Genomic DNA, 271,373 nt, shown 5'->3' with positions numbered 1-271,373 from the left:
GCATATAATATACAGTCATAATATATAATATATATTATATATATTATATATGCATATAAATATTTTCCCATAAACCAGACAAGGAAGAGCTATGGAGAGGGTCAGAATCTGAGAAAGAAAAAAGTGCAACCAAGAGAATAGGGGTCCTTTCCAAGCTTCTGAAGGACAGAAAGGTCTATAACTGAGCTTTCTTAATGAGAGAAGAGCAGCCAGGCGCTAAAATGAGCTGGGCTCCCAGCACTCCCGGCTGGCAGGAGGGTGATTTTTGCCCTTGCCTGTCTAGCAAAACATCTATGACCTTTATGTGTCTAAAAAAGCCAGTGGGGCAGTTCCTGTTGTGGCCCAATGCAGGGCACAGCACCATTCGCCCCCCCTCCCAAACTCCAGCAAGCTTCTTCCCAAGTGGGAGCTCTGCCCACTGTTCAGGATTCCTGAAGGGAAAGAACATGAATGAAGAAAGGCGTAGGGATTCGGTGAGGCCTGTGCCGTAACCCCCGCAGGTGGAGAAAGCTCGGGATGCCTCTGCCAGGTCAGAGCAAGCCTGGCTGACCCCTGTGTTGACAGTGGTGACAGCAGTGGAGCCGTTTGGCAGCAGGTGGCCTTGTTTGTTTACAGCAAAAAGAGCTAAAAATGTGTCACTAGGAGAGGCCCCTGGACATGAAGAGTCTTTAGATTTCTCGAGCCAAAACACATAACCAATGCTCCTGAGTTATAGAGGCAGGCATCTCACAGAGTTAACGCCAGTTCCCGGCTACCTTTAGGATCTGTGACAAGATAAGCATTTCTTAGACTCGGGAGTTTTACACCAAGGTTTAGAGCAGGTTAGCAGGGGTGCTCGAGAGAGCCTCACTTGGAGAATGAGTGGCCAGAAGGAGACACAGGGGTCTGGCGGTCAACCCTCCACGTTTGGCTGACAGTCCAGCAAGGCCAGTAGCACCTCACATAAGTGCGCGATCAACCACAGAGGGCTTGCAGACTTCCAGGACCTTCTGCCCCACCGGCAGATAGTCTCCTAGGAAAGCAGGTCGTTGGCAGGTACCTTTCCCACGTAGTGCCTTTGGGTGTCCTCACCATGATCTCACTGCGGGGCGGGAGGGCAGGATCCGTGGGAGTTCACCGCGGCGACAGGAAGCTCCAACTCTGTGAAACAGGGCTCTGGGAAGCTGTGTTGTACCCAGAAATCGGAAGTTCTCAGGGAAGCTCTGTTTTATACCAGAGCTCTTTTTTTTTAATTTTTTTTTTTTTAACGTTTATTTATTTTTGAGACAGAGAGAGACAGAGCATGAACGGGGGAGGGTCAGAGAGAGGGAGACACAGAATCCGAAACAGGCTCCAGGCTCTGAGCTGTCAGCACAGAGCCAGACTCGGGGCTCAAACTCATAAACCTTGAGATCATGACCTGAGCCGAAGTCGGCCGCTTAACCGGCTGAGCCACCCAGGTGCCCCTATACCAGAACTCTTAAGAGAGCCCGTGTGAGGGGGAGAAGAGGAATGCAGAGGCCGGGTGTGAGAGGGGCCCTGGGTCAGGCTGACAGCACCAACCATACTCCTTCAGTCTGCTGCCTCCAGATGTGCGGGTTTGTCCGGGAAGGTCCTGGGGTTTTGGATTCTAGAACATGAGCACATATGAGCCGAGCCATCAACCCCAGCACCAGGAATGCCCCAGGTATTGCAGACGAGGTTTCCAAACTCGAATGACTGGCCATCTCCCTCCCGCCAGAATCAAGTGCCACCCGCTCACGCCAGCAGGCCTGCGATGACACTAGAGGCCACTTTTTCATGTCTCAGCCCGCAGCCCGAGGTTGAGAATGTTCTTTTGTCACCATCAGAGGTGCTCTATGGACCACTAGAAGTAAGTTTTTCAATTTGTGTGTCTTAGCAGGGCTCCCCTGTGTGTGTATATATTTAGGCATGCATACACATATGTGCATACACATGTACATTTTGTTGCTGAAAACATTGGATGGAGCTGTAGCTGTGCTCAGGCTTAAGACAGTAGCAAAAGCTGGGGCCCCTGGGTGGCTCAGTCAGTAGAGCTTCCGACTTTGGCTCAGGTCATGATCTCACGGTTCATGAGTTTGAGCCCCTCATCTGGGCCCTGTGCTGACAGCTCAGAGCCTGGAGCCTGCTTGGGATTCTGTGTCTCCCCCTCTGTCTGCCCTTTCCCCACTTGCACTCTGTCTCTCAAAAATAAATAAACATTAAAAAACTTTTTTTTTTTTTAACGTTTATTTATTTTTGAGATAGAGAGAGACAGAGCATGAACGGGGGAGGGTCAGAGAGAGGGAGACACAGAATATGAAACAGGCTCCAGGCTCCGAGCTGTCAGCACAGAGCCTAACGCGGGGCTCAAACTCACGGACCGCAAGATCATGACCTGAGCCAAAGTCGGCCGCTCAACCGACTGAGCCACCCAGGCGCCCCCCCCCTTTTTTTTTTTTTTAAAAAGGCAGTGACAAAAGCCACCAGCCCACCACACTATTTGAAAAGCAGAGTGTTCAACACTTGAACTGATCACTCATCTGGTTGTGGGCAAGGCTAAGACTCTCTTCTCCCAGTCCTGGAAAAGATAACAGATTTGCACAGAGCACTGATCAGTCAGGGGCTGCACTCAGGCTCCCTGGCCTTGGGAACCCACACCCGGGAGCGTCACAGATCAAATGCAGCCAACCTCTCTCTCTTTCTTTCTCTCTCTCTCCTTCTCTCTCTCCCCCCACTTTTTCCCCTGCCCCACCTCCCAACAAAAAAACTACCTGAACTTACACTCAGTGTTAATAATAAAAAAGCAACTTTCTTCTATGACTTCTGCTGTGTGCAAAATAAAGTGCCAAGAACTTTGAGTACCTCCTGTTCATCCCTGCTCCTGGCAAAGTTCCTGCACTAAGGAGCATAGGTGCAGCCCTCCAGCAACCTGCCCATCAGGGGTCCTCCCCCAGCCTCCCATCCTACCTCCGGGAGAAACAGTCTGGAAAGAGATCCCAGCTATTTATTTGTTTGGGGTATGTAAATCCCTGGAAGTAACCCTTGCGGGGTTTCTAATCTACTATCTAGAGATGTAAAATCAATCTGCAGAAGATAGGCTGCCACATTTCTGGATGTCTTCCGGTCAGACCACTTGAGCGGCCTCTTTATGTTATCACTCTGCGTTTTTTTGTTCACCAAACACTGTTAGACAGACCAAAACAGAGAGAGGAAAAATTTGAACTCCTCACGGCCAAAATCAGCTATGCCAAATTTCAGGCTCCAAACAAGCTGATTTATAAATAAACATGCCACGTCTCCAAGTAAGGAGGAATGAGTTGGAGAAGGCAACAAAGGCTGGTGAGGGAAAGCACTAAGCTATGTAGCCGGTCAGAAGGTGGGAGCTATAGCCCCAGCCTTGTCCCTGAGAAGCTGTGTGATGTGGGCCAAGTCGCCCAACTTCTCTGGGTAGGAATATGCTTGTCTTCTTAGCAAACAGCCTCACCTCCTTCCACCTCCCACCCCACAACCCTCGCCCTTTCACACAGCACCTCAGACCCAAGCGACCCTTCCTTTTCCACTATCCTGATAAGGTTACCAACTTGTTCTACTCTGCCTGGGACCTTCTTGTTTCTAACACTGACAGTCCTATGTCCCAGGAAACCTCTCAAGGACTAGCACCAGTTGGTTAGTCTAGCCTTAGAGTCTATCCAGACTCCACAGGCTGAAAAGATAACATTAATAATTTCAAGCACTGTAGGCAGGGGCGGGGCTGGCTGGCTCAGTTAGTAGAGCAGGCAACGCTTGACCTCAGGGTCCTGAGTTCAAGCCCCACACTGGGTGTGAAGTCTACTTTAAAAAAAAAAAAAAAAAGGTACAAAAATTTTCAAGGACTTTAGAGTCTCGGACGTAGCTACTCAAAGTGTGGTCTCTATAGGCAACCCCTAAGGATTAGCCGGAAATGCAGAAGTCAGGCCCACCCAACCCAGACTTCCTGAGTCAGAATCTGTGCCTGAGTAGCTCCCCAAGGTGACTCATGTGAAACCCAAGAAAGTTTAGGAAGCACTTCCAGGAAGCAAATTTACCTACATGATACCAGCCCACTGGGGAGGCATTATTCCCCCGTTTCCTAGATGAGGAAACTGAGGTTCAGACGGGGGTTTATATTTGTTTATTTATTAATTTGACCCATACTCATTAAGCACCTACCGTGTGGCATGTGCTGGGTACCATTAAGTGACTTGCCCTAGGTCACATATCTAGTTAAGTAGCCGGGACAATCTCCACACCCAGGACTTGGGGTTCCCATCAGAGGTTATTGCCTGTGCACCACAGGGCAGCACCAGAACCACACAGCCACGGTTCAGTTGTAGAAGCTGACTGCAGAGAAAACAGAGTCCTCCCAGGCCTGTAGGGAGCCTCAAAAAGATGCATAACAATGACTTCAGATACTCATTCTTGGCTCCTGGAACTGTGAGCTTATCAGGTATTTATTTCCACAGTCCCAAGAGCTTGAAAATGTCCTCATTGTTGCTGCCTCCCCGCCCCCCCCCCCCCCCCCCGTCCCCCACTGGGAGACCCTCTCCGCAAGATTTGGAAGCACTTTCCATAAGGCTTTACAGAACAAGGACCATGCCTCTGTGCTATTTTTCTTCTTGAATGGAGGATAATTGATTACTTCATTTGCCACAATGGGGCTGGAGAGAAGGGAGGGGGGAAGGGGGAGTCCTCACTTGAACTGCTAAAACCAAAGAGAAAGTCTCTGGGGGACGATTTTTCTGACGTTCATGAGGCATTTTTACATTTGGTCCCTCGAGATAGCTAAATCATGCCCACAGTTTTCCATAAAGTTAAAAGCACTGAAAAAGAAATATCTGAATATAGGCCAATAACATTTCATCATTCATTCCCCGTCGTACAATCCAACCTTCCCTTCCAGCTTCAGTCTTTCCTTTTCAATTCAGAAATTGACTGTCACCACCATGGGATCCGATGGAGGGTCCAAAAGGTATAATCTAAGGCTCACCAGGTCCAGCTGAGGAAAGTCTGAAAATCCTCAAGAAATAACAAATCCCATCTCTCTTTCAAGGACCCACAGGTCTCAAGAAACTCAGATGTGGTAAATCAAGTGCCTAATGGTGAGCCTTTTTGCCCTGACTCCTCTCTCCCAAGGAACAGTAACTAATTCAAAGAGCCTCTCCTCAAGGCCAAGAGGGCAGCTGGTCCCAGGGCCCACCCTGTCCCCTCTCTAGAGGGTCCACACTCCTCTCTGTTCCTTGGCACTCTTCTCCCCAATACCTCTATGGGCTGGGCAAAATCTTCCCAGCTGCCTTTGCTCTTTCTTCTGCCTCCAGAGACAAGCACTCAGCCCTCTTCCTTGCAAGGGAGGAACCAAAACAAACAAAATCGGGCATTGGCAAAACTTACTTACAAAAGCCCTGATCCCATTTACTTTTGTCCTCTGAGATGACAATGGGGGCGGGTGGCAGACAGCTCACATTTACTAAGCGCTGACTATATTCCAGGCAATGTGGTATGAGATTTATTTGTATTATCACCTAGGAGGCAGGTGTTATTGTTAGCTCTACCTTATAAGGAGGCGACTGAGGTGCAAAGCACAGGAGGAAATTTGCTCCAGATCACCAGCTAGGTCACTCAGGCAAAGTAACCAAACCTTGCCAAAGGTAACTAGAAATCAGCTGGCCTATTGTTCGATGTCTCTGCTTTGGTTCCTGGGGTCAGGCCTGCCCTCTGTCAAAGGCCCCGTGAACTCTGTCCTCCATGGAAGCCAGGGAATGGAATTAGATCGAAAGAGGCAACATTGCCTCAGGTTTTAAATCTCTGAGGCTGCCCAGATGGGGCGCCCAGTTCACCAGGTGTTAGGCTCTCTAGAAATGAACCCCCTTGTGGTGCTCCTCCTATCCTTTGGGTCACACATCTTAAAGACTGTTACCTGATGTTTTCTTGTCCATAAGAGCCCAGATTACAAGAATGGCTTTGTCCAGTTCCCCAACCCCTTAGTTTTACAGAGGGAAAGCAGAGGCCCGTGAAGGCCAAGAATGACTCTCCCACAGCCACAGAGAAAGCAGGAGGGCCCAGGCTTGCTGGTTCTCAGAGCTAGCATGTGCGGTGGGTAAAGCACAGGGGCTCTGGTGCCCCTGGGCCTGGGTTGAATGCTGGCGATGCCACATGCCCCCTCTGTCACCTTACACAATCGCTCCATATCCCTGCTCACTTATAGCATCAGCTAAACAGAAGCGATGAAAATAGTAGCACCTGCCTCATCAGGCTGTGTAAGGATTAAATATTCTAGCATTTGCAAAGCACTCAGAAAGTGCTCTCCAGGTCTCCATCTCTCCTTCTCCTCCTCCTCCTCCTTCTTTTTAACGTTTATTTATTTTTGAGAGACAGAGACAGAGCACAAGCAGGGGAGGGGCAGAGAGAGAGGGAGACACAGAATCTGAAGCAGCCTCCAGGCTCTGAGCTGTCAGCACAGAGCCCAAGGCGGGGCTTGAACCCACGAACCGTGAGACCATGACCCGAGCCGAAGCTGGACACTCAACTGAGCCACCCAAGTGCCCCTCTTTGCCTCTTTTTCACTTGTTAATTACTAACTGCAGCATGATGTATTATCACTGGGGGCGAATGGATTTTCTGGCACCTTCTACCGCCTTTATGTTTGGGTGTCGTTTCCACCAGAAGATGGTGCTCTGCTGGGCGACCTGTTCAGCAGGCAGCATCTCTCTCTCAGAAAGCCTCCCACTTACCCCAGGGTGGGGACAGACGTCGACAGACATCCTTGCAAAGGGGTGGCTCTTGTGACTCTAAAGGAAACAGGCACTGAAATGTCTCCTCACTCTTCACTCTTAGCTTTCTATATTTATCTTCAAAACACTAAGTTATTTTCGTGTTCTTTAGAGGGAAAAATAGAGGAATATGAGAAAGGGATATTGCAGAATTTCCGCAGAAATCAACCCCTGAAAACTGCCCTCAGCGATTAATTTTGAAGGAGGGTCTCAGTACCCAAGGCTGACTGTTTTGTAAGTAGCCTAGATGAGGCACTGGGTTTTTTTTTCTAGTTCCTTTTAAACCTAAATTAAAAACAGATTGAACTAAACAAAACTGGATGCATCACAATCCCAGATATCAAGATCTACTACAAAGCTGTAGTAATGAAAACAGTATGGTACTGGCACAAAAATAGAGACACAGATCAATGGAACAGAATAGAGAAGTCCAGAAATAAACCCACGATGATATGGTCAATTCATCTTTGACAAAGGAGGCAGGTATACATAATGGGGAAAAGACAGTTTTTTCAACAAATGGTGCTGGGAAAACTAGACAGCCGCATGAAAAAGAATGAAACTGGACCAGATTCTTACACCATACACAAAAATAAACTCAAAATGGATTAAAGACCTAAATGTCAGGCTTGAAACCCTAAAAATCCTTCAAGAGGGCATAGGCAGTAATAGCAGTAATTGGCCATAGCAACATTTTTCTAGATGGCTCCTAAGGCAAGAGAAACAAAAGCAAAAATAAACTGTTGGGACAACACCAAAATAAAAATCTTCTTCATAGCAAAGGAAACAACAAAACAAAAGACAACCTACTTAATGAGAGAAGATATTTACAAATGACATATCCGATAAAGGGGTTACTCTCCAAAATATAAACAGAACTTATACAACTCATCACCAAAAAAACAAATAATCCAATTTCCAAATGGGCAGATGGGGCGCCTGGGTGGCTCAGTCAGTTAAGCATCCGACTCGACTCTTGGTTTCAGCTCAGGTCCATGATCTCACAGTTGGTGAATTTAAGCCCCGCTTAGGGTTCTGTGCTGACAGCTCAGAGCCTACTTGAGATTCTCTCTCTCTCTCTCTCTCTCTCTCTCTCTCTCTCTCTCTCTCTCCTCTCTCTGCCCCTCCCCTGTTTGTGCTCTCTCTCTCTCTCGCTCTCTCTCTCAAAAAATAAATAAATAAACTTTTTAAAAAATGGGCAGAAGACATGAAGAGACATTTCTCCAAAGAAGATATACAGAGAGCAAACAGACACATGAAAAAATGCTCAACATCACTCATCATCCGAGAAATGCAAATCAAAATCACAATGAAGTATCCACTTCACACCCGTCAGAATGGCTAAAATCAAAAACAAGAAACAACAGTGTTGGTGAGGATGTAGAGGAAAAGGAACCCTCATGCACTGTTGGTGGGAGTGCAAATTGGTGCAGTCAGTATGGAAAAGAGTATGGAGGTTCCCCCCAAAATTAAAAATAGAATGACCCTACGACCCAGCAATTGCACTACTGGCTATTTGCCTAAAGAGTATGAAAACACTAATCTGAAAAGATATATGTACCCCTATGTTTATTGCAGCATTATTTACAATAGCCCAAATATGGAAGCAGTCTATATCCATTCATCTATATATGAATGGATAAAGAAGATAGGATACACACACACACACACACACACACACACACACACACACACACAGTGGAATATTACTCAGCCATAAAAGAATGAAATCTGGGAGGGGCGCCTGGGTGGCTCAGTTGGTTAAGCGTCTGACTTGATTTTGGCTCAGGTCATGATCTCATGGTCTGGGCATGGAGCCTGCTTAAGATTCTCTCTCTCCCTCTTCCTGTTTTTCCCCTGCTTGTGCACACATGCACACCGCACACTCTTTCAAAAAAAAAAAAAAAAGATGAATGCAATCTTGCCATTTGCAATGACATGGATGGATCTAGAGGGTATAATGCTAAGTGAAGTAAGTCAGAGAAAGACAAATACCGTGATTTCACTCACATGTGGAATTTGAGAAACGAAATAAATGACTAGAGAAAAAAGAGACAAACCAAAAAACAGACTCTTAACTATAGAGAACAAACTGATGGTTATTGGAAGGGAAATGGGTGAAATGAGTGATGGGGATTAGAGTATGATGAGAAGCCATAAGGAAGCTGAGGGCCAAGCACAAGCTAGCACAGCACCCCGCCACTCCCCCCACCAGGTGGGGTATGTGTGACATTACTCAGGCACTCCAGGCTGCCCAAGAACAAAGGAAAGGACAGGAAACAAATGGTTAAAGTGATAGAGTCTCCATCAGTTTACAAATACCTCATCAATGGCCTAATCTCCAGGAACTCCCTACTATCTTAATAACGCTTCCCTAGAGGGAAAAACAACCTTAGCTTGGCAATACCTATGCCTCCAGTAATCTGTAAACCCTCTTTAGCATATGGAAATCCCTTTAAAAAACTTCCTCTTGACTTTACCTTCCCCAACTCTACAGTAGATAAGCAGTCACTCTGCAGAGCCCCAGTGCAGCTCTTCCTGCCCACGGTCCTGTCTCTGTGCTTTAATAAAATCACCTTTTTACACCAAAGACGGCTTCAAGAATTGTTTCTTAGCTGTCAGCTCAGAACCCCCACCAATACCCCCAAAACCCCATCAGAGTATACTTATCATGAGGAGTGCTGAGTAATGTATAGAATTGTGGAATCACTATATTGTATGCCTGAGACCAATATAACACTGTTAACTATATTGGAATGGAAAAAAAAAAAAAAAAAACAGATTAAACTAATAAAGCCTGGGTGGCTCAGCTGGTTAAGCGTCTGACTTTAGCTCAGGTCACGATCTCAAGGTTTGCGAGTTTGAGCCCCGCGTTGGGCTCTGTTCTGACAGTTCCCAACAGAACCTCCCCTGCTCGCTCTCTCTTTCTTTCTCTCTCTCTCAAAAATAAACATTAAAAAAAGAAAGAAAGGTGAAAAGGCTTCATTTTCTTTCAAAGGCACATAAGGCCAAGACAAGTCCCGATGTGGCTCTCTTATAGGGTATGTGTTCAGGTGGGCTGCAGGCTCACGGACCCCAGGGAGAGCAGGGGGAGGGGACCTCTAACCCCTAGGCCCACAGGATAACCAGAAAACCCAAATTTAGAACCCTCAATTCTCCCTTTGGAGGCTTCCCCTCCTTCAGGAGAGAAGGTCGCTGTCCCAGCAGCTTCCAGAAACAGCACAGGCTGGGTCTGCTGGTTTCTGGTTATTTGGCAAAAAAGCATAAATTAACTCTCAGTCCTCAGCACCCAAATAGATGACTCATAGTCAGCCCTGCTGCATAAAGAAAGGACACAAAATGAAGAAATGCAGAGCAAGCTGCCAGAGGCGCCGGGTGCCTTTCTGGAGCATTTCTGGAACGAATTCCTTCCTGGCCTGGTATTCGCAATTCAGATTCTCAGTTTCTGGGGAAAATCACTTACTGCTATATAAACACCCTGGGAGAGTGGGTGGTGTGGGATCATGGCCCAGGGCGGGTTAGAATCAAGCACCAAAAGACTACAAAGGAATTTCTCTTTTCCTTTGTTAGTGAAGATTTACCAAAAAGGCCCTTTGAGGAAGTAACTGCCTTTGAGATCTCAGAGACGCAGAACAGACCCCACAGGGTCTCCTCCAGGCTTTCTGTTCCTTGACTTGGATCTGATGGTTAAAGAAATAATTCACCGCTGTGGCGGTTTCTGTTACTTCCGTCTGAGTTCCTTCCTTTCAGGCAACTGTACAGATTTGACAACTAGCAATTATAGGAGCCTAAATGAGCTCGCGTCTCCCGCACCACCTGTATTTCCTACACTCCGGAAAACAAAGCACCTCAGCAGTTTGGCATATACAGGGCTCCTCTCCCACCTCCACACTCACTCAGAATAAAAGGATCCCTCCTAGGGGGCTTTACAGCTTTCAAAACACTTTCACACACTCAGGTCTCAAAGGCAGGGCAAGCAGAGCTCACACCATCCAGCCTTGGGGACACTCGATTGCCTGTCCCTTCTCCAGGCCCAGCCCCAGCCGAGCACGATGCTGAGTTCAGTATAAGCATAACTATACATCTTAGCGATTAATCTTCTTAGTGGTCAAGAACATTTTCTCAATATCTCGGTTATGGTCTGAGCTCCCTAGTTCTTCCAGGTTGGCAGGGTAGAAACTAGATCTCATTGTAAGGATAAAGGAAACTGAAGCTCAGAGCATGAATGGTTTTCCCAGGCCCCACTGCCTCGGACCGGAACACCGCATGGGAACTTCACCTCAGCCCGCCACCAATAATATGGCAAGGACAGCTAAGGTTATGGAGTGTCTTTTGCGGTCCTGCAGTGCTAAGCATTTCGGTGGCATTTCAACAGAAGATAAGAAGGGGGGCCATGACCTTTACTCATGGTTGGATTCCCACTGATGTCAATGAAAACATGCCTCTTGGGCACCTGACCTTGGACCCTGCAAAGCAAGAGATGTGGGCATATAGAAAATAAGAGCTAGTCGCATAGTCACAGTTACGGTACTTAGGTAGAGTCTGTGAGAAAGATGAGGTCGCCTGAAACAGAGAACCATAGAACCGAATCCACATTTATGGCCTAAACTGGTAACTCTCAGACGGAGGTATGGTAGCTCCAAGGAAAACCAAGATGGAAGATCTCCAGCTGCTCCTTTCAGTAGAGTAGCCACTAGCTACACATGACTACTTAGCACTTAAAAGACATGAGCTGCTGGGGTGGCTCAGTCAGTTAAGTGCTGGACTTCAGCTCAGGTCATGGTCTTACAGTTTGTGGGTTCAAGCCCCGTGTCAGGCTCTGTGCTGACAGCTCAGAGCCTGGAGCCTGCTTTGGATTCTGTCTCCCTCTCTCTCTGCCCCTCCCCCACTTGTGTCCTGTCTCTCTCAGAAATAAGTAAACATTAAAAAAAACTTTTTAATTAATAAACAAAAAAAGAAACACAGCTGGTCCCAGTTGAGATGTGCCATAAGTGTAACATACACTCTGGATTTAAAAAATTTAATACCAGAGAAAAGATTGTAAACATATGTCTTTAATAATTTTGATATTGATTACCTGTTGAAATTATGTTTTGGATATGTTGAGTTATATAAATTATTAAAATTAATTTCACTCCCTTAATGTGCGATTAAAAAACTAAATAAAATTAAAATTTTGATTAAATCAAAATTTGATTAAAAAATAAAATAAGAGGGTAAATTAAAACTATGTGTACTGTGATGGAAAGAATCCATCTAAATTGTTTTTTTTTTTAATGTTCATTAATTTATCTTGAGAGAGGGAGAAAGAGAGGAAAAGAGAAAGAGGGAGAGAGAAAATCCCAAGTAGGCTCTGTGCACAGCACAGAGCCCAATGCAGGGCTTGAACTCATGAACCATGAGATCATGACCTGAGCCAAAATCAAGAGTTGAATATTTAACTGACTGAGCCACTCATGCTTTTTAACCATTAAGTTGGTTTTTTAACCATGATCATCCTTTATCAGGAAAATAAACTATGCCTGTGTAATTTACTTTACATAAAGACATTAAGTGACTTGCCCGTATCCATTCAACAAGTGCAGAGCCAGGACTCGAACCTGGATCTATGACAACTCCTAATTCCTGTTCTCATCCCCATGAGAAACTACAGAGGTAAGAAGGCTTTGGAGGTGTTAAAATCAAGGGGAGAGAGAGAGAGAGACCTGCCTTGAAAGGTTCCCTGAGGAGACAGAACCAGTTTAGTCATGCAGGCAAAGCTTAATTTAGTTTATTTTGCAAGGCTAACCTGACCTGGATTATTTCTTGCTTGTGCCTCTGCAAACCATAAGCAAAACTTGAACTGTTTCCCAGCTTGCTAGGAGGGAACCACTGAAAATTGTCATGTTGTAACCAATCACTGTGAAGAATAAACAATCACTGCTTTCTCATTATCTAAGCTGCTTGACAGCAATATACTCCTGAGCCTCATTCCATGTTCTGGTCTGAGTGCTCCCGGTTTGCAAACTGCCTTTTTGGTGTGTGCACAATAAATTTCTCCTATTTACTGCTTCAGTGATTCATTGGCTTTGCTTTGGCTGTTTGGAACCTTTGACAGAGGGCAGAGGAGCTGAACTCCCACCCATGCCAGGTCATCTCTCTGCAGCATTCCTGGAAGACAGACGGCTAGCATCTGCTTGAATACCTATGGTAATGGGGAGGTCATTACCTTTCCTGGCAGCATGCCCTATTGTTGGCCACCTGCTTATTAGATTTTCCTCCACTAAATGAGGAGACATCAGTCCATCCTAAGTTCTGTCCTTGAGTTTCGTATACTCAGAGAGGAGGCAGCCAACTTGAGCTTAGGCCGAAAGGACAGGCTGGCTTGCACTGGCCTTTAAGGAGAGGTCTCAGATACAGGTCCGGCAGTTTCATCACTGCTTTGTGGGGAAGGGCGCCCTAATTTGCCCTACACCCCACTCGGGCCCCCTCACTGCCCAGCACGTCCTACAGACTTGACCTAGGTAAATCTCACTTGCTTCATGTGCACAGACAGCCTCCCTGATTGGCTGTGGGGCCACAGCTGCAGCAAACATCTGAATTTCCATTCATGCTAAGGCTTCCCACCACTGAAAGGATAATTATCTGCCCGCTGTGCTGACAGGTTCCCATCTGGTGAGGGCTGAATGCTGTGTCTTTAGAAAAGGCAAGCTTCTGGCCTGGCTTTGACAGGTTCCCTCAGCTACTCTAAGGGGAAAAAAGACATTGCTGGGGGTAGGGACTGGGACTCAGGGTTGGGAGAGGCATAGAGAGAAGAGGAAGGATCTGGGATGCTAATGAATTCCTTGTGATCTCACTCTCCTTCCAGCACACCCTCCTCTGCAAAACTCAACAGGGCTGCTTTGCCAGCCAGAGCTTGCAATGTGCCCAGATAGACGGAACCCCGAGTCCCAGCGCAGCCTGTGAATTGCTGGCTGCTTGCTAACGGATGAAAGTTGAGGACATGGGGTGCCTGGGTGGCTCAGTCGGTTGAGCATCTGACTCTTGATTTTGGCTCAGGTCATGATCCTAGGGTCCTGGGATTGAGCCCCGTGTTGGACTCTGAGCTAAGTGTAGACTCTGCTTAAGATTCTTTGCCCCGGGATGCCTGGGTGGGTCAGTCGGTTGAGCGTCCGACTTCGGCTTGGGTCATGATCCTGCAGTTCATGAGTTCAAGCCCTGCATCGGGCTCTGTGCTGACAGCTCAGAGCCTGGAGCCTGCTTCAGATTCTGTGTCTCCCTCTCTCTCTGCCCCTCCCCTGCTCATGTTCTGTCTCTCTCTGTCTCTGTCTCTCTCCCCAACATTGAAAAAAAAAAAAAAAAGATTCTTTGCCCCTCTCCCTCTCTCTTTCCAATTAAATAAATAAAGTTGAGGACAGAATACAAGAGGAGGGATCTGCAAAAGGGATTCCCCCCCACCCACCCAGCTCCCATGACATCATACTGCAGGGGTCTGCTTTCCTGGTCTGTCCCCCTCACAGTGACAACAGAGCTGTGAACCCAGAACACTCACAGCCATGAGAATTGGCATCACTAAACCTTACCACTGCCTCTTCCCTCCTTTCCCTGCCACTTTCCTTTTAAAATTTTTTTTAATGTTTATTTATTTTTGAGACAGAGAGAGACAGAGCATGAATGGGGGAGGGTTAGAACGAGAGGGAGACACAGATTCTGAAGCAGGCTCCAGGCTCTGAGCGGTCAGCACAGAGCCCCACGCGGGGCTCGAACTCACGGACCGCGAGATCGTGACCTGAGCCGAAGTCGGACGCTTAACCGACTGAGCCACCCAGGCGCCCCACCCTGCCACTTTCAAAATAAAAAGAAAATAATAATAAAAGAAATGCTCTTTACGGGTTTTAGTAAAGGGTCTGAAGCCTATAATTTGATCCCCAGTTGCAATTCATCTAGAGAAGCTGTGGGAGGCCCTGTGTGGTCAAGACCTCAGGTCAACCATCTGCCAGCAGCCACGGTTTGCGGTCCTAACCACGACCGTTTCTAAGAGTTGGTGTAACTAGCATAGTTAGGCTCACGTAAACCCCTAGTAGCATTATTGATTCCAGCCATGTGCTTTGCCCTAAGTCTCTATCTACATAGTTGCCACAAATGTGTGAGCCAGGAATTATTCTTATTAACATTTTGGAAATGTGGAAACCGGACTCGGAAGAATTAAACGACAAGATCACCCAGACAAAAAGTAGCAGAGAAGGGATTTGAAGCCAGCTCTGCCGTGCTCTAAAATCTGTGCTTTAAAAAACAAAATAAGGGGCACCAGGGTGGCTCAGTCAATTAAGCGTCTCTCAGTTTTGGCTCAGGTCATGATCTCACGGTTCGTGAGTTTGAGCCCTGTGTTGAGCCCTGTGCTGACAGTGCGGAGCCTGCTTGGGATTCTCTCTATTCCTCCTCTGCCCCTCTCCTGCTCATGCACACATACTCTCTTTCTCTCTCTCTCTCTCTCTCTCTCAAAAATAAACAAACTTAAAAAAAATAAAGAGGTCTTTATAAAAAGTTTTTTAAATTTTATTATGGGAAATTTCTAACATACAGAAAAGCACCACAAATAGCCATATACCGAACACCAAGTTGTAACAATCATCAATCAACACAGAGCCTTTCTTGCCATTCTATGCTTGCCCCTTCTCTTTTTTTAGGTTACTTCGAAGTAAACATTAGACATCATGCCATTTTATCCATTAACAATTCAGTTTGTATCTCTAAAAGAGAAAGATCTTCTAAATCTGTGCTCTTGACTCCCTCAAAATAATGACCCCGGGTGAGAGATTACCACAGAATGTCCAGAAAAAGTGTTAAGATTTACATCACCCCCAGGGGGGAATGAAGCATTCCCTGGCCGCCTGTGGCATTTCAGCATAATGTGGGGAGGCTACAGTCATGATCTGTTAAGTCCAAAAATGCCCCTCTGGCAGCCCAACCCCATGAAGACCTGCCCACCTGGCCATATGGACAAACCTTCCTGCCTGTTACCCCCAGTAGCATCTCTCTAAAGAAAAAACATAGGGTGGCTCAGCCGGTTGAGCGTCCCACTTCAGCTCAAGTCATGATCTCACGGCTCGTGGGTTCAAGCCCCACGTGGGGCTCTGTGCTGACAGCTCAGAGCCTGGAGCCTGCTTCGGATTCTGTGTCTCCCCTTTCTCTGCCCCTCCCCTGCTCATGCTCTGTCTCTCTCTGTCAAAAATGAATAAACATTAAAAAAATAAATAAAAAAGAAAAGAAAATGTAAAAAAATAAAAATAAAAAAATAAAGAAAATGTTACCGAACCAGTTTCTTCCAGCTGTGCTATCTCAGGACACATTACTGAGTTGGCTGTCCAGTGCTCATGGAATAACATTAACATTTATTCAACACATCCATACGTCAGACGCTGACCTAGGAATTTTTATGTGGCGGGAACCCAATGCTTGATTTTTTTTTTAAACATTTAGATTTGATTTTTGTGCTTCGCATTTCCGTTTGGTTTGGGATTTCATCATAATGTTTCAACTGAAATACTATGGAAGGGACCCTTCAAGGGTTGGATCCATCAATCAAGCAGTATTTCTTGAGAACACGTGTGTGTGAGTCACCCTGGAAGCACCAAGAATAGAATATAGCTCCTGCTTTATACTGCAGTGGAAGAAGTTTCTCTGTATTGAAATCCGCAAATACTTTGCGAATCCCCATCTCTCACGCCACAGGGCTCGTGGTCCCCATCCTAGGGAGCTTACGAGTCTAGCAGGGGGGATAAGACAAAGTACACAAATAAGCAGAACTCCGAGGCAGAACATCCCAACTGTCGCAGTTGCAACTGGGTGACTGGTGTAAAAAACAACACGTCATGGGAGTTGAAAGGTGATAGCAGTAAAGCGTGACCTGGAGAACTCAGGAAAGCGTGGGTGGCACCTGAGACATAGAATGTCCCCCAGGACTCTGTGACATGCTCTACACCCCGTGTAAAACAGACTCAAGAGACCACCCGCTGGGTCTACTCTCAGCGTCGCCTCACCATGACAGCGGTGCTGGTGCTCACTGAGTGTAGCTGGCTCTGGTCCCATCTGCGTTCTTCCTCCATGAGCCCGAGGTGCCCCCTAACAGCTCTGGGCTGTCTACACTTACTGTGGAAGCCTGGCTGCTGCTGGTGATGGCTCTCGAGGGGTTGCTTGCTGACCCCAGACAGTTGGGTGATGCTGCAGCTCTCTGTGTCTCCAGTGGCGGGTTTGCTCACCAAATCAGTGGTTTCCTGCACACTGGAGGGATGATGAAATGGTCTGAAGCACCATTGGAGGAAAGAGTTGTATCTCCCGGAATCAGGGCTGAAAATAGACCCGTGGTTGGGATTTTTACAGGCAGGGGTGACGGGGGCATGGAACTATTAGCAGAAGGCACAGATGCATGGGGCACCTGGGTGGCTCAGTCTGTTAAATGTCCGACTTGATTTCGGCTCAGGTCATGATCTCACTTGAACCCCACATCTGTACTAACATCGCAGAGCCTGCTTAGGATTCTCTTTCTCCCTCTCTGTCTCTACACGACCCCCCCGCCCACATCAAAATAAATAAACATTTACAAAAAAAAAAAAAAGGCACAGAAGCTGGAACAGAGCATGTTCAGGGAACCCCATCAAGAGGGTGGGCCATGGGGGAAGACAGAGAGGGAAAACCATGGAGGTGCATCTGAACAAGCAGGCTGGGCACTTGATGAAAACCCATTAAAACATGCTAAGGACATGGGGCGCCTGGGTGGCTCAGTTGGTTAAGCATCCGACTTCTGCTCAGGTCATGATCTTGTGGTTCGTGAGTTTGAGCCCGGTCCTGCACTGCATTAATTCGTTGTTTCCCCAGAGCTTGGCACATAGTAGATGCTCATTAAATATTTATTGAAAGAAAGAAATAGAAAGGTGGGAGGGGAGGAAGGAAAAAAAAAAAGCTAAACCTGTGGTATGCTATGAAGATGGTTTGGGGAGAGGCACCAGAGACCTTTCTGCAGTGATGGAGGAGTTAGAAATGGTCAGGTGGGCGATCCACAGTACTTCAGTAAGAGCATCTCTGGCATGGCCAGTGGGGGAGGAAAGCAAAAACAAGGATCCTAGGATGACTGGGAAAAAATGATGGGGCCATTAATAGAAATAAGACAACCAGGAGGAGAAGCATGTAGGTGGGGGAAGGCAGTCAAAGGATGATTTTCATTTTGGACACTTTGAGTTCCACGTCGTGCCCAAAGTCAGCTAGCCAAGAGGCAATGTAGCGGGAGCTCTGGAGCCCGAGGGCATCCGCGGAGAGGTTCCAGTGGCAATCTTGGGAGCGGGTGAGGTCACGGGGCAGAGGAGAGAGGAGACCCAAGCCTCGAGCCTCGGAGGCAGAGTCTTGAGGAATGCCCACACCAAGGGAAGAGAATAAGCAGCAGCTGGAGAGACAAAAGGGAAACCAGGAAAGCGCAGCACGGCATCGTGGAGGGGGCTGGTTTCGAGGGGGAGGTGATCAGCAGGACCAGATGCTTCAGAGGTCCAGTGGGACGAGGTCTGAAAAAGCCCGCAGGATTTGGCAACAGGAGGTCACAAGAGCCCACAGAGGGCGCAGTGACTGTGACGCTGCTGAGGGATCCAGATGGTGTCTGGTAGGGAAGGAGCGGGCAGTGAAAGCCTGGAGGCGGCCAGCTAAAGCGCTCTTTGAAGGGCCCTGGCAGCCATGGGGAGAAGAAAGGAAGGACCAGGGCGGTGTGGTGGGAGGTAGGGTTGGAGGAAGATGGGATTTCTGGAATGGGTGAGATGATAACAGATTTGTAGGCAGATGATAACAGATTTGTAGGCAGACGAGAAAGAAGCAGAGAGGTGGAAAGGAAGGGGACAGAGGCCATTTGGGGGAGCAGAGCAAATCCCAGAGAAGGAAGGGAAAACCGAGACAGCATGTATTTTGAAAAAGCCTACCAATCAGAGCAGCACATAGTGATAACAATAAGTCCTTGTATCTGAAAAGCAACGATGGGGCCCCTAGGTGTCTCAGTCGGTTGAGCATCTGACTTCGGCTCAGGTCATGATCTCACATTCACGGGCGTCGGGCTCTGTGCTGACCGCTCAGAGCCTGGAGACTGCTTCTGATTCTGTGTGTGCATGTCTCTCTCTTGCCCCTCCCCTGCTTGTGCTCTGTCTCTCTCTGTCTCTCGAAAAATAAAATAAAAAACGTTGAGTAGCAGTGAAATGCAATCTACAGAGCACTTTAATGTGCTTTATCTCATTTGATCCTTGTGAGGGTCGTATTATTATCTCTACTAAAACATAAGGAGGTTAAGTGATTCACCCAAGATCACACACCTAATAAACAGAAGAACTCAGGATCAAAAAGTCCCTCATGAGACGCTTATTGACCAAACGCCTGCTGTGCCAGCACTGTGTTAGGTGCCAAAGGTCCCAAAGAGAACAGAAATGGCTCCCGCGCTCAAGGAGCTCACAACCCCGGAGACTGACCTCCACACTACTGACTACTGCTCCAAGACATAATTGTGTTCGGACCGAGGAAGGCACAGGGTTAGGATCCAAGGGAGGCTTTCCAGAATTGGTGATATTCAGCTGAATCTGGAAGGATAAACAAGAATGAGCTGGCGACAAGCAGACTGACAAGGGAAAAGGCATTTCCAGCAAAGGAGAGTGGTGCAAGAGCCTGGAGCCTTTGGAAGCTAAGAGCAATTCACTCTGCTGGAACAGAGGGTAGGTGTGGCAAGGTCTGGGAGAGGCATGTGCCAAGTCAGGGGTGGGGGGGGCGTGGCATGCGTCCCTGAGGACCTCTAATCAGGTCCTTAAGGTGAGAGCACCAGCAAAGGGTTTTAAGCGAGGGAAAGATATCAGATTTGCGTTCTGGAAAAATCACTCTGGAGGACCCCTGGAGGAAGCATGGAGGATGGGTGAGAGCAAGACATTATGGGAAGTGGGGAGACCAGTTAAGATGCAAATTCAGTGGCCTAGGCAAGAAAGGATGAAGCCAGCCTTGATGGGACAGTGGCATTTGTAATGGAATAGAGAACAAATATTTATATGTAGGAAAAAACTGGCCAGCCTTAGAGGAAAAAGAAGAGGAGGAAATAAGGAAATGGAAGGGTCTAGGATGACTCCCAGCTTCTGGCTGGAAGCAGGAAGAGAAGCAGCTATTGGTAGAGGTGGGGCATTAGGTAGAAAAATGAGTTCAGAATATATTGGGTTGAGAAGCCCATGGACATCCAGTTGGAGGTGCTCAGTGGGTAGTTAGATATGGGATCTGGGGCTCCTGGGGAAACTGACCTGAAGATATATCTTTGTGAGTCACAACATAAGGCAGTGGATGGAGCCTCAGATGGGGGTGAGTATTTGGCTGGGGAAGAGAAAAGAGTCTCTCGCACAGCCTTACGGAGCATTGGCATTTAAGGAGTAGGTGGATGAGAAGGGGCTCTTGAGAAGGAGTTCAGGAGGAGAGGCCAGAGAGGTAGGAAAGAAAAAAAAGGAGAAAAGGATGTTCCAGAAGACACTGAGATGTAGTGGGTCACCTGGGGAGACGCTACTGAGAACAAGAGTACCTTCCTCATTCCCTTTCAGGAGGAGAGGACTTCCCCCAGGCTGGTCAGAGAAGGTTTTAGAAAATAGAAGGAAAGTGAGAAAAAGAAAAGAGCTTCCCAGCTGAGAACAGGAAGGAGAGAGGGTTAAGTGCATCTCGTCTCGTCTTTGCCGTGTTTTCTTGACTCTGGCTGCAATAATCAGTGCATTCATAGAAAATAACGCATGTTATTTAATGAAATGAGGAGAATCAGATGTTCAAAATGTTTCAATGACGTGCTTCAAAACCAGACACGCTAAAAATGGAGACCATCCAATGTGATCATGCTGTCCTTAAAAATATTCCTTTGATAAACATCAAACTGTTCTGTTTACCAGAAATGTTAACAAGGAAAATAAACAATAGGGCTATTTAGGAGTATTTCAAAATTGAAGTTTAAACCATAAAAGAAAACAAGAGGCAAACAAACAAAAAAAAAATCCAAAACTGCATGAACATTGCAGACTTCAGCTGCCCTTGAAATCTTTTTCTCTGCCTAACATTACATAATTCTTCATTGGCCCAAGCTATCAGGTTCACATGCTAAAAATTTGGTCAGTATGTGTCATACTTAAAAGACAAGGTACTGAGAGAGAAGAATGGGATAAAGAGAAGGGAAAAGGTTTGACACATAAAAGCCTGAGGATTTTCTAGAGGAACTTTAAGAATATTAATGAGGGGCGCCTGGGAGGCTCAGTCGGTTAAGCGGCCGACTTCGGCTCAGGTCATGATCTCACGGTCCCTGACTTTGAGCCCCGCATCAGGCTCTGTGCTGACAGTTCAGAGCCTGGAGCCTGTTTCAGATTCTGTGTCTCCCTCTCTCTGCCCCTCCCCCATTCATGCTCTGTCTCTCCCTGTCTCAAAAATAAATAAAACATTAAAAAAAAAGAATATTAATGAAAATTAAGTGATGCAGTCTTCAATTTCACATGACATAATGAACCCAGGCACCCTGACTGTCCTGCTGTAAACAATCTAAAGTTCTAGGGGTGCCTGGGTGGCTTAGAAGGTTAAGCGGCCGACTTCCACTCAAGTCATGATCTCCCGGTCCCGGAGTTCGAGCCTCGATCAGGCTCTGTGCTGACAGCTCGGAGCCTGGAGCCTGCTTCAGATTCTGTGTCTCTGTCTCTCTCTGCCCCTCCCCCACTTGCACACTCTCTCTCAAAAATAAATAAACACTAAAAAAATTTTTTTAAGTTCTAGATAAAATACTAAAAGTATCTTGTTCTAATACATGAATACAAATAAGACATATTCAGCCCAAACCACGGGATGATAGGAGCCCAGAGAGATCATGGGAGCAATTGCCAAACCAGTTAACTCTCAGTTTTCAACACCTTAAGGAGCTCCAGGGTCAGAAGACAGAGCCTCAGGTCTGCCTGAAGTGGAGATTCAGATTGGATGCCCTCTCCTACAGGTGAGGCCATACGGACTATATCTTCACTGTTAGACTAAGCTAGATAAACAGATGGTCCCCAACTTGCTATGGTTTGACTTACAACTTTTCGACTTTATGATGGTGCAAAAGTGATACATGTACAATAAAAACCATACTTCGAATTTTGAATTTTGGTCTTTTCTCCGGCCAGCAATATGCTGTCAGATACTTTCCCATGATGCTGGACAGGGCAATCATGCAGGTAAACAATCGATACACTTACAGGCATTCTGCACCCAGAAAAACATTCTGTTTCACACTTTCAGTACAGTTTTCAGTAAATTACATGAGCTATTCAACACTTTATTATAAAACATAGACCTTGTGTTTTGCCCAATTGCAGGCTAATGTAAGTGTTCCGAGTACATTTAAGGTAGGCTAGGCTAAGCTATGATGTTCCATAGGTTAGATGTATTAAATGCATGTTTGCCTTAAGATATTTCCAATTTAGGGGCGCCTGGGTGGCTCAATCGGTTAAGCGTCCGACTTCAGCTCGGGTCACGATCTCGCGGTCCGTGGGTTCGAGCCCCGCGTCGGGCTCTGGGCTGACGGCTCGGAGCCTGGAGCCTGCTTCCGATTCTGTGTCTCCCTCTCTCTCTGCCCCTCCCCCGTTCATGCTCTCTCTCTGTCTCAAAAATAAAACGTTAAAAAAACGTTTTTAAAAAAAAAGATATTTCCAATTTACCATGGCTTTATCGAAGGTAACCCCACTGTAAATCAAGGAAGATCTGTAAATCTCATCTTTCTACCTGGAGGGTCTGCAACCAAAATGGGCTATCTTGGTTCTTGGTACCGCATGAAAGTGAAACGAATTCCCAAGAATGTATACCCAGAGCTAGCTTGCACACATCCACGTTAGTGGTTTGGTCTGAAAAGCCTTCACCAGAGAATTTAATGCAAAGCGGTCCTAAGTGCCTGTAGTGCTAGAAGAAACAAGTGCAAATCGTCTCTAGATGAACCCACCTTTATCTCAGGGTCCCCCCAAATTCCCACAAAGTTTAAAAATTTTTTTTTAACATGTATTCATTTTTGAGAGAGACAGAGACAGAGCATGAGTCGGGAAGGGGCAGAGAGAGAGAGACACACAGAATCCAAGGCAGGCTCTAGGCTCTGAGATGTCAGCACACAGCCCGACGTGGGGTTCGAACCAGTGAGATCATGACCTGAGCTGAAGTCGGACACTTAACCAACTGAACCACCCAGGCGCCCCTTCCACAGATAAAGTTTTAAGAAATGTAAGCTCATAGTCAAAAATCATAAAACCCAAGGAAACTAGGCACCATGAACAAGAGAAGCTGAAACACAGACAGCAGAACCAGATTTACAGACTTTAGATAAAGGAATTATCAGAGACATAAAAGACATGACATAAAAGAACTATTTTAGAGCTTTTAAGAAATAAAAAAGGCATTAATATGCTTTTTGTGTATTACTAATATAATACGAGTAAATAATAAGACTACAAAAATGATCAAGCAGTTTGTAAAAAGTAAATAAGATACTGGAAATGAAAAGTGTAATAAATAAAATGTAAAACTCAGTGGACAGATTTAATAGCAGACAGACACAGTGAAGAAAGAATTCATGAGCTAGAAGACATCTAAGGAAATGATTCATCTGAGCACGGCAGGACAAACAATGGGAAACAAAAGCATACTCAGATTCAAGAATCCCAATGAATTCCTACTAGAGATAAAAGGAAATTTGCATTCCAACATATCATAATAAAATTGCAGAACACCAAAGACAGAATCTAGATCATAAAAGCAGAAAGAAAGGTCAGATAACATCAAAGCTGCAGCAATTAGACTGGGAGCTGATTTCTCAAGAACAACAGCAAAAGTAAAAAGATAGTGGAATTCAGGGGCGCCTGGGTGGTGCAGTTGGTTAGGCGTGCAACTTCAGCCAGGTCACGATCTCGCGGTCCCTGAGTTCGAGCCCCGCGTCAGGCTCTGGGCTGATGGCTCGGAGCCTGGAGCCTGGAGCCTGTTTCCGATTCTATGTTTCCCTCTCTCTCTGCCCCTCCCCCGTTCATGCTCTGTCTCTCTCTGTCCCAAAAAATAAATAAACGTTGAAAAAAAAATTAAAAAAAAAAAGATAATGGAATTCACTGTGCTAAGAAGAAATTACAATCAACCTAGAATTCAATACCTACTGATATTTATAAAAAGCAAAGGTCAAGGGCACCTGGCTGGCTCACTAAGTAGAGTGTGGTACTTTTGATTTCAGAGTCATGAGTTCAAGCTCCACGTTGGGTATAGAGCCTACTTTATTTTTTTTGCAAGTTTTTATTTAAATTCCAGTTAGCCAAATACAACATAATATTAGTTTCAGGTGTAGAACTTAGTGACTCGAACCTACTTTAAAAAAAGAAGAAGAACGGGGTGCCTAGGTGGCTCAGTTGGTTAAGCATCCGACTTCGGCTCAGGTCATGATCTTGCAATTCGTGAGTTCAAGCCCTGCATCGGGCTCCGTGCTGATGGCTCAGGGCCTGGAACCTGCTTCAGATTCTGTGTCTCTCTCTGCCCCTCCCCGCTCATTCTCTGTCTCTCTCTCGAAAATGGAGAAACATTAAAAAACTAAAAAAATATATTAAAAAAAAGAACAAAGGTGAACAGAAGGAATGGCACACAAATAAAAACTAAATGCATTTGCTACCAAAGGTCAACACCTAAGCAAATTTCAAAGTATATATTTCAAGCAGAAGAAATCTCATATGGAAGGAATGAGATGGAGGCGTGAAGAGAGATAAAAGTGGTAAAATAATGAATCAAACATAAACAACCTATTTTACTGGCCTACTACTGACTATATAAAACTATGATAATGTCCTATAGCATTGAAAAACTAACAAGAGGCTACCTGCTGTCACCTAGCCCCCAGGGATGCAGTATAGGTCCAGACATGGTTCTGTACTGTGTCACAGCCATGGATCTCAACAAGGGGCCAAGGTAACCAAGAACATGAGCAGGCCAAGACATAGCTGTAGCCTTAGGTTCCTCATCAAGCACACCACGTTTCTGTGGAACATAATCCAAGAGGTGTGCAATTGTGCTCTAAATGGTACATGAACTGCACACCATGGAACTGCTCAAGGTCTCCAAGGGCAAGTAGGCCCTCAAGTTCATCAAGAAAACAGTGGAGACCTGGGTGGCACCTGGGTGGGTCAGTTGGTTACATGTCTGACTTCGGTTCAGGTCATGATCTCACAGTCCGTGGGTTCGAGCCCCACTTTGGGCTCTGTGCTGACAGCTTAGAGCCTGGAGCCTGCTTTGGATTCTGTGTCTCCCTCTCTCTCTGCCCCTCTCCGGCTTGCACTCTGTCTCTGTCCGTCTGTCTGTCTGTCTCTCTCTCAAAAATAAACATTTTAAAAATTAAAAGAAAAGAAAAGAAAACATTGGAGACACATATCTGCACCAAAAGAAATAAGAGAACTGAGCGGCATCCTGGCCACCATGAGGAAAGCAGCTGCCAAGTGGCCCGAGCCCCCTCCCCCTTCTGTGCATAAGAAAAGCTTTACAGAAAAAAAAAAAATAAACTGGCAAGAAAGAACTAAAAACACACAACCCAGGGGCGCCTGGGTGGCTCAGTTGGTTAAGCGTCAGACTTTGGCTCATGATCTCGAGGTTTGTGGGTTTGACCCCTGTATCAGGCTCTGTGCTGACAGTTCAGAGCCTGGAGCCTGCTTCAGATTCTGTGTCTCCCTCTCTCTCTGCCCCTCCCCTGCTTACACTTGGTCTCTTTCTCAAAATTAAATAAAAACATTAAATAAATAACATAACATAACATAACATAACATAACATAACATAACACACAACCCAGTAATACATAAGTCAGAAGATGGGTGATTGGAATTGTAGTGTTTTAAGGTCCTTACAGTGTTTGGAAAAAGGCAAAAGAATAACGATTTACTTTAGACTTTAATGAGTTAAATCTACAAAATAAATTTTTAGATCAACTACTGAAAGTCTAAGAATAGAATATTTAGCTTCCACAGTAATAGAGGAGGAAAATTGAAGTGATAAAAAGTTAGAAAAGGAAAAATAAGCATAAAAAGGGAGAACCAGGGGCGACTGGGTGGCTCAGTTGAGTTGATTTCAACTCAGGTCATGATCCCAGGGTGGTGAAATCATACCTTGCATTGGGCTCCATGCTGAGTACGGAGCCTGCTTAAGATTCTCTCTCTCCCTCTCTCTCTCTCTCTCTCTCTCTCTCTCTCTCTCTTTACCCCTCTCTCTCACTCACTCTCTCTCTCTCTCAAAAAAAAAAAAAAAAAAGGGTGGGGGAGACCCAATACAGTTCACTCTTGAACAAAATGAGGCTTAGGGGCACTGACACCCACATAAATAAAAAATCTACATATAATGTTTGATTCCCCCCAAAACTCAACTACTATTAGCCTACTGTTGACTGAAAGCCTTACCAATAACATAAACAGTCAATCAACACATATTTTGTATATTACATGTATTATATACTGTATTCTTATAATAAAGTAAACTAGAGAAAACAAAGGATTATCAAGAAAATAATAAGGAAGAGAAAATACATTTATAGGACTCTACTGTAAAAAAAAAATGCCTATAAGTGGAATCACACAGTTCAAATCCATGTTCTTCAACGGTTAACTGAAGACAGCAACAGTTTAAAAAAGAAAAATAAGGGCATGTGGCTGGCTCAGTCAGAAGAGCATGCAAGCCTTGTTGTTGGGGTTGTGAGTTCGAGCCCCATGTCGGGTGTAGAGATTAAATAAATAAATAAATAAATAAATAAATAAATAAACTTTTCAAAATGATAAAATAAGAAAAAATAAAAATAATACATCGGCAATTGCAATGTGTAATGCAATAAATGCTGTAGTTAAGAGATTGTCAGAGTAGAGGAAAAACCCAGCTCTATACAGTTTATTAAAAAACCCACCTAGAACGTAAAGATACAGAAAGATTGAAATCAAAAGAATGTAAAAGACACACTAGGCAAATGTTAAGTAAAAGAAAGCTGATATAACTCTGAACGTATCAGACCAAATGTACTTGAAAGCAAAAAGATATATATTATTTGATAAGAGATCACTTATCTCTTATCAATTGCAAAAACTGACAGACTCAAAGTGGAGACTGAAAATCTATCATGATAATGGGAGACACTAATACCACCCTCCAGTGATCAATAAACTAAACAGGCAAAAAAAAAACCAGTAAGGATTTATGAAATTTGAATAGCATGATTACCTAGATTAATTTAATGGACACACATAGAACAAAGCCAAAGTAACATTCTAAGTAACATCATACAAGGACAATATAGGGAAAGAGTACTATTTATCAAGTTCACTCATGAATATAGATGCAAATATCATTAAGTAAACTATTGACAAACTGAATTCAGCAACGTTTAAAAAGATAATAGATTATTACCAAGTTGAATTTTCCCCAAGAATGCCTAAGAGATTTATTATTAATAAATCAATTAACTATTCATTTTTTTAGGTGTGATGATATATTGTGTTTTTGTAGGAAAATGTCCTTATACTTAGGATCTGCATGCTGAAGTATTTTATGGGTGCTGTGTAATGATATCTGCAGGTTAACTTCAAAGGGTTAAGAAAAAAAAATATATATATATATGTGATGTATACATGTTGTCTATATAGAGAGCTATATAAGCTACATAGATAAAGCAAAAATAATAAAATGTTAACAATGCTTGTACTTAAGCCATAGGTACATGTGTGTTCATTGTACTGTTCTTTCAACTTTTACGTACCCTGGAAACTTTTCATAATGAAAAATGATGAAAAAAATAAACCAGGTAATGAAATTTGCCACATTAACTGAGTAAGGGAAAAGTCTTTGACAAAACTGAATAACCATTCATGATTTTAAAAAAGAAAAACTATTAACAAACATAATGGTAGTATGTAAAAATTATTTTCTTAAGACTGAAAACAAGACAAAAATGACTGATTTTCTATATTGTACCAGAGACCACACAGAGCAAGTATAAAAATTGGAATGAAAGAAACAAAATTGTTCTAGGTAACAGGGTTACTTACTTGAAAATCTCAAAGAATCTACAGACATATTACAAGAATTAATAAGAAAATTTAGCAAGCGTGTTAGATACATTTAGCAAGCAAGTATCAGATAAATGAAAATCAAGTGCATTTCTATAACCATCTACTAACAGAAATTGTACTTTTAGAAGAGATATTATTTATAATAAAATAAATAATATGAAATTCCTAGGAATAAATCTAACAGAAGATGGGCCACACCTCTATGGAGGAATATTATAAAACTTTATTAAGAGATATTAAAGAATGCTAAAATAAATACAGGGCTATACTATGTTCAGAGACTGCAAGACTCTCATGAATAAAAATATCACCTCCTCAAATTGATCTATAAATCCAATGCAATCCCATTCAACAGATTAATTATTAAGTCTTTAAAAGGGGGGTTGCCTAGATGGCTCAGTCGGTTAAGCATCCCACTCTTGATTTCGGCTTAGGTCATGATCTCATGGTTGTGAGATGGAGCCCCGCTTGAATTCTGCGCTGAGTGTGGAGCCTGTTTAAGATCCCCCCTCTCTCTCTCACTCTCTCTCTCTCTCTGCCCTCCCTTGCTCACACGCACTCTCTATCTCTCTCATACATACGTACATATATAAATACATGGAAAGAAGTTCTGACACATACACGGATGAACCTTGAAGACTTTCGAGATGAAAATGAAGACGAAACTTGAATGCTAAATTAAGTCAGTCGGTCACAAAAGGACAAATACCGTATGATTCCACTGACATGGGGAACCTACAGTAGTCAAATTCCTAGAGAAAGAATGATGGTTCCCAGGAGCTGAGAGGAGAGGGGACTGGGGAATGGATTTGTGTTTAATGGGTACAGAGTTTCACCGGGAAGATGGAAAGTTCCGCAGATGGATGATGGTCAGTGATGGTTGCACAACAGTGTGAATGTACCTAATGCAACTGAAGTGTACACTTACAAATGGCTAAAATGGTGAGTGTTCTGTAGATTTTACCCCAATAAAACATGGTTAACACAAAATTCCAGAGAATACTCATCTCTGGGATGAAAATAGGAGATGCAGTTGGAGAGGTACACACATGAGTCTTCTGGGACGTGATAATGTCCTTCCTCAGCCTGGTAATAGATTCACAAGTGTTGATTTTATTGTTGTTGTGGTCTTTAATTTTTTTTAATGTTTATTTCTGAAAGAGAGAGAGGAAATGCAAGTGGGGGCGGGAACAGAAAGAGAGGGAGACACAGAATCCGAAGCAGGCTCCGGGCTCCGAGCTGTCAGCACAGAGCCCAACATGGGACTCAAACTCACGAACAGCGAGATTGTGACCTGAGCCGAAGTTAGACACTCAACCGACTGAACCACCCAGGTGCCCCTTATTTTTGTTTTTTTTTTTAAGTAAACATAGATTTTCATGCATGATTTTGTATGCATGCCATATTTCTCTTAAAATTTTAAACACATATTGGGGCGCCTGAGTGGCTCAGTCGGTTAAGCATCTGACTTCGCCTCAGGTCATGATCTCGTGATTCATGAGTTCAAGCCCCGTGTGGGGCTCTGGGTTGACAGCTCAGAGCCTGGAGCTGCTTCAGATTCTGTGTCTCCCTCTCTCTGCCCCTCCGCTGCTTGCACTCTGTCTCTCGCATTGTCTCAAAAGTAAATAAACATTTAAAAAAAAACTTAAACACCTATAAACACAGGTAGCAAAACAATAATGAAAAGCAAGGGAAGTTATAGACACAAATGCAGGATAATGGTTACCTCTGGGGGGAGAGGGAAGGAAGGCGATCTGGAAGGGGACCCCAGGGAACTTCAGAGGTCATGCTGATTTTTCTTTTTTACAACTGGGTACTGGGATACACATGGGTGTCCCTCCCATCATGATTATTTACTCCTTACATATATTTTGCAAATATTCATTTTTATTTATTCAAATAGTTAATAAGGGTAATTTGTAAAGAAAACCCTAATATATGTGTATATTTTTTTAACTTGTGGCTTTATTTGTAAATTTGGCTTGTGTCAAACACTGAGGCCAGCTACTTGATCGAACTACTTGTCCCGGCTACTTCTTTCCTAATACCTTAGTGGTGCCCCGGGATGACCTGGTCTGAAAAAGTGCTTGTGATGTAACAAACAGACAACCTCAGTACATAATAAACTATCACTCTCCTGTATGCTGGTCGTTAAAAGGAGAGCGTGCCCTCCTTTAGGGCATATTAAAGGCTTACTGAAGATCCTCCAGTTCCTTACATGGTAGAAATTGGGCCACCATGTCCCTTGGCTGCATTCAGCCCATTAGCTCTCTCTGCCTTTTTCCCCAACATCAACAACAACAACAAAAAACACATAAAATACAAGCACGTAAAAGATCTTGTCACAGTTGACAAAGGAAACATTTTTCTAGGATGAAGTACTAACAATCTCTATTATATCAGAAAGTGAGTAGGGTTGGGGTGCCTGGGTGGCTCAGTCGGTTGAGCGGCCGACTTCGGCTCAGGTCATGATCTCAAGGTTCGTGAGTTTGAGCCCCGTGTCGGGCTCTGTGCTGACCGCTCAGAGCCTGGAGCCTGCTTCAGATTCTGTGTCTCCTCCTCTCTCTGCCCCTCCCCTGCTCATGCTCTTTCCCTCTCTCTCTCTCTCTCTCTCTCAAAAATAGAGACTCCTTCAGTTTCTGTGTCTCCTCTCTCTGCCCCTCCCCTGCTCATGCTCTTTCTCTCTCTCTTTCTCTCTCTCTCAAAAATAAATAAGCATTAAAAAATTAAAAAAAAAAAAAAAAGAAAGTGAGTAGGGCTTATGGTTGGTAGGAGCGGGGGCAGAGGGCCATCTGGCTGGGCCCTCACAGTCACAAAAGACCTCAAACTTAGATCTTTGACCTCTAATGAGATTGCAATACAGTCACAAAGACACACACACAAACTGAGGGTTGATGGAGTAAGGTGGGTGGGAGATGGGTTAGATGGGTGATGGGAATCGAGGGCACTTGTGATGAGCACTGGGTGTTGTATGTAAGTGATGAGCCACTAAATTCTGCTCCTGAAACCAATATTGCTCTGTATGTCAACTAACTAGAATTTAAATTTAAAAAATTTTAAAAGACACACAAAAAAGATGAAAACATTTGTTATGCAGTTTTAAGTATATGTCTCAATAGCAGACCACACTTCCCTAAGAGTGAATGGTTGTTGTAAGTCCTATTGTTATCTTGTGGCCAGCAGTTATACTGCACGGGAGTTTTGGGTTTGTTTGTTTTTTTAATTTTTTTAACATTTATTCCTTTTTTGAGACACAGAGAGAGACAGTGTGAGCGGGGGAAAGACAGAGAGAGAGGGAGCCACAGAATCCAAAGCAGGCTCCAGGTTCTGAGCTGTCAGCACAGAGCACAACACAGGGCTCGAACTCACGAACTGTGAGATCATGACCTGAACCAAAGTCGGACGCTTAACCGACTGAGCCACCCAGGCACCCCAACCCTACTCATTTTCTTAACCGACTGAGCCACCCAGGTGTCCCCTGCACTGTAGTTTTTGTTTGGAATTCTAATTTATTAAGTGTAAATATTTAAAAATTTTAGCATACATTTTATAACACTGCTTTGGCATTTCTTCATTTTGTAATAAACTAGCAGCCTTTAAAACTTAGGGTCGCCAAACTAAAAGGCAATCAACAGAATGGGAAAAGATATTTGCAAACGACATATCAGATAAAGGGTTAGTATCCAACATCTATAAAGAACTTATCAAACTCAACACCCAAAAAACAATCCAGTGAAGAAATGGGCAAAATACATAAATAGACATTTCTCTAAAGAAGACATCCAGATGGCCAACCAATACATGAAAAAATGCTCAACATCACTCATCATCAGGGAAATACAAATCAAAACCACAGTGGGAGATCACCTCACACCTGTCAAAATGGCTAACATTAACAACTCAGGCAACAACAGATGTTGGCAAGGATGTGGAGAAAGAGGATCTCTTTTGCACTGCTGGTGGGAATGCAAGCTGGTGCAGCCACTCTGAAAAACAGTATGGAGGTTCCTCAAAAAATTAAAAACAGAACTACCCTACGACCCAGCAATTCCACTACTAGGTATTTATCCAAGGGATACAGGTATGATGTTTTGAAGGGGCACATGCACCCCAATGTTTATAGCAGCACTATTAACAATAGCCAAAGTATGGAAAGAGCCCAAATGTCCATCGATGGATGAATGGATAAAGAAGATGTGGTGTATATATACAATGGAGTATTACTCAGCAATCAAAAAGAATGAAATCTTGCCATTTGCAACTACGTGGATGGAGCTGGAGGGTATTATGCTAAGTGAAATTAGTCAGAGAAAGACAAAAATCATATGACTTCACTCATATGAGGACTTTAAGAGACAAAACAGATGAACATAAGGGAAGGGAAACAAAAATAATATAAAAACAGGGAGGGGGACAAAACAGTAGAGACTCATAAATACGGAGAACAAACTGGGTTCCAGTAACAAGGGTTCCTGGAGGGGTTGTGGGAGGGGGGATGGGCTAAATGGGTAAGGGGCATTAAGGAATCTACAGTCCTGAAATCATTGTCGCACTATATGCTAACTAACTTGGATGTAAATTTAAAAATAAATACATTATTAAAACAAATAAACAAAAGCCACCTTAGGGTTGCCAGATTTAGCAAGGAAAAATACAGAACACCCAGCTAAATTTTAACTTCAGATAAATAACAAGTAATTTTTTAGTATGTAGCATGCAAAATCAGGGACATATTTACACTAAAAGAGTGTTTATTATTTATCTGAAATTGAAATGTTACTGGGCGCCCTGTATTTTATCTGGCAGCTCTGGGAATGAAGTGCCCAGGCTTTCCATCTCTGTGTACCCTGGAGTGGATGGGAAAAGGAAGTAACATTCATTCATTGAGTGTCAGCTATGTATAAGCCAAGTGCATTATAAGTGTGATCTCATTTAAACCTTGCCACAGTCTATGGGGGTACATATTACTCCATTTTACAAGTAAACACAGAGCTTGAGTAATTTTTTCCAGGTGAGACAGCAGACATGAGATGGGTGAAGAATGAAATTCAGGTTTGCTTCTCCAGTCTGTACCTTTTCCCTCTCGGGGCACTTTCTACCAGAAAGCTTTTAGCTGTCTTGCTGGCTCTGTCGGTTAAGCGTCCGACTCTTGATTTCCACTCAGGTCATGATCTCACAGTTGGTGATTTCAGCCCCACATCGGGCTCTGTACTGACAGTGTGGAACCTGCTTGGGATTCTCTCTCTCTCTCTCTCTCTCTCTCTCTCTCTCTCTCTCTCTCTGTCTCTCTCTCTCTGTCTCAAAAATAAATAAATAAATAAACTTAAAAAAAGAGAGAGAGTTCTCTGGCCATTTGTAATGATACGGATGGAGCTAGACAGTATAAGGCTAAATAAAGTAAGTCAGACAGAGAAAGACAAATACCATATGCTTTCACTCATATGTGGAATTTAAGAAACAAAACAAACAAGCAAAGGAACGAAATGAGAGAGTCAAAGCAAGAAACAGACTTTTAATTATAGAGAACAATCTAATGGTTACCAGAGGAGAAGTGGGTGATGGAAATTAAGCAGTGCACTTGTGATGAGCACAGGGTGATGTATGGAACTGTTGAATTACTATATTATACACCCAAAACTAAAATAACACTGTAGGTTAACTGACTGCGATTAAAATAAAAACTAAAATAAAAACTAAAACACACACACACACACACGAAAGAGAGAGAGAGAGAGAGTTCTGGAAATACCCCCAAAGCTTTTTAAATTATAACTTAAATTTCATGTGAAATATAATATTTTGTCATATCTAATTAAATTTGTTTGCATGGGGTGGAGTATAATTATAAATGAAATCTGCACAGCCTGACATGTTTCAAGGAAGTATAATGCAGAGTTTTGCCTTCAGAAGGTCAGATAATCTCTCTGGAGCTCAGTTTCCTCGTCTGTGAGAAGAAGGTGTTTTGTGACTAAAGTGTTTTCCAGTCCTCTACCTTTGGGATTTCCAGGCCTCGGTCCAGAAAACATATTAAAATCTTATACAGCTCTCTGCTGCCACCTGCCGGAAAAATTACAGCATCCATTTCGGCTTGAAATGAACTCTGTCTCGTATCCAGCCAGTACCCTTGATACTGAGGCTTGTTTACTTAGTAATTTCAGTCAATTAATGAGAATTATGGTTTTCTGAGTTTTCCCAGTTTCAGTGTTTTTAATTTGTAAAACATTCCAAATGAGTCAAGCCTGAACTTTGACCATCTGGAAATTCATTTTTTAGCAGGTTTTCCCACAGGAACGTTTTCTTTTTTATACTTGTCCAGTGTTTTGCAATGACTGCCCTGCCAAATCTACTCATGGAATTCTTTTCTAATAATTGCTGTTGGTTAAAAAAAAAAAAAATAGTGCCATTAGTCTTGCATTCATGAGGTCTGATAAAAAGTATTTAATAGAACAGAAAAACTATTTTTCTTAAAATATCTTTTAATGATTTTTGAAACATTTAAGAAGACAAAGATACAGTGTTCATCTACTTTCCCATAAGCACACACAGCCTGGAATACTGTACATATTTTTAAAAATCTGACTGCTTAATATCTACGGTCTAGTTTTTCTTTTAATTTTGTTTTAATGTTTATTTATTTTTGAGAGAGAGAGAAAGAGAGACAGCACAAGTGGGGAAGGGGCAAAGAGAATCTGAAGCAGGCTCTAGGCTCCGAGCTGTCAGCACAGAGCCCGACATGGGGCTTGAACCCACGAACCATGAGATCATGACCTGAGCCAAAGTCAGATGGTTACCTGGCTGAGCCACCCAGGTGCCCCATATAGTCCAGTTTTTTTAACTAGAAAAAATTTTTCTAAATTAAAGGCTAAGTTGTATGTGAACTATCCTGGAATTAAAATTTAAAAACTTTAAAAACAAAAAATAAAGGTTCAGTGCCGTCCTTAAATTTTTTTTACATATAGACGTTATTTTTTAGAGCAGTTTAGGGTTCCCAGCAAAATTGAGTGAAGTTACAGAAGTTTTCCATATGGCCGTGCACACCTCCGACAACACATACAGCCTCCCCCCACATCAACATCCCGTACCAGAGTGGTACATTTGTTAAAACTGATGAGCTGTATAGATATATCATTGTCACCCAAAGTCCATAGTTTACCTGAGGGTTTACTCTTGTTGTACATTCCATAGGTTTTAACAAATGCATAATGATATGTATCTACCATTATGGTATCATACGTACAAAATATTTTCAGTACCCTAAAAATCCCCCACATTATGACTATTCAGTCCTCCCTCCTCTCCAGCCCCTGGCAATCCCTGGTCTTTTTTTTTTTTTTTTTTTCAACGTTTTTTATTTATTTTTGGGACAGAGAGAGACAGAGCATGAACAGGGGAGGGGCAGAGAGAGAGGGAGACACAGAATCAGAAACAGGCTCCAGGCTCTGAGCCATCAGCCCAGAGCCTGACGCGGGGCTCAAACTCATGGACCACGAGATCGTGACCTGGCTGAAGTCGGACGCTTAACCGACTGCGCCACCCAGGCGCCCCGTTCCCTGGTCTTTTTACTGACTCCATAGTTTTGCCTTTTCCACATGTCATGTATTTGGAATCATATGCTATGCTGCTTTTCCAGACCAGCTTCTTTTATTTAGTAATATGCATTTAGGGTTTCTCCGTGTCTTTTCGTGGTTTGATAGCTCATTTCTTTTTAGCACTGAATAATAGTCCATTGACTGGATGTACCACAGTTTGTTTATCTGTTCACCTACTAAAAGACATCTGGATTGCTTGCAAGTTTTGGCAGCTATGAACAAAGCTGCTATAAACATCCGTGTGCAGGTTTTTGTGTGACATAAGCTTTCAACTCCTTTTGGGTAAATACCAAGGAGCATGATTCCTGGATCATATGGTAAGAATATGCTCAGTTTTGTAAGAAATCACCAAACTGCTTTCCAAAGTGGCTATACCATTTTGCATTCCCACCAGCAATAAATCACAGTTCCCGTGGCTCCACGTACTCACCAGAGTTGGTGAGAATTTTGGTGTTGTCAGAATTTTGGATTTTGGCCATTCTAATAGGTGTGGACTGGGATTGTTGTTTAAATTTGCAATTCCTTGATGACAATATGATGATGTGGAGCATCTTTTCATATGCTTATTTGTGACTTGTCTATCTTCTTTGGTGAGGTATCTGTTCCGGTCTTTTGCCCATTGTTTAATTGGGTTGCTAATTTTCTTTTTTTTTTTTTTAATGTTTATTTATTGGGGCGCCTGGGTGGCTCAGTCGGTTAAGCGGCCGACTTTGGCTCAGGTCATGATCTCACGGTCTGTGAGTTCGAGCCCCGCGTCAGGCTCTGTGCTGCCAGCTCAGAGCCTGGAACCTGTTTCAGTTTCTGTGTCTCCCTCTCTCTGACCCTCCCCCGTTCATGCTCTGTCTCTCTCTGTCTGTTTATTTATTTTTGAGACAGAGAGAGACAGAGCATGAACGGGGGAGGGTCAGAGAAACAGACACAGAATCTGAAACAGGCTCCAGGCTCCAGGATCCGAGCTGTCAGCTCAGAGCCCGACATGGGGCTCGAACTCACGGACCGCGAGATCATGACCGACCGAGCCACCCAGGCGCCCCGGGTTGCTAATTTTCCTACAGTTGAGTTTTAAGAGTTCTTTGTATATTTTGGATGATGGCCCTTTATAAGCTATGTCTTTCACGCCCAGTCTGTGGCTCATCGGGCTTCATTTTTAAGACAGTTAAAATCACTTTCCAGAGTTCCCATCATAACGCTACAAGTGCAATCCAAATAATTCAATCATAAAATATAAAATATAGGACTAAATTTATTGCCAGATGGGGTTGAGTCAGCTTCAGAGGGTGGGAGCCAACAGCCAGTCCCTTCATATCTGAATCCACATTATCACAGGATTTTGTTGTACAGCTGCCAGGAGCTTGATGTAATCTGAAGGGCAATAAAATCAGAGTCCCACTCCTTTCTAAAAACTAACCTTGGGGTAGGGCTTCTTTTGAAAGGAGAACAGGAAGAGATTTTGGGAAAAAGAGGTAATGCCCACTCACTTCTGCTTCCTGACAGAACTATCGACAGGCCTAGATATTTGAATACATTTATTTATCACCCATCTTTCACCTTATGATGATACTCATTAAAACACATCCAAAATTACTTTCCAACCCACCTCCACCTCTTTTCATTTATGATGCAGTAATATACAACAGTGTATCCTATTACTATTTTTTCTAATAATACAAATAACACAGGCTCGATACAGAAAGCTTGGAAAACCCAGAAATGCACAAAAGAAACAGAAGTTACTCAAATCTTCCTTAATATTGCCACGCAAAAGTAACTACTGCCAACATGTTAATGGTGCCATTCCTTCCAATATTTTATATACGTATATATATATTTCCCTTCAAAACTACTATAACGCTGTGTGTATTACTTCACAGTTGATTTGTTAACATACACTTTTCCAGGCAAAATGTGACATGGCCCAAATGTGATTACTCAAACTGGGTTCATGCCAGGATGCTGGAGTTGAAAACTTTGGGAAAGACGCTTAATTCCTTGGACCTTGGTGTCCTTGTCTGAAAAGTGAAGAATTTCTTGCTATTCTCCTGCCAAAGCCTAATTGGGGATGAAATTTTATCACTATGCTACATCCTGAGGACTCTATGTAACAGCCCCTACTTTCACAAACCCTTAGTTTATACAGAGTTTTATTTTTTGTTAGTATATATTTTTAACTGCCTTATGCAAATCGTTTGAATCTGTCTTATTATTTCTGCTGGCAATTTTTGTGAGCCGGCTGACTAGTCTTTAAAGATAAAGAGTAAAAATAAAATACCCATCTTTTGAATAAAAAAAGGAGAACAAAAGAGAGGCTAAAAAAAAAATCCATCATTGGGTTTTACTCTTAGTATGTAAAGAAATAAATGCACAAAAGTACAGGATGAACATCACTACATTGCAATTCAATGCAATTCAGACAATTATGACTTAGTAAGAAAAAAAAGTAAGAAACTTAGGAACCAAAATAAAGGAACATCAGTAGAATGCAACAACTATCTCAGAAGGATGGAATAGGGTTTTGGAAACTCTAAGGAAATCCAACTAGAAAGGAAATTACTTTGTCTAAAGAAGGGAAGTTAGAGGTGGCTTTAATTACATTCAATTTCATAAAAGACATAAGCCAATTGTGTGTCTTCTTTATCAAGAACCAACAGGAAATTGGTCTAAGCTGTTGGTAGATTAATTAACACATTAAAAACTGTCGATAAAGGGATGGAAAAGACGGTAAAATGGACCAAAAATGGAAAACGTGCTAACCTTTTGTACAGAGACTGCTGTTTACAACCTGATATCTATCCTTCCCTTCTTATATATTTTATTTTTCAGTGGGGCACAAGGCCCTATGAAATATTTTCTAGTTCAGAGTGACCATGTTACTAACTTCTGGTCAAATCCATGTCAAGGAAAGTGTCTTTAAAGGGCCAGAGAGAAGTCTCTTCTTCCTCCTCCTTTCTCCCTGCAGGCTGAAATGTGAATATGATGCTTTGAGTTCAAGCCACTATCTTGGGCCATGAGATGGAATCCACAGGGTGAGCATGTAAAGCAAGAAGGTAGAAGGAGCCTGGATTCCAGATGATGGTGAAGCTGCCACATCAGCCCTGAGTGCTTATCTCTAGACTTTATTTATGTGAGAAAAACAAATTCCTATCTTGTTTAAGCTGCAATAGTTGAGAGTTCTCTATCAGTTGCAGCCTCTCCTAATTTTAAGTGATACTTTTTTTTTTCTTAACTTTACTGTTAAGTAATTTCTAGTTGCACGCTCTACTGACTGAGCCAGCCAGGCACCCCTTAAATGATCTACTCTTAAAAGTAGAAGTTAATTGGGACGCCTGGGTGGCGCAGTCGGTTAAGCGTCCGACTTCAGCCAGGTCATGATCTCGTGGTCCGGGAGCCCAGAGCCCCGCGTCAGGCTCTGGGCTGATGGCTCAGAGCCTGGAGCCTGTTTCCGATTCTATGTCTCCCTCTCTCTCTGCCCCTCCCCCGTTCATGCTCTGTCTCTCTCTGTCCCAAAAAAAAAAGTAGAAGTTAACTTTAAAAAGTTTATCCTAAGATGAATATACAAAGTGCTCCTTGCAGCATTCAGTAGCAAAAAATTGAAAACAATCTAATGACTCTAATTAAACAAATTTGTACGATATATATCTTTATAGTGAAATACTATGTAACTAGTAAGAAGAAGAATATAGATTTATATTTTTGACCGGGAAAGATCCCATCAGGAAGGACATGTACTGAAGTGTTATCAGTAGTAATCATCAAGTAGAAAGATGAGGTTGATTTTGGAGTGGGGGATGGGGTGGGGGAAGAGGTGGAACTTGTGTACATTTTTACATTTTTTTGCAGTGATCGTTGATTTCTTGTAGGAATTTTGAGTTATTATTTCGTTTTTTAATTTGAGAGAGAGAGAGAGAGGGAGCGCAAGCAGGGTAGAGGGGCAGAGGGAGTGAGAATCTTTAGCATGGTCCACGCTCAGCATGGAGCCAGACACGGCTCGATCCCATGACCTTGGGATTGTGACCGGAGCCGAAATCAAGAGTTGGGCACTAAACTGACTGAGCCACCCAGGCGCCCTGAATTCATATTTTTAAGAAGAAAACCTGTGTATTGCTTCAGCTTAAAATATTTGTGGAATTTCCTTCCCGAAAGTTTTTACAGAATGTTACAGATAACCAGCTTTTTTGGAATAATTTAGGCCAGCTCTCTCTCATCTTACTCTGAAAGTCAGGAATGAAGATAGAATTTTATCACACGGCATCCCATAAAGGGAATGGGAGTGCCTGGGTGGCTCACTCTGTTGAGCGTCCGACTTCAGCTCAGGTCATGATCTCAAGGTTGGCGGACTCGAGCCTCACATCAGGCTGTGTGCTATCAACACAGACCCCGCTTCAGATCCTCTGTCCCCTTTTCTCTCTGCCCATCCCCCGCTCATGCTCTCTCTCAAAAATGAAAGAAAAAACAACATTAAAAAACGGTAAAGGGAATGATATTCAAGACTTTCATGACACACAATAATGGTTAGGTGCTCATTTACTTAAATAAAAATAATTGTAATAGATCTCCCTGCCCACACGTGGCATATCTGGGAGTCAATTTATATTTGGATCCTTGCAAAATTCTGAGTATCGAGTAAAACAACACCAGCATCACCTAGGTTTGGGTGGGTGTATGTGTGTGTATGGGGATGTAGCAGGAGCACAGAGAGAAATACCACGGGAAGTAACTCATCTCTACGTTGAGACCATTGTTAATGCTTTCAAAGAGCTCAAAGAATAACAGGATAACTTAGACCAATACATAATTAATTATGATTCAAGGCAGAATGAAGTGCCTCTAGAACAGTACCAGAATGAAGAAGGTTCAAAAGAGGAAAAACATTTCTCATTATAGGGATTTTTAAAGGTTTAAGACTCTTAGAGGAAATAGCCTGTGAAATGGGCTAAGTCAGTATATGTTGAACTTGACTATGGATTTTGTTAAAATGCAGATTCTGATTCAGTAGGCTGGATGCAGGGTCTGAGATTCTGCATTTCTAACAAACTCCCAGGTCATGCATACTGTTGGTCCTGGGCCTCCTCTTCCAGAAGCAATGGTCTAAAGTCTATCTTAGGATGTGCAAAGATAGAGCTGGAAGAGAGAGATTTCCAAGCAGAGAAATCAGCATGAATGACACTACCGGGGTGACAGCAATGGGGTCGGTGGTGGGGAGCTTGGGAAGTTTTCTGGAGACATAAAATTCAGCCACATTGAGGCAGGTCTTGAAGGCTAGCTTGAGAAGCTTGGACTTAATTAGAGGCAATAAGGATCCATTGAAGGCTTTGGGGCAAGGGAATGATATAATCAGTAATTAAAATACTCATATATATCCCAGTGAATAAAACAAGCTTAATAAATCTATAAATATTTGAAGTTAGTTAATTTGGAGTCCATGAGCAAACATGCATTCATGTTCCCCTGCTCTTTATGAATACAAAATTAAGTGCAGGACCTTGGAAGGAGTCTATGCAAGTAGGAAGTCCTGAAGTTTAAATTTCACTTGGCTCATGGTGGGTCCATTTCTATATCTATTGTTCTTCCATATGTGAAGGATACAGAAGAGGTATAAGGCATCTCAAAGAGTTTACAGTGTCATTTAGGAGGGAAAGCATACCTATTGAAGAAACAAGCTTCATGCAAGGAGGAAGATTTTTTTAAAGTTTGTTTCTTTATAAATAATTTCTACACCCAACATGGGGCTGAAACTCACAACACCTGAGATCAAAAGTTGCATGCTACCGACTGAGCCAGCGAGACACCCAGGGAAATCATTTTTGATGGACGTTTCAACACAAAAAATCTGCTAAAGTAGACACCTCCCCCATCCATTCTTCCCTCCCCCCTCATCCCCACAGGAGTAGCAGGTTTGTCTTCTTGGGAAGGAACAGAATACATGCTAGTCCAGGTCAGGTGCTTGTGACCTTGAGCCATGGAAGGCAGAAACTATACTTCCCTTGCAGTTAACATGGGGCTTGGCAGAAAAGTAGGCATGGATCAAATGTAACAAATGAACGAACAAGTTGAGGGAAATAGATCATAGAGGACACTGAAGAAATGGCAGAGATTTGAGTTTGATGTGGCTGGCAAGGCAAAGCCACTGTACATTCTTGAGATGGGAAATGACAAACGGACCCAAAGTTCTTCGACCTCAACTGGATTGCCAATCCAATGGACACTGGTAGTACTCATCTAACAGACACCCTGCAGCACTCAGCACTACTGACCGCTCCTCACTCTTGAAGCACTCTATTTCAAGCCTCCAGGACTCATTCTCTCTCCTGGTTTTCTTCAGCTAACTCTGCTGGATGCTCCTTTTCAAATTCCTCTAAGAACTTGTCCTAGTTTCCCCAGTCTCTGAATGTCCATCAACGTGTATCTCCAGCCCGGAGTTTTTCTTCCAACCTCCAGATTTGCAAATTCAACTATTTTCTTGATATCTCGACTTGGATGTCTCCTAGACACATCAAATTTACCATCTGCAAAATTAAACTCTTAATTTTCTGCTTGGAACACTCCTCCTCACTTGCAGATCTCAGCAACTGGGATTAACATCCACCCACTCATTAAACACCAGAGGCCTGGGAATCATTCTGTATTGTCTTTCTTTCTCTCCCACCAATTTCTAATCCGACAGCAAATTCAGTTACTTCTACCCCCAAAATATATCTCTAACCTATCTCTCCAGGCCACCCCTCTAGTCAGGCATCAACATCCCAACAGATCTCCTCTCTTCTGCTTCTACCAGCCTCATTCATTTTCCACAGAAAAGCTGAGCAATTTTTCAATGATGTAAAGCAGATTATATCACTGTCTGCTTAAAACTCCTCCATGACTTCCCATGACACTTTGAATTAAAGGTAAACTGCTATCACTCAGGATCTTTGTATCCATTAGACACTACTGGCCAACTGCTAAGGGCTGAGATCTTCATGGACCTATAAAAACTGTTCCGGGGGGTTGGGGGGGGGGGTGGTTAGTGGGGAAGAACTAACTCCAAAAAACTACAGTCAAAATTAATAAATGTTCGTGACTTCATAATATAACAATATGCCAACTAATGCTAAATATAAAGTCAATCTTTATGTAGTCATTTATGTATTTTATTTCAATGAAGGATGTGGGCTATAAGAGGAGTAGGTCCCCTACAGGGCTTCTAAAATAAGCTTCTTTTAAGGCCTTTATATAAGGTTCTACACACCCCCATCTGTGCTTACCTCTCCATGGTCTCCATGATGCTACTCTCCTATTTGCTCACTAAACTCAGCCAGGCAGCGTGACAAATTCCTACAATGTACCAAAATCTTTCTTGCTTTTCCCTTGGCCCCCCATCCCTTTGCCTGACTGGCTCCTTCTCCTCCACTAGTTCTCAAAGTGTAACCTCCTCAAAGGGACCTTCCTGACCAATCCACCTAAAGTAGGCAGCCCCCCCATACCACCTTGCCTTATTTCCTCCATAACACTGTTTATGTGATCTTTCCCATTAAACTAGTAAGTTCCAGTAAGGCAGGAAAACTTATGTGTCTTGTTCTCTGTTGTATCCCTACGGCCTACTCCAGTAACTGGCCCAGAGCAGGCTTTAATAAATAGCTATTGAATGAATGAATAAATGAATGTAAACTTCATTTTCAAGGGAAGAGGGGCAAGCTAGTAAGATCTGTCTTGGACTCCATCTTGGGAGGCTGGAGGCACAAATCCTCCTTTGATTCTAGGCACCCAGATAGATTTAAAAAAAGGAATGTTTGGAGGTTTCTTCCAACAGAAGTTTTGATCAAAGCTCTTGTAACTTACCCTACTGGGGTGGGGGCAATGGGAACAAAAATGGGCTCAGAACTAGGTTGAAGGGAAAGGAAGTGGTTTGGTGGCGATGCGTGGCGGGCCAGGTTGGGGCTCTTCGTTTGCACCCTCCCCTCCCCCAGATTCTAACGGCTCCACCCCTTCCTGTCTTCAGCTTGGAGCAAAGGGTGGCTTCGGCCTCCTTTCGGGCTCCGTGGACTACATCCTCGTAAATTATTCATGAAGTGGGAGGGCACTATGCCTGCCGGGGCTCTTACTATTCATGAGGAGGCGGAGTCTCCTTCCCGCGGGAGCTCCTGAGAAGGTTCTAAAATATTCATGAGGGAGGAGGGTACTATGGGAGCAGGGGCTTCTTGCTATTCGTGAGGGGGCGGGGCTTCCTTCCCGCTGGGGCTCCTGGGAGGATTCTAAAACATTCTTGAGGCGACAGGGGCGCCTGGGAGGCGGGAACGCAACTCGGGAGCCGACCGGAGCTGAACCGGCCGTCTACCCGGCGGGAAAACCTTGAGGAGATACTTTCTTTTTTAAACATTAAGAAATTTGAGGATGGTGGGGCAGACCAACTAAATCCCATTTGCCTGTGATTCCTTAGCCGGAAAACTGTCAAAATCTGTGGTAAAAAGAGATTTTTTTCCCCCCAGTACTTACTTGGGATGGTTTCATCTTCCCGTGGACTGAAGGGGGTAAAAAATGCATCGCCATGTGGTTTGACTCTTCTGTCGGCCAGTTTCTCCTTTATGGCCTCCCTGGTTTACCTCTCTGAGGTGTTTGGGGCCAATGCCCGTGCAGATGTGGCGGGTCTCTTCTAGGGTTTGTTAGGTTAAAACAAAACAGAAATCGCGGCGAATTGCTGTGGGACGGTTTTCTCCGAAAGCGGGGGGGGAAAAATTCAGCCAAGAAGGCCCTCAAAGCCTCTCGCAGTCCCAAACGAGCGGGCTGGAACAGAGGCATCGAAACATTTTATTACTATTATTTCGGGCAGTGATTCTCATTCTCTTGAGGGATACGGGGGGGGGGGGGGGGGTGGGGGAAACCGGAAGTAGTTTGGATTACACCTTTAGGATTTTCTGGAAAGCCCGCTTCCCCGCCCTCCCCCTGCCCCAGAAGCCTCCAGGTCTGAGTGAGGAGAAACAAGCAATTGTAAGGGGAGACTTCGGTTTTGAAAGAATGGGCCCACTGCGTTTTAATCCTCAGGGGTGTAAATACACACGCTCGGTGGTTGACGCACTGAGTCAACCACTGGGTCTCAGGTGTTCGGCGAGGCCCTGAAGAGCCCGCAGGCCCCACCCAAGTCCCACTTGACACGTTCCTCAGGGGCAGGACAAGCCGTAGGCCAGGTTTATAATTTTAGAAATCGCGTACTGTGAGAAGTGAAAAACAACCTCGCGGATTAAATAAATGAGGATTCTTCCATTTGGTGGATTTGCATGCAGCCTTTAAAGTATCTATACTTGTAGAAGTATCTGTTGGTATGGAAGGAAATTAGTTTCACTTACAATTGCAATTGAAAAAAAAAACCCAGATTACAAATAATATGAACGGTGATCCCTGTTTTGTTAGAAACATACATATATATATAATATATATGTGTATATATAATATATGTATATATATTATATGTGTGTATATGTAATATATATGTGTATATATAATATATGTATATATATTATATATGTGTGTATTATATGTGTATATGTATTATATATGTATATATTATATATGTGTATATATAACACATAATATATATAATGTATGTGTTATATGTTATACATATGTTATTAAATATATAATTCTGGGATGATATGAACAAAAGTGTTTATCAGTGAATTTAATGGTCTTTTTGTTTTGGTGTATTTTGTAAACTTTTGACAATACAGTATGTTACTTCCGTAATTTTAACGAGTATTTTGAAATCTCTTCTAATTTAAATGCTCGTGGAATGCTAAAGCAAGGTGCTATGGTATGTTTTTAAAGGAGGGCCTCAGTATGCTTTTCACTAAGAACTACACTTATTGGCCATGTTTTCAAATGTAACTGATTTTAAGTTGCTATAAGTAACCTCTTAGAGGAATACATAACAATGTGATTTTAGCAATTGTGTGACAAAAGGAGGAAATGCATTTTGGTCAGATGTATTTGTAACTCTGATGAAATGTCTGAGTCGTTACTTCGGAGACAGAGAGCCTTAGATTGGAGTTGTAGTTATGCGTCTGTACATATACCTGTGTGTGTATATACAAAAGACTGTGTTTTCTGAATGGGAGCAGTAGTGACACAAAGTCACTGCATGTTATGAATAATTTTTTTTAATAATTTTCTTGGTGTAAGTAAATTATAGAAGAAATGCTCATTTTTGAAATCAAGTTGTATAGGCCCTTCCTAAACCTTATAAGTAATTAATATTAACCAAAAGTGGAATTAAGAGGAAAATCATTGCTCATTTATTTTTTCTAGTCTTATTAATTTTACAAGACTTTAATTTTACTGCTTATTTGTGTTATCCAGTACCCAATTGGTAATAGTAATGCAATCTTCTTAATCTGTTAGAGCTGGTAACTTTTAAAAGCTCTAAACTTAGAATTTATTTTTTTTTAAGTTTATTTATTTTCAGAGAGAGAGAGCGAGTGGGGGGAGAGGTAGGGAGGGGGGGAGAGAGACAGAATCGCAAGCAGGCCCCACACTGTTAGCGTAGAGCCCAATGCAGGGCTTGAACTCACGAAGTGAGAGATTATAACCTGAGCTGAAACCAAGACTTCGTTGGACGTTTAACCAACTAAGCCACCCAGGTGCCCCTAAAATTTCTATTTCTTCTCTCTTTATTTTTACTATTTCCAACAAAAGAAAATGTTAGTACTCAGTTTTAAAGACATAGAAAGACTTTACTACAAAATTTTAAAGCTACATTGATATTTTGATTTCTTTTTAGAATGTAAAGATTGTGAAAACAACATACTAACGGACAGATATTGAATGTTTTGAATTTGTTATATTGGTTTTTTGTGTCAGATCTTTTACTTTTTCAAATTTTTGCATATTTCTTTTCTTAGACTATATCTTACCCAAATACGTGTTTCTTATTCTACTAAAATTCTTTATCTAGAATATTTGGCTAAGAGGGAAAAGATTTTTAAACATTTCATATCGTGTGAAATGAATAAATAGACTCTACGGGGGGGAACTCCATAAATTGGATATTATATTAAAACGTTTGTAAATAGAGGGGTGCCTGGCTGACTCACTTGGTAGAGCATGTAACTCTTGATCTCGTGGTCATGAGTTCAAGCCCCACAATGGGAGTAGAGATCAGTTAAGGAAAAAAAAAAAAAAAGATTTGTAAATAGACAGCTATTGCCCATCAAAGTGTCAAATTCATTTTAAAAGAACAGCTCTTCATTGCTATAATCTCCTTTCTTCTTTGTCTCTTATATTTTATTTTTCTAACCAGGATCAATTCATGAGATAAGAAAGAGGATGGCATCTAGAATAAATACCAGTTTCACTTTGATTCCCAACCAGAAATATAGACGTAGTAATCGTCGATCCAACAGCTATTTTTCCGATACCCTTGGCTCAGAATCTCAGCCCTTATCAACGCTTGGAAATTTTAAAGCCTTGCCATTGGAAATATTCCAGATAATCTTAAGATATTTGTCAGGTGAGGTCTGGGGACTATGAGTAGGTTATATAGACACTTGAATATTTTTTCCCAAGAACTAGTTTATCATCTTAGGCCCTGCTAGAATATTAATGGTATTTACATTATGTTTATTTTCTAAATTTTCATCATTGTTAGGCAAGGGGTACAATGAAGAAAGTACGACACTCAAACTCTTTAAAGCATGCCTCTAATTATAATAACATGGTAACTTGACGGTTACATCCCTAAATATTTCCAATTCATTGAGCGGTAGATTTTAAACAATTTAAAGATTATAAGTTAAGATTGTATAATAGTGCTACCCTTATCATTAAGCCATTTATATATATGTATTTATATTTCTTTTGGTAGTGAAGGATATCAGCATGCTAAGCATGGTGTCCAAAACAGTCAGCCAGCACATTATTAATTATATCTCAACCTCATCAGGAAGCAAAAGACTTTTACTACAGGATTTTCATAACCTTGAGCTGCCTAGCAAGAGACAAGACTCTGCCATACTGGAACATTACAGATCTCTAGGTAATTTATGTAATGAGAATTGTAACAAGTAAAGAACTACACTTAATTAAGGGGATTTTATTAAACAATTCTGTAAGGCCTGTGGGAAATGGGGTATTTCTTAAGATGTGCCTATTGCTATGATGCTTTTACCCTTCAGTGTGAGGACTTTCCCATAATAGTCTCTTATACTTATCTTTGAAGATGAGAGAATGCACTTTAATGTAAAGTATCAGTCCTTGTGATTTCATGTCCATACAATGTCACCTTTGCTTATTGTCTAGGTGGCTTATCAGTTTAGGAAACTGATGTATTTTCTATGCTTTACTTCCTGTGTATCTAATGAGTTTTATCTCGAAACCTCTTTTCTCTTTTAACCATAATCTATAGTCCTTAAAACAGAAATGTTGTGGAAGAGCACTTATTCTCTTATCAGAAACAATGTGTTTTTTAAGATACTCTACACATTTACTAATAAATCTTTATGCTATAATAAATTAACCTTATCAAAGGAAATTACAATTTCTTCCCTTGATTTGTAGTTGTTTATGTCTTTCATCCCATTCATTGATTTTATTCTCCCTCAGAGTGCTGAAATAAAATTCTCATTTTGACTTGACTAGTGACACCAGTTTAATTATGAAACTACCTTGTAATTAACCAAAGTATGGCAATAAAACCAAAAGTTAATGAGATACCTGGGTGGCTCAGTTGGTTAAGTATCCAACTTTGGCTCGGGTCATGATCTCATAGTTTGTGAGTTCGAGCCCCATGTCAGGCTCTGTGCTGACAGCTCAGAGCCTGGAGCCTGCTTCGGATTCTGTGTCTCCCTCTCTCTCTGTTCCTCCCCCATTCACACTCTGTCTCTCTTTCTTTTTCTAAAAAATAAACATTAAAAAAATAAAAAAAAAATTAAGATGATGTTTTCAGGTTTTAAATTAAGGTATAATAGTTCAGTGATTATTATCTTTTAGTAGCCCAAGGATACCTAGCTTTAAGATTATATACCTGTGTAAATACATAAAAGTGTATTTGATAAGTGTATTTAATAAGATTAAATGAAAGGTATGTAATCTGATTGCAGTGTTACTGGTTTCAGTATTTATGATTAGACTTAGTAAAGCCTGTAACAGAATATAGCAATGGCTTTTTGCTACTTGTCATTGTAAATATCCTTTTCCAAACATCCTTAGTTACAGAACAAGTGGTGTGGTGAAAGAGCTTATTTTTTTGGTTTTGATCTGAAGGAATTTTTTTCTCCATGACCAAGACTTAGTCACTCAAATAAGCAAAACAGCCTTAAGATAATTATATGGATAATTCAGTGGAAAAATACAAATATGTATTGACCTTAATAGCCAGCTTTTAAAAACAGTTTTATTCACGTAATGATTTCAACCTTCCATTCAATTTTGGTGCAGACACCTGGCTTATGACTTATTCTTTAAGTAAATTTGATGTACCTACCATTTTTTCATGTTGCCATTCCTATCTGATCTGTTCTTGTTTTCAGACATCAAAATAACATTTTCAGAATTCTGTGCTCTGAAAATTATAAATTTTAATTTGCTTCTTCATACAAAACAGAGCAGATGGCCAGTGTGAAAAGAACATTACATCTGATTCTATTTTAGTGGGAAGAAATTTTAAAAGTTGGCCTCTAAAGGGTATAGCAGAGCACCTGTGTTAAAAAAAAATAAATAAGCCAGCCAGTACTGGTTTTTATGGTAAATTGCAATCCTTAAAAATAGGAGTTTTACATTAGAAAAAGCAACCAACATACAATTATAGCTTACAATTCCCCAGCTATGCTATGCCATGGAACTGGATGCCAAAACATGAAAGGAAAAAGAACTCAGCTTAAAAACCAAGCACTGAAAATGTCTTTTTATGTACAAAAATAAGAAGGGTTTATATTTCAAACTCAATTCTGGTCATGTGTTATCCAAACATAGCAACTTCTAAAAATAAATTGGATTCCCATAGATTCTACAGAATTATATAAAGCAGTTATTATATGTGTTAAAAAGTAAATGCAGAGAAGATAAAAATGGAGAAATTCATGATATTCAGATATATATTTTCCTACCATGTATCTTATTTTTAGTGTAAGGACAACATTGCCCTTATAGGAATGTTAACAGTGTATTGCCATTTTAGGAAAACAGAACACATAAAGTTACAGGAAACAAATCATACACTGTCACTGTAGTTCAAGTTACATATCTCACTGGGAAATTGAAGAGTTTTTTTTTTCTTTTTTAAAATATCTGAATACAAAATTCTATACATTCTTAACATATAAGCCCCATAAAAGGATATCTTTGAAGGAAGAAATGGATATTTCATCCAAACTAGATACTTTCTGTGAGTGAAAATAACTTCTAACCTCTGAAATTTTAAGTACTTAATGCTTTAAAAATTTTTTTATCTGGAGAAAGGAATACAAAATCCCTTTTTTCATTCTTTCCATGTTTTACGTTAACGACTCTTAAAACACTTTCCTTCGTGAACATGATGTTAATTTCAAGAACTATTGGAATCTGTTTTCTTGAGAATAAAGACAATATAAAGTTCCACTAGTGTATCTTTGTGTCTGTTGTTGTATCTTTTTAAGTCTAAATAGTTTCCGTATCTGTCTTATAATATCAATTTCATAATGTTTTGTAAGATTTTATGCCACTTAGTGGACATCAGAGTTACTTGGTAAATACCATATACTCTTACTCCCAAACTTCCTCTTCAGAACCATGTCAGCTCACAGTCTACTGTGATATACCATACTTGACTTTCAGGAAATGTTATGCTGTGCTTTATAGGTACTCTTAAATTAATTGCATTGTTATCTTTTTTTTTTTTTCATGTGTCTCTTTACTTTCTCAGGTCTGCTATTTAAAAGATGTACATTGCTGCTACCCACAAGGGAAAGACTAAAGTACATTCACAGGATACTGGCAGAAGTAAGATCACACTTCTTAATTAGTTCATAATCTTGGTTTCCAGTAAAGATATGTTAATGAATGTCTTACACTCATTTTAGATCCATCTTCAATTAGTAGAATTTCATAAGTTAGTACTAAAAACTGATTGATGATGATCTAATACCAAGTATCCAGAGATTATAAACCACCAAAATGCAGTAGTCTTTTACTTATCATATAACAATGTTTTAAATGTTTGTTTGTTTGTTTGTTTGTTTGTTTGTTTCGAGAGGGAGAGAGAGAGAATGAGCAGGGGAGAGAGGCAGAGGGAGAGAGAGGTCCCACGCAGGCTCTGCACTGTCAGCGCAAAGCCTGATGTGGGGCTCAGTCCCACAAACCATGAGATCATGACCTGAGCCAAAATCAAGACTCAGATGCTTAATCAACTGAGCTACCCAGGCACCCCATAAAATAATATTTTTATATAACTAAGAACATCATTCAAGTTTGTTAAGCTTATCAGAGTATAAAAGTATTTTTACCCTACATGAGAATCCTGACGATGTTTTAAAGTGGTGATTTACGTATTTCATTAAAATGAAATCATTTCTTACTGTTTAAATTTTCAAAAAATAGGAAAGTGTTTTTAATATTAAAATAATAAAACTTTTATGATAATTTATGACTTGGAAATATGTATCAATGTGTTTAGGCATAATCTCTGTATAAGCTTTTGAATTTCACTATACAAACTCAAATATACATCCAATGCTGCGGTTCAGTTCTACACTCAACAGTATGCAAACTGTTTCTGATGCATCAGCTTTTTTCATGTCAGCATTTGCATGAAGTTCAGATCTATATTATTGCAGCAGCTTCTCAGATGATCTTTCTGCCATCTATTTCTTCACTTCCCAGGACATTCTGTATGTTGAATCAAGATATTCTTTCTAAAGCATCCCTTTCATCAAGTTAATTTTCTTGCTTAAAAATCTTTCGGTGGTTACTCAATTTCAGCAAGATAAAGTCCAAAGTCCATATTTAGGGTTCTCCCTGACGATGCAACCTTACTTCTACTACATTGAGCCCAATTAAGCATGTCATATCTTTCTTTCCATATAAACCTTTTTATCCTACCTCTATAAAATTTTGTCATTATCATTTCCCTCACCTATCTTTTCCATTCATTATATTTGCATCTTACTCTAAGTGCTTTTTTCACATCCTTCAGAAGCTGTTTTGATCAAATTTATCTTGTTTCTGCTTTCACAATATCTGATACAGTGTATATTTGGTCATTTTAACATTTATATGTATTCTAACCTGAATTATCAAAATAATTTCATGTGCATGTATTTTATTCTAAATAAATTATGAACTTGAAGATGGACTCTGTTTATACTTCTTTTGAGATCCCACCTATATAACACAATGCTAATTATTTAGTGTTTTAATTATTTTTCAATACTGAAAAATTCCTGCATATTTCCATTAAATTTGAATGTCCAATCATTGTACAGTTCCATTGAAAAAGAGGAATTAATAGTTGTTTCTTTACAGGTTTCCTGTTTTAAATTCAATGGCTGTGCAGCCCCTATCCAATGCTTAGGATTACCATGTTATGGCATGTTTTTGCAGGTACATTTTTAAAATTTATTTTTTATAGGTACATTTCATGAAAGAAGAAGAAAAGGAATGTTTTTTGAAATGTTAACAAGTAGAGCATGTAATCTAGCTTTCTGTAGGTTAATAAAAATAATCTAGAAGAGAACAAAATATAAAGATCTGAGGATGTGTTAATCTAATAGTGTGTTTGCCACCTCAGATTTTTTTCTTGAATTTCTCAATGGTAAGAACATTTAATATTTATTTGCTCCATACCAATATCCTTGACATTTCCAGCCAACTGTAAAGACTAGTAATCTTGTGGGGTGGAGTGTGCGTGCATGTGTGTGTGTGTGTGTGTGTGTGTTATGAAGTTTTAGTCTTGAGCTAGTTATTTAAAATGTGATTTTAGGGGTGCCTGGGTGGCTCAGTCGGTTAAGTGTCAGACTTCGGTTCAGATGATCTCGCAGTTCGTGGATTTGAGCCCTGCATCAGCTCTGTGCTGACAGCTCAGAGCCTGGAGCCTGCTTTGAATTCTGTTTCCTTCTCTCTCTGCCCCTCCCCCACTTGCACTCTGTCTCTCTCTCTCTCTCAAAAATAAATAAACATTTTTTTTAAATGTGATTTTAGAAGTGAAAAAAATTGTAACTTTGGGAGATGATAGATGTGTTAATTATTGTAATTATTTTGCAATATATACATATATAAAATCACTACATGGTGCACCTTTGACCTACACAATGTTAATGTCAATTATATCTCAATTAAGTTGATAAAAAAAAAAGAACTAAAACTAGATGATTTTAAAAGTTTTTGACAGGGGCGCCTGGGTGGCTCAGTCGGTTAAGCGGCCGACTTCGGCTCAGGTCATGATCTTGCGGTCCGTGAGTTTGAGCCCCGCGTCGGGCTCTGTGCTGACAGCTCAGAGCCTGGAGCCTGTTTCAGATTCTGTGTCTCCCTCTCTCTGACCCTCCCCTGTTCATGCTCTGTCTCTCCCTGTCTCAAAAATAAATAAAACGTTAAAAAAATAAAAATAAAAAAATAAAAGTTTTTGACTAATCTTTTATTATAAACAAAGAAGATAACAATACTATTATTTAATGTTATTCAATATTAATGATATATTATTAATCTATTACATCATTCTAAGCAGTTTAAATGTACAGTATACCCTTGAACAACACAGGTTTGAACTGTCCAGGTCTACTTATAGACAGATGTTTTTCAATAAGTCAGTATAGTACTATAAATGTATTACCTCTTTCTTATTTTATTTTTCTTTTTGAGAGAGAGAGAGAGAGATCGGAGGAGGGGCAGAGAGAGAGGGAAACAGAGGATCCGAAGCAGGCCTTGCACTGTCAGCAGAGAGCATGTGTGGGGCTCAAACTCATGAACCCTGAGATCGTGACCTGAGCCAAAGTTGGATGCTTAACCAACTGAGCCACCCAGGCGCCCCTTTATGATTTTCTGAATAACATTTTTTTTCTCACTTTATTGTAAAAATACAGTATACAATACATATAACATACAAAATATATGTCAATTGACTATGTTATTGGTAAGGCTTGTGGTCAACAGTAGACTATTAGTAGTTAAGTTTTGGGAGAGCCAAAATCTATATGTGGATTTTCGACTGTGAGGGGGTGTCAGTGCCCCAACCCCTGCCTTGTTCAAGGATCAGCTGTAATAACTTATTTAAAACTTAAACAACCTTACAATGTTTATAACAATCTTGCTCTATATCCCAGCCTCCCAGCCACCATCTGCCTGCCCAGATTCCAGGGAGATAGACTTTTGCTTTGGGAGAGGGGGTAGGGACAGGTAATATAAACACATATATTTATATAAAATTCAAAAGGTACAAAATTGTATAAAGTGAAAAGTAAATCTCCCAACAAGGCCTGTCCCTTATCTACCAAGTTCCCTTCAACAGAAGTAACTGTTGTTAGCAGTTTCTTCTATGTCCTTCCAGAGAAAATGAGATTAATTTTTAAACTACTAAAATCCAGTTCAACTATTTTAAGAAAAATTTGTATGATTAGTCAACCTTTTGAGAATCTAACTATAGTGGTATACCATTTGAATTTCCTTTTCATATATGTATAACTTTACATTATGGTTTGTTCAATGATAATTATTGAACTCTGTCCTAATAAAAATGTTTGCTTGTTCACATCAAAATGTCATTAATAAATAGTCATAACTGTCATATTAAAATGAGATCATTATCACTTGTATGTAATATCATAAATGATAGCTAGAGAAGATTAAAGGGATTCTGTTGAAGTCTAAAACTAAACTACAGTATGTTGTGAGTCAGATAGCTAATGCTATGTTCTAGGGTTTTGGCTTTGTTATTTTACTCATACTGTCAGAGTTCAGGATTCAGTACCATTTGAAAGTTCTCTGAAAGGATACTCCCTTTACAACCAAAAAGAAACTGGATTTTGGAGCATTTCTAGGATTTGTTTATATAAATTTTCTTATTAAATATTCCATAGTGCATAAAAATTGCACATCACCTCAATCATATGATACAGCTATTATGTTCATAAGGCAGTAGTGACTTACATTTTGATTTGATGGTCTGAACATCTGCAATATTTCCTTTATTTTATTATTCTTAGACCTTAACAGCAGGTTGGGATGAACTCGAGTGCCATCGTGTGTATAACTTCTTGTGTGAGCTGACTGATCTCTCCCGTAAGATGCAGACCGTTGTCTGCAGCAAACCAGGTAAAAAAAACTACAATTAATTAGTATTATTACAGATATTAAAATAGGGGAAAAAAGGAGGGCACCTTGCCTGAGAGGCTCAGTCAACCTAGCGTCCAACATCGGCTCAGGTCATGATCTCATGGATCATGAGTTCAATCTCATGGATCATGTGCTGACAGCTCAGAGCCTGGAGCCAGCTTCAGATTCTGTGTCTCCCTGCCCCTCCATGCCCCTCCACCAACCTCCCCCCACCCACTCATGCCCTGTCTCTCAAAAATGAATACACATTAAAAAAATTTTTTAAATAGGAAAAAAAAAAGAGCAGAGTTCAAAAATGTATTTAAAAGTAAATCATGACAGGGGCACCTGGTTGGCTCAGTCGGTTAAGCCTCCAACTCTTGACTTCAGCTCAGGTCATGCTCCCAGGGTTCATGAGTTTGAGCCCTGTATCAAGCTCTGCACTGACAGAGCGAAGCCTGTTTGGGATATTGTCTCCCTCTCTGCCCCTCCCTACTTGCTCGCTATCTCTCTCTCAAAATAAATAAAAATAAACTTAAAAAAGTAAATCATGACATCCATATGTAGTAAAAGGACAAAAAAATGTAAGGGAATGATAAACACTGAATTAAACTGTGAAGCAAATATGGCATGTGATTAGAGAAAGAAGTACTCAAGGCTTAATTGTATTCGTATTTTATTCCTTAAGTCTGGATGGAGGATACAAAGGTGTTTGTTATAGCATTATTTAAACCTTTGTGTATATATATGAAATATTTCATATTTTTAAAATTACGGAATCCTACAATCTAGCAATATCACTGGGAGACACTCCCACAGTGTGCATAAGGAGACATGTATAAGAATGAACATTCTTATACAGTATGGAACCATGAAAAACTGCAAACAATCTAAATGCCCATTGTCAGGTGAATGGATAAATAAATTAAGTATTCATACAATGAAATCCATTAGTAGTTAAAATGTGTTAATGAGCAGTTAAAATGTATGGATAAATCTTAAAATATAATTTGAGAAAAAGGTAACCAAAGGATATTTTCAATATAATACTATTTATATACAAATTAAAAACATGTAAAATAATTCTATATATTCTTTATGGTAACATACATGTATTAAAAAGTGTAAGAACAGGAGTGCCTGGTGGCTCAGTCAGTTAGGCCTCTGACTTTGGCTCAGGTCTTGATCTCACGGTTTGTGGGTTCAAGCCCCGTGTCAGGCTCTGTGCTAACAGCTCAGAGCCTGGAGCCTGCTTCGGATTCTGTGTCTCCCTCTCTCTCTGCCTCTCCCCTGCTTTCATTCTGTCTCTCTCTCAAAAATAAATAAACGTTTAAAAAATGTAAAAAAAGAAAAGTATAAGAACATAGTTGGGAGATGTGATAATTAAGTTTGAGTGCCCATGTGGCTAGGCCACAGTACCCAGATATTTGGTCAAACATTATTCTAGACATTTCTCTGAAATTATTTCTTAGATGAAATTAACATTTAAGCAGTAGACTTTGAATAAACAGATTACCCTCATCAATCACTTGAAGGCCTTAGTAGAAAAAGACTGACCTTCCCAAGCAAGATAAAATTCTGCCAGCAGACTGCCTTTGGACTTGAACTGCAACTACTCTCTGTTCTCTAGTCTGCCAGCATATCCTGCAGATTTTGGATTGCCAAACCTCAACAATCTCATGAGCCAGTTTCTCAGAATAAATTCTTCTCTGTGTATACATACACACCCTGTTTGTTTTATTTTTCCGGAGAATGTTGACTAGGTACAAGAGGGTCAAAACCCAAATTCAAGATGGTGATCACCTCTGAGGATGAAGGGCAAGGGGATTGGGAGTGATATACAAGGAGCTGTAACTGTACCTATAATGTTTTATTTATTTTAAAAATCTGAAGCAAATATAGCAAAAAGTAAAGCTTTGACAAAGCTACATGATTGGTACACAGTATTTTTGTAGTATCTCTGCTTTTTCTGACAGTTTGAGATATTTCATTATAATACAAATTATGGATCAAAAAGGCAGATTAGAAGCCTAATGAAACAATAACAAAATTAATTTATCATGTCCCTTCCTTGATCAAAAACTTTCACTGGCTCCCTAATGTCTTCAAAATAAATTCCAAACTTTTTATACTGGCCTTTACATTCTAATCCCACCCAACTTTTGCAGACTTATTCCCCACTATTCTCTGTATTTGTTTGACATAGAGTACTACTCTCTGTGTCTCACACATCTCTTAAACATTTCCACTTCATATCTTTTATTCATTCTCTATTTTTTTTCCTGAAATACCATCTCTCCTCATTTTTTAAAATGTTTTTATTTATTTTTGAAACAGAGAGACAGAGCATGAGCAGAGGAGGGGCAGAGAGAGAGGGAGACACAGGATCTGAAGCAGACTCCAGGCTCTGAGCTGTCAGCACAGAGCCCAACGTGGGGCTCGAACCCATGGACTGTGAGATCATGACCTGAGCTGAAGTCAGACGCTCAGCCAACTGAGCCACCCAGGCGCCCCTCTCCTCATTTTTTAAGACCCAACTTACCTGACTTTCCTCTGTAAAGCCTTTCTTGATCCCCAGGCCTTCAGTGATCTCTGACACCTACACATCTATGTTACGTGGCTTAACACATTAGGAAGTACATACTTCATACGGCCTTAGATCGTTGGTAGACTTTCCATTTATACTTGTCTTATCTTATAGATAATATCTTATAGTAAATAGATAGTAAATCTTATAGTAAATAGATCATAAATTGTATAAATATGTAAAATGGTGCCACCACTATGGAAGACAAGCTTGACCATTCCTCAAAAAGCTAAACATAGATTTATCATATGACCAAGCAATTCCACTCCTAGGTATTGAAAGCTGGGACTTGGAAAGATACATGTATGCCAATGTTCACCACAGCATTATTCACAATATCCGAAAAGTGGGAACAACCCAAGTGTTGAACAGATGAATGGATAAACAAAATGTGGTATATTCATACAATGGAATATTTTTCAGCCATAAGAGGGAATGAAGTCTTGATCCATGCTAAAATGGATGAACTTAGAAAGCATGCTAAGTGAAATAAGTCAGACACAAAAGGACAGATGTTGTGATTCCACTTAAATGAGGTACCTTAAACAGGCAAATTCATAAAAACAGAAAGCAGATTAGAGGTTATTAGGAACTGGGGGCAGAGGGAAATTGGAGTTATTGCTTAAATGGTTATAGAGTTTGTTTGAGGTGATAAAGAGTTCTGGAAATAAACAGTTATGATGGTGGAACAATATTGTGAATGTAATTGAGGCCATTGTATTATACAAGCTTTAAAAATGGTTAAGATGGCAAACACTATGTTATATATATTTATATACATATAAATAAATATATATATTTACCACAATTTTTAAAAATTAATAATATAATAGATTTTTAAAGTTTATTTAAGTAATCTCTACATTCAACATAGGTTACAAACCCATGACCCCAAGATCAAGAGTCTCATGCTCTTCCGACTAGCCAGGCACCCCAATAATATGATAGATTATAAACTATTGAATTATATACTTTAAATGGGTGAATTATATGGTATGTAAATTATATATATTTCAATAAGTCTGTTTAAAAAGCAAACACAAGATTCCACTTCATACCCACCAGAATGGCTAGAATCAAAAAGTCAAATAATAACAAATGTTGGCGAGAATGTGGAAAAATTGGAACCCTCATACATTGCTGTTTGGGATGTAAGACGGTACAGCCATTTTGGAAATCAGTCCGGCAGTTCCTCAAATGATTAAACATAGCATTACTAGATGACCCAGAAATTCCACTCCTAGGTATTTCCCAAGAGAAATGAAAACATATGTCCACACAGAAACTGGTACACAAATGTTATAATAGCCGAAAGGTAGAAACAACCCAAATGTCCATCAATGGGTGAATGGATAAACAAAATGAGGTATATCTATGCAATGGAATATTATTTGACAAAAAAAAAAAAAAAAAAATGAAGGAAGTACTGATAGATGCCATAACATGGATGAACCTTAAAAACATGCCAGGTGTTGTAGTTATGAACATTTAAAGTTACTTGCTTTATATATTGCTATAATAAAAATGTGATTTAAAAAAAAAACATGCTAAGTGGAAGAAGCCAGTTACAAAGACCACATACTATATGATTTCATTCATATAAAAGTCCAGAAAGAGGAAGGCTTTAGAGACAGAAGGTTGATTATTGTTGCTTAAGGCTAGGGGTGGTAAATAATGGAGGGGGGGGGTGATAGCTAAAAGAACAAGATTTCTTTTTGAGGTGATGAAAGATTCTAAAATTGGCTTGGTGCTGGCTGTACATATCTGTGAATATACTAAAAGCCACTCAATTGTATGGTGTGTAAAGTATATCTCAATAAAATTGTTTAAAAAATAGTCCCTTGGGGCACCTGTGTGGCTCATTCGGTTAGGCGTCCGACTTCAGCTCAGGTCATGATCTCACGGTTTGTGAGTTCGAGCCCCGCGTCGGGCTCTGTGCTGACAGCTCAGAACCTGGAGCCTGCTTCGGATTCTGTGTCTCCTTCTCTCTCTGCCCCTCCCCTGTTCATGCTCTGTCTCTCTCTGTCTCAAAAATAAATAAAAACATTAAAAAAAATTTTTAATAAATAAATAATAGTCCCTTGATAATCTAAAATTTTTACAGAGGAAAATGAAATAGCACTTTCAGTACAAAGCATGTTACAAATGTCTATCACCGACCTATCCAATATGCACATCAGCCTTTCCTGGAAGAATGGTTTACAATTCTTTTGTCTTCATAGGAAGTGCTCGAAAACTAGAGTTAAGGATCAGACTATTCTGTAGGAGCGTCCTGCTTGATCACTGGATACATCAAAGTGATTCTGCTTTTTGGTTGACGCGTATATTAAAACCATGGCCAATGGTGAATCAGGCAAGATTATTGTATATCATCTTTGGACCAATATCTCCTCAAGATGGTGAGCATCCATTTTTCAGGAATGTATGTTACAAAACTGGTTAATTACTCTTACTTTAGGAAGCATATCTTTTTGTACCTGCTCAGTTTCATCATTCCTATTGGCTATACTGTGTTTCATGATTTCATAGATGTACACTACATTGGCTTATGCATAACTTAAGACTGCAGGCCATTACCAAATATATTCCAATCATCTTTGGTATACCTAAAAATCACTACATTTTATTTCTAAACATTACCTTAACTCAAGATTATGTTTGCTGCTGGAGGGGACTCATAATGCCTGTAAAGCACAGTAGTCGAAATTGATGTTTTAGGTGCATAAGATGATTATTTGAAATTTTGCCTTTCTAGTTAAGTTTTGCTTAGGTTAACGTTAATATTAGCGTGCAGTTCTTTGTTTCATATTGTCTCTGTCAGGAAGTAACTAGTTTAAAGTACACTGAATAGGAACAGGAAGCCAATCTGGGATAAAATTTTGTTCTGTGTAATTCACAAAGCAAATTGGTCATAGATAAATAATCAAAAACTGACTGGATTACTGTGTTTTGGTATAAATGTTTGAAAGATACTCAGATACAGCATGCTCTCCTTTCAGAAGGACATCAATAGATTTGACATGATTTTACTAAGATTACATCATTTACTACAATTTCTGTTACAGGAATAGCATTATCTTTGAACTAGAAGCACTATTCTGCTTGGCGAAACTACCTTTACTTCATTTAGCTATTGTTCCTATGCTTCATCACGTCATCCAGAGACATTCAAACTTAGACTATTATCAAAATTGACTTTCATTATGAAAGTTAAAATGAAAGTAGCATATATAAGCAATGGGATTCCATTATGCAATCCAATTTCCTTTTTAAACAATCCATGAAGTCTTTATCATAAATCCAACTATTCTGTCATAGCCTAGTTTTTGTTTCAATTATCTAGGACAGGTGGTTTGGCAGAAAATGATAGAAGAACCTACAGATGAATCCAGTCTGAAAGGTTTGGCTGATGCCATTAAATTACTATATGACACAGGCACGAAAGAATGGACAGCAGATGATGTTATCAGTCTTATAGATGAACTATCAGGTAAAAATACATATTTACCACATAGAATAATAGAAATGTATTCTCAGAATATGGTTATAAAATTGTAAGGATAATTCTATGGGTAATAAATGAATTACCTATTCGAGATCACTAAATGTTCTAAAATATTTAAAGAGTTTGACATTATGTTTGAAGAGAACGCATATCATCAATGTACTTTCCTCCACTTGCCAATACATATATATTTATTACCATTACTGTTTGAAAGTTTCACGAATTTAATTATAGCTCAATCATTCCCATTTTGTAAATTCTCACAAACACCCTCCTAGGCTGTGTAAGAAGAAAGCCCTCTCCTATTGGCAAGGAAAAGGAAAACAATTTTTCCCATTCTTGCAGAATTCTTCGGATTCTAAAGTTTATAAGATTTCTTTCCTTACACAGAATTAGACTATCATGCCTTTTGATCTATATGTAGGAGAAATGCTTTGACCATATTACTAGAACATTTGTAAAAGTCACCATAACTTGGCAATAATCTCTGTCTCTAGTTGAATGCTATACAACTAAAGCATTTTTTCTGAGCTTTTCCCTTAGCACTAGTTGTATTTCCAACAAGGTGATATAATATTGCATGTTCTTAATGGTGTTTACTAGAGCTATTATATAATTTTTCACTAAATAACTGTTCTCCCTCTAATAAAAGTGGTTCCCCGTGAATGGCTTCTAGAGAATAATGCACGTCTCCTAATCCTAAGTGGGAACAACATCTGTTTCACTTTCATGGCTAGTAAAGCTGTGAATGGACGGGCCATTGAATTGGCAAAGCTGATAGTCTTTTTGGCTTTGGTAAGTAAACAAGTTTTTCTCTAGTAAGTTAACATTACAGTTTACTTACTAGGGAGCTGCCCTGAAGGAACTGAAATATGTTCAAAACATTTTGAAAGAATAAGTATTTAAGCATATATTTTTATGATACTTAAAAATATTTTAATATAGCAATATAATATCATATTTGGAAACATTCCTTATATTCACCTCTCCCCACTTCATGTCTATATTGTTATTATATAACTCTGCCAAATTATATTCTTTTTTTAAAGTCCCATTTTCAAAAAGCGCTTTTTATTTCTTTTTTTTAATTTTTACTGTTATTTATTTACTTTTGAGAGAGAGAGAGAGAGAGCATGATCAGGGGAGGGGCAGAGAGAAAGAGAGATACAGAATCCAAAGCAGGCTCCAGGCTCTGAGCTGTCAGCACAGAGCCCGATGCAGGGCTTGAACTCGTGAACTGCGAGATCATGACCTGGGCTGAAGTTAGTTGCTCAACCGCCTGAGCCACTCAGGCACCCCTGAAAAAGCACTTTTTATGATTTGCTTCCAAATAATCAGTGGGCAGCAGGGAGAGGATGTAAAAGTAAATGATAGTAGAGAGGAGACAAGATTGGTGATTGTTGAAGCTAGGGAATGTATATTGGGGGTTCATTATACTACTATTTACACTTTGTATAGTTAAAATGTTTTTCAAAATAAAACATCAAAAAATATATTTAATATGCATTCATTTAACACAAATCGAGTGTTTTACTACGGGCCATACACTGTGTAATATTCTAAGACTGTGGAAATTGGGGAGCCTGGGTGGCTTAGTCAGTTGGGCATCTGGCCCTTGGTTTCAGCTCAGGTCATGATCGTGTGGTTCCTGGGATCAAAACCTGTGTCAGGCTCCACGCTGGGATTTTCTCTCTCTCTTCTCTCTCTGCCCCTCCCCTGCTTGTGTGTGCTCTCTCTGTCTCTGTCTTTATCTCTCTCTCTAAATAAATAAATAAACATTAAAAAAAATACCTATTAAAAACTATGGAGATTAACAGAACAAATCTCTGACAAAAAGCGGCTTAAGGTCTTTTAAGAGGTATCAGTTTATTTATTTATAAATAAATTCAGTGTGATAAGTACAAAAATAATGTACAAATAGAAACAGAGGTAACAGAGAGCAGCCAATATTGGGTGAATATAGAGCACAGACAAGGCTTCCCCAATCCCAGTAGAAATATGTTTTTAAAAATGAATAGAAGTTTGCCAGAAGATTGAAGGGGGGGGGGCGTTGCAAATTATTCAAGCATGTACCTGCACGTATTACATAAAATCTCATTGATTTAGCTACCATCACAGATGCCACCCCACCAGTGCTTCAAAAGCAGCAAGAATAGTCTTCCAGTTGACTATTATGAGGAGTAATTGAATGTAATCCATTTCCTATGAAATGGAGACCAAGTTCTTTACCAACTCAACTGCTTAAAACATGAATGAAACCTCTGTGGCTCTTCTTAAAATGTGAAACTGTGAAGAAAGCTATAAATTAACTGAATTCGCAATGCAAATATTTATTTTAATAATTAAGCAGATTCCCTCAAAAGGAGAAAGAAATGGAACTGCCTGGCTATATTCAAAGGACTGTAAGCAGTTCAGTATTACTATTTCTGGAGTAAAATGTTCAGAGGAAGAGGAGGTAAGGTTAGGTAGGAAGGGAGAGGCTAGGTAAGGAAGGGCTTTGTCAACCATCCTGTGGAGGTTGAACACATCCTCTAATAAGGAGCTGCTGAAAAGTTTTAGGAAGGTGAGTGACATGATCAGTTTTAAGTCTTTGGAAGTTTACTTTGGCAGCACTGTAGCAAGTGGAATGAAGAGGAAGTCACTAAGGATGACTTCCCTGCAAAACCTCTGATAAACATCTTAATTCTGATCCTTAATTTTCTCTAAATGGCGTCAGATTTGTCTTCTCTTTGTCTTCATTTGCTAATAGTGGTCATAAGCCATTGCATGTGTGGGGTAAGTCATCTCCCAGAATTGATCGTGAGCTCTTTGACGTCCAGGGCTACGTTGCTTATTAATTTCATAGTGCCTGGAACAGTGCCTATTACACAGTGCACAGTCCACAAATCTTCCCTGTCAGATTTACATTATAACTAAATGTTACACTACTATATGGTTTATTTTCATGTTGTGTGTTATTTGACTATGTGATTTAAGTTGGCCATTTAGAATGTTAGTAAATAAACCTTTGTCCTTTCAGCTACTCTTAACTATTAACATGTAATCTTTACTTTAAATATTTTATCTTTTAAATAATAGAGAGGTAAATACTCCCTACAACTCTTATAGTAGAGAGTTGATAATACCATAGTTCTCTTGCCTATTAAAATTTCCTGTTTGTCACCCTTATTGGATTCCCGGAAAATAGAAGCCCTGTCTTAATGGCTTAACCATTGTGTCTCCAGCTCTTAGCATCTGCTCAGTAAATATTTGCTGATTGAATGAATGAGCATAAGTCTTATTTTTGATATGCTTAATAATTATTTGCAATGTTAGTTCTTACATTAATAAATGATACACTATGATAATCTTAAGCAAAACTTTTATTTACCTCACACTTTTTTCCCACTAAAATTGTACCATTTGAAAGCAAAGGAGAATTAAATGTAAGAGCATGTCTCACTTATAAACTCAATATGATGTTATGTGTAATAAAATCATGTTAAGTCATAAACCGTTATTATTAGTACCATTTTAAAATTCTGCAGTTTCCTTTACATGAAGATTTACCATAATTCTTTTTATATCTAAATCAGGTGTGTGAGAAAGAACTATACTGCATGGATTGGGCGGTTAAAATGATGCAAAAAGTCTGTAAAGTCTTTAGCACTCCGGTGGAAAGAAATAACTTCCTGCAGAGTGTGGCAAATGCATTTGCTTGTGTTATAATGGAAATGCTGCAGTCAGTTATGTCCGGTGAGTGTACATGTAGATGGTACACAGGTGTGAATAAAATGCATTCTAATCTCCACTTGAAACAGATAATTCTGTGTAGACTTTTACTTCTAAACTAAGAATAGAAGGAGCAGACATTTTTGGTTTGTTTTTCCATGAGATATATTTAGTTCCTGGTTTTGCTACTTTTTAAATCTGGTATGGATTTTAATGGAAAACATCAAGTTGAAGAGTCTGCTCCAGAAGGAACTCGTTTCAATTTTGCACAGTAAAATGTTAACTTGCCAACTATCATAATCATCATAATAATATCCCCTATTTTTTAGTTTCAACACATATTATTGTATAGTTTAATTAGCTAGTCAATATAATAATCAACCCTATTTTGCAGTTGAGAAAACTAAGTCTTAGCGAAATTACTTGACTTGCCCAAAGTCATATAGTTAGAGGCAGTAAAGCATGAACCAGCCCCCTTTTCTTCTACTTCTTAGTCAGTACTCACATATAACTCCCTGATTTCAGTGGTTAGTGTATGACTTAGTAAAGATAACTAACTAGTCTTCTGTTACATATTATTAGGGAAAATTGGAACATCTTGTTCTGAATAAATCATATATTTAAAAATTTAACTGTGATTTTCTTTTCCCTACTGTCCATTCCTGTGTGGCATACAGGAGACCGTGATGAAGATGACAGAAGCTTTTTGAATCTGTTCCATCTTGTGCATGCTCAGGCTAACTTCCATAAGGAGGTCTTGTATTTGACCATGAATCCTCTTTCTACCTAACTACTCAGAAAGCCTTGCATTTAGAGAATACCTCACTGAACTAACAATTAGAAGAGTGCTACTTTTCCACACTCAGAGAACAGCATCCATGGGACTTTTTATCACCTAAGAACTCAAAAACCATAGAACTTTAGAGGCAACTACTTACACCATTATTAATATAAAAATTACAGACAACCCCAAGAATGTATTGAGATTTCTCTGGAAAACAAGCTGTGCCTCCAGATTTTGATAAACCTAACACCCAACTAAATAGAGCATTAGTATCCAAGAATCTGGGGCCAACCTGTATGTGTGGATGTTTGAAGCAAGGGAAAATTCTGTTTTATAGGTAGAGATGACTCAAATTCACTAAATGGCTTGTATCTGTTCACTTTGCTTAGACTGTGTAGACATAACCTAAAATGTTTTGTGAAGATTTGTAATACGATATTTTGGAATGTATAGATATAAATCACATTTTTACTACCTTTTGGCATATGATTACAAAAAACATATATTTTGTTCATGTTTTGCATGAGCTAACAGATCAAAAACCAAAGGAAGTGTGTGTATACATACACATGCATATATATGTATGTCTGTGTATATATATATATATATATATATATATATATATATATACTTCCTTCTTTAAGACAAAAATCTATAAATAGAGGAAAGTCTATAGTCTTTTTTTTGAATAATTATTTATTTTTGAGAGAGAGACAGAGCACAAGTGGGGGAGGGGCAGAGAGAGAGGGAGACACAGAATCTGATTCAGGCCTCAGGCTCTGAGCTGTCAGCCCAGAGTCCAACATGGGGCTCCCATGAACCATGAGATCATGGCCTAAGTGGAAGTCAGACGCTCAACCGACTGAGCCACCCAGGCACCCCAATTAAATCATCTTTTATTCCTTCCTAGAGATTAGAGTGAAATGTTGCAAGTAAGGGAGAATATAAAATGAAAGAAAGTACTTATTCTACTGCCAGAACAATCTTCACAAGTAATTTGCACTTCTTCCTAAAGCTTTCCTCCCAAAGAGTGGGACTTGAAGGAAAGTGGAAGCACACATGGGTAGAGCAACCCTGGAGAGAGTGAGGTTTTCATTCAAGTAAATGGTTTCCAAGAGGCTCCAGGACTATTTATTTCACTCTAACTGGCATCTACCACCACTCTTACTATTAAAATAGAAACTAATAGTGTCTCACAGGGGTGAAATCATGCTGGAGCCTTCCCGGACCTCCCATTTTCTTCTCTTTGGGTTTGATCATTTTATTTCTGCTAAAGATACACCCCCTCCCCCTGGAAAGGATGCTGGCTTAGTTTCTCGAAGCTCTTGACGTAACTCACCTCTGCAGCTGATGAAGGAAAGGAACACTAGAAAATATAGAAATTACCCATGTAAGTGGGATGTAAATTGTGAGAAATTCTCAAGTGTTTGGCAAGAGGGACTCAGAGATTTAATAGGATTGAGGAAGAGTGAAATTTTTGGAGAAAGCGTAAATTGTGATAACAAGATTTTACTATAGTTCAGTAGCAAAAGCACTTTCCTTCATTTCTGGAATGTCAGAAATTAACTATCTTTCTCTGATGGATGGTCCAACTATATTTCTGTTGGTGGCCGGAATTTTTTCTCCAGAGTTTAGCATTTGCATATTCATGCAGAAACAAAGTTCTTGCTTTTATCCTGGTTTCAATTTCCTCCTCTCATTTTAAGAATTCACCCAGGGGCACCTGGGTGGCTCACTCATTTGAGTGTCTGACTTCAGATCGGGTCATGATCTCGCATTTCATGGGTCTGAGCCCCACATCAGGTTCTCTGCTGTCAGTGCTGAGCATGCTTCGGATCCTCTGTCCCCATCACTCTCTGCCTCTCCCTCGCTCTCTCTCTCTCTCTTTCAAAAATAAATAAACATTAAATTAAAAACAAAATTCACCCACAATTAAATTAGAAAGATTAAAAGTTGGCAGATACCAGAGTACAAAATAATACCTTGATTTTAGCCTTTTCTTCTCCCTCTCTCACTCTTTTTCCTATACACGCTTTGGAAAACCTAATCCATTTATTTATGAAAACACTGGTGATTCCAAGTTGCCAATATACCTATTAGATTATTTGGGGAGAAAAAAGGAAAATGGGGGGAAAGTAAAATTTTAAAATAAACAGTGAATATCTTTAGTATTTTACTAAATAGATGTTAAGTTTCATTCTCTTACAGAAAGAAATTTGGCATTGTGAAGTTTTCTTGAATTCCTTGAATTATCCCAGTCTCCACACCAGTTATTTTCAGCACGTTTACCAAAGAAGCATGGTTTAACTTAAAACATTTTAAAAAATTTATTTAAGTATGCTCCACACCTAATGTGGGGCTTGAACTCACAACCCTGAGATCAAGAACCGCAGGCTCTACCTGCAGGCACTGAGCAGGTCAGGTGCCCCTTAACTTAAAACATTTTTGGAGCCAATTTTCAATCTCATTATACACTTGAACAGACTTGACTGTTGCTATACAATGTTTTAAAAACATCATTGTATTATCCCGGATAATTGTGAGACTATTATCTCATCCACCCCCAAAATTTGGAACATAAAGAAGTCTGATTCATTCTTTAGGTACAGTAGATACATGAAAAGAAAGTGAAAAGAAAAAGCTTACCAATAAAAAGTAAACTGACAAGTTCTTCATTCAGTTATTAATAGATAAGAATAACATTGAAACTAAACTTGCAATTTCCTCAATTCAGCAGCCCAGTTTTTTGCCAGATACATCTGTCATCAGGAATGAAGTGTGATATCAGATGTTAAGGTGGGAGATTAACTTGCAAAAGCATGTATTATTATCACTGGTATTGATGTTTAAGTGACGATGTAGACATTCATAGTGCTACCGAAAAGGAGCTCTTGCAAAATGAATGGCCTAACCATAACCAGGAGACTGGCCACTGCTAACTTGAGAACAGTTATAACAACGTGAGCTGCTAACAGGTCAGATCATTTATCCCATATCTTTTTCTAAGTTAGAAGATTGACCTGGTCTTCTAACTCTTTTTTACCTTTTAATAGTGATTCCCTCAGTCTCCTTTGACTTTCATTTGATGCTGAGTTTTACTTCTACTAGAAGGCAAACCCAATGACACATCATTATATTTATCTTTACCATTGTTTCTAAACACACACACAACCCCATACTGACAAACTAAGGACACTTCTTTTCCTGGAAACTCATTTAAAGCTTTTATCTTGTGAGATAAATAGACTGTACCTTAAGAGATCAGGGAACATCTATCTAACCTTAACACTTTTTTTTTTTTTTAATAATCGTGTCTCATGCTCTTTGGACCCCTTAACTTCTTTATCATATTCACAAAGCAGGCAGTAAATTACTAAATTTGGGCAGCAGTTCAATCATTCAAGAAGTTCAGGTGGTTGCCTGTCAGGCTGTTCTCCATAGCATGAACAATAGACACCTTATTTCACACTTTTCCCATCTTCTGTTGACTTAGTTCTTGCTTCCAGTTCTTCTGTTATCACAAAGATTTTTATTGCCAGGATAATCATTCACCTCAAATGGAGATCAGAGCAAGCATGAGGTTTACAGGAAAAGATGCAACTGGAAGAACCATCTTATGTCAATAAAAAACAAACCTTAACCTCTTTGTGTGTTTGTCCCTCAAGAGTTAGCCTCTTTAAGTGAATAGTATCCAATTATACGATTACAGATTTCTTTGTCATTAAGTATTGTGAAGGGTAAAAACATAAAACTGTTACGCTCTTTGGTTGCTGGACACCTTACTAGAGATGTCACTTCTTTCAATTCCACTGGCAGGTGGCAGTGAAACCTGTAAGAAATCAGGTTATGGACATATGTTTCTTCGTTGATTGAAACGTCGCTAAGATAGGAAAAATGACCTGAAAAACTATTGGATAGTCTTCTCTAGGTTAAAAAAAAAAAAGTGCCAAAGTACTAAGGACACATTTGATTTTCATCAAGAAAGCAAATACAATTTCAGAAACTTCCTTAAGTAACCAGAGATGTAAAAAAAGGCTTAGTGTAGCCCTTGAAAGGCTTAGTGTAGCCCTTGAAAGGCTTTCTTATAAATGTGTACAAAGCTGAAAAATATCAGTGTTATTTTTAAAGTATTATATTTATGATAAATGTCTTTGATACCTAAATATTTAATATTTGCTAATTTTTATTTAATTTGTTATTTATTCATATTAATAAAATTAAAATTAAAAGCATTCTAACTTGTTCAGAGTTTTGTCATTATGTAAGTCATTGAATGTAATTCCTTTAACTTTTTTTAACATTTATTTATTATTGAGAGACAGAGAGAGACAGAGCATGAGCATGGGAGGGGCAGAGAGAGGGGGAGACACAGAATCCGAAGCAGGCTCCAGGCTCTGAGCTGTCAGCACAGAGCCCGATGCGGGGCTCAAACTCACAAACCACGAGATTATGGCCTGAGTTGAAGTCGGGCGCTTAACTGACTGAGCCACCCAGGCACCCCAAATGTAACTCCTCTAAATTATTTCTTGTGGAGGAACTTATTTTTATTTAAGCTGTTAATTATAGCTCTACCATGATCAAAACAAAACATCTTAATATAATGTTGCAATAAGCTATATATCTATGTATACTTATGCTTAATACTATAGCATATAAATTAATTGGTTAAATAATTTCATTTGCTACCAAAAACTCATAAATTGAACAATAACCTATAAGTAGATCAGTATCTATACTATTCTGCTATTTAATTCAGAGACCAAATTCTAAGCAATTGATATTCCAAATACTACAAGTATAGTTTAACATCAGTTTCAAAAAACAAAATATGTAATTAAGTATTGTGGATTGATTGCAGTTTCCCATGACAACAAGATCTGTTTTTCTAAGATCAAAAAAGTTCTTAAGTATTTCTAGATGGATCTGCATGTTTGAGTTTATAATGGAAGTTGTGTCAATGGCTTTTTCTGTTTCCTCTTTTATATGTGACTGGTTTTATTTTTGTTTAAAATAGATGGGAGCAAAACTAACTTAGAAGAGGCCATTCTAGGCTTAGCAAATATTTGGAGTGTGATAAGCTAAAGCATGTAATTCAAAGACAATTTTCCACTTTAGCTATGCTTAAGTACTTTTTATTAAGGGAAAATCCCTTTTTTTGAGCAATTTAACATTAAAATGGTACTTTTAAGGGATCTGAAGTCTGAATAATGCTAATTTTATTAATTTTTTGGATAATGCTAATTTTAAGCCTCTTTAAAGCAAACAAATTTTCTGAAGTTTAGTAAATTATGTCATGCCAAGTTTCAAATTCAAAGAGTTTGGACATGATTCTGTACACCCAGAATAATGAGTCTTAGGTGGTTTAAAACTTAGTAATATTTATTATAATTTTCCATTATTTAACTGTTTCCCAAAATATATCCTCTTCCTCCTGCAATAAAATACATCACTTTCCCATACAAATTTCTATTTTTTATCAAGAAAGCAGGAATTAGTGTAATGCCACATTAACTATTTTCTAAGTAATCTACAATTATTTAGATTTATTACTGCATTGATGTGGACCAAGTGTAATACCCACTTTATAGGACAGGATTGCCTATGACAGATTTATAAAATGTATACAAAACTTTATATTATACGGGCGCCTGGGTGGCTCAGTTAAACGTCTGACTCTTGATTTTGGCTCAGGTCATGATCTCACGGTTCATGGGTTTGAGCCCTGCATCGGGCTCCACACTGAAAGCACAGAGCCTGCTTGGGATTCTCTCTCTCCCTCTCTCTCTGCTCCTTCCCTGTGTATGCACGGGTGCTCTCTCTCTCAAAAATAAATAAACATTTTTAAAAAACCTTTATATTACAGAAGTAACTCTTTTCAGTGTTTTATTATGTATTAGGAGGCCAATATACAAATAGTTTAAATATGAAATTTAAAACATGTACTGAAATGATGAACCCAGTAAAATTCTATTATAAGCTGGCATTTTCTAGCACGGATAGAGGCACAAAGTCCTAAAATTTCTTCCAAAATATAATTACTTATTTTTTGAAACCATAATATTTCACAAGCATATGGACACTCTTTCTGTGCTTACACTGCACCCAATATCGGTGATATGTATCAGTGGGCTAGGACTGAAACTGGCTGATTGTTTTCACTGAGTTGTTTAGTCATTTCAACTATGTGTGAATACAGGCTAAAGAGCCTTGGCCTCATAAAAGACTTCAGAGTGAACCTGGTTAGAGACTAAACCTTGAAGATTCATACCACTATAATTCACTGTGTAACTTGTTCCCCCTCCAAAATACTGACACTTGCCTTACAGTAGAAAAAATTTTAGTGTGAGACACGAAGTTATGCCAGAGAGTCAGAGGAGTGTTTCAGTGGGAAATGTCATGTCAAGGCCTCCCCGGATAACTGAAGATCAGCCTCATCCCTGTATGTATGCTTCCTACACTAGCTTATCTGTCAGATCACCTCCTTGGGTCACATACCACCATATAGTATTGCACCTGTTAGTATTCCCTAAACAGCTTAGGCGAATTATCACTGATACAAGTTTGGAGTAAATAAATATTGTCATTCTCTTCTCACAATGTAGCTGGTCGTGCCCAAAAAAGAAAAAAGAGAGAGAGTTTTCCAGTTGGATTTCATTATCAAATGTCATTTAGAGAGAGCAGAAAAGCAAACTGCTGGTGAACATTAAGAGTTTGTTCCATAGGAATTCTGCTCTCAAAGGTGTGGTTTCCAAAGCTAATGCATCCCAGGATTGAAGAAGTTTAAAACGGAAAGGGAAGATTTTAAATGAAAATTTAATAATAAAATAAAAAATAAATTTGAAATAAAAAATTTACCATTAACAATTTTCTAGTCTAACCCTTTCATTTGTCAGAATAAACAAAAGCCCTGAGCGTTAAATGACTTCTTGAAGGTCACATAATTTGTTGCCAAGACAATGCTCCTGGAGTAGTGTATTTTTCTTGGCCAGAATCTTAAAATGCAAGTTTTCCATATTATTGGATCATATATTGTATTGCCTCGATTATACTGCTTTTTTAAAACACGGAAATTGAACACAATATTATAAATAAAAACTATTAAGTTAATCTGTCTCCTTGTTTATTTTTAAGCTAGAAAGGAAAATCCAGTGTAGAACCATCATGATGGACTTTTCAAAGGAATGGGTACCGCAGATTTGGGGCCCAAGTCTACTCTGGGTTCCAAAATATATAGTTTCTTCAACCCTAACTGGACAAAGAAATATGTTGAAAGTCTTTTTTCCAGAAAAGGAACATTTGACAATATAAAAAAAAACATTTATTTTGGGGCAAGAGAGAGATTTTTCCCACATAACAAGTAAGATGAGTTATAGCTACCCTATTTCAATAATTTATAATTCAGACAGTCTCAAAGAATAATGACTATATAACCATTTCTCTCTTTAAATGAGAAGCTGGGGCTCACGTGGTATGGAGTGGAAAAAATATGATAAATCGTAAAAATTCAAATGACGAGTTCCTTCTGGCTAAAGAGTGAGACAAGGGATACTACACCACCTCAGGCTGTCTGCAAAGACAGCGATAAACTGAATACTTCAGAGACGAGGGTAGACAATGTGCTCTTGAACTATCCCCCCAGTGTGTGAGAGGGAAAGGGAAGAACATACTTTAGCATAATACGCAGTTGCATTTACACCTAGAGAGAGGCTATCAAAATGGATATGTGCACAGTTCTCCGTGGTGACTTTCATGAGTCTGCATTTCAGCTCTGTGTCCTCAACACCTTCTATCCACAGCTCAAACGCACACAGCATCTGCCAGCCTTGCCCACGAATTCCTGACGTCCCGGCTGAGTGCCCCTCTGCCTCTGGGCTCAAAAAGCCCCTTGCGCCACAGTGGTTAGCCATATCCGGAAGGTTCTGGAAGAGGTCTGCTGGGCAGCAGGACTGCTGCTAAGAGGTCTCTGGGTGGAGTGGAGACCAGGAGCTGTGGGAAACCCAGAAACAAGGCTCAGATGGGAACAGCAAAGATACCAGCAGCCCAGTACTGGCTACGGACTAAGAAACAAATGAGGAATTCCTCCCTCCTGGCCACCAAACCCCACAGTTGGAAAAGAATGGACATCTCCCCCAGACGCCGCTCCCAAGTACATTTCATTAGCTGCTTCACCTTCCAGGGAAAAGGAGTCACTAATTAATGCAATTATGGAAGCATAATTGCAAACCGCTCTGCTGACATATAAAGATGTGTTTTACCTTTAATTACCAGGAGAAGAAAGGCAACTTGGACTAGGAGCACCGAACTTGAAGAAAAAAACTAGAAAATAATAGTCCCTCCCCCGCCAAGCACACCACTCCCAACCCATCCTATCTAAAAATCCTTTGTACTGCGGGGCTTATTTTTCATTTTCAAAATCGTTCGAATTAGGTCTCAGAGAAAGAAGCTGGCATTTCTTACTCTTTTCAGGGTGGTCTGAGAAATGCTCTATCAGTGCGTCTGACGCAAAAAAAAAAAAAAAGCTAACAAGATCTCTTTCAATTTGGTTTTTGAATCAATACCCGAAATAACGACCAGAAGCAAAAATCCACCGGTGCGTCAGCAAAGCAGGATGCTCGGCCGGTCAGCTCCATCCTTCCCCCCCGAGCTGTTCTGAGGGTTCCCGGCCGCAGCTAGAGCAGATAGATAATGTAGGACAGAATGACCAGGCCTATGATGGCAAAGAACATCAGGATGAAAATATCCAGCATGATGGAGTCCTCGGCCGAGGAGGCCTCGGGATTCCGGGCAAATGTGAGCTGTGAGCACGGAGGTCGCAGCCAGTGGAGAGAAATGGCTCCCTCTTCCCTCCACTGCTCGGTCTTTTCCCTTCCCCCTCCCGGGGCCCCAGCCGAAAGGATGCCGCAGCTCCATCAGCAGCCTACTGCCCCCCTCCCCCCCACCCCCTCTCCCCCCACAGCCAACCAATCACAAAGCCCGGGAGCGGGTAACCAAGGCACTGCTCGATTTAGACCCAGCAGAAGCGAAGAGGCTCAATTTCTCCCCAGGAACCCAATCCCACCCCTTCATATCTAAATGGAGGCTGCATGATATGGACGGAGGAGGAAATCTGATCTCTATCCAGATGCCCTAGGAATGAATCCTCCTGGCTGCCTTCCTTCTTCCTTTTTCCTCTAACACATCTGTGGCCAATTACCTCAGAAAAATAATGGTGGGGAGCTGGGTGGGCCATGGGCAGGCGGTAAGGGTCACGTCGTGGAGGGACACGGACAAAGGCCTCGGGTGAGTCTCAGTTGGCATCTCTGGGGTTGGAGCTAACGCTTGGGGGATTCCTGAACTCTGCCAGATACTGCACACGCGCTGTAGGTCATTTCAACCTCCCCACAAGCCTTTTATAGATGAGGCTCAGAGATGGTCAGGAACCGGCCTGATGTCTCATCGGAAATGGGGGAGACCAAGATTTAAAACTAGGCTTGCACACTCGGGAGTCCGTGTTCTTCCCCCCACCCCCCCACCCCCACCTGACGGGCCCACCCTGTTCATCTGAAATGCCCCTCAGCCCTACCTGCACCGCTCAGATCACTCCATGGACAGTATGAGCGCCAGAGATCTCTCCTCCAGCGATTCCTTGTCTCTTCGTGGTCTTTACCCGCATTCTTGTTCTCTTCAGAGAGCTCAGGGCAGTGTTTCATCAAAGAGCGTCCTGGGGCGCCTGGGTGACTCCATCAGTTAAGGGTCTGACTCTTGGTTTCGGCTCAGGTCGTGATCTCATGGTTCGTGGGTTCAAGCCCCACATCAGGCTCGGCACTAATGGCGTGGAGCCTGCTTGGAACTCTCTGTCTCCCTCTCTCTTTGCCCCTCCTCTGCTCTCTCTCTCTCTCTCTCTCAAAATAAATAAGTAAACTTAAAAAAAAAAAAAAGAGCACACTAATGAATTCCCAGGCCCCTCCCTGCAATGAGAGGGTCTAGATATACAAATTTAAGCGATGCCTTCTGAGGGGAAAGGAGAATTAATGATTTATCTTTTAAGCGGGGTGGTGGGTACTCAGTTACGTCTTGTGTTGTTTTTATTCCTTTTTATGTCTTAATGATTTCCTATTAAATTAAAAAAAAAAATTCCCTGTGACATCTCTGAGGCCTAGTGTCCTTGGCCCTACCCTAAATAGTTCTTTTGAAGGCCCCAGGGGTGAGGGCATTAGTAACCCCCTTCCACATGTTAGGCCGCGGGAACTGAGGCCACTTCTAGAAGGGGGTCTAGAAACTGCTCCCATCGGCTCGTGCCCAAGAGGAAGAGCCTAGGGTCTCTGTGAGCGGGGCGCCTCTAGAGATGGCAGATCCCCTCCCAAGCCCACTGCCCCCTTGAATGAAGGTGAATGAAGCCTCCTGGGAGAGAGGGCAGCAGCTCCGCAGACAAGAGGGGGCAGGCCAACAGGAGGCCAGATCTGCCAACTCATTCCCTTCCGCCGGAAAACATTAGGCGGCAGCTCCTTCCCAGAGGGAGCGGGTGACGGTACTGTCTTTAATTATCCCGCCCAGCGCCTCCGACGCTCCCTACACCCTCCCTACACCCTCCAGCCCTGCCTCTCTCTTACTCTCCATTCCCAAGGCTCGGGGAGAGCCCTCTCCATGGGGAGAGCCCTCTCCATCTCCGCTGCTGCTAACCTGAAGCCAGAGAATGCCTTTGTTCTGAGCCCCAAGCGGGAAAGGCCCCTTTCCACAAGGCAGCTGGCAAGGCAGCATGGCTTGAGGCTGCGAGGGTCACACCCTGGGTCCTGAGACCTCTGGCCCTGCCACTAGCTGTGCAACTTCTGCCAAAGCACGGCCTCCCTGGGTTCCAGTGAACCCCCCATCGGTGAGGTAGACATCGCCGTGGTGATTTGGCTTGTGAATACTGCTTTGGGTTGCCAGACCACCTGATCAGATGGCTTCATCCCCTGTCGTATCCCACCGCAGACTGCCCCTCTGCCATTTCACCCCTCAAACAAGCGCCCAGCTCCTCCCATGTCCCAAAGCTGCCCCCCCCCCCCCAGCTGAGCTCATGCATTAATGCAACAGGTTTATTTGTTGAACAGCTATGTGCCTGGCCCCGGGCAGGCCCTGGGGATTTAGAGAACTTAAGTCCTGCCCTCTGAGTGCACTGGCTGGTGAGGAGACAGGTGCATAACTAAGGAAGTCAGACAGGAAGAGGGAAATAAAAGAGCTCGGGGAAGTTTCTGGAAATGCCACCAAGCTGGGCAGAGGAACTGGTCACTCTGTCCCTGAAGGGCAGCAGTGCTCTCAGGAGGGTGCCAGGCTAATGCCCCCAAACAGGACACGGACACACATGCACACACACGCACGCGCGCGCGCGCACACACACACACACACACACACACACACTCAGCAACAGTACCTCAGAGCCAGAGAGAAAACCAAGTCCGCAGGTAAAAATTATACTTTTATTATTTGAGTCACCAGGAGAAAGATTCACTTGTGGTCCAAGTCAAACGTTGAGAATCATAACAGGCCAGAAAGAGTTGATCCCAAGCACAAGCCCACAAGGGAGGGGACCAAAACAGACCAAGAAAAGACAACCACCCCATATAAAAAGATGAACGGACGGCTTCACACACACACACGGATGAAATGTTTGGACAGAGGCAAATTTCACATGGTCATTTGTATCTTTTTAAATACAGGTTTGTGGGGTGGTATTTTTTTTTCCCAGCTATTAAAAAAAAAAAAAGGCCCAAAAGTGCATATGTGAGAGGAAAAAGGCAGAAATTAAGCAATAAAGTAGTTTTCCCTGGAGGGACATGAGGAAGAAAATAGGAAGCAGTGTTGATAGAATTCACTTTTCTCACCATTGGGCTTACACTTTCTTATTGGTCCACTAAAGTTATATTCACATTCTAGCTTTAACGCATCTTCTTTCCTGGGATTAGATTGGCCAAAGACCTTTGTGAACTGTAAGAAAAGACCAGGGACTTGGCCCAGCCCTCGGTTCTGTGCTCTTTTAGGGATGGATGGTTCTGGAAAGGAGCAAGGACTCCCAGCAGCCCCTGGGTCCCTCAGCACCAGTGTGACAGTCCCTCTTCTCTCTGGGGGTGTGGGAAAGGTCCCCTATTTTTAGGACGGGAGGAGCAGAGGGGCCAGCAACAAGATTCCAGTGGCTGGCCTGCCTTGCTTTGGAAGGAAAATCAGGCTGAGGGAAAAACAGGCCGCCTCCTGCTCCTCCAGGCCTTCCTCCTGCCTCTCACCACGCTGCCAGCCACAAGTGCTCCAACAGGATGCACCTCTGACCTTTGGTCCCCGAATCCGCGTTGTGCTTTGAGATCGCGAAGAAAGGCAACAGAGCTCCCCCATAGCGCCCTCAGCTTCCACATGGTCCGACGTAAAGAGCCTCCACCCGCCTTCACCTCGGCTGGGGCCAGAGGAAAAGAGACGAGTCAAGCAGGGCTCTCCCCCAACACCAATGGCCATTTCTTTTCAACCTTCTGATTTGGGGAAAATATTCCCACGTCCACCCCCCCAAGCGGTGAGGACCGGATTGCTGAATTCGCCTGCAGGGTCCTCCTTCCCGAAGGAGGCAAAGATGTCAGCTGTGGAGCCTGAGTGGACTCGGGGCGAAGGCAGGAGGGGGAGGCCCAGAGGGGTGTTGAGAGAGCCCAGAGATGAGTAAAGCCAAGCGAGGGTGGTCACAGCCACCGACAAGCGAGAGAAGGGACTTGGAAATAGCACCATTTTTCCCCTCCTCACCCCGGGGTCTGCGCTTCCAGTTTTGTAGCCCTGGGACTTTTTCCTTCTGCTTCCAGGGGGCCTTAGGTAAGCGAGGGAGAGGTCTGGTGGTGCGGGGGATGAGCCCCCAGAGCGAGACACCCACAGTGTGGGGGACATAGGGTCGTCTGATGCTCTACTCTGCAGCCAAGGACATGGACGTGAGGGGAGAGAATATGCCTGGAGCCATGAAACCTTGCCCCCCACCCTCACCCCAGCAAGCTGCAGGCCCCAACATCAGCCCCACCGACTCCAGGACCACCCCCTTACCTCTGCCCAGCACGCTGAAAAGGAGGTGGGTGGGCTTGCGCCATTTGGGGATACAAGGAAAGGAGGGGCCTTCACTCCAAAGAAGACACGAGGAACTTCTCTCTCCCACGGCCCTCCCTTCTCACCGTGGGGTCTGAGGAAACTATCAGGCGGAGACGGCCCCATGCACCCTCGCGTAAGCCCAGAGACTCCCGCCGGCCGGGACCCTGGCTGCTTTGGTCACGCGAGCCTGTCACGGATATAGACGCGCTCCTTCCCCCACATGCTGAGTCCTGGAGACACAGAAGGTCCTGTGGCTGTGTGCAGCTCCAGCGTGCTTGGGGCTGGACCAAGGAGGGGAGGCCGTGGGAGGCCTGAGACATCCTCCCGTGGGGAGTAGGGAGGAATGGCCCACCTAACCCAGAGCCCAGGGGCCCGGCGTGGCAGGCCAAGAGGCCCGAGGCTTCCTTGCCTCATGGTTCAGGAGCAACCAGGGTGTCTGGAGACGAGGGGTGGGAGGAGGAAAAAGGGCTGTGGGAGAGAACACCCTGTTCCCTTCCCTCCTGCAACTGTCCCTAAAAGTAAGAAAGGCGAGCACTTGACCCAAGCCATGCTTCCTGGGGAGCTCCTTGCCCGCACCAGGGCTGCGTGGGCAGGAGAGCAAAATCACAGTGTGAGAAGGAACACGTGTGGGGAGGGATGAATGAATCCCAAAGCAGGAACTCGACCCTCCTTCGTGGTCCTTGAGAGTGGGAGAGGGTGCTGGGGGGCCCCTCCGAGGGCCAGTCGCCCCGTCTCGGAGAAGCAGAGGCTAAGCCCATCCCGGGGCAAGGGGCTATGGAGCCCCGTCCCCTGGGAGTCCTGGAAAGTTTGGGTGTGTGCGGAGGAGGGCAGGAAGGTCTGAGGGGGCAGAAAAGAGTGAAGGCAGAGGCCTGGGAGCCAACGGGTCTCCCATTCCAGACCAGCTCCCCGGGCCTCGGCCTCCCCCCAAGAGGTCCACGCCTGTTCCATCCAGAGAGAAAACCAAGAAGTTGGTCAAGGGGAAAACCCGCCAGAGGAAGGAGCCCGCGAAAGTGGCAGAACAAGGCTTCGGTTGGCAAAAGTAGCTGGAGGAGGGTGGGAATAAAACAAGCTGTCGCAGATTTAGAAAAAAAAAAAACAAAACAAAACAGAGACACTGAAGGGTGGGCAGGTCACGCCCAGGACAGACGCGATGCCATGGAACGCACTGAAGACGGGTGGGGGCGGGGCAGCACCCAGGGGAGGGGCTCAGATGGCCTCCACGTAGTTGGCCGGCAGCATCCCCGTGTCGCCGGTGCGCTCCACGGTCCCATACATCCAGCCATCGTCGATCTGCTGCACGTTGATGATGGTGTCCCCGTCCTGGAAGGAGACTTCGTCCTCGTCAGCGGCGCTGTAGTCATACACAGCGCGGTACCGCTTCTGCGGGGGTGGGGACACAGTCAGGCCAGGGCCTGGCTCCCTTCTTTGTAAACCCTACAGGACCCAGCGCAGAGCCCAGCCCAGCAGCGGATCAGGGGCTGGGAGACAGGGGAGGCCTGGGCTCTGCTACGCATTTTCTCACCCCTGTGTTTCCCTGTCTGAGACCCATCACCCTTCTCACAATCATCTGGCATCTACCAAGGGCTGGGTGCAGGACACGGACTGAAGTTGCCACAGCTCTACCCCACCTCTTGGAACAGGAATGCAATAGGTCCAATGAATACGATGATTGGTAGCGTTTCAAAGACGTATTCTGGGGAGAAAAATCTGCACTTGACACAAGAATTTCCACCCTCCAACCTCAGCCAAAATGATCTGCTTAAGCCCCTGAGAAATGCCCAGTGAATCTGCAATACAACCGCCGTGTGGGAGGGAGGCGAGACTCTAACATCCTCTGACCCTCAGTGCCCTTTACATCGACTGGTCTCCGGGGGTCACCTCAGCCTTCGTGTTCCCCCAGGCCAGGCCCTGGGATCTGTGGGCCGACCGGTCCAGGATGGAGGAGCCCCCTCAACCTCCCACATCTGCCCCCACGGGTCCACTCCACTAGGACCACGGCTCAGGCTTTCTATTTCTGGCCTCCGATCTGCCCCCTCCAATTGTTCACCCACTGTGATCTCAGGGGGAGCTTTCCAAAGCGCAAACCTGATCATGTCATTCTCTGGCTTAAAATCCTTCAGAGGTGTCCTGCTTTCTTTTTTTTTCTTTTTAATGTTTATTTATTTTTGAGAGAGAGAGAGAGAGAGACAGAGTGCAAGCAGGGGAGGGGCAGAGAGAGGGAGACAGAGAACCCGAAGCAGGCTCCAGGCTCCGAGCTGTCAGCACAGAGCCCGACGCGGGGCTCGGGAACTCACAGACCGCAAGATCGTCACCTGAGCCAAAGTCGGATGTTTAACCGACTGAGCCACCCAGGCGCCCCTGTGTCCTACTTTCTTTAGACGAAATTTCTTTTTCTTTCTTTCTTTCTTTCTTTCTTTCTTTCTTTCTTTCTTTCTTTCTTTCTTTCTTTCTTTCTTTCTTTTTCTTTCTTTCTTTCTTTTCTCTCTCTCTTTTTCTCTTTCTTTCTTTCTTTCTTTCTTTCTTTCTAATTTTAGAGACGGCGTGTGCTCACAATGGGGGGCGGGAGAGGGGCAGAAAGAGAGGGAGGGAGAGAATCCTAAGCAGGCTCCACGTTCAGCACAGAGCCTGACACGGGGCTCGATCTCATGACCCTGGGATGATGACCTGAGCCAAAATCAAGAGTTGGATGCTCAACCGACTGAGCTACCCAGGTGCCCCTCTTTTTGTTGTGTGTGTTTTTTTAAAGATTTTATTTTTAAGTAATCTCTACATCTAACATGGGACTCGAACTTACAACCCCGAGATCAAGAGTTGCATGCTCCACCAACCGAGCCAGCCGGGTACCCCTAGCACCAAAGTTCAAACTGTCTTTCAAGCAACAGAAACCAGCTCCATCAGCCCCAAAGGCTGTGGGATAAGTGGTCACACCCCTCCAGAAGTGACCTTGGTCTCTTATCACCAAGTCTGTCTCTATCTCTTGGGTTGACGCCAGCTATGCCTGCTTCCCACAACAGCCTCCTCACCCACCTCCCTGCCTCCACCCTCAACCTCTTACTGCCTCTTCTCACACAGCTGCCGGAGCGATCCTTTAACAACATAAACCAAGGGGCGCCTGGGTGGCTCTGTCGGTTGAGCATCCGACTTCGGCTTAGGCCATGATCTTGCAGTTTGTGAGTTCGAGCCCCTCGCTGGGCTCTGTGCTGACAGCTCAGAGCCTGGAGCCTGCCTCGGATTCTGTGTTTCCCCCTCTCTCTCCCCCTCCCCTGCTCGTGCTCTGTCTCTCTCTGTCTCTTGATAATAAACGTGAAAGAAAAAAAAAAATTAAAAACATAAGCCAAAACCTGTCACTCTGCGTAGCTCACTAATTGCAAAGGCCTTCCTGTGGCCTACAAGTCCCTGCATGATCTGACCTTATCTCCTACCCTCTTCTCCTCTAATCGCCTTGGCCTTCTTGCTGGCCCCAGGGCCTTTGCGGTTGCTATTCTCCCTGAATCATCCACCCTTTCATCATCCTGAGGACTTTGCTGCTTTCCTTCCCATCACCCTGCTGTCTTTTTCTTCACAACACGTGCCACCATCCAACCTTATATATATGCCCTCTTATTTTACTGCCTCGTTTGCCTCCCTGACTGGAACGTGAGCACCAAGACTGCAGGAACGTGGTCTTTTAGTCAGGGCCAAATCCCTCATGTCCAAGATAGGTTTCGCAAGTATTTGAAGGACCGGCTGGTCTATCTGGAATCTAATCCTATAGACGGATTCTCGGTCCTGCCCGGTACCCTACACAGCACGGACACTCCCTTGTTTACTGCCTCGTACCCAGGGCATAAGGCTCCAGGAGGACATGTATCTCAGGGCTATTTTACCTCTCTAGGTATTGTCTCTCTTGCTCCAACATGAGCTGCTTCGAACTCCCAGGAACCCAGCACAGAGGGGCTGAGCTCAGCCAGGAGCTCGGTGGTATGAGTGGCTCAGCAGCCCCCTCGATGGGATAAGGATCAGGACTTACAGACGGGGCACTTCGACTCGAAGGACCGGGAAGCCTGATCCTGCCCTACTTCCTACTCTTTACTCGTCGTTTACTTGGCAGCATCGATGAGTGCCCGCTCTGGGCCTGGCTCACGGTAGCTGAGCCCAAGGAACACTGCCCTGCCCGCACAGAGCTTCACATTCAGCAGGGGAGGCACACAGAAGTTAACACACAGAACGGTTCTGAGTTGGGAAAAGTGTCCTGAAGGGCACCGGGGGGGAGTGATAGAGATGTCAGGGGAGACCTGCCTGACATGGGGGGCTGGGGAGGGCCCCTCAGAGGCAGGGGCAAGCTGAGATCCGAAGGACATGGGGGTGGGTCATCCTCATGAAGGGTGGGGAGCGTGGCCTAGGTCTGGAAGGCCCCAAACAGAAAGGTACTTTGTATGCTCCTGGGCAGGGAGAGGTAACTTGCGCAAGGTACACCCAGAGCTCGAACGCAGGGCCCCAATCCCAGCCCAGGGCTGGGCACACTTCCTTGATCAGAGGCTGAGGTCCCTATCGCCTGCAGATGACGACAGGAGCTGGGATCAAAGGTCAGGGAAAGCCAGGCCTCCTGGGTGGGGTTTCTAAGGAGAATCTCTGAGCAATGTCCACCTGCCCATCCACCTCTGGCCTCCTCAGGCTTCCCCGGGCCCCATCCAACCTCCCAGCTCCAGGACCTCTCCCTCTGGCCAGAGCTACTCACCCCGCCCCCGCCTGGGGCACAGCGCGGTACGGACACTGGGGCTGCAGGCTCCTTGTAGCCACCATAAGACTGTCCCACCTGCTGCTGCTGGGGCTGCTGGTAAACTGGAAGACGGGGGGAGACGGGGCTCAAACGCAGTCCCTCCCGGATTCCCCTGCCTTCCCCCACAAAGCCCCTATCATGCATTTCCACCCCCCCAACCTGGCTCGGCCCCCACGCCTCAAAGGCTTGTGTGTCAGTGTTGCATATTCTACAGCAGGGGCTGTGTCTCTACCAACACGCTGGGGAGCCGGCATAGACCCTGACGCCGGTGCTCGATGCCCCTGGTGGGATGGATCTGAGGGTGTGCGTGAACAGGTGCCTGTGTGTGCACGGAGACAAGGCTTCTCTCCGACCTCCTCCCCATCCCACAGCCGGCCCGGTCGCAGGTCCTCTGCCCCACAGGCCTCAGGCTCACCCGGGGCGCTGGTGGGGATGTGGTGGGGCGGCTGCTGCTGCTCCTGGGGCCGCCGGTAGCTGCTGTCTTGGGAATCTCGGCGCTCAGGCTCCAGGCCTTCGCCCCCGCTGGGGCCCATGCGGCTCTTCTCAAACTCCTCGTGGTATTTTATCTGCAGCGGGAGAAAATGCCGGGTGAAGGACTCACAGCAAACCAACCAAAGCTCCCTGCCACTTCAGATCTCCCAGGAGAGGAGAGACTCCCCGAGGGCTACAGGCAGAGAGAGCCAGGTCCTTGCGGGAGGCACGCCAGCTGTGTGCCCTTGGATAAGCTGCTTAACCTTGCTGGGCCTCAGGTTCCACCTCTGTAAGAGAGGGCATCGGTGTCTACCTCCGGTGTTGCTGCAGGGTGACAACTCCTGTTCCCTGACTACCTGCCGGGCGCCAGGCTCTGTGCTACAGGTGATGCACCATGGGCTCGTTTTAACTTGTCAGCACCTACGAGGGGGGATGTGACGGTCCCCAGTTAATGCACAAGAAGGAAACCAAGGCACTGACGAGCTGAGTTGTTCAAGATCACGCAGACCTGAGTTGTTCAAGATCACGCAGACTCCAGGGCCTATGCTTTTCAGCGTTAGGTAATTCTGCCTCTGTGGGCGTGACCTCACAGGGCTCTGTTGAGGATCCCAGGCTGCAGGACAAGAAATGCAGGGTCCTCCCTCCTCATCAAGGAAGGGAGGAGAGCAAAGCCTGCCCTGTTATCTGGAGCAGAAGGAACTAGTGATTCTGTGCCCCAAGGCCTGATAGGAGCTGTCCCAGCCCAGGGCGGTCCCTTCTGGCCATCCTCTGGAAAGGCAGCAGGGCCTCACTTAGGGGTCTGGGTCAGGACCAGCCCTGCCCCTTCCCGTCATGCCCCAGGGGGGACTCACACCCAAATGGCAAAATGGGCTGAGCCCATTCCTCAGGGGGAGGCAGCCAGTCTTGGCCGGACTGAAAACCCCTGGGTTCCCTCAACTCCCACCCAGAAGGGCACCCAGGGGTGAAGTTCTCAGACACAGGGCCAGTGCCCTGCTCTTGGATTCCTAAGACAAGAGCAAAAGGCAAGTGTCCCCGAGCCCCACTCCCTCAGTGACCCCTGTCCACTGGTGGGGAGGGGGATAAGGAGAGGGGCCAACCCTCCTGGGGCCTTTAGGCACGCAAGGCAACTGCCCTTCCGACTTTTGTCCTGGGGGTTAGAAAGGTCAGCTTCCTGTGTTTACTTTCTGTGAAGGAAAAGACGCCTGACCCCAGGAGCCAGTGACCAGGGAAGGGGAAGTGCATGTGTGGAAGAGGACAGAGGCCTGTGCTGGGGGCGTGTTTCCACAAGTAGCTGGTAGAATCGACCTTGCTTCTGACACAGCCACTACAGGAGTCAATACTGATAACATGAGGGCCAGCTGCCCCAGGTGGATGGAGGCGTGGCGAGCCCGAACACAAAGGAACCCTCCCCAGCACCCATGCACATATCACCTGCTACTGTTAATATTAATAACCTTCGCATCTGCTCAGCGATTCACACTGAGTGCATAAAAAGCCTCTCTGCACATGATCTCCCTTGGCCCTGGGGATAGTCCCCCTGAAAAGAGAAGCTGGGCAGGTACACTTTAATTCCCATTTTACAGAAGAGGAAAATGTGCTCAGAAGTTAAATGCCTTCCCAAGACAGAGCTTTCATTACTCAATAAGGGACAAAGGGACACAGGGACAAAGTCACAGCTACACGGGTCCTTTCCTGAGGGCAGGCATGGAGCAGGGTGACCACAGGCCCAAGTCTGCCCTTTGTCCCAGGCCATGTCTTCTTGTTCTGGAATAACTATGAGTAAGCACACCTTTCCCTTGCGACAGGGATGACGAGCACAAGGTCCCCCTAACTTTGAGGGAAGGAGAGGCAGCATGGCAGGGATAAGTGGCCTGAGAAAAGCAGGGTACAGTCCCTCTGTCTGGGCCACCTGGGCCACTACTCCCCACTTCCTCTCCCTCCGTTCCCCCAGCAAGTGAGAAACTTCTGTCATTGCTCTGCCAACCCACCGAATGATGGGAGAAGCAAATTGGCAGGTTAAAGGGTGTTCGCACATCCGAAAGGGAAAGAAACATTTTCCAGACTCTGGGGGTCTGGCTGGTCCCCGCTCCACATGCGGCAAAGTTCTGACCTTTTTTTAATTTTTTTTTTTTAACGTTTATTTATTTTTGGGACAGAGAGAGACAGAGCATGAACTGGGGAGGGGCAGAGAGAGAGGGAGACACAGAATCAAGCAGGCTCCAGGCTCTAAACCATCAGCCCAGAGCCTGACGCGAGGCTCGAACTCACGGACCGCAAGATCGTGACCTGAGCTGAAGTCGGATGCTTAACCGACTGAGCCACTCAGGCGCGCCTAAAGTTCTGACCTTCTAAAAGCCCCGAAGGGAGGGCCACCACAAGCCCAGAGCTGTCAGCAGATCCCCAGCTTAAGAACTGTTGTGGGCCACCGTGGAAGGACACCCTGTTCTGTGCCCAGAAGATCCAAGTGCACGTGGGTTGAGGGGCCCAGGCCCCTGCTAGCCAGGACTCTGGGATGACCAGCTGGGGGTCCCTTCCAAAGCTCCAGAAACCCATTTTCTCTGCTAGCCGACGTTCTGTGTTCTGAGCCCCTGCTCTCCTCACGCTGGTGGAAAACCAAGGTCTGACTCCCCACGATGCTGCCACATGATTCTACGTCATGGTCAACAGGGGAACATAGGCTCTGAATGGAATCAGTAACTCAGCAGCCAGGGTGCATTTTTTATAACGTCTCCCACTTGCTGAGGGCCTGTTTTGTGCCCTTACATGGATTACTCATTTCCTTTTCTCAGCCAGCCCTACAACTATGTAGCACCCTCACCCCCAGTTTATAGGTGGGGAAACGGACGCTTGGAGGTGGGTAACTGGTGGGTTATCGGAATCCAGCTCTAACATCACACCCTTGCTTCTCAACTACCGTGCAATATTGTTCCCGATTACAGACTAATAACATTTTGTTTTTAAAACAAACGTAAATCTTTGGGATGCCTGGGTGGCTCAGTTGGTTGAGCATCTGATTCTTGATTTCAGCTCAGGTCCTGATCCCAGGGTTGTGGGATCGAGCCCCGTGTCTGGCTCTGTACTGAGCATAGAGCCTGCTTGAGATTCTCTCTCTCTCCCTCTCCCCAGCCTGTGCTCTCTCTCTCTCTCTCTGTCTCTCTCTAAAATAAAATGAAATGAAATGAAATGAAATGAAATGAAATGAAATGAAATGAAATGAAATAAATAAATAGGGGCACCTGGGTGGCTCAGTCAGTTAAGCATCTGACTTTGGCTCAGGTCACGACCCCATGGTTCATGGGTTCAAGCCCCACGTTGGGCTCTGCACTCACAGCTCAGAGCCTAGAGCCTGCTTCAGATTCTGTGTCCCCCTCTCTCTCTGCCCTTCCCTTGCTCGTGCTCTGTCTCTGTCTCTCAAAAATACATAGACATTAAACAAAATTTTTTTAAATAAATAAGTAAAACAAATGTAAATCCGTTTACCTTCATTAGTTATCAGAGAAAGGCAAGTTAAAATCGCGGTGAAATGCCATGATATACAATCAAAATGGCTAAAATTAGTACGTCTAAGGACGTGGAGCTGTGGAGACTCTCTCATCACTGCTGGCGGGAGGGTAAGTCAGTCCAGCTACTTGAAAAATAGACGAGCATTACTTGGTAAGGTGAAGGGTCGTAAACTCTAAGACCCAGCAATTCCACCCCACACAAACACCAGCATCAAGCAAATGCCGATATAAGCATTAAACGGAACACTACCCAGCGATGAAAAAGAGTGAGCTATAGCTACACGCGAATACGCAGCTGAATTTTTTTTTTTTAGTGTTTTGCTTATTTTTGAGAGGCAGCGAGCAAGTGTGCACAAGTGGGAGAGGGGCAGAGAGAGGGAGACAGAGGATCTGAAGCAGGCTCCGCGCTGACAGCAGAGGGCCCGATGCGGGGCTCAAACTCACGAACCACGAGATCGTGACCTGAGCCAAAGTCAGACGCTCAACCGACTGAGCCACCCAGGCGCCCTGTGCCTGAATCTTTGAAATTTCGGGTCCTGTCGACCAAAGGAAGAAAGACACAAAAAGAATACCTACTAGATGTTCAAAGTCAGGAAACCCAAAACTATAGTGTTTAGAAATGCATGGTTCCAGGGGCGCCTGGGGGGCGCAGTCGGTTAAGCGTCCGACTTCAGCCAGGTCACGATCTCGCGGTCCGTGAGTTCGAGCCCCGCGTCGGGCTCTGTGCTGACAGCTCGGAGCCTGGAGCCTGTTTCCGATTCTGTGTCTCCCTCTCTCTCTGCCCCTCCCCCGTTCATGCTCTGTCTCTCTCTGCCCCAAAAATAAACAAACATTGGAAAAAAAAATTTTTTTAAGAAATGCATGGTTCCATATTAAACTTATAAAGAAAAGAACAGCACATGTTTTCAAAAATTACCCCAGAGGGTTGTCCCACAAGCCTGCCTCCAGGTCACTTGACCCTGGGGATGGAATTTTTGTTTGACTTCACCATTTACTACTGATTACGCCCAGATTCTAAAGACTGAAGCTAACTTACAGAATATGCACTGCCAGCTATTAGTTTTTTAAATGTTTCTTTATCTTGAGAGAAAGAGAGAGCGAGCAGAGAAGGGGCAGAGAGGGAGGGAGAGAACCACAAGCAGGCTCTCCCCACTGTCAGCTCAGAGCCTGATGTGGGGCTCGACCCCACGAACTGTGAGATCCTGACCTGAGCCGAAAACAAGAGCTGGATGCTTAACTGAGTGAGCCACCCAGGTGCCCAGCCCTGCTGATTATTTTTAACTAACAGAAAGGCAAAGCATTTCTGTCCCTGGCAAAGATATTCCCAGAGTTTATGGTTTTATGGTCCTGTAGAACATTAACCAGTTCTACAGATACTGGCAGGTCATGGACCAGCTCTGCATCTAACTGCATCCAGCACTTTCTTTCACCGAGGAGGCATCACCTCTGCCTTCCTACCCTCCAGGATAATTAAGTGAAATATATGATAGGTGCTCACTGCAGGAGAATTATGTTTTTAACACTTTGAAAACTTGTAAGAGGAGTTCAGTAATATTGTTTCTTGACTGATCAGTATACACAGAGGTGTTTACTGCATGTGTTACCGGGTTGTTACATTTCACAGAAGAAGGAAAAGAATTGTATACAGAAAATCATCATGTAAGTAGAGACATAGGCAAATAAAAGCAGAGCTTCTCTACTAGGCAGGGGCTTCCAGAAAAAGGGTGTCCACGACGAAAATTCCCCGGTCCCTTACAGCCGTTAGAGCTCATGACCAAAGGCCAGGATTCCAGAAGGATACACTGCATCCCAGAGGCCATCCCTGGCCTCGCAACGCTTTTGATGCCTTTCATGAAGACACAATCACCCCAGAAGTATAACTTACTAGCACCTTGCCTCAAAAGTTTTCACACATTCTCAGTACCCACAATGGCCCAATCTTTCAACCAAGCTTTCCTCTTTGCCTCTTCTTTAGCCACAAGGTGGAAAGGAGACAGGTCTGCCTTTACAGAAATGACAATAACATTGACAACACTGATCTGATGGATGACAGACCACACACGTCCAAAGTGTTGAAACACCACCGGGGGAGACCAGCCACTTTTTCAAAATGCTCTTGCTTGTAAATCCTCTAATCTGGAGCATATATTCCTCCAGGGAGGCAAATCTCATCTCTTTGCAAGATGCTCTGACCTCCCTGGAAACAGCTAACCTGGGAAGTGAGTGACAAACTATACACAGGATGCTATTTTGGATACAAAACAAAAGGTGTGGCTCTAAACACTATCTTTTCCCAAAACTCTTCTGGAGGTTGGGACAATTGAACAATGGCTCTAAGCATAGCTTCAAGTTCCCTTAGAGTTCGGGAGGTGGCCAGGCCTGACACCCTCTGACGAGGGCTTGGTGAAGTTTTTTCACTGCTTTTGTTTTTATGTTTATTCTTTAAGGGAGAGAGACAGAGTGCAAGCAGGGGCGGGGCAGAGACAGAGGGAGACAGAGGACCGGAAGCGGGATCTGCACTGACAGCAGAGAGCCCGAGGCGGGGCTTGAACTCACAAACTGTGAGATCATGACCCGAGCCGAAGTCGGACACTTAACCGACTGGGCTACCCAGGCACCCCGAGTCTGCATTTTTAATAAACCTTTCCACGTGATTGTAGCATAGGTGTTTGGAGGCCCGCATTTGACAGACTCTAACTGCATTCACCAAAACCAAGCGTCTTCCAGGTTCGTGGTCACACCTCAGAGGTCCCAGCTAAAGCTGCAAAAGCAGAATCGGGTCAGGTTCAAGTCACCTCCCCCAACTCAGAGCAGAGGACAATCAGCTAATTGCAGCCCTGTGGTTAACGAAAAGATAGTTATCTCCTTAGGTGTAGGTGTCTTGGCCACAGTGAGTTCTGTTACCAGGGCTCCTCAGATATTAACACCTCCAATAACTGGGTAGGGAATACTCTGGAAGCCTTCCAGAGAGGGAGGCAGAGATGACTGGGCTTGCTCGTCTTCTGCCCTCTAAAACCCACAGGCTGGAAGCAATGAGGGGATGTGCTGGGGAGCTGGGGTTGTGGAGGACAGCACGTGTCCTCGCAGTGGAAAGCCACAGAAGCTGGGGAGTCAGGATGCCAGCTTTGTGAGCCATTCCAGGTTTTCCCCATTGCCCAAGGCTTTGCCCCCTCCCTCCCACTTGCCATGTGGAGAGTTGGAAGGCATAGACCTTCTTTAACCCTCTTTACCCTCCAGACGGTCTGGGCAGCATCAGCAGGGAAGCTCTAGGGTGTAGGGCCAGGCCCTGGCTTATAAAGAAGCAACTGAAACAGGCTTTATTTATGTGTGTATTCCAGGGGAGGGGTGGCGGCGGTGGTGGTGTGGATTAGAGCCCTCCCAGCCCAAAGGAAGCGCTCCATTTCCTCAAACCACAAATTTCAAACTGCAGGGCAACAGCCTCGTGGCAAAACCCGCTCTGTTACCCGTTCGGTTAAGTCTGCAACGAGCATCTTTGCAAAATAAAATAAAACAGAAGATATCTGAACGCTCTCCAAGTAGTAAGGATTCTTTCACGAAAGTCTTGACTTGCTTTTCTCTCTAAATAAACAAGCGTGCCCGTTTGGGGCGTCGCTATGTGAAATGTATTTCGTAGCGTAGGTTGCAAAGTTTGAAGGCCATGGGCTTGGGCGTGACGGGTGCTCCCAGGGTAGGTTCTGGCTCTGAAATCCACCTGAGCCGCTGTGGAGCCCTTTCCCAGCACAGCCCCATCAAGGAGGCCGGGCGGAGGAAGGGGGAGGCCTGTGGAGCCCAGGGATGAGCGCCAGGTGGACCACCTGGCACCCAGGCCCTCAGCCCAGAGAGACACTGGGCAACCTGTTGACCCCTCCCTGTTCTAGACATAAAGACAACTGTTTGCCGAGGCGTCCATTCGTAGGACCTCCCAGACGAGGCTGGCCAGGCCCACACTGCAACTCTGTGCCCCGGGACCCTGTGCACGGGTCCGCAGCCCATGTTCTGTGCTTGTGGCTCAAAGCAGTGCTCCGCCCCCACATACCCAAAACCCCCCAGGCGGCCTCCCCACAAAGGCAGAGCTGCGCTGGCTGCTGGCCGCTGGCTCTACCAAGCAGGAAACCAATGCCGATCCCCTGGCCACAGGTGCCATGGGCCCATCGATCTACCACCCACTCTCTATACCCAGTCCTGCCCCAGCCACACACGGCTGACCATCCCCAGCCCAGGGGATACGGGGCCAGCCGGCAAAGCCAGCTGGGGTTTTTACACAGGAAGGAAGAGCAGGCCGAGGTGGGGGAGGAGGCCGAGGGAGGGCGGAAATGACTGCAATGTCAGCACCCAGAGACAGACGAGGGGGAGGCTGGCCCCTCCCCACCCCTGCCACCCAGTTATGACCTCTGCGCTTAGACAAAACAGTCAGTCTGGACCCTGACACCCACCATAGCCAGGAGGGGAAAGGAAACAAAGGAAAAACTTCAGAGAGGGTGGGGAGTGATGTAGCACATAGGCCCATCCTGTCCACGTACCCCCCGAAGTATGGTGCTTTCAAGGCAGACATGCTCTGTGGGCAGAGGGCAGAACAGGGGAATACGGGTGCACAGAAAAAAAGGCCTCTGGGAACCCCACACCCCTTCTTCCCTCTGCTCAAGCGGCTGCCACCCAGGCACACCCAGAAGGGCCGGGGGAACAGCGGCGAACTGGCCTCGTTCATGCCTGCCAGACCGGCAGGGAGGGGAGGAGCGGGGAGGGCAGCAGGTCAGTGCAGGTTCCAAGGCGGCGGGCAGGGGAGCATACGTTACTGATCTGGTCCTGGGTCTTCTTGATTCTCTGGAGTTCCGGTGTATCTGCCACCACACTGAAGCCTTTGCCCTTGTTCTTCTCAAACTCCTCCTTGTAGCGCACCTGGAGGACCAAGGAGGGGAAAGGGATTCGAGTGAAGGCAGGGGCAGCAGAGAGGGCCCCAGCCTGTGGCCACCTTTGAGGCGGCAACCGGCCAGGAGAGAGATCCCGACCAGAAATCCCCCTGCAGCGACATCTATCACCCACCCCCAAACGCAGAGCAGAAGCCTTAGCCAAGAAGTGTTAGGCGGCTAACAATAACCCGTTAACACGTATTCAGGGCATTCCGAGCACCAAGTGCTTTACGTGAATTCTCTCATGTGAGTCTTACCGTGTTCTATTATTGGCTCCATCTTACAGATAAAGAAACTGAGCCAGAGCTAGGCAAAGTCCCCTGCCAAGGTCACACAGCTTGGCAATAAATGTCCAGAGCCACCATGGTGCAAACTCTCATCTGCCGGACTCCTGACCCTTCACCGCTAGCCTATCCTGCCTGCAAGCTATAGGAAGAAGGTTCTTTCCAGAGCTCCAAAGACAGCCCTGGCCAGGATGTGGCCCTACCCACTGAGAGCCCGGAGGAGTGTTTAAGCGACCAGCCGAATGAAGGCTGTGCCAAGGGACAGAGTTAGCACCCAGAGAGAAGGGCAGTGAGACAGCCACTCGAAGACTCCATCAATGCGTCTTTGACAGGCCTGGCAGCTTCCTGGAGACTGCCAGGCCCGCTTCTAAGGTCAATGCCACATGAGGGGATGAAACTGGCGGGGGACAGACAGGACCTCACAACAGGGTTCCTACCACCCCACCACTGCCTTCTTCTTCTGAGAAATCCACAGAAATTCAAGTATAGAGGGACTCAAGTCGGACGTACGAAAGGACTTCCTGAACACTAATAGAATTGAAATATGAAAAATATCTTGTTTTCTCCTGGGGGGTTTGAAGCACAGAATGGAGGCTGGGAATGCCCATGGGACAGAGAACCGTTCGGCTTCCAGAGGCTTCACTGTCCCCTCAGAAGCCAGCTGTTCCAACCCCACCAGCTGCCTGGATTTCCTCCATGGGGGCTGCTCCACTGTCCTAGAAGCAGGTCAGCCCAGGACACGAGGCCCAGGACCTCGGGAGTTTCCAGGATGGGACATCTGGGCAGCTCCCAGGCATGGAGACATCTGGCCACAGGGCTGAGCTGCACCCTGACCCGACCGACAACACACACGTATAAATCTGTGGCCACACCTGTCAGTTCCTCTGCACAACCCCCAGGGGTCAGAGGTCCTTGTCCACTGTCTGGAGCCCAGCTTACCCACCCATGGGGTTCTTCATCCTAAAAAGGTTTCAGAAGCTCCTTCGTTCTGATCCAGACTAAAATCAAAGGCCTGGATGTGCTAGTTCCCATCAGACCGGAAGTTAATGCAGTAAATACAAGTACTGACCCACCCCAAGGGCCCAGAACTGCCTCCAGCGTCACCTCTTCCAGGAAGACCTGGAGCAGCAGGGCAACTTTTTGTGTTGGAGGTAGAGGGACCCTTTGGGAAAGGGGCATTAGGGAGGGGAAAGCATTAGAGCCAGAAAATTACAGCTCCAGATGCAGAAGCCCCAAATCCAAGGTCTCTGGCCTCGGTTTCCTCATCTGTAAAAGGGTTGTCACAGCAATCAGTTAAAATACGGAGAGGGGGGCTTCCCGTCACCGAGCATGGGCAAAGAGCCAGAGGGAGCTGGCTAACACGGGCGCAGTCTCCCACTTGCTAAGTGATCTCGGGCAAATGACTTAACTTCTTGAGCCTCCGTTTCCAATCTGTAAAATGGAGATAGTACCACTCATTCCAATCAATGGTACAGACTACAGACAGTGGCCCTCACACAGCAACTGCATCCTGAAGCATCCTGAAGCAAGGCAGGGCTCAATACCCACTGAGAGGGCAAGCGTGGAAGTGCTCTGTCAACGTTCAAAGTGCTGAACAAGTGCCAGACCCCCATTCTCTCCTCCACTTCCTGGCCTTGTAAGGGTCAGGCCCCTAATCCAGGGGAATAATTGCCATGGCGACACTACAATGACATCAGCTAGTTCCCAAGCTCAGGAACTGCCTCTCCCTCCCTGCCGGGGAAGGAGAATTCATTTCACTCCTGGCACAGGCAGCCAGATAGGGCGGGGCTGGGGTGGAATGGGGGCTGAGAAAGGATGGAGGGAGGTCTGGGCTCGGCACCTCTTTGCTTATGTCACTAGGTAAGTCAGTCTCCCTCTCTGGAATCCCCTGAACCGGGGGCCGGCCAGCTGATCTCTAAGAGCCCACCCAGCTCTGGAGTTTGTGACCATTTTTATGTACCTGCAGGCCTTAATTATGAAGAATCAAGGTGAGAAACATTCTCTGAGAGGCCTTTTGGTGCTGGAGTGGGTGCACAGGGAGAAAGGTCGAGAGCCAGGAGTGCGGGGAGGGCCCCGCTGCCTAGAGCCCCTCTGTCCGGGTTTCCTTGTCACCCAAGCAGGAGTGTTTGCCCTCATCTGGGATGGCTCGCCAGGACGTGATGGGGGTCTTGGAGGGAAGGGACCTGCCCAAGGTCATTCAGCCTAGTTGTTGGTAGGGTCAGGGTGCAACTCAGCACTGTGAGCGGATGACTCCATGCCTAGGAACTGCCTGGGCCTCCCATCCTGGAAATTCCCAAGGCGGGGCCAGATCTGATGCCCGAGCAAAGGAGGTACAAATATAAGTGTTTGTCACGAGTGGTGACTGAACTGAACAAACACGAAATCTCCCAACAGCATAATTTAGAACATAACTGCGTTGCTGACGTAACATAAAAGATCGTGACTTAAAAAAAAAAAAAAAATTGTTTTCTGGAAAAAAAATACAATACCAACAATTTCCACCGACTACGTGCCTACTATGTGCTGGGCGCCCATACGATGTAACCCACCCCCTTCTAACAGAAAAGAAATCAGTTTTAAAATTAGACAGACACAGATGGGGAGGAGAACTAATGGAAAAGTCAGTGCTGGAAGCATTCATGAAAAGGTCATTGTGTCTACTCCCCAGCTTCATTGTGCCCAGGCTCCATTTCCTCTCCTTTCCAGGAGAATAGTTAATAGTCAACATTTATTGAGTGCTGACTCTATGCCAGGAACTGTTCTAAATGCCTAATATATACTAATATCCTCACAATAACCTTTGCAGAAAGGTAAGCCCCATTTTCCAGAAGAAGACACTGAGGCTCACTCAGGAAGGTGAAATAACTTGCCCAGGGTCACACAGCTAGTGGTGGCAAACCCAGGATTTGACCTTCAGCTGGTTTAGGTAAGAGTGACAGAAGTGGGGCGCCCGGGTGGCTCAGTCGCTTAAGCGTCCGACTTTGGCTCAGGTCACGATCTCAAGGTTTGTGAGTTCGAGCCCCACATCAGGCTCTGCGCTTCCAGCTTGGAATCTGGACCCTGCTTCAGATTCTGTGTCTTTCTCTCTCTCTCTCTCTCTCTCTCTCTCTCTCAAAAATAAATCTCTAAACATTAGAGTGACACCAGTATGCTGCCTCCTGTGCTGGTCACAGACCACACTCTCCTGTGCCTCAGGGCATTTCTCACTCTGTGCTGGGACTGCCCAGCACCACGGGGGTGTGAGATGGGGGAAAAAATGAAAGAGGCATTCTCTTTGCACTTCTGCAGGGCCTCAGAGGGCCACACAGACACCCCCCAGCTCAGCCCCACCTCAAAGATGTCGCCTCTCTGCTCAGCCTGGGGGCTGGAGGTGGGAGAGCTACCTCCGGTAGGGGATACAGCTGGGCCCCAGTCTCCCATTCCCTGCTTCAGCCAGGCCCGGGCAGGACCACCCAGAAGGTCATTTCTGGTCAGTTCTGTGGTTACCTCCTCCACAAGGGAGGCTCCAGGTGTCCCAGACACCCAAAGTACCACTTTGGGAACCAAACTGGAGACAGGAAAACAAATAAAGTTGAAATAGCACCAGCGGCTTCCAGAGGAGAGGGCTGAGACACACGCACCCAGGCCAGGAAGGGGCCCTGGAAAGAGACCAACTGACACCCTGGTGGGGTGGGGCAGGGTAGGCAGAGGAGGCTCCCACTTCCCTTCCTGCCAGCCACAGACTGCTCTAGCAGGCCCTGCCCCCACAGCAGCCACAGGAGCCAGAACCTGTCACCACCCCCGGTCAGGCCCACTCATCCCTTCCAAACCCAGTGCATCGGCCAGCCCCGGACCTCCAGGCGACTGGGCTTTGCTGTCCCCATTTTACCAGGGAGGGGAAAAAAAGCTATGAGAGAAAAGCGGCCAGGCTCAGACCACAGAGCTGGGGGCGAGGTAGAAGGAAGACAGAACCAGGCTTGCAAAGAAGGCAGGGGCCCTGCCCCCACCCGCCACCTACCCCAGTCCAGAGCCCTGACTCCGTGACTCACACCCCACGTGGCAGAAGCAAGGGGAGAGCTGGGGTCAGTTCCACCCACTCCCTGCCTGCCCCCCAGCCCAGCTCTAAGGCTCTGAGTATGTCCAAAAGGCTCAGGAGAATCACCAGGGCAGTCAAAATGCAGATTCCTGGGCCCTGCCCAGAACTACCAACCAGAAACCTCTTGGGTAGGGCCTAGGAATCTGTATTCCAGTACGCACATGCACGCACGTGTCTGTGTGTGTGTGTGTGTGTGCATGTGTGTACACACACACACTCTCTCTCTCTCTCTGTCCCCCACCACTGGTAACGGCATCCTGTGGGTCAAGAGTACCAGGCTGGGCACCACGTCAGACTACAGAATTGGTAAGAGCAAAGGGTTTGAAATCTGCTTCTGTCACTGGGCTCTGGGCAAGGGGCCTAGCCTCTCTAAACCTGTGTCCCCATCTGTAGAATGGGGACAAAACAATCTCTCTTTCATCAGGTGGTCATAAGGATTAAATGAGGTCAGGGCCTGGCCCTCAGCGAGGACCACATGGAGAATGGGCCGCCATTCTCACAAGGTCCTCAGCCTGCCCGAGAGACAGGAGGAGCCCGGGAGCCCAAGAGGTGAGCAGCAGGCCAGGCCCCTGGGGAGCAGGGAGCAAAGGCAGAGGAACCTTTGGAGCCTGAGCACCGGGCGCTTCCTCCTACAGACCCCGCCCCTCAGGGATCTGGTTCCAGGGGCAAAAAGAGCTACAGCTGTGCTTTTGTGGGACTGACAAAGGCTGAGGGAATTAATAGGGTTTGAATTTCTCCTCCTGAGAGTAGGTGTGTGTGTGTGTGTCTGCCCTGGCCTCAGCCTGAGTGTGTGCACATACTCTCACACCTCTGGACCCACACCTTTCCAAAGACCTAATGTCCCCTCCCCATACCTCTTCTTCCAGGTTCCTCTGATGGGACCCCCACCAACTGGGGATCTGACCGTCTCTCTCAAGCTGTGGGGGGGAGTCCGGGTCGCCCTGGATGCTGTGGCCTTCCCACCCCCCGAAGCCCCCTCCACCTCTGGCCCCAGGGGGCCTTCTACTGGATTGGGAGGCCAGGGCGGTAGTACGCGGCTGACCAAGGAGGGTCTGGCCAAAATCTTCCCTGTGTAGACTAGGCCCAGGCCCCAGAGCTGCCTCAGCCCCTCTCCCTGCCAGCTGGACCACCCTGACCTCCTCAGCTGGCAGGGGTCTGGTATCCATACCGGCTCCCCCTTAACTACAGGTTTCACGCCAAGCAGGGTCCGCCTCTGGGCTGGCAGATGTAAGCTGCTGCTGAGGGAAAAACCAGCTTCCCCTACTTGCTCCCAGCTGCTGTGGGAAACAGGGGAGGCCTGAGCCTCAGGCCTCACCAGGGCTGTACATGGTCAAGGTCACTGTACTTGGGAGTGGAAAAACCAGAGGCCAGACCCTGCAACTTCATTTACTGGGCGTGTCAACAGGCAAAGCCTCAGTTCCCTCATCTGATATCCCCCAGAGTGGGGTCAAGGATCCATGAGGCAAAGTAACTAAAAGCACTTGCTAAACTATAAATGTTCCCAGCAGCACGAGGAACTATCGTGTTTAGTATCAAAGTGGAGACAGTGTTCCTTAGGGAGCTGGGTGGAAAACGGGAAAGAGCACAAGTCTCAGAATTAGATAAACCGGCCTTCAAAGTCAGCAGCATCCCTTCCCTCTTCCTAAAGTAGAAGTGACCTTAGAAGCGACCTTGCCAGCCGCACAGGCTGAGAACCAAGGGAGCTTCGATGCCCAGGCATCAGAGGCTCAACAAGTTAGTGGTTCACAGTGTTATTACCCCTACTACCACTGTCTGATCTTAGCAAGCCCCCTAATATCTCTGGGCCTCTGTTTCCTCATCTTGCACCACGGGAAAAACACAGCACCTTCCTCACAGCTGCCGGGAGGAGTCAGGGAGAGAGTGCGCCCACAGCCCCAGGCAGCACAGGGCTGGTTCTCCTCCACGCGACCTACTAGGAGACAGGGCCCCAGAGAGGTCATGTTAACATCAGACAGCAGGAGCCCCACTCCGGAGGGATCAGGAGAGATCCCCCTCTGTGGCCCAGGGGGACCTCCCAACATGTCCCTGGCCTTGGGCACCCTGCCCACTTGGCTAAGTCCCTCAGGGGGTCTCTGCAGAAGCCCCGTCCTGCCCTGCCCCCCTCTTCACAGTCCAGCCTAGGTTTGTCCCAGGAGCCCTCCCAGACCACTAGGGAGAGTGACCTGTTCAGGTCTCAGGGCTCTGGACCCTTTGCTTATTCCTCAGTGTCCCCTAAAGACCGAGTTCTCCCTGGGGCACCAATCCATCTCCCCCCTCTCCCCACCCCCAGTGGCACGCACCACTCCCCACAAAGCAAGTGCTCAAGAAAATCAGGCCCAAGGAGACAAAGGTAGGACAGGCCGCCCAGGGCGAGGCCCCCTTCCCAGCGGCCCTCTGAGGGGTGGAGGAGGTTCGGAGACATGGCCATAAAGAGCCGACTGACCTCAAGCTGGCACCAGCCTGGAGAAGTGAGTCCCCTCCTTTGGGGGGTTGGGGGGGGGGTGGGTTGGGTTGTGAATGGAGAGGAGGGAGAAGGAAACAGCTTCCTGGAGGAAGTGGGCTTTAGAGGCCACACCATAGTTCCTGGAGCAGAAAGAATCAGATACCGATACCTCCCCAGCCAGCTTTAGGTAGAAAGGGGAGGGGGCATGCCTTCCTCCACTCCTTTGATAAAGGCAGGAAATAAGAAGCAACTGGTGCCTGGGTGGGGGCAGGGAGACAAGGCAAGTACCAGGATTTCAGCACCCTGGCCTTGCTTCGTAACCACAGGGGGAAGGAGCCCTTGCCAAATCCAAGGGTTACAACAGCCCTCCCTCCCGGTCAGGCCGCAGGGCCAGCCCCGCCCCCTCACCTGACTCTGGAGCTCGCTCTGTTGCTTGAGGCGGAGGTTTTCCGGGGTGTCAGCCACCATGGTGAAGGACTGCTTGGGGTAGTGTCTGCAGGACAGAGAGAAAACAGAGTAGAGGTCACTCTGGAGAAGGGGCAGGAGCCTCCTGGCTTCTCGGAGACATGACTCTCCTGGAAACTTCCTCTTCTCCGCCAGCAGCCCCTGTCCCTGCCCCAGCAGCACAAGCACGATGTGCATCACCCTGGGCTGAGGGGAGGCAAGCGCTTCTCAGATTTAGCCGGGGCGGAAATGGGAAGACAACATCAGGCCCGAGTGGCTGGCCGGCCATGGAGAGGTGTCCTGAGCCAAAGGGAGGCCCTAGGGACAGTGTCTGAGGGTTTCGGATGGCCCTTATTTGGGGATAATCCACGCCTTAGAATCTCGTGTGCAGGGAGGTTGAGTGGCCTGGGCCACCCAGGACGGCCCAACCAGACTGGGGAGACGATAGAGCAGAGGTCAGGACAAAGCTTTCAGCTAAAACCAGAAATGGGGACCAAGCAGAGGAAGGGCAGGGGGGGTATGGAGACAGAAGTAAAAGGGAATGGAAACAAAACAAATGAGCAAAGAAGGAAAAGAGAGAGACAGAGAGAGAGAGAAACCAAGAAACAGACTCTTAACTACAGAGAATACTGATGGTTACCAGAGGGGAGGTGGGTGGGGGGATGGGCAAAATAGGTGCTGGGGACTAAGGAGTGCACCTGTGATGAACACCAGATGATTAAAATAAGAACTTAAGAAAAAAAAAAGAAGAAGTAAAGGAGAATGGGACATACATATCGGGGGGGGGGGGCTTCCTGGGGGAGGTGGTGAAAGAGAGAAAATGCACACATCCAGAGTGGTGTTTCAAAGGGCCAACAAGGGCTAACTTAACTGGAGGTGAGAAATCAGCTGGACTCAGAAAGTCAGCTTGAGGCCCTCAAGTGCCAGATTAACGCCGTAACAAAGGCTGATGTTCTCCTCGTGCCTTACTTAGTTCACCAAATCCTCACAAATGCCCTACTTTCCCACTTTGGCAGAAGGCAGAACTGAGGCTCAGAGAGGTCGAACAATGTGGCCAAGGCACACAGCCAGTAAGTGGTAGCATCTAAATTTGCACCCAGTCTGCCCAGGGCCCAGGATCCTGAGCCAAACCCTCCAATTGGCAGACACGGGACAGACCAGGAGCCTGTTCCCCAGAAAGAGGGCTGGCTTGGAGGTAGCTGGAACCAGGGCAGCCCTCACAGCCAAGCCTGTAGTGACCTCCAGGATCACTCAGTCATACCTCCTCATTTCCCAGAGGAGGAAATAGCGTGCTGGGACCACGCACTTAATACTTATCTGTTATCATAATTAACTTCTTTATCACATCGGTTTATTGTCCTCTCTCTACTTCTCCAGGAAACGAGGTGTTTTTGGCCTCTTCTGTCCACTGATTAACCTCAAACTCCTTAGAACAGTACCTGGTATTCAACGAACATTTGTTGCATACATGAAAGTCACACCAGGCACTGAAGCTGGACCAAGACTAGAACTTGGATCTCCTACATCCCACTGGGTCATCACGAAGTCCCCCACCAAACCAGCTAGAGGAGACGTAGCACTGAATCACTGTGGCTTGTGGGTATGTGCTGGTATGTAAAATGGCTAGGGGGCCACATGGGTCCCAACTATTTCAGGGACTAGTGAGTGGCTTCTCTGAAAGGGAGCTGAGGTCCGGCTATTTTGCAGCCCTGGGTGACCTCACCTCACCATGACTGTGACCACCTGCAGATCTCCGATTCACACACTGTCCTCAGGTAAGAGACGGATTGCTTCCTTCCAGGCATGTTTCATCCCAGCGGGCTGACATGCGCCCTAGAGCCGGAAATGAGCGCGCCCCCCCCCCCCAGTCCTGTGTGCTCCCCAGAGCTGGGAGGTTCTTGCTGGCACCACCCTGAGCCAGTGCTACCTGTAAACACATAACTTCCCTGTGAGCCACCACTTGTGAAGGGTAGGACTTTGGATTTGCACAACTAAACCAAGGTGAGGAGGAGTGTGTGACCAGAATGGACACAGTGCTGGACTCTGGTCCTGCCACTGACTCTCCGGGTGACTTTGGCAAATCCTTTTTGCTTCTGGGCTGGTTTCACTGTCCTGGACCTAGGTGATTCCAGCTCTGTCCCCCCACCCCCACCCCAGCCTCCACTGCCACACCTGGGTCCTGGCTCCCAGGTCACTTCAGGCCCTCAGCTCCCTCCGCGGAGGGAGGGAGGGATGAGACTGAAAAGCAAACACAGGTGCCTGCAGCTGGCAACAGAAATGGCCCGTGGATGACTATGGGGCTAAGGCTACGGGTCCGGTCCCCAGGCCTGGCCCAGCTGCAGGAAGCTAGGGCCACCCACAGCTGAGGAGCTCCATTCAAAGTTGCTTAGCAGTTCCAGAAAAAGGGAGGATCAACCAGGAGTCTGTTCCTAGAGACTAGAAAGATGACAGCAGGAGGGATCCAAGTAAGATCTCCAGCGGAACTAGCTAACCCTGAGGTCCTGGCAAGGAAGGCTTCAGAGATGACCCTCCCACCAGATCAGAGCCCTTCTGAAGGTGTCACGGGGTGCGGGGTATGGTGAGGAGAGCATCTGCAGGTAGAGAATCCTGTGGCAGAGAGAGGTGAGGTCTTGAAGCAAGGGCGCCACAAGGAAAACATCCCAGCAGCTGTGGCCCAAAACTTGAAAGGTCAATTCTGAGATAGCACTGCTTAGCATCTGGGGGGGAAGGCTGGCAGGCTCAGCAAACACATGTGCTCTGGAGCGAATCTGCAAACTTGGGGTTTCTAATTTGCCTACATGTACAAGGTTAATTAAAAAAAAAATTTTTTTTAAGTTTATTGATTTATTTTGAGAGAGAGCAAGCGCCAGTGGGGGGAGGGAGAGAGAATCAGAAGCAGGTGCACTGTCAGCATGGAGCCCGACGTGGGGCTCAATCTCACAAACCACAAGATCGTGACCTGAACTGAAATCAAGAGTCCGCCGCTTGGGGCGCCGCGTGGGTGGCTCAGGTGGTTAAGCGTCTGACTTCAACTCAGATCAAGACCTCACAGTTCGCGGGTTCAAGCCCCGCATCGGGCTCTATGCTGACCGCTCAGAGTCTGGAGCCTGCTTCAGATTCTGTGTCTGTCTGTCTCTCTCTCTCTGCCCCTCCCTCGCTCATGCTGCATCTCTCTCTGTCTCTTAAACAATAATAAACGTTAAAAAAGATTAAAAAGTGTCTCTCTCTGTCTCTTAATAATAAACGTTAAAAAAAATGTTTTTAAAAAAGCCACTTAAAGGACAGAGCCACTCAGGCACCCCCTGAATGTACAAGGTTAAAATGGAGCTCCTGTTCCAGTGGCCCAAGGACAGCCAGACACGTGCACCTGACATGCACCGCCCACCCCCCCACTGCAGTTCTGAGGCTCTACAGCATACATGCTGTGTTGTTCCTCACACACGATGAATACATAGATGGGCCCCCTGCAGTGATGCACGTCCCGTAGACACTGGAGCCAGAAGATCCACGCATAACAGCCCACATTCCAGGCCACATTCACACATCTCCGACAGGCCACCAGAAGGGCATCAGGAGACCCTCCCAACAGGCAGTGAGTGCCTCTGGACGGGACTGTCGGGTATTCATCACCCTCTCTTTGGAGACACCACGACCCCCAGGTTTTAGCCCCTGACAGCCAGAGCACCAATCGCATCAGAAGGGAGGGGAGACCAGCCTAGATGTTCACGCAGCTTAATCTGGCAGGAAGGGGGGACGTGGGGGAGACTTTAATCCTGCATTAGATTAACTAGATTAAAGAGGAGCTCCAGAACCTCCAATCTCTTACCCTGCCCCCCCGGAGCCCCAACCCTAAGCCAGAAGAAGGCAGGCAGACATCTATTCCTCCTACTGGGTCAACCCTGTCCCCTCCCCACAGCCCCCAGCCCTGGCGAGACAACCCTGTCTTTCCCTTCCCCTGCTCACTGCGCTTCAGGTTCCCATGGCAACCCCATCCTCAGCTCCAGGCAGGAGAGCGGCAGAGCAGGAAGACAGAGAGAGTCTGTGGGGGTGGGGGAAGAGGCGCAGACAGCAAGGGTGTCCTCAGCTGCGGAGTAGCTCATGAGGGCCAAAACCAGGAGGCCGTGAACGCAGGATCCTTATAGACAATGTCGGTGAGGAAGACAGGTGTCACGGGTGCGTTTCAGAAGGAAGGACGCACAAACATCGGTGCTGTGCCCTTCCCCCACCAACATGACTGCCTTCCAAGAGGGCTGCAACTGATTTGACCTCCTTCCAGAAACAATTGCTGGGAATTCTACCTTTTCCCTCCCTCTCTGTTCTCAGGTTGAAGCTACCCACCCCCCACCACCACCCGCTACCCTCAGATCCCAGTTGGGATGAATGGATGTGTGTGTGTGCCAATGTGGGTGCTGAGGCAGACGAGGGGCTCCCACCCCAGCTAGTGACCCTAACGGAACCCCAGCCTCACCAACAGATTGTATCACGGTTGAGGGAATAAGGGAAGAGCTGGGTGTCCCAACCCTACCTGGAGCTTGGTGCAGAGCACAGCTGCTCTTTGTCCCGTCTGTGGGCCAGCCTGCACCCAGCCCCTTGTTAACTATTCCAGGCAGTGGGCCCTCTGCCGATGCCCCTCCCCACCCTTGACAGCAGCATCAGCTGCTCTGGGGAAGAGAGAGGCATGGACACAGTCCAAGTTCACTAGGACGGGAAGCCGGGGATGGGGGGGGGGGGGGTAGGCGCAGGGAAAGGGACCTAGCATCCATGAAGGCAAGAACAGGGACCAGGAGGGTAATCAGGCAGCAGTGGGCAGCAGCCTAGACCTCCAGGAGAACTTACAGGCATACTGAGTGACTTCTTGATAGACTTGAGGCACATTGTCTCTTGAGATTTGCCACAAGGCTTTGGGTTAGAAAAGGCAGGCGTTATCATTGTGCCCGTTTTACAGAAAAAGAAACTGCTGCTCAGCGTCTAGGACAAAGACCTTGCCCAGCGCACTCCCCTCCACCACAGCTGCCCGGCCATCTAGGGGGAGGCTGCCATCTCTCTCTCTCTCTCTCTCTCTCTCTCTCTCTCTCTGATGGACCCAGTCCACCCCCAGCTCTCAGAGCCCTGGGGAAATGAAAGATGTGCTTAGCGGGGTGGGTGAAGAACAAAGTACTTTATCTTTCAAACCCAACCAGTTGCCAAGTTAGGGCGTCAAGAGAGACCCTGTGGGGTCTCAGTCAGAAGCCACCTCCTCCTTTAATTAAAACTTTTCCAAAGCAGGTGTCTCAAGAGTGCAGACAGTGATGCGCAGGGATGCAGGAGAAGGGTCCTCTGACTAAGGACCTCTGAGTTACCTTCCTGCTCAGGACTCTGAGGACAGGGAGGATATCGAGGCTCCTGCTACAGACATACTGGTGACAGGGACAGCATATAAGGCACAGCCCCACTCCTGCTCCTGCCATTAGCTGCATTCCAGAGGCTGAGCCAGAATAGACCAGAGATCCCAAAAGCTCAGCACCCCCTTTCTATAAGCAACCTTGCCCCTTCCAGCCTTGGACCCCTTCAAAAACCACAGCTTTTTGTTCAAGGAGGAACAAAAATACATCAACAAAAGCAACAAGGAGCCTTTGGTTTTACCAAAGGAAAAAAAAAATAGCCCCTACATCCTGCCTCTGGAAGGAGCTGCTGATTCTCCTGCTGGGAACACTGCCCGTGGGCAGGCGGGGAGGGCTCCTTTCTAACCCAGTTTCTTACCAGTCCCCCAGGCCTGAGGGGCTGAAATGGTGGGGATAGGAAGCAACAAGGAAGCATTGTTTGACCAGAGGAAAAACACAAGCAGCCAGAAGGATCAAGGCCAGACATGAAGAGGGACTTACCAGCCCTCAGACTGCAAGATGCAAAATCAAAGCTGGTACCAGTCCCTGATGGCAATACATAAAGAGAAATAATTCTGCCAAGTTGGGTAAGGCATAGAGACACTGGGCCTCAGTTTCCTCATCTATAAAACGGGTTCGTTCAGAAACAAAGTGATCTCTGAGGTTCCTTGAGGCCCTGACATCTCTGGATTTAAGGCTTTGGGAATGAGTCGGGGTGGGGGTGGGGGGGAAGAGACTGCATTTGGCCACTGTGGCTGCCCCTTTGAGCCTGCCTCCCCATCCCAAACACACATCACACACCCGCCCCGCCTCTCACTCCCACTCCTGGTGCTACACCTACTTCCTGACACATCTGATCCCATTTTTCCCAATCAGAGGCAGGAAAGAGGGAAGTGGGAAAGCCCCAGACCCCAGTCCTAGATTTGCCCACCAATGCCCCATCCCCAAGAGCAGCTGGGATTCGACACAGTCTGGCAGAATCCAGAGACGTTTTGAGCACCCAGACCCCACACTCTGAGACCTGAGGGAAGGAGCAGGACCACAGTCAAGTTGTTCTCCAGTGCCGGGGCCATCTCCAGCCTCCTCAGCCCCGCATCACACAGCTCAAGGAAACTGTGAAGGATGGACCCCGAAATCTGTAGTCAGTGAAGAGGGGGAGGGGGCATCTGAGCGCCTCCCCCTTTCTTCCCTGGCCCATGTCCATCTCCACACTTGATATCCCCAAACCTGGTTCCCCTGGTCTACAACTCTGCCTCGGGTGTGCAGCCTGCACTGATTCGTGGCCCCCAAGGAGGAGGGCGCGGGCACATTTCTTCCCACCCCGACCCCACCTCTGACCTCCACACTCCCACACTATTTGCATGGAGGAAAAGGGGCAGGTTCGTGCATGCGGACAGATGAGCCCCACTTTCGGAAAATGTGGTTTACAAAACAAATAATCGAGGGCGTAAATATTCCTCTAACCCAAGGGAGCAGGCTCACTCCACCCACCCAGACGTTTCACGAAAGAATCTGAGGAACAGTGGTTCTGGTACCACGAGCCATTGTGCAAAAGCGGAAAGGCGCACCTCCCCCTTGCCATGGCAGTGCCTGGGCGGCTGTGCCTGGAAGTACGACACAGATGCAACCTATTCAGTCTGACTCCCTGGCATCTCTCCCCGGCCCCACACCAGGAGAAAGCGTATGTGTCTGGATCCGCAGCAGGCACGTGTTTAAGGGTACGTTTGCGGGGGGTCCATCACGGCCCAGCAGGCTGGCTGTGATCTAGCCTGGGTTCTCTCTGCTGCCTAACCCCAAAACAAGCCTAGTGCAATGAGAGAAACAGAAGAGGCCCTTTGGCTGCTTACAGTCCCTTTCCGGAACATTTTAAAATCTCGGTCTTGAGAAGCCAACCGGGGAATGACTGACAGCCCTCTGCTCTCTCTTGACCACCCCCTGCAAGATCCTGACTCAGGGACTGGCCAGAAAGAGGCAGAACACAGAAGCCTCCCTGCACAACAAACTCATACACTCTCGCTCACTGAGCGGGGGGGGGGGGGGGGGGGGGGGGGGGGTCCAACTCCCTGGTAAAGGGCAGGGAGAGATCACTTGCCCCCGTGGGTCTTGAGCAGACGCTACTTCTGAGAAGGAGGGAAGCCAGGCCTGAGGTCCACAAAGCAAGGTCAGGATGGGGATGGGGGCAAAGCTACACCCTGGCAAACCGCAAGATTCAGGAACCTGAATGTCACTGGAGGATGGGGCCAGAGGCAGAAAGCAAACAGGAAGGAATGAGAAGGGACGCGGGCACAGTGCCTGGCACATGGCAGGTGCTCAGTACTCTTTGGTCTAGGGGCCCCGCATCCCTGGGTGGGAATGTGTAACCATGGAGAAACTGAAGCTCAGACAGGCCCTAAGGGTGCTCCCTGCAGGCCGAGCCTACTACATCTGGCTTATCCTGGAATCACCTCGTCAGGCTTGCTGGGTCCGGACCAACTGCTAGCATGCTAGCAGACGCTGGCTGAGGGAGTGTGAGCGCCTCGGGCAGGGTGTTACTCTGCCCACTCCCAGCGGAGGTGAGACACAGCCGGGCCACACATCCCCCCAGAGCTTCAGCTCTCATTCCGAGTCCTCTGAGTCCTCTGAGGTAACATCCCAGCTGGGCCAAAGGTCAACTGGGCAGGGCAGAGGCTGGGGCGGTAAAGCCTGGGGAAACAGAGAGAGGCCAGTCTGCTTCTCTGGCTGGGGGCCAGGACAGAGACAGGAGCCTCTGCCTGGGCACTGTGGAAGCAGCATCCGGGGAGAGGTGCTTCATCTTCTACCGCCCCCAGAGACCCCAACACCTCCAGGAGTCCCCACCCCCACTTACTGCAGCCTCCCCAGAAGAGGGTGAGAGCAGTTAGCATCAGGCTGAGAAAACGCCGAGAAACAAGGACAAGGCTGACTGCTGTCACCAACTCCCAATGCTCACTGAATGCTAGGCTACTAGAGTCTTAGGAAGAGACGTGGCTCAGCCAGACTTCTGCCGGGTGGGGCCGAGGCTCAGAAACTGCCCCCAAAGGAGCTTCAGGGCTCAGAATCCAGCTCCAAGTGGTCCAGCCATGAAGGGGTTACACTGCCCGGGCCTCTGGCTTTATTGAACCCCACCCCGCTCCCCAACAGAGGGAGGAAGTGGCAGAGAATCAGGGCTTGTGTGAGCCTGTAAGAATTCTAAGAATGTCCCATTTCCCTTGGGGGGTGGGAGGGGTTGGTAGGGGGGAGAGGACCAGTGGAAGCTAATAGAAGAGAGGAGGCAGCTGAAGCAAAAGCCAGGAGAGGGTTGGGATCTTCCTTCTACCCCAGGCAGCCTTCCCAGTGCCCAATCCCTCCCAGAAAGGACAATATCCAGGTTGCTTCTTGGGCTTGAGATTTTTGTCATTTAGAAATCTCTTTTCCCAGGGGCCCCTGGGTGGCTCAGTCGGTTGAGCATCCGACTTCGGCTCAGGTCGTGATCTTGTGGTTCGTGAGTCTGAGCCCCACACTGGGCTCTGTGCTGACAGCTCAGAGCCTGGAGCCTGAATCAGATTCTGTGTCTCCGTCTCTCTATGCAGCCCCCCTCCAACTCACGCTCTCTCTCAAAAGTGAATAAACATTAGAAAAAAAATTTTTTTAAGAAATCTCCTTTCCCAGTCCCTGACACAGGTTGGCATATAGCAGTTGGCAGGCACCCTTGCCTGATGAATGTTCAAACCCCCAAGGATGATGAGGTTGGGGTATCAGGAGGGGACTGGGGCTGCTGTGAGGGAGAGGCAGCCTTTCAAGGGTGTTTAAGCCCCCTACCCCTTTCGACAAGTCCCAGTGTTCCCCTCCTCAGCGATTCTGCCGCGAAGAGCCTCCTGACCAAAGAAATTCCTAGACGCAAGTCAGATCCTGAATTTCTTTGAATATGGATTTTGCCGTGACTCAGTGACTTGACCTTCTGAAGCCCTCACTAGCAGGGTGGCTGGGAGGTCCTGCATATACCGTGGACCTGCGCTGAGTTTACACTTGCTACATATGACGTCAACTTGAAGGTAGAAGGCGGTGCACTCTCCGGAACTGCAAGGGATGGGAGAGGGGTGTCCTTCTGGATGGAGGACCCCACCTCTACCCGCCTCCCCGCATCAGGACAGGCTGCGGGTCCCAGTGTGAAAGGAACAGAGCCCCAGCCAACTCCACTGGAAAAGACATGAAGGTCTCCACGGCCTCCCTCACTGGCAGGAAGAGGCCTGCCCCAGGCCCAGCCACCCCTTCACGTTGCCCTCAGTTCTCAAGAGATGAACGCCAGGAAGGGCTGCTGCCAGAAGCCCCCCCCAAGCCCCTCCGGCAGGGGGTAAGTAAGAGAGAGCACCGTTCCCTGAAGGACCGCGTTGGGCCCTCTCTCGCAGCAGGGTGCACTGGGAAGAACATGCTTGCCTGGCTGGGTTTCAACCAGCCTCTCGCTAGCCGTGTAATCTGGGGAAAGACTATTCCTTTCCCAAGCCTCAGTTTCCCTCCCTGTAAAATGGGCACACCAGCAGCCCTTACTTCATCCAGCCGGGGTGAGGACTAAACGCGCTGAACGCTTCTCAGGTAGAGCGTGCAAGTGCTGGGCAACATCGCGAGAACAGAAGGAAGCGCTAGGGAGGGAGGCAGGACTCACGCGTTGCAGTAGGGCGTCTTCTCGTAGCCCTTGTAGTTCTTCATGTTGAGTGTCATCTTGCAGGTCTCACAGTGGAAGCATGCTTTATGCCAGAACTGGGGACAGAGGCACAGAGGGGGGACACCCATCAGACACCAGGACTTCGGGAAGGGGCACTCGGGCCCTAGGAAGGAGCCCTCCCTCCCAGGCACTGGAACACAGAATCACCCCGGGGGTGAGCCGGGGACATCTCAAGTCACAGGCTCTGGCAGCCGTTGACATTCTCCTCCCTTCCGCACTCCCCACCCGTCAGCCATTTGAGCTGTCAGGAGCAGGAGACGGGCAGGCACGAAGGGTGAGCGTGGAAGGGGCCGGTTCTAACAGTGGCAAGCTGTCCCCAGAAGGATGGCCCCACCTCCCCCGACCACTCCTGCTGCCCCCCCCCCCGCCCCCACCACCAGAAGCCTCATTGCTTATGCAAAGCTGCACCAGGGTTGCTAAGAAGCCACAGCTGCTGAACTCAGAGGGGCAGCCCCGCAGCCTGACAGGGTCTGGAGAAGGGGAGGAGGGCCGGCCACCAGGCCCCTGGGCCGAAACCCTGGCACTCCTCACTCTGGCTCCAGGACCGCTACACATGGGCCCCTGGCGCTGCTCCAGCTCTCATACCTCCCACTTCGAAGGACCCGTGACCAGGTGGGGGGTGGGTGTCCCAAGCTCTGGCCACCGCACTCACACCCTTTCTCCTTCCCTTTCCCTTCTCCCAGCCCCAGTCAGATAACTGGGACGAGAGGACCCCCACAGCCGCTCTCCCTCTGAGGCATGACAGGAGGTACATCCCCCGCAGTGGGCATCAAAGCTCCACCCTGACTAGCTGTGCGAACTTGGTCAGGGCGTATGCCTCCGAGCCATCTTCATGTCTGAAAAGAGTATCAGCAATAATGAGGAGCAAATGAGAAACCACCTGTAAGACACTCAGCACAGCGCTTGCCCCCTCTAAGTACTCGAATGTTAGGTGCTGGGCCCCATGACAGGTACAAACCCAGCAGAGGGGGCTCAGCAGCTCCCGCTGGAGGCTTGTGTGCGCTGGGAAGCAGGTGGGGCTTCCCTGTGCCCAACCACGGCTACAATGCGGGTAAGACTCCAGCAAAACCCAGGGACCAATCCAGGGGGGCCAGTCAAGGGGAACAGAGCCAAAGACCAGGAAGGAAGGGGGACCGATGCAACAGAAATGCTCCCATCCTGAGAAATGCTGATTCTCGGGCAAACCCACGCAAAGGATATAGAAATCGCCCCCCCTGGCAGCCCAGGATCAACACCAACCTGGAGTCCAGCTTCCAGGACCCCAGAATCCGGGCTGTCTGGTGACCTGGCTGGCCCGTCTCAGCCCCATTTCCCAGCAGTCAGAGGAAGACACTCCTGACCCCTCAAAGAAGGAGGCCGGAAGCCAGGGAAGAGCCCAGGGAGCCTTGCGAAGGTGCCCAGCACGGGGCTGGTTCATAGCCATCTGTTAAGGAATCCCTCCAAGACAGGGCTTTTCAAAACGTGTTGCCCAGCCAAGGGATGTTTCTGGGACACTTTGGAAGAGGGGACAGAAAAAAGGAAGCTGAGAAGCTGCGATACCACCTCCTCGACCCTGGCCCCCTTCAACCAGGGACCGGGGGATAATTTGGGGGTAATCACCTTCTAACAGGGTACTTTCCCTACCGAGGAGACTCTCCAAAGCTGGAATAGTAAATGAAGTGGTAGGAGAACCACTTTTTGGGGAAGATGGCCAGCTGGAAGTCTGGAAGCAAAGGCACGGCTGGCGTAAGCTTGGCCCTCACCCCAACCTGGGCCCATCCCAGAGCCCAGCCCAGACTCCTCTCCGTACAAAAACCCAGCACACGCAACCTGGCTGGCAGACCAGACAGGGTAGTCCCGGCCCCCACCAGCCCCCAAAGTCACAGCCCCTCTCTCTCCCCCAATGCCTGGGAGGTGCTGGCAGAGTGCCCCAGCCCTGTCACCACCCAGTCCGCTGGCCGCTGCCTGCCTAGCTGCACAGGCCCCTGCCTGGGCCTCCGCCTCCCCCCCACCCCCTCGGGGGCCTGCCAGGAAAAACATTCTCTGGAATCCGGACCATGACCCACTTTCACACACATATATGCAGGAATATGCACTGTCCTAGGACTGGGGACCTCCAACGCTGCCTCCTGATCGACCTGGGGGAGACACAGGGAAAGAAAGAGACAGTCCTACCCTAGCAGATGGCCAGGTCCCCACCCTGGAGCTGAGCCCCTGGGGAAGGGAGGCAGAGCAGACTGGCCAGGCTGGGGGTGCAGGGGGTTCCACAAGAAACCTCCTAGCTGCCTTTGGGAGGAAGGGGGCCCCCATGAGGGGACGGGGCCCATTTCCATCATTAGCTCTTCCCCCCTCACCCCAAGACCCCTTGCTCTCAGCTGACACATTAAAGGCTGGGGCAGTAGTCACCTGTTCCCTACATGGGGCTCAGGAGCAGAATAATGAAAACAAGAGGGGACCGAGTACCTTCAGGGTCACTACTGAACTCAGTCTCTGAGTCTGGAAAGTGGACTCACAGAGGGGCAGGGTGGGGGTGGTGGGAGGAATGAGATGACCCAGTTCCAGGCTCCTAGCCCAGCACTGATAGCGGCTTCCTGTCGCTTCCCTCCTCTCTCTAGAGGAGGGCTCCAAGGTTAAAGAAAATCCGGCAGCTCCCGCTACTGTGTCCTCTTTGGAGTGGGGCGAGGGAGGAGTGGAAGGGGGAACAGAAGATGACAAGTCACCCAAAAGTCCCTGTGGGCCAAGCCTGGGCCGGGGACCCCAAGGGGACCCCAAGAGGAAAGAAACCCCATCCCTGTTTCAGTCGGGTCCAGTGAATGACACAGGGAAATAAGTCAGTACGGCCCCACCAGGACCTGTCTGCCTCCCTCCCTTGCCCCACTGGCCCTGTCCCAGAGCAAGAGCACCCCCTTTTCCCGAAGGCCCCAGATAAGAACTTTTCAGAGATGCATTCCTGAGCCTGTAGTCTCGGGGGGGGGGGGGGGGAGCAAAGTACACCTTTGGGCGTGCAACTCTAATCCTTCCTGCTGCCCTGGGAGTCCACAGTTTCCCTAGTCACAAAACCCAGACGTCCAGTGCCAATAAGAACCCTCTCAGCCCATCTCCAGGCACCGGCAGTGCCCTCCACGCTCTCACCCACAGCTCCAAAACTACAACCCGTTCCACTGAAACCCCACTCCACAGAAAGGCAAATGGAGGCTGATGAGGGCAGAAGCAAGGTCCTCCATACTTGGTCGAGGCTTGGGCCAGCCACTCTTCCTCTGGAATCACGGTGCAGGTAGGGGAAGCGGCTGCTCACAGCTCTGGGTGAGCAGGGAGTGAGCCGCAGGACCTATCTGAGCCTCCGCTTAGGGGGTTCATAATTCAGAGGAGCAATCGCATCGGTTTTGTGAAGACTGAAGCTGACACGTCGCAATAAGGAGTAGCTCCTGTGAACGGATGATCACAACGTGATTGTGGGGTTCAGCTGGGAAAATGGGGCACCACGGCTTCATGGACGTGCCTCCTCTTCTGTGTCTAGCCCAGCCGCCTTCTGCCTTGCTGCCCCCTGGGGGGGTGGGGGGGTGGCTCAGACCACCAGAGGAGGAGAGCCCTCCCAAAGAAGCATTCCAGAAAAAAAAAAAAAAAAGCATTCCAGGGGAACTAGCAGCCTATCAGTCCTCTAGCCTTCCTGAACATCTCCACCTGTTTTCAGGAGGCTGGGAAAGCAAGCCAGGGGAGATTCTAGACAGCGCACAGGTCCCCGGATACAAATGCTTCCCAACAGGGTTGGAGACAAAACTCCACCCTTCTCAAAATGTAGAGGACGTGTCAAGACACAGACTCTCTTCCTCCCCAAACGTTCCTGCAGCAGTCATTCAGAGAGCCTGGCACAAAGCAGGTGCTCAATAAATATTTGTCGAATGAATGAGTGAATGAGGTCACCCCATTTCTCCCCCCAACTCTAAGCCCAGAAGTCCTCTGGGGAAGCACATTTCGACCTCCTTCCTCAAACATCGTCATCAGCAATACATATTTATTCAGCGTGCACAGCATACTGGGTACTGCAGGTTGGGGGCAGGGTGGCCATCAGAGGTGACATGGCCTTTACCCACTTAAGCCTTCGGGAGATAAGGCTCAGGGAGGAGAAAAGACTAACACCAAGGACGTGGCTTGTGCTCTGGGTCACATCGTGAGCTATGTGCCATAGGGAAATCGTAGTGAAATGAGTCTAATTTGACTCTCTCCTATAAAATGGCAGGCCTTGGGAAGTTGGTTAGCAACCACACCTATGGGACTGAATGTTCCCCCCTCCCAGGTCTTGGTCCTCTGGGCACCAGGTCCCTAGTCCAAGTGTCTGTCCTTACTGCCTGGGGAGGGTTACATGGAACAGGTCTGATACCTAAATATTCTAGGCCTCCTGCTCAGTGCAGGGGCTGAGGTCTCCCCAGGGCCACCTCCTGTAAGGAGAGCTCAAAAAAAGAGGAGGAAGGGCACCTGGGTGGCTCAGACAGTCAAGCGTCAGACTCTTGATCTCAGCTCAGGTCTTTACCTTAGAATCGTGAGTTTGAGCCCCTCACGGGGCTTTTTAAAAAAACCTCCTTCCCAGGGCAACCCCACCTGCCCCCACCTGCCTGAATGTCCTCTTCCAGCTAGGACAAGAGAACCCCCAGGGGAAGGCACTTTGTGGGATCACTACCCTCTCCCCTCTGGCACACAGCACTCTCAAAAGACTTTATGAGGGAGCTGAATGTGGGGCTGGACCGACTATCCCAGAAAGATAGGGAGGGCACAGCCTATACCACATCCCCTTCTGGGCACTTTAGTACACTGTCCCACCTCCAAGGAAATGACATCATTCATACCCATCTGACAGATGGTGAATACTGAGGCCTAGAGCCATTCATAAAGCTGGTGGGAGCAGACCTGGAACTAGGATCAAGTCTCCCAACTCCTGGCCCAATAATCCCTCCACCTTACGTTGCTTCTGCCTTATACAGGTGAAAGAGCCCACAGCCTCTTTCCATAGTCCATGACTATGGAGAATAAGAGAGGCACATGAAATGCAGAGGCCAAAATCCCTCCCCACCAGGGGAAGGTAAAAATCCCAGTATGCAAGGACAGTCTGTTCTTTAGCTAGTGCCTCCAAGCTCAAGTCCTGCCCTCCGGAGGCTGGCATGGTCTTTGGGAAGGTCAGCACCCACATCGCTTGTGTTCATAATATAAGTCCTCCTCTCCTCCTGCCCAGCCAAGACCAGGAGAGACAGAGAAACAGCAGCAGCCCTATATACTCGATTCCCCCAAGAGCAAGTTCAAATGTATTTCAGGACCTGGGAACACAATCCCATCTCCCTGATTCAGAGGCTAAAGATCACTAAGAAAGCGTCAATCCCAAAGGGGAGGGAAGAGACCAAAAGTATCCAATGAACTATCCTTTCCCAAATAAACCCTGGCTCCAGGTGTGCAATGAAAAAGTTGGCCCCAGACTTCTGTACCCCTCTTCCATCCCATGCCCCCCAACCCCTGCCAGTTCAGACAGTTAGGAGGGAACATTTGGACTTGGAGCCAGCTTTGGGAGGTGGGCAAAAGGCATGATGAGGAGGGAGACAAAACCACAGAGGCTTCTCCTCCAGAGTGGGGAGAAGATGCAGAGGGGAGGCATCGCCTTAGTATCTCAGGGAGCTTAAAAGACCGGAACCTACCCCAAACTGCTGGAAACACCCAGTTCTATTCTCCGCCCCCCTCCAAAAGTATAATAGCAACCAGATGAACAAGTCCAGCATGGATGGGGGAGACGACGCGTAAGGGCCCCCAGGGGACCGTGAATTTCCAGAAGGCCACCTTCCCCTCTTCCTAACACCTCCCCCTTTTCTTGGCTTCCCCTGAACTCAGCCAACCTCACCCTCCACTGGGGAAACCTGCTTTGAAAAGTTAGCTCTTTGTTCTACAAGCCAGTCTCAGGCTCTGAGCACAATTTCAGGAGATCTCTGCAAAGCACCCCCACCCACCCTACTCCAGCACCCGACCCCGCCCCGCTCTGGCTGGGCAGCCCAGCCCCGGGAGTTGGCTTCTAATTTGAGGTGGGGGCTGGGAAGCTATAGAGGAGGTCTGCTGCTAGTCCATTAAGCGTTGAACCACCGAGGGGGGTGCAGGTCGTCCAAAAAAAGGGGTCTCGCAGAGGGGCTCGGATCCTTATCCGAAGCCCAGTTCACCAGATGCAACATTCGCCGGCTGATAGCCCCCGCCCCCCAGTCTCCAGGCCATGAAGTCCGGCCATTTGCGGCCAGAGCTGAAGGTTTCACTGGGCCCCCCAGCCTCTGCCCCGCCCCCCCCGCCGCCCCCTCCCTCTCCCCCTCCCCCTCCCCCAGCGCCCCGCGCTTCCGCCTACTTGGCGCTCAGCGCGCCGGGGAGAGGGAGCGGCCGTCTCCTCTCACTCTCCCGGCCCTAGGGGGCGGGACTGCACCCCTAACCTTCCCCCACCCCGGGGCCTGGCCTCCCTACTCCTCTTCCGTCCTCCCAGCCCCAGGGCACAGAGCCCACTCTTCTCCGGTAGTGGCCCTCCGCCACGCGCGGACTCCTCGCCTTGCAGCAGATCTCCCGGTTTCCAGACTGGGGTCTGTCCCCATACCCTGTGACACCGCCCTCCTTCCCTCCTCCCGGGATCGCTGGGATGAGGCGGCAGAGACCCGGCCCTTCTCTCCTCCCCTAATCTGGAGCATTGCTCGGGGATCGCAACGACGCGTCTCCCGATCTCGGGGCTCACCTTATCCAGACAGTTCACCTTCTCCGTGGGGTACACAATCTTGCCGCACCGGGCGCAGTTGGGATTCATGGCTCCGGGAAGGGCTGGGGCGGGGACGCCCGAGCTCGCGCGCGTTCTCTTTTCCCCGGAGCGAGCTGGCGGGAGGCGGCCGCGGCTGCAACTACACAGGCAGCGACGACGGCGGCTGGAGCTAGGGAACTGGCCTCCGCCTCCGCCCTCCTTCCCCTAATAAACACAGCGGGGAGGAGGGGCTGCACCGGGGCGGGGACGCGCCGCGGGCGCGGACAGGGGCGCGCGCGGGCGGCGCGCTCCCCGGGCGACGTGGGGCTGCGCGGGGGCGAATTCCGGGGAGGGCTGCGGGGCCGGGGGCGCGCGTCTAGGGGCGTCGGGAGGGTCCCGCGTGCCCGGGCGCTCTCCAGCAAAAGGTGCCCGGGAGAGGTGCGCCCCGAGGCCAGGGGCCCTTTGGCACTGGAGACCGCGCGGAGCCGGTCTGGCTGCACATCTGGGGAGCCCGGGCAGAGAGAGGCGTGCAAATCCCTCGCACCCGTCTAGGGTGGGGCTGGAACGCTCCGGAACGCCCGACTGGATTCACCAGATTCGGGGACTTTCCTTTGTGCCCGTAGGTACCTGGCGTGAACCTGCGGACGGAACGGGAAGCCCCTGCCCCGCCCCTCAGCCTCCCTTCCCCCCACATCCTTTTCCACATTTGTAGGGTGGAACCCGTCCCTACCGCCGGGACACTGCGCCTCGCAGCCCGAGCTAGTTCTACCCTTCCCGCGCTCTGCCCTGCAGCTTTCCCGGGGTTCTCCGGGTCCGGACACCTCTGCTTTCCCCTTGGCCCCCTTTCTTCCTTCATTCCTTTCCCCTTACTCTTTCTCCCTACCCTCAGTGTAGCAGTGTCTTAGCATCCAAAAGAGCCATCTCCAAGCGCAGCAGCGGCGCGGGGGTATAGCTCAGTGGTAGAGCATTTGACTGCAGATCAAGAGGTCCCTGGTTCAAATCCGGGTGCCCCCTTCGTGGCTTTTCCTTCACTCTGTGGTAAAGTAGTTAACAAACTACTGGATCTACTCTCTTAACATTGGATCCTAGATTAAAAGAAAACAGAAAGTCGAGTTTTGTAAAATGCCTTCCTCATTTTCCAACCGTTAGCAGAAAGCTTTCGCTTTTGCTTTGTACCCAGCAGGAGGAGGAGTGGATGTTCGCACAAATCAAGTACAAAAGCTGCGCGTCCCCATGATCTGCGCCCAAAGTGTCGGGATTTCTGGGGCAGCCGCCAGCCAGCCGCCTCACATGTGTCAGGCAGTTGGAGGCGCCAGGGTCAGGGGACAAGATTACTCCCCTATTTTGGCTTTCCGTTTCCGATGGGGGAGTTGGTCAAGAGAGGGAAACCCACAAATTAAGCCTTTCTCCAACTTTCTTTATTAACGGTGTCATAGACCTGTTGTGTTTGCCCTTCCCCAAAGCGCTTCAAATATGTCAAAATGGCGAAGGCACACCCATAGGCTCATTTTAATTTACAAAAATAAAGTTACAACCGGATGCAAACTGATATACTATTGCAGTGACTCTCAGACTTGAGTGTCCATCAGAATTACCAGAAGAGCTTGTTAAGACACCTCCAGTTTCTGATTCTGTAGGCCTGGGGTGGGACCTCAAGAATTTGCATTTGTAACCAGTTCCTGGGTGATGATGCTGCTGGTGGTGGGGGGGGGGACTACATTTTGAGAACCACTGAACTAGTAATAGGAGGCCATCGAGTTTCACAACCTGAAGGCGGGACAGATATCTGTTGTCAGATCACTGTTGGGCCACAGGGAAATAATAAGAATTAAAGCAGCAACGGCGTCCCCCTTGACTAGATTTTGCCCAAAAAAAGGAAAAATAAAGGAGAAAGGGAGAGGCATGCTGCCTGGGTCAGGGGGCAGCTGTGATATTTTAAACCCGGAATCTGGTTGTGTCATCCTTTGGAGCCCCGGGGGAATGCTGGAGTGCATTTTTCCCAATGGCTCCCATAACTGAGAAGCGTCAAGAGCCTGGACATGGAGACTGTTGTCCTGGTGCAAAGCCCAGTCCCAAGAAATACCCAGCTTTTCACCCCTTTCCTGGACACCGGGCCTCAAACTTACCACCTGTACATTGATCACACCAAAGCTCTGCCTTTGAGCTAATGTAAAGAAAGAGAACGCCGTCTACTTTTGACCTATCTTCTCTATGCCCTGGGTCTTAAACTTCGTGACCACATAGATAAACCTTCCAAACTTGGACTCTCTTCCCCTAGTCCTCTCAATTCAGAGTATGAACTAAGCAAAATAATATTGCCCTGGCCAGGCACTCCATTGTACCCAAAAAGAAACTATAACATTAAACCAATAGATCTTGAACAGAACAATCTCAGGAAAATAGTTCTGCGTCTTCTTTCTACCCACAGGGATTCCACGAGTTTGGGGTATGTAGTAAGGCTTGGCAAAGTAATCCCTATTCAACTTTCGGGGTGTTGCTCTTTGTTTCTCAGGTACAAGGGACAAGTACTTGCTGGGGGAAATCAGCCAAGTAGAAGCGACAAGGATTCCAGAGTTTCAGATTCAGAGAACCCTTAGATGTCTGGGTTATACCTGACTGTGAAAAACTTAAAGGTAGTCAAGGGGGCACCCGGATTTGAACCGGGGACCTCTTGATCTGCAGTCAAATGCTCTACCACTGAGCTATACCCCCTCTGCTGGTAAGAGCTTGGTAAATTCTTTTTACTGCAATCCTAAAATTTTCATCCTGAATATTATTTGTTCAAAGTTGGTTTCTTCTTACTAGATAATACTGAAATTTCTAACAAGGAGGAACAAAACTAAAACACCAATAGAAAACACAGCATTTTGAAAAGACGTGAACTCCGGTACCATTCTGCCTTTTCAAAATAGGCTCAATTCTGTATCCACAATCCCACCCATCTCTTTACCCAAAGAAGTCAGAAAACAACCTTTTGCAAAACCAGATAGGGAATCCTTTTCCCTGGTCTCTCTAAAAAGAATACAAACATCAGCTACCAAGACACCACTGAGAAACCTTCGCTGGCTACACTCTCTAGTGGTCGCTCCCTCTTTTAGTGGAGCCAACTACCCCACTTTAGGTGCAGAACACGCTGTCTGTTCTCACGCCGAGTTTATAATTTAATGAAGGCAAACTGGACACGAGAAAGTTAAGATCTGGAAGAGGTGAAAGAGACAGTTGGGCACCTGACAGTTGGCGGGCATTCTAGGCAGTGGGAATGATTACCGCAAAGGCGCCAGGACCAGAGAGGTTGGAGAGGTGGACAAGGCGAGAGCAATTCAACATAGCTGGACAGTTAGCCAGGGCAATAGAGGGCCTTATAGTCTAAGGTAAGGAGTCTGGATTTTATCCCAAATGGATGAAAAGCCAGCCTTTGGCCAGTTTTGAGCGGGGATTTGAAATCATCACCCACACTGCTGTGGGGAAGATGTTTAGGGACTCAAGAACTGCATAGAGAATACGTACAATGGAATATTATTCAGCCTTTAAAAAAGAAGAAAATTTTGCAGTATTTTACAACATGGGATATCATGCTAAGTGAAATAAGCCTATCATAGAAGGACAAACACTGAGTTATTTGAGGTACCTAAAACAGTCAAACTCATGGAAGCAGAGAGTGGGATGGTGGTTGCCAGGGACGAGGAAAGAGACACGGGGAGTTGCTAACCAATGGGTGTAAAGTTTCAATTACACAAAATGGGTAAGTTCTAGAGACCTGCTATACAACATTGTGCCTATAGTTAACAATATTGTCTTGCACACTTAAAAATCTGTGAAGAGGGTAGATCTCATGTTAAGTGTTCTTACCACAATAAAGGAAAGGAAAAAGATGGACACAGAGAGACAGGTTAGGATTCTATTTCAGTAGTGCAGGTGAGAGATGGTGGTAGTATCTTAGATTACAACAGTGTATTTGTTTCCTATTGCTGCTATAAACAAATCACCACAAACTTATTTCCTTAAAACAACACAAATCTACTATCTTATACTTCGGGAGGTCAGAATTCCAAAATCAAATTCACAGGGCTAACCTCAGGTTGACATGCCTGTATTCTTTTGGGAGGCTTTAGGAGAGAATCCGTTTCCTTGGCTTCGGTTGCTTCCAGAGGCCACCGAAGGTTGCTTTCTTGGCTCATGGCCCCTCCCTCCATCTTCAAAGCCAAGATAGAACCTCTCACCCTCTGATCTCTGCTTCCATCCTTACTTCATGTTGGTAGCTTGAAATTGGCAGGTGGGAGTATTTGCGCCATGGGAATTAGCAAATGCTATAAATCGGGTCCTTTGAGGCCAGTTGTCAGCCATTTACCAGCACAGCACTACTCCTGATTCTGATTTTCTCGAAGAAGGAAGAGGCCAGCTCTTCAGCTAAGAGGGTGAGGAGAGAGACAATATGGAAGGTCTGAGACAGGAGAAAGTGTGTGAAATAGTCATTTTGGTGAGAAAGTGAACCTAGTCAGCCAGTAGTGTAGGAATACCAGAGAGGGTATTTTGAGATTGATGAGATGACACGGGACTTGTGAGCTCTCCTCCAACAAAATTCAGCTGCTTGGGTGCTAGTTTGGTGTAATCAATGTGAGAGTTGAGTTTAATTAGGATTGTGGTTTGGCTGCCAACTACAAACTAGACTTATAGTGAACCAGGCGCTGTGCCAACTACTGTGGGGGAATACAAGGACGAATGTAAAGTGATCCCTGCCCTCGAGGAACTTACAGTCTAGTTGGAGAAACAAGATCTGTACTACAAGGGGAAAAGATTACTGGCAGTCGAGAAAGCAGATGCAGAGTAGCGATACTGCAGACACAGGTGCTGGATAAAGAAATGAAGTCCCTGACTCTCTGGTAGTGAGAAAGAAGAAATGGACGGGCAATCACAGCTAAAGGAAGAGCTTTCCAGCGTAGGGGAAACCTGTTGATGTTTGAAGAAGCAGGGGGAGAGGAAATGACTGAAGATGCTGAGAACTGAGACAATAGAAGCTCATCTGGTACAGGAGCAGAGAGGGTCAAAAAGGGCAAAGGAAGCACTTCCTCTCCTGCACACAGCACTGCACTGGGGGATTCAGTGCAGCTCAGGTTGCACGCAGGGAGGATGGCACTGCTAGGAAGAATCTTCCCTTGGTTCTTTGTATCACCCTGGGAAACTTGAAATCATCGGTTTAGTCAATCATAGGTACTAAACCACTATTAATCACCAGAGAAGTCTGGTCAGCGAACACTACAATTAAGGTATAATCCCTTCCCCTTCGGCAGAGGGGGGTATAGCTCAGGGGTAGAGCATTTGACTGCAGATCAAGAGGTCCCCGGTTCAAATCCGGGTGCCCCCTGCCATGTTTACTTTTAAGCCTTACTACCATCAAAATAGTAGGAAAAGGACAACCACACAGGTATCTTGTCCATTCTGCAGAATGTCCTGGGAATACAGCAAATATAAACTACAGTGGATTTTAGGTTCTATAATACCTGCGTCAACATGCAGACAAAGGAATTATCATACAAGCCGGTACTGTCTGCAACCGTTCCAGGATCAGTGGATAGCAAATGGTGGCCTGGGGACTTTTTTGGGGAGTGGGGGGAGTCTCTGAGGCCCTTTCTAGCAAGAGAAAAGGTAATCGTATAATACGTTATTTACCTGTTTCTTGTTCTTTCATGAGGTTACAGTAGAGTTTTCCAGAAGTTACATGATGTGATATCATAACAGAATAAGTGCGGGAACATAAAAATCCAAGCTGCCTTTCATTAAGCCAGACATTAAAGGGATCTCCAGAAGAAGGTAAAGCAAAGTCACTCTTACTGTTTGGAAAAAAGTAGCTATTTTTCATTTTAAGATGTTAAGTATTTTTAAAAGGCAATGGACTTATTATTATCATAAGTGCATTAACAAATACTTAAACATTTCACAGTTTAAATGTCTGGTAAATATCAATAGATACAGCCTATATAAACAAAAACTCTTCAGGGCCCTCAATAACTTAAGAATGTTAAGGGGTCTTCAGATGAAAATTTGAGAACCACTGCTCTGAGTAAAGAGGTGGCTCAGGGGCGAGCGTGCTGGGGTTGTGAGACGGCACAGGGAAGAGATGACATTTGAGCACAAATTTGAAGAATATGAGGATAAGGCAAGAATCCCGAAATCCTAAGCCATATGGTGTTGCTGGAGAGTGAAGTCTAAGAGGCAAGGTGATAGGAAATGAGCCCAGGAAAAGACTCCAATACTGTGCTTAAGGAGCTTGGACTTTATTGTATAAGCACTAGTGGGACAGCATAGGGTTTTAAGCAATGGAATCTTATGGTCAGACACTGGTGGTAGCACCTATTTAGAAGGCTAACACAGGGGAGCCCGGCTGGCTTCGTTGGTAGAGCATGTGACTCTTGATCTTGGGGTTGTGAGTTTGAGCCCCATGTTGAGTGTAGACTTTACTTAAAAAAATAAAAAGGAAAGAAAACTAATACAGGCAGAAGAGAAGATTTCCTGGGGAAATGATGGTTTCTGTTTTGGACCTGGCAGGTTTGAAGAGCCTGTGGGGTAAAAGTATCCCAATCACCAGTTCCATATATTGGCTGGAGCTAAGCAGAAATGTCTGGGCTGGAGATATAGATGGGGGAAGTGATCAGCATATAGATGACAATTGAAGCTCTCAGGATGGGCGTGATCACCCAGGGAAGTACAGGAGGAGACAGCATAGTGACTTTGAGCCTGTGCTTTGGAATCAGCCAGGTTTGGGGTGGTATTTCAGCTCTGCTTTTCACAAGCTATGTGGTCTCGGACACATGGCTTAAACTTTTTATTTCTCAGTTTTCTCATCTGTAAAGTGAGAATAATACGAGGGTTATTGGGAGGATCCAAGAAGTCACATTCTAGTAACATGCTTAACTCAATGACTAGTAGTCAGTAACATTCCATAAATAGTAACTTCTATTGTTAGTAGCATCATGGAAACCATGGGTGAAGAGTGTTAAGAAGGTGGGAATGGTCACAATGTGAAATGCTGTGGAGGTCAAGTAGGATAAAGACTGAGGAGTGTCCTTGGATTTTGAAAACAAGTAGGTCATGGTGACATTTCTAGTATAATTTTTCAACATATATAATTTCTAGTATAATTTTAGTCATGTAGTGAGGACATAAGCTAGATTACAGGAGTTCAAGGAATGTGTGCATGCAAGAAATAAGGAAGTAGAGATTGATCATTCCCAGGCCTTTGGTTTTCATGGACCATTGAAATTACACACACACACAAAACAGTGGCATTGGGAGGGTGGAAAGCTGATATAGGGCTGTAAGAAATATTTTTAACACCAAAAAAGATGAAAAGAAGATAATTCCAGAATAATAGGCAGTCCTTTAAATTGAGTAAATGTAACTTTATAAGAAACACTATATATTCCAAATATTTCTAATTTTGCCGTAAGTGAATGAAAGCACCTTTATGCAAGGATGCTGACATATGGAGATGATTGAGATCAACTTCTTCATTTGTTCAGCAACCAATCAATGTGTATTTACTGAGTGAGGCCCTATCCTAAGTGCTCGGGATATACTGTTGAACAAAAAAAGAACATGAACCCAGGCTTTATGCAACTTATAGACTAGTTATAGACTAGTTGGGGGGAGGGGTCATTCAACAAAAAATCTTCAAATGTATATTTATGAATTGTAATAAATAGTAGAAAAGACATTTTAAAAATTAAAAAAAAGAGGGGGATGCCTGGGTGGCTCAGTCGGTTAAGCATCTGACTTCGGCTCAGATTGTGATCTCACGGTTTGTGAGTTTGAGCCCCACATCCAGCTCTGTGCTGACAGCTCAGAGCCTGGAGCCTGCTTCGGATTGTGTGCCTCCCTCTCTCTCTCTCTCTCTCTCTCTCTCTCTCTGCCCTCCCCCATTCACACAGTCTCTCTTTTTTTTCTCTCTCTCTCTTAAAAATAAACATTAAAAAAATAAAAATAGGGGCGCGTGGGTGGCTCAGTCGGTTAAGCATCCGACTTCGGCCTCAGGTCACGATCTCACGGTTCGTGGGTTTGAGGCCTGCATCAGGCTCTGTGCTGACAGCTCAGAGCCTGGAGCCTGTTTCAGATTCTGTGTCTCCCTCGCTCTCTGCCCCTCCCCGACTCGCGCTCTGTCTCAAAAATAAACATTAAAAAAATTAAATAATAAAAATAAAATCGTATGAAAGAAAAATGCAGCATGTCAAAATAGGTTACAACAGGGGGACCTGACCTAGGATGGGGGTCAGGGCAGATTTCCCTAAGAGACATTTAAACTGAAATCTGAACTTCAGTAGACATGATGTACATGATGAGGGTAGGCAGGGTAGAGTGTTCCGAGCATGTGTGAGACTTATGGGTATTCAGGAGCATGGACAGTATCTGGGACTAAAATGTCAACTCTTTGGAACAAGAGCAAGCATGGTGCAAGATAAGGTTGACAAGGTAGGACGAGGCCAGGTCAAGGCCTAGTAGACCACCATATGGATTTTAACTTTGATCTAAGAGCACTAGAAACCACTGGAGGATTTTCAGGAGAGTGACATTGTAATATTTGTATTTGTGAAAAATGATTCTTGGCCATGAGAGAGTGGGTGGAAGAGGGAGAAATAGAGGTCAGGAGGTATGCTAGGAGGCTTCAAAAGTAGTTTAAGTAAGAGATGGACCGTAGCAGGACTAGAGGAGATGGAAAGAAGTGGATAGACGTGACCGACACTGTTTTTTAAATGTTTATTTATTTTTGAGAGAGACAGACAGAACGCGAGTGGTGGAGGAGCAGGGAGACACAGAATCCGAAGTAGGCTCCAGGCTCTGAGCTGTCAGCACAGAGCCTGAAGCAGGACTCGAACCCACGAACCTCGAGATCATGACCTGAGCCAAAGTCAGAGGCTTAACTGACTGAGCCACCCAGGCACCCCAACAGACACTTTTTAAAAAAAAAAATTTATTTATTTTGAGAGAGAAGAAGAGCATGAACCTGGGAAGGGCAGAGAGAGAATCCTAAGCAAGCTCCACGGAGCCCGATGGGGGGCTCAAACCCACAACTCTGAAATGAAGACCTGAGCTGAGCTCAAGACTTGGACGCTTAACCGACTGAGCCACCCAGGTGCCCCTAAGATTGATTTATTTGTTTGCTTATTTATTTATAGATTTCTTTTTTATTTTTAAAGTAATCTCCACATCCAACATGGGGCTTGGACTCACAACCCCAAGATCAAGAGTCCCATGCTCTACACAGAGCCAGCCAAGCACCCCTACAACAGACCTTTAGAAGGCAACCTGAAAAGGACTTGGCTAAGAGTCTCAGATGGACACCTGGATGGATGGTGGTTTCATTTATCAAGAGAGACACATTTGCTAAGGAAATCATATGTTCAGAAACCCATGGAATTTGGTTGAGAAGTGAAAGAGAGTGAAAAACTGGTAGCTAGAGAAGTTGGTGGGATCAACTGAAGGCATTTGAAGAGTGATAAGAGAGATTTATAAATGTACAGATTTATAGACTTCTTAATGTTGAAGTGCCCCAGAGCTTAGCTCATGGTCTTTATTTATCCTTACTTTTTTTTTTTTAGATTTTTAAATTTATTTATTTTGAGAGCAAGAGTGTGTATGTGAGTGGGGGAGGGGCAGAGAGAGAGAGAGAGAGAGAGAGAGAGCGAGCGGGATAGAGAAAATCCCAAGTAGGCTCCACACTATTAGCACAGAGCCTGATGCAGGGCTTGAACTCACGAACTATGAGATCATGACCTGAGCTGAAATCAAGAATCAGATGCTTAACCGACTGAGCCACCCAGGCAGCCCTAGATTTTTTTTATTTTGAATTAATCTCTACATCCAACATGGGGCTCGAACCTGCAACCCCAAGATCAAGAGTCGTTTGCTCCAGGTACCCTTATCCTTACTTCTTTATGATCTCATCCACTGTCATGGCTTTAAACACGGTTGACCCTTCAACAACATGGGTTTGAACTGCACTGGTCCACTTATATACGCATTTTTTAAAATATATATATTGTAGTACTGTAAATGTATTTTTTCTTCCCTATGATTTTCTTAAATTATTATTTTTTAAGTTTATTTATTTGAGGGGGAGGGGCAGAGAGAGTGGGAGAGAGAGTGAATCCCAAGCAGGCTTCACAACAGCAGCACAGAGCACAAGGTGGGGCTCGAACTCACAAACCCATGAGATCATGACCTGAACCAAAATCAAGAATCGGCTGCTTAACTGACTGAGCCACCCAGGCACCCCTATTCCTTATTATTTCCTTAATAACATTTTATTTTCTGTCTTATATTCTAAGAATCCAGTATTCTGAATCCAGTACATACAACATACAAAATATGTTTATGCTATTGGTAAGGCTTCTGGTCAAGTAGGCTAGTAGTAAAGTTTTAGGGGAGTCAAAAGTTATACATGAATTTTTGAGTGCATGGAGGGGTCAGAGCCTCTAATCCCTGAATTGTTCAAGGGTCAACTGTATACCTATATGCTAACAACTCCCAAATTTATAGATCCTTCTCTCCAGAACTCCAGGCTAATGTGTCCAACTTGTTATTTGAATTTTGTTTGGTTGTCTAATAGGCATCTAACTTAACATGTTCAAAATTGAAGTCCGGTTCTTAACTCCCAAATCTGTTCCCCCATAGTTTTCCCCAAGCCAGTTAATGGCAAGGCCATTTTCAGCTTGCTCAGACGTTTAAGGCTTTGGAGACATTTTGATTCTTTCCTTTCTTTCATGCCCCACATTTTGATGGCTGTACCTCCAAAACACATCCAGAACCTGACCACATTACATTACCTCTACTGCTACCACTCTAGTCCAAATCACCATCATTCTTTCCTGAGTATTGCAAGAGCTTCCTAGCACATGTCCTTACTTGTAACTTTGTGTCCTTTCCCACAGTCTAGCTTCAATTAGAGTGATCTCAGGCACACTCATGCCTTAGGAAGCCTTCACTGGCTCATGACTATCTGTACTGCCCTTCCCTGCGAACTCCCTCACCTAAAATCTAGTATCAAATAATCTTATTTGCTTTAATATCAGCTTCTCCCATGGAGCCCACACTGACCACATTGTTTCAAATTACAATTTGCCCCTCCACCCACTTCCTGATGCCTCTTACCTTGTTCTTTTATTTTTCCATGGTATGCATCATCTAACACACTATACACTGCAGTTATTGTATCTATTGTTTACTAATACCCACTGTCATTGCCACCCTAGCAGAATCGTTTATCTGTTTTTCCCCCTGATGTAGTCTAATGTATGCCCATGACAGTACCTGGCATAAAGCAGGTGCTCAATTAATATTTGAATATATCAACAGAAGGAAAGAGGCCAGAATGGGGAGGTTGAAGCTATAAAAGGGGTAACTGACATGCCAGGATCTCTAAAATACAAATGGGTATGGAACCAAACACACACACACACACACACACACACACACACACACACACACACACACACACCGCACACGGGACTATCTGCAGCACTAGAATGGCTCTTCCCAATACCACATCCTTTTGGGGGAGGGGGGAGGGAACTTTCACATTTGTTTATTTTTACTCGCCATCTCTTTTTCAGCACAGTTTTTTTTTTTCAATACCACATCCTAAGGGTACCGTTTAGAGCTTTCTCGCTCGGTCCCCCACACCCTGTGTTCTTCGGGGGCCCCTACCCAGCACAGAACCTTTTAATCAATCATTTCTGAACTTCTAAGGTCCAGCGAAGTTCCTGACGCATATTACGTGCTCAAAAGAGGTTTTTGGGTAAATTTACCAATGTTTCTGTGCCCCCGACTACATTAGACTTCTTAAAAAGGAGACTCCGGACGTCACTCGCTCCAGCAGCCCTCGGCGCCGACACCGCCCACTTCGCCGCGAGAACTTAACCCCACGTCCAGCATTTATTACGTAATAAAACTGCGCCCTGAAGCCGTGGAGGGAAGAGGTGGATTGAGCAGGCTCCGGGACACGTGACGGGATTGGGCGGGGCATCAAGGTTCATATCCCAGAGTCCTTTGCACTGACTCCTTTTCCGACTCCTTGTTGAGCAAAGATGTCGAAGCGAGGTGAGTATTTGGGAGATCCTTCGCCATCTGTCGCGAGGTGGCTGCTGGTCGCGCCCGGAGCGGTGGCCACGGGCAGCTGTGGCGCTTTGCGCTCCTCCCGGGCGGAGAGGGAGAGGAGGGCCGCGAGAGAGCGCTGGAAGGGCTGCCGAAAGCGGCTGGGGGGCCTGGCGGGTTGAGTTGGCCGGATCCGGACGGGGCTCTAGACCGAACCTCGCGGGGTCGCTCTGCGCCTAGAGCTCCAGTAATGGAATTGAAGTGGGGCTGGCTTAGGCCCCATGCTGGGCGACTTGTGCGGGCTCCCGCCTTGCAAGAAGAGCTACGTGGTGCAAAAGCTGGAGCGAAGATTGGGTGGTTCAGGCCCCTTACTCTCCACGTAAAGGCGGTAATAGTGTGGAATTGGCTGTTCACCATGAGAACGGGGTGGCACATGGGAGGGGTAGGTGGAATCCCAGAGAGAGGGAATTTAGTCTGCCGTTTCCCAAAGCACGTGCGAATGAATTTATACCTTACGAGTGTGAGGGCAACTCCGAACCATGACTAGACAGCGACCCCATTCCTGTGTTCCTTTCTACCCGCAGGACGTGGTGGGTCCTCCGGTGCGAAATTCCGGATTTCCCTGGGTCTTCCGGTCGGAGCCGTGATCAACTGTGCTGACAACACGGGTGAGACCTTCAGCTGCACCCTGCCAACACCCCCCCCCCCCTTTTAAAAGCACTCGTTGGGCCTTGACTAATGACCCACTGAGCCGTCAAGAAAGGGCAGAGGAAAAACACTGCTTTTGGGTGAAGCAGCAGCATGCTGTGTTGTTTTGCTTCAATCGGTGGTGTGACAAGGTATTGCACCTTGGTCAGGTGTGGGGGGGGGGGCGACTAACTCTTTGGGAGTAAGAGGGGAGGGAGAGGGTCTGGAAGTGACGGGGTGGGGGGGGAAATGTTACACCGGGAGAAATGCTTAATAAGCTCTCCAAAAAAGTCATGTTTGTTTACATTCTTTTATAGGAGCCAAAAATCTGTATATCATCTCTGTGAAGGGGATCAAAGGAAGACTGAATAGACTTCCTGCTGCTGGCGTGGGTGACATGGTGATGGCCACAGTGAAGAAAGGCAAACCAGAGCTCAGAAAGAAGGGTGAGTGGAGGTCCTGAGTCCTCCTGTTGCTCGGTGGACAGGTGCCCTTTACTAGAAAATGGAACAGTTACTCTACCATTTTCAAGGCTTCTTAAAAGCTTGATTTTCTTCGAGAGGAAGTCTGAGCTATTTATCTGCAATTGAAGTTTTGCTCTTGGCTGTGTTAGAGACTATTCTCTTCCCTATCTGGTTTTGTTGTATCTGTCGCTTTTTTTTTTTTTTTTTAATTGTTTTAAGTAATCTCTGCCCAGCCTGGGGCTTGAACTCATTACCCTGAGATCAAGAGTGACATGCGCTAGTGACTGAGCCAGCCATACACCCCATTGTTACATTTGTCCTTGTCCCCTTACGCCCTAAGTGTATTTGCCACACTGAAGTCAGGGCCCATCTTTTAAAAATGTAAGTCTGGGGTGTCTGGGTGGCTCAGTCAGTTAAGTGGCAGACTTCAGCTCAGGTCACGATCTCACGGTCTCTGAGTTCGAGCCCAGCGTCGGGCTCTGTGCTGAGAGCCTGGAGCCTGCTTCAGGTTTTGTGTCTCCCTCTCTCTCTGCCGCTCCCCTGCTTTCTCTCTCTCTGTCAGGAACTGAATAAATATTTGGAAAAAAAAAAATTAAAGTGTAAGTCTTGGGGCACCTGGCTGGCTTAAATGTAAACCTTGGCTTGTCATTTCCCTACTTAAGTTCTTTCTTGGTTCCCAATACAAGCTGTGAGGAAGTACATATTTACCCTGCCATTTCCCTGAGTTCAGTGGATAGTTCTAAACCACATCAGGTACCTATATCTGTAGAAACAAAAGCCCTGTCCTTGTAGAACTTAGTCCTTCTTCATGGTGCCTTCTCCAGCTCTGTTGCTTTCAGGTCTTGATCTCTCCCTCCACCTTCCTTGGTGTTTCAGATCCTTTGTACTTTGTGCCTCCTGCCTGGAATACTCAAATTCAATCATCTTTAGCTCACTTCCTCGTTAACACATCTCCCCATCCACCAACACCCCTCCCGCCCCCCATCCTCCAGTAACCTAAATCCAAGTGGTATTTTTTGTGTAGCATTAGAGTTGTTTCTTCTACTTAAGTTCAGAAGATCAGGTAACTGGTTCATTGCTGATTTCTCAGCTACAAATGAATATGGTGGTGTTTAGTGTATATATATGTGTGTGTGTGTATAATTTAAAAAATTTGTTTTAGTATTTATTTATTTTTGGGAGACACAGTGCAAGCAGGGGAGGGAGGGGCAGAGAGAGAGACAGAATCTGAAGCAGGCTCCAGGCTCTGAGCTGTCAGCACCGAGCCCAACGCGGGGCTCGAACCCACGAAGTAGGGGATCATGACTTGGGCTGAAGTCAGACGCTTAACTGACTGAGCCACCTAAGCGCCCCAGTTTTTAAGTAACCTCTGCACCCAGCATGGGGCTTGAAGTCAGGATCCCAACATCAAGAGTCACATGCCCTACCAACTGAGCCAGCCAGATGCCCCAGTAAATGTGGGGTTTGTTTGGTTTTTTGTTTTTTTAATAGGCATTTAGAGTTGACCAGGTGTCAGGCAAGTTTCCTTTCCTGGAACTACTGATTTGAAAGGGAAGAATGAAAACTTGCATAAAGTGGTTGTGAGATTCAGATAAAGCGTGTAGAGCATTTGGCCTGGGACACCTAGCACTTTGTAAGTACAGAATAACATATTCTTCGTGTTTTAAGGCAAGTTCTTTTTATAGAGGAGATTAACTCAAGATTGTGACTTGTCAAAAGTTTGTCATGGTTGCTTCTAAATCTCTTCTGGTAGACACTAAAATGGGGAGCTGGTCATTGCTTAATCCCCACTAGGTGTAGGTTGGTCGAGGGGAGAAGGTTTTGGGGCACTTCTGACTTGTAATGTCTTGTCTGGTTTTAGAGCTTCTGATAGTCAGTGAACTTAACTTCAGCTCTTGGAACTTTCCTCCTGTACCTGTTTAGTCTGTCTGCCCTGGAATGTTTTCCTCTTCCTGAGGAGTTTGAGCTATCACTTGAATATACAGTACAAATATGATGGGTCTTGGCCACATACTGCAGTTACTCCTGGTAAACCTGCATAAACACACATCTCTACCGCTTGGGTTTTTTAGCCTTTGGGTCAAAAATCTTTGTTCTCCTTTAATACCACTTGAGGGTTTGGTAGGCAAGGAGTACCAAGCATTGTGGTTAAACATCGATTAATCAATGTGTAAATTGAGATCTACATGTGACTGGACAGGCTTTCTCCTCTTAGAACACTTGCTGGGTCTGATCTGTGGCCTGGAAAGCTGTCAGAGAAGGGCAGAGCAACCCGCTTGTCACCGTTGGTGAGATGGCAGCAGTACATGTTGTTGGTCTCCATCTGATTATTGTGGGACAGACCAGAGAACACTTCATGGTTTTAAAAATAGTTGTGAATTTCCAACTCCATCAATGTCTTACTTGTTCTGGGTTCTGCCAAATGAATACATCCCCTCACGTTAGGCTTCCATATAGCAGAAACTTGAAATGCAGGCAGTGGAAAGGGGCAGTTTTGGAAGTCCAAAGTCTTGGATTTGTGTGGCCTTGTTCATCTGCTAGATTGGTCATTTGTGAGAATTTAAATGGTTATGAGTAGGGGTGCCTGACTGGCTCTGGGTAGAGCATACAACTCTTGATCTTGGGGTCATGAGTTCAAGCCCCATGTTGGGCGTAGAGTTTACTTTTTAAAAAATGGTTTTGAGTAGATAAGGGCTCAACAGGAGGCTCTTAGTAAGTACTAGTTAACCCTCAACGTGTATTTCATTCTTAAAAACTTGATCAGAGTCTATGTATAGAGACAGTATTTGCCTCAAGGATAGCCAGGATCCCTGTCCTATAAAAAATCCTGTATTTGCAGTGTCTGACCTTGAATATGGCAATGTAACTGTTATCTCTATTTTCCAAGAGGAAAACTTGAACCTCAGATTATTAAGTAACTTGTTCAGTGACTGTCAAGATTTGCATGCAGGTTGTGTCTGACTTTAGTTCTTTCAAGTGCAGTAGGTGAAGATCTGGGAAAGTGTTCACTTTACGTGCAGGTAAGTTTTTAGAAGTTACTTAAGACCCTGGAAAACAGTTCCTCAAAAAGTTAAACCCAGTTAATTACATAGGCAATAGAAGTTAAATTAAAATTGCCCAACTTTCAGACTTCCAAGAGATGATCACTGTTAATATTTTGCCGTATGTCCTTTTTTCTTGACTTCCGTGCAAAAAATTTCTTGTTTAAATGGGACCATGACCTTCCCATTAACCCATTCTTCTTGCTTCACAGATGATTGTACTACATATGAAAAATTACAGATAGACCTAATCATTTTTAAATGATTCTGTTTTGTGTTTTTGCCATGAGATAGATGGGTTAATTCCAAGTTTTTGCTCTATTAACATACGTATGTGCCCAGCAGTAGCAGTTAGGCATTTGAGATAAAGTAGAGTGTGTGGTCACGATCCTGGACGTACTCAGGGAGTTCAGGGAGTGTGTGTACACGTATGCACGCTAGAAGTTGCAGGGTTTCTTTGGCTAAATTCATGTGTAAATGAGCTGATATTTATATAGTCTAACATGGTACATATTCAGTTCCAACATAATCTTGGAGGGCAGTAATTTTTACATCTAGGTGTGTATTTTCTCAGAAGTTTTGATCTGTACTGGGGTGGAACATTGCCTAATGAGTTAATAGCTTGGCCTCTCTACTTTTTCAGTTTTTGTTTGTTTGTTTGTTAACGTTTATTCATTTTTGAGAGACAGAGCATGAGCAGGGAAGGGGCAGAGAGAGAGGGAGACACAGAATCTGAAGCAGGTTCCAGGCTCTGAGCTGTCAGCACAGAGCCCGATGCAGGGCTCGAACTCACGAACTGCAAGATCATGACCTGATTCGAAGTCGGACACTCAGCTGATTGAGCCACCCAGGCGCCCGACTACTTTTTCAGTTCTAAAGGGGGTCCCATTTTGTGATACTAGGATCTTAACAGTCCCCACCTGTTGGGTGAAAGCATAGAAGGTGCTTAGCAAGTTTCCTGCTGGTATGTTGCTAATTGTTCTCCTGAAAGAAGGTCCAAATTTACACTTGAAGGAAATGCAGGCAGTTTTGACTTGGAGTAAGGTCTTTCCATAAGGGGCGATTGGTGTTTGATAAGGGGCTTGTCTCTCAGACTTGCTTTTAGGGAATGAAAAGCTAATGGTGAGTATGCATTCCGTCCAAATGGAAGTGTTGGGGAACTGGGTGGGATGTGCTCTCTTGTGGTGGCACTGGGACAGGTTAAATGACTGCTACCCTTTTTTCCCTTTTAGTACATCCAGCAGTGGTAATTCGACAACGAAAGTCATACCGGAGAAAAGATGGAGTGTTCCTCTATTTTGAAGATAATGCGGGGGTCATAGTAAATAATAAAGGTGAAATGAAAGGTAAGAAAGTATCCACGTTGTTCCCTAGGTCTTTGAGATGGGACGATTTAACCTTGGGTCTGTCTGATCTTACCTGTCACCACATTCTTTTTTTATGCAGGTTCTGCTATCACAGGACCCGTTGCAAAGGAGTGTGCAGACTTGTGGCCCAGGATTGCATCCAATGCTGGCAGCATCGCATGATTATTTCCTTTATCTGTTTTAAAAAAGAAGTAAAAGTTATGTGCTCCCAGTGTTTGCCTTCTTGTTCTCTTGTACACGTTACTCTTCTTGACACCACCTAGCCCTTGCTTCCTTTTGTAAAATGAAATTACTCGGTGCAAACTTTCTGGGGACGTGTGTGAAACAAGGATAAACAGTACTTGCACTTTTTGACTCTATAGACACGGACTTTCCAATTTCTGCTGTAAAAACTTACTTGGGTTTGGAGTCCTTAAATCGCAGATAGTGGGTACTGTTTGTTAGGAGGTTACCCCAGGTAACTGCCTTGCAATTCATTTGAGATAATGTAGAGTGAATGGTCAGATCCTAGACACACATGGAGGTCCAGGAGCGACGTGAGGAAGGACCAGATTCAGGTGTATAGATGCATATTTGTGCAGTTCTGGGTTTTGGGTAAACTGGCACATAAATGATTTTATTTGTAAAATCTAACATGTATGTAACTGCCATTGGGTTTGCTTTTATGAATGGTGATTAAATTATTTTATTTTAAATTATCAGGTTTTTTGCTATCAAAACATTTTGACAGGATGGCTGTATAATGTACCTGCTAAACCTTAGTTCAAGGATAAAAGGTGATGGGGGCGCCTGGGTAGCACAAGCCAGGTCACAAGCTCACAGTGCCTGAGTTGGAGGCCCAGATTGCAGAGCCTGCTTGGGATTCTCTCTGTCCCTTCCCCACTCTAAACTTAAAAAAAAACCTTCAAAACCTTAAAAAATAAAGGTGATGTGATGATACCTGCACAGTGGGTGTAAACCTTGGCAAATTCTACTTGAAGGAATTGGACATTGGTTTTGGTTTTTGTTTTTAAGAATCTAAAGCAGGCTCCACATTGAGTGTGGAGCCCTACACTGGACTCAATCTCACAACCATGGCATCATGACCTGAGCTAAAATAGAGCTGGATATTCAACCAACTGAGCCACCCAGGTGCCCTTGTAACTTTTCTTTCTAAACCATGAGAAGATTTATGTGATGTTTCAAGGCCTGAGGAAAAATGACCATTTGGCAGGTTTGGTTCAATAGTGTGGCCTAAAGATGTTGGAATAGGCTTTTTAGATTGAGGTTTGTGTTCATGTATCTTATTTTCAGATTAACAGTATTCTGAAAATACCCAGCCTTAAGTGTTCTCTTGTAAGGCTAGAGATGAGAGTATGTAAGGACCCCAGCACATACTCAGTAAGATTACCCTTTTGTCCAAGATTCTGCATGGAATGTATTAGATTTAAGTAGTGGTCCTCAACCTGAGGAGTTAAAAAGACATGTACAGGCAATGTCACAGGCCAGTTAAGTCAGATTATGGAGGTAGGACCCAGACCTCAGTACCTTTTAAAGATTCCCCAGGAGATTCCGAGGTGCAGCAGCCAAGATTGAGATGTGGTGCTGTCTAGACTGAGCCTATCTTGTTTTAGAAATACATTCAGAAGTCTAAAACAGACCTGTCTTCCTCCTGCCCCCTATCCTCCAGCCTGGTGAGATTGAAGTCTTTAATGTGACATGAGGTGTAAAATTAGTCCTTTTTATCCTGTTGTGTGAACTCTACATGTGAAATTTCTCACCTTCAAATAGGAGTGAGGGCTGGGTCTCTTCCCTACCTTGTCTTATGTCTTACATGTTCTGCCTGGGTCCATTTCAAGTTGTAACAGAGTAGACTCAAACTATAGACATTAACCTATAATTTCAGGTTTCTAGGAATTTGCCTTTCATGGTATAGAGACCTTAGATATGCTGAGTATTGCCAGAATTAGTGGTTTTCTGCGTATATAAAGCAACCTTTTCTAATACACGTGCCTTCATATAGTGAATATAAAAGACTTGTGATCCTGTTGTCTTGTGTAGGATAATAGCATCTCAGAGTTGGGTGTGAGGAGTAGTTTGAGGGTTAAACCATCTGTGTAAGAGCTTCTTCAAGGGGAAAAGTTGAAGAAGGAAATAAAAATCACCTGTAGTCACAACAACTAGAGGAAATCATTGTTCATGGTTTGCTATATCCTGTTACATATACAAAAAAAATTAGCCAGGGGATAATGTGTCAACCTGCTGGTTTCTTGTGGGTTTTTGTTGTTGTTGTTGTTGTTGTTGTTTTTAAGCTGGAGGAGGAATACTAGCTGATGGAAATAATTGGGTTGGGTGGGCAGAAGTGCTTTAAGAGGACTTCCTGGAAGTCAGGAGACCTGAATTCTGGCTCCGGATCCACCACTAAGTGGGTTTAGGGAATATCCCAATGTTTCTTGAGCTTCAATTCCCACTTGTGTAAAATGAGAGTCGGAAGTAGATGCTATCTGAACTTTCTGATCATTCTGGGTACAAACAAGCTTCTCAAGGAGACGGAGTTTGGGAAATGTATATAGGGGGGCGGGGCCCAGTTGCGTTCACACTGCCCACGTTCTGTAATCCCCCTCTTCAATCTCCAACTCCTCTTGCGTGGTCTGCTGTTGGTCATCCTTCACCTCACGGCCACGCAAGCAACTTCCCTCACAGCCCTGGGGGCCTACCCTATTAGATGGGGCCATAGGGTTTGTGTCGCAGGAGTCTCTGACACGTCACAATGCGCAGGGGAGCCCCTACCTAGGGCCCTCAATTCCCACCAGAAAGGCCCTCGGAGGCTGTAGTGGTTGGGATGTCGCGCGTGTGCGAGTGTCCTCTGCGGCTGGAAAAGGGCTTCATCTTGGATGGTGTGGCCGTGAGCACCATGGCCCGCACCTATGAGCGCCTGAGGCCCAAGGTCTGGTCGGCGATTCCGCCCTACAACGCTCAGCAGGACTACCACGCCCGCCGATACTTCCGGAGCCGCGTGGTTCCGCCAGTGCTGCGCCGGACTGAACAGGTTATTTATAAGAGTGCCCCGGACGATCCCACTGTCTGTCCCCACAGAGCTCGACCCTGTGGCGGGGCGTTTTACCCCTCGGGCGGGCCCTCCCACCTCCTCGGTTTTCTTACTGAACCCCCGGAACTGGCGCAGGCGGATGACAGGTATTGAGTTCACTGGGCTCACAAAATCACTTTCCATCCCTGAATTTGAGAATGTTCCCATTTTGGGTTTCTGCAAGCCTTAGCGAACGGGCCTGGAACCTGGCCTCTCCCAAACAGATCGGTGTCATTGTCCTTTTTGACGTCATGGACCCGACCTTGGGGTGATCTCGCACCACAGATTCTCTAAGAGCGCGAAAATCCTTGTGACCTCAGCGAACACCTGCCAGGCGGGGCGCCCTCCATCGGTGACGTCATAGTTGCAGAGGCGCCCCCTCGATGGGACTTTCTGTGAGCAGGCAGGAAGGAAGCTTCCCGAACCTCTGCTGCCTCACTGTCCCCAGCCCTTTCCCCTCGTGGATGTTGCCCCTTCTCAGCAGAGTCCTACCCGGGATCAAAGATCCTGACGCTATTTGCTGATGGCTTCAACACCTTTGCCTCCAATATTTCTGTCTCCATATGTCACAGTGGTATGGGTAGGGGAGAGGAGGGCTTAGCGGGGGTTATTCTGGGAACAAATCGGGTTTTTTGTGTGTGATCTCAGTGTTTGTGTCTGCGTGTATATCGCATGTATATGGACACATCTGTATGTGCCATGCTTGAGGGTGTATGTGTAATTACTCATGTAATTTTTATGACAGAACCAGAGTCTAGGAGGAAAAAGGAGAAAAACTTGAGTATTTAAAAACTTGAAAATAATATGGTGTGCACACTTTTTAAATTTTCCATTTGTAAGTATTTAACCATCACAACTGTTTGTAGTAGGTATTACTTCATTTGCATAGAGATAATGGGGGTTTGGGGCTCCTGGGTGGCTCAGTGGTTTAAGCCTCTGACTTTGGCTCAGGCTCAGGTCATGATCTCACAGTTCGTGGGTTCAAGCCCCGCTTTGGGCTCTGTGCTGACAGCTCAGAGCCTGGAGCCTGCTTCAGATTCTGTTTACCTCTCTCTCTGCCCCTCCCCTGCTCCCATGTGCTCTCTCTCTCCCTCTCCCTCTCTCTCAGAAATAAATAAACATTAAAAAAAAAAAAAGATAATGGGGATTTTTGTTTATTTTTTTGTTTTGTTGTTAAGTAAACCCTGCCCCCAATGTGGGGCTTGACCTTACACACCCAACATCAAGAATGGCATGCTCTACAGACTGAGCCAGCCAGGCTTCCCCAAATAATGTATGTTTGTTTGTTTGTTTATATTTTGAGAGAGAAGTGTGCAAGTGAGCGAGGGGCAGAGAGAGAGAGGGAGTGGGGCTCACAGAAGTGGGACTCACCCGAAGCAGAGCTCAAGCTCACCCGATGTGGGACTTGAACTCACAAACCGTGAGATCATGACCTGAGCCAAAATCAGATGCTTAACGACTACGCCACCAAGTTGCCCCAATAATGTGTATTTTTAAAGTAAATTAAGTAACGTTTACTATGCCAGGCCCTTTGTTGAAACTATCTCACTTAAATCTCTCAGCAACCCTCCTTAAAGCCAGGAGGAAATTAAGGTCCAGAAAAGCTGTGTCATTGGCCCAGGGTCACACAGCTTGTTAGTGGCAGAGCTGGACTGGAACCAGTCTGTCTGGCAACAGACAGCCCTTAACTGCCCAGCTATGCTGCCTCTCCCTGAGAGATAATAGGTCAATACGTATATTTATATTTAATCTGTCTGGCCCAGTTACCCCTGGCTGTGACCTCTTCTCTCTCCCCGAAATAAGCCCAAAGGGAGTTTGTGTGTGCACCTCTCAGCATGGTGGCTGACAGTCTGTTTTCTCCCTCACTTTCAGGATCTCGGGGGCACAGGCAGGGATGGCTGGATAGTGGATTATTTCCACATCTTCGGGCAAGGACAGAGATACCTGAACCGGAGAAACTGGGCAGGGGCAGGCAAGTGCCACCTGGCTTTCCAGCCTCACCATGGACCCACTTGGAAGAGTAATGTGCATTCTCCCAGTTCAGAGAGAGAAACCGGGCCACAGAGAGCCCTGTTTTCAGGGGAAGAGGCCCAAGGACTGCATCCTCCAGCTTTTCTTCTCACGCATGAGCAGATGGTGTCACTGTGCTCCTTATATGTAGTGATTGAGTGCCTACTGTATGTCAGATGCTTTCTGCCCTCACGCTATCCCTGTGCTACAGCCGGGGAAACGGAAGTTTAGGGTGGTAAAGTGATTGGCCAAGAAGGGCTTAGCTGGGATCAGAGTTCCACTCTTTCCAACTCTAAAACCCATGTTCCCCTCACTGCTCCCGGCCTGAGCGGGCTGTGTCCTGCTCCTTTTCCGAGCCCAACTTAGCAACAAGAAAGGAAGGGTTGAGAGCTGTTTTTCTGACAGTGTGAACCCTCCTCCCACCCAACCCCATCGCCCTTTCACCACACTCTAGTCACATGATCCTATGCACCATTTGGCCAAAGTGAGCTCATCCATTTTCTCCAGATGGGTCAGAAGCAAGGGTGAAATGTTTTCAGTCTTCCTGGGAGCAAGGCAAGTTCGGCCAAGCCCAGAATCTTCTGGCCCCCCCTGTGCTAGCACATACCATTCACGCTCCTCCTGTATACTACTCGTGGTATGTGGTTTGGTTTCTAGAAAGCTGTCTCCTTGACTTCATCAACCCTTGGCTTTTAATCAAGACCCTTGAGACACTCCAGGATTGAGGTTTTAGCTGGGACATGGGGAGCATGTTCTATACCAGCCCTGGGACGGCGGGGGCGGGGGTGGGGGGGAAGCAAGCGGGAGGGGGGTGGTGGCTGAATGCAGGCTCAGGCTTCTCTCTGTGCCCCCAAGGGCATTCCCTCCAGCAGGTGACAGGGCATGATAACTACAATGCTGATCTGAAAATGATCAACGGGCTCAATGGTCGGTTTGGCTATCGCAGGAACACCCCAGACCTCCGCCAGCGCCCATCGGTCTTTGGAGAGGTCACCCGATTCCCTCTCTTCTGACAGCATCTCTTCCCTTCCCACCCCTTGACCTGAATAGAAGACAGATGTTTAGACGATCTCTTAATTCTACTTTTATGTAAACAGTGATGTTATTGTGCCTCCAAGTGTGCTATTTCTTTCCCAAGTTTGGGACTGGGGCCAGCTAGTTTCTTCACCTTCTGCTTCTCTAGCCTTTGGGGAGGAGGTGGGAGGAGAGAGGCCATCCTCAGGCCTGTGCCCTTACACTCCATGCCCATGAGTGCCAGGCTTAAAAGGAGGCCTCAGTTCTTCCCCCGCCCATGTAAGAAGAAACTGCACTGCTTACCGAGCCCTCCACAAAGCTCTGCCCCAGGCAGCAGCAGGGCCCTGGGTTAGACACCGGCTACTGATGTTCCATCAAGAACTGAGCCAAAAGGGATTCGGCCAAAGGGATTGTCATTGGTTGCCCTGAGAAGGGTTTCCTGATTTTCCTGAGAGTCATCCCATCCAAAATAACTGACATCTTCCTTCTCCTTTCTACCCTCAGTCCATCAAGAGTCAGGGCATGAACAAGGGGATATCTGGGGGTGTTTTTTAGCCTCTGGATTCTGATCTAGTAATTCTGACACAGTGCTTGTGGGCACTTTCTCTGCTGGTGCTCTATCAGTTTCCTTTTCAGCTAGTTTCCAGGATGTCATTTTTCAAGTGTCCCCACCCAGTTCACTGGTGACCAAGAGAAAAGCCACAGCAGATGATGGATACAAAAGAAGGTGGAGCTTTAGAACACAAAGCCTGCCAGAGCTCTGGTGTGGGTGGAACCTGGTGGTATTGAGTCACCTTAAGTGGACAAGGAAGAGAAGAATAATAGGTCATGGGGGTATAGCTCAGGGGTAGAGCATTTGACTGCAGATCAAGAGGTCCCTGGTTCAAATCCGGGTGCCCCCTTCCTCCTCCCTTTTGTAATTCCATTAAGTGGAAGTCAGTAAGGGCACCATACCTCTTAACTCCCAGCCAGAGTGTCTAGAGAGGACAAAGAATTGTCAATGCATTCTTTGATTGAAACACTTACTAATCTCCCCAGATTCCAAAGGATACTTAGCTGAGACCCCTGGATGACCTTGTTGGGCTTCAATTAAGACAAAGTCCCCTGGGGTACCTGGGTGGCTCAGTGGGTTAAGCATCCACCTTCAGCTCAAGTCATGATCTCACAGTCCGTGAGTTCAAGCCCCGCGTCAGGCTCTGTGCTGACAGCTCAGAGCCTGGAACCTGCTTTGGATTCTGTGTCACCCTCTCTCTCTCTACCCCTCCCCTGCTCATGCTCTCTCTATCTCAAAAGTAAATAAAAACATTAAAAAATAAAATAAAGACAAAGTCCCCTAAGGAAATTCTGAATCTAAAATTAGGTATGAGAGCTTTGAACATAAATGTAGCAATCTGAGGGATAAGAGTACAGGTAAAGAGGATCATACAACATGTGTTTTTGAGAGCTTAGGCCAGTGCATGTAAGGCAGCTGTAACTTAAAAGATGAAACAGGGCCCCTGCCCTCAGGGAGCTTTATGTCTGCTGGAAGTTGACATATTCATACACAGCTATCAGAGGAAGACATCGGGTTGTAGCTCAAGGAAGAAACATCTTTTAAAAATACCTACCCACCTTTTCTAGACATAACTTCTAAGTGAAGCTATCCTACAATTTGAGGGGACATTTCTGCCTAATCTGAAGAGTTTATTATGGACATGTTGTTTCTGACACCACAATCCCTTCTAGATGGTTCAGGGCACTTTCCTCTTAGTAGTTTATTGTGCCAGTCAGAGTTCTTGGCATGGAATAGATACCCACTCTGGCCACTGTAAGGAGAAAAGGAGTCTCCTAGAGGCAGGGGGGACTCATGGTGTTGATGGAAGTTTGGAGAACCTAACTCACAAAGCATTAACTATGAAGGGCAGCAGAGGAGGGAAATCCAGCTCTGGTCTCCTCTCTCAGGAAGTGTCCACTGCTGATGTCACCAATTCAGGGCACTTATCACCAAGTCGTGGTACGGTTCCAGCTGGACCTGCATCTCCAGGATACTTCCTCAAGCTTCAAGATGCCAAGTGCAGGGCGCCTGGGTGGTTCAGTCGGTTAAGCGTCTGACTTTGGCTCAGGTCATGGTCCCAAGGTTTGTGGGTTTGAGCCCCGCGTCGGGCTCTGTGCTGACCACTCAGAGCCTGGAGCCTGTTTCAGATTCCGTGTCTCCCTCTCTCTCTTTCTGCCCCTCCCCTGCTCACACTCTATCTATCAAAAGATTTGATTGGTTGAGTCATGGGCTGACGTGTGTGCAGCTTTCTGCCAGGAAGGCAAGGAGGTAGTGTTGCCTCATCAAGTTTGACAGTGCGAGACAGTCCCCCTGAAGTGGAGGGGTGTTTGGTGCAAAAATGGATGTATCGCCACTTTCCCTTCCTTGAAGAAACAATTGTAAGGAGAGAGCGTGAAAATTCACTGGTTTATAGTTCTAGTGGTCAAGAATTTGCTCTCTCACACCCCTTGATTTCCCATTTGCTAACGTTAGGTCAAAAACATTTTTTTTTAATGTTTATTTTGAGAGAGAGAGCAAGAGCAGGGAGGGAGGAGAGAGAGAGGGAGAGAGAAAATCCCAAGCAGGCTCTGCGCTGTTAGTGATCTCAAGAACCGTGAAATCATGACCTGAGCTGAAATCAAGAGTCAGATGCTTATCCAACTGAGCCACTCAGGCGCCCCTGAAGAGGCATTTCATAAAGGAAGAGGTGCAAATGGTGGATAAACCCACGAAAACGGATGCAACATCACGAGTCATCAGATAAATGCAAATCAAAATCATATTGTGACACCATACATGCATCAGAATGACTAAAATGAAAAAGACTGGTAACATCAGACGCCAACTCTTACTTGGTGGGAATGTCAAATAGTATGCCATTTTGGGGAAAGATCTGGCAGTTGGTACAAAACTGAAATGTACTGACCTTCTGGCCCAGCAATTCCATTCCTTGAATTTTACTCGGGGTAAATGAAAACATACTTACAAAAAGACCTATATAGGAATGTTCATAGAGACATTTTTCATAACAGGCAGAACTAAAAACAGACTAGGATCCACCAATAGGAAGGTGATTTTTTTAAATCTGTGAGGGGCGCCTGGGTGGCTCAGTCGGTTAAACATCTAACTTTGGCTCAGGTCATGATCTCATGGTCTGTGAGTTCAAGCCCCACATCAGGCTCTGTGCTGACAGCTCGGAGCCTGGAGCCTGCTTCAGATTCTGTGTCTCCCTCTCTCTCTGCCCCTTCCCCTTCATGCTCTGTCTCTCTCTGTCTCAAAAATAAATAAACGTTAAAAAAATATATTAAAAAAAATAAATCTGTGGTTTATTCATACAAGGAAATCCTACTCATCCATAACAAGGAACGAATTACTGATTCAAGATGGATGAATCTCACCAACATAATGCTGATAAAAAACCTTACAGAAAAGATTGTACGTTGTATTATTCCAGTTATATGAAATTCTAGAACAGACACAACTAATCTATGGTGAAAACAAATCAAAAGAGTGGTTGCCTCTTGGGTGGGGGTGGGAAAGAGATTAGCCAGAAAGGGGAATGAGGGGAATTTTACGGGGATGATGTTAATGTTCCATCTGTTTCTTTCTTTCTTTTTTTAAGTACACTCCATTCCCATCATGGGGCTTGAACTCATGACCCTGAGATTCTGAGTCACATGTTCTACCAAATGAGCCAGCCAGGCACCCCACTGTTCCATTTCTTGATTGGGGTTTGGGTTACACCGGTGTATGTATCTGTCAGACTTAGTGAATGGACACTTAAGATTTATACATTTCATTTTATGTAACTTTAACATGAAATGAAAAACACTGTAAACAAATATGAACTCTAGTTAATGATATGCATGCTGAAGTATTTAGGAGAAAGTGTATTGTCTGCAATTTATTTTGATTTTTTTAATTATTTTGATATATATGTAGATAAGTTATATATATTTATATGTAATAATTAAATTAATATAATTATTATATTTTATATTATTTGTATCTATAGGTTACATATGTTTATATCACATATATAATTTTTGTATATAATATATTTATCATATATAATTATATATTTATATATTTATATATATTTTATTTAAATTTATATTTATACATTTATATTTTATTTAATATATATATTTTAAAATTTTTTTAAATGTTTATTTATGTTTGAGAGACAGAGAGAGGTAGAGTGTGGGCAGGTGAGGGAGAGACAGAATCTGAAGCTCCAAGGCTCCAGGCTCCAAGCTGTCAGCACAGAGCCTGACGTGGGGCTTGAACTCACGAACTGTGAGATCATGAGCTGAGTGAAGTCGGATGTTTAACCAATTGAGCCACCCAGGTGCCCCTAATATATCTTTATATAATATATTTATATATTTATATTTTATATTTTTATTTTTTACACATTAATTTATATTTATACATTTATATTTTATTTAATATATTTTTATATAATATATATTTATACATTTATTTATATATTTATATTTTGTATTTTTATTATTTACACATTAATTCTAATTTATATTAACTATATAAATCAACATAATAAATTATATATATAAAAATATAAATATATATTATACATAGAGAGAAAGAAATGTGATCAAGCCAGTATAGTAATATAGTAAAATGTTCACTGTGTTCACTGTAGAATGTAGGTGGTGAGTTTATAGATGTTCCGTGTAAAATTCGTTCACCTGTGTTGAATGTTTGAAATTTTTCATAATGAAATGTTGGGGACTGTTTTTAAAAAGGTGAACCAATATAAGTAAAAGTATTAAATAAATGTCATTGCTATATGAACATGACAAAAATCATGACAGTGGTACTTTTGAATGACTGAAGTAGGTGAGCAGAGCATTACTTCATTTAATACACACAGCAACCTTATGAGGTAGGTTAGGTACTAATAAAATCATTGTTTTGGTTATGGGGAAACTGAGGCTCAGAAAAGTTTCCCGACTTGCAATGTGGCATGCCAGCATCCCAGCCCAAGTGTGTTTTGACTCCAGAGGTCATTATGTTTTGCTGCTTGTGCAAAAATTTATTTCTCTGTGTTAATACATTACTTTGTACATTTCTCAATTGTAGCCTTTGTTATACTATAGTGATGTCAGGTGTTTAGATGTCTGTCACCTCCTCCACACCATGAGCCCCTTCAGGGCAGAAACAGTTTCCATCTTTGTAGCTTCCATACAAAAGTATAGTGCTAACTAGCCTATAATCATCTCTCCCTTAAGGTGCTGATGGATGAAGGAAGGAAGAAAGAAAGAAATGCTTCCTAACTTCGATGACGTTTTGGCTAACTTACCCCCAAAGTTCCCTCTCCCACCACTTTCTGCAAAGATCTATGCTTAACCAGATCACTTGATCAGAGCCTATCTGTGTTCACCTTGGTCAACAGCTGTGGGGCTATTTATGATTACTTGACAGGGCTGGTTGCTACAAGCCCCAAAGAAGCAAAAGTTGGAGCATCTGTCTCTGGAATAGCTGAGGAGTAGCAAAGACCTGACTTTACCTCAGGAAGAGAATTTGTCAGTTTGCAGACTATGGCTATAATACAATTTGTCCAGTGTCTGACATCTATTGAATGGAGGGATGGATGGAAGGATGGATGGATGGATGGATGAATGATGAGTAGCTGGATGAAAAGGCAACACAAGTCAGCCACGGTGATTAATTTCTTGATCAGTGATGTCTCGCCTTTCCTTATTGGCGAAGCATCTCTGTATCACGATGTTTGTAAACAACCTTCACATTTCCTGGTTTCAGACAAGACTATATTTTTCCTTGAAAACTAACCTTATTCTAAAAGCATTTTCAAATTTTACTGTGCATCTGAATCACACGAAGAACTTGTTAGAATCTGGGGATTCGACCCTTTGGGAAGTCTGATTCAGTGATTCAGGGGTAGGGCCCAGGGTTCTGTAGGGTTGAATAAGACCTTCAGGGCAATCCATTATGGGTAGTCCCCAGGTCACAATTTGGAAAACACTGGTGAAAAGAAATTATTTCCTGCAATTTCAGTTCTCTCTCCCTCAAATATAGGGAGTCTTGTATTAAAATATTTTCCACCACAAAACTATGGCACCATTGACTTTTACAAGCATCCTTGTCCTAATCTCTCATGTCAATCAGATAGAATCCTAGAAAAGAAGTTCTACAGATGTTAGTAACATGGTAGAATTGTTATCATCCACTGAGCATCTGCTATCTGCCAGACACTTTGTGAAATGCTTTACAAATGCTGTTTCATGTAATACAACAACTTTCACGGTAGGTGGTAGTCTATTTATTATACAGATGGGGAAAAACCCTCAGAGAGGTTATATAACTTGTCCAAAGTCACAGTAACCTACATGGCATACAAAGTCATTGCTTTTTCAAATATACAACCCCTTTTATTATTGTGTAATTATTTAATTTTTTTAATGTTCATTTATTCTTGAGGGAGAGAGAGCCAGAGTGAGAATGGGGTAGAGAGAGGGGGAGGGCAGAGAGAGAGGGAGACACAGAATTAGAAACAGGTTCCAGGCTCTGAGCTGTCAGCACAGAGCCCGACGTGGGGCTCAAACTCAGGAGCCGTGAGATCATGACCTGAGCTGAAGTCAGACGCTTAACCGACTGAGCCACCCAGGCGCCCCTATTATTGTGTAATTATTAATAACATTAATGATTGCTGTTATTTTATGAGATCATACCCTAAAAAAATATGTTGGTCAACTTTGACTCCAGACATGAGCCTTTAAGGATTCAGCAATCCATTCACTCATTCATTTAACGACACTTAATTGAGCAACTATTGTGTGCCAGAATCTGTCCCAGGCATAAAGCACACAAAGATGACCTAAAGTCTCTAGTATTATGCAACTCACATGGATACAGACAAGAATACAGGCAACTTATAAAACAGCGTGATAAGTGCTATAATTCTAATTAATCTAAACATTGATATATCCTTCAATAAAAACAAAACAGCACTGTTTCTGGAACTGGACAAGCTGACTTTAAAAGTTCACTTGGAAGAATAAAAGTGTAAGAAGAGCCAGGGCATTCCAGAGAAAGAGTATTGAGGGAGAAGTAGGCATACCAGTCATTAAAAAAAAGTTATAATAATGAGGACAGTTTGGTAATAGTATATGAATAGAGGGATTAATGAAATGGAATAGAGAATCCAGAAACACACTCAGATACGAATGGGAATACACTATATAATAAAGGGATATTTCACACCAGTGGGGAAAATACAAGATTATTCTGTAAAGCGTTGAGGCAAATGTGTAGCCAACTGGAAAGACAATACACACAAATAAATTCCAAATGGATCTGAGACATAAATATTTAATATAAAATTATAAAGTTACTTGCAGGAGGGGCGCTTGGGTGGCTCAGTTGATTAAGCGTTGAACTCTTGATTTCAGCTTGGGTCATGATCTCACAGTTCATGATTTTGAGCTCCACGTTGGGCTCTGCACTGACAGTGAGCAACCTGCTTAGGATTCTCTCTCTCTCTGCCCCTCTCCTGCTTGCTCTCTCTCTCTCTCAAAATAAATAAACTTAAAAAAGAAGGTACTTGAAGGAAACATGAGATAAAATAACTCTGATCGAGGAGGGTATAGGATGGTGGGTGACTTTTTTACTGCATTGCCTTTTGCATCTTTTAAAATGTATTTATAATGCATTAGCTATTTAAAATATGTTAAGAGTGTTTGGCCAGGGAGATAAAAGTTTTCCTGCCAGAAAACAGGTAGGAAGTCTCATGAGGCTGGAGAGGTTAAGAAGGGACAGGTCATGAAGGGCCTAGATATGTTAAAAATATGGACTTTAGGGGCCTCTGGAGGGCTCAGTCGGTTGAGTGTTCTGACTCTTGATTTCTGCTCAGGTCATGATCCCAGGGTCATGGAATTGAGCCCTGGCTGGACTCCACACTGAATGTGGAACCTGCTTAAGATTCTCTCTCTCTCTCTTCCATTTGCTCTCTTTCTCCCTCTAAAAACAAACAAATAAATATATGGACATTATAGTATGAATAATGCCGAATTATAAAAGGTTTTAAAGCATGGGGATTGATACAGCGTTTTGCATTTTAGAGAGATCACTCAGTATAAAGTCATGCATAGATCCGGAAGGGATAAAACTTAAAGAAGGGACATAAGAATTCTCCCAGAGGAAGGATGATGGTAGTCTGAACCAAGCTGGCGGTGAATGGTGATAGAGAGGTGGATAGATGTGAGAGATGTTTAGCAGTGAGGATCTTGTTGACTGATTGGATGTTGGGAGGGGAGGGAGAGGTCTTGAATGATGCCAAGATGGAAGTGGTGGTAATAAGGGATAAAAGAAGTGGGTTGGGGGAATACAGATAGGTTAGATAATAAGTTCAGTTTATGTGCCTCCCAGATGTCCAACTGGAAATATCTAACAGCCAGGCTTAAAAACCTGGAGCTTGAAAGATAAATGTGACTGGAGGTAATGAATTTGGGATCCATCAGTTTATAGATGGTAACTGAAGCCCTGTGAGTAGATGAGATCACCCAGTGAGAGCATTTAGTGTGAAAAGACCCAAGACAGAACCTAAGAGGCTAGATGAAGTAGGAACAAAATGCTCCCTGAGAAGGGATTACAGAAGAAAACAACACTCTAGAGAGTGGTGCGGAGAAGTCAAGTGAAAAGTATTTTGATGAGAGTGTGATGAACCGCCCCGCCTTAGGAACGACGCCCCTTCCAACGTAAACCAAGGGAAAGGAAAATGGGGAAGCTGGCATTTTAAAGGTTTGGTGCAGGGAGGGGCGCCTGGCTGTCTCAGCGGGTAGAGCACGAGGCTTTTGATCTCTCAGAGTCGTGAGTTCGAGCCCAGGTTGGGGGTAAAGATTATTTGATAAACAAAAAATAAATTTATTTATTTTTTAAATAAAGGTTTGGTGCAGGGAAGCCGATGGAAGTTCGGTTCGATGCTTTCTCCTTCTTTCAGTAAACTCGGCCTGGAGTAAGGGAGTTGACCCTGCGTGGAGGTTGGAGGGGAGTGCGGGCTATTTTTTTTGGAAAAGGCCGCTGCGGGGAGGTGTGCCCGGGCGAGGAGACAGACGTAGGCTGGTCGGCGCTGGGGCCCTGCGGGCAGAAGCCCGGTGCGGCCTGCGGAAGAGCCGGGAAGACAAGTCGTGGCGCGCTGCCATGGCAACAGGACCGCGGGGCACAGCCCGCGGGCGACTGGTAACTGGACCGAGCGGCGGCGTTTCAACACAGCGCTCGCGAAAACGGGTGAGGTGCCAACCAAGAGGCCCAAAACGCGACGGCAGGCGCCGCCAACCTGGGTGTCACTGGCCGTGACTCTCACGCTGCTGCGCGTCAGAGTGCGAAACGTCATCATCCCGCGACGCCGACGCTGTAATAGGACGCCCTCCCGGAAGTGGGCTCTAGATCTGGCAGTCGAAGTGGCAGCGGGTGGCCTCCGAGACCAGATCCGGGGAGGTCGCAGCTGAACTGTTTGTCTACGTTTCCTCCGGATCCCTCCTGAATCCTCCAGGTCCGCGCAGAGAGGAAACTTCTCCGTCGTCATGGGGGGCGGAGATCTGGTAAGTGTGGGAAGCCTGGGCGGGAGAGGACTGAGCGGGAGACCGACCGGGTCTGGGGACGGAAATTGGAGGGTGCGGGAGTGGGTGACCATGGCTACACAGCCGTGCTTTCGCGAGAAGGGAGCCGTAGCCTTGGAGAGGGGACCGATCTCTGGGGCCACGGAGGGACAGGGTGGAGACTTGGAAAGGTGTGTGAAGCGTGTCGCCAACGGTGGCGGCAGGTGTTTGCGTTGTTTGTTCGCGGGGACTCTCCCGACTGGAAATTCTGGGAGGGGGTGGTGGTGATGGTGGTGGTGGTGGAACCATGCTTACGAAAGGAGGCAGATATCGAGTCACGCAAGCTTTACTTTGTATGTCTTGTCTTGGGACACTTCTCTCTTTCTCAGCTGGGAGTTCAGTCATATTTTGGACTATAGTAGGAGTGGTTTGTGCCCCATTCTCTTTGCCCTTGAGCCGTATCCAGGGGTCTGTTTTAAACCTGAAGAGATCTTCTTCATGTCCACCTTTCTGACTTCCACTCCTCGTCAGTGCTTCATTCTGATCTGTAGTGACAGAGCTTTCTTCTGAATTTATAGCACTTAAATATAAGTGATGTGGCAATTTCTCTTGAACTGCATAGTTCATTTGTAGGGTGCTGAAGCCCCCGACGGGGCAGAAGACCCACAACGGCATGGTGCAAGGTCAGAAAGATGCTAATCTCTTTAAAGTGTAGCTGATTGAATCAGCAAATAGATCAATTCTACCTATCCAGTATCTGTATTAGAGTTTGTTAGGTGTCACTGATTAGAATGACACCTAATTCTAATGCTGAGTGTGGCTCGATCCCATGACCCTGGGATCATGACCTGAGCTGAAATCAAGAGTCATATGCTCAACTGACTGAGCCACCCAGGCACCGCTTTTTGTTTTGCTTGTGTGTGTGTGTGTGTGTGTGTGTGTCGGGGGTGGGGGGATGATGGCCCTATGCATTGTAGGATGTTTAGCAGCATTCTTGGTCCCTAGCCACTGGATACCAGTAGCACTCTTCTCTGGATGGGGCAACCAAAAATGTGTCTGGACATTGTCAAATGTGGAGTGCATGGGGGGGGGGCAAGATCACCCATGTTAAAGGAGAGAGAGGAAGACCAGTAGGCTAAGGCCAGGGATGGGGTGGGGACAGGGGATTGAGTGACCTGATGAAGGGAAAGGAAGGACAAGGAGGAAGAGAGAAAAGAAAGAAAAGAGAGCCCTCATTGACGGAATACCTTCTCCATGCCAGATACCTTGTGTTGGTTTTCTCATTTAGGCCTCTTAACCGGTCTCCTGGTCTCCAGTCTCTGCCGTCTCCAATCCATTCTTCACCTGATAGCTAGTCATGCCTGCACTGTTTAGTGTTTCCTACTGTCCACAGGATAAAGCCCACTCCATTAACATGGTTTATAAGGCCCTTATTCTATTGCTTTCTTAGTTGGTTTTGTTGATTTCATCTTGGACCCCCACCCCCCACCCCCACCCCCCACCCCATCCCCCTTCATCCGCTTGCATGCCATCTTTAGCCACATGAAATCATCTGTGCTGTGTTCTTTGTTGCCGCTGGGCCTGCGGTTGTGTGTGCTGTTCCCTCTGGAAATCTGCCCCCACTCTACCCTGCTTCCTACATCACTGGGCTAAATTATAATTGTCCTTAGATCATCACTGCTTCCAGGAAACCTTCCCTGGTTGGGAAGCTGAACCAAAGTAGTGGCTTATGGGGAAGCGGGAGAGGAGAAGCATTCTTGAAGTCCGTCAAGGTGTAGTGCGAAGGGGAGCTCAGAACCAAGGGGAGAGTCCCAGGAAGGAAGGGTGAAAGAGGTACTCGGTGGGGTTGTAAACCACGAAAGGTTGGGGTTGTAAACCAAGGTGAAGGCAGGTTAAGTGGACTCGAGAGAAGGAAGATTGTGTTCGTGAAAATGAAAGGTCCCCTGCCAAAGGCACTTGAGTTCTGTTGCCTTTTAGAGTTTACCTTCCCACCTCTCTGCCCATTCCCCCTTTACTGTCATCACTAACCCTTAGTTCAGGAATGGCCCGTGGAAGTCCGAGTCGTGTGCATTCCGAGTGAAAAGTGTTCAAAGGGAACCCAGACAAGGCCTGAAGGCTCACATACTTGAACAGAACCCCTGGATGTGTGGGAGATTGGTGGGGGCCAACCTCACCGTTGCGAACGATGCCTTGCCCCTAGATGTCTGCCCTGGCACGAACAGGGAGCAGAGGGGTCGGTGGTGGTGGGGCCCACGCACCCACTGGCTCCCCGCATCATCTTCTCCCTCCTTTCGCCACCACAGAATCTGAAGAAGAGCTGGCACCCCCAGACCCTTCGCAATGTGGAGAAGGTGTGGAAGGCCGAGCAGAAGCATGAGGCTGAGCGGAAGAAGATCGAAGAGCTGCAGCGGGAGCTGCGGGAGGAGCGGGCCCGGGAAGAGATGCAGCGCTATGCCGAGGACGTCGGGGCCGTCAAGTGAGGGGGCAGCCGGGGCTGCGGGGAGGCGGCGGGGCTGTGGGTGTCCCAGGGTGCAGGGCCGGCCCCCAGCGGCATCATCCTTTGGCTGCAGACCTGCTGGTTAAGAGCATGGGTTTGGAAGTCGGCCCGGCCTGAGCGCTGAGGCTGGCTTGGGGTGTCCTGGCCTCACTGTGGCACCAAGAGCAAGTTCGGGGCCTCGGTGACCTCAGTAGGACCAAGGAAGGGAGAGTGTCCAGTTCCCAAGGTTTGTGGAGGATCAACTGAGATGACACCCAAAGGGCCTAGCGCAGGCCTGGCTTGTGGCAGGTGATCGACCAATAACCAGGCCTGAGGATGATTGCCCCCCACCCCGCCTCTCGGGACGTGTCCAGGTCTCAGACCTGCTTTTGTTTGTTTACGTACCGCGGACTCATTTCAGGGGCGCAGTGAGGCCTCGTGGAGGGAGGCAGATGGTGCGTCTGTCAGCAAAAGCTACGTGAGCATGGACAGTCCCACCACTCGGTTTTACCTTATTTCAGTTTCCTCTTGTATAATATGGGATAGGAGTAGCAGATAATTATCAGGCTACCTGTCTCATAAACTGAGGTGGGAGGGCATGAGAAAAATGCAAAGCATAAAGCGTACAGCGCGTTCTTAAGTTTTGCGAGAACAACACAGAGCCAGAAATGGGGTAATCGGCACCGTCTCCTTGTTCATTCTCCTCGTACGTTTGCCTTGCTCGCGTCCTTGTGGGCAAGTCCCCGGGGTGCCGTGTGGCATACTCTCCCCACTGGGTATCTAGGGCTCTTCCTTAATACTTCATGACAGGGTCTGTGACATTCAGGGTTGTGTGTGTACGTGAAACTCAGTTTCACTTCATGGAAATGGCATTAGGGACATGGTGCCCTGGGGACGTTCAGGATAATGGATTGGGGAGAAGGCCCTTCTGACTCAAGTATGAAACTTGGAATGTTTTAAAATAAATAAGAGTTTTTAGGGGCACCTGGGTGGCTCCGTCCCTCGAGCACCCAACTCTTGGTATCGGCTCAGGTCATGATCTCAACGGCTTTGTGGGTTCGAGCCCTGCCTTGGGCCCTGCACTGACAGTGCGGAGCCTGCTTGAGATTCTCTCTCTCCCTCTCTCTCTGCCCCTCCCCCACTTGCGCTGTCTCTGTCTCTTTCAAAATAGATTTTTTTAAATTTGGGAAAAAAAAAGAATTTTAGAATTTTTAAATACAACAAAATATGACATTAATATATCCAATGAGATAAGGGGATGAAGTTTTATGTTTTTTGGTACCGTAGACACGCCTTAAATTATTTTACTTTATATGCTCTATGTAAATTAAAGCCTATAAAGCAAAAAAAAAAAATAACTTTTTTTTTTATAGAGTGAGCAAGAGTGTGTGGGGGAGGGAGCCGAGGGAGGGAGAGAGCGAGAATCTTAAGCAGGCTCCACCCTCAGCACGGAGCCCGAAGTGGAGCTACATCCCACAACCCCCGGATCATGACACTGAACTGACTAAGCCACCCAGGTGCCCCTAAAAATTTTTTTTTTTTTTTTAGGTAAATTCTGCCCCCCATGTGGGGGCTCAGACTCACAGCTCTGAGATCAAGAGTTGCATGCTCTACTGACTGAGCCAACCAGACACCTACGTTATAATTTAATGCAAATAGGGGCACGTGGATGGCTCAGTTGGTTAAGCAACCAACTCAGCTCAGGTCATGATCTCGTGGTTCATGAGTTCAAACCTCGCGTTGGGCTCATTGCTGTCAGTGCAGAGCCTGTTTTGGACTCTCTGTCCCCCCCTCTCTTTCTGCCCCGCTGACTCTTGCATGCTCCATCTCTCTCTCAAAAATAAGTAAAAATTAAAAAAAAATGTTTAATAAAAACTAATAATTGAATGTAAATAAATTTCACACATTCAAATTAATTCCTGGGCAGCTTACAAAGTGAACACACATTGTTCTATGTGAAATTTTAGACTTTGTGAACCCTTGATTTTCAAACAGGTACCAATTTTAGATTCAGTACTCACTAGTCATAAGAGTTTGCTTTCCCACTAACCAAAAGTAAAAAAAAAAAAAAAAATGTGAAATTCTCTCTCTTTTTTTTTTTTAATTTTTATTTTAAAGTAATCTCTACACCCAGCATGGGGCTCAAACTCACAATCCCAAGATCAAGCACTGCATGCTCTTAGGACGGAGCCAGCCAGGTGCCCCTTGAAATTTTTATTCAGCAAAGCATTACACATCATATGCCTGATGTGTCTTATTTACTCCCCAACAAACCTGTGAGGTAGGTACAGTTTTATCCTCATTTTACAGGTGAGGACACCAGGGCTCAGAGAAGGTGCTTGGCTTTAGACCTGGGGTTCAAATCCCTGTTGCCTGACTCCAGAGCTAGTGCTCTTAACCATCATGTTGATTATATGGCCTTTCAGGAAAGTGAGCTTCCTAGAATGTTCTAGGCAACACTGATCTTCCTACTCAGACTTCCTTAAGATCTGAAGTGGTCTGCCTTTCACAATCAATTCTTTTTTTTTTTTTTTTTCGCCCCAGGCACAGAAATCCCAAAGGAAATGGTGGCCATGTTTCACGGTTATTTGCCCTTTGTCCTTGACCTTCTAAGCACTTATTATATATTTTATTTTAATGCTATTGGACATTTACTTTAGTCACAAATACAGTCCAAGGGTGGATAAAGAAATGTATTCTCTCTTTACACCTCATCCCCTTCCCCCCGTGTGCTAAATGTCTCTTCATAGCCTGTTTGGCCATAGTTATCCTATGGTTTAAAAACAGACTGTACCTTGGTCTTCCCAAATCCTTCTTGAACTGCAACTTATTCTGTTAAAGAAGTCCTGGGAAAGAAGTCCTATTGGCATTGTCCATATAGTCTCCAATGGGGAGAGTGGTCACTGGGTTGAAGGCAACTGGGAGGAGTCTTCAACAAACTAAGGACCATTGAGAAACCACACAAAAGCAAAATAAGTCAGTCAGAGAAAGACAGATATATCCTATGTTTTCACTCATATGTGGATCTTGAGAAACTTAACAGAAGACCATGGGGGAAGGGAAAGGGGGAAAAAGTTACAAACAGAGAGGGAGGGAGGCAAACCATAAGAAACTCTTAAATACAGAGAACAAACTGAGGGTTGATGGGGGGTGGGGGAGAGGGGAACGTGGGTGATGGGCATTGAGGAGGGCACTTGTTGGGATGAGCACTGGGTGTTGTATGGAAGCCAATTTGACAATAAATCATATTTAAAAAAAAAGAAACTGCACAAAAGCAAATCTTGTCAACCAGATACCAGCTCATCCAGTTAATCCTTGGATCACCCATCACAAGGATGGATCACAACCATGGCCGCTGGTCCATTTCTTGCTGCCAGTGTGGCTCCTATCAAGGCCGCGCGTGTGATGGCGTTTCAGAGGCCTTCGTTCCCTCTATCTTGAACCACACAACAATCGATCGTGGAGAACAGACCTCTCCAAACTACAAAGCTACCTCCCAACTGCGGAGGCCTGATTTTAATAGCTGTCAAAGTCTCCTGTAGTCGCTGGGTTACTCCAGCTGAAGAATGGCAAGAACCTTTCATTGCTCGAAAGACTCCACTCCCTGCGGCACTCATTGGAAAGGCCCCACCACAGTCTCCCACAGTTCGCCAGGGCACGGCCCTGTCTATACTCCTCCATCTTGACTCCAGTGGGGCGAGTGAGGCTGGGCAAGCTGGGTGGAGCCCGACCCCAGTGGCCCACAGTCAGTTTTTAATTATAGACCAGAGGGTTTCTCAAACCGCTCCTTTCCACAGGAAAAATAAAAACAAAAACAAATCTAAAACGAAAGCATTGTGACCCTCCATTGTTGGGTTAAAATATTCTTATTAAACATGTCCAAAGACCTAACTAGGAAGACTTTCCTTCTGCTCATAGTTGTTACGTAATCGCAAACAAAAATAGATACGCCAGTTTGGAAAAGCCATATTCAAAAAACATTGAATTTCATGTTACAGGGAATACTGCTTTTGATGAAGCTACTTAGCCGCTCGCAGTGTAAACGTGCCATCGGCTGCTGCGGCGCATGCGCTTAATCTGGCGTGCCTTTGCCGTCTTTTGTGGGAAGGTTCAGTTCTCCCACCATTTTTTCCCCCTCAGAAGCACAGGGCCATGTTTGTTTGGCAAATACCAGACATGACTGACATTACTGATACTGATAACTCTCTTTTGGCTTGAAAGCATAATTTCCTTCTTCACTTATCTCTGGTCTTTTCCCATCATCTTGAGTTATCTCAAATGTGGAATTCCTGCTTGTGCCCACGCTCCAAAAGACACCTCGAACAACCGCACACGTGCTCCCTGAAACTGTTCTCGGTCACGAGGTGATGCAGAATCTCTTTATTGTTTCAGATTATCCTCAAAATGAAAGCATAACATAAGGACTTTGTAAAGGAGGCTTGAGAAGCCCTGAACAAAGGTCCGTGTCTCGGAGGATACTTTCTTCACAGAAGTTGCTCTAAGTGTGGAGGAACGATCTCTCCACGAAATGGCGAGCTCCATGCCGGCAAGCACCATTTCTTCTCATGTGCCACGAGGAGCACAGCGTTTAGTCCCTACTAGGTGCTTGGAGAATGAGTCGTGCTCTTGCCAGCTGCCATCTCTGCCTCGTGTTGGGGTTGTGTGTGTAGGTCTGCAAGAGCCCTACGCTTCCTTTGATTGTAGTTTTTTTTGTCTTGACCTAGGAAAAAAGAAGAAAAATTGGACTGGATGTATCAGGGTCCTGGTGGGATGGTGAACCGTGATGAGTACTTGCTGGGGCGCCCCATTGATAAGTACGTTTTTGAGAAGATGGAGGAGAAGGAGGCAGGCTGTTCTTCGGAGACAGGACTGCTCCCAGGTTCCATTTTTGCCCCATCCGGTGCCAATTCCCTCCTCGACATGGCCAGCAAAATCCGGGAGGACCCGCTCTTCATCATCAGGTACTGGCGACGGGCCGGGGAGGGTTTTTTCATAGTTGCTCAGCTTTCCAGTCGGTTTCCTCTTGACTTTGGTCTGTTCTGTAAAAGGATTTGTCTCCATTTGGGCTTCCTGATGTTGGGAAGGAGGCTCCATCAAGTGTGTCTTATCTAGGCCGTGTGGTAAGAGATGGCAAGTAGACCAGGGCAGACCAGATTTATTCATTTACCTTTGGCCCTTGAACAAAAAATAGGATAGAAGCAAGGTAAGGGGTACGTGGGTAGCTCAGTTGGTTAGGGGTGGTTTCGGCTCAAGTCATGATCTCGTGGTTCGTGAGATTGAGCCCCACACCAGGCTCTGTGCTGACAGTGCGGAGCTTGCTTGGGATTCGCTCTCTCTCTCTCTCTCTCTGTCTCTCAAAAAATTAAAAAAAAAAAAAAAAAGATGAGAAAGGCTGGCAGCTTCTTGGAAGTTTGGGGATATGTATATCGTGGGATAGGTGGGTGAACGGGCCTTCTACCTACCCCCCGGCCCTCCTTTTTTGTTCAGCCAAACCCTTTAAAAAGAATCTGCCTCGAAACCCTAATGTGTAATGTATCAAAGTGGAGTTGCATTTTGCCATATGTATAAATGTTTGGTTTAATTTGCAGGATTTTATTTCAAGTGGATAGGTTGAACATTGAAAAACCTTTGTCATTTATATTTCTTCTTTTGAAAACATTTTAAAGTTATTTACATATTGGGGCACCTGGGTGGCACAGTCGGTTGAGCGTCCAACTTCAGCTCAGGTCACGATCTCACGGTTCGTGGGTTCGAGCCCCGCGTCAGGCTCTTGCTGACACCTCGGAGCCTGGAACCTGCTTCAGATTCTGCGCCTGTCTCTCTCTCTGCCCCTCCCCAACTCACACTCTGTCTCTCTCTCTCAAAAATAAATAAACATTAAAAAAATTTTTTTTAATAAAAAAATAAAGTTATTTACATGTTAAAGGTATTGCATAGATATATATATAAAGGTATTGTATAAAAATTTATTTATTTTGAGAGAGAGAGTGTAAGCAGGAGAGGTGCAGAGAGAGAGAGAGAGAGAGAGAGAGAGAGAGAGAGAGAGAGAGAATCCCAAGCAGGTTCCGTGCTAACAGCTCAGAGCCCGACCTGGGGCTTGAACTCAAGAACTGCGAGATCACGACCTGAGCTGAAATCAAGAGTCAGACGCTTAACTGACTGAGCCACCCAGGCGCCCCACCATTTTGTTAGCCTCTTAATTAATTAAATTGTGGTAATTGTGTTAGCTGTGCTGACAGGTTCAGAGCCTGGATCCTGCTTCTGATTCTGTGTGTCCCTCTCTCTCCGCTGCTTCTCCACTTGCACTTTCTCTCTCCCAAAATAAATACGTTAAAAAAAAAAAAGGTTTTCACCTTACAAAGCTGAAACTCTTTACTCATGAAACAAGAACTCCACATTTCCCCTTGCCCCAACTCCTGCGAACCACCATTCTCTTTTCTTTGAGTTCTACTACTCTAGGAACGTCATATAAGTGAAATCATACAGTAGTTATCTTTTTGTGGGACTGGGTTATTTCGCTCAGTATAATGTCTTCCAGGTTCGTCCATGTTATACCGTGTATAACATGTCCTTCCTTTTTAAGGCCGAATAATATTCCGTTGTATACATTTTGTTTGTCTCTTCGTCTGTCGATGGACATTTGGGTTATTTCCACTTTTTGGCTATTGTGAATAATGCTACTGTGAACATTGATGTACAGATATTGTGCACATTATTTTATAAGCCTTTTTTTCACCTAATTATATATAGCAAGCATCTTTCTACGTCCCTATGTTTCTATAATACCATTTTTTATGTCGATATTGTGTGGTATACCATAATTTTTTAATACTCTCTTATTAGTTCCCTAATAACCTGTTTCTGAATTTTCATTGTTATAATATGGACGACTCTGTAGGGACCTCTTGATTATATCCATACAGTAACAAATTCTTGGGAAAGAATTGGTTAAAGAGTGTGCATGCAGTGATAAGTATTGCCAAATTGTCTTCCATGAAGGCTGACCAGTTTACCCTCATGAATAATGAGAGTAAGACTCCTTTTTGTTTTTTTAATTTTTTTTAATGTTTATTTATTTTTGAGAGAGAGAGAGCAAGTAGGGGAGGAGCAGAGAGAGAGGGAGACGCGGAATCCGAAGCAGGCTCCAGGCTCTGAGTTGTCAGCACAGAGCCTGATGCGGGCTTGAACTCACAAGCTGTGAGATCATGACTTGAGCCCAAGTCAGATACTCAACTGACTGAGCCACTCAGGTATTCCCCATCCTCATTCTTATACAACAGGGAGCCAGTGTGGACTTGCCCCACACCATTCAGTCCCTTCTGCAGATTTGAGGAAGAGTCCTGACTTCCACACCATCATGTAGCTTTTAACACAGGTCCTGTCTGTGTGTATTTGGAAAAACGATTGCTATATGGATGGTCTTGTGGAGAGTACAATGAATGACTTAATCCCCTTCCCCAAAGAGATAGTCATGATTTTTATAATGTTCTCTTTCTCTTTAGGAAGAAGGAGGAAGAGAAAAAAAGAGAGGTGTTGAATAATCCCGTGAAAATGAAGAAAATCAAAGAATTGGTAAGTAGTGCATCAAGTTAGGCACCAAGAGTGCCTTTTAGCTACTTCTCGTGAGAACTACTCACCATTCATTCTTACCTTGTGAGAGGGCAGACAGAATGGCTTTTACATTCTGGCTTTTAGAGACCTTCCCTTGGTGATTTTATGCAGTCTTCATTATCGAGCTCAATTAAGCTTATCTTCTCTTTTATTTTTTTGATTGGAAGAGCACCATGTGATGTCTTTTTTTGTTTGTTTGTTTGTTTAGAAAAAGGGGAGTATGGGATAGGCCTGTGCAAGTCCTAATCACACAGTGTGTTCAGGGGATCAGGTGATATCAAGCCTCGAGGGCCCATTTGTCATTCACGTGACATATTCCGCGATTGTGTTTTGGATTAGTTGGCAAGGAGAATGGAAAGCTGGATCCTGCGGTCCCCGATTGCTTTCGGTGTTGCTGGGAGTTCCTCTGACAGATTGGAAATTCCCAGGCACCGGTTCTGGGGATGGTTTAAAAATACAGATTCCTAGCCCCACTCGCCAGAGATTCTGTTCAGTAGTCTAGGGGCTGTTTATGCACCCCCCAAGGTAAGACTCGCCCCCTCTTGTTGGTGGGGAAACTCCGCTGGGGTCCTGGGCCTCTGTAGTCCCAGAGGACGAAGTCAGGTAGTTTCGGGCGTGAACCAGGCCCCTCGGAGGGACCGACAGGAGCCTTCGTGATCTTGCATGGTTATGTTCTGGGTGTTTTGTAGTTGCAGATGAGTCTGGAAAAAAAGGAGAAGAAGAAAAAGAAGGAGAAGAAAAAGAAGCACAAGAAACATAAGCACAGAAGCTCAAGTAGCGATGGCGGCAGCAGCCAGGATGAGCGCAGCCGGGGGAGGTGAGCACGTGGGGGCGGGCCTCCCTCATTGACTCATTCACTCATTCATTCCCCACGTAGTCACGGCTGCTCTAGGCGGGGAACTGCCAGGCACTGGGGTTTCAGTGGTGAACGCTCATACGTGGGCCCCGTGCCCACAGAACTTTGCCATCTAGCACCAGAGTTCCTTGGAGGTCTTGGCATGGCCCCTAAAGGGCTGCCCGTAGCCTTGTAGGTCTTAGCTCAGACATCCTGGCTGTGACTTTCGTCTCAGGTTATGACTCCTCCAAGACCGAAGTGGGTTTTATGTAGGCCTTTTTTTTTTTTTTTTTTTTTTTAATGCATTAATGGGCCCATCTGGGTGCATTCTGTGTGCCTTCTCTGTGGGAACAGTGAGCATTGTCACCGCTGACTCACTCTTAGTCGCTGGAATAGCAAGCAGCACGAGGTGAGAGGAGAATGTGTTCAGGCGGTGGGGCTGAAGAGCCAGGCCCACGTGTTTTCACAGGAAAAACATGACTGTGCTGATGCATCTTCCAAAGACAGTCCAAAGCGAGAGCCACGCTCCCAAGTAATAGAAGAAGTGGGGAAGGTCACGTTTGAAGCAGGAGGAGGCGTGTTTTAGCACGAGACATTTAAACTGGACCTTCATACGTTTTCTTTTTCAATGAATGTGTGTTTTAATCTCTTAGAGCTCAAAAGAAGACGGCAGATTCTTCCCCTGTTTTGTCCAAAGCCCCTGGATACGGCTTACAGGTAAGGGTGTGGGCGTCTCAGAGGGAGTGACTGTGGACCAGGGAATGCGTTAACTTGAGAGCCTTTTTGGACAGAGAGCATTTCCAGCAGCCAGTCAGGCATCACATGGGAAAAAGGGAGTTTGGGCAGCCAAAGCGGGCACCGCTGGGGAACTGGCCCATTCCTTGTCCTTGAGCCTCCGACCGGGGCTGGGGGCCCTCTGAGTGGAGAGTCTAAACCACCAGTGGGGCCTGCAGGCGTTCTGCCCATCTCTCTGCAGATAACTTACGTGAAATGCAGGCATTTTAAGCTTCAAGGTTGATGACTTTTGACAGATGGACATCCCTCTGGATCCCTTTTTCCCATAGTAGGTTTAACCTTAGGGCCTGTTCTCCACGCTCTGTCTCTTGCTCCTGCTCAGGCTTTGGTGAAGTTCCAAGCCAGTGGAGGTGACTGGGTGGGTACATTCTCTTAGGGGACTCTGTAGATAACTTTGCTAAGTTTGTGTGGTTCTCTGCGGTAACTGTGCGATGGGATCGGTACGCCCACTTAGCTTCGTACAGACCCTCATTGCTCATTCATTTCCTTGCTTCACTGCATTTCCTCCTGAGCTGCACATTTTCCCCCTTTTCTTGGTGCTACAGATCAGGGACTCCTACCACAGCCAGGGACTGCAGAGTCCTCTGACGGCCAAGCAAAAGGGAATGCACGGGTTGAAGAATTATTCCAGGTCCAGAAGCTCCTCCCACTCACCTCCCAGACACGCCAGCAAGAAGAGCAGCAGAGAAGCAGGGTCCCGGGACAGGAGTTCTCGATCCCCAGGCAGAAGGTCACGGTCCCCAAGGCCAAGCAAACCGTGAGTGTAGGAATTCACTGGGAAATGGCTTGTAAGGGTGGGGGTTGCTCACCGCAGGTATTTCTGTTCATTCGTTTTTCCAAACGCCTTTGCTTTATTTCCTTTACATCATTTTCCCCCACCGCTATGTAAAGCTCAGTCCCCTAGAGCTACATATTTATATATGTAGGCTCTTTGGAGTGAGTTTAGTACCAAATCTTCTGTTTCTTTAGGTATTTGTTTTTCTTCCACCTCTGCCCTCTGTTCCCTTCAATTTGGATTGCAATTCTAAGACTGTTAGCTTTTCTTCCATCGTTTGAGGGACACGATAAAACCCCTACCTTGAAAAGGCTTTTCTCCTTTCTGCCCTCTGTGTGTCTGTCCCAGGCACAACTCTAAGGTCAACAGGAGAGAGAGAGGCCGCACTAAGAGCCCATCGCCTAAAAAAGAGGTCTATCAAAGGCGCCACGCTCCTGGATACACCAGGTGAGTCAAGAGCCCCGTAGGTGAACTTCAGACTCTGCGGGCCTGAGTCTCGGAGTGGCTCAAACCAGGGCAGGTGGATAATCTAAATCACCTTTTCTCTTTCTTTTTTTAATTAAAAAAAAAAATTTTTTTAATTAAAAGAATTTTAACCCAAACCTCTCTCTTTGAGAGAGAGCTAGACAGTGCGTGAGCAGAGGAGGGGCAGAGAGAGAGGGAGACACAGAATCCAAAGCAGGCTCCAGGTTCCCAGGTGTCAGCATAGATCCCGACGCGGGGCTTGATCTCACAAGCCGTCAGTCAGATCGTGACCCGAGCCAAAGTTGGACGCTTAACCGACTAAGCCACCCAGGCACCCCTACATCACCTTTTTGCCAAACCTGCTTTTATTCTTCATGTCAGCTTTTTTTTTTAATATTTTATTTTTTATTTTTGAGAGAGAGAGAGAGCGTGAGCAAGGGAGGGGCAGAGAGAGAGAGGAAGACACAGAACTTGAAGCAGGCTTCAGGCTCTGCACTGTCAGTACAGGGCCCAACGTGGGGCTTGAACTCACGAACTGTGAGATCCTGACCTCATGAGCTGAAGTCAGATGCCATCCAGGGGCCCCTCTTCCTGTCAGCTGTTAACAGTCTGTCCCGCCTCCCTACACTGCGCACACTGAAAGGACAAAGCAAGAGTTTTAACTTGATGAACAATCGATTAAGCGACTGTCTCTGGACATCTAAGCATGTTAATTCTCTCAAGAGATTTCCACCGAGAAGCTTTTCTTGAGAGAGTGCTCCTTTCTTGAGGCACCAGCTGAAGGAGAAGCAGGGTGCTCTCCTTGAGGGCTGACACCCTAAGATGGACTCCGTGTTCACGTTGGGTGTGTAGTGGGTCAGACGGAACAGGGACATAAAGCCCTGGGACCTGAGGGGAGTTGGTTGTGCCCATGAAAGGCTGTCCCTAGGGGTCCGTCTTGCTCTTAGAATTTAGAGGAGCCAGGCAACTCTTGTGAACTTCCTTTTACTGCCCAAATTGGCTGCACGTTCGAATCACCTGGGAAGCATAAAAAAGAAAAAATCGGGGCGCCTGGGTGGCTCAGTCGGTTAAGCGTCTGACTTCAGCTCAGGTCACGATCTCGCGGTCCGTGAGTTCGAGCCCCACGTCGGGCTCTGGGCTGATGGCTCAGAGCCTGGAGCCTAATTCAGATTCTGTGTGTCTCCCTCTCTCTCTGTCCCTCCCCCGTCATGCTCTGTCTCTCTCTGTCTCAAAAATAAAAATAAACTTTAAAAAAAAAAAAAAAAGAAAAAATCCCGTTACCCAGCTACACCCCAGCCCTACCACATCAGAACCTCTGGGGGTGGGCAGCCAACGTTGAGAACCGCTGAGAGTCTATACCCACCTCTTTTATTCACTGTGTTAAAACAGAGGCAGACCCTACATGTCCCTTGCAACTCTTAATTGCCCGACTCCCTGAGTCTCCAAGGAACAGAAACTTTTAAAAGGTTTAGTCTTGACTGACAGCCTTTAAAAGTATGTTATATATTTCCCTGCCTTCCCAGACAGAGTATGTTAGGTAGAATTTGACCTATTATCAGTTGGCAGTTTTTCAGCTGTGCTGTAATTCATGCTGCTCTTAGGGTAGATACTCGTGAGTGTAAGTATTTGTTTCTGTGTTTTAAGGCTTGTGGGCGGCAGGCTTTTTCAGATCCTGCTTTGTTTTTCTCTCTTTTGCCATCTACCATCACTTTAAGTTTATGTATTTATTTTGAGAGAGAGACAGCATGAGCAGGGGAGAGGCAGAGAGAGAGGGAGAGAGAGAATCCCAAGCAGGCTCCACACTCAGCACAGAGCCTGATGCGGTGCTTGAACTCAAGAACTGTGAGATCATGACCTGGGCTGAAACCAAGAGTTGGATACTTAATCGACTGAGCCACCCAGGTGCCCCTCACTTTAGTTTGTTTTATCTTATCAGCCTTCCTTACCTCCCTTTCAATTTGTGTTGAATTTTGTGACGTAAATGGTTTAGAGCCCTCAAGACCTCTCTTCCCCAGGAGTAAAAGCACAGAAACTTTAACGCATAGACTTTATGATTTCATTGTCTGTTTTGGTTTGGTGTTCCAAGTGGTCAAGGTTGTTTTATGTACTTAAGATGATGCTGAATTAAGAAAAAGAAAAATTAGGGCCATAATTGAGAATTCTGTGAGAACTCTTTCTTTTGTGTATTTTAGCTGGTGATCTACAATGACTTTCTTAATGGCTGAAAAGATGAAGGTTCTCTTTTATAGTGAGATGCTCAATTTAAAGTAATTTTTAGGGGCGCCTGGGTGGCTCAGTCGGTTAAGCCTCCGACTTCGGCTCAGGTCACGATCTCACGGTCCGTGAGTTCGAGCCCCGCGTCGGGCTCTGGGCTGACGGCTCGGAGCCTGGAGCCTGCTTCCGATTCTGTGTCTCCCTCTGTCTCTGCCCCTCCCCCGTTCATGCTCTGTCTCTCTCTGTCTCAAAAATAAATAAACGTTAAAAAATTTAAAAAAAATTAAAAAATAAAGTAATTTTTATGGGCCAAGACTGTATTTTTTCTTGTAAAAAATTTTCGGGGTCTTTTGGGATTCCCATTTAATTAATATTAGTTTTGATTGCTTTTGAAATTTCTTACAGGCAACACAGCCCTTTTATAAGTTAAAAATCTATGTGCTCAGAACAGACCAAAAAACCACTACTATGATGTCACACCCCAGAAATGCCTAAAATTCCTTCTATTGGGCTTATAAATTGCCCAGAATAAAAGTGGCTACAGGCAATAAAAAATAAAGCTATTACTCTTATATTAATTACTATTATTTTAGAGGCACAATTACTGTTATTATCGAGGCTTAAATTATTTTGATCAGATAATACCCCTTAGAGATACATTTTATTTTATTTTATTTTATTTTATTTTATTCTATTCTATTTTATTTTATTTTACATTTTATTTATTTTTAAAGAGAGAGTGAGCACAACCGGGAAAGGGGCAGAGAGAGACAGGGACACAGGATCTGAAGCGGGTTCTGCGCTCTCAGCACAAGCCTGATGTGGGGCTCAAACTCACATACCGTGAGATCATGACCTGAGCTGAAGTTGGACACTCAACTGACTGTGCCACCCAGGCTCCTAATTGTTATTATTTTCTTTATTTTTGAGAGAGAGACTGCAAGTGGGGGAGAGGGGCAGAGGGAGAGGGAGATCGAGAGAGAATCCCAAGCAGGGGCTTGAACTCACAAACTGTGAGTTGATGACCTGGGCTAAAATGAAGTCAGAGGCTTAACCGACTGAGCCACCCAGGCACCCCTAATAATACACATTTTTAAAAGTTAAAAACTATTAAAAATCTTCTCACAAGAGGTGCCTTGTGAGACCCAGAGCCTGCTTCAGATTGTGTCTCCCTCGCTCTCTCTGCCCCTCCCCCTCACACTCTGTCTTTCTCTCAAAAATAAAATAAATATGAAAAAGAAAAATCTCACAAAAACTACCAGTTCCTTGCTCTGCCTGACCTCACTTCCAGTCATGCTGCCTAGTGGCAAACACTTTCAGCTTTTTGAGTGGTTTCTTTTGGCAGCTACCAGTCTCTAAAAATATGCACATGTTGCTGTCTCTTAAGTCATCAGTTTTATGTATGTATGTATGTATTATTTATTTATTTATTTTAAGATTTGATTTTTTAAAGTAATCTCTACCCCTAATGTGGGGCTTGAACTCACAATCCCAAGATCAAGCATCTCATGTTCTACCAACTGAGCCAGCCAGGCACCCCTTAAGTCATCAATTTTATCTATCTATCTATCTATCTATCTATCTATCTATCTATCTATCTATATTTGTATCTATTTACTTATTTATTTATTCCTATTTATCTATTTATTTTTAAGTTTACTTATTTTGAGAGAGAAAGAGCACAAGCAGGGGAGGGGAAGAAAGAAGGGGAGAGAGAGAGAGAGAGACAGAGAGGGAGAGAAACCCAAGCAGGCTCTGCACTGTTAGCACAGTGCCCGACACAGGGCTCGAACCCACAAACCGTGAGATCATGACCTGAGCCAGAGTCCAGAGCTGGGCGCTTAACCGATAGAGCCACCCAGCTGCCCCTTAAGTCATCAATTTTAGACATTAGGTATTTTCTTACTATTGGAGTAAATGAGCTCTTATACACTCCCAGTCCCATATTTCTTCTCCCTCCATTTATTCCATTAGGTAAATATCACAGTTTTTGGTTTTGTCAATAAGTGGATTCATGTTCTTCCATTATGTAAATATTGTTCATCGATACTTTTCATCGCCAAGCAGAATATTGAGGTTATATCTCTTTTCTTGTATGAGTTTCATATTTTTTCTAGGGTCAATATTTGCCTCTTTCAGTTTTGACTTACGGATTTTATTTCTGCGAAATGTTCTTGTATCATTTCTTTGATAACTTCTTTGTTCTCTCTGATTTTTCAGAGCTCTTGTATGTTCTGATTGTTCCTTTTTAAAAGCCTTTCTCGGGGTGCCTGGGTGGCTCAGTCTCTTGAGCATCCAACTCTTGGTTTCGACTTTGGTCATGATCCCAGGGTTGTGGGATTGAGCCCTGCGTTGGGCTCCAAGCTGAGCCCGGAGCCTGCTTAGGAGTCTCTCTCTCTCTCTCTCTCTCTCTCTCTCTCTCTCCCTCTCTCTCTCTCCGCCTGCCCCTTTCCCCTGCTTGCAGTCTCTCTCTCTCTCAAATAAAAAATTAAAAGCAAGTAAAACAAAAGCCTTTCCCATTTCAATGATGTAATATCTTTTATTTATCATCTCTGAGTGAGATTTTTAATCACTTTTTGTTGCCAATTTTAAATAGTTTTATTTAAGATGAATTGTACATTTTTTAAAAGTTTCGTGGTTTATCTTTGTTAAGTTCTCTTTTCCTCTTCCTTTGGTCGCTTTCATGTGAGAGGCTTTCCTGAAATGTTTGGTGATATTTCACTGTCTCTTGATAGGCATTAAAAAGCTGAGATCACTGTATTGTGTATGGGCAGGGCTTGTCTACTGGTGGAGATTGGTTTTTTGTACTGGTTTTTAGCTGGGGACATTCTTATACCCTCTGGTTACCTTTGGTTCTCCTGTCAGGAACCATTAAATTTTTGTAGAAGAAAAAAAAATCCCCTCTGGTTGCCTGACCAATGGCTCTAACTCTGGCTGCTGGCATTTTGGGACGTTTGGCTATGCCGGATACCTGTGCAACTTCTGATTTCCTATCTGGTTAATTCTTCAGACACTACAAGAAACGTCTCCCCTTTGGAGGGTCTCCTGTATTCGTTTGGGAGAAAAATCACTGGCCTCCCCCAAGTTAGGCATGAGGTCCCAGGGTGTCTTAATTGCTTCCCATACAGACTTTAAATCATTCCCTTTGTTTTCAGCCTTGCTGCCATCCTTCAAAGTACTGGATGCCTGCAGTCCTTGAGCCTTTCCTGGATTTTGCTTCTGATTAGTATTGGGCACTTTATTTATTAAAAAAAAATTTTTTTTTTAATGTTTATTTTTGAGAGGGAGGGAGACAGAGCACGAGCGGGGAAGGGACAGAGAGAGAGGGAGACACAGAATCCAAAGCAGGCTCCAGGCTCTGAGCTGTCAGCACAGAGCCCGATGCGGGGCTCGAACTCACAAGCCGTGAGATCATGACCCGAGCCGAAGTCAGACATTTAACCAACGGAGCCACCCAGCTGCCCCCTAGTATTGGGCACTTTAAAGGGATTCAGTTTTCTCTAACCTGTTAAAGTAGTTACCACTTCTTTATCCACTTCCATCTTCCAAAAATTTTTAGACATCTCTTATCCAGTGTCGTCTCCTCTCCTGTTCTCTTTGTGGTTTTTTTGAAAGGGAGCATTGCCATTTCACTGTAGACAACCGAATGTCAAGTTTTAGTGTCTTAAGTTTGTTTCTCAAAATTTGGCTCCATTTATGTATGTATGTATGTATGTATGTATGTATGTATTTGTTTTAAAGTTTTATTTATTTATTTTTCAACTTTTTTTTTTTTTTAATTTATTTTTGGGACAGAGAGAGACAGAGCATGAACGGGGGAGGGACAGAGAGAGAGGGAGACACAGAATCGGAAACAGGCTCCAGGCTCCGAGCCATCAGCCCAGAGCCTGACGCGGGGCTCGAACTCACGGACCGCTAGATCGTGACCTGGCTGAAGTCGGACGCTTAACCGACTGCGCCACCCAGGCACCCCTATTTATTTTTAAGTAATCCTTATGCCCATTGTGGGGCTTGAACTCATGACCCTGAGATCAAGAGTCACATGCTCTTCCGACTATGCCAGCCAGGCACCCCTTATTTTTTCTTTTAAAGGGGGATCTTTCATGGGGTACCTGGCTGGCTCAATCTGAAGAGCTGCGACTCATGATCTCGGGGTTGTTAAGTTTGAGCCCCACGTTGGGTATAGAGATTACTACAAAAAAATAAACTTAGAGAGGGATCTTTTTTTTTTTCTCTAAAGACTTTATTTTTAAGTAATCTCTACACCCCACATGGGGCTTAAACTTACAACCCCAAGATCAAGAGTCGCATGCTCTACCAACTGAGTTAGCCAGACACCTCTAAAGGGGAATCTTCCAAATGGGTACATCACACCCATTTGAGAAGCAATGGATTCCGATTTCTCATATTGTTAAATAGTGATTGAGCTCCTTCATCACCTCCTCTTCTTGCTCTGACTTCATTTTCAATGAGTGCCAGGAAAGACTTACCTATTACTTTTTGAGGTTAAGTTGAATTGACTTGAATTCTTCAGGCATCTGGCTTCTGGCTTAGTCCTAAAGTGGTATACTCATGGGCTGCGTCCATGAATTTCTAAGCATTTCCAGTGGGTAGATGGTAGATGTCAACAGTCACATGGCTAACTTAGTCCTCCATACTTCGATAAGTTGTTGAGCAAACAGTGGAATATTTTGTTTTTTGGGGGGGAATATTTTGTTTTTAATGTTTCAGAATAATCACTCCAGGGATTATTGAGAGAGTATGGAATCCTTCATTACAAGTCTTTGAAATTTGGATGAAACCACCTGACCCAAGATGTTAGGAAGGAACGAAACTCATGCTGAGTTTGGCCCTGGGTTGGGCATTTCCATGGAGAGAGCAGTGCGATGGAGAATCTGGGGTCCTACCTGATTTCTGTTCTCCCTGAAGTGTTTGGGTTTTTTTGCTGGGAGAGAAGTAGACCTGATGGTTTTTGTGTTCAACAGAAAGCTCTCATCAGAGGAACTAGAGCGAAAACGGCAAGAGATGATGGAAAATGCTAAGTGGCGGGAGGAAGAGAGGCTAAACATCCTCAAGAGGCACGCTAAGGATGACGAACGGGAGCAGAAGCTGGAGAAGCTGGGCTCCCGAGATGGAAGGTTTATCCAGTGAGTGCATCTTCCTGCTGCCTAAAGGCTTTCATGGCTATGGTTCCAAGGAGGCAATTGGGCAGCTGACTCACTCATCGTGTTCCTGGTGTTTCTGTGACTATGCAGAGAGAACGGGGAGGTCAGCCTCGAAGCCACCTTTGTTACTACTCCCAGCATCTAGCCAGACAGTGGGATGGTTTTGATTTGAGGAGAGGAGAAGTGAATTAGTATTTTCATTGAATCTCCTTGCCTTCCATTTAAATAAGAGTTCATGGCTCAGGGGGCCTTTTTCCTTTTCTTTTTTTTTTTTCTTTTTTTCTTTTTTTGCATGAACAGGGGAAGGGCAGAGAGGGGGGGGTAGAGAGAGAATCCCAAGCAGGCTCCACACTGTCAGCACAGAGCCTGACGTGGGGCTTGATCTCACGAACTGTGAGATCATGACCTGAGCTGAAATCAAGAGTCGGATGCTTAACTGACTGAGCCACCCAGGCGCCTCTCAGGAGGCCTTTTTCCAATGAGGCTTTACTTACTTTCCAAAACAGATAAATTTGCCCTTAGGGATATTGGTTTAAAGAATGGAGTTCCAAATGGACTCACTCCAAAGTTATCTACATGGGCTTAAAAGAGCTTGTATTTCTACATGGGCTATATGACTGGCAACCCGTTTCTTCTAATTCTGCCAAAGAGTTGACCAGCTGACAAATATTTGTAACTCATATTATTCTCCTCTCTTCTGTTCCTAGTCGCATGAAGCTGGAGAGTGCATCTACCTCCTCCCTGGAGGACCGGGTAAAACGGAATATCTACTCTCTGCAGAGAACCTCAATAGCTCTGGAGAAGAACTTTATGAAAAGATGAAAACCATCCCCTCTTTTGTTGGTTTTCCTGAATTTTCCAGGGAGGCTGCTGATCCCTTAAAAATTCTCTTTATAAGAGTTCAGGTGACTTCTTCCACAGTTGTCAAACCACCACTGTTCAAAGTGACTCTCCTCCAGCGATTCCCGAAACAGCTCACTTCCTTTAAGAACCAGTGTGACTCGCTTTATGGGACCCTCAGTAACTTTTGCTGGGTGCTGAGTGGGTTTTGACTGTGTTTTTAATGAGTGGGCACTGGACCATGTAGGTGTGAGCACTTGCCCTGCCGTGGAAGGGCTGCTCCCTGTGGTCGTGATACTGATTATGCCACTTCTTTCCCACCCGTGTAAACTGTGTGCCTCGGTATAGACCGGACCTTTCAGAAACCTCCCTCCAGAGTCACCCAGGTAGATGGCGCCTAGTGGGGTAAATGAACATTTACTGGGTTTAGTAGATAATGGGACAGAATGATGTCTGCTTAGGGCAGAGCGAAGGGGGTGACAAAGAATCTGGAAGGGAAAACAATACAAAAAAGCACTGAATGAGCTGTTGAACTATTTGGACTATCTTTTCAACTGTAAAAGTGTAGTGTGTATGTGTATAAATGTATAATTTTTACAAGCTTTTTAAAAAGTTAGCTTTGTGAGAATATCTTGTTCGGTAAGTGACTTTACTATGTCATGGAAATGTATCTTGTTATCGAGTAATACGGTAAGGCAGGTCAGCTTTTTTTTCCCCTCTGAATCCAGCTAGTTTAGGAGAAGCCTGGGTTTGTAGATCGGATCTAGTGTATCTATCCTTTTACACTGCTTATAGTCTCCCATGTGGGCAGTGCAGTGGTGAAGTCAAATGATTTTAGGAGTCAGGACCAAATTACCAGTGTGCTCCCACCCTGGCTCTTAAAAGAAAATAAAATGGAAGCTGTTCCTTTCATGGCTTCCTTTTTATCATGTAGTAATCTTATTACAATGCTAAAATTTCAGGAGGTGTTTGCTACTAATTTTTAGTCAGGTATTAAAAAAAAACCCAAAACTCATGGGACCAGTCTCCTGTCTTTACTCCTTCCCCTTTTCTATTCTTTTACCAGAAGCCTTTCATTTGACCCATGCAGTCCTAGGCCCTGTTGACCCACACATTAGCTGGGCCAGTTCCTTGTTCTGCCAATCCCTAATTCTGCTTAAAACGACGTTGGATTTATATTTTTGAGCACTTACGATGCCAGGCACTGCAATACTTAAAGCCCAGTCTTTCCCCAGAAAGAAACGTACACTTGTTATTCATTTAATCACCTCATCGTGCTTCTCTATGCTAGAGTTAATTATGTCTTTTATTTTATTACTTGGTAATAAAGGCTACATTTATTTTTTGTAACTGTTTAAAGAGCAACCACGCGCGGAGTACCGAATTTACGAATTCCCCCACAGAACGATATTGACCTGTTAATTTGTGTCGAATGTATGGAGATCCTTCGTCCAAGAGGAATTATGTAACAAAGCGTGGGCAGTTTACCGAAAGATTTCATGAAGTGAGCCAGAGAATAAGACGATTATGTTTCTCGGCTGTAGGATAGAAGTCTTAAGGTGCCGCCGGTCTTTTAACTGGACCCTTTGGAGGGAGGAGGCCAAGCGGCAGGTGGGTGGACGCGCGACCCATTCATAAAACCCAGGGCTCTCGGCTTGCTTCTCTCATTGGCCCCGGGGGGAAGGGGCGTGACCCGCGGGTGGAGCCCGCTCCAGGCCCCAGGGAGTGGGAAGATCCACGCTTGGGTGGAGCGAGGGGGCGTTCCTTAGTTTTCCCGGCAGGACTGCCTTTTCCCCTCGCCGTGTTCCTCCTCTCTCCCCTGGGGTGGGATGGTACGTCCCACCCTCCTCGCATTCCGGCCCCCTCCTCCCCTCCGGAGCTGTGGCGCTGCCGCCATCTTGGCACGTCAGGTTGAGGGAAAGAGCCAAACCCTGGCTTCAGGGGGCCCGGACAGGAGGGACCCTCCGGCGGTAGACAGCGAGCCCTACCCCCAGCCCTCCTCCCGTTTTTGCTCCGGCGCGGGGCTCTGAGGCGTCCCAAGACCGGCCGGTTCCTGTCAGGCCCGGGGAGGAGGGGCGGGCGGGGCGGCCTCTGCCTCCCCGGGACGGGCGCTACCACCCGGGCGGGGAGGAGAGCGCCTGGTGACGGTGGGGCGGCGGCGGCGCCCGGGGGCGGGGTGCGGAGCGAGCCGGCCGACTCCCTGGAGCGGAGCGGGGCGGGGCGGGGCGGGCCGTGGGGGCGGGCCGTGGGGCGGACGGAACCACCGGGGCGGGGTGGGGAGGTAACGGGACGGGCGCTACCATGGCGCGGTGAGGGAGCGGGGGTGGGGATCGGTCCCGGGGAGGCCTGGGGCCGCTGGCTTGTGCGCCGTCTCGGCCGCCCCCCCTTTTGCCGCCGCCGCCGCCGCCGCCGCCCCGGGCATGTCGTCCAACTGCACCAGCACCACGGCGGTGGCGGTGGCGCCGCTCAGCGCCAGCAAGACCAAGACCAAAAAGAAGCATTTCGTGTGCCAGAAAGTGAAGCTATTCCGGGCCAGCGAGCCGATCCTCAGCGTCCTGATGTGGGGGGTGAACCACACGGTAACCAGCTCCCCCGCGCGCGCCCCTCCGAGCGCGGCGCCGCGCGCTCCCACGCCCCCCGCAGGCCCGGCCCTCGCCCCGCGGGCCCTGCCGGTGACGCCTGCAGCCCCTCGCCAAGCCACTTGCACGCCCACCCCACCCTTGCACGCCGTCCCGGCCGGGTGTGCACTCCCCGAGCGCCACGCGAGGCCTGGTGTCTCCGACGGTGGTATGCCGTCGCCCCCTCCCTTCCCTCCAGCCCCTCTAGCTTCCTGCGTCTGGCTTGCTCGCTTCGGGCAGTCCCTGGAGCGCTGGGGGAAGGCCTGGGTGCGGCGGAATCGCTTTCATCCCTTCACCCTGTTTGTTGCATGTGTTTCCCCCCTTGTTCCTTTAACCGGCTGCCAGCTCACTGTCCAGTTGACGGAGCAAGTGGCATTGGCCTGCCTGAATATTCCTCTATTTCTGGTTATTTGGTTGGTGTGGCTGCTTAAAGTTTCCCACCCTCCAGATCTCCCTACCCCTGACTGTGGAAATCCTTCCTGGGTTTCCTTTTTTTCTTCTTGAACAAGATGTATCAACTGGAGAAGCACAGGCTTCCTTGAACCACAGACACTTTACCAGGGTCTTCCTTGGTTAGGGAGAAGAGAGAATGTAACCATTTGAGAGAAGGTGAGGCCTGATTATAAGGAGGGCTATTCATAGTAGAAATAATGTGTCTTCTTGCATTCGCCTATGGTGTTCATGTCAAAGACACTGACTTCTCTTTTGATTGAGCTTTCTGTTGTATGGTCATGAAGGGTGTGATAGTGGATGGTGGTTAGGGTGAGAGGGCGGTCCCCTGGACCTTTGGGGTGCTTTGAGATTGTCCTAGGAAGTTGGAGCCCAGCATTAGTGCTTGAGCTGGAAGACTTTGTGCCCTGATTGTTTAGGGTCTTTCTTTTCTTTTCCATCCACTTGCTCCTTGCCTTCTGACCACTTGCACTGTGAGTCCCTACACCAGGAATGAGCAGAGGAAGTTAAAGGACCTGAAACACCAACTTCACCAACTGGAAGTTTGGAATGAGGAAGATGAAGCTGATGGCTTGGGTTTCCTGTGAATTTCAGTTTAGGCACCTGACTTTTCAGAGCACTTGCAATTATCCTCAAGATCAAATGATGACAAAGGGGCCTGGGGCCAGCAAGACTTTGTGCTTTGCTTTGGTAGAGGAGCCTTCGGCTGGAGATCGATGAGCCTTAGTCTGAGCCAGGGTTTTAGATCTTTACATCTAGTACAGAAAAGTACATGCATATGATGAGGTCTTTGTTGGTGTTTTGGTCTTGGACAGGTTACGGTTTTCAGTAACCTCACTCAGGCGAGGGTCCTCCTGGCCAGGGGTAGGGACTAGCATTGCCTGGAAGCTGCTCTGGGCGAGTAGTCCAGCAGACTTTGTTTCTCCTGCTTCCTGCTGCTTCAGGGGTCATCTGACAACATTGCAAGGGAAACTGGGTCATCAAAATGTGAACCTTGTGTCCCTGCCTGGAAGTCAATCCTTAATTTTGTTCTACAGCCTGCTTCTCACTAGAAAGCATCCTGTCTATATAGAGAACTGGTGGAGGTCTGAGAGTCAGGAATATTGCAGCTAACTACCTTGGGTCCATATTTTATACACGAAGAAATGGAGGCCTCAGGTGGGGGATTAGCTCACCCATGGCCACAGCAAAAGATGCAGCTCATTGTCCGACACCATGGGCTGTGTTGGCCACTGGTGGTGCTTGAATGGCAGGTCTCACTTTCTGTGCTTCCTGTTGTTCATTCCATCTCTCAACCGAGTGCCAGGATAGGTGGGGATTATCGTCTTGTTGGAGAACCTGAATGCACCCTCAGGTATGTGTGCTTGTGCACGCCGTTTCTCGGGAGTGTGTGTGACGTTTGGCCATGAGTCTGCCCAGATGTGGGCCTCTGAATGGCAGATGGATAGGCATCTGTGATTCTTACTTTCTTGGACTAGAGGGTCACCCTCCTTCATTGCTAACTTGAAGAAGGTTCGTTTGAGGGCTAGTTGGGAAGGCATTGACTTTAAGTAAGGCCCACGGTTCTGGGTGTAATGAGTGAGCACCTCAGGGGAAAGGCACTGGGCACCACTCCCTGGACAGGCCAAGCAGCACAGGGCAGTTAGTGCCAAGCTTTATTGCATTCATCTCGGCCTGCCATAAGGTCTGATACTTTAGGGTCCCCATCTGGGAGATGGAGGTGTCTCGGCAGAAGAAGAGTGGTATAAAATCTTGCAGTTCTCTGGGGGTCAGGACTGCATTGTTCTTGGCGGATTGCTAGCCTTTCTGGGAGGTTACCTTCCCTCAGAAGCCCACTGTTGCCACTCTTTGCAATCCGAGGTTTCAGATACCACGTTTCTTTGATTCTTCAGTCTCTCACCCACTTAGGCGTTTAGAGCATGATGGTCTGTGACTGATGGTGCATGGGATGCTATGTCTTTATCGAGAGCAAAAGTCAGTTACTCTGTCCTGAAGTGGTTGATTGACTTCTAGATGGAAAAAGACAGGTTTTTGAGCTTGGTGTTGTTACAGGAGCTCCTCTCCTGGACAAGAGATGCGGCCCATGGACTTTGTGGAGGGAGACTGAAGGAAAAGGAGAAGAGTCAGAAGACTTTGGATCTGTCAGGGAAGAACTAGTCAAGAGAGAAAACCAGGGTTTTTGTGGATGAAAAACAGTTTAGAGGCTCTTGAGTTAGGGAAGAGATTGTCTTGGAGAGGGGCGTGGAAACCAGAGATCTCCAGACCTGGGTCGATAACCTGTTGGCCATTTCAGGAATCAGGTATGTGTGAAGATTCACCCAGGTTATCAGAAAGAGTGGGAGCAATCCATGGTAGCGATATTTAACCATACAGGAAACTGATAGACTGTTCTACACCATTTTACATTTCCCCCAGCAGGGTTGTGGGGTTTCCAATTTCTCCTCATCCTTGGCAACACTTGTTATTGTCTGTCGTTTTTATTATAGCCCCCCTGGTGGATTTGAAGTGTTACCTCCTTGTAATTATGATTTGTGTTTCCTTGATAACTAATGGTGTCGAGTATCTTTTCATGTGCTAATTAGCCTTTTTTATGTTTTCATTGGAGAAACATCTAAGACCCTTTGCCCGTTCTTTTAAAAACACTACTGTCCATTTTTTAATTGGGTTGCCTTTTTATTACTGAGTTGTAAGAGTTCTTTATGTATTTTCGATACAAGTCCCTTATCAGATATATGATTTGCAAATATTTTCTCATATTCTTTGGATTATCTTTTCTGCTTTCTTGATGGCATCTTTTGAAGCTCAGGTTTTTAATTTTGGTAAAGTCCAATTTATGTATTTTTGTTTGTTTGTTTGCTTGTACTTTTGGTGTCATATCTAAGAAGGCTTCCCCTTATCCAAGGTCAATGAAAATTTACTCCTATATTTTCTTCTAAGAAAAAGTCTGATAGTTTTAGCTCTTACATTTAGGTCTGTAATCCATTTTGCATTGATTTTTGTGTACGGTGGAAGGGACAGACTCATTCTTAAGTCTGCTCAGTTCTCCCCCCCACACTTCACCCCTGTTCTGCCCATGTATTTTCTTTGCCTAATGCAGAACCTCGTCTACCTGCCTTTTTGTCTTGCTCTGCCACTTTTAAAACCTTCAGTAAATATTCCCATTCTAGTGAGGCCTTTGGATAACTTTGCCCTTTGCCAGGGCTTCCCACCTCACCGAGAAGAAAAGGAAAAGAAAACCCACGGTGTGCAGAAGGACGAATAAACGTAGGGGTGAATTTGTTGGCACGTGTGGCTCTGTTCGTGCTTTTTTCCTCTCTGGTTTGAGGTCTTGCTTGGACTTCCTTGGTCTTGGGAGTGTGTTTTTCAACACAACATGTTTTCTGATGGAGGCAGGTGACACATGATTGTCAGTGGTAGACAGCCCATTGCTGAGCCAACCACAGAATTGCAGGACAGGTCAGGAAACCAGCACGTCCTGCCCACGCCTTCTGTGTAACAATTCCTATGAAGGTCACACAGGGAAGTAGAGGCTTCTGGAGTCAGAAGTTCACCAGACGAGAACTAGCGACTGAATTTTCATCTCCAGTAGGATCAGCCGAGGGTGAATTCTCTGCTCCTAGATTTCTCACTCAGCTTGTTTAGCCTCCTTATTATTCATGCTGATGGTTCATGGAGTTAATCATGTGGATAATCCAAAAACCACTTACGTGATGTGAGATACAACAGATTTACCATCCTAACACGTTGTATTTAGCGTGATACTTGAATGAATATGCATTCCGCAAGTGCACTTCTGCTGAAGGGCAGAGGGGTTGGTTGGCCCAGAAATGTGCTGGATAATAAAGGAAAGGCACATCTTCCTGAAACGTTGCTTTAAGTCATGACCTTTCAGGTTTCGAAACTTTTAGTTACTCCCCTTTACCTACCAAATAAAGTTTCTTCTTCTCTCCCTGGTATTTAAGACTTTTTAAGGTCTAGTCATAGCCTTCTCCATAGCTGACTTAATCTTCGTTCCCATTCTCCAGACCATGAGTCTTTGGCAAAGTCACAACAGCTTTGCTGTCTCTTTTCTCTTTGTCCTGGTGTTGCCATCCTTCAGTCCCCTTTTTCTAGCCATGCATCCCTCTGGCCAACATTTATTGTGCAATTACTATGTGCCAGTCATTGTGCTAGGGGCATAAACATGGGTAAGGTGGTCTCTTCCTTCTAGGGGCTCACAGTCTAGTGGAAAAATCAAGCATGTAAGCAAACAGTTACCCAAGTGAGTGTGATATTTAGGTTATAAAGATGCACAGAGGAATGAATAATTAATTCAGCCTGGGAAAGACAGAGTGGGTCTCACAGAGGAAGTGTCATTTAGCCAGATCTTGTATGATTCTCTTAGCTTTATCCTTTCCTCAATTCCTGCTGTCAGAGTCTGTCACCTGAACTATTGTAATGGCCCCATAAATGGTCTTACTGCTGCTTATTTTTGCCTTTTCCAGTCCTTACTTGATTTTGATTCCAGGATACCTTTCTGTTCCATTTGAACATGTGAATTCCCAGACTTAAACCCAAGAGGACTTCCCATTTCCTGCCTAGTTAAGTCCAGATTTATATAGTGGACAAGTCTAAGTTCAAATCCAGTCTCTGCCCTTTGTTATAGCTTTGGAGCTTCATTTTCCTTTTCTATAAAATAAGCAAAAACGCTTGCCTTGCAGATTATTAGAATAGAGGCAAGGGATGGAAAATGCTTCCTTAGTCAAGGTAGCTATCCATAAGAAGGATCACACAGCACAGTATAGGGGCACCAGACCGACCTGGGAGCAAATCCTGACTCTGCACATCCTGTCTATGTGACCTTGAGCAAGGTACTCTGAACTTCTTTTGCAAAATCAGATTAATAGCAGTTCATGTGACCAACCAGGTATTAGAAATAATAGCACAGAGCAGAAAATATGTGATACATGTGATATCTATGTACTTGTATATACAATATATGATAATATAAAGCACCAGCCACTTTTAGGTATTTGGTAAAAAGAAGCGGCTGTTCTTTATTAATACTGATAATATGAACATGTTAGACCAGTCACTTATCTTCCTATGTTGTCTCCCTCCACTCCTTAGTGCTGCTGACCTACCCTCTCACCCTCCAGCCTTCTCACCCCCCAGCTCTGTACTTAAGCTGGGCAATAGACTTTTACAACTCTGAGGCTTGGTTCTGACTGTTCCCACCACCTGGGATTCCCTTCCTCTTATTTATTTATTTATTTATTTTTTTGGAGAACTACCATCCTAGGCCTTTCTCACACATTCTCCACAGCTTCCTCTAGCCAGCAACTCTGACTCTCACTCCCAGGCAGCACCAGTTTCTTAATCTGTTTTGCCACCTCCCTTTATTCATAACTCCATAGCACTCATCACATTGTATTCTTTGCTGTCTCTCTTCTCAGCTAGACAGAGATCATGTCTTTTTATTTTTGTATCCCCAGCTCTGGCACAGCCCTGGCACATAGAGTAAGGCCCTCGGTACACTGAGTGGAAATTAGCTGAAGAGGAGTTTGGCAGAGTCTGAGCCAGGTCAGGAAAGGCCTTAAATGTCAGGCTAAGGAGGTTTGCCCTGCGGTTGATGAAGAGCCATGGAAGATCTTAAGTAGGGGTGTAACATGATCTTGTAGATTCTTCCAGTGTCAAGTGCCCTTGGCAATACCAGGAGAGGCATTGGGTGCCCTGTTTCAAGCCTGATGTGTGAGAGCCAGGAGTCTTTGTGACCACATTAACCTCACCCTCTGAGCCTCTCCTGTTCTTGATGTCTCTGTGCTGTGTTCGCACTTACTTGTATACTACTTGACTTTGAATTTCTCTTATGTCACGGGTTTGTCTCCTCTCCCTGATTAGAGGAGAAGCCTCCTACTTCTTTTGGGTACATAGTGTGCATGTTTCCCCCGCTGTGCGCCCCCTCCTCCCTAACATGAAATGAAGCATGTAGTAGGTATTTTAGTAAGTGCTTGTTCAATTGAAATTGAATAGAACTCTCTGGGGATGTAAAATTTAGCACAACTAAAAAAAAAAAAAAAAAAAAATAGTACAGCTAATCCCCAGAGTGAATCATCTACATGGGGCCCAGTGGAAATGAGAGGTGAGTCTCCATAGTTCAGATGTATGGATTGTTCGCCAAAAAGTATCTCAGAAATTTCCTCCCGTTGGGTTGTGTAGTCAAGAATAGAGATGAAGGGAGAGTTGAAAACCAACCAGCTGAACAACCACTCGAACTAGGCTGAACTAAAAGTTAACAGAGAATTAATGAGTGTTCCTGAATAGCTACTGTTAGAATAATTCCCCCCCCCCCCCGCCCCGCCCCCGGCTTGCCGCAGCTGACCCTCGCAGGCAAGGGCTTCAGTCTTTTCTAGTCCTCGCAGCATCAAGCCCTGCCCTGGCACCAAATCTGGATTTGAGACGATCCCAGAATCTATGGATAGCAAATACTAGAACATTTTGGTATAAAACTATACTCTTGGAGCCAGTGGTGTGTCCTTTCTAGTGTGGAGGTGTGAACTAGAAAATCCGGAAGCTGCACATGCTCTATGAACTTCTTAACTTCTTTAGCTGTCAGAGCCGGGCAGTATATGCTGGGGCGGGGGCGAGGGGGGCAGGGGGAGGAGGTGGGCCAGCTACCATGAATTGTTTGTGTTGGCAGGATAACGAGGAAGTAGAATGGTTTCCTCCGTAGGCACAAGCTTAACAATCGGGCTCCCTTGTGAGCAGCCCCTGGAATGGGAAGAGTGTGTGTGTGTGTGTGTGTGTGTGTGTGTGTGTGTGTGTGTGTGTGTGTGTGTGTGGCTGGTAAGCCAATGGCAGGCATCACAGACCTGAATGCTGGGAATTTTCAGGTCCAGTCTGATGAGTTTCGGCAAATGTATATAGCCATGTAATTATCAACCCAAACAACATATAGAACACTTCTGTCACCCCAGAATCACACCTGTCATGTCCCTTTACAGTCAACCACCTCCAGCCCAAACCCAGGCAGCCTCTTTTTGGATTTCTCTCACTGTAGATTTCTGCTCTAGAATGTCATGTAAATGGACCCATACAGGATATACTCTCGTGTGTATGCCTGTCCGTTTTTGCCAGCAGTTTGAGTCTCTGCCCCACTGCCAACTTCTGCCAGTACCCTGCTTACCCGCCCCCCCCCCCGCCCCTCCGCCACATATATATGCCTGTGCCTTCCTTCATTTCCCCAGAAGCAAATTAGGTTTTTCACTAACTCTAGGAAAATATCGTTCCCCAGCCTGGTTACTGCATTAACTTGAACTTCTATCCTCTGACATTTCTAAATAAAAAAGGTTTGGAGCATGAAAGGGGCAGCAAATTAAATGCTGTTTCCCCCATTCATGCTCCTAATGACTCTAGGTTATTCCCTCACTGCCACATGGGCCTCATTGAGATAATAGGATTTGCAAGGAAAGTCTCTGGGAGACATAAGGCTGTGCGTCCCCTCCCCCCCAGCCATTAAGGCAGACCTAAGGTTTCCTCTGTAAATCCTGAATGCATTAGTGGCCACTGGGTAGAGGGTCAAGTGTCAAATACTCTGCTGTGAAGGGAGAGGACATCTGTGGCTAATTAGACCACTAATTGGCTAAGCTGGGGACAGGGAAGGGCCGGATGAGCTCTCTCAGCTCTGCACCAATGGGAAGCCTGCTCTCCGGCAGCCTCCTGCTCCCTGAAGGGAGAAGAAAGCCCATGGGAAGGTTTGTAAGGCACCCCACCCCTTCTCCCCCAGTTTAGCAGAAGGCAGGACCTGGCTTTAGGAACTGGCCCTTTTAAATTTTAATTATTTAAAATTTATTTTTAGTTTTATTTTTTTATTTTTGAGAGAGAGAGCATGAACATCCATGAAGATGGAGTTGGGGGGGCGGCAGGGGACAGAGGATCCAAAGCGGGCTCTGCGCTGACAGCCCAGAGCCCAGTGTGGGGCTCGAACTTCACGAACTCTGAGATCGTCACCTGAGCTGAAGTCAGACACTCACCCAGGCGCCCCTATTTTTAATTAAAAAAAAAAAAGTTTATTTATTATGAGAGAGCACAAGTGGGGGAGGGGCAGAGAGGGAGAGAGAATCCCAAGCAGGCTCCCTGCTGTCAGCTCAGAGCCTGACATGGAGCTCAATCTGAAGAACCTTGAGCCGAAATCAAGAGTTGGCTGCTTACCCAGGCACCCCAAGAACTGGCCCTTTTTTAATCAGGAGAGTGAGAGTGAGCCAGTGGCCAGATGTCTACCTCATCTTTTCACTTAGTCCTTTATTTTAGGGGCACCTGGGTGGCTGAGTCGGTTAAACATCTGATTCTTGATTTTGGCTCAGGGCATGATCTCATGGTTCATGAGTTCAAGTCCTGCATCTGGCTGTGTGCAGGCAGCAGGGAGACTACTTGGGACGCTCTCTCCCTGTCTCTCTGTTCCTCTCTCTCTGTCTCAAATAAGTAAACTTAGGGGCGCCTGGTGGCTCAGTCGGTCAAGCGGCCAACTTCGGCTCAGGTCATGATCTCGCGGTCTGTGAGTTTGAGCCCCATGTCAGGCTCTGTACTGACAGCTCGGAGCCTGGAGCCTGCTCCCGATTCTGTGTCTCCCTCTCTTTCTAGCCCTCCCCCGTTCGCGCTCTGTCTCTTTCAAAAATGAATAAATGTTAAAAAAATTTTTTTTTTAATAAATAAGTAAACTTATAAAAATAAATTTAATCCTTCACTTTGGAGATGAGTTATCCACCCACACAAACGCATCCAGCTGCTTTCGTACCATAACCTGGTTTCTTGAGTGACCTCAATTTGTATGAAGATGTTAAAGGCCACCAGACCCACATAGGTTGTGTGATGTTCCTTCATTGATCTACTTATTACTACATTTGACAAATATTTGTACAGTATCTGCCAGATGCAAATCATGGTGTCAAGCACCATGGAGCCTCTGGAGATCAGTTAGATGACCTTTGCTTACAAGGATCAGTAATAGGGTCTTGCCTCGCTTAGAGTCTAGCAAGCTTGTGAGGTTGATAAGCACTAACCACAATATGAGGGAGGCTGTGTGATGGCCCAAAGGACAGATGCAAACACGGCTTCAGGAATTCCAAAATCAGAAAGAATATTTATGGTCTAGAGAATCACGGGGAGCTTCCTGGAGGGAGGTGCCTTTTGAGCTGGACCTTATCAGGTGGGGAGAATTTCAGTAGGTAGAGATGAAGTTGGGAACTTAACTTGAAGAGAAGAGCAGAAATACAAAGACCAGGAGGGACTCCATAGACACGTTTTTAGTGAGATGGCGGCATTCACGTTTGTAGCATATCGTGTCTCTTGCTTTGCAGATCAATGAGCTGAGCAATGTCCCCGTCCCTGTCATGCTAATGCCAGATGACTTCAAAGCATACAGCAAGATCAAGGTGGACAATCATCTCTTCAATAAGTAAGTTACCTACTGAGTGGGCTCAGGTTTATGTGGGCAGTCCTTTCCCTCAAGGCAGAGAGCTTCTGAAAACTGGCGCACGATAGTGCCAAGCCAGCGCCTGGCAGGGTGTGACAGGGACACCTGGATCTCAGAGCTGACAGACTGGCAGGGAAAATCCATTCATTATGGGCCTCTCCCCTTTGCGGTGTTCTGTCATCGCCTTTGTCTACCTGCCTCCGGTGTCCCTCAGGGCATGTGGCCAGGCGCAGGGTGATTCATCTGGGGCCAGGTTAGGTAGCAGTGAGCTGCTCACGAGCTGTGGTGTCTAGTGTGAAGCTGACAGCAGTGGCCCTATCTTGATCTCCGTCTGAGGCAAGAAGCTGCCAGACATGTTCCTGGCCCGGAATGCAGCCAAGCTCTTCCCTCTCCAACGGGTGTGTGAAAGACAGGCCGAGCATGGGGCCCAGGGGCGCCATCCAAAGTAATTCTTCCCACTTTCGTTCACTGTGGCTTCTGGGATCGGCACTGGGGTCGGAAGCTTGTCTCAGGTTGTTGGAGCAGCCATCTCACCTGGTCCAGTGTGTGGCTGGCTCTGAGCCCTCTGGAAGCCTCACGTTTTCATCCTACCGTGGGTCACCCCGGGAACCATTCGCTGTGCACACTCCCCTCTGTTCTGCATTTGCATCCTGGCTCCACTTTCCATTGCCCCACCGTCCCCGCACCTCACCAGCTGGGCTCTGTCACCCCACCATTGCCAGACTGCTAGCCTGGAGGGAAGCTTGATTTGAAAATATCCCTTAGTGGCCTCTCTGCCACAGTAAGTAATAACGACATCTTATTCTAGAAGACATCTGTCTTCATGGCTAAGCGGCCACCTGTATAGACGGAAAACTCCTGTGTTTCTCACACCACTACCACACGTCACTTCACTGGGTTTTCCACACGTCAAGCAATTCTGTAGGACACTAGTCGGGTGCCCTGCCAATTCAATTCAGCTCTGACACTGTCCACCTGCAGTTAGCATCAGGCCCCACAGGTGAAGAGCTTAGTCCCACAGAACTGCCCCCCACCTTCAGACGCCATTCGCAAATCTAGGTCGTCACCTGTGCTTCTGACCAGCCTGCTGTGGGGCCCATGTTCCCCCGACGCTCCCCCTTGGGTTCGGTTAATTTGCTTGAGGGGCTCACAGAACTCAGGAAAACAGTTTATTTACTTGATTACTAGTTTATCATCAAGGGTACAGCTCAGGAAAAACCAGTTTAGAAGAGACACATGGGGGAAGGTATGTGGGAAGGGGTGCGGAGGTCCCATGCCCTCTCCAGGTACACCGCCCTCCCCACACCTGCATGCATGCAACACCTGCGAACTCCGGAGCCCTGTCTTCATTAAGAAGGCATGATTGAGGAAATCGACTGGTGATTGGTTCAGCCTCTAGCCCCTCTCCCCTCCCTGCCATCCAGGGAGTGGGACTGAAAGTTCCAGCCCTCTCATCCTGGTTGGTTCCCCTGGCAACCAGCACCTATCCTTTGAGGCTTTCCAAAAATCACCTTATTCACATAAGCTCAGATGTGGTTGAAAGGGGGTTGTTATGAATTAAAAAAAAAGACCTCTTTATTGCTCTTATGACTTAGGAAATTCCAAGGTTTTTAGCTGCTCTGTGTCCGAAACAGGAATGAAGACCAAATATATATATTTCTTATTATATCACAATATCACACCCGGTAAGGAAGAAGAGGCAGCCCTTGGCTCTGAGGCAGGAAAGGAGGTTGTTCTTTCCCAGGGGTCAGGGCTCTGGAAGTGGGCATCGAACCACTGCCCATTTCAGGGTCCGTGGCCTCTGGTGAAGTTCCGGGACCTTGACATCTTGGCCTAAAGCAGAGCATCAATTTCTTCTTTTCTTTCTTTGTTCCTTTTGACCTTTCAACGACTGTTTATGTGCTAGTTATTAGCCTGCAGTGCTCCTTACTAAAAGATGGGTACATGAGGCAGACCAGGCCCCTGCCCTCATGAGAAGCCACTGCTTTTTTATTTCCTCGAAGTATATCATCCTGGAGTAGTCAGAGGGATGTATTTCTCAAAGGGACCCCCCAAGGAAGGTGGCCATTGTAAAGACGGAGGATTTGGAGGAGGCATCCCTTCAAGGTGATTCTCTACCCTCCTGGGAGTCTGAGTTTTTGACCAAGGAGTGGGAAGTGTTGAGGTTGGTGCCAGCAGCCCACAGACAAGGCTTCCTGAAAAGAGAGGATTCCAGTCATTTGAGATCTCTTTAATCCGAAGCACCCTTGTCCTCTGTCCCGGGGGAAGCCCAAGACAGGGCCTCAGGACGTGTTGATAGCAGCGTCCCCGAGGAGAGGGTCCCGTGGTGGAGAAAGTCCGCTCCGTTTAGCAGTCAGACTGCTGTCTGCCTCACAACTGCTGTTCCCATGCAGCCATTGACAGGTAGCAAGTACAGCTCTCGTGCAGGAAGGGCCTGCACTCTGTCTCACTTCTTGGCAGGTAAGGTTTTTTCCCTTTAATGTCGATTTCGTCTAAAGATAACACACAGGAAAAGTGCACAGATTGTAAGTACACAGCTCGACTAATTTTTACCAAGTCAACACAAGGGATGTAAAGTTTTAAAACTCTTACGTGCTCAGAATCACCAAGAGTATTTGTTAAAAATGTAGTTTCCAGACTCCTCTCCAGAATTTCTGGGGCCTAGAAACCTCCATTCTAAGTGCCACAAATTGTTCCGATTCTGATGACCTGTGGACCAAACCCACAGAAGTTCTGATGTAAGGATTAGACGGGCAAGGAGAGGCTCACAAAGACATTTCTCTGCTTTGCCCTAGGGAGAACCTTCCCAGCCGTTTTAAGTTTAAGGAGTACTGCCCCATGGTGTTCCGGAATCTCCGGGAGAGGTTTGGGATTGATGATCAGGATTACCAGGTACCGGGTGTCTTTGCAAAGTCGGAGGGGTCAGGGAGTGAAGTGGGGCCAGGAAGCCACAGGACGAGGAGAGGCAAGACTGGTCCACCGTTCTTATGCTACATCTTCCTGTCCTGTCCTGCTCCCGCCCACCCGGCGGTCTTTCCCCCGGTGCTGGCAGGCTTCTGGAGGGGTGAGGGCCCCGGAAGTGGTTCTGAAACTGCCTCGAAGGCTTAGGCTGTCTCCCTGGGAGGGAGAGGCGCGGGAGGGAGAGGGCTGCGGAAGCTGCTTCATCTCAGTCTGACATTCCCAGTCTAGGCCGAAGAACCCTTCTCCTTCGTAGTTTGACTTAAAAGAGAATTGTTGCCAGCGGGAGATGAGGCCTCTTAAAGCAGATAAGACAGAGTAGAAAAGGAAGACTTCAAGGGTAGTGTAACCTTGCCAGGTATGAGTGCCACCTCCTAAACTTGTCCCCTGTCCTCTGTTGGGAGGGGGGATTGGCGAGACTGGTGACTGCCCCCTCCAGGGGCTGATAATGCCATAGAGGCCTTTGGCCTGCTAGAAGGAATCAGTCCCAGTATCAGGGACGTTATAGTCTGACTCCTAGTGTGTGGTTTCTGTTACTGCTCCGCCTAGCACCTTCCTTGGACCTTCTCCCCCTGGCAGATAGCCTGCTGGTGATGGTGGGAGAATTTTCCACTTCACTTTGGTAGCAGTAAGAAATACAACTGACTTTCAGTTGTCTGGGGGGGCAGGGGGGGAAGAAAAAAAAGGAGTGTACAGCCTACTGAAATCGAAAATGGACGCCCGAATCTTTTTAGAGACCATAACACCTCCCGGCCTGGTCCCAGTAAGCCCTTCATAGCGTAGTTCCTGAGGAGCAGAACGCGCCTCGGTGAGTCCCCCTGCCCTCCCCCTCCGCTCTGGAGGGCCTCCTGCAAAGACGCCATCCCCGAGAGGAGGGCACGGGGATGTGGGAGGAGGAGATGCCAGGCCCAGAACGGTCAAGAATGGCTGTGTCTAGGAGGTACTGGGAGGTCCCTCCAGCCCCGTCTGTTCGGACTGAGCCCTGAGCTGAATCACGACCTGATTGGAGCTAGAGGTTTTCTGAAAACTCTTGCCACTACTGCAACCCCACGTTGCTCGGACGTCTTCCTTCCGCCGTGGCCCCTTCCCTTCCCCTCGGTATTCTAACCACATCCTCTCGGTGTCTGCATTTTTCCTCTAATAACCTTGTGGGCGAATGATTGTGCTCACAACTGACAGAGGCAGGGCGGGCGTAGTTCAGAGAGGGGACTCGAAGGATTTGGAGTCAGAAAGCGCTGCCTGCAGACAAGGCAGCAGTGGAACCTTCCTTCGCCCCTGGGCTGGAGGCCTGCATGTCTGACTAGGAGAAGGACCAGGCTGGGAGGGTGAGGCCCTCAGCTGTGTAGCCTACTCAACATTTCTGGGTCGGGGACACCCTGCTTTGGGGATGCCCTTTTAATTCAGGGAGCATCTCACCATGTCACATTTCAGTCTCCCCATGACGGTGGTGCTCCCTCCTTCCCCCGGGGTCCCGTGAGGAGGCATTCAGTGAGGGGAAAGCATCGAATCCTAGGTAAGAGCTGAGGAAGGGGCTTGGAGAGGAGGCGTTTCTGTGAGCAGATCCCCACACGTGTGCTTGGGAACGGGGACATCTGGGACCTCCCTCTCTGTCTCACCTTGCAAAGGTCTGCTCGGTGAACACATCCCTTTGGTTGACTCACGTGTCCCCCGCCACCCCCTCTAGAGGCTTCTACTGCTCTCTGATCCTAATGGGAGTAGGGCCTCAAGGAGGAGCGGTGGCACTAAGCTTTGTCTTTGTCGCCCCAGGAAACTGGGAAAATCATCTCCGTCTGCCTCGTGTTCCAGGTCAGGGAATTCAGGAGTGGACAAGTTAAATGGCTCACCCAAGGTCATGTTACCTATGAGCGTCAGGATTCAAGCTCAGCCCCAACGTCTGAGGCAGAGATTTAGTTTACAGGGCAGTTCTAGGGGGTCAGAATGAGAGGAAGTGTCTCATAGTCAGCCCTCTTCCCACCCAGTCAGGGATTAGGAGCTGGTGGAAAGGAACAGCTCTTGTCACTCTGCAGGAGGACTTTCGGGAGAGAGGTGAACTTCCGGTGAGGCAAGGGGTGGGTAAGGCCCTGCCTGTCTCGGCGTGGCTGGCTTCAGAGCAGTCTGGCCCAAGTAAAGGTCAGAGTCTTTGTTCCCCTCCCAAGACCAGCCCGCTTTTGTCTTGGTCCGTCAGAATTCGGTGACACGCAGCGCCCCTATCAACAGTGACAGCCAGGGCCGATGTGGCACACGTTTCCTCACCACCTACGACCGGCGCTTTGTCATCAAGACCGTGTCAAGTGAGGATGTGGCTGAGATGCACAACATCTTAAAGAAATACCACCAGGTATGGTGAGTCCCGAGCCTGGGCGGTGGAGGAAGGATGGCAAGAGGGAGAAGAGAGTCCCTGGGGAGGGACGGGTCCTCTCACAGCGGCCCACACCTCCTGAGAACCAAGCACTTGGCCCTTCCCGGTGCCATGTGTCTGTGAGCTGAAATGCCTACTGGAAAAAAGGGAAAAAGGAGACATGAAGGCGTGTTACCGATTCGGTCCCATCGAACAGCTGCTTCTTGTCAGAGTCGGGAAGTTTCACACTCGGGCACCTGCCGCGTGTCTTCTAAAAGAGGCCCTGTGGGCTCGGCAGGCTCGCTGCTTCCCCCTTCTGACTCCCCGCTCATCAGGAACCGGTCCCGGAGAAAAGCAGGGGGCGGTGCGGCGGCCTGCTTGCGTCTTCAGGGAAAGCTGGCTTGTCTCTGGGGCCCCTGAGAAGTGGTGAAAGGGACTCCTGGTCTTTGGGGGGACAACGAAAACCCTGCCCGTGGCATGGCTGAGGCCTCCCGGTGCAGGGCCGTTCATTTTTCCCGGACAGCCGGACGGCAGCCCCGCCTCTGCACGCCCCGTGCCCTCCGGCTTGCCCGTTCAGGCCGGCAGAGGAGAGGCCAGACCCGTCTGAGGTGCTGACACACCTCTGAAATGGCAGACACGTTCAGTGGCGTCCCAGTAGTGCGAAACCAGAAGGGCTCTGCGACTGCCTCAGCCTCTCCCTCTGCCGTGCCCGCTGGGGGCGGGGGTGGCCATGGCCCACTGTATGTCCAGGAAACCCCTGTGACTTCACAGGACCCCTTTGAAACCGACCGGTCTGGGAGCTAGACTCCCTGGGAGCGTCTGAGCCTGGGGCGAGCCCCGTCCGTCCTGGCACCTTCATACGTTCCTCAGCATCCGCCTTCCTCCCTTCGCTCTAGTTCATTGTGGAGTGTCACGGCAACACCCTTTTGCCGCAGTTCCTGGGCATGTACCGCTTGACCGTGGATGGCGTGGAGACCTACATGGTGGTCACCAGGAACGTGTTCAGCCATCGGCTCACTGTGCACCGCAAGTATGACCTCAAGGTAAAGGGCTCTGTGGCCGCCCTCCCACGTGTCGGGAGAGCCGGGGCACGGTTTTGGCGTGGACGGGAGACTCGGGAGTTGATGTGCCTAATTCTTACGGGTCAAAGGCTGTTTGAGGTCCAGATGACAGTGACAAGGGGTTATTTATCGTACCATATTTATGGCACGGTCGATGTCCTTCAACTCCTGTCAGTGGGACGTGCACGCCGAGGGCAGCGCTTTAGGGACAGGCTGTGCTGATACACGCACTCAGGCGTGTGTCCGGGCCCCGCGGACTGACAGCACAAGCACGGTTCCGCTTGTGACTGTGAGCCACCGTGCTCCACTGTTCTCGAAGCTGGCTTCCTGACGTGTCCCCTCACACCTCTCTCTCCCTGCTACAGCCACGAGGGTTTCTTTCCATTCCAGTGCCCGTGCTCTCCTCCTCCAGCAGCTCGCGCGGGCTGCCTGGCCTGCGTTCCCTCCCTGCCCTTTTCTCCACCTCCACCAGCTCCCACCTCATTGCTTCCTGCTTTCCCTTCTGGGCTCAGCTCAGATATCACTTCTTGCAGGAAGCCGGCCTTGGCCTCCACCGCTGTCCCTCCCCAGTCTGGACCCGCCCTGTGCTAGTGCTCTTGGTGTCCTCCTCCCTCGTACCACCTAGTACTGTTGTAACTACCGGATTAATTAGTCGCATAACTGCTTCTTACTGCCTGTCTCCCCTGTTAGAAGGAGAGTCCCCTAAGGGCAGGGACCGGGTCTTGGTTCGGGGCTGTTGGCCCAGCACGTGCCTAGTGTCCGATCAGAGCTCGGTCAGTGGTCCGTGACACGGGAAGTGAACAAGTTGCTGCCTCCTGGCCTCTAGGACTCTAACCAGCCTCCTTCAGTTCACCTGCTGCCTCTCCCCAAAGACTGGTGCATGTTTTCTCGCTCAAAGGACTTTGCCTCAGCTGGACCTCTCCTGACGGCTCTTATCCTTTCAGGGCTCCACTGTTGCCAGAGAAGCGAGCGACAAGGAGAAGGTATGCCGGGACCTGTACTGAGCGAGTGTGGAATGGGCTGCTTGGAATCAGAAACACCTTCTGTCGGTCACCCTGTCCCTTCCTCCACCACAGCCCCCAGCCCAGTTCCCAGACGTGTGGCCTGTCAGTGCTGTGTCACCAAGCTCCTGCCCGTCCTCATCCTCGGCCCCGGCCTCTCTTTCCAGCCTTTAATCTCTACCCCTGCTGGGTTGGTCATCGTCCTACAGGGCTGGCGATCTCTGTCTCATAGTCCAGCCTGAATTGGGGAGTGGCTGCCTGAGCCCCGAGGTAGTTCCGGCTCAGCAGGAAGACGTGCTTTGGTCAGTCCTCAGTGTCTGACGTATGTCAGATATTTGCCATCCCTGCCTGCCCGAGGCCTGGGACTGTAGCCTCCTGCGCTGAACCTATTGATTGGGCAGGCGACCATCTGTGCTCTAAGGACCCGTCCCTTTCCTGTACCATCACCTCTGGGGGTGAATGGTACCCAGCCTAACACACTGCTGTTGCTCTCCCAGGCCAAGGACTTGCCGACATTCAAAGACAATGACTTCCTCAATGAGGGGCAGAAGCTGCATGTGGGAGAGGAGAGTAAAAAGAACTTCCTGGAAAAACTGAAACGGGACGTGGAGGTACTTACTAACCCTCGTTTTCACCTTGGTTGAGGAGGCCCCCTCTTGTCCTCAGAGCAGGAGCCTGTTCAGCCTTAAGAAAAATTGAATTCACTACTTTCCAGGAGTGTGGACAAAAGGAAGGCTGGTGATTTGAACAGTGTGGGTGCGAATGAGTATTCCATTGCGGGGGAGACATTTGTGCCGGTAGAAGCTTTGTAACTCAAGCTGGAATGCTTTCCTTCACCTCTTCACTAATCTATTCCAGCACCTTTTTCAAACGCCCCGAAACTTTCTTTCTGGAGGTGTCCCTGTAGTGGAGAGGGTGGCAACGAGTTGCTGAGATCCACCAAGCAGGCCCTTCTTTGGCTCCCATTCTCCACTTACCCAGCAGCCTTCTGGTGGAATGGGGCTTCCTGTGGAGAAGTTCTTCCAGAGCGGGCAGGTGCTAAATAGTGAATGCGTTACTGGACCGCTTGATAACTCAGTGTTTCCTATTTTAACAAATTGGGAGCCTGCTCATTAAAACGAAACCCTACAAACTTTTAAAATGTTTTCTTTTTTTTATTATTGTGGCAAAATACGCATAAGATAAAATTTGCTGTCTTAACCATTTGTGAGTATATCGTTGAGTGACATTAAGTACATTCACGCTGTTGTGCAGCCGTCATCACCATCCATCTCCAGAACTTTTCATCTTCCCAAACCGAAACTCTGTACTCATTAAGCACTAATTCCCCGTTTCTCCTTCTGCCTAGCCCCTGGCAGCCGTCACGCTGCTTTCTGTCTCTGTGAATCAGACATTTTTTTTTAATGTTTATTTATTTATTTTGGGGGGGGCAGGAAATGTGATTGGGGGAGGGACAGAGGGAGAGGGAGAATCTCAAGCAGGCTCCATGCTGTCAGCACAGAGCCCAACATGGGGTGTGATCCCATGAACCACAAGGTCATGACTTGAGCCAAAATCGAGGGTCATATGCTCAACTGACTGAGTCACCCAGGCGCCCCGTGAATCGGGCTATTTTAAGTGCTTTATATATAAATGGATTCATACAGTTTTTGTCTTTTGCATCAGGCTTATTTCACTTACCATCATGTCTTCAAGGTTCATGCATGTTATATATAACACATGTCAAAGTGGCCTTCCTTTTTAGGGCCGAATAATATTCCACTGTATGTTTATACCACATTTCGTTTACCTGTTCATCCATCAGAGGGCAATTGGTTAAGGTTCTCCAGAGACATAGACTAGGGTGCCGACAGATAGATACACAGACAGACAGACAGACAGATGTTTATTATAAGGAATCAGCTCACAGCTGTAGCTGGCACATTAGAGACCCAGGAGAGTGGGTGGTTGAGAGTGTCGCCCGGCTGTGGCTTTCTTTTTTTTTTTTTTTTTTTTTTAATTTTTTAAATTTTTTTAATTTGAGACAGAGAAAGAGAGAGAGAGAATGAGCGGGGCAGGGGCAGAGAGAGACGGAGACAGAATCTGAAGCAGGCTCCAGGCTCTGAGCTGACAGCTCAGAGTCGGATGCGAGGCTCAAACTCATCAGCTGTGAGATAGTGACCTGAGCCAAAGTCCGACACTTAACCAATAGAGCCACCCAGGCAGGCGCCCTGGCTCTGGCTTTCTTATGGGGTGTTTGTTCCCTTTTCTTTTCCTCCTCATTTTCATCCTGACTGTTAAAGAAGCTGAATTGCATAGTTTTTCAAGCTTTGCCTGTGCCCCTCAATTAGAAGTACATTTTACCTCACAGCCCAACACGCACAACTGAAACACTGCCTGCCTACGTCGTGTTACATATGTTTTCTATCCTGTTCCATAGTATTTAATAATAAAAACTGCCTAGTCCCAGACAACTAAATTAGATTTCCTGCTCCCAGTGGGTTGAGACCTGTGGCTTGAAAGCCACTGCCCCGTCACACCCACCTCTCCAGCCTCCGTGCAGTGTGGGACTCCTTTCTTTGCTGGGACTCACCACAGCGTCTCTCGGGCGGTTTCCTCTTCCCTCAGTGTTCTACGTCCTCCCGCAGCTTCTGCCTGCCTGTCTGCTCCTCCTCCGTCAGGCCGCCTGGGCTCCTCTCCCCAGAGAGGCCCCTCTCCTTGCTGCCCTGGCTCCCGCAGCTACTTCCCTTGAGGGACGGCCTCGTCCCTCGAGGGACAGCCGTCTTCCCCACTGGGCACTGAGCTCACTGAAGGCGGAGACTGATGTTTTATTCTCACCCGGGGCTCAGAATCGGAGAATGGACTTGAAGGGAGTGCCTTTTCTCCTCTTTCCAGGGGTGTCCCTGTAACCTCTCCCTCCCATCTCTCCCTCCTCACCCTCCCTAGTTCCTGGCCCAGCTGAAGATCATGGACTACAGCCTGCTGGTGGGCATCCACGACGTGGACCGGGCGGAGCAGGAGGAGATGGAGGTGGAGGAGCGGGCAGAGGACGAGGAGTGCGAGAATGACGGGCTGGGTGGCAACCTGCTGTGCTCCTACGGCACGCCTCCGGACAGCCCCGGCAACCTCCTCAGCTTCCCCCGCTTCTTTGGTCCTGGGGAGTTCGACCCCTCTGTTGACGTCTATGCCATGAAAAGCCATGAAAGTAAGTGGGAGCCGCGTCTGTCTGGCCACGGGGCCAGCTGCTTACTGCCCTCCTCCCTGCCGCCTCTTCTTCCTTTCCTGCTTCCCTCCCCTGCAGGTGCCCCCAAGAAAGAGGTCTATTTCATGGCCATCATCGACATCCTCACGCCATATGATGCTAAGAAGAAAGCCGCGCACGCTGCCAAAACAGTGAAGCACGGGGTGAGTCCTCCCTGCCACGTCGAGGCCCGGGGCGGGCAGCCTTGGGCCTCCTGCTCTGAGCCGCTCCCCACCCCGCCCCCACAGGGAGTAGGCCCCCTCCCAGCCTCCCGGTTCTCCCTGCCGCCCACCCCTGTGCTCTCCCCACCGGCTGATCTGCCCAGCCCAGTGGCCCCGACTTCTCAGCTTATTGGTTCCGTTCCCAGAGCTGCTGGGCAAGTTGTGCGTCCTGTTGCCTGCAGGGAATAGCTCTGTGTACACGCCCACGCTGCTCCCCAGAGGCCCTTTTCCCCATGGACTTGAAGTTACTGTCTCCAAACACAGACCCCGCCCAGAGATCCAGTCTCTCCACCACCTCCCCACCGCCTTGCCGCTACTCAGTGGGTTCAGGCGGGGGCTTGTGAGTCAAAGGAGCAAGGCCACGGTGGTTCTGAGACGGGAACTGCTCCTCGAGGGCCTGCCCAGGCGGGGGTACAGCATTCAGTTCAAACGCTGGGCCAGAGACTTCCGGATACCCAGGCTCCTCCCGGCTGTAGGCTCTCAGGGCCAGGGAGCTCGACCTGAGTCAGCCTCTGTGTGTTACAGGCGGGGGCCGAGATCTCGACTGTGAACCCTGAGCAGTACTCCAAACGCTTCAACGAGTTCATGTCCAACATCCTGACGTAGTTACCTTCTACCTTCAGCCAGAGCCGGAGAGCCGGATGTGGGGTCGGGCCAGAAAAGGGAGAGGGTGTATTTGGGCTAGATGGGAGGGTGGGGAGCGTGGGGAGCAGTGTAGGGGGAGGGGAGGGCTTCAGTGATGAGACTGCAGCCTGTGACATTGAAAGACTCTAGCTGGGGAGGAGGGGATGTGCTGTGTGAGCACGTACCCACAGGGTGTAGCCTTGATCTTTCCCCCATTTGACCCAGGTTGAAAAGGGGTTTCCTTTTTGTTCCCTTGTAACCTTTTTAACAATACGTTGGGGCTAGAGATGACTTTGTGGGTTTATGTGGGTTTTGTTTCTGAAATCTCATTGCTCCAGGTTTGCTATTTATAATGATGTGTGTCATCACCCCATCACCCTCCCCATCCCTGCCCTGCTCTCGGTTCCCTTCAGTGAAAGAGGCACCCCCATGGACCCGGCCAAGGGGCCTCTCAGGGCCAAGTGCTCTGTTGGCAGAGGAGAGGTCAGACACTTCAGTCCTGCTGCATTTGATCTTGTCTGGATTAACTTTTTCATTTTATGGAGTATTGTGCACAAACTTCCTCCACCTTTTCACCTTGGATCCAAGTGAAATGTTACCTGATTCCTCCATCTAAATGCTGTCCTCCAAATCAACAGCAGGCATCTTGGATCAGAATCAGAGATCTCACAGGGGCGTGAGTTCATCCTCATGGGATGGTGAGGGGTGGGGGTAGCGGCTGGGCTCTTGGACAGCTGGTTCTCACAGAACCCTGCGATCATCACCCACGCCTCTGAGCTCCTTTGGCCGCTGGAGTTCAGATGTCCTCTGTCTAAAGCCTGCCTCCCGTTGGTCAAGAGGAACTAGAAAGCATCTTTAGGTACAGCAGGAGCCTTCATGCTTCGATGGTTATTTCCCCTTGGGAAGCCCCCAGAACCTGATGAGTATCCAGTGAGGCCTTGTGCCCTCCATCCATTGACTTCCTCCTGACCTTCTCCCACGCACCCTCCCTTGTAGTTGAGCTTTTAGCTGGGGGAGACCTCCACGTGCCTGGGATGCTCCTTGCAGAGAGGCCTCCTCAAGCCCCAGGGCCACCATGTAGATAATCTGATGCCCTGTGCCTGTGGTCTGTCCCCCTGGACAGTTTTGGCCATCAGGGAGTGCTGCCCCCCACCGTGGAGTGTGGCACCCAAGCCTGAGCTTGCCGCGGAGTCACTTGAAGATGTGACCCAGGAAATCCAATGTGGAGGCCTGAAACGGGATTCGACCTGGCCCAGCTTCGGGGCTGTTTTCCTTGATGCCCCCGTCTTAACTTTGAGCAGATCTGCCACCCCAGGGGTGCTTCGGGAGTGGCTTCCTGCAGCTTCGTGCAGGGTCCCCACCCACCTGCTGAGCTACCCAGGCCTCAGAACTGAGCCGGGTGTCATTCTGTGATGCCATCAGAGCAGTCTGGTCTGGCTCAGAGAGAACAGCCCTGTGTTGGGGGAGGTACATTCCTGCACCTTCTCACCCCCTCACCCGGAACTGGGGATTTGGGATGATCTATGGTAAAACTTTTGTAGATAACCCCACAGGTGCGATGAAAGTTTATGGAAACATTTCAAATGGATGGATTGGTTTCCTGCGGCTCCCTCCAAACCTGGCCAAGTTCAGCTTCTGGAGCAGGAGCCACTGCCTCCGTGCCCTACCTGCAGCGTTTAGGTGAGGGGGGAATGGAGGCAGCATTCTTGGACTCCAGTGAGGCTGCTGGAACTGTTCTGGAAGAGGCAAATAGGTCAGACAACCGCCCCCCAGCCCAGGAAGGGGCCGTAGGCAGCTCTGAATGATCAGCAGCAGCAAGGCCATGAAGTGACTTGGGGAAGAACTTGGAACCAAGTGGCTCACGGAGAAAAGAGATCTGACTTAGGACGGGATTACATAGGAACGATGTTTGGACTTGATTTCCCCACCTCCTAATCAAGAATGGAAATTTGGATCTGTCCCTCGGGAGGCCCACATCTTCTGAGCTTGGCGGGCTGTCTCTCCTCCAGCAGAGGCCACAGCCTTGGGCTCCCACCGGCTTCCTGCGTTTGGTCTGCTGATTATGTTGCCATCATGTGTGTGAAAAGTGTAACACAATCCATCGGTTAAAAATGAGCTACCAGGTATCTAACTTCTTTAACATTGAGTTTTGTGTTTTTTGGTGGGGTTTTTGGGGTTTTTTTTGTTTTTTTGTTTTGTATATTGTTTACATTTTGAGAGTAGCATTCTGTTTCAAATGCTTTTTTTTTTTTGACAGTATTGTTGTTTGGGTCAAAACATTTGAGCTGTGGTCGGGTGGACTTTAGATTTTTTTAAAAGGTCATTCTCTGTGCTATCTTCAAAACCTTGGGTTTGGCCCTCTAATTCCTTTGGCATTCAAATGTTTAAAAGCTATTTATCTTGGTTTATGCCAGTTTTCTTTCTCTTCTTTCTGTAATGATGCCGATGTGTTTGGTTTGTGGTCTGAATGTGGAGAAAGTGAACTGATGGCCAAGACTTTGTCTGCCCCCACTCCTTTCTCAGAGCCCCACTTTCCTGCTCTCCCTGCAGAAGGCATCCAAGAGCAAAGGACTACCCTCAGCCTTCCTCTCTGGAGCCCTGAAGAAAAGCTCAGCTGTCCCACGGCACACTAGAATAATTTGGGGGTCTCCTAAGAACCAGGTGTAAGGATAGGACGTGACGGACTGGGTGAAGCCCGGGATGGGGGTCAGGGCAGGATTCCTCTCCATTCCCCCCACCTTGACCACCTAGCCAGTCGCAGCTTCACCCGTCCTGGGAGTCTGGGGCTGAGAAACCCAGGCTGGTCCTCTGAAGACTCCGCGTAGACCACTAGATGAAGGCCTCTGGCCCTTGTTCCTATTAGCGAACCACTGAGTCTTTGTCGTCCCCCCCCCCCCCCCCCCCGTGCAAGCTCCTTCCCTGTGCCCTGCGGTTTGGGGGTACAGGGCGGGCTGGGAAGCCAGCAGTTCCGGGAGCGGACTGAAGCAGCGCTCCATCTCTCCTTATCTAGCTCAGGGGTTACTGGTCTGTGGCGGGTGCTACGAGTCGCCCCTGTGGCTGTTCTCAGTGGCACCTTCTAAGTTCCCACCACAGGCAGCTCTCCCTCCCCTCTCCCAACTCCTACTGTTTCTCTCGCCTGTGCTTTAGGCCTCAAACAGGTCCCCTGGTAGCGCTCAGGGCTTGGGACTAGACTCCTGCCCTAGTTGACTTTCCCTCTTCAGTCTGCCAGGGTCTGCCCTGGGGAGGTGGACCAAAGACACAGGACTTCTCTCAGTAGCCAATCCCCACCCCCCCCCAATTGTCTTACCAATTCAAGTTGGGAGGGAAAAAAACTTCAGCACTCCCTAGCATCTGAGCTACTCGAGTGTTAGGGGCAGAAGGGACAGTGTGTTTAAATGGCCCTTACAGCTCTGGCCTTATATGGCTCCCCCGAGTCTAGGGTCCTCACTTCTTTCTGGCAGAAATGGGGGGGCGGGGGTCCAGCCTGAGCACAGAAATCAAAGGGAAAACACATCCGAGCAACTGCCCCCAAACCTACCAGCCACCTGCAGGGGCAGTGACTGCCTAGCTTTCCTCTGAGATGTGCCACGTACGAAGAGTGCCTCCAGAGGGAAGGGGAGACTCAGCTGTCCCCAGCGAGTTGTGCCGAGATGCTTCAGAGGCTGGGGAGGAAACTTCCAGAGGAGTTCCTTCCCCCTCGCTCAGAGCTATTTTGTGAGTTGTGAACCAACAAACAGCCTTTAGGGGGAGGCCGGTACCGCTCAGCACACCTCAACATCAGGTCAAATCATTGTAATCAAAAAATGTGAATGAAGCTGAGATTCAGCTTTTGGGGGAGCAGGATAAATACGACCCCTTCACGTGTGTGTCACTTCTCGGTTCTCACCGCACTCTCCATTTTTTAAATAGGAATTTTCAACCCCTTGTGCTTGTCTAATGTCTGCTCGGAACAGTTCGAGACACTGTTACTGTTTAAAAATGCATGCATGTGAAGATGAATCTCCAACCCAAGGAACAAATAAAACTCAAAAAACTTTGTGTACACATCTGTCATGTGTCAGTCCTTTGGAAACGAGCCTTTATTTTTCTCAGAATTAAAAGGTTTTGGCCCCAGTTTCAAAGGCTGCTTGGGTGAAATCAGTGTCTGGCTTGAGTTTGGAGAAAGAGTATATACAGGCCGTGACTTTGGCTGCCTGCTTTCAGATGTGGCTAACAGAGCAGCGGTTAAGAGCACAGGCACCAGAACTGGGCAGCCGTCATGACCTTACTGTGCACATTGAGAAATGGACAAACCACCTGCTTCTCGCCTCTACGTAAAACCAGCACTGGCTAAGAGCCACACACAACTACCACCCCTGTCCCAGCTCTCCCTTGACTGGCTATGTGGCTGACTTTGAACAGGTGACCTCTGTGTACCTCATGTTCTCCATTTAGATTGAGCTTAAAAATCTAGTTATCCTCCCGGTGTGGTTCTGGGCGAGCAGGATCAGCAGCGCCTGGGAATCAGAAATTCCGGGTCCCTCTGCAGATCTGAATCAGAAAGTTTTTTTTTTTAATTTAATTCTATTTAAATCCAAACATGAGGTGTAATAATGGTTTCAGGTGAATCAGAGTTTTAACAGGTCCTCCAGGAGATTCTGATGGAGGCTCAAGTTTGGGAGCCGCCACCACAGGTTGGAAGCTGGAATAATTTGGGGAACTTTTTGGAAAGACAGGCACCCAGGCCTTTAAAAGCCAGTTAAATCAGAATCTTGAAGGATGGTATCAAAGTATCTTTGTGGCTAATGTGCACCCAAGGTTAAAAGACACCTGGGTTGCTCAGTCGGTTAAGCGTCCGACTTCGGCTCAGGTCATGATCTCCAATTTGTGGGTCCGAGCCCCATGTCGGGCTCTTTGTGGACATCTCGGAGCCTGGAGCCTGCTTTGGATTCTGTCTCCCTCTCTCTTTCCCTTTCCCCTGCTTGTATTCTCGCTCTCTCTTTCAAAAATAATCAAACATTTTAATAAAAAACAACAAAACACTGATCCATAAGCCTATTACTTGTAGTTACTTAGCCAAATTTCTACCTGAAACTATGAACGATTTAAGAGTTTTCCTATAGGGGTGCCTGGGTGGCTCAGTTGGTTAAGGGTCTGACTCTTGATTTCAGCTCAGGTCACGTTCTCATGGTTTGTGTGTTGGAGCCCTGGGTCAGGCTTGTTACTGACAGTGCGGAGCCTTCTTGGGATTCTCTCTGCCCCTCCCCTGCTCATGTGCTCACTTTCTCTCTCTCTCAAGGGAAAAAAAAAAAAGTTTTCCTGTAGAATTGAGTGCAAAGCATTCTAGGCTTTGGGGTCAAATAGAATACGGGTTTACATCTTTGCTTTACCATTTATTAAAGTCACCCTGAACAAGTTAACTGCCCATAAAAGAAGATTACGTCAGCTGCCTTAAGTCACCATGATGATTAAATTCTAGAATGTGTAAAGCACTTTGTGCCGGGCCTACCACACAGCAGACACTCAGCAAGTGACGCATCGATGTTCTCCCTGCTGGTGTACCGGTAGAGTTGGCTGCAAGTCCAGAAGAAAACCCAAGGGCTGAGCTACACCCTGAGGAGCTATCTGTAAGTGCCTAGCGGGGATCAAAGATCTCGGGTAAAAGTCCCAAAGACAAAGAAGCAGAAGTGAAAGAAAAAAACTATTTTATTAAAAAAAAAACAAAACGTAGGCTCTGAGAACAGAGGGTTAGTCCATGCGGGCCTTCAGTGTCCTGGTGGTAATCCTGTCCTTCTCACTGCAGAGGGAGAAAAGTCACAAAACATCTACACCATTCTAGACTGCAGAACAGAGCTGTCCACCCAATTCTAGGTTTGACTGTCTTGCTCATGTTCCACTAACCTTAGCCTGTCTGCTCAGCCTGGGATGAGGAAGCGGGGAAAGACAGGAGACTAGTGACAGCTCTCCAGGGCGGGAACCACCAAGAGTAAGAGGACGGCCTGACTGCACAGCCCGCCGAAGAAGGGTAGGAGCTCCCCCAGGCCCGGAGGACCAGTCATTTAGGAAGGACGTTTCATCCCAAGGAACATAAAAGGGCCCGAGGGTGAATTGTCTGCTATCAGCCCCAGTCTGTTTTTCGTGATAATTGAGCAAGCTATCCCATAACTAAAGGGTCCAAATGCTTATTTGGGGATGTGCCCAAGGAAAGCTGTCGGGAGGACATCTACTTCATCCATTCGGGTTCCTGGTGACAGCTCCAGACGAGAGGAAAGGGGATGGCAGTTAGGGAGCTGGCTGGGGCTGGAAAATCATTCCCAGCGCCCGGAGCACCAGCCAGTTGTGGCTCAGAATGTCACCCAGAGGCGGGAGTTGGGAGTCACCTAGAGTCTTGACCAGTCTGCAGTAGCGCTGCTGTGGCTCATCCCCACACAGGTCCCTGAGACTTTGGGGACACTTCCTACTGTGAGCAAGTAGGGAGGAAACTCAGGGTCACGGAGCCTCACCTGACAGAGGCCAGGGGAACCGCAAGAGGCTCCTTGCCGCCACCCTTGGAGAAGCATGGATTTCTGCTATCCCAAGCCTGCCACAAGCACCTTTCCTCCCTCACTCCTGATCAGGGGGATGGGAAGATGGGGTGTTTGTGGGGGAGGGGAGAGGCAGGTGTACGCAAAGCTTCTAGACTTTTTCCAGCTCATACTCACATGACGTGCACAATGACTCCCATGCCTGACACTGCATCCCGATCCACGGCATTCAGCATGGCTTGTGAGATGGTTTCAAACAGGTGTTCTGGATCCTGCCAACAAGCAGAAGCCTCAGACCCTAACTTGGTTGAACCCTTTAACTCTCTCTTTTCTAGGCTCAAGATCCCCAACTCTGGCCACCCTCACGCCTGAAGTGAGGGACGGTTCCCGGGATGTGGGAAGCCCTCTCGGCTGCTCAGAAGGAAGCAGGTTACGTAAGGGAAAGCGAAGCCCTGCACTGCCTCTACTAACCAGCAGTGTGACCTTGGACAAGTCACATGTTCCTTCGCTAAGTTCAATCCCCCTTCTGTAAAATGGGGAGAATCCCTATTTGATTTCCACGTGCTTTAGGAGTTGTCTATGGGCTCTCCTCCTGGGTGTCACACAGGTACCTCAAAACTCGATCTGTCCAACCATCAACCCACTCCCCAGCCCCCCAAACCTTCTCCTTCTCCTACGTCCTCCATCTTGGTTGGCTTAGTGAGAAAACTCACGACACCCTCATTGTCTCCACCTCCTGTCTCCACCTCCCTCACTTCTGGTTGAAATGACCAAATGCTCTAGACGCCAGAGGCACCCCTGCCCCTCCCCTGACGATCTCTGCTCAGGCCTCACTCAGCGCCTCGTGCAGGTGAGCACGAGAGCCTACGGCATCTACCTGCGGGTGCCGGTTCCTACCTACCTTTGACATCAGGTACCGGGGAAAAGTTCAGACTCTGGAACGGCATTCAAGGCCTTTTGAAGTCGCAGCCCACTCTTGCTCTCCGCCATCATCTCCCCCCACAGAGCAGCCACAGCAAGCTCTCTCATCACCGAACACACTCGCCCCTCTGGTACCTTGGCACAGGCTGTTTCTTCCGCCAATCAGACCTTTTGTTTCCTCTCATCCTGGCAAACTGCATTTTTTAACACGCGTTTGGGGGTCTGTCTTGCTTCACCAGACTGCAGTGAGCCCTTGAAGACAGGCCAGCGGGGCCCGGCAGAGCTGGCACAACAGCCAACCCTTCCCGTCAGGGACCGTTCCAGTCTTCATGTGTTTCCCTCACACTGCCCCTTCTAAGGTAGACTACGCCGTTATCCCCATTCTACAGCCGAGGTAATGGAGGCACAAAGAGACAAAGTGACATACCTGAGAACATAACTAAGTGACGGGTGGATCCAGGTTTCCAACCCAGACAACCCGGCTCCAGAGCCCATTCCGCTGACCCGCCTCGGCCGTGACCCTACAGCTTGTTAAATGTCTGTTCAACGAACGGGTGTGAAAAGCCCGTAAGGAGTTACTCCAAGGTAAGGAACCATCTGCTGTTGCGGCAAATATCTGACCGGGGTCTCCTGACAGATGCTGTTCTCCCTGGAGCCAGCCTGCACCAAGGCCCGGCCGTTTCTGGACACCATCCCGAGGCCAAGCAGCTGTGGCTCTCTCCTACCTGTGTCACTCTCTTCATCGTGTGCCACATAAACACATTTTTCCCCGATGGCCAAGGGGTGGACGCCTCAGAGCCCGGCCCCACTCCATGCCAACTCACCATGTTGGGCTCCCAGAGGGACTCGCACATCCCATACATTTGTTCGGAGCAGGTGCCGCTGACCACAAAGTCGTCAGTCACCATGGGGCAGCCGATGAGGTCTAGGGAGCAGATGAAGGGCTTGAAGGTCTTCGGGTCCAACCCGGCGATGACTGGCTCTGTGTAGTAGGGGCCAAACCTGTGCAGGCCAGGAGCAGAGAGAAACCAGGACTCAAGAACAATCGCCTTCTTGTTCAGACCTACCCAGAAGACTTTTTTTTTTTTTTAATGTTTATTTATTTTTGAGAGAGCAAGCGAGCATGAGTGGGAGAGGGGCAGAGAAAGAGAGAGAGAGAGAGAGAGAGGAGGGAGGGAGACACAGAACCCGAAGCAGGCTCCAGGCTCCAAGCTGCCAGCACAGAGCCCGACGCGGGGCTCGAACTCACAAACTGTGAGATCACGACCCGAGCCAAAGTCAGTCGCTTAACCGACTGAGCCACCCGGGCGCCCCTCAAGACTCTAAGAGTCACATGTTCTACTGACTCAGCCAGCCAGTTGCCTCCCATAGGGCCAGCTTTGATTCACCCTTCCCCACCTCCTGGCATCTGACAGTGCTTTAAGACTTCTTTTCCCTGACACCTGCCTTCATAGCCTCCGCCCCCCTGACCCTCTCTTCCACTTCCTATTTCTGGGAATTCTGAGTTCTTCTACTCTTCCCTATCCTCACCAAAGTCCTACCACCATTCAATTCTCTATTCATGTATCTACCTATACCTCCACTCCTTTCGAAAACGGACTTGAAGCAGTTTATAGGAAACACACTAAAAAACAAAAATCATTAAAACAATAACAAGACACCCAGACTGAACACAAAGTTTTGTTCTGAGTCTCTTGGCAGACAAGGCAAAGAAGGATACTCAGGAAGCTGGGTTATTTTCGTTGTCTGCCTACAGGAAATAGGAGATTATCGGACACTTGTCCTAGACCCTGAGCTCTGAGTAGAATTAATCTCAGAAATCTATCATAAAATACTCAAAAGCTGGGACACCTGGGGGGCTCAGTCAGTTAAGCATCCGACTTCGGGTCAGGTCATGATCTTGCAGTTTGTGAGTTCCAGCCCAGAGCCTAGAGCCTGCTTCAGGTTCTGTGTCTCCCTCTCTCTTTGCCCCTCCCCCACTCATACTGTGTGTGTGTCTCTCTCTCTCAAAAATAAACATTAAACCAAAAAAAAAAAAAACAAAAACGCAAAAGCTAATGGCCGTTATTCTCAATAAAAATAGTAAGTAAAGATGTCTTATCTTTATTTTTAAAAAATGTTTATGTATTTGTTTTGAGAGAGAGAGAGAGAGCAAGCACGAGCAGGGGAGGGGCAGAGAGAGAGGGAAAGAGAGAGAATCCCGAGCAGACTCCCCGCTGACAGTGCAGAGACCAACATCGGGCTAGATCTCACGAACTGAGATGATGATCTGAGCCGAAATCAAGAGTCGGACACTTAACTGACTGAACCACCCAGTCGCCCCATCTTGTCTTTATTTACCCATGTCTTATATTGGCTCTCAGTAATACCTAAGAGCATGACCTTAAATTATAGCTCCGTAAAAAATAATTCTAAAAAAAAAAAAAAAAAATATCCTACTTAATTCTCAGGTGAAGGAAAGGGTTGAGAGAGTGTGCTTTGGTCTTGTGTCTCTCCAACAGATCCCTGGCTATCAACTTCTGTAAGAAATTTAAGATCTTGTATGTTCTTCTCAATGAAATGGAAATAAACTTAATCTAAGAGTATTCGAGACTGGCTGGGTAACAACCTTAAAACTAAATACAAGGGACGCCTGGGTGGCTCAGCTGGTTAAGTGTCTGATTTCAGCTCAGGTGATGATCTCTTGGTTGGTGGGTTGGAGCCCCACATCGGGCTCTCCACTGTCAGCACAGAGCCTGCTTCGGATCCTCTGTCTCCCTGTCTCTGCCCCTCCCCTGCTCACACTCCCCTGTGCGCTCTCTCTCTCTCAAAAATCAATAAACATTTCCTGAGAAACTTAACAGAAGACCATGGGGGAGGGGAAGGAAAAAAAAAAAGAGGTTAGAGTGGGAGAGATCTATGCCTGGATGGATTCTCTGGGATCCATGAAAACTTTTTTTTTTTTTTTTTAATGTTTATTTATTTTTGAGACAGAGAGAGACAGAGTATGAACGGGGGAGAGTCAGAGAGAGGGGGAGACACAGAATCCGAAGCAGGCTCCAGGCTCTGAGCTGTCAGCACAGAGCCTGATGTGGGGCTCGAACTCACGGACCGTGAGATCGTGACCTGAGCTGAAGTCGGACGCTTAACCGACTGAGCCACCCAAGCGCCCCAAAACTTTTTTCTTTTAAAAAGACTCAGGGGGCGCCTGGGTGGCTCAGTCAGTTAAGGATCTGACTTGGGCTCAGGTCATGATCTCCAGGTTTGTGGATTTGGGCCCCACATTGGGCTCTGAGCTGCTGGTAGACAGCCTGCGTGGGATTCTCTCTCTCTCTCTCTCTCTCTCTGTCTGCCCTCCCCCCACTTGTGCTTTCTCTCTCTCTCAAAATAAATAGATCAACTTAAAAAAAAAAAAAAAAAAGGTTCTGTCCACTGCTCAAGTTTGCAAATCACAGAATTAGTCGATCCTGCTAGAAAATCCCTGACTTCAGGTGGGCTTGTACAGAAAGCTCCCGGTTAGCTGAGAAGCTAGGACTTACCAGGTCAGCCTGAAAAATCCTGTAGTGTTCTTTTTCTTGTTAAAAGATTGTTTTAAGTTATCTCTACGCCCAGCATGGGACGCGGACTCATGACCCTGAGATCAAGAGCCGCGTGCTCTACCGCCCAAGCCAGCCAGGTGCCCCCGTATTTTTATTTCCAATAAACACCATGGGACACTGGCTCAGTCAGTAGAGCATGTGACTCTTTTCTTTTTTAAGTTTGCTTACTGATTTTAAGTAATCTCTGTACCCAGCACGGGGCTTGAACTCACTACCTTGGTTGTGAGTTCAAGCCCCGTGCTGGGTGTAAAGTTTGCTTGTTCTGTGCTGACGGTACGGAGTCTACTTGGGGATTCTTTCTCTCTCTCTCTCTCTCTCTCTCTCTGCCCCTCCCCTACTCTCTCTCTCTCTCAAAACAAATACATAAACATGCTAAAAAACAGAAACAGAAACATGAGCCATTATTCATATACTTAAATGTGAGGTAATTTTTACAGGTGTGAAAGACATTTCCCCCGTCTACAATCAGTTTAAAAAATTGTTTAGGGGCACCTGGGTGGTGCAATCCGTTGAACATCCAACTCTCGAATCCGGCTCAGGTCGTGATCCCGGGGTCATGGGATCGAGCCCTTCATTGGGCTCTACGCTGAGTGTGGAGCCTGCTTAAGAGTCTCCCTCTTCCCCTCTGCCCCTTCTCCCTGCTCTCTGTAAAATAAAGTTTAATTTTTTTTTTAACATTTATTCACTTTGGAGAGACAGAGCGTGAGTGGGGGAGGGGCAGAGAGAAAGGGAGACACAGAATCCGAAGCAGGCTCCAGGCTCCGAGCCGTCAGCACAAAGCCCAATGCGGGGCTCGAACCCACAAAATGTGAGATCATGACCTGAGCCGAAGTCGAACGCTTAAACAACTGGGCTCACCCAGGCACCACACTCTAAAAAGACATCTAAGGAGCACCTAGCTGCCTCAATCAGAGTGGCGTGCTACTCTTGATCTTGGGGTTGTGAGTTTGAGCCCCACGTTAGGTGTAGAGATTACTTAAATAAAAACTTAAGACAAAAATCATTTAAACCTTTTTCAATTCGGGATTTTGATAAACACAGTTACACGTGGCAGACAATTCACAGCTGAAGATATTAAAATACACCTAAAAAAAGGTAACCCTTCTTACAGTTTTTAGCTTTTTAATACTACAAAGGCAACAGTATCGATCCAGGTATGAAAATGGCAACGACTCAGCTTTGAAAGCTAAAGAGTACTTCTGTGACTTTTCCATAAAGTTCAAAATTATTTCAAACTAAATGATTTAAAAAGAAATAAAGGGGAAAAAAAAAAGAACTCCACTTGTCATTTTGCTACCCAGCTGTGCCCAGAGATGAGTAGAAAAGTCCCTGTGGGGGGTGCCTGGGTGGCTCACTGGGTTAAGTGTCCGACTTCGGCTCAGGTCATGATCTCACGGTTTGTGGGTTCGAGCCCTGTGTCGGGCTCTGTGCTGACAGCTCAGAGCCTGGAGCCTGCTTCGGATTCTGTGTCTCCCTCTCTCTCTGCCGCTCCCCTGCTCGCACTCTGTCTCTCTCTCTCTCTCAAAAATAAATAAACAGTAAAAAAATTTAACAAAAAGAAAAAAAGAGAAAAGGAAAGTCCCTGTGGGGCTCTCCTTTGCTTCCATCCCAGCTTCTGCACTGGATTCTAGAGCTAGGCCTCTGCTTTCCTCGTCACAAAGTCTTCAAAGAAAACAGACAAAATTCAGGTACCCAATTCCTAGGTCCCGAGACTCTAGGGCACACTTTGGTGGGGTCAATTCTGCTGCCTGGAAGCAAGTTTGTCTGCTGTGTGCGTTCCCTGCCTTCTTCTGAAGTAGCCCTTTCTTTCCTGGTTGGTCGTCAGGCCCACAGAAAACAGACCCATAAAACAGGGTTATCACCCTGCAAATAAGAAATGGGAGAGGGAGGAGGAGGAATCATCCTCCAGCCATGACCACGTGGCCACAAAGTCCCGGGCTACACTTCCGCTCACCGTTTCTCATACAAGAGGTTGGCCACCATGCTCATGAGGGTGTAAGGCTTGATCTGCCGACCTTCCTTCAGCTCGTACAGGTTCAGCCGGAACTTGAGGCGCTGGGCACTGTGACAGGAGGAGAAAGGAGTTAGGACGTCACTCCTGAAGGTGCCCGAGTGTCCACTCTGCGGAGGGCAGGAGGTACGTAGGGAAACACACAATCGCCGCCCTTGCCAAGCAAGACTCCTCTCTTCCTCTCCTGGTGATTTTCTCACCAGAAGTCTGGCCTCATGTCCACTTTTCAGACTTGCCCAACAAAGGCCACCAGTGCCACAGCTCTGAGCCCAGGACAGGCCCCGGCAGGGAGGAGGAGCAGACCAATGCCAGAAGCAAAGCTGCTGAGTGGGTCAAAGGACGCCAGAACAAAGAGCCTTAGACACAACCTGAGCTTCTCTTACAGGTGAGGAAACTGAGGCCTTGCAAAATTAGCAGTTACCTCCCACGAGCCTACAAAGGCGGTGAGAAAGCCTCCAGAAGAAAAGGAAACGGTGTGAGGGGCGGAGAGGAAGGCTGACGGAGGCCTTTACAGTGATGGCAACTTGAAGCTGTTGCCCTGATGCCAGAAGGAAGCATTTCCAAGTCACGTGTTCTTGAGACTTAGGGAGCTTCGACGGAAACGAGAGGAAACGTTCTGACCAACTTCCACCCACATTAGTGAACTAGTCTCTTGATCTTCTAAGAACTAAGTCCAGGAACTGCTGTTCTTTGGGCCACCAGCTTCCTGGAGGACCTGCCACTTGTGACATCTTCCCTCTTGAAACCCTAACCTGATCCTTTTCCTCTGGCCTGTCGTCTTCCCCCACCACTAAATGTACAGTTCAGCTCTCGAACAGCAGCTAATTTTTCTCCTCTACATATTCTGTCCAAAATCTGTTCCCAGAGGTTTAAAAGATCACCGATGCCTCTCTAGCCCCGAGATACGATTTCAAGTGCCCAACTGCCCGAAAGATGTTCCTTAGGTCGCCTCCTCCCTTCAAAAAATCAGTCATCGCCTTCCCCTAAAACTAGCCCGCCCGAATTTCTGGATTTCGGTCAACACGCTCAAATCAAAAATCATCTTTAAGACATTTCTGGATCACCTGTATGCCAAGTAGTAATCTAGACACTAGTAGCAGATGAAAAAGACACAGAGCCCACCCTCAGTGAATGACTCTTTGGCCTCACAATAGCCAAGCAGCCACTAAGGCTGCTATACTCTCAGAAATGCCTTCCTTTCCTTTCCCATCACTACCATCCCATTAGGACAATAACCCTCATACCTTTTTTTTTTTCTTTTGGACCAACACAATAGCTACCTCTTTCATCTCCCAGACTCCTCTTCCTCTTAAATCACAGGGCTTCTATCCACTAGATGAGGAATCTAGCAGTTAATATGCACTCATCTTGGATCAGGTATCTTTCTGTATCCCTTTCCCAACTAGACCTGAAGTTATTTAGGGACTGAGCACAAGCCCCAAGAAGACCTGCATTGAGATCCTGACTGACATTCATCAACTTGCACCTTGGGCAAGAAACTCTAAGACCTTCAGTTTCTTCATCTGCAAAATGGGACGGCAGCATGGTAATGTACTTAAGCGGTTTAAATGAGTCCCTGCATGTAAGGTGCTCCGTGCAGAGAAAATGAGTAAATGCTGGTGAAGGTTGGCTAGGATACAATTCTTTATGGCTTACGGTGTGTCCGGCAAAGTCTCTGATTCACTGGTGCTGTTTGGTAGATGGCTGATACCTGGGCCACTCAAGACACCAGGCAAGGCTAGTCCAAGAAGAGGCCTGCGTGTGGGCGGGGACCCCCGACACTTACACAGTCTGGACATCGGTGGCCAGTCCGGCCAGGCCTATGTACAGCCGATCGCCCATGGGAAAGATCTTCTGGAAGTCCGTGGTCACCATCTGGGCCTGGATCCCGAAGCGCCTGTCGGCAGCGATGGCCACACAGTTCTTCCCCTTCATGGCCATGACGGCCCCTCCGTTATAGGACATAATAGACTGCGGCAGACAGAGCGGAGGAACTCAGCGTGACGGGCCAAATGCGGCCAGAGCCCCCGGCGCAGCCCCTGATCCGAAGGCTCCTATGTGCACCGTCCTCCCCTCTGGAGGCGCCTGGATACCCCGAAGCCCAGCTGTGACATTAGCGCTGTGCAGCTGCGGGGAGCCGCCTTCGAACCCCTGGTCCTCACCGCGGTCGGCTTCCCTTCAAACGACCATCAGGCCCTCTCCGCATCCCAAAGCTCCCGTGCCCCCTCCCCGTTCTTCAATCCCTACCCCGCGTCCCTTCTCCTCGCTCCCCATCTCACCATGACTGCGGCGTACTGGGACCTGCAATCGCCACAATTCCACTCAACCGGCTGAGGCCCCCACTGCACAACCACTCTTGCTGCCTTTTCCCTGTTCGCCCAAAGGCCGACCCTTCCGGGACATTTTGACTTCCTACTGGCTGTGCCTATCTGTCAGTCATCAGAACCGGAGTTTGGTTGAGAAGCCAAAACCAAGAATGGGAAGGCGGAAAGTGAAAAGTCACTGTTGAGTGCGGAAGAGCCTGGCGCCGCGGTGCAAGCTGGGATCGCGGCGGAACGGGACTCCCGGCTCGGAGGACCTGGGCTGGGACCTGTGTGCACGTGGGCTGGTGAAGCCCAGAATAGGGGCTGCGGTCCCAACTGAAGGACCACGGTGTTGTGATCGCGCCGTGTGGCTCGGGTGTATTACGCTAGCTTGTTTCATTTATTCTTTCCAGAAATCCTTCCGTCTCTTATGTGCCAGGTACTATGCTAGGCTCTAAACATTCGCTGGCCTAGAACGGTGCCTGGTATTTAGGAGGCGCCGATTCAGTACATATTTAATGTTTCGAGGGGGAGGGACAAAGGGAGGGCGTCGCGGATGGGCTGCGGCTGCAGGGGTTCAGGTTCAAACGGGAGGTTTGGAGACCAAAGGTGGTTATGCTTTTTGAGACCCCCCTCCCCACGTATCCCCAAGACTCAGGTCACCCTAAAAAAAGGACGTTTCGGGCTTTTCCATCTTCTTATCTTCCCCTAAGAGCGATCCAGAGGAAGCCCCGACTACCCCTCCCAGAACCAATAGAGGAGGGACGTAAAGGTCTCTCCTCCTCCCTTTCCTTGATTGGGACCCTTTCCTTTCTCCCCAGGGCCTGACTGCTTTCGCCCGATTGCAGGGTTTCCGTTGGATTCCTGCGCCGTCATAGGCTCGCTCCCATTGACTCGGCTCACCGCCACGCTGGCAGTTGTCGCAGTCTCTGTGGCGCAATCGGTTAGCGCGTTCGGCTGTTAACCGAAAGGTTGGTGGTTCGAGCCCACCCAGGGACGCTGCCTTTTTTTTCCCCCCCCCCCCCCCGCCCCTTCTACTAAAAGAAAAACCTAAGCGGTATCCTCCCAACATCTAAGATGCCAAATTCCGTTTTGAAACGGCAGATGTTTTTATCTATAGCAAGTCAGAGGGTCATTGTGATTGAAAATTCCTTGATGTTCGGTCAATGATGGGATTATTTCTCCAGCACTTTCCTCCACCGCCTACCTCCCACCCCGCCCCCAGGCTGGATTGCAGGAAAGGCAAAGACAGAGGTTTTTGTCTCGCTGTGCAATACGTTTCAGGTTGCATTTTTCGTAGGATTAAGAATGAATTTACAGTGGAGGTGGGACAGTTTTCCATTGTCTGCCTCAATCGATGTTACCCTCTCGAAATACTATGTTTGGAAGGGAAGAAAGTGGCGCCAGAGACAAAGGCAGGAAGAAATTGTGGGATGAAGCAAAAGGTGAGAGACAACAGAGCGGTGATACAGAGAGACAGTAAAGGGAGATGACAGGGAAATAGGTGCGGTGAGTGGAAGGAAGACACCAAGAAAATGGAGGGAAAAGAGAAGCAGTTCATATGCGAAGCCTCCAAAAAAGGAAAACAACAACAACAACAAAACTATTTTTTCTAGAAATACAGAGCAGTGGGGCAGAGAAGGAGAAACAGAAGCAGAAACTGACAAACGACATTGTCTTGGGGAGAGAGAAGGAGTGAAGGACACAAAGGCAAAGACAGTCATAAAATCCCTAGAGGAGCCACCCTCTCCTGCCCTTGTCATCATCTTCTAGGGGATCTTAATTTCACAGTAGCTCTTGGCATGTGCCAGAAATAATTAATTAGATTTCCCAGGGTTCCTGCCCTCTGGAGGCTTCTAGTCTGCGCCAGACACAGTGATTCTTCTGATGAGAAGTCGTCAGCTAGAGACCCCTGTGAGGTCGTACAACTAGCACAGAAGGCAGGGGAAGCATTGGCACCTAATGGCAGCCGGAGGCACATTCCAGGATGAAGAGCTAAGCAAGGGACTCAGGCAGTTCTCTTGGATATCTGGTTTCTCCTCAAGATTGGGCCCAAAGGACACCTCTTGTGAAAACCTTCCCCAGTGCTTACCCACCCTTACCAGGTGCTCACAGGGCTGGTGCGGGCAACCTGGAGGGATACCCAGTGCCATGGAAGCTAATGGGACAGGCTATGTAAACCCACTGGGCCGTGAGCTCCTTGCAGGCTAAAGCCTGGCTCATCAGCTTTAGGTCTCCAGTACCTAGTACAGTATTTCACATTGGTACATGACAGGTGCTTCTTTGTCAAGAGACCAGAGAGCTTCACATGTGAGAAAGATCGGCTCTCAGAAAGTTCTCCTGATAAGTCAGAAAGGCCAGGGAGGTGGGGACTGGTTGCCCAGGATGGAAACGATTAAAACGAAGTTTTAGTGAGTAGTAGGGTGTTCATCCCTCTGTCTTGTGGTTTGCTAGTGACTGATGTTTAATAACTCTCCTAGGAACGAGTGAGTGTGATGGGCCCCCTAGCTGCAACACTCCGGGATGAAAGGACCAAAGTGCGGATTTACCAGCCCTCCTCCTCCTGGCTGATACCTGTCCCCCACCACCCCCCACTCCGGTACACACACTTGGAAGGCAGCCCTAGGTGCCCCTGTGGATCGTGTGTAGGATGGAGGTCTTCGGGAAGCCCCTACAGGTTTCTCTTGCCCCAGGAATCTTTTAGCAGGAAAGGAGTGACACTCCCTGCTGCGCTCCCCTCCCCACAAGGCAACTGGGGGACAGTAGAGGATGCGCGAGTCTTCCCTGGCAGAATTCGGGTTGCTGTCGACCCACTTGCCCTGGGGACAGTGGGTGTGTCCATGCCAAAAGCCCCCTTTCCAAGAGGGGCGGCAAACTCCTGGTATTCCCGCGTAAGGACAGGGGAGTAGGTGACCGGGCTCTCTAACCCCTCCCCGCATCTTCTCCCGCGGGTTCTCCGAGCACCCCCTCTAAGAGGAAATCTCTCCCGCCCATCCTCTTCCTCTCCGCCCCATTTGGCTGCTGTGGGCTGAAGGCTGAAGCTTCTGAGGTCACTTGGCGGCCAATGTCCGCAGGTCTCCTTGTCGCCGGCCAAAGGGTGAAGGCATTCAGTCCAGGGGGGCCCGGCTTCGAGGCGGCCTGAGCTGCGAGCGCTTAAGGAAGCAGGAGGCAGGCGCTACGAAGCTTGCGGAATATTTGTCTCCTAATTTCCTAACTCGAGCCACCCACCGCCAGTGCGCTTAATGGCCCTTCTGGCCGGATAATCAAGCTCTCTGGAGGGACAGACCCGGTGACCATCTCTAATAAATCTTGAATAACGAATAAGCGAATCGACCGTCCTAATGAGGCAGGGCCCGGGTCGTCGCCGTAACGGAGTATCGATTGGCTTTCCCGGCGCCAGCCTCAGCCGCTCCTCCCTGCCTTTCCAAGCCTCCCTCTTCGTTTTCCCCTCCCAGCGGGAGCCACTGGGGACGGGAGCCCGAGCGCTGGGAGGAGCCGGGAGCGACGGTCGGAGGCGGACTGGCACCAGCCGCCTTTGCGCTCGCCCGGCTCCTCCCGCCGCCGGGGCGAGGGAGGCGCACCAACCGCGCAGAGCTCGGAGCGCCCCGGCGAAAAATGCGGGAAGCAGCGCAGGGGAGGAGAAAAAGCGCGGGCCCGCTTTCGGGCCCCGGCGCCTGGTTTTCTAGTCCAGTCGGGCCTCTTGCATTCGAGCGGGTTATTGTGTCCCGGACCGGGAGTGAGTCCCGGTCTTCAGATGGTCTCCCAGCCCAGGTTACGTTCCATTCTTCTCCGCGCGAGCACGCGGGAGGCGCCAGCCTCCACCCCAGCAAACCGACCCCCCCCCCCCCACTCAGACTACCCCCTCGGCCTCTCCCTCCGTCCCCCGGCAGTTCGCTTCCCCGGGGCGCCCTGGCTGGGTCCCGGGCGGTGGCGTTTTAGAGCCAGTGATCCCGCCGCCGAGAGGGGCCAGGGGGGTGGGGAGGACACGCTCTCTTCCCACCGTTGCAGTTGTTAATTTTAAGGGAGTGTCACTTAGAGTGAATGAAAATACCCTGGACGCGTGGCCGGAGGTGTCGGGTCCCCCGCCGGAACCCAGCGCCCTTTGGTCCAGGCCGTGTAGGACTGCAGAACGAATCACATCTCAGCCCGGTCCCCCTCATTTCACCATTTTCCAGGCGCCCCAGCTTAGAGGCGGGGATCGCAGGGTCAGGGGGTTGGGGGGCACGCACACAACTTGGGGGGGGGAGGGTTAACTGCAGAGGTTAACAGAGAAGAGGATACATCCTCCAGGGTCAGGGTCTGTTTGGGAAGAGTGAGGTCGCATCCTAGTTTAGGGGGCCCCGCACCCGGTGTGGGGGCAGCCGCGTTAGCCTCTCCCCCTCCTCCTCTTCCCCTCTCCGCAAACACCCTGAAGGAATGAGGTCACGTGGGTGAGTAGTGGGCGGGACCTACTCTTGTCTGGAGGAAAAAAAGCCATTTTGTACCCCCCCAGCCCCGGTCCCTCCCCTCCCCCCTCCGTCCCCTCCCCTCCCCTCTCTCCCTCCCACCCCAAGCCGCTTTCACAAACTCCTTTCTTACCGTAGGTTTCTCCCCTCCCGCCGCCAGAGCGAGCGACACGGCTGCGGCCCCCCTCCCCCCCTTCCCTCCCTCCCTCCCATCCCCCCCTCCCCGAGACCCACCGGACCCCGAACCCAGGTAAGTGGAGGCAGACTCCCTGTCCTTTCCTTCTCCGCAACTGGAACGGGGCTGGGGGGCCGGTCCATCCCTCCTTACACACCCCTGCGGGAGGGGGAGACTCCGAACCGGGCCTGCTTCTCGCGTCCCCGCCCCACCCCGCCAGCCCCTATCCTAGCTCGCCCCGTCCGCCTTTCTTTCTCCCTTTTCTCTCCCCTTTTCCCTTTCCTCCCTTCCAAGATGGCCGAAATGGATTCCCCCTTTTAGCGATTTGGCGTCTCCCTCGACCACCACCTCTTTGTGCCGCAGCCCCCTCGCAGACCTGCTCCTGAGGTAGCGAGGGGGAGGGTCCGAGGCAGCCACCAGGGCTGTGGGCTGCGCGCGGGGCCGGATCTCTGCCCCCCTCGCCCGCCCCACGAGCCAGAGCGGCCTCTGGCCCTGCCCCACTACCCCTTTCGGTCTGGGGAGGGGTCGCTCTCTGCTTCTTCCGTGGGCACTGGGGCGTCGTGGACGCGCAGGGACTTGAGACCGGGAGGAAAGCGACATGCCTTTTTGATCGCTGCGGGGCCGGGGGAGGGCGCTCCTCCATGCCCGGGTCCCCGGCCTCTCGGGCACCTCCCCCAGCGGGTCCCTTTCCCCCCAGCCCCGGACTGGGCGCCCCGCCCCCTCCCCGAACCACCCGGGCAGAGCCTCTTTCTCCGGAACACCCCTCCTTGGGCTCCGCCGAAAGTTTGACTCTAGGGAAGGTAGGAACGGCCACCCGGTAACTGAGGTCCCTGATCCTCTGACCCAGGCTCCGGGGGAAGCCCGGGAGGAGGGAGTAGAAGGGAGAAGGGGGGAGAGTTATCGCGATATTTCCCATCGCCAGCGGAGGCAGGAGGGGTCTGACCGACTGGCCCCTCTTCCACCGAGGAGCCGGGCTGCCCCCTCCCTCCCCCGGCCCTCCTTCCTCTAGCTCTGAGGGGGTGGGACCTCTTGGCCAGCAGACACCCCTGCCCCTCCTGTCTCCACAGTGGGCCTAGGCATGCCTCTCCCCCTCCCCCACTGCCCCCATCTGCCCAGAATTGCTTCGGATGGCTTGAGGTGGGGAAGGAAGAGGCCTGGGGGTGGTGGATTTGCCTGTAAATATCGTGGAAGTGTTACCCCGCGCTTCTTCCTGGTCTTTGTCTCTTAGAGGAACCCCCACCATATGTATATATGCCTCAGTCTCTCCTGAGCTCCCTGTTGCTTGGGGGGCGAGAGGGGGGGAAGTAGGGGGTTTGTCTCCTGGTTGTCTCCCGCTGTCTTCTGATGCCTCCTTCTCTGGGCCTCTCGCAGTTGTATCTGTTCCTGAAACTCTCATTTCTCTTCTTCTCCCCGTCTCCACTCTGTTCCAAGGTGTTAGTACTTGGAGAAGGAGCATAAAGCCGGCTCTGTTGCAGCTTTTGGGTAGGGAGGTTTTCCCAGGGGCTCCCTGGTTTGGAGTTGGAGGTTGTGGCCTTAGAGCTGTCTTTGGAATGAGGCCGGAAACAGACCCCAGGTGAGACCTGGGACTCAGTATCCACCCTGTGTGGCTTGAGTGGAGTTCAAGTTGGAGTCTTTGGGGGTGGGCAGGAGGGCGGGGGGGCTCTCTGCTGCCCCTGGCCTTGCCTGAGAGGTCTAGGTTGATGGAGCTGTTGCCATGGAAATGGAGACAGCCTGAACAGGAAGAGGCTACATCTTTGTGCAGGTCAGATGCCCACCCTACTCCTCCAGCCTCTGGCCCCCCGAGTGGAGGTTGGGAGCTGCACTGCCTTTGTTGCTGGAAGACTTATGTTATAATTTATCCTGGGTGGACCGGGGATGCACAAAAGGTTAGTGTGTATTTCCAGCTCTGGTTTCAGGCAGGGATGTCAGACGGTGTGCTGCTGGGGTGGGTGGGGGTGGCTTATACATCTGGCAAGTGTGGGCCTGGCTCTGGCCTGGCTGTATGTGTGATGGGGTGTGTCTGGCCTGGTTGTGTGTGTGTGTGTGTGTGTGTGTAGTGTCTGTCTGGCCTTGTGTGTTGTGTGAGAGAGATGGAGGGGGTGTGTCTGGCTTTGTGTGCCTCTGTGTATATTCGGCAATGTGTAGCTCTGGGTGTATATTTTGGGTTTTGTCTTTGTTTGATCTTAGGAAGCTGAGTGGGGAGAGCAGAGAGGGGACAATGAGCCCGGCTTCAGGAGACTAGAGGATGTTTTTGACGCCGCTGGCAAGGAGGGGCAGGTCCCGGGGTCAAGGATCAGGGAACATTGAGAGGTTGACATTGTCCCCAGGCGGACCCCTGTGCTCCCCCTCCATACACAAATACACAGAGCTTGTGCAGTTGGACCCACACAGCTACCAGAGGAATGCACCTAGTACATTCTGGCTCACTGTGCTTCCATGGAGCCTCAGTTTCTCTAACTGTTCCGTGGAAGTGGGGTGAGGCAATTAGTCTCTGTCCCTCTTCCTACTTCAAGGTGAGAATGTGTGCTGATGGTCATGTTTGGGCCAGACTCTGACCTCCCCCAGAAGGCTCACTGAGCAGTCTTCTAAGGAACCTGGAGTCCTTCTGCCTTCCACCTGCCTGGATGGAGTCAGGCCAGGCTTATTGGTTTCTTAGATGAGAGGAGAGCCTGGCCTGGGTGCCAGTGTGTAGAGAGCACTGGAACAGGAGCCAGGCAGTTTCTACTCCTAGGACTGCCACTGCGTTACTGCATGACCTTAGCTAAGTCACTTCTTTCCGAATTTCTTCATCTGGAAAATGAAAGGATTGGACAAGACGCCTTCTAAGATCCCTTCTACTTCCGCAGTTCTAGGTGTCTGCATGTGACCTTGAGTGACTTTTCCTAAGACCTGGTGATTTTCTAGTGGGGAGTGGGGCTAATTTCATGTGCAGGAAAGGCAGAGCAGAGAATGCTGTCGTGGGGCATCTGAAGGAGCAGAGACCTTTGGGTTATCAAAGACAGCCGGTTTTGCAGAAGAAAATCAAAACAACACAAAACAAAAACAAGAGAGCCCTAAAGTGCAGAGAGCTTCCAGAAAAAGACTGGCTAGAATGGAGAGATGGGGGTGGTCTCTAATTAGTAGGGGCTTTGAAGAAGAGGAAAGACAAAGGTCAGGCTTGAATGGCAAGGAGGAGCTGGCGCTGGGTGCTGACCCGAGCTCCTTTCTTGCCGCTGTGGCCAAGACCCGGATCCCCAGGGGCCAGGATGGGCTGCCCAGCCATCATGCCCTTGCAAAGAACAGTGGTTTGGGGACAAAAGGTGTTGAATGACTTGGCTGCAGTTGGGCATGGGGGACAGGGCACAGGTCCACTGTGGTGGTGTCGGTGGGGCTGACCTGTTAAGGCCCCCAGAGCTCCACAGAGGCCACTTCCAAATGGCCCTTGGCTCCCTTTTCTGCTTCACGGAACTTCTCTTTCTCCCTCACGCTGTTTCCCATCTCCCAACCTCTTCCCTAACGTGATGACAGCCAGAAGTCCAGCCACCGTCACCCCTCTTCCGTCTCCTTCCCACGATACACCCGCCAGTTGCAGCTGGGAAGGAATTGGGTGTCAGGTGTGGGGGGCGAACAGTGGGGGAACCAAGCTCCTGTTTACAGTTGTTCTTGGCACCTGCTGGCAGGGCCCTGCAGGTAACCATGGCAATCAGGTGAGGAGCCAATCGGTGCTTCTCCCCACCCCCAGCCCCAGAGGTAGCAGTCTGAGGCCCCTGGGGATAGGGTGGGGGGAGCTGGGAGTGCAGGCGAGGGGGGCCTGCTCTTACACCAGACAAGGAGGAATATTTCTATACAGTCAGCTCCACAGCTCCTTCCTTCTCCCGCGCATCTAGAAAGGAGCTTGAGAGATGATCTTGGTCCGAATTCTCACAAATGCTTGCGGAAGTGAGAGGGTAAAGGTCACGGCCCCTTGCCTAGGAACTCCTGCATGTTGAGGCCACAGTCTACCTGGGAGGAACTGCATGCAAGTTCTTAAGAGCCAGTGTGTGTTGTGAAAATCCAGCCAGTGTGTGAATGAGGTGACTGAGGCAGTGGGAAGCGCCTGTGTGTTTTGTGTGTACGTACGTGTGCGTACGTGAGAGGGAGAGACAGAGCCGGGTGTGAGATGCGCTGATAGCAACCAGCATCGACCAGAATGTGTTGTTTCTGTCTGTGCATGCACACAGAGGTTCATTTGGACACACACACACACACGCACGCACGCACGCACACACGCACAGGTCAAGCAGTCTTACAAAGTAGTTTTGGAAGTCCAGACATCACGTACACATCCAATGGATATTACACACACTCAGCGAGACAGCCACTTGGAGTTTCTCTCTTCTGGATGGTTGTAATAATATTTGGGCATCTTGCCAGGGACAGGGTTACTATGGAAACGACCAAACAGTGGAGTAGCCAGCAAGCCTTCTGCGTAATTGTTAAGGGGGGAACCCTTGCAGGGAGGCCGGCCTAGGCTGCCCTCCTTGGGACAGGAGCCCCTTTCCTTCCTTAGGCCGCTGTGTCTCCGCTGGCTCTCTGGGCTTGCTTCTGGGCTCTTGGGGTCCCCTCTGTCTGCCCTGCAGACTTGGTGTCTCTCCCGCGTGTGGCCTTTGTGTCTGTCTCTCCATCTCTTTGGGTCTCTGGCCACCCTCTGTTGGCTGTTTGGGTCCTGGCCAAACTCATCCTGGGGTCTCTATAGAAACTGTTGATCCTGGCTGTGAATTTCTGGTCCTAGAAAACCCAATATGGTGGCTTTAGAAATCTCTCTGGAAAGGAGAGAAGGGTGTATGTTGTGAAGGAGTCATTGGGGCTTGGCCACTCTCCCAAGCCCCACGCCTTGGGCTTTTACTCTGGGAAAGAGGAGGGAGTGAGGGAGGGGCCTTCCCTTCTAGGTGCAGGTTTGGTTTTTATACCGAGAAGTTAGGCATATCAGCCAATTCAGAGTTGGGCTCTGACTGACCTCCCAGGTCCCTGCCAAGGCCTGGCTGGGTGCTCGGGGCTGCTGCAGAGAGAACTTTCTGCCCAGCTTTGGCGGGCTTATCTCTGAGAGCCTGTGATGTGTCACTGGACAGCCTGGGGACAGGCAGCCGGAGTGGCAGCAGTGTCCACGTGGAGAAATTGCTGTGTGTGCCTGGGAGGGAGGTCCCGGACTGCGTGTGGGACCGGGGGACTTGCACGGTGGGCCGTCCAGCGGGGACTGTGCAGAAGGGGCAAGAGCAGTCTTTTTTGCCCAGGCTTTTTGCCACTGCCTGCAGGGTCAGGGCTGGGGTCAGGCTGGAGCTGCGTGCTCCCAACTTCGGGCGTGTAAGGACCATCCTCCGTGTTTCCTGGCTGAGCGCCAGGCCTGGAACCTGCATGGCCAGCGTATGGTGGACCTCCAGGGAGCCACTCCGGGCCCAGTCTGGATGTAGAGCTAGGAGGACGAGGTGGTGGGGTGCTCCCTCTAAACCTAGGGTATCCCATGGCCACAGTGTTTCCGGGACTGCCTTCCTGGGGGAAGGGTGATGGGGTGGAAGGAGGGGAGGATGGAGTAGAAAGACCGAGGCAGGGGCCTTGCACCTGGGTAGAGGGGGGTCTAAGTGTCCTCAGCTCCTAGCACTCACTTCAGTGAATGTGGATTGGGATCAGGGACATTTTGAAATACTCTGTTCTCTTCAATTTTCCTGCCTCCTCTGGAGAGTTGGTCTAACTTCATCTTTCCTCCTGCTCTTGAGATGGACCCCGATGGTGTCACTCAAGGTGGCACGCGTCTCCAGAGCCCCCATACCCGGTGAATACTCAAGAGGGGCCAGGAGGAGCCAACCCCATGCACGTAGCCAGTCTGGCCTCGGAGGCAGAGAGCAAAAGCCTTGGGCTTCGGGACAGACGTTGGGTGGTGTGGACTGTGGGAGGGGCTCTTGGGCCTCTGGGTTTCTGATTCCACTTTCATTTCTCAGGGTGACGCTCCCCAGGCCCCCTGCCCCCCACCCCGGCATCATGCATCGGACCACACGGATCAAAATCACAGAGCTGAACCCTCACCTCATGTGTGCCCTCTGCGGGGGGTACTTCATCGATGCCACTACCATCGTGGAGTGCTTGCATTCCTGTGAGTTGGGCAGAGGGGCCGCTGCTCAGGACGGGCAGTCTTTGGCCAGGTCGGAGGGGCACTGCCTGGGGAGGGCAGAGCACAAGGCCCTGCCCTGGAGAGCACACGTGTCCGTGCACCCCGTGGTGGTCCCTGGCCGCAGAGAGACTCCTGAGGGGCAGGGGGGAGACGGGAGGGGTCAGCCCGGAGGTTTATTTCAGGAGCTTTCACCTACCTGACCCCTCGGTTCCCTCCTCCATCCTCTGGCTGAAGCTGCAGCCCCTGAAGATGCACGTGCCCCCCCACGTGCACACTGGGCTTGGTGGCAGAGGTCCAGGACCCTGGGAGGTGTCCAGCAGGCGGGCTGTTGTTTTGTACTCCATCGGACTTGGGGCTCCCCTTCTGCTTGGTACATGACACTGGCCTGACACCCGCACGCATGCACTCCCACGGCCCCTCCTCCCCCAAGGACGGAGGAGGGGTGAGACCAGGACCACGTTGAGCCTTTGAATGGGCTGAGCTGCGGGGACAAGGTGGAGAGGAAGGGATACCTGAATCTGAGCAGAGGCTGTCGGGGGCTGGTCCTGGATTACGAAGGGGGCTCTGACTCTCCTTTCTTTCTCTACCCCCCACCCCCAAGTCTGCAAAACCTGCATCGTGCGCTACCTGGAGACCAACAAGTACTGCCCCATGTGTGATGTGCAAGTCCACAAAACCAGGCCGCTGCTGAGCATCAGGTGGGCCCGGCACTGTCCCTCCCGCCCATGCGGACTCTCTGGGTCATCTGCTCTCTGTCCCTCAGCCCTCTTTGCATCCTATAGCCAAGGTGGCAGGTGGGGGAGAAGCAAGGCCCCTCCCCTCCCTCTGTGTCGTATCCGGCTTGTCTAGGCTGAGAAGTACTAGAGGGGTAAAGACCGTGCCTCTGGGGACCCTGGTGCCTGTGCCCCGGATCTAAGGAGGGGAGGTGGGAATAAGGGTTTCTGGCTGGGGAGAGCAGGGTGAGGTGGTTGCTGACGGGACTCCATGCTTTTTCCAGATCTGACAAAACCCTGCAAGACATCGTCTATAAACTGGTCCCTGGGCTTTTTAAAGGTATCTACCTCCGTTTCATCCTGCCCACAGCCCCAAGCTTCCCTGCCTGGTGCTCCATCCTCACCCTGCTTTCCTCTTCCAGATGAGATGAAACGACGGCGGGATTTCTATGCAGCATACCCCCTGACTGAAGGTGAGCGTGTTCGCTTGCCTGTTCCCCTGAGCAGGTGGTGCCGCCCCGGGCTGTCCGCCCTGCACGTGCCGCTGCGTCACCGCCCCGGCCCAGAGGATGGTTGCGCTCACCACCACCCCCCCCCCCCAAGCTGTGAGATCCAGGGTCCTTGGTGGGGCTCCTGTCCCCGTCCTAGGCCAGCCCCTCAGCTCTCTCTCCTTCTGCAGTCCCCAACGGCTCCAACGAGGACCGCGGTGAGGTCCTGGAGCAGGAGAAGGGAGCTCTGAGCGACAACGAGATTGTCAGCCTCTCCATCGAGTTCTATGAAGGTGTCAGGCAAGTCTGAGCCACGCCTGGTTTTGGGGGTCCTAGGCCTGGCCCCCTTCCCCTTAGCCCTGGCCCCCTTCCCCACCCTGGCCCCCTTCCCCTAGCAGGAGAAGGTGTCTCCAGGAAGGTCTTCTGGATGTGTGTGTTGGGGGATCCTGCCTGCTTCGGGGTTCCCTAGCTTCATTGTTTCTCCTCCCCCAGGGACCGGGAGGAAAAGAAAGGTCCCCTGGAGAATGGGGATGGGGACAAGGAGAAGGTGAGTGCTGGGGACCTGCCTAGGGGTGGGATGCGGACTGGGAGAGAGTGCCTGGGGCGGACCCCAGCCCTTGGGTGCTTCTCCCTCAGCAGACAGGGGTGCGGTTCCTGCAATGCCCAGCAGCCATGACCGTCATGCATCTCGCCAAGTTTCTTCGCAACAAGATGGACGTGCCCAGCAAATACAAGGTGAGTCCCTGGGCCCTCTCAGAAACTGAGTGCCTGTTGTGTGGCTGCATCTGGCAATCTGTGCATCCCAGCCACTGTTCTGAGCAGGCTGGGTGACACGAGGACCTGCGTGGTTGTGTAATTGAGCTGAGTAGAAGGGTAATTGAAACCAAGATTAGGGTGGAGTAGTCTTTGTCTGTTGAAGCCAGTGTGCAGAGATGCACGGGAACCAAGACGGAGTGTACGTGTGTGTGTGTGTGTGTGTGTGTGCATATGTGTGCACATGTGCATGGTTGCATGTTCAGAACTGTGGCAGAGGTATGTGTGCAGAAATATAGGGGGTTGTCTGGGGCCACCTGGCTGAAGGAAGGCCAGTCTGAAATTCCACTGGAGGTCTTGGACAGCACTTCTCAAATTCGAATACGTCACTGGTTCTCTAAAGATCTTGTTAAAGCATAGATAGGTTCTGCATTTCTAGCAGGTTCCCAGGTGTTGCCAATACTACCGGTCTGTGTACCACACTCTGGGTATCAAGGCTCTAGGACAACGGATCCCAAACTTTGCTGCAGATCAGAATCGTGTGGGAGGCTTTAAAACTTGACTCATGTCATACCAATTAAATCAGAATCTCTGGTGAGATCCAAGCATGTGTTGTTGTTTTTTTTTTTAATTTTTTGTTAATGTTTATTTTTGAGAGGGAGAGACACAGAGCGTGCGTGGGGGGAGGGACAGAGAGAGAGGGGGTGCAGAATCTGAAGCAGGCTCCAGGCTCTGAGCTGTCCTCACAGAGCCTGATAGGGGGCTTGAACTCATGAGCGGCCAGATCATGACCTGAGTTGAAGTCGGACGCTCAACCGACTGAGCCACCCAGCTGCCCCAAGCATGTGTTTTTTTAATGCGTCCAGGGTCATTCCACTGCAGCCTGGGCAAGAGCCAGTGCTCTGCGAGATCTTTCTCACCTGGGCTTTTTCTTTGCCCCCCCCCCCCCTTTATCTCTGGAGGACCTGCCAGAGATTGAGGGATTCAGACAGCTGTGTGGGTGGCGGGAGGCAGGGGTTGTTAATGATGTGGGTATCTTCTCTGGATCCTTCCTTCTCCGTCTGGTGGTCTGGAGTTCGGTTGGGATAAGCCTGACCGGGAAGTCAAACCCACCGCGAAACCCCAAAGTAGTAAGGGAATACCTGCAAGTCCCTCCTCCCCATCGCCCCACTTCCCACCCCTAGCTAGGAGCCTCTCTGCCAAATGGCTGGAGCCTTGAACCTGAACCGGGTAATGGTGTTCTCCATCTCCTCCTCCAGGTGGAGGTTCTATACGAGGACGAGCCACTGAAGGAGTACTACACTCTCATGGATATAGCCTACATCTATCCCTGGCGGCGGGTGAGCTGGGCGGGAGGGTGCAGGGCGGGGACAGGGCCGGGAGGGGAGCCCTGCAGGGTCTGGCATTGGTCTGTGGCCACAGTGACCATATAGTGACCAGTAATCACGGTTCATGCCTTGTCCCATGAGCTGGGCATGTCCAGGGTGGTCTGCCACAGCAGGCCGGCCGCTTCCGGCCGTCTTCCGATGATGGCCTCCCACACTCTAAAGGGAAAAAGGATCCTTTGGCAGGTGACATGCCCTGATTTGGGGCAGAAAGCAGGGTCGGGTGGCCGTGGAGGAGCGGATGCTGCTTCCTGCCTTCCAGCCTCTCTCCTCTCCGGTCCCTGGCCTTGCACGTTCTGTCTGCCTCTCTGGGTCTTTGTGTGCCCCTGTATCTCTGGCCTTGCTTGGTCAGTCTTGTTTGCCTATCTGCTCCTCTCCAAGGCCCGGACCCCGTTCCTCTATCTGGGCACTGTGGGGTGAGGGTTGGGTAGCTTCCTGGGTGGCCTCTTTCTCCCGACACCCTCCCCTTCACTGCCTCTCTGCCCCCTCTCCCTGCAGAATGGCCCTCTCCCCCTCAAGTATCGGGTCCAGCCAGCCTGCAAGCGGCTCACCTTGCCCACAGCACCCACCCCCTCGGAGGGCACCAACACCAGCGGGGCATCTGAGTGTGAGTCAGTCAGCGACAAGGCTCCCAGCCCTGCCACCCTGCCAGCCACCTCCTCCTCCCTTCCCAGCCCAGCCACCCCCTGCCATGGCTCTCCCAGCTCCCACGGGCCCCCGGCTACCCACCCTACCTCCCCTACTCCCCCTGCGACAGCCAGTGGGGCCACCACAGCTGCCAACGGGGGTACCTCGAACTGCCTGCAGACACCATCTTCCACCAGCAGGGGGCGCAAGATGACTGTCAACGGAGCTCCTGTGCCCCCCTTAACTTGAGGAAAGGGACCCTCTCCCTCCTTTTCCAGCCATGCCTCTCCACCCCTCCACTTTTTCTGGGCCCCTTTTCCACCTCTTCTACTTGCCCCAGCTCCTCCCGCCTTAGGGGTGGGGGGCGGGTTTTATAAATAAATCTATATATATATGTACATAGGAAAAACCAAATATACATACTTATTTTCTATGGACCAATCAGATTAATTTAAATGCCACAGGAAACAAACTTTATGTGTGTGTGTATGTGTGGGGGGTGGAGTGTTCATTTTTAGGGGGTCTTGTGTAATTTGCCCTGCTCTTATTTTGGGGGTGTCTCGCGGTGGACCCGGAGGGCCACTTGAGGCTCAGTAAAGCTCTACTCCATCCTCCTGTTTCCCAAGGCAGATGGGGTGTTGGGGGAGCCCCACCAGCCCCGAAAGCTTTAGGCACAACTCCAGCCGGCTGTGAACGGGGTCTACCCTCTCTCTTTCCCCATTTTGGCTGCTGTCCGGCCCCACCAGCACCCCCCCCCCCCATTGTTGAATGTCCAGAGACTTGCTAAGACAGTGCCTTTTACAAATGCAGTCTATCCCCTGGTTCTGAGGAGTGAGTGGGTGGTGAAGATGGCATCTCCCTTACCTCCTCCTCTTGCAGTGGAAACTTTGTGCAAAGAATAGATAGTTCTGCCATTTCTTTTTCCTGTGTGTGTGGCCTTTGCATCGTTATCTCGTGGAAGAGAAGATTCGGGCCACGGGAGGCCTCAGCCCTTGAAATTCCACTGTGGCTTTAGCAATGTGAACTGCTTCACCCCGTTCTGCCCCTGCCCCCCACCCCACCCCACCCCACCCCGAAACTCTGACTAGCAAGGCTGGGAGGAAAGTCCCATCTGGGGGCCTGGAGTGCCGTGGAGAGGCGGAGTGGGGCTAACCTCAGACAAGCACAGACCCCAGATTGTGCCAAAGGCCAGCAGCCCTCCAGTCCCCTCCCCACCCCCAGCTGAGGCAGAGTCAAGAAAGAGCGACAGAGGCATCTAAAAGCACAAGAAGACAGAAGCCTGTAGGCTCTGACCTCTGCTCCGTCCCGCGAGGTCAGTGGACTGCCCCCTGAAGGGCAGACCCCACCAGATTCCTGCCCACCTGTTTTCCCTCCAGTGTACATAGCTCAGATCGGGGAGGAGGTGAGGAGGCTAGACTTCCTTGCAACTTAGGTGTTTGGGGTTGGGAGCCCCCCCCCCCCCCCATCAGGTTTGTCTGTGTTTGCACCTTGTCCTGTGTCTGAGGTGCTGTGACTGTACCCTCCTGCCCTGGGACATTTGTATCTCCTGGCTTTGTAATAAATGCTGCATACTCTCTGGACCTGTAGTTCTTTGGGGGACAGGGAAAGTGGCGGGGGGGGGGTCCTTTGCCCTCCTCCTCGTGTCTCTCGTCTCTGGGCTCAGCCTGCCTCGGGAGACCCCGTATGGAATGAAAGTGAGCTGCTCCCTCCCTATGGCCAGTGGGATGCCCCATCCCAGGTTAAGACCCCGAGCTGGGGTAGGCCACGCGCCTCACGCCAGCGACCACAGGAGCACCATTCTGTTTAATGCCATTTTCACCAGCAGGCGTTGAACCAGGGGCATGTTCCCCGGCTGCCCAAGAGACCTCAGGTATTGGGAGCAAGCCCGTCACAAGCCAGCAGTGGGTACTGGGGTCCCTGGGTGGTCCCTTCTTGGGTTCAGCAGTTTCCTTCCCCACAAATGGGGTACCTGTCAGAGGCCTGGGAGCCATGCCCTCAGAGCGGGGAGCCCACTTCTGCCTTCTGCACCCGCTCACTCCTGTGAGTGCCATCGCAGTACGGGGGTTTCTGGGTGGCCTTGCAGGTACAGAGGGCCACTACACGGGTCTCCTGGGCCTTGAACTTGAGTGGGGATAGGCCAGTGCGTTGGAAGAAGTGGGAGCCATCACAGAAGGGCTGGTAAGGGAAAGAGAGAAGTTAGAGACGCAACCCCACCTGCTGGGCTGAATAGGGCACAGTGTTTAGGGCTCAGGCTCCTGAATGAGACTGCCTGGGCCCCCTAGTTTTACCTCCTTCATCTGCAGTGTGAAGGTAATAGGAGAGCAGTCCCTAGGCAGTAAAACAAATAATGGTTCTTTTGCATTTTGCCTGTAGGAAGCGTTAGGTAAGTAGGAGTCTTTAATGCATTAGTCTCTGGGGGATCCAGAGGGCCAGGATAAAAGGGCAGAATTTTCAAGGTGAAACAGCACTGATAAGTTTTTTTATTTTTGAAGGTTTATTTATTTATTTAACTTTTGAGAGAGAGATGGGGCACAAGTGAGGGGGGGGGCAGAAAGGGGGAGAGAGAGAGAAGCTGGGCTCACCCGAAGCGGGGCTCAAACTTACCCAATTCGGAGCTCAAATTCCCCCGATGCAGGGCTCGAACTCACAAACTGTGAGATGATGACCTGAACTGAAGTCCGATGCTTAACCGACTGAGCAGTTAAAACCCCACTGATAGGTTTTTCTAAAACATCTCTGATGGGGAGTTTGGGTGGCTCAGTTGCTTAAGTGTCCCAACTCTTGGTTTCGGCTCAGGTCATGATCTCAAGGTTCGAGAGTTCGAGCCCCACACAGCATGGAGCTTGCTTGGGATTCTCCATCTCTCCTTCGCTCTCTGCCCCTCCCCAGCTTGTGTGCTCACTCACTCAACTCTCTCTCAAAATAACTAAACTTAAAAAAATAATAAAGTAAAATGTCTCGGGGTCTCCACCGGCTCGTGAAATTCATTTCCATCCACATATTCTATGGGTAAAAACTTCTCCGTGTGGGAGACAGCCTGCCATGTACAACGCTTTAAGACTGGGGTATCAGTTTTGTTCGGCTCCAGGAAACATGGGCACACGTTACAGGGAGTGGATGTTACAGGGAGGAAGGGGATGTCCCACGGGGAACTGGCTGCCTGTTGTAGGAATATATTTCCCATCCTTCCGAAAGCTGCTCAAGCAGAGACTGGGTAATGGAAACTGAGGGAGGCCTGCCTTGACTTGCTAGTTAGTTAGGCAGGCCTCCTGACCTTGAGGTCAAGGTAGGGTAGGAGACGAGATGAGAGAAGTATGCAAATAAAACCCAGCAACCTGTCCCAGAGGGCAAAAGCCAAGAAGGCAGAGTGCCAGACTGTGCTAGGCCACACTATGGTTGGCATTCCCTAGAGCTGCTCCACCCTCACGAGGACCCGCTCAGGGTCAAGAGAGTGGCAAAGTAGGACTTGGGACCCTGGGCTGGGGCACCACATGACACCGCTTGGAGGCGCACAGTTCAGAGCTCAGTTTAGGAAGGAAAGGGGCTCAGAGGCTAAGAATGTGGGTCAGGTTCCTGCTGGAAGGAAGGCTCCTGGGGCGGAAGGGAGAGGAAGGTGAGAGCAGGCAAGGCGACCAAGGAAGCCCCATCACTAGAGGCTTTGCAGAAGACACTGGCAAGGGGCACCTGGGGGTCTTCCCAATGTTGGGGTCCAAAGCCTGGGAACCTTTGGCTCAGATGCTTCCTGGAAGGGGGAAGAGAGGGGGAGAAAGACAACCCAGCCTCTCTCCTATGAGTGGGGAGTCCAGACCACGCCTCCGAGGGGTCGCACCAGAAGAGGGCAGAGCCCTCTCAGAACTCAGAGAGACTGAGTTTCTCTCTGGCCTTGTGTCAAACAGTGGATACAGAGAACAGGGAGCTCAGGGCTGTGGGTGGTGGTGCTGGCCAGACAGCATTCTTTCACCCCCAGCCTCCCTTTTTGTGTGTGTGTGGGTGGGCGGGGGGAGGGGGGGGAGGAAGAGGAAGGTCTTGGGCAGGAGCTCCCAGGAGATACCTGCTGTCCCAACCAGGGGTGTCATATGTTAATGACAGGGGGTAGGGGTCTCTCACCTGCTGCTTGCTGCGGCCACACACACACCACCTGTAGGTTTTCCCAGCCACCAGCTCCACCCTAATGGGTGTCTTCAAGGCCACCACGGACTTGGCTGGCGTTTTAGGGAACCATCGGGCCTGCGGCAAGGGAAGATGAAGGGCTTGGGGTCAGCCCCATGCCCAGCAAGCACTTTCTTGCCTTTGGACTTGTCCAGTTTCCCAGTGGCTTAGGGCAGGCTTCCTCTGCAAGAGGCTGATATGATGCCACCCCACAAGGACATTCCCCCAGGTTCCCACAGGACACCATAACGACCCTGAGCTCCAGACAGGGAAGAGATTTCAAGCCCATGTAGGCGCTCCGGCTGGCTTCTGGGCCCAGCTACCTTCCTTTCAACTCCAGGCTCCCACTGGGGGACTAGGAAGGGAAGGGCCAGGATCCTGCCAGCCTAAGCAGGATCACCTGCACCTGGGGCTGTGTTTATCAGGCGCTGCTGTTCCCAGCGTGGAAGCCTGGCTCCCTGCCCTGTGCCCTCTGGTCACCCTACCTCCCCTGAGCCAGTGGGAAGGTGGCTACAGTCAGGGCTTTCTGAGGTTGGAGTCTGGGAAACAGGGCTGACTCTCTCCTTCCTTCTCTGATCTCTAGTTTTAGGGTCTCTGGGACTGGGGGGACTTGGGCAGAGGCAAGGGGAAACTGGGTACTTACCAGCCAGGAGGAGACGCCCCGCCTCTGATTCAGCGTCTGCAAGGTATGTAGGCATGACTAGACGGTGGTTTGGAAACACACAAAAAGAAAAGAAAGAAAAAGTCAGTGGAAAGCGTTGGACTTCCAAAAGGGTCATCTGGGAGGGACGACAGGACCTGGCGGGGGAAGGGGGAGGTAGCAGAAATAAGAGAGTAAGAAAAAGGGGTCACAAGACAGGAAGTGGAGTTGCTGGAAGGTGCGGGGGGCACCCAGCCTGCGCTCAGCGGGGGAGGGCCGCAAGGCGCCAGGCGAAGCGGGACTTGGGGACGCGCAGCCGCGGGACAGCGGGGCGGGGCCCTGGAGGGGCGAGGGGGCAGGGGCGGGGGTGGGCAGGCGGCGGGCGGCGCGAGCTCGGGGTGCTCACCCAGGCCGCGGGCCGCAGGGGCGCCCCCACGCCACCCATGCCGGTCCCCGCCGCTGCGCCGCGCCGGCTCCGCCCCGCGCCCGGGTCACCTCTCGCTCCCGCCCTCCCGGCCGGCCCAGCCCGCCGCGGCCCGGAAGACGCCGCGGGGCTCCGCGCGGGTGGGGGCCGGGGCCTGCGCGGTCCGGTGCCCGCCGCCGCCGGAAGCCAGGCCGCCCTCCCCCCACCCCTACCCCCCCGCCCCGCAGCCTCCCCGGCCCCCCTGGGGGCGTGTGGCGGGGGCCGTCCCGGCGTCCGCTCCGGTTGCTGCGTGCGCGCGGAGCCACCGGCGGGGAGCTTCGCCTCCGCCTTCCTGGCGTCCCCGTGTGGGCGGGGACCTCCCGGGAGCCGGCCTCTCTGGCGGAGGCCGAGGCAGCGGCTCCGTCTCCTCACCCAGGGAACCTGCTTTTTCAACAGATTCCCGCCTGGCCCAGGCGTACACATCACGTCCCTGTGGGTGGGCACAGGTATTTGGGTCTTTGGAGCATACCGGTGCGCGAACTACTCATTCTAAGCGCTTAGAGAAATGGAACCGACCCTCCCCCCCCGCCCCCGCCTCCCTCCCGAGGCCCCCACAGTTGGCACGCCCCTCCCTTTCCCTTCAATAAAGCCAGACAATGCAGGGGTCTTTGGATTTTTTTTTTTTTTTTTTTTTTGTAAAACATTCTTTTATTAAAAGAACAAGTGCTGTTTACGAACTGCCCTTCGTACAAATAACATCCGTTATACAAAGATACAAGATCCGGGTTATGCACAATTCCAGGCTCGGAAGTGAAAGGAGGGGGCATTGCCTTTTGGGCTGAGGATATAAAGGAGGTTCTAGAAAGAATGTAAAAGGAGCCCCTGGGTTTGCAAACTCTGGCTTCCCCTCCCTGCTCCCCTAGGAAGGGTCTGCTACATTGAGACAGGCTGGGATGGACAGAGGGAAATGGGGCTGGGAGTCAGGGTTTGGGTCTCCAGTCCTGCCACCTGAGTCCCAAGTTGGGCTGGAGGAAGTGAACAAAGGACAATGAAGGCACCCCTCAGTCCCCAACTTTTCAGTAGATCAAGTCAAAGTGGTCGGGAGCTGGACACACTTTGATTCCAGATTGATGTGACTTGAGGGAGCCAGGGTACTGTGCCCTGCCCCCTCCACATTCCCCACTGAAGGGACCTTAATCCCTCTGGGCACCTCTCCCCAGGAAAAATACATTGAGATAGAGGAAAATTGGGAGCAAGCTGCCTACTCCTAACTTTGGCCCACCGCTCACCAGGGAAGATGCTTGAAGTTGGCCAAGGGGAGCCCGTGCCTCTGAAAAGCTGTCTGCATTTCCAGCTCAGGGAGGAAAGGGAAGTGTGGAGGTTACCCTTTCTCAGAGCTGGCCCCTGGCTCTGGCTCCCCTCACTTGCCTAGGCCTTCCCCAGGAGTACTTCCCTAGCCCTCAGTACAGGAATGGGTGGGGTGCTCTCGACCTCAAGGTTAGGGCACCAGGAGGCAGCAGCAGACCCAGGAGCCTGAGGGGAAGACACACACAAATAGGAAAAACTTAAAAAAAAAAAAAAAAAGCAATCTTTAAAGTGTCATTGTCTATGGAAAGGATCCATCAGCTCTGAGCTAAGACAATCAGTGCTACATAGATACCCTCCCACCTGGGCACAGCCCTGCACTCACACACACAGGGACAGACAGGCAGCCACATGGAGGTGGTGCAGTGGGGGGCAAGAGAGCCCAGGACCAGGAGGCCTGGGTCCTGAGGGCTGGTCCTGGCTCTGCCCCGAGCCCCTGCCCCTCCTAGGCTTGGAGCTATCACCTGTGAAGCAAGGAACTGGCTCAAACCACCCCTAAAGACAGGTCCCTTCCAGCTGTGACATTCATGCACCAGCTGTGACATTCATGCACCAGTCGTGACTTCGGAGCTGGACAGGGGTTCTGCATGCACAGCCCTCACACCTCCACACTGAGCGTGATTACACACGAAGCTCTGCTCATGCATTTTCAGACTTCATTTCCGCCCTGCAAACCACATCCTTTCGCTCTGCTAGGTAGAGATATACAAATCTGTGTCTTTTTCCCACTCCCCATCCAAATTCATCCTGGAAAAAGGGACCAAGGCTGGGAAAGGAGGGTGAGGTCAGTATAGCCATTCCCCCTGCATTGGGACCCTGAAGATCTCCAGAACTTTCTTATAAAGCTCCCTCCGAAGAAGGAAATGTACTCTCTCTCTCATGCCCCTCTGTCCCAAACTGAGGGACAACAGCAATCCATACCCAGCCTGGGTCCCTTCTTCAAATCTAACCTACCTGGTGCTGCACCCCAGCCTGGGGAAAGCTGGAAAACAAAAGACTCTTGGAGATGAGAACCCCAGACTCTCGGGTGCTGGGAGGGAGGGGGGAGGTCTTGGTTCCAGTGCACTAAATCATAGGGACCTCTCACTCTCTGCCCCAGCAGCCTTGGAGCGGGTTTACTTTCCTCAGCATCCAGAACAGAAGTTGACTTCAGTTCTTAGAGGGCCGGCCTTGGGCAAGGGTGTGAGTGTGAATGGGCAACTCTTCTAAGAACCTCTGAAGGTTATTTTTCTTTTCAGTGGTTCGGGGGCAGGGAATTAGAGAGCTTAATAGATGAAGATGAATAAAATGCTGAATTCTATCGTTTCTTCCTAATTGATATTTAGCATTAATAAAAAGTGAGTATTTCTGAGGTCATCACAACTGCCTTCCCCCCTCCCCCCAAGCCCTTGCAAGTGCCTAAGAAATTGCCTCTGAAGGATTCCCACCCACCCCCTCCTTTATCAGCTCCCTAACATCTTACAAAGTCTTATCAACAGGAATATTAATATTATTTTCAGTATCAGAAAAAAACCAGTTGAGCAGCACAGGCAAAAATATATCTGCACTACGTTTCTGTCGTTGCCAAAAATATACACATCTTCTTTTCTTTATTTAAAAAAAAAAAAAAAAACCAACAACAACAAAAACCCAAACGGAAACACACACAAAAAAATCCACACATGCAAACACTGACGAGACATGAGCTTCAGGGAAAGCTGGAAAAGCCTTCTCCTGGCTCCAACCCCAGTGCAACTGAAACACAGACACAGGCTTCACCCTTGCCCTTCTCTCCTGGCTGCCCTACTGGCCCCTCACTCAGCCTTTGCCACCAAAGGCTCTGAGCAGGTGGGGGCTCTTTAAGGTGAGAATTGCCCCCACACCCTGAGGGGGGGAATAGCTGGTGGGTGAAGGGACAGTTGTCAGGTCAGCTCAAGCTGAAGGCTCCCCTGGTCGGTGGGGGCAGGAGTGGGGGTAGGGTGCAGGGGAGCAAGCTGGCTAATTCAGGGAGGGAGGTTTTCACTAAAGGAAGTGGCACTTTACCCCCCCCCTCTCTGCCCCATCCCCCCATCCCTGGGACTCCCTTCGTGCCAGGGAAGCAGGACAGACCATCAGCGGCGGTGGGGGGCGGGGAGAGGGGAGGTTTGAGGGGGCACTGAGACCGTGTGGGGTCTGGGGGAGGGAAGGCAGGATATTACCCTGATTCAAAGCCCCCAGCCCCCGGTTACTCTCCAATATTGGAGTACTGTTCTGGTTTTGTTAACCATTCACGCCCCAGAAAGGGACCAAAGTTGGTGAGGTGGGGAGGGTGCAAACAGAAGCTGGGAGCCCCCTTCTGGTGCCGCCTCATCTGAGCACTGCTCCTATCCCTGCCCTCGGCTGCCCCAGGTCCAGGGGGAGTCAGACAGACAGACGCGAGCACACACACACACATACACACACGCACGCAGACACACATGCACAGGCTCACAGGCACACGCTCTCTGAGTCAGGCAGCTCCATCTTCCCACCCTCCGCACTCCTAAATCCAATAGTGCAAACAAGGGACAGGGCACTAAAGGGGGCTGGGCCTCCTCCCCTGCCCTTCCCCAGCCCGTCACTGGGGGCTCCAGAGAGGTGGGGAGGCCTGGGCTGAGTTTGATGCCATCCTGCCCCTTCCTCAGCTCCCTAGTCTGTGGGCTTTTACAAGCTCAGCTTGTAACCCTTGTTGGGGTGCAGGGGCAAGGGACCGGTGAGACACGGTCCAAGGGATCTCTTCTGCCACCTGCCCAAGTTGGGAAGAAACTGCAGGTAAAGCAGGACTACTCCTTTCATAAGAGATTTCCGCGCAGGGGCAGGCCCAGGGCCTATCCCTCCCCGCCTCTCCCCACTCAAGTGCTGATCCATTTTATGTGGAAGGTCCAACCAACCCCCCACTTATGCCATGGCCCACTTTGCTCTTGGAGGACCTCAAAACATTTGCTGAGAGTGGGGGCTCCTAGGTGGGCTTGGAGCCTGTCCTCCCTCTGAGCCCCTCACAAAGGGGTCAGTGCAGAGGGAGAGGGGGCCAATGGAAGGGGCATCCCTCTCCGTCTCAGTCCTCGGCACCAGGAGCACCCCACACTCCCCAGGCCTCGGCACATGATCTGCGCTGAGGCTCTCCAGTGTCTGGGTGCAGGTGCCTGCTCCAGGCTAGGACCCCTCAGGCCAAGATCTGCCCCCTCCATCTGGGGGTCAGGAGGGGCTGGGTGGATTTAGCCTTTTTCCTGGTTGGCTGAGGTTCCTTTGTCAGCGGTCTGGAAAGAGAGGAAGGGAGGCTGGGGGTTTAGGAGGTGTCTGGTCCTAACACCCAGTTGAGAACAGCTGCCTGGGTCAAGGAAGCTGTTGTAGGGTACAGTGAGGGAGCCCCGCTGAAGCCCCTGCCCTGGGCTCTTGGGCTAACGTGTTCTTTATTTCGTGGGTGTTTGTGTGTGTGGGAGGGGGGGAAGCGGGGAGGGGGGGCAAGTTGCCCTGCACAAGGGCACCCAGCTAAGCAGGAACGTTCCAGCCAATACCAGCACCCTGGGCTCTGCCTGTATACCTTAAGAGGAAAAAGAGAGGACCTTTCTCCAAATGGGCCACCCAGAGCATCATCTTTTTCTAACTGGTCCACTCAGAGAGGAAACAGACTTTTCTAACTGGTCTTCCCAGAGGAACACTATTTTCTAATTGGTCCTTTTTCTGTTAGACCATGCTCAGAGTTTATCGTGGATCCAGCCCAGGCCCTGGGGTCTGGGGCAGGGCACTTTGCTGGCCTAGGGGTAGTTTCCTTCCTCCTTCTGATGACACATCTAATGATGTACCTTCTGATGTTCCACCTCTGCCCATCCCGGAGAAGGGAGACAGGAGGACGGCCTTGGGCCCCCTACTCACCCCTCCTTTGGGACCACTGCCGTCCGCCCCCGACAGGCTGAGGAAGGGGTTGGTCTGGGCAGTGAGGACTGGAGGTCCGCCCGCTGCTGCTACTGCTGCGGCCGCAGCTGCTGCAGCCATGAGACTCGTGTTGTTGCCAAGCGAGGGAGCCACCAGGGCTCCGGCGGGCAGCAGAGGTGGGGCAGACGCCGTGGGCAGCAGGCCAGGGGTGCCCGCGGACAGCAACGGGGTGGAGCTTCCTGCCAGCAGGCTGGCCATGGGCAGCTGGGAGCCCCCGGCCATCTGCAGCCGCTGCAGCTCCCGCTTCTGCTGGATCTGCTGGATCATCTGGTAGACAACAGTCTGGTGTTCCTGCAAGGGGGCCACACCACTCATGGGCCAGTGGTCCCCAGGGCTAGCTTGCCCTGCTTGGCCCAGGCCCCATCCCATCACCCTGGAACTATGAGGAAGGAGACCTGGGGGACCGTCAAGTTTCTGTTTCCATCTCCCTACCTGGGGACTCAAATCTTCCCATCTGGATCAGAAAGCAGTCACTGCCATCAGTGTTTGGCAACTGGGGCACTACGGGCCAAGTGCTGGAGGATGTTTAACATCCTTGGCCCCACCCCCTCACTGAATCAGTTCCTGTTGTTATGACAACCACAAATGCCCTAGGGGTGGCACGACCCCAAGTTGAGATATAACTAAGCTAGGTCAATAGTATTCCAGCCCCCCCCACCTTTTGTTTTGTTTTGTTTCATTTAAGACTCATTTATTTTTGCTTTAAATAGGCAAGGCATTTTCAGTGTTCCAAAAACCAAAACAAAATATCAAGGTTTACCTTAAGAGATCTTGCCCCCACCCCTGTTCCCATCGGGCCCCTATAGGTAACCAGCTGAATTGGTTTCCTGTGTATCTTTCTAATGTTTCTTTAGGGGAAAATGATTATGTTTTCTATTTTTTCAACTCTCTCCTTTTTAAAAGGAAGAACTCCTTTTCTCCACAGGAAATCTTAGCAGAACCCAGCATGTAAGACAGACCCAAAAGGGGCTGCTCTGGTTGAGAGGGTGTCACCTGCTCAGCCACAGACCCTGAAGATCCCCCTGAAGATCCTTGGGGCTGGGATTGGAAATGCTCAGTAACTGAGGACCCACCAGCCTCCAGACCTTGTCACTAGGATGTTATCTGGGGCCACTGGAGCACCCCTTCCGCAATGCCCAGGGGCCTGAGAGCAACCCTCATCCCCTTTGCCCCCACATGCCCCACAGGGGCCCAGCCTGGGGCTGCCCTCCCTCCTTCTATGCCGGCCTGGCCCAGGCTGGCCCAGCTCCTGACACGGGCCCTCCCTACGGAGCTGGAGCAAGCTGGGAGGGGCGGGCATTACCGGGGTCAGCTGTGGGGAGGCCAGGAGCTGTTGGAGCTGCTGAAGCTGCTGCTCTTGCTGCTGCAGGAGATGTCTCTGCTGCTCGGTTAGGCTGAGACAGGGGGACAAAACACACACTATGGAAAGGGGCAGGGACATATGCCTCCCCCCTCCCCGCCAAGTTCCCGGACTCCCTCAGACCCAGGTGGAGAAAGGCAGGGATGTGCGGTTTTGGAGGGCTAAAGAGAAACAGAGCGAGTTCAGATACTGCCCTGGGAGGGATACAAGTCAGATAGAAGAGCTTTCCCAAAAGGGAAATCAAGATTGGGGGTGCAAGAAAGAAACCGGCGACTTTGTCCCTGGAGAGCTACCATCCAGAGGGCACTCACATCTAACATCTGGGGAGTACCTGGGACCAAGAAGTGACTAGATTCTATACCTTGTGAGACTGGAGAACATTTTTCCTTTAAGGGGGACTGTGGGTGTTTGGGGGAGTCCCTCCCAGAGCCAGCCTCCCCGTTCCCTTCCCCAGGCTGAGCTCTCCCTCACCTGTTAAGACAACCTGGCAGCTGCAGCGTGGGGGCCCCGCCAGCCTGGCTCAAGCCCGCAGGGTTGGGGGCGGCAGCCCCATTCAACCCCCCCAGGAGCCCATTGAGGGGCAGGGCCCCGCTGCCCGCCAGCCCCCCCAACAGCCCCTCAGCCATGGGCATGGCCCCCAGTCCCGCTGCCCCCGGTGCCCGACCCAGCCCGTTCTGCGGCTGGGGCGGGAGCGGGGCAGGGGCCCCGGGCAGGGCCAGGGGCAGAGTAGCAGGGCTCTGCTGGAGCAGGGGCAGCGGTGGGGGCGTGCTGTGGAAGGACAGCGACGAGCTGCTGCGGCTGGGGCAGCCTGAGTGTGGGTCCTGGGGAGGGAGGGGGAAGGGAGGGGTCAGAGGGGCAGGGGGCCAGCACGACCTCTCTGGCCCCCGGCCCAGCACCCACCAGCATTCTCACAGAGCACAGCCCCCCTCCACCTCACCCAGCAGAGCCACCCAGGAGAGAGAAGCAAGGCCCAGGGATAAAGGCTAAGAATCCAAAGAGTCCTTCACAAATCACGTTTACAAATCACTTCCTGGGGGCCCAGCACCCCTTGCAATCCTGGTTTAATCATGAACAGTGACGATGGTGGTGGCCATCTAGCGAACCAGAGCCAGGGTTCAATGTGTGACCTGTACCATCTCGTTATTCCCACACGTGGGTGAAGCCATTGATTCTTAGACAGGCTCTGTTAACTCTGCAGGCAGGAGAGCAGTGGCTGGAGTGAAAGGCTCAGGTTCAAACTCTACGGTCCACAATTCAATGGCTTCACTGGCTTCTATGTTAGTTTACTCACAATGTGGGGGTGATGACAGTCCCTACTCCACAAGGTTATTGTGAGGGCTAAACAAGCCAATGCTTTGAAAGCCTCAGCACAGGACGTGATTTCAGAGGGCGAGTCTGTCATTAATATTCGCTATGATGATGACGGTGATTGCGCAAGTATGTTAAGAAGCCAGTTTGATTCCAGTAGCAACCACCACATAACAATAGCGACCGGTACCCCAACCCCCACCAATTACACAGGGATTGTTTTGTGTGAGGCACTGTAATAAGCCCTTCGCAAATACTTCTCAGGGGCCTTCCCTAACCACCTCATAACTCCAGAAGAACCCCACCCCCACTCTTCCTCACTACCCTCAAATTATTTCCATTTTAGCCCCTTTCCTGGTTCGTGATTATCATTTTCTTGGATTTACAGTCTACCTTCAGGAGCAGGACTGAGTCCATTTTGCTCACTGATTGCGTAGCCAGTGCCTGGCATCAAAAGTAGGCACCTCATAATCATTATTTATTGAAGGAATGAACGGATCAGTCAACCAATTGCTCAGCCAATCACTTCACTGCCCAGCCTCCAATAGCTGTAGGGTGGAGATGAGACCAGAAGGCCCTGGCGCTTCCCCTCCTGCCCCCCCTTGCCTCTCCCCGCGGCGCCCACCTCGGAAGACGTGGACAGAGAGTTGTCCAGGCCAAGGCTGTTCTTCCCCGGGGGGCTCTTGCTGGTGCTTAAGGAATCGCTGCTGCCGGCTGAGGGAGGGGAGCAGGGAAGGAGGTCAAGGGCTGGAATCAGGGCCACGTCGCATCGCCCGGCAGAGGCCCCTACTCCCAGACTGGGTGGGAGTCCCCTTACCTTGGGGAGGCAGGCCATAGGGCCCAGGGACTGGGCCGTTGGCGGCAGGCAGGGCGGCAGGCAGGGCGGGGAAGGGCACAGAGAGCTGCACGTTGAGAATCTGCAGCCGCTCCTTCTTGGCCGTCAGGCTCAGAATCTGTTCCTGAAGCCGCTGGTTTTCCTTCTGCAGCGCGTGCAGTGCCTTCAGCATCTCCACGACTGCGGAGAGAGGGTGAGAGCGCCTGAGCCCGCAGGCCTGGAAACGGGAGGCCAGGCCTGGGGGCGGGGCGAGAGAACCGGAGGCGGGGCCTGGAGGGCGGGGCCTGGAGGAGGAAATCGCTCTGAGACCTAAAAAGAGAAGGCAAGGCGCCGGCCGGCGAGACTTGGGTGAGCTCGGAGAGCGGGACCTCGGGAGCCGGAGGTGTGAGGACTGGGGGCGGGGCCTGAGGTTCGCGGGTAGAAGCTGTGATAAGGGTTGTGAAGGCAGGAGGAAGTTGGAGCATAGGAAGGTAAGGGCCAGGAGGCCGCGGGGGCCGAAGGCGGGGTGCACAGGTGGCGGGTCCAGGTGCGGGGCCTAGCAAAGGTTAAATACAGATCAGGCCCGGGTAGCCAAGAGTTAAGGCCGAGGCGGGGCCAAATGCGGAATCTTAAAAGGTCTGGGGACCTCGGAGAAAAAGGTGACCGAGTCTGGGGGTCCTAGGGCAGGTCTCCCAGCCCGGCTGCACCCCTCCTCACTGTTGACACCGGCCTCGCCGTCGCCCTGCTTCTCCAACAGCTGCTCCATGTTAGTTGTTCCGGGGGCTGCTGGGTCTAATTGGCTGCCCCCGCAGGATGCAGACGCTGTCTGGTCAAAGAGTGCGGGGAGGCTGCTGATGGGGGACCTGGGGTCAGAAGAGAAAACCAGGGTCAGGCTTACCTCACGTCCCCACTCCTGTCTCCCTCCTCCTCCCTCAGGGGTTCCAGTCGTCCCCTTTTGGACCCCACCCTCTCCTGGCGCCCTTCTCTCCGCCCTCTCCTCCCCTCAGTGTCCCTCCAGCCCCGCTCCCAGCCCCTCCCCCAAGCCGCCGCCCCCTCCCTCACATGGAAGACAGACTCTCCTGGGGGGAGGTCCCCCGACACCGGAAGCTGCAGTCCTCCAGGTCTGGCTCTTGGAAGGAGAAGGGGAGCAGGGATCAGCGGGGAAGGGGTGCCGTCGGCCTCACGGTCCCCGCCTGGGAAGTGGTGCGGGATCTGGGACTTTACCGCACACCCCTTTCCCCCAGCATCTCCCCCAACCCCAGACTGGCAGTTCTAGCTCTTAAGTCGCTGGTAGCCCTGGCTTAGAAACCTGGCCCCTTGGGAGGCACAGCCAAGGGATCTGGTCTCTTCCCCTTTCTCTAGGCACAAAGGCGGCCGCTGCCTGGCTTCTTTTGGAACCCCCTCCCAATTTCTTTACTGGTGTTTTCAGGGTTATAGAAATTCGGGGTCTACACAGTCTTGGATTGAACTTGGGCCCGATACTTGCTATGTGACCTTGGGCTTGAAACTAATATCTCTGAATTGGTCGTGATGAAGATTAAAAATAAGGTAATAAATGTGAAGTGTTAGCTGTCCTGCAGCAAGCCCGTAATAACTGTAGCTATTATAGTTTTGTGCGACTTTTCACATTCATAAACTCACAAGTTGGGTTGCCAAACCTTTTTGTTGGGCCACAGAATTCCAATGTGCGGTTTGGAAAATGTAGTCACCCTGCGCTGTCGGGTCATTAATTCTGGAGTCGGATTCGGCCCCTTTTAGAAAGTTTACCTGAACTGGCGGCCGGGAGGTAGGCTCCGCCCCCTAACCGGCCAGGTGGTGTCTCTGTGCCAATCAGCTCTCTGGGGCTGGGACAACTCTCCCGGGAGAGGGAGGGGCGCTTGTGATCCTCCCCCTTAACTCCTAAATACCCGGAGAGCAGGTTGCCCAGCTAGTGGACTCCCTAGACGCCCATCCCAAGGACTTACTAAGAGGCCAGCGGGGAATTATGCTGCAGTGACCAGAGAACGGGGCTTGAAGTCAGGACCAGAATTGAGCTCCAGCTCTGCCCTTCTCTACTTGAACTGCCTTGAGCAAGTCATTAAGCCTTTTTCTTCTGTGAGATGGAGCAGTAGTAATTAATTCTGCCAGGTCCTACCCGTCCCATCAGGGGATTTTAACGTGAAAGTATACCCTGGTTTGCTGTGTGTGGATTTTTTTTTTCAGGGTGGGCAACGGCCAGAGGGAGGGGGCAGCCAGAAAGCCCTCCCATCCTTTCTGGGGTGACATGCAGGTGACAGGTGCCCCTTTGGTCTTTGGGAAGAAAGGGGAATGGGATCAGAGACACGTACCTGTGTGGCTGCTCTCGGCCTGGGTGAGGAGGGGGTTAACGGCACCCATGGGGGTTCCAAAGATGTGGGTAGAAGGAAGGCTAAAGGTAGAGCCAGCCAGAGAAAACACCTGAGGGAAAGGAGGTATAGTCCAGCCTGGTGGTTATTCTTGGATCTAGGGCACAACTGTGTCGGGGGAGGAGGGGATCAGGTAGGTGTACTGGGGAGGAGAGAGGGCCAGTGAGAGGAAGACATTCTCAATCTCTCCCATGGAGACCTGGGGTCCTAGGCAGCCTGTCCCCCACATGTCTAGGGATGGAGGAGCCCAGGAGTAAGGCCTCACCTGAGTGGTGGAGATAGAAGCAGAGGAGGAGGGGAGGGTGCTGGTGAATGGGGAGCGGCTGAGGCGGGGCAGGGCCGAGGTCCCTGGGGGCCCCAGCAGGCTGGAGGAGAGGGGGGTGCTGCAGACAGCTCGCAGCATTCCACCACTGCCGCCGTGGGAGATGGGGTCCTTATTACTGGTGTAGATGCCTACAGGCAGAAGGAGGACACAGAGGGAAGCTTAGTCACCATTCCCCCTCGCCCTTCCTCCACCAGGTGGCTGGGGCAGCCCCTCCCCAGAGAGAACACTCCCCTGGGTCTGGCCACACACAGCAGTCTAATGCTCTCGCTACAAAGATGTCACATCTGCCTGTGACGTCTGCTTGATGTACCTGCTTATTAGACTGCCCTGCCCAGACCTGGGGGAGTCCTGGCTTTTCTATTAGGTAGGTCCTGTTGGCAGTCTACCCCAAACTCTCTCACTACAAGCCTGCAGATGATGGGTATGGGGGAGTGTCTTAGAGGTGACTATCTCTTCCCTCCTGTATCTCTGTCTTTTGGAGCAGTTTCTATCATTTCCCTCTCACTGCATGTTTATGCCTCTGTTCCCTCACTAGACTGGCTGGGCCCTGACATGTCCAAGGGTCACTAACCTGCCCCTAGCAGGGGAGACTCCAGGCTCAGGCTGGGAAGGCTCCCTGAAGGCCCAAAGGTGCGGGAAGCCAGACCACCCAGGCCAGAGCTGACCAGGGAACCTCCGGAGAAGGGTGAAGCAGCAGTGGCAGTAAAGCCAGCCAGCTGGGCACTGGGCAGCGAGGGAGCAGCTGGACCCCCAGCCCCCTCCTTGTTCCGGCTGCCCTTGGGACGTCCTGGTCCATGTCGGCTCCTCTTGCTAGCTTTGTGCTTCTTCTCCTTCAGGCCTGTCTCGGGGGTCTCCTCAGCAGGTGCAGGGGCAGCACTCAGTGTGGGCATCCGCTTGTGGGTGCCTGCTGAGGCCCCGGACCCTGACACGTGGGGAGACTTATAGTCTCCAGGGGACGGGGCCCGGGCCCGGCCCGAGCTGGAGGTGGTGGTGGAGAAGCGCATGATGGGCCCAAAGCCAGAGAAGACCACCTTCTGCTCAAAGAGATCAGCCTTGGGGGGCTCAGGGGCTGAGGGAGAGGGGGGAGCCGAAGGGGTGGGGGCTGTGGGCTTGGAGTACTTGTCCTCCTCTGGCTGCTCCAACTTGGGGAATGCCGAAAAGTCGGGAGAGCTCTGCAGGGACGAGACTGCACAGAGGGAAAACTGAGTTACAGCTGGGCCCCATGTCCCTCCCACCCCACTCCCAAGGGCACTAGCTGGAGAGAGCTCTGGGCAGGGATTGGGGAAGCCACCGTTCCTGTCCCAGCTCTGCCGCTGTCTCTATGTCTTGGGATGAGGGTCCCCAGCTCCGGCTTTCCCACATGTGATAAGAGAGAAGGAGAAGAACTCCTGCCTAACTGATCTCACTGTACTGTAGAGATTATAGGAGATCATTAGTGTTGACACTTTAAAAATGGCACCTTGTGGCACAAGGGATAATAAGTGCATACTGTTAGGGCAGCAGAGGAGTGGGACCTGAGAGGGACCGGCTGGGGGGTGGGGGTTGGAGAGGAGTCATTTGGTGGGGATCTCCCATCTTTAACCAATTTAAGAAGCAAATGAGATGCAAACCAGTATGCAGAGGCCCTTGCTAGAGAAGCTCTGGGCTGGCTGAAGGCTGTCCCACCCCCAGCTTCCTCCAGGATGCCCACACTCACCTGCAGGCTGGAAGGGCCCCCCAGAGGAGGAGGAAGAGGAGGAGGAAGAGGAGGAGGAGGAAGAGGCGGAGGTGAAACTGCTCACACCTTTCCCACTGCTCAGTTTCTTCCCCTTGTGACTCAGGCTATGGCTGGAAGACTTTTTCCCCTTTGAGTCCCTGCTGCTCTCAGAGGTCTCCTGAGTGCTGGCCTCATGGTGGGAGGAGGAGGAGGCTGAGGAGGGGACCTGAGAAAGGAGGAGAGGGAAGGCTCAAGGCCCGCTGTCCCGGCTCACCCAAACCCGGAAGTGGGGCAGGAGAACACAGGGCTCAGGCTCTACAGGGAGAGCCCAAGTTTGCTTTGGAAAGGACTTGTGGGTGGGGAGCCCAGAACAGGGAAGTGGGTGTGAGGAGAGAGGAGTTGGTCTATCCTTCACCTGAGGCAGAGGAGAGTGAAAAATAGTCCCCAAGCCTGTACTGATGTGCCCATCTGATCATTCATCCTTTAAAGAAACGCTTAGTGGTGCCAAGAGGGCTGGACTTGGATGGGCCTGTGCTGGGAAGAGGGACCACTGCCCCGGCCCCATCCTTGAGGCCTCCAGTCACCACCCTGCCCTCCCCGCACACCCTGAGCTGCAGCCCAGCAGATACCCCATTTCCTGGCCACGCTTGTGCCCCTCCTAAACCACCTGAGCTTGCAGTGCCCAGCCCTCTGCCAGGACAGCCTGGCTTCGCTGTCCCTGGAAAACTTCTCATCCTTCCCAATTCAACTTGGAAGTTCATGAAATTCTTCCATGGGGCCACCTGGATCCCTGGGGTGGACCCAGTCACTCTTGTCCCTTAGTTCCAGAGCTCTGTGCACTCACATCAGCCACGTCAACAGTTGCCACACTGTTCTGAAATACACAGTCCCCGTGTCCGAGGCTTCCAGCAACCCCTCTGAGGGCAGCAGGGTACTGGCTGGAGGAGCATGGGCTCTGGGGTCAGGCAGAGCTGGCTATGAGCCTCGTGGGCTCTACCATCGACTGCTGTTACGTTATTCGGTCTCTCAACCTCGCTGAGCTTGTGTCCTTACAAGACCAACTATGCCTCTTTGGAGAGTCACGAGGAGCACAGAGCCAGATATGTAGTATGGGGTCAATAATGATGATGGCTCTGATGCCAGTGGCTGCTATTATTATACCGCAGAGACAGTGTCCTGTGGTAGGTTAAGAGTACAGGCCCTCAAGACTGCCACTCCACTACTTACTAGCTGTGTGCTCTTAGGTAAATTACTTAACTTCTCTGTGCCTCAGCTTCTTCATTTATTGGACAAGGTTAAAAAAAAAACAAAACACCTAATTCATTGGATTACTTTAAGGATTAAATGAGCTAATAATCCCCACGTACTCCTTCCATCCCCCCGTTCTAGAAGTGACACTGGCATGTGGTGAGTGAGTGAGTTAAGGCTTCGTATTACTGCCAGGGATGGTGCATTTCCTCCTGGTAGAGACCAGGTATTTAGTACATGAACAAATGCTACAGGAAGGATGGATAGGGCGATGAGAGCCACCCTTCCCTGGGTGGAGGCCTGGTCTCTGTCTTCCTCTTTGTTCTTTTCAACAGCTGGAGTTCTGAAGGGAGCCAGATGTGGTTCTGAGAGCAAGGGAGGAGAGGGGCTAGGGGGAGGGGTAGCTGAAATGCTGGGGTGGGTGGAGGGGGATGGGCAGAATGCTCCTACATGTCCAAGGGGACAGCTGGCCACTGGGGACTCCCATATCTCTGGCCATATTTCCACCTGCGTAAAGGCCCCAGGGAAAGGTCAGAGGGCAGGAATGACAAGCTTTTCCAGGTGAGCCCTGGAAAGCAGGCTGGGAGGGGGTTACCGGGAAGGACGGTTGCCACAACATCACCCTGGAAACCTGACACCTGAGCCTCCTGCTAAGATGCCCAGAGCTCCGCCAACCTCCTAAGGCAGGTGGAGGTGAGTGGGTCATAGTGGTGACAGGAAGAAGCAGCTTTTCTCCAGGCCCCTGTGCTCCTTCTGTGGGTGGGTGGGTTGTGGGGGGCGGTGGCTGGAAGGAGGGGAAGGAAGGGCTGCTCTGGCTTGGATTAGCGACTCCCTAGCCTCGGGTAGGGCCTGCCGGTTGCTCCTCCAGATGTTGCCCATTTCTGGAGACAGGCCTGACATACCAAGCCCTGGGAAGGGTGGGAAGAGTGGGGGTTTTGGGGTGCTGTCCATGGGCCTGCCCCATGCCACCATGGATTTCGGTTGGGAGCCAGGCTCTGGGCAGGGTCCTGATGTGGGGGAGGGGGGAAAGCGAAGGGGTCCTCTCTGCCTATCTCTGGGGAAATGGGCCCCAGAGCTTGGAGAACCAGCTTGAGTATGGTGCCCGCAGACAACAGCCCAGAGCTGAGGCTCTGTCTGGACAGAGGCAGATGTAAACATCTGGCAGCCAGCAGGCAGGGCAGCACCCCCCACCCCACCCCACCCCTCCTGGTTGGTCAGTGGTTGGTGGGGCTGAGGAGCACAGGCACCCGCTGGGCTAGAATAGGGGAATGGAGAGGGGTGGGGTGGGGTGGGCAGTAGAGGCACATTAACCAGAAGCTGCTGAGGCAGTGCCCACAGTCCCTGGCTCACTCTGACCCTCGCGGCGTACCTCCCTCCCCTACCGTGGCCGTTCCTCCTGGGTGTGGGCAGCAGTACCTTGTCAGCAGTGGGGACCACAGGCGGGGTGAGGATGCTGGGGGGTGACTCAGGCCGCTTCTTGTGCTTCTGTTTAAGGCGTTCTTTGTCCTTTCGACTCTGGGGAGGGAGAAGTGACCAGATACAGGTTGTGGGGGACAGTCTGGGGGAGGATAAACATGACATGTGCATGAGGAGAGGGGTCGCCTCTCAGGGATGGGCTTTGTGGGCATCATCTCCCCCTGTGGAGGGACTGGGGGACTTAGGCTGGAGGAGATCGGCTCAGGCAGGTCACTCTGAGAGCCAACAGCCCCTCCCCCTCATCCTCACTGCTTGCTAAAAATAGCCTGTCCCATTATCATGCCAGGGACACAGAGCACCACACACATGAGCGTGTACCTGTGAGGGTGTCCACCTGGGGTGTGGAGCCGTGCAGAGGGTTGGGGACCGGGTGCACCGTGATGTATGGCGCGAGGGGACATACAAAACTGGGCTGACACATGGCTAGACCGTGGAGGTGTCTGCAAACGTGCAGGGCCATGTGTTGAGGGCTTGGGAGACACTGTCACATCACGGGGAGGACATGGAGATACGGAGAGCCCCAGAGAAGCCACGCCCTCATCTTACCCTCCATGCCCCTCCTGTGTCACTTTCTCAGCCTCCTGCTGGCCCTCAGTGGCCCCAGAGGAAGGAAGGGGGCACAGGGGCACCTTGTGGTAGCTTCTTAAAAAAGTTATGTGTTTGCAAGTGTGGGCAGGAGGGGGAGAGGAAGAAGACATTTATTTACCTTCTTCTGGCCCCTTTCATGGTGGGAAGGGTGCTTCTCCTGCTGGGTGGACGGAGAGGCTGACCGGCTTCTCCGGCCAGCAATAAAGCCGCTGCCACCTGCCCCTGTACCACCGCCTCCTGCTCCTCCGCCACCCCCGCTGCCATGCCGGGATGTCTTCTGGGGAAAGAATAGAGACGAAATGCCAAACCCTCCTTTCGATAGCTTAGGAGAAGATTCCTGAAAGTCAAATGATCCCGGGGGCCAGTTCTTCCCACCCGCCTTGTCACTAAAAGGACCTTGTATCTTCAGTGATGCTCTGCTCAGCAAAAGGCATTCTCTAGCCTTAAATGCCAGCACTTCCCAAGCTGGCTTATCCAATGCAGATTCAGCAGCCAAGGCCCAGAAGAGCTAGAGGCGTCTTGGCCCCAGCAAGGTACCACTGGAGGTAGGACGAGGACCTGGGGCTCTTATTTTCCACCCTCCTCTTTCCAGGGTGCCTCTCGACCCATCTCAGGCAGCCTGAGCCATGGCCCAGGTCTGCCTCTTTCTCTGGGGTAGAGGACAGAGGGGGGCCCTCATGGGGAGTCCCTGCTCCCCTGAACCCCATACCCCTCCTCCCCACCAGCCCAGACACTTCCCTCCAGCCATCAGCTCTTTCTCTCTTGATCCTGGCCCTCCCCCTCCACCAAACACAGTGGTTCCTTCCATCCCAAAGGACCTGATGCCCCTAAGAAGGGGGAAGTAAACATATGCAACAGCAAAAACCCAGATACATGATCCTCGTGCTGCCTCTCCCCCCAGCCAGGGCCTGCCGCCTCCTTCCCTTCACTGCTGATGACTGCCCCCTGCCTGACAGCTTCACCTGTGCCAGACTTGCAGGTGTTTCCTCTAAGGTCACCCACTACCTCCCAACTGCCAAATCCAAGGACTAATTGCAGGCTCCGTCCCACCCGGTTGCTCCCCCGTGGTGGGTACCGCGCCTACCTCGCCAAGCACTAGACTCTCCCCTTCACGGACTCCATCACACCTTGCCCCACCACGTCCTGCTGGGCACTTGAGGATTCCAGCCCAGCCTTCTATACTTGGGCCTGCCACCACTACCCTGCCTGGGGGACAGACAGCCACCAACGCCGAACATCCCCATTTGGCACCTCCTATTAGCCACACTGAGCTCCCTACCTTGTCCTAAGTCATCATCGAACCCTGAAACCAAGGTGACCGTATGATTTATGATCCAAACCAGGATACTTTTGAAAACAAAAGGGGGAACTATTAATAATTACACCGGGGTGATGGGCATGCAATGGAACTATCGAGGCCAGAACAGGACATGCCAACCCTACAGAAGGCCACTGCACCCCCTGTTCATAGCATTCCCAGGTGTCCAAGCACTGAGAGCCAGGATCCTACATAGTACCCTGAAATCCTCCTTCTCAGCCACCCCACATGTGAGCCTGTCTACCTAGAAATCATTCTAGAGTCCAGCCTCACCCCTCCAGCCCTGCCCCCCCACCCCCTTCTCACAGCTGTCTCCCAGCCGCCAGCCTCAGCCCTTCGGATCCAGCTTCACAGTGGCTTGCCAGGGCAATCTTCCTAAAAAACAAACCTGATCATGTTACCCTCCTGCTTACGAGCCTGTGGCCTGGGGGTGAGGTCCAAGCTGCATTCCCAGTCCGGCTGCAGCCTCCCTTGCCAGGATACCCCCTAGTTTCTGGAACATACAGGTCTCTCCACAAACATGGAATAGAACCCCTCCTCCAGCCTCTCCTTGGGCCCCTGAAGCCTAGGGCAGAAGCAAGCCCCGCTCCGGCCCTGCCTGAGCGTCCGGTCATCTCCTGCCTCATCCTCACCAAGCACCGTGTTCTGTTCACAAGTTCTCTTTTCCATCTCAGGACTCTGCCCATGCCAGTCCCTCCCCCTAGGACTCATTTCTTTCTGTCTTTGCTTGGCAGGTCCCCAAGGAGCTTGCAAGTCAAACTGTGTGTTCTGATTCCCACACACTAGCTGTGGGATGTTGCACAACCTAAGTGTGGGTCTTAGTTTACTCATCCGTAAATTGGAACGATACGGTACACCTAGTTCTTCGGGTTGTGGGGAGGACCACATAAAATGACACACGGAGAGAGCTGAGACAGAGGCTGGGGCACAGTAACCCCCTTGGATGTCGGCTCTTACTGCTTCCACCTCCACTCAGCTCAAATGCTGCCTCTTCCTTAAAACCTCCCAGGCTCTGACAGGCAGAGTCTGAGCCTTGTCTTCTGGAACGGACTGCCTCGTTCAGCCCTCTTTCGCCCACCTCGGGCTGGGCTTCAATCTGTTCCTTATCCAGTGGCATGCTCCTCGGGGCAGACACTGGGTTCCTTCCACCTCTGTCCTACCAGTGCCAGGCACCGGCCTGGCCCAGAGCCCACACCCTCTAAAGCTGACTTAGAGGGTATGGCTGACTGACCCACTCGTGCCCTGGCCGAGGAGACTCACCATTTTGCTGAAGTGGTATTTGCAGTAGCCGCAGTACTTGACGTTGTCTACCTCCAGCACTTCCTCCTCGCACAGCAGGCCTGCCATTTGGGCACTAACCGGAAAAAGGTCAGCCTGAGAAGGGTGTGGCCACAGACCAGACCAGCCGCCTTCTCCCCACCCTCCGGGACCACCGCTAGGGTGAGGCCCAGACCATCTGGCGAAATCACCGCCATCACCACCAAAGAGACAGTTGTCCATGGCAAACCTCGGAGTGGGTCGGTGCGGCCGGCCAGGGATCCCGGAGAACCCTGGAGGGGGTGCGGGACGGGCAGGGGTCTCACCAGGTGACGTGGAAAGCTTGCCGACATCCATGGCGGTTACAGGTCATACAGGCTCCTGAGGCTGCCTTGCTCTCCCGGCCCTGCTCCTCGCAGATGTAGCAGGTCTGCAGGACACAGTGCAATTGTCCCCTCCTCCCTTCTACCTGAGGGATCCCTTGGTCTTCTCCTCCACTCTATTCTCTCCCCGTGATCCTAGGTCGGTGCCATCCAGTGGGAGATTTTGCGATGATGGAAATTTTCCCTACCTTGCTGTCCAATACAGTAGCCACGAACCATACAGACTACTGAACAACTGACAGGTGGCTCGTGTGACTGAGGAGTTGAATTTTAAATTGTGTTTAATTTCAATTAGTTTACATCACCACGTGTAGCCGGTGGAGACTAGATTGGATGGCACCGTCCTTGGGCGGGGAGCCCTGTAAGGCCGGGGACTATGTCTGCCTTGCTCACAGGGAGCTTATGCCCACCTCTGGGACTCTGCACATTGTTCCTTCTGCCTGGACCTGGAACCCCATCCTCCTCAAGGCTGGCCTCAGCCTAAATGTCGCTTTCCCTGACCGATTTATCTGATGTAAGTGCCGATGATTTATCTGATACAAGTGCCCCCCCCCACCCCACAAGGTATTTATTTCAGTACCTTGTTTGTTTTCTTCACAGCACTTACCACAAACTGCGTTTTTTTTTTTTTATTTGCCTGTTTATTGATATTTACAGCCTTCCCACACAGAAGTGTGGGTTCCATGGGGCAGGGACCACATCTGTTTTGAGTACCTCAGCCCAGGTTCGGCACATAGTAGGCACTGAGTAAAACGTGTCCAGCCAATGAGCAAGTGAACTGCTTGCTAAGGTCCACCCACTGGACCGTGCAGTATTACCGCAAGGGAGGCTACTGCTTCACTTTGAGCCCCAGAGCATAAGCACCTGCCAGTCAGTGGCAGGTGCCTACCCACCTCCTGAGTCCCCCCTTCGGCTGGACAGAATCAAAGGACACTGGATGGAGAGAGAGAAATGGAGGGACCCAAGGACGGTGGGCCGGGGCGCGGAGCGGGGGCTGGTACAGGGCGTGGCACGGGCGGCTGACCTTGTTGAAGCGATCGTGAGGCACGTACTGCAGCACGATGGGCTCCATGGTGAGCACGTTGGCAAACTGCACCTCCGGGATGTAGAGGGCACATACCACGTGGGCCCAGCCTGGGGTGGCGGGGGGCTGGCCTCAGCTGCCATGGCAAGCCTCAGACCCTGGCCCCTCACAACCCCACACTGCGGACAGTCCCCTCCTCCACAGCCTTCCCATCAGACTCCAACCTCCATCCCCACCCTGCCCCCCTCCCCCCTGCAGTCCACTCCTGACTTCCCAGACCCTGCTCAGGGGGCCTTGCTGACCTCAACCGATGAACTCTGGGGCTCAGGGACCCCCTCACCTCCATTATCAGTCCTCTTCAATGCCCCGTCTTTGTGTGGGCACAGCTCACACCTCTGCCAATGCAAGGGGGCACAGGGATTTGGAGGGGGGTTCCAAAAAGGAGTGGGGGATCTGCTGAGCTGGGCCCTTCCTCAACACACTCAGAGGGCCCCAGGACGAAATAAGCTGTCTACGGGGGATGTGTAGGGATCTGGAAGAAACGGGGTTGCCCATGAGTGGTAACTGTCGGAGATGAGTGATGGGGACAGGAGGTTCGTTGTAGTATTCCCTCCACTTTTGCACATGTTGGAAACTTTCCATAATAAAAAGTTCAAACAAACTAACAAAAATAAAAAGCTCAGTGCAGGAGGTGGCGCAGAGTGAAGGATGAGCTGCGGGAGAGCTGGGTTGGTGATAGATGTGCAGGAAACAGGAAGTCCTGTGTGACAGTCCCACCCCAGCCTCAGCCTCAGCGTCCCCTAGTTTAACTGGGAGGAGACGCTCAGGTGTACAGAAGTGGGGAGGGAGTCTCAAACTCACCACCCTGGCTGCTCGCTCCTGAGATTCACATTTCCGGCAGAACCAGGGTCCCGTTGGCACCTGGACGATGCCATAGCAAGCTGGGGGTTGCGGAGAAGAATTGCCAAGTCAGCCCTGGTTTTTCCCAGAGCAACTGGGGGAAGAGGGTAACTCTAAGGGTTGCGTGGGGGGGGGGGGGTTGTTGTTCCCCTGTCTGGAGTCACTCACTAGACAGCAGGACCACAAGGAATGCCCCACAGCACATGGCCAGCCTTCAACCACACAACTAAACACTCCTGGCAGGGGTGAGAAGTCTGAGCCCTTGACCTTAAACTTCTAGAAGACTCCCTACCCCATGCTCTTTCTGGACCTGTTTCCCAACTCCTGCCTGGGAAGAGTCCTCATCATCAGGAATAGAGGAAACCAGAGGGACAACATTTACAACAGTCAAACACGTTTTGTTATGGGGAGGGGGGGGGCATTTCTTAAAGGGCCAGTAAGAGAAGAGGTGGGGAAGCAGGGGGTCCAGGGACCTCATCTTAAGCCTGTAACTGTAATAGGTACAGGTCAAAAGGCAAGGCCAAGGGCAGGTGCAAGTGCAGGTAACCAATAGGAGAGTGGCGGGAAGAGCGGGCAGCGATAGCATTAAGGGCTGTCCCGGGAAGGGGGGGGGGCAGCTGGCTGTGCCAGACAAGCCGGAGATGCCAGCCTGCGCCCTCGGCAAGACTCCTCAAGGAGTTAACTCCCGAACCATGTGCTGTTGGGGGAAACTCCAAACCTCCCTCTTCTCTTCCCGGCCCCCTGCACAACCTCGCTCCTATCCGCAGCTCTTCCCAGAGGATTTTAGGAGTCCCTTCTCCCCTGGGACCCTTCTCCTCCCTTCCCAATTCCGCTCCTCCCAGTATCCGGAAGCGGGAGGGGGGGATGACCCCCCCTTGACCTCTCCCTCCGGGAGCCGGGACCAAAATAACCGGGCGGGAGGGGACACCTCGCAGGTAAACATTCCCCCAGCAGCCCCGACACTGGCGGTGTGGGGCGCCGAGAGTGCACTCACTGCCCCCTAGTCTGTCCCCAAACTCCCTCAACTTGGGGTGGGGGGCGCGGGACTGGAACAATAGGCAAGAAAACAATGCCTGACCCGGTCCTCCAGGACCGGGCGGGGGGAGCCCCCTGACGCCTCCCTTCCCTTCAGGTGGGGTGGGGGAGGGGCGCCCGAGCCCCAGGAGGTCCCCGGAGGGCGCGGCCGGGGGCTCCCTGCTCGCGCCGCCCCCGGGGTCCCGCCGCCCCCCGCGGGCCACCCCCGTACCTTGGTGGACAGCCACGCTGCACGCGTGCCCATCACAGTAGACCAGCGGGTTCTCGGCCCAGCCCCTCTCGTCCGAACATACGCAGCAGCCTCCTACCATCTCCTTCATACTCCCATGAGCTCCCTCCGGGGCTGGGGCGGGGGGCCGGCCGGCGGGGGTCGGGGGTCAGGGGGGGAGGGAGGGAGCGGGGGGCCGCGCGCCTCCTCGCTCCCTCCTCCTCCTCCTCCGCCGCCGCCGCTTCTTTTCTTTGCCTCCTCCTTCCTCCTCCTCGGCGTCCTCCTCCTCCTCCTCCTCGCTCGCTCTGTCTGGCCGCCCCCCCCGCCGTGCTCTCGCCCTCATGCCCCGACGGGCCCCCCCCCCGCAACAATGAGACCCGCGCGCCGGGTTCGCCCCCTCCGCGCCGCGCGCCCGGCTACCAGGGCCGCCCGGCCGCCGCACAGCCCGGGCCCGGCGGGGGAGGCGCCGAGTGGCACATCGCGGGCGCCCGCCCGCCCCGCGCCCGCCCCGCGCCTCCCGCTCACGCGCCGCCCCCCCGGCCCCCCTGCCCGGCCGCGGCAGCCATGGCCGCGCGCCTCCGCTCGCTCGCTCCCGGCCCGCCCGCCGCCCGCCGCCGGGTAAAGTCTTAGGTTCAGGGAACAAAGCCTGGCTTGGTAGGGAGCTTTTCGCTCGCTCAGTCGCTCGCTCGCTCCGCGCGTATTTTCCCTCTTTCTTTTTCTTTCGGTGGCTGTCGGTTGTTGCGCCTGAGCTCTCCCTGTGCCTGCCCTTGCGTCTCGGGCCGGGGTCCCCGATTCTCCATACCCCTCCGCCCCTGTCTTCGTCTCTTCTCTTGAACCCCGAGGAAACTCAGAGGTGGAGATCGGAGGAAGGGGCGCTAGAAGGAACAGGAGCTACGTGGGCCGCTTGCCCTTCCGTGTCGGGGGTGCTCTTTGGGTGGCCGTTCGTGGGCTCTTTCCTCGGAGGCCCCTCTGGAGGGTAGACACTTTCACACGCAGACGTTTGTTCATTACACAAATATTTATTGAATGCTTACTGTGTGCAGCCGCTGGGATAGAGCAGTGAAACAACATACAAAACAGGTATAGATTCCTGCCCTCAGGGAGCTTCCGATCCAGCTTATAGACTCAGGCGCGCGCGGACAGGGACTCAGACCCCTTAGAGGCACACCGAGGCACCCACGGACACACAAACTCACCCCCAGCCTCATCCAGCCACACCACCGGACACTCCCAGAGACACAAACCTCAGGTCCGACCCCGCAGGCACGCTTATAGACCCACTCCAGTTAAAGACCCACGACTACGGAAGTGCCTGCAAACAGCACAGTTACACTTGACCTCTAGGCACACACACCAGCACACAACATAAACTCACACACAGCACCCCCAAAGGATCAAAGCCTGAAATTGGGTCTGGGAAGAAGTGAGGGGCGTCAGCCCGATGGCTTTATCCCAACACCGGAGTGGACCAGGGGGACGCAATCTGATCCCCCTTCCCACTTCCTAAAGTGGGGGACGGACGCCCTCAGGGACCAAAGGTCACGCTCCCTCCGCGGGAGGTGGGGTGGCGGAGGGGAGAAGGCAGTCCGGAGGGCTTCAGCGACACTTCAAAGACCTTGCGCCCGGGAACGCTTCCTGCGGGGGAGGGGCAGACGGAGAGGAGAGGGGAAGACCGGCAGGGGTACTTGAGGGTGGAGGAGGTTGCCCCCCTCTTCCGCGCACTGCCCCCCTGGCCGACTCTTCCGCCGGGACCGCCTCCTTTTCACCCGCACCTGTTCAACCGGAACATCAAGGGGCCAGGACCCGCCGCCACCCCTCCCCTCGCGTCTATTTAGTACCTTTCATCCGGGAAGCGGGGGGGGGGGGGGGGGGGGTGAATCCCCGCCCAGGACGGGGGGGGGAGTAGGACGGGGGAGAACTTGTCCTTGACCTGGTCTTTGGCGTCAGGGATTTACTCCCTAATCCCAGCGACACTGGCGTTTGGGGAGGTCGGGGAAGCTGAGCCCTGGGCTGCAGCCCTCCACCTCCCTCACTCCGGCGAGGACCCAAGAATCCCAGAGGGCTGCCAGGACGTAGAAGCTCTAAACGGGCGCGGCGGGGAGGAGGCCCGTCTCTGCTGCTTCCGTGCCTGGGGGAGGGGGCCGAGAGCTAGGGGTTGTCGGGGCCGGCCGGAGGACCCGGATTCCTGCGAGGACCGGGATCCCTGCGAGGAGTGCCAAAAGCCGGTATCCTGGTCCGCTTTGTGAACTTCGCTCATACGAAAAGTTAAGAAAAAGACGAGAAGTCTCACTTAGGAGTTTCTAACGAATTACTTTTACTGACAAGAATAAAACTTGAAGAAAATTAAACGCAAAAATGTCAGCCATAGCCATGCACCATTTTCGGAATATTTGAATATTTGCTTTCGGGACCAACCGCGGCCGAAGTTTCGGGTTTCGCCGGACGAGGGTCACTCGAAGGCCCATCGGTCCCTGCATCCAGGGGCGGGCGACGTGGGGACTGGGGCGGAGGAGGCTTTGTCTTTGGGTCTCATCCCGTGCGGGTGCAGCGCCCGGAGTGTGTGGTGAACGCGAGATACTTGGGCACTTAGTAAGTGTATTGGGAACACGGTTTCGTTTAATCCTCCCCACAACTCTTGGGGGTGGGTGTTAATATCTTATTTTATAAATAGATTAGTTTTGGTTCCGGCGGATAAGTGACTTGCCCAAAGTCACACAGCCTGAAAGCGGCAAAGCGGGGACTTGAACCCGATCTGTCCTCTGGTAGGGCTGGGGGTCCGCCACCACGTGTAGGTCGAATGCCTGTGTTTAACTGAGATGTCCGCCCAGCGCAAGTGTTCCCTTCCGAGGTCACTGGGGAAACCCGGTGCCCCGAGGGTTGGGCTGGATTAGCGGCGGGTGTTCCCATGGCTGAGCTGTAAAGCTCATTACCGGTCTTCCAATATTTTCCTGAGAACCTACTGTGTGCTTACACACACCACGAGCAAGAACAAGACTCAGCCAACAAGTGGTTCAAGTTCGTCGTGCTCTCTTCGGTGTAACTGAGCACTGATTTGGGATGTCACGCTGATCCTGGCTGTGCAATTTTTCGCGAGTGACTTGACCTCTCAGGCTCAGCTTGTTCCTCTTGAAATGGGACGTTAACTCCCTCTGGCAAGCGCTGCAGTGAAGATCTAACGAAAATCCTTTTGGAAAGCGCTGAGGCACACAGTAGGCGCTCAATCCCTGCTCCGCCCGCCCCTCTAAGCTTGCCAGGGCAGCAGCGTGTTCCCGCTCCCGCTTCCCGCCTCCGGCATCCTCGCCCGACTCGCGCGTCCCGCGGCTGAGGGACTGGGGCAGAGAGGACCAAACAGAAAATTATTTCCGCCCGCTCGGCCCGCCCCGCCCCGCCCCGCCCCGCCCGTCCCCGGAGCCAGAAGGGGATTGTGGGGCCGCCGCGGCCGCCGCCGGAGCCGAGCGGGGCGGAAGCGCGCGTAGCGCTGCTGCTCGGGCCCGACCGCGCCGGCCCCCGCACCTCCCAGCCCGGGACTTCGGGCTGTGGTCGGGGCGGTCCCGGGGTCCGAGGCGGCTGCCGCCGCGCGCGTTTCCACGAAGCCTGTCTCTCTGGTTCCCAGAACCGAGCGGGGGAGGTTGAAGAGTGTCGAGGTTTCGCTTCTGCCTAGCCCGCCGGGCGCTTGATTTCGCGCGTCCCGGGGACTGGGGGCGCGCCCTCCCCGTTAGAAAGCCCCGGGCTCCGGGAAAGAACTGCGCCGGCGCCCGCGGGTTTGCGTTTCGTTTGCGTCTCGCTTTTCCCTCCCGAAAGCAAAGCTTCTGACCTTGGGGCGTTCAGAGAGGTTAAGTTACTTTCTCTAGGTAACCCAGTAAGAGGCTTCAGGTGGTTTCCTGCTGGGTGGGAAAGCCTGTACGTGGCCGAACAGAAAGAGGAGCGCTAGCGTCAGAAAGACGTGGGTTCAAGACCCAGCCTAGCCACTTACTGGCTTTGACCATCGGCTAGTATTGCGTTATCTGCGACCCTCAGTACCCCCATCTCAGAGTGTGGACGCTAGTACCAGCCCCAGGGTTGATGTGAACAGTGACATTGTCAAGTCCCCGGCACAGGGAAGGGTGATTTCCCAGTCAAAGGTTATGACTCTGCAGTGGTCTCTCCAGTAGGCCTGGCTGGGGTGCGAGGGCGGGTGTACAGGTTCTTTCCTAAGTCAGACCTCCTGTGCAAGAGGGAAAGAGGATTGATTTAAAGAGGAACTGGTGGGAGCGAGGGGATTCCCCAGGCATTAGGCGGCCAGTCGTCATGATTATTGTAAATAGTGACTCTGCATGGGTGGGATTTTTGACTTTTCAGATCTTTCTACGGGAACAGCACAGTACTTAGTGTCAAATCCTGCCTCTGCCATTAGCTAGCAGGGTGACACAGTCTCAGAACCAAAGTTTGCCAATCTGGAAGATGGGGACAATTGGATGCCCTCTTCCGATCGTCGGGGCTTTGGCAACTCCAGCCCGCCCAGGTCCCAGCAGGTGCTTTAAGAGCTTCGAGTGAGCCCAGGTAGTCCCTCGGATCACATTAGAGCATGGGGGACTTCCTTTAGGGATGGAAGATGGATAGGAAAGGAAGAGGTTCGTGGAGTGAAGTAGCCATCTGCCCCAAGTTTCCCCAGACCTACCTGGAATCTAGTTCCAGCCCTGCCCCTAGCCGGCTGTGACCTTGGCCAAAGCACTTGCCCTCTCTGGCATTTGGTTGGGTGACCAGGTCTTGAAAATCTCCTTGGAGTTAACATTTTGTGGTTGATGACTTTGCTCTTGGGAAGTTTCCGGGCTGAGCGATGCCAGAGGAATAGTGTATTTGCCCTGCTGTGTTCCCCTTTTCCACCAGTTCCTCCTGAAGTCTCATCTCCATTCTTCCTGTTCTAGTTGCTGTCACGACAGAAGTTGAAAAAGTTGTATTGTTCAGTCTTTTAGCAAATACTTCATTGAATCATCATGGATGGGCCCTCGGAGAGACACAGCACCCAGGGTGGTGGGACTGACAGACCTATAGAGAAATAACTTCAAGGATATAAGAGCCATGCTAGTGTTCAGGACAGTGCTGACACGGGCAGAAAGAGAGTAACTGTGTTCATGGAGTCAGAGAAAGTCTCAGCTGGGACCAAGTGTGTACAGGCAGATAAGAGGTACAGCATTCCAAGCAAGGGGGGGGGGGCGCGGGGGCGGGGACAGCACGTGCAAAGGCACAGAGGTAGGAACCAGCAAAGTGTTCCTTGTGACACTGAAGGTGCGCCTTGTGGCAGCCACCAGGTGGTTTGTGTGGCCAGAGAGCAGGAGGGAAGGTTAGAGGGAAAGCCTTAAGGCGGACGCTAGATTAAGGAGACCTTGGATGTTTGGGTGAGGAGTTTGGGTTTAATCCTGAGGGCAGTGGGGAGTCTCGCTGAGGGCTTTTAAGAGGTGCAAACCATATTTGCACATCGGTTGTCAAGTCTGGGGTTGGTTAGAGTTGGGGGGAGGCTAGAGGTTGGGAGATTGGTTAGGATAGCAATTCTCAACCTTTAAAATGCATGGGAGTCCCTGGGGGGTCTTGTTAAAATGCAGATTCTGATTCAGTAGGTCCGAGGTGGGGGTCTGAGATGCATCATTTTTAACAAGTTCCCAGGTGATGCTGTGTTGTTGATCCGGGAGAGCACATTTGAATAGCAGGTGGTAGGAGACTTATAAGGGCCCTGATGAGAGAAGATGGTTTGACTCCAGCAGAGCGGAGGGGGATGAGTGGAGGGCTGGGTATGAAGATGTCAAGAAGGTGGGATGTTAAGAGTAGGACTGGGGCTGCTTGGGGGGCGGGCAAGACCGAGGGGATGACTCCCAGAGGTGTAGCCTGGGGGTTTGGTGGATGGGGCTTGTCTGTCCTCTCACCGGTAGATCCCAGGAGTGAGGGGAGGGGAGGGGGTGGAGCTGGTAAGGAACCGCTTGAGACATGCTGGCATCGGGTGTGGCACACGGGGCGGTGATGCTCGGTAGGCAGTTGATTGTTTGTGTCTGGATCGGCAGAGTCTGGGCTGGAGAGACCCAGAGGGAGAGGGCCAGAAGGCTCTCCTGAGAAGTTGGAGGGTTCGCGTCATGGAAGTCAGAGAGGGACTTTGAAGAAGGAGGAAGTGATGCCAGGGTCACATGCCATTGGGAGGTCAAGAGAGGAAAGGGTTCTGCAAGGAGGAGGTCCCTGGTGATCTCAGCCTGGAAAATTCCAGGCGCTGGCGGTTGTGGGTCAAGCGTGGATTGGGAGGTGAGAAGGGAGGGGGTAGTGGGGTACGCGCTAGGGGGATGGGAGGGTCAGGAGACAAGGATGGACACCTGGGAGGATTGTGGTGCCAGCGGCAACAGCTCACTTTTGATGGAGCTGATGTGCCAGGCACGGTGCCAGACATGTAATGTGATCGGTTCTCTTCTTGTCCCCATTTTACAGGGAAGGGGACGAGCTTGGGGGCACAAAGAGCATACAGCCAGTAGGTACAGAAGCAGGATTTGAACCCTGCTTTTAAGCATGGGATCCAAATTGTCCGTAAGAGGGCTGTTCTGGAGCCAGTTCAGAACTCACTGTCCCCTTCTCCCCAAGCCTCTCCCTGTCTGTGACACCAGTACTAATTCACTGCCGGTTATTTAGCCCACCACCGTTTGCTGACCCCTACTATGTGTATGCCAGATAAGGGGGCAGACGGTGGTGATGCAGAGAGGATCGAAGCAGGTTGCAGCCCTGCAGACATTCAGGGTGGAGAGGAAGAGCCAGCTGGTGGGCAGGCGAATGGCGCCACACAGTATGATGTGTTATGATGGGGGCTGGGCCACCCTATGGGGAGAGCCCCTTCCCCGGCATCTGCCTGGGGAAGTCGAGCAAGGCTCCTTGGAAGGGACAGGGTCAGAGCTGTGACTTGAAGGTGACCAGGAGTTTGCCGGGTAGTCAGGTGAGGGAAGCCCTGAAGGCAGAGGACCGGGAAGTGTGTTAGCGCGAGAGCACCACTGTGTTCTGGGGGGAGGAGGGTTCGGTGAAGGAGTAAAAGGAGAGGGCAGGGGAGGAAAGCGGACATGAGAGCAGATGGGAGGGAAGGGATCAGGGCACCTCACATGTGGACCAGACTTGACCCCAGGAGCATGAGATCCCGTGGAAGATGCTGAGCAGATGCACATGATGACGAGTCCACTGTGGCCGCAGCAGAGTTGGAGGTCAGAGGGTTCACGCGGATGATGGAATGACCTCGGAAATTATCGCAGTGCCAGGATGTAAGTTCCATTGAGCAATGATTTTTTTTTTTAATGTTTATTTTTGAGAGAGAGAGACAGAGTGTGAGCGAGGGAGGGGCAGAGAGAGAGGGAGACACAGAATCGGAAGCAGGCTCCAGGCTCTGAGCTGTCAGCACTGAGGCCGACTTGGGGCTCGAACCCACGAACCGTGAGATCATGACCTGAGCCGAAGTCGGACGCTTAGCCGACTGAGCTACCCAGGCGCCCCTTCACTGATGTATCCTAAACATCTGGGTCAGCATCTGGCACGTAATGGGTGTTCAGTTAATACTTGCCGAATGAATGAATGAATCAGCCGATGTGTCAATGGATGAATGACCATTGCTGGGAGTAAGGAGTCAGGCCTGTACTGGAGTGTGGTACTGGTGTGTAGGGATGGAGAGACAGGAGGTGTAGAGGGTGAAGTAGAGAGAAGGGAGTGATGGACAGTAGGTAGTCATGGAGTGTGAAGGTGACTCCCGGGTTTCTTCTTTTTTTTTTTTAAGTTTATTTATTTATTTTGAGAGAGAGGGAAAGAGAGAGAGAGAGAGCAGGGGAGGAGCAGAGAGAGAGAGGGAGAGAGAGAATCCTAAGCAGGCTCTGCACTATTAGCACAGAGCCCAATGTAGGGCTCGAACTCACGAGCCATGAGATCATGACCTGGGCTGAAACCAAGAGTTGGATGCTTAACCGACTGAGCCACCTAGGCGCCCCTAGTTTTCTGTCTTAAACAGCAGGGCTCCTGAAGAAATGAGGAGGAGGGGGAACAGGATTGGGAGAGTTGATGAATTCGGACCGGGGCTTGCCGATTTTGAGGTCGAGCGGACTGTCCCTGAAGAGGGTTGGATGTGCGTGTCACTTTAAAAGTTGTAAAATGCTTTTGAAGCACACGTGATATTCTTCCCACCTCCTCTGCCATATCCTTGATACTCTGAAAAAATATCAGAGATATCTTTGAGCGTTGTCAGCAGTAGATGGTAACTGAAGCCCTGGTGTGGGTGAGATCACGCTGGGAGGCTGTGCAGGTGCAGAGAGCAGAAGGCCAAGGCCGGACGCATTTGAGAAGGGGCAGAGGGAGAGAAGCCAGGCAAAGAGCATGAGAAGTGTCCAGAAATGGAGGAGGACCACAGAGAAAATGGTGTCATGGAAACCAGGGAGGAGAGAGGAAGGAGAGAGGGAATGGCTTGCAGGGCAGGTGTCTCAGAGTGGGGCAGCTGGTCCACGTGGCGGAGGGGATGGCAGTGGATTGCATGAGGAGGGGGAGACAGTGTGAGTCCAGACGACCTCCCCAGGGGCTGGGCTGAGAGCTAGACGGAGACACGGCAAGGGGAGAGGCGGGGAGGTCAGGGAGGGCTGGCTGGCAGTTTTCCAGGTCAGTCTCCCGCACGAGGCTTGGGTGGACCAGAGCAGGTGCTCTACTTCCCCCAGAGAGAAGGAAGGAAGTGAAGGATGTCACTGGTGAATGTCTGAGTGTAGGACTTTTCTGCTTGTTAGCATGCATTTTCTCTTTTTACAACATTTTTTAGTCCTCTGGGTTTTTTTCCCCACTTCTATTGAGATACAATTCATAACTTTGTATTAGTTTCAGGTGCACAACATCATGATTTGATATATGTATATATTGTGCAATGATTACCGCAAGGAGTTTAATTAACATCCATGGTTCTCTATTTTTTTTAAATCAACTTTGTATGGAATAATTGACATATAATCAAATGCACGCATCTTAACTGTACAAGTGATGACTTTTGACAAATCTATACAGCCACGTAGCCGCCTCCCCAGTAAAGATATAGAGCATTTACATCTCCCCAGAAAGTTCCTTCATATCCCATTACATTCCTCCAGACACAGGCAAACACCGATGTGATTTCTATCACTGTAGATCAGGAGAGATTCATTTTGCTGGTTCTAGAGCTTCATAAAAGTGGAATCTTACAATGTGTACTCTTCTGAATTTGATTTCTCTTACTCTGCACTGTAATTTTTTTTTTTCTGAAACAGGAAGCACAGCCATTGCTGGGTGGGGGGCTCAGGCGGAGAGCAGGAGAGGGAGCCCCTTGGGGCTGGGGGACATCGGCTGGGCAGTATTCCCCAACAGTGGCCCGCAGCAGAAGCAGAGAAAGCAGCTGCGTGGCTTTGGGTTCAGGTAGGAGTCGGTGCTCAGGGCGTTGAGCCTTCTGGGTGCAGTTTACCTTGGCCGTGGCAGGGTGCAGGGTGAGGCCCCGCAGCTGGCTGGTGTGAAGATGAGGAAGTCTGGACTCAGAAGGGGACGCGGAAGGCCTTCAGGATGGATGGCGGAGTTGGGCTTGAAAATCCCAGAGTCATGCCTGACTTCCCACTCTCCACCGTTGGCCTGGCCACTTCTGTCGAAATGTCCCTGGGACCCTTGTCTTTGTTCCCGGACCCAAGCGCCTTGAGCTCGAACCTCTGCTTGTCTAGGCTAAGCCTCTGCTGGGACCCATCCCTCCTCCCTCTTGTGGGGTCTCTTTATCCTGATCTGCAACCCCTCTTGCATCTACCTCTTTCCTCTCACCCTCCAAATGGGCTCAGGCCACCTCCGTCCAAAAGGCCACTCCCCGGCACTTGTCCCCTGGTCTCTCTGTCTCCCACCCCTGCTCTGCTTTGTAAATCAGGAGACCTGATTTACACCACTCGAGTTGACTCTCCGGCCCTCCTCACCCCTGCCGAAATTGCTCTGCCAGGGGTCAGTCACCAGTCACCACCTGTCACCAGTGTTTTCTGGAGGTCATCGCCTGGCCAGTGCCCCGCTTTCTGTTTCAGAGGAATGCCCCACTGGGTGATCTGTCCTAGAACTCTCCATCTCCCCTTCACTCCCCACCTCCCCCTGCACCAACTGCTTCCCCCACAGCCTCCTCCATCTCCACTGACAGCAACTCAATCTTTCTAGCTCTTCGGGCCTGAAACCTGAATTTCTGATTTTGCTCACGCTCTGCTCTGTCCGCAGATCCTGCCAGCCTCACCTTCACGATGCACACACGAGCCCAACTCCTTATAGGGAGGGGCCCGTAAGGTCTCACAGAGCCTGCTGCCCCAACCCCTCTGGCCCCGTCTCCACCCTTCCCCTCGTTCCTGTGCTGTGGCCACACCAGCTTCCTTGTTGTTTCCCCGTGCACAGCTGGCATGCCCCTGCCTTCTGGTGGGCCACCTTAAAACTGCAACCTGTACCCTTTCTGCCCCACCCCTTATCTTCCTTATACTTTTCCTTTGTCCTTAACCGGCTCATTATCCCTGTGTTTCTGTGTGCAGTTTGTGGCCCCCTCCGATGTAAGTGCCACGAAGACGAGGCTCTTTTTGGATTTGGTTGCTGTATTCAAGGGCCTAGAACTGTGCCTGACACATACTTGGTGCTCAGTAAACATTTACTGAAAGAACTGAAGGAATTCTGAGCATCTGTCTTTGTGCCCTGGACACGGAGCTGTGGGCCCAGGATCCAAGTGTCGCCAGTCTGAGGCCCTCATGCTGTGTTCTGGAGGAACCAAGTGGCCAGGACAGAGGCCGGTGGGGGGCCCTCTTGGTGGCTGTGCCCGCGGTGCCCAGGGGGTGCCGTGTCCGATGCCAGTTCCTGCTGAGAGACAGCTGTGCTCTTTGCCTCTTGGCCCCAGGGCTCCAACACTAGGCGATCCTTCCCATTTCTCTACTTTTCCTAAGAAGCCAGAGTCGGTTTCCCAGACCCCTGGCTGGTTCATCTCAGAATCGTTAAGGCCAGCAGCTCCTTGGTCACCGTCCTGCTTAACCTCTCCACGGCACTGAATCCTCACGACCGCGCTGCACGCCTCACTGTCTCACGTTTCCCAGCCACCTTTGCAGAGGTCCTTTGCCTCTGCCCATCCCACAGGGGTCGTCTTCCCGATGCACATGACTTTCCCTGGCAGAGCGTGTTCACACCTATGGTTTCTACCCTGATCCATGTCCCCGTGAGTTAGTCCTGACTGTTCTCTAATCCAAGACCTCCCCCCACCCCCAATCCCAGGCTCCTCAGACCGCATCCACTTCCACTTATATTCGGTCCCTGGGAACTGCGACCAAAACTGAAATGACATCTCCTCATCCCTGGGCCCACCCCTCCTCTTGTCCTACTTCAGTTAATAGCCTCCTCTCTCTCCTGAGAAAGAAACGTGAGGGTCCTTCTCGAATCTTTATCTCTCTCCCTCCTCCTGTGAATCAGCCCCCAAGTCTCATAAAACCTGCCTTGTAAATACCTCTTAAATCAAAGTTTCCCTAAACGCAGCCCCCTTTCAGCCCTAAGCATCCCTGTGGCAACCTCGGCAGGTGCCTCCCAGTGGACTTCTGTTAACCATCTTTCTCCTCACTGTATCTCCCAGTGGCTCTTGGAACCAATCTCTGGGCTACACTTCTGCTGGGCACGGAATGTTCAGGTTCCAGGACCCCACCCTCAGGCGGCTCCCTATCAGAGGGGGCATCCACACTTCTAAGCCCCAGAGGCAGACAGATGCTAGCTGAGAGGACAGACAGCCCATCCACTGGCTTCAGTCTCTGACCCACTCGAGCCAGGAGACAGACTGTAGGGCTCTAGGCTCACTGTCCTCCTGTACCTCGAACAGAAAACAGGTCTCATCAGAATGAATGTAAGAGTGTCCTTGCTTTGAATGAAATGCCAAAGAAGGATAACTTAAGCTAATTATCGAGTCATGCCGGAAGCCAAATTATAGACATTGTCATGTAATAAACACCATTTCTCAAGAGAGCGGCTTGGAGACATCTGGGCAGCTGGAAGCCTGAGCTCATTATCTTCCCCTCCAACCTGCTCTGTCTCCTCCTACATCCCACCCATGATGTGCGGGAAGCCTCAGCTTCCCCTCCTCCCCACAGCCAGCTGCCTCCAAGTGCTGCCGATTCTCTCTCAAATACCTGTCCATGCTAGTGGTCACTGCCTTCCATCAGACCTTCACCATCTCTTGCTGCAACCTTGGGTGAGTGATGGGTGATGCCTCCATTTCCCTCATCTGCAAAATAGGATTTTTGTTTTAAACAGAGCGGAAGGTTTCACTTTGATCAAGTATGCCAAACCCCGAGCACACAGTTGAGTTCAGGCTGAGCATTCAGGAAATGCTAGTTCTCCTTCCCTTCGTGCTTCCTCACCCCTTTCCCTTGCCAAGTCTGACCACATGATTTCCTTTGCTTAAAAGTGGTCCTTAATTCCCAATCCTACAGGATAAAATCCAAATTTCTTATCAAGGCAGTCACCCCTTTGAGTTCCTGCCCACAGTCCTCATCACTGTTCAGCCACACTGACCTACTTTATTCGTTTGTTAAAAACGTGGTCATCCATGGGGCGCGTGGCCGACTCAGTTGTTACAGCATGTGACTCTTGACCTTGGGATCCTGAGTTCGAGGCCTCTGTTGGGCATAGAGCTTACTTTAAAAAAGTAGATAAAAAAACAAAACAAAACACAAAAAAAAACCAGTCACTCCAAAGTATTATCCCACAGATCATTTGCTGGCCCTAAAGGAAGAAAATGCAACTTCTCAATAAATAAATCGGCTCTCACCAATGGCACCTACCAGTCAGTGTTCCGTTACTAAGGCTGGAACTCAGGCATTGAGGACACAAGACGTCGTGCAATATGAGGGAAGCATTACCCACGAGGTGTTTTTGCTAGTCTAGTCAACCTGAATCTAATCAAGACTGTAGATCTAATTTCCAGTTTTCAGGAAATACAGGATAAACAACATCACAAGGAAGCAATCAGAGAAATCTAGAAGGTGGGACATGATGTCTGTAATTTACTTAAAATACTTCAGCAATTCAACAACTCAATGGCATGGGGGAAAAAGTTATTCTAGATTTAAATGAGACTTAAGAGACATAACCAATTGCAATGTGTGGACCTTATTTAGATCCTGGTTGGAACAAACCAAATGCAGAAACATTCTGGGAGGACGCTTAGGGAAATTTGAATATGGGCTGGATGTTAGATGATATAAAGGAATTATGGTTAATTTTGTAAGGTGTGAGCATAATATTGTATTAAGAGAACTTCCTATTTAGGGATGAACAGTCATGCAAACCCTAAATCACTTGAAAATATTTTAGCAAAAATGATAAACATGCAAAAATGTTAATAATTCTTTAAAAATTTATTTTTAATATTTATTTTTGAGAGAGAGAGAGACAGAGCTTGAGCGGAGGAGAAGCAGAGAGAGAGAAGGAGACACAGAATCCAAAGCAGGCTCCAGGCTCTGAGCTGTCAGCACAGAGCCCAACACGGGGCTCGAACCCACAAACTGTGAGATCATGACCTGAGCCGAAGTCGGATGCTTAACCGACTGAGCCGCCCAGGCGCCCCCCCCCCCCCCAAATGTTAATAATTCTTTATATAACTACCCGTCTAGGTGATGGGTACATAGGGGTTTATTTATTCTCTCCTTTCTAGGTTTTCAGATGTGCGTAATAAAAAAGATTTTTAGAACGTATTTGAGTGCCAACCACATGCCAATCACTGGGCTGAGGAAAAAATCTAATGTGCTTCTTGTCTACGTGAAACAGAGTGTGGTAGGAGAGAGGTGAATAATCAGTTAATCACACTAATAAATAGTGACAACGGATGAAAATGCCTTGAAGGAAGGTGCACAGTTTTCGAGGGGGGATAAAGTTGGAAGGAAGCTGACCTGGCCACCGTCCGGAGGAGTTGGGGGAGAAGTTTTCTCCAAGGAAGGAATGCTTCATCGAAGCTCTGAATAGGAGCAGGCGTTGGCCAGGTACAGGCGAAGGGAGGTGGGGGGAAAGTTTGCAGTTGGAAGGAACAGTATGTGCTAAGGGAGGGAGCGGAGGGAGCTCGTTGTTTAGGCACTAGAGGAGACCTGGGTAGCTGAAGGGAGAGAGGATGGCACAGGGGAGGTGGGAGGGGGTAGGGGAGGGAACCCATCCCCTCTGCCCAGGAGGACCTGTGGGTAGAGTTGTCAGTCTTAGGTAACCCTGCCTGTGAGCCGAATTAATGATTTCACTCTGCATCCGGAAAGCAATGGGAAGCCATTAAAAGGTTTTGGCGGGGGGGGGGGGGGGTGGGTGGGTGGAGGGGGAGACACAACCCGACTTGTGGCTTAGAAAGATGACTGGTAGCTATGCAGAGGGCATGGCAGGATGTGGGGGTACTGCCAGGGCGGGGGGAGTGGAGGTGGGCAGAAACAGACACGGCCACATGATTTGCAGGAGGTGTTAGCTTGGAGGGCACTTGGGTTTCTGGCTACGGAAACCTTCCGGGACAGGTTTCCCTGGAAGTGGCACACGGGGCAGAGGAGGCGGGTTGGTGCTGGTCTGGGACAGGCTGATTTTGCTGGGCTACCGAAATGCGTGAGGTAGAGGCTGGGCGGGCAGTGGCGTGTCTCGGTCAGAGCTGAGAGGAGAGGTGTCCGCGAAGCGCTCCCAGCTGGACGGATGCTAACTGTGCAGTGCGCACAGAAGGTCCAGAGAAAGAAGAGAGAAACTCCGGACAGAGCCTTGAGGACCCCCGCCCCTTGGGCTGGGGAGGGGAGAATGAGCCTGCGCTCGCACCACAGCGGGGAGCAGCCAGCGAGGCAGGTGGACGCCCAGGAAAGCGGTGCCCAGGAGGTGGAGGACTCGACGGTTCCTAGAAAGAGGAAGTGGCCAGTCATGTGGGATGCTCTTGAGAGGTCAAGACAAGAGGGCTGACAAGAGCCTGCCAGTTTTGATGAGAAGGAGGCCACCGGGACCTCAGCAAGAGCTATTTCGGTGGCGGGTGGGGGTGGCAGCAGATGGAAGTGGGTTGAGGAGTAAGTGGGAAGTGAGAAAAGGAAGACAGTGTGTAGACAGCTCTTCGGGGAATTTGACTGTGAAGGGGAGGAGAGAGGGATGGAGACCAGAGCCTATGGGGTCAAGGGAAGATCTGGCTTTTTAATGGGAGGGACAGGCTGATGGAGTTGGCTGTGTGAGAGAGATGGATGGCCCAGAGGGCGGATGTGGCGGGACCAACGCCAGGGCGCCCCCTCTACTTAACGGGAGAGAGATGCTGATGGCAAGCGCCTGTCTTGATGGCAAGTGCCTGTCTCTGCTCCTTGCCCATACTGTTTCCTCAGTTGGAATTCTTCTCTCATGCTTCCTTTGGTATTCCCATTCATCCTTTAGAACCTAAGTGGGAGGTCCCCTTCTCTGAAAAGACTTCCCTTCTGTAGGGTTGCCCTGACTTTCCTGTTCCAAGGACCATGGTCACCCCTCCATTGCACCTTCTCAAAGTAGCGCATAATGTTCACCTCATCTACCAGCTGCATCCCCATGACCTCTGAGTACCCAGAGCCTGGTCTGGGGCTTGCCGCAAGGAGGGGAGAGCGCTCAGTGACTGTGGGGTGAATAGATGAATGAACTCACTACAGACCTGTGGAGGAAATACAGCAGGAGGAGGGCAAGCCTGGAATAATTCCTAGGGAGATGTGGAGCAGGGTGGGAAAAGGGAAGAGACAGAAGGGGGAAAGGCTAGACTGTTGCTGAGAACATTGTCATTCATCAAGGGCTTCTATGGACCAGGCATTAAACTTATGGGTTTCTTATTTACTCCTCACAGTGTCCCCAGGAAGAGTAATGTCTGCTGGTATATTCCCTGGCTTCCCCCAGTTTCCTAGACTATAAGCTCTATCGGGTGGTGGCGGGGGGGGGGGGGTTGTCTGTCTTGCTCGCCACTGCGCCTCCAACGCTAGACAGGCACGCAGATAGGGTTGCCAGGTGGAACACAGGATGTTCAGTTAAGTCTGAATTACAGAGAAGCAAGCATTTTTCTAGTCTAAGTATGTTCTGTAATTTGTGCTACATTTGACAATCCTGTACACAGTAAATATTGGTGAGTAAATCTTGCTTGATTGAATGACACAATGGGGATGCAATCAGTAAATTCCAGACCGTGGGAACTATAATTTAAAAAAAAAATTTTTTTTTTAATTTTTGAGAGAGAGCACCAGCGGGGGAGGGGCAGAGAAAGAGGGGCACAGAAGATCCAAATCAGGCTCTGCTCTGACAGCAGTGAGTCTGATGTGGGGCTTGAACTCATGACCCTGAGATCAAGAGGCACAGGCTTTACCTACGGAGTCAGCCCTGCACCTCCAGACTGTGGTGATTCTAGTATCAATAAATTGCAAGGAGAAAATAAAAAAGAGTTAAAGGAGGAATTTATGAATTAAAAGAGAGTTAAGAGACGTATCATCTACTTGAAATCAAGTAAACCAAAGTGTAAAGAAAAAAATATTATAAGGTAATGAGAAATTTGAACATTGGCTGGCTATGTGATGTTAAAGAATGACCATTAACTCTTCTTAGGTTTGATAAGAGTGTTGGGGTTATGTTTGTTTCGAATGAATCGTTATGTTGTGGAAATATGTATTGAAATATTTGGGAATGACATTGTATGATGTCTGGGATTTGCTCTAAGATAACATGGAATATGTTCTATACCTTAATTGTGGTGGTTACATTCATTCATGAAAACTATTTGAACTGTACATTTAACATGTACATTTATCGTATATGAGTCATCCCTCAGTAAAGTTGGTTTTATTAAAAATTGGAGTAGGGGAGGAAGTGGGTGGGGGTAAGCCTGAAACAAGATCAGCTATTGGCTGATAAGTGTTAAGGCTGGATGTGGGGTACACAGAGGTTTGTTATACTTTTCTGTTTACTTTTGTATGGGTTTGAAAATTTCCATAATAGAGCACTTTTTCAATGGTATGAAAGGAGATGCTATTTCTATTTTGCCGATGAAGAAACTAAAGCAGAGGTTAAGTAACTTGGTCCCGAATTACACAGCTGGTAAAGTGATGAGTCGGGGATATGGACAGACCATCTGAGTCCAGAACTTAAGCCATTAATCATGGGTACAGATTTCCAGAGGGGGTAGATCAAAGTGTGCTTTTGGCTAGGGGGACGCAGCCCTGCTGGGTGGGAACAGAGTCTGACTTAGGGAATTCTGGAAGTAAGAAGGGCAAAAATGGTGGTGGCTACGTTGCAGTGGGTCAAGAAATAGTTTCCCTCTTAGATTCATTGTCATGGGGGTAGACTTATGGTTAGGAGTGTGGTCTTGGGACCCAGCTGCCTGGGTTTGGGTCCTGGCTCTCACACCTGATAGCAGCGTAACCTTGGGAAAGTCACTTAAAATCTCCATCCCTGGGACCCTGGGTGGCTCAGTCGGTTAAGCGTCTGACTCTTGATTTTAGCTCAGGTCATGACCTCATGGTTTGGAGTTTGAACCCTGCTTCAGGCTCTGCGCTGACAGCATGGAGCTTGCTTGGGACCCTCTTTCACCCCCTCTCTCTGCCCCTCTCCTGCTTGCTCTCTCTCTCTCTCTCTCTCAAAATAAATAAATAAACTTAAAAAAAACTTCTTTCCTTACTTATAACATGAATATTAACAGCAATATAAAATGGTGTAGCCAGTTTGGAAAACAGTTTGGCAGTTTCTTAAAAAGTTAATATAATTTGGGGCACCTGGGTGGCTCAGTCGGTTGAGCGACCGACTTCGGCTCAGGTCATGATCTCATGGTTCGTGGGTTCGAGCCCCGCGTCGGGCTCTGTGCTGACAGCTCAGAGCCTGGAGCCTGCTTCGGATTCTGTGTCTCCCTCTCTCTCTGCCCCTCCCCCACTCATGCTCTGTCTCTCTCTGTCTCAGAAATAAACATTAAGAAAAAAAATTTTTTTAAGTTTATATAATTTACCGTATATTGTGGCATCCCACTCTTAACACAAAAACATATGTCCACACGAAGACTTGTATGCCGATGTCCACAACAGTATTATTCATAATAACCGAGAAGTGGAAACAACCCAAATGTGATTGGGTAAACAAAACGTGCTATGTCCTTACCATGGGATACTACTCAGCGATACAAAGGAACATACGTACTATGGCACGGGTAAACCTCCAAAACATTACCCTTTTGTGAAGAAGTCAGATGCAAAGACCACATAGGGTGTGATTCCATTTCTATGAAATGTCCAGGAAAGGATCTATAGAGACAGAAAGTAGATTAGTCACTCAGGGCTGGGGGTGGGAATGGGGAGTTACTGCAAGTGGAGATGAGGGATTTCTTAGGAAATGTTCTAAAATTGGACTGTGGTGGTGGTGGTGGTGTAACTCTATAAATTTAATAACAATCACGGACTTGGATACTTAAAATGGGTTATGTATGGTACGTAAAAATAAAAAATAGTGCCTATCTCATAGAATTGTTAGGGGGATTACATAACCTAAAGTTCCTAGACAGAGACTGGAATGCAGTCAGTGCTGTAGAAGTTCTTATTATTGGGCTGGACCTCTGGGGCCAGTTCTCTGCTGTGCCTCCTTCCAGGGAAAGGGCCATTGGGTAGGTATTACTCCCAAATCCTTGAACAAAGGCCTTCGGGTGAAATCCAGATGGGTCACGGAAGGGGAAGGGTCTCTCCCCAGCTCTCTTCCAGGTCTCCCCAGGCCCTTCCTATCTCTCGTTCTGGAGGTGTCAGGTGGAGCCCAGCATCCAGACCTTTCCCTCTTTTTCTGCCATGGGAAGGAGGGGCTCCAGAGAAGAGTGTTGCCTCCTTCTCTGGCCGGCTGAGGATGGGGTCAAGTGCCCTCTACCGTCGGCAATGGGAATTGCAACAGCTGGGCCAGCCCGCTCACATCGTGTTTTCACTCTACTGACGGTTGTGAAGAAGCTACTGTTGTCCCCTTTTCACTGACAGGGACACTGGTACTCAGAGTGTCTAGGTGACCTGCGCAGGGTGGCACAGCAGGCACCCCCCCCCCCCTCCCAGAAGTCCAAACCTTCTGAAAATGGACGCTTGATGACTCCAGGTCCTTTCAGCTGGAGAGTTAACTCACA

At 48.8% G+C, this 271,373-nt stretch overlaps 9 protein-coding genes, 3 long non-coding RNA genes and 6 other non-coding genes across 26 annotated transcripts in view; 11 read left to right on the top strand and 7 right to left on the bottom strand.

The window, feature by feature from the left end:
* Nucleotides 1-43,618: 43,618 nt before the first annotated feature.
* Nucleotides 43,619-69,325, top strand: FBXO47 (F-box protein 47). The gene is made up of 11 exons (XM_015078532.3): nt 43,619-43,879; nt 46,710-46,919; nt 47,274-47,444; nt 50,307-50,383; nt 51,905-51,982; nt 54,577-54,685; nt 59,495-59,671; nt 60,616-60,762; nt 61,430-61,572; nt 64,353-64,512; nt 65,166-69,325. Exons 2-11 carry the CDS (start codon nt 46,736-46,738, stop codon nt 65,276-65,278), a joined length of 1,359 nt encoding a protein of 452 aa, XP_014934018.1. The 5' UTR covers nt 43,619-43,879; nt 46,710-46,735; the 3' UTR covers nt 65,279-69,325.
* Nucleotides 69,326-72,575: 3,250 nt separating this feature from the next.
* LOC113592602 (uncharacterized) lies at nt 72,576-74,182 on the bottom strand. The gene is made up of 2 exons (XR_003412508.2): nt 73,831-74,182; nt 72,576-73,258 (listed from the first exon to the last, which is right to left on the bottom strand). It is a non-coding gene; the product is annotated as an uncharacterized LOC113592602 (long non-coding RNA).
* Nucleotides 74,183-76,688: 2,506 nt separating this feature from the next.
* On the bottom strand, nt 76,689-116,229 carry LASP1 (LIM and SH3 protein 1). The gene is made up of 7 exons (XM_015078537.3): nt 115,998-116,229; nt 109,220-109,314; nt 99,188-99,272; nt 91,859-91,966; nt 83,512-83,662; nt 83,055-83,158; nt 76,689-79,717 (listed from the first exon to the last, which is right to left on the bottom strand). The coding sequence occupies exons 1-7, from the start codon at nt 116,064-116,066 to the stop codon at nt 79,544-79,546; spliced, it is 786 nt and encodes a 261-aa protein (XP_014934023.2). The 5' UTR covers nt 116,067-116,229; the 3' UTR covers nt 76,689-79,543.
* Nucleotides 116,230-116,939: 710 nt separating this feature from the next.
* TRNAC-GCA (transfer RNA cysteine (anticodon GCA)) lies at nt 116,940-117,011 on the top strand. Its single transcript has one exon. It is a non-coding gene; the product is annotated as a tRNA-Cys (tRNA).
* Nucleotides 117,012-118,637: 1,626 nt separating this feature from the next.
* Nucleotides 118,638-118,709, bottom strand: TRNAC-GCA (transfer RNA cysteine (anticodon GCA)). The gene has a single exon. It is a non-coding gene; the product is annotated as a tRNA-Cys (tRNA).
* A 40-nt stretch (nt 118,710-118,749) lies between these two features.
* LOC113592603 (uncharacterized) lies at nt 118,750-127,952 on the bottom strand. The gene is made up of 4 exons (XR_008294365.1): nt 127,796-127,952; nt 121,665-121,793; nt 120,750-120,845; nt 118,750-120,404 (listed from the first exon to the last, which is right to left on the bottom strand). It is a non-coding gene; the product is annotated as an uncharacterized LOC113592603 (long non-coding RNA).
* On the top strand, nt 121,288-121,359 carry TRNAC-GCA (transfer RNA cysteine (anticodon GCA)). The gene has a single exon. It is a non-coding gene; the product is annotated as a tRNA-Cys (tRNA).
* Nucleotides 127,953-128,014: 62 nt separating the features above from the next.
* On the top strand, nt 128,015-133,852 carry RPL23 (ribosomal protein L23). The gene is made up of 5 exons (XM_015078594.3): nt 128,015-128,087; nt 128,666-128,749; nt 129,086-129,214; nt 133,506-133,619; nt 133,720-133,852. Exons 1-5 carry the CDS (start codon nt 128,075-128,077, stop codon nt 133,800-133,802), a joined length of 423 nt encoding a protein of 140 aa, XP_014934080.1. The 5' UTR covers nt 128,015-128,074; the 3' UTR covers nt 133,803-133,852.
* LOC113592786 (small nucleolar RNA SNORA21) lies at nt 128,787-128,921 on the top strand. The gene has a single exon (XR_003412739.1). It is a non-coding gene; the product is annotated as a small nucleolar RNA SNORA21 (small nucleolar RNA).
* Nucleotides 133,853-133,994: 142 nt separating the features above from the next.
* CE1H17orf98 (chromosome E1 C17orf98 homolog) lies at nt 133,995-139,827 on the top strand. The gene is made up of 3 exons (XM_015078530.3): nt 133,995-136,668; nt 138,580-138,679; nt 139,573-139,827. The coding sequence occupies exons 1-3, from the start codon at nt 136,462-136,464 to the stop codon at nt 139,728-139,730; spliced, it is 465 nt and encodes a 154-aa protein (XP_014934016.2). The 5' UTR covers nt 133,995-136,461; the 3' UTR covers nt 139,731-139,827.
* A 734-nt stretch (nt 139,828-140,561) lies between these two features.
* Nucleotides 140,562-140,633, top strand: TRNAC-GCA (transfer RNA cysteine (anticodon GCA)). The gene has a single exon. It is a non-coding gene; the product is annotated as a tRNA-Cys (tRNA).
* Nucleotides 140,634-149,105: 8,472 nt separating this feature from the next.
* On the top strand, nt 149,106-170,560 carry CWC25 (CWC25 spliceosome associated protein homolog). The gene is made up of 10 exons (XM_015078592.3): nt 149,106-149,328; nt 151,629-151,801; nt 156,526-156,762; nt 159,304-159,373; nt 160,102-160,229; nt 160,901-160,964; nt 161,588-161,799; nt 162,166-162,264; nt 169,482-169,643; nt 170,369-170,560. Exons 1-10 carry the CDS (start codon nt 149,311-149,313, stop codon nt 170,481-170,483), a joined length of 1,278 nt encoding a protein of 425 aa, XP_014934078.1. The 5' UTR covers nt 149,106-149,310; the 3' UTR covers nt 170,484-170,560.
* A 1,453-nt stretch (nt 170,561-172,013) lies between these two features.
* Nucleotides 172,014-198,487, top strand: PIP4K2B (phosphatidylinositol-5-phosphate 4-kinase type 2 beta). Of its 4 annotated transcripts, XM_053212747.1 has the most exons (11): nt 173,032-173,080; nt 173,629-173,728; nt 182,905-183,002; nt 185,816-185,912; nt 188,164-188,316; nt 189,213-189,359; nt 190,322-190,360; nt 190,876-190,989; nt 193,304-193,562; nt 193,659-193,762; nt 194,345-198,487. In XM_053212747.1, exons 3-11 carry the CDS (start codon nt 182,938-182,940, stop codon nt 194,423-194,425), a joined length of 1,059 nt encoding a protein of 352 aa, XP_053068722.1. In that variant the 5' UTR covers nt 173,032-173,080; nt 173,629-173,728; nt 182,905-182,937; the 3' UTR covers nt 194,426-198,487. The 4 variants fall into 4 exon arrangements, with proteins under 4 accessions (XP_053068720.1, XP_026889709.1, XP_053068722.1 ...); XM_053212745.1 differs by lacking the exons at nt 173,032-173,080; nt 173,629-173,728 and adding an exon at nt 172,014-172,112; XM_027033908.2 differs by lacking the exon at nt 173,629-173,728 and having other exon boundaries at nt 172,783-173,080.
* Nucleotides 198,488-200,110: 1,623 nt separating this feature from the next.
* PSMB3 (proteasome 20S subunit beta 3) lies at nt 200,111-209,895 on the bottom strand. Its single transcript, XM_015078525.3, has 6 exons — nt 209,736-209,895; nt 209,243-209,427; nt 207,400-207,507; nt 202,692-202,869; nt 201,124-201,218; nt 200,111-200,219 (listed from the first exon to the last, which is right to left on the bottom strand). Exons 1-6 carry the CDS (start codon nt 209,736-209,738, stop codon nt 200,171-200,173), a joined length of 618 nt encoding a protein of 205 aa, XP_014934011.1. The 5' UTR covers nt 209,739-209,895; the 3' UTR covers nt 200,111-200,170.
* Nucleotides 209,896-210,684: 789 nt separating this feature from the next.
* On the top strand, nt 210,685-210,758 carry TRNAN-GUU (transfer RNA asparagine (anticodon GUU)). Its single transcript has one exon. It is a non-coding gene; the product is annotated as a tRNA-Asn (tRNA).
* A 9,572-nt stretch (nt 210,759-220,330) lies between these two features.
* On the top strand, nt 220,331-226,042 carry PCGF2 (polycomb group ring finger 2). The gene is made up of 9 exons (XM_015078526.3): nt 220,331-220,482; nt 221,102-221,198; nt 221,498-221,553; nt 221,636-221,686; nt 221,893-222,001; nt 222,194-222,248; nt 222,341-222,436; nt 223,714-223,794; nt 224,338-226,042. Exons 1-9 carry the CDS (start codon nt 220,371-220,373, stop codon nt 224,713-224,715), a joined length of 1,035 nt encoding a protein of 344 aa, XP_014934012.2. The 5' UTR covers nt 220,331-220,370; the 3' UTR covers nt 224,716-226,042.
* Nucleotides 225,381-252,712, bottom strand: LOC106980471 (MLLT6, PHD finger containing). 6 transcript variants are annotated; one of them, XM_027033912.2, is made up of 22 exons: nt 252,281-252,698; nt 250,996-251,075; nt 250,475-250,529; nt 250,135-250,244; nt 249,054-249,157; nt 248,731-248,824; nt 246,271-246,429; nt 245,505-245,603; nt 242,841-243,066; nt 241,716-242,330; nt 241,085-241,272; nt 240,763-240,871; nt 239,498-239,564; nt 239,153-239,298; nt 238,439-238,636; nt 238,247-238,335; nt 236,785-237,134; nt 236,257-236,347; nt 234,894-235,244; nt 229,259-229,315; nt 228,574-228,693; nt 225,381-226,641 (listed from the first exon to the last, which is right to left on the bottom strand). In XM_027033912.2, the coding sequence occupies exons 1-22, from the start codon at nt 252,387-252,389 to the stop codon at nt 226,462-226,464; spliced, it is 3,597 nt and encodes a 1,198-aa protein (XP_026889713.1). In that variant the 5' UTR covers nt 252,390-252,698; the 3' UTR covers nt 225,381-226,461. The 6 variants fall into 6 exon arrangements, with proteins under 6 accessions (XP_026889713.1, XP_053068492.1, XP_053068491.1 ...); XM_053212517.1 differs by lacking the exons at nt 225,381-226,641; nt 228,574-228,693; nt 229,259-229,315 and adding exons at nt 232,492-234,277; nt 238,766-238,991 and having other exon boundaries at nt 239,082-239,298; nt 242,928-243,066; nt 252,281-252,712; XM_053212516.1 differs by lacking the exons at nt 225,381-226,641; nt 228,574-228,693; nt 229,259-229,315 and adding exons at nt 232,492-234,277; nt 238,766-238,991 and having other exon boundaries at nt 239,082-239,298; nt 246,271-246,426; nt 252,281-252,712.
* Nucleotides 252,713-261,036: 8,324 nt separating this feature from the next.
* The window catches only part of LOC113592606 (uncharacterized), an 18,613-nt gene continuing 8,276 nt past the window's right edge, over nt 261,037-271,373 (bottom strand). The window contains exons 2-3 of the long non-coding RNA XR_003412512.2: nt 270,419-270,522; nt 261,037-264,521 (exon numbers count right to left, since the gene is read on the bottom strand). This is a non-coding gene — a long non-coding RNA (uncharacterized LOC113592606). The remainder of the gene's footprint in view (nt 264,522-270,418; nt 270,523-271,373) is intronic.

Source organism: Acinonyx jubatus, chromosome E1 (genome assembly GCF_027475565.1).
Source record: "Acinonyx jubatus isolate Ajub_Pintada_27869175 chromosome E1, VMU_Ajub_asm_v1.0, whole genome shotgun sequence".
Lineage (NCBI taxonomy): Eukaryota > Metazoa > Chordata > Mammalia > Carnivora > Felidae > Acinonyx > Acinonyx jubatus.
The sequence above is the reverse complement of the archived record's forward strand: the minus strand, read 5'-3'. Positions and strand labels throughout refer to the sequence as shown.

Coding starts and splice junctions, on each gene's coding strand:
- FBXO47 (XM_015078532.3), top strand. CDS start 46,736: ATGGCATCTAGAATAAATACCAGTTTCACTTTGATTCCCAACCAGAAA. Junction 46,920..47,273: donor AATCTTAAGATATTTGTCAG/GTGAGGTCTGGG, acceptor TTCTTTTGGTAG/TGAAGGATATCAGCATGCTA. Junction 51,983..54,576: donor GTTATGGCATGTTTTTGCAG/GTACATTTTTAA, acceptor TATTATTCTTAG/ACCTTAACAGCAGGTTGGGA.
- LASP1 (XM_015078537.3), bottom strand. CDS start 116,066: ATGAATCCCAACTGCGCCCGGTGCGGCAAGATTGTGTACCCCACGGAG. Junction 83,159..83,511: donor CATCCCCACCAGCGCCCCGG/GTGAGCCTGAGG, acceptor CCCGTCTTCCAG/TTTACCAGCAGCCCCAGCAG. Junction 79,718..83,054: donor GTGCCCCAGGCGGGGGCGGG/GTGAGTAGCTCT, acceptor CCACCCCCGCAG/AAGCGGTACCGCGCTGTGTA.
- RPL23 (XM_015078594.3), top strand. Junction 128,750..129,085: donor CAACTGTGCTGACAACACGG/GTGAGACCTTCA, acceptor ATTCTTTTATAG/GAGCCAAAAATCTGTATATC. Junction 133,620..133,719: donor TAATAAAGGTGAAATGAAAG/GTAAGAAAGTAT, acceptor TTTTTTATGCAG/GTTCTGCTATCACAGGACCC.
- CE1H17orf98 (XM_015078530.3), top strand. CDS start 136,462: ATGTCGCGCGTGTGCGAGTGTCCTCTGCGGCTGGAAAAGGGCTTCATC. Junction 136,669..138,579: donor TGCTGCGCCGGACTGAACAG/GTTATTTATAAG, acceptor CCTCACTTTCAG/GATCTCGGGGGCACAGGCAG. Junction 138,680..139,572: donor GAGAAACTGGGCAGGGGCAG/GCAAGTGCCACC, acceptor TGTGCCCCCAAG/GGCATTCCCTCCAGCAGGTG.
- CWC25 (XM_015078592.3), top strand. Junction 151,802..156,525: donor GAGGACGTCGGGGCCGTCAA/GTGAGGGGGCAG, acceptor GTCTTGACCTAG/GAAAAAAGAAGAAAAATTGG. Junction 156,763..159,303: donor GACCCGCTCTTCATCATCAG/GTACTGGCGACG, acceptor CTTTCTCTTTAG/GAAGAAGGAGGAAGAGAAAA.
- PIP4K2B (XM_027033908.2), top strand. CDS start 172,922: ATGTCGTCCAACTGCACCAGCACCACGGCGGTGGCGGTGGCGCCGCTC. Junction 173,081..182,904: donor TGTGGGGGGTGAACCACACG/GTAACCAGCTCC, acceptor CTTGCTTTGCAG/ATCAATGAGCTGAGCAATGT. Junction 193,763..194,344: donor CCAAAACAGTGAAGCACGGG/GTGAGTCCTCCC, acceptor TGTGTGTTACAG/GCGGGGGCCGAGATCTCGAC.
- PSMB3 (XM_015078525.3), bottom strand. Junction 202,870..207,399: donor AACCTCTTGTATGAGAAACG/GTGAGCGGAAGT, acceptor TGGCCTGCACAG/GTTTGGCCCCTACTACACAG. Junction 201,219..202,691: donor CCCTCTGGGAGCCCAACATG/GTGAGTTGGCAT, acceptor GCTTGTTGGCAG/GATCCAGAACACCTGTTTGA.
- PCGF2 (XM_015078526.3), top strand. CDS start 220,371: ATGCATCGGACCACACGGATCAAAATCACAGAGCTGAACCCTCACCTC. Junction 221,199..221,497: donor AGGCCGCTGCTGAGCATCAG/GTGGGCCCGGCA, acceptor TGCTTTTTCCAG/ATCTGACAAAACCCTGCAAG. Junction 222,002..222,193: donor GAGTTCTATGAAGGTGTCAG/GCAAGTCTGAGC, acceptor CTCCTCCCCCAG/GGACCGGGAGGAAAAGAAAG.
- LOC106980471 (XM_027033912.2), bottom strand. CDS start 252,389: ATGAAGGAGATGGTAGGAGGCTGCTGCGTATGTTCGGACGAGAGGGGC. Junction 238,637..239,152: donor CGGCGAGGCCGGTGTCAACA/GTGAGGAGGGGT, acceptor CTCTCTCCGCAG/TCGTGGAGATGCTGAAGGCA. Junction 228,694..229,258: donor GGGGCGTCTCCTCCTGGCTG/GTAAGTACCCAG, acceptor CCCTTGCCGCAG/GCCCGATGGTTCCCTAAAAC.